General features: G+C 43.3%; 4 protein-coding genes and 2 pseudogenes across 5 annotated transcripts in view; 3 read left to right on the top strand and 3 right to left on the bottom strand.

Moving 5' to 3' along the window:
- Positions 1-6,877, top strand: part of LOC111156916 (leucyl-tRNA synthetase) — a 71,971-nt gene extending 65,094 nt beyond the window's left edge. For both annotated transcript variants that reach the window (XM_022518052.1, XM_022518053.1), the window contains exons 31-32: positions 1,232-1,364; positions 6,479-6,877. In XM_022518052.1, coding sequence (XP_022373760.1) covers positions 1,232-1,364; positions 6,479-6,684 — 339 coding nt within the window. In that variant the 3' untranslated portion in view covers positions 6,685-6,877. The remainder of the gene's footprint in view (positions 1-1,231; positions 1,365-6,478) is intronic.
- An 8,806-nt stretch (positions 6,878-15,683) lies between these two features.
- On the top strand, positions 15,684-33,479 carry LOC111156856 (PLAC8 like 1). The gene is made up of 4 exons (XM_022517954.1): positions 15,684-15,805; positions 19,960-20,096; positions 31,980-32,116; positions 33,339-33,479. The coding sequence occupies exons 1-4, from the start codon at positions 15,684-15,686 to the stop codon at positions 33,477-33,479; spliced, it is 537 nt and encodes a 178-aa protein (XP_022373662.1).
- A 4,927-nt stretch (positions 33,480-38,406) lies between these two features.
- LOC111156952 (SH3 domain containing ring finger 2) lies at positions 38,407-162,236 on the bottom strand. The gene is made up of 11 exons (XM_022518123.1): positions 162,129-162,236; positions 160,456-160,939; positions 109,718-109,987; positions 105,771-105,866; positions 99,529-99,852; positions 68,053-68,144; positions 66,620-66,790; positions 59,460-59,695; positions 55,869-56,227; positions 52,852-53,160; positions 38,407-39,256 (listed from the first exon to the last, which is right to left on the bottom strand). The coding sequence occupies exons 2-10, from the start codon at positions 160,831-160,833 to the stop codon at positions 52,885-52,887; spliced, it is 2,202 nt and encodes a 733-aa protein (XP_022373831.1). The 5' UTR covers positions 160,834-160,939; positions 162,129-162,236; the 3' UTR covers positions 38,407-39,256; positions 52,852-52,884.
- LOC111156888 lies at positions 110,434-126,816 on the bottom strand (annotated as a pseudogene).
- Positions 162,237-172,253: 10,017 nt separating the features above from the next.
- On the bottom strand, positions 172,254-173,178 carry LOC111156898 (annotated as a pseudogene).
- A 35,837-nt stretch (positions 173,179-209,015) lies between these two features.
- LOC111156876 (glutaredoxin and cysteine rich domain containing 2) lies at positions 209,016-220,855 on the top strand. Its single transcript, XM_022517992.1, has 3 exons — positions 209,016-209,351; positions 215,237-215,464; positions 220,673-220,855. The coding sequence occupies exons 1-3, from the start codon at positions 209,016-209,018 to the stop codon at positions 220,853-220,855; spliced, it is 747 nt and encodes a 248-aa protein (XP_022373700.1).
- The last annotated feature ends 18,205 nt before the right edge of the window (positions 220,856-239,060 follow it).

The following is a 239,060-nucleotide window of genomic DNA, read 5'->3' as shown; positions in this document are numbered from 1 at the left end:
TTTTGTTTATTTATTTGACAGAGAGAAATCACAAGTAGGCAGAGAGGCAGGCAGAGAGAGAGGAGGAAGCAGGCTCCCTGCTGAGCAGAAAGCCCGATGTGGGGCTTGAACCCAGGACCTGGGATCATGACCTGAGCCGAAGGCAGTGGCTCAACCCACTGAGCCACCCAGGCGCCCCTATGGTGGCTTTTTAAAGTGCAGTCCTTTGGCTCATGGATAAGTACATGAAATAGAGTTCCCTATACAAGTGTTTCTTTTTTTTTTTTTTTTTAAGATTAATTTATTTTAGGGAGTATGCATGTGCAAGTGGGGTAGGGTCAGAGGGAGAGAATTAGACTCTCCGCTGAGCACAGAGTCTGACCTGGATCTCCATCCCACGACCCCGAGATCACAACCTGAGTTGAAATCAAGAGTCCGGTGCTTAACTGGATGAGCCACTGAGGTGCCCCAAAAGAATATGTTTCTTTTGAACTACATATTCAAATGTTCTATTAAGCTACTATGTCTTCAAGTCTTCCATAAGACTTAGTTGACTTTTTCCACTTAAAATAATGAGCAGGGTCTTTTACTATGTAGCTTATATAATGTAGGACGTAGTATGACATATAACTGAGTTTTTTTTTTTTTAATTAACATATAATGTATTATTTGCTTCATGGGTATAGGTCTGTGAATCATCAGACTTACACAATTCACAGCACTCACCATAGCACATACCCTCCCCAATGTCCATAACCCAGCCACCTTATCCCTCCCCTCCCACCCCTCATATAACTGAGTTTAATCCTGCCTCTGCCTCTTATTGACTATGTGACCTTGAAGTACTTTTTAAAATGTTTCTGGTTCTCAGGTTCTCATCTGTGAAAGGGGTTTTAAAGAGCTACCTTGCAGGATATAGGAATAATGTCTATAAAATGGTTAGTACAGTGCCTGGTACATAGTAGAAATTCGGTAAGTGATGGGAGTTGAAGAAGAGAAAATATGAATAATGTTGTTCTCCATCATTAGTATTGATATATGTACTCAGAGTTGTTTTTATCTAGCATTTGGTTATAAGCATGAGTTTTTGTACATTTTTTTTCTTTTATACTTGAGTATCCCTTGGTCTTGATTTTAGAATACCGGAATTAAATTTTTCCTTGGGCATTAAAAATTTAGCAGAGATTTTCTCTCCCTCAGCAGTATTCAAGTTTGATTTCGTATAACAGTCATTTTCTCTTTATTTTCCTAGCCTGGTGTGGCAGTTTCCCTAGTGAATCCCCAGCCATCCAATGGCCACTTCTCAACCAAAATTGAAATCAGGCAAGGAGATAACCGCGATTCTATCATCAGGCGTTTAATGAAAATGGACCGAGGAATCAAAGGTAAATGGTTTCCCTGAAATGCACATTTGGAATTAGTTTGTGGATACGATGAGTTCTAAGCAGAGGGGAGAAAGAAGAGTAACTGGTCTGCTTAGGGACAGCAGTGTCATGTTGTGCAAAGAATATTGGACTCAGGAAGCCTGTATTTTCTTTGGGACATTGTGGGTGTATAGCTTGGTGATTTGGCCATGTCTCTTAAACTCTAAACTGATCTCTCTTTCAGTAAAATGAGGATGGTGGATTAGATATTTTTCTAAGTCTCCATCCAGCTTTCAAATTGTAACAAGCAATTCCTATCTCTTAGCAGTTTTTATACTGAAGGCACACATATACTTAATATTTTAAACTAACCTGCCTACTAGGTCTGTTCCTGGGGAAGGAAGAGAAACAGTAAAAACTCGTTGAGTGTCTGCCATGTATTAGCCATTTAATCCTTTAACTGCCCTAGAATGCAGAGGGTATTATCATTCCCTTTTTTTTTTTAAAGATTTTATTTATTTATTTGACAGACAGAGATCACAAGTAGGCAGAGAGAGAGTGGGGGAAGCAGGCTTCCTGCTAAAGCAGAGAGCCTGAAGGGGGACTCGATCTCAGAACCCTGGGATCATGACCTGAGCTGAAAGCAGAGGCTTTAACCCACTGAGCCACCCAGACGCCCCTTATCATTCCCTTTTACAGATGATGACACGGAGCTCAGAAAGACTAAATGACTAGGAGATTTCATTCAGGTAGTAAATCCTGGAGCTGGAGTTTAAATTCAGGTCTTTTTGACTCCAAAGCTTGTATTCTTTCTTCTAAATAATGTGCTTCCAGGGGCGCCCAGGTGGCTCAGTTGTTAAACATCTGCCTTTAGCTCAGGTCGTGATCCCAGGGTCCAGGGATCGAGCCCTGAATCGGGCTCCCTGCTCAGCGGGGAGCCCGCTTCTCCCTCTCCCATTCCCCCTGCTGTATTCCCTCTCTTGCTGTCTCTCTCTCTGTCAAATAAATAAAGAAAATCTTTTAAAAACAAACAAAAAAAAGGTGCTTCCAGCTCAAATATATAAATAATCTTAATTTCTTATCAAGATTAAGTCTAGATCTTCCATGATTTGATTTAATATAATAATTTATAGCTTCTTTTTTTTTTTTTTAAATCACTCAGCCAGGTCTGTGGCTGAGCAGGGTGTGAAGGGAGTTAGTGTATCTCTATATTATATTTCTTCCAAATTATAAAGACAAATTAATCTTGAGATTCTCTGTTTTGCATTCTCTCTTTCTTCTTGATGGCAATCATGAGTTGATTGGGTCATATTCTATCAGTATAGAAATTTTCTGAAAAGATTTAGAAATCTAAGACAGTGACCTAATTTGTGGAACTATATTCAGGTCAGCAGTATTACATCAACAGAAGATTGAATATAGCCCTTTGGAATTCATCCTACAGGCTCTCTTGAGGTCATTCATGCATCTTCTGTGGACATTTCTTGAGAGACTCTCAGTATAGCATATTTTGGTGTATATGTAGGGACTCCTATGTAAGTACTAAGGCCTTGGGGAGCTGCAAAATACTGTTTTTTTTTTTTTAATTTTTTTTTTTTTAAAGATTTTATTTATTTATTTGACAGAGAGAGAGATCACAAGTAGGCAGAGAGGCAGGCGGGGGGGCGGCGGGAAGCAGGCTCCCTGCTGAGCAGAGAGCCTTATGCGGGGCTCGATCCCAGGACACTGAGATCATGATCTGAGCCGAAGGCAGCGGCTTAACCCACTGAGCCACCCAGGCGCCCCAAAATACTGTTTATTCATTAAGACGCTGTATCTGATGCTGTGTACAGTAAGGGAGATACAGATAAAGTTGATAGCACAGAGAAAGGTGAGATTATTTCTCGCTATGGTGATCAGGAATGAATCATAGAGAAAATAACTGTTTGGATGAAACCTTGGAAATTAGACCTGGGAGGGAGAAGGGGGAGCGGGCATGTCAGCAGGAGGGATGCTCTTGTGTTTTTCTATGTAGCAGCAGCATATTAGGGCTATGGATTTTTCGTTTGTAAACATTTTTTTAAATGTGGTAAAAGACATATAACATGAAATTAACCATTTTAGTCCTTCTTCAGGGTACAGTACACTGGCGTCAAGTACATTTACATTGTTGTACAGCCAACACAGTTCTTCACCATCCCACACTGAAACCCTATGCCCATTAAATAACACCACCCCATTCTCCCTTCCTCTAGTCCTGGTAGCCACTGCATGTTGTACTTTCTGTCTCTTTATATTTGACTATTTTAAGTACCTTGTATAAGTAGAATCATGAAATAGTGAATACGTGGCTTATTTTGCTTAGCAAAATGTCGAGGTTCATCCACATTGTCATAGACCTATATCATATGCCATCCTTAGAACTTAGAGGCCACAGAAAGAACTTGAAAACTTTGAAATATGAATGTACAGGAAGCCGTTTTGTGGCCTTCCATTTGGCTGTTTTATACTGCATGTGTTCGGTCCTGAGAAGATTTTGTAATAGGAAGAACTCTTATCTTTGAAGAACATTATGGTGGCTATTATTTATTTATTTATTTTAAAGATTTTATTTATTTATTTGACACAGAGAGAGATCACAAGTAGGCAGAGAGAGAGGGGGAAGCAGGCTCCCCGCCGAGCAGAGAGCCCAGTGTGGAGCTCAGTCCCAGGACCCTGAGATCATGACCTGAGCCAAAGGCAGAGACTTAACCTTCTGAGCCACCCAGGCGCCCCTTATAGTGGCTTTTAAAGAAAATAGATGGTTCCGTGGACTCGGTAGGATTATCATGAAGTTGTAGCATGTGAGAGGGTGTTTTCCTAGATTGGAAATTGTATTTTGTAATGTTACAACTGCCTCCCTTTTAAATATGCTCAGATCCAGGACTGACAAGGTTCTTCGGAATTGTACTGAAGTGTGTTTTCTGTATCTTGTCTTTTTTCACTGAGCCTCTGGCATAATTCTTACATCCTTTGTCATACTAGCTGTGAATAATATTATCGTAAAGTACTTAAGTTTGATGTTCGTAACCGCTGTGAATTTTCAAAAATGGATAGAAATGTTAGGATGGGATTTGAAATTGATATTCCTTCAAGTATCTGCAGAAGAGCTCTAACCTTGAGACTTCTCCAAAGCCCTCAGGTTGCTTTGATATCTAAGGGGGCTAAGTATATTGAGTGTATGAGATGGGAAGAGAGTGAAATTCAATAACGTATTTCTCAGTCTATTTGCTGCAATAGCCAGTAAGTCGTCCAATTAGTGCCAATTGCATTGAAGGTGATTATGATCTAGGTCCAGGAAGAACTGGAGTGAAACCATCATTCTCTCCACAAAGGCCACTGAGCAACTATTTGATGATAATGACTTTAAATCACTCCCAGCCTGTGCCACATATGAACTGATAACATGGAGATGAAAGGCTGCATTTCACAGTATCAATCCCTAGGGACTTTTAGTCACTCTCATCTTTTCTCTAAGTGCCTTAATTCTTGTGTAGTTGCAGTCTCAAATTTCTACATTTCCAGTGATGAGAGAGGTCTGCAGTAAGAAAAGAGAGTAAAATACTAAGAAAGCTCTAAGAATTATTGGCAGTAATGAGCTACATGGTGAAACATCAAAGCAAATATGTTTTGTCACTTAGATGGCTGATTGAGTATTAAGTCTTCTTTGAAATAGTTTGATTCAGAATTGCTGGAAATGATAAGAGAGGTCTGTTTCAGAGAGGAAGAGGGGGGAGAGAGAGAGAGAGAAGGATAGAGAAGGAGAGCGAGAGAGGGAGGGGTGGGGTGTGCAGATCTGCAGTAAAGGCCTCATGCATAAAATCTGCTGGCAGAACTTCTCACTGCTTCCGTAGCAAAATATTTAGTATCACCAGTGTGCATGTTGAAATGTAATAGCTGTTAAAATGAATTGTATTCTCTCCCTGAAATAAGACTCTTCAGCAGGGTTTGCCTTCCTGGTAGTCTCAGTAATTATTCCGTAAGCTTCAATATCCCTACGCTAAACTTGCAATCTTTCGGTCTTTGTTTCCCAAAGAGAATATAATGCCTGGATAACTTGTACTCCTGGCATAGCCACCAGCTGCATTAATGTCTGCTTTTATCTCTTATCCCTCTTATGCTAAGCTTTATACTCTTAAGGCAGCATGAGGGAGTGTAGCTCATGGACCACCTAGCAACCTGCTTTAGAAAGGGGTGGGAACTAATTCAGGAAATAACTTCTATTTCTGCGGATCTGGTTAAGTATAACTAGCCATGCCACACTCAAAATGAGATTTAAACCCAGAATCAGCATTGGTAGTCATTTACGATGTTTTTCTACCATATAAAATAAAAGCATTTGATGTCAGGGTCTCTCAGAATTGCTGAAATAAATTTTTTTCAGGCTCAGTTGTTGGCAGGATTGTCGGATCATAAATTTGTTCAAGGGACAAGTGCTTTCTTTGCCAGGAGCCATCTTATCAGCTTGCACAAGAGCAGATCAGGAAAATCTCAAGCAGGGCAGGGTTGGAGCTCATCCAGAAGCTCAGAACTCAGATAGCTGTGCCCTTTCCCCCGTCCTTCTCCGTCTTCTTGTCTCTCATCAGCTTGGTAATACAAACACTTTTCATCCTTGGAGCAAAACAAGGAACTGGTAATGCTACTTCTTAAAGTAGTAATTCTTTCTCTAGAAGTATCTTTTGAAAAGAGCTACAACTCTTGCAGTTTTAATATATCCCAGGAACCAAGATAAGAAAGAGAAGGAAGTTTTAGACTTACTGATATTTTGAAAAGTGGTTAATTGAAGTGTATAAAAAGTGATTTGAGAAACCATATAGGATAGTGTTCAAAAACATACTCAATCCTTCCTTTTGGTTTATCATTCAAGGTGATGTGTTATACAGAATCATTGTCTCTGAATCTTTGATGTGGGTAGAAGCCACAGGAGCAAGATTTGCTAGATATAGTTCTGCTTTCTGAGATTGAGCCTTATTTAATAATCTCCTGAAAATCTCTTTAATAAACAACCGGTGTGTTTAAAGCTTGAATTGTCAGGCTCAGGCATGGGTTTGAGGCAGTGACTGTAATTAAATGCTCATATTGATCTTTTTTTTTTTTTTTTTTTTTTTTTGCTATAGACCTTTCTAAAGTGAAGCTGATGAGATTTGATGATCCACTGTTGGGGCCTCGGCGAGTTCCTGTCCTGGGAAAAGAGCACACTGGGAAGACCCCCATTTCTGAGCATGCTGTTTTCCATGTGGACCTCATGAGCAAGAAAATTCATCTCACTGAAAATGGGCTAGGGGCAGATATTGGTGATACAATTGTCTATCTGGTTCATTAAACTCATGCAGATTGGAGCTACATCCTGGTTTCTGGGGATGTGACTATTCTGTGTCTACAGATTGGGTATAAGAACCATAGGCTGGACTTTAATAGACTTCATTTCTAACCATCAGATTCTGTAATCATAGTTACACCAGGTCATCTTGGATTCCTGAACCTAATAAAAAAAAATTTTTTTTTCATTCTTGGGACTTCTGAGAGAAGTGGTTTATACCATAGTTGTTTTTTGTTTTGTTTTGTTTGTTTTCGTTTTTTACAACCAGTGGTATTTCCCAGAAGCTTCTAATCTTTCAGATTAACACAAAAATGTCACTGTGTTTCTTTCCCAGGTGTACTTTATACTACTTATGAAGGCTAAGGATCATCTAACAACTTTTTATATTATACCATTATGGAGTTGGTTGTATTTTTTTTTTAAAAAGAAAAACTGAATTAGACAACTAGTTTTACTTTTTTTTTTTTTTAAGATTTTCTGACAGAAAGTGAGTCTTTTTTTTTTTTAAGATTTTATTTATTTATTTGTCAGGGACAGAGGGAGAGAGAGCGAGTGAGCACAGGCAGACAGAGAGGCAGGCAGAGGCAGAGGGAGAAGCAGGTTCCCTGCCAAGCAAGGAGCCCAATGTGGGACTCGATCCCAGGACACTGGGATCATGACCTGAGCCGAAGGCAGCCGCTTAACCAACTGAGCCACCCAGGCGTCCCTAGTTTTGCTTTTTAAAGAACAGAACTCTCATGATGATTTAAGAAAATACATGAGAATATTTTGGCATAACAAGTATTTTGTATAAAGAACAAATAGGTCTTACATTTATAAGAATTCTTTTAGCCTTTTTTTTTTTTAAGATTTTTTTTAATTTATCTGACAGAGAGAGAGAGAACAGGTAGGCAGAGAGGCAGGCAGAGAGAGAGAGGGGGAAGCAGGCTCCCCAATGAGCAGAGAGCCCGATGTGGGGCTTGATCCCAGGACCCTGAGATCATGACCTGAGCCGAAGGCAGAGGCTTAACCTACTGAGCCACCCAGGTGCCCCCTTTTAGCTTTAATATAGTCAATTAACCACCATAATATTTTTTTAGGGCTAACATCAATAGTTTATAAGCAGTTTATAATGATTTACGCTAAATTTAGGCATTTTAAAAGAGGATTTCCCCCCCCAGAAATCTGCATTTGTCAGATTTGTCTCAAGTCCACTTGTGTTTAAAGATCACGTTCACTGTATTGCAGATTTATTGTTTCACTCCCGCTGGAATGTCTTTTGATATTATCTGTGCCATTATGCGTCATATGAGGAAAAATACTAGGTATTGACTGACACTAGAGAAAAACATTTCCATTTCTTTAAGAGTTCAATATGGGCAAAGACTGGGGCATCTGGGTGGCTCAGGTTAAGATCTGACTTTTGATTTTGGCTCAGGTCATGATCTCAGGGTGGTGAGTTCGAGACTGCATTGCCTCCTGTGCTCACAGGGAAGTCACAGGGAAGTCAGCTTGAGATTCTCTCCCTCTGTCTCTCCCCATCACTCTCATGTGCACTTGCACTCTCTCTCAAGCAAACAAATCTTAAAAAAAAAAAAAAAAAAAAGACAATATGGGCAAAGACCAATTCTGATAACCATAAGTAACCTGAGTTCTGATTTTCAGGTTAGGTCAAGAGATTTTACTGAGCTTTATTTTGTAACAGTTTGACATTACTGGGCCACACTGAATGCTTTATCATAGGTTCATTGAGGTAAGTCATTTAATGTTAGAACTGAAAGATCCCTTAGAGGTCAAGTGCAAGTCATCATTTATCTGGTAAGGACTGACAGCATAGCATAGCATAGCTGTAAGGGTACATACTCTGAAGTCAGACTAGCTAGGTTAGATTTCCACTTCTTCCACTTGCTGCTTAGGTGATCTTGGCCAGTTACTCAACCTCCGTTTCTTCATCTGTAAAATGGAAGTAATAATGCGTCTATCTACTTTCTAGGCTTACTGCGAGATGTTTAGGTGGAACATTCTAGGAAAATCATATATATAACATAGTACCTGGCAAGTGGTAAGTCTTCAGTAGGTGTTACTGATTAATAATAATGATGATGATAATAATAAATTAGTAAACCCAGGATATATTGGCTTAAGATTATTATAAGCTATAGTCATGTCTTCTGTGTTGGTTTCCATGGGGCCACCATTTTGTTGCTTGCCCTCTAGATTCTTCTGCGGCTCCCTCTACCTTAGTTATTCCCTAAATCAGATAATCTTTTCTAGTGCCTAAATACAAATTCACTTATGTTTAACTTTGGTAAATTATATGTGTGTGGCAAAAAAAAAAAACCAAAACGAAAAACAAGGATGGAAAATAATTTTAATATTGTGGATGATTATGTCTATTTATTAGATGAGCCTATGAGCGAGAGCTCTCTGCTGCTTTGGATTAAATGTGAGTTGGGATTTATAGATCCTCTGTTCTTGCAGGCTCAGTTCATTGGTGTCCCTTGCTGGACTGAATATGTTTCTTGTGTTTAAAGATACATAAATTTTGCACAAGGAAGCTTGTAAGCGTAAGCCCATTGCTTCATCTGGTGCTCAGCTGAAGAAACAGCAGTTTGATGAATTGCTGAAGGAAAAACAGGCTGCGTTGGGCTTACTGCATTGATAGGAGATTGGTATCTTCCTAAGGGATTTTAATTCTTCTTTAGTTGTGAGATACGTACACACACAAAAAGTGAGTAACAAGAAATATATAAACTCAAAATATAAAAAAAATTTAAAAAATTAGACTAACAAAAGTATTTGCAGCAACAAAACAATTTATTAACAGATCAAAACCTATGTAATTGCCATTCGGTCAAAGAACAGCACAATGCCAGCACCTCAGAAGCCTATCTTGTGCCTCCTCCCATAAAGACAAGCTTGTGTCCCAGTCAGTATACAGTTTTCATATACACTTTTTTTTAACTGACATCTTCTTAAAATTTTTTTTTATTTAAATTCAATTAACATACTGTCAGATCTTTTTTTTTTTTTCTTAAGCTAACTGTTTTTATACATGTTCTATGTGAATCTGAAAAGAATGTTTACTCTGTTGTTGTAATGTTCTGTATATGTCCTTTAGGTCATAGTTGTAGACTGGACTGTTCAAATCTGTATCCTACTGTTTTATTTTGTTTTCTTGCTTTGTTTTTGAGAGGTCTACTAAAATCTCCCAAGATCATGGATTTACTTATTCTTATAGTTCAGACAGCTTTTTGTTTTATACAGTTTAATGCTGTTTTATTAGGTACATATAAATTTAAATTCTGTTACCTTCCTGGTAAATTGAACTTTTTCTAGTTGGGAAGTGTTCCTCTATTTTTAGAAATGTTTTTGCCTAAAGGCTATAATACTAATACAATATCAGTTTTCTTTTGATTAGTTTTCATGTGGAATATCTTTCTCTATCCTTTTACTTTTAACTTTCTGTAGCTTTATTTTATTTTAACATTTTGACAAATTTTAAACCTGTGGAAGTTAGAAGAATTGGCCAATAAGCATCCATATACCTATCACCTAGGTTTATCAGTTGCTAACTTTTGCCACCTTTGCTTTCTCTCTCTATACATTTTTAAAATAAACTTATTTTGGAATACTTTTAGATTTATAGGAAAGTTGCATTTATTGTACAGAGAGTTCTTGTATACCCCCTTCACTGTTTCCCCCCATGCTATACAGACTTCTTATATAGCCTTGGGTCAGTTGTCAGAACTAAACAATTAACATTGGTATTTTACTTTAACTAAATTATAGGCTTCATTTGGATTTCACCAATTTCTGCGCTGGTGTCATTTTACATTTAGAATAAACTTTTAAAAAATTCTGAACCATTTCACAGTAAGTTGCACACACCATGACACTTTAGCATGTAATTCCTAAGATCTAGGAGATTCTCCTGTATAATCACTATACCTGTGTGTATGTGTATACATATTTTGCTCAAGAAATTTAACATGATGCAGTAATATTAGGTAACAAGCTTTCCTAATAAAAATGAAGTAATAAAACTTCCCCAATAACTCATTATTTTTTTTTAACTCTTTAGGATCTAATCAAAGATCAAGCATTACATTTTGTGGTCATGTCTCTTGCCTTCCTCACATTAAGACAATTTCTCAGCTTTCTTTTCTTTTTTTGAAATTTCCTGACAGTAACATTTTTGAAGACTCCATGGCATTTGTTAGTAGTTTGCCTCACAATCTGGATTTGTCTATTTTCTCATTATTAGATTCAAATTTAAAGTTCTTGGCAAGCCTGGCTACGTGGGTGGTGTTTCCCATTGTAACACATCAGGATTGAGATACTGATATATTGTTAGTGTGTTCCCATCACTGGTTAAAGTAGTATCTTCAGATTTCCCCATTGAGAAGGTACTTTTTCCCTTTTATAATTAATAAGGTAATTATTTTGAGACTTATTGTGAATATCCTGTTTACCTATAAACTTTTATGAAATGGCAGCCTTCATTCATCATCTTTCTGCCATTTATTATTACATTGGTAGTTATAAGAAGGTGATTTCTTAATTTTGTCATTTCTTTTACATTTATTAGATCTAGTTCTGTAAAGAAGAGGTTTCCCTTTTGCTCTCAATTTTTTTCTTTCATCATTGTTTTCAAATCACTGTGGACCGATGGGATTCTTTTTTGTTTTTTTCATACATGCTGTAATCTCAATAAATGTACTCATTTGGTCTATTGGTTACTTCAGAATAATCAATCCAGGAGTAGTATTGACAACAGATCTACTAAGTAAAGTTCAGGTCTTTTTGAATAAGTAAAATACACAGTTCAAAAGTCAAAACTTGATCCATCTAGAGAATTTTTACTTTCTTCCACCATATTCCCTTCCCTGCTCTATAGCAAACATTCTCATTAGTTTCTTTCCTGTGTTTTTTTTCCCCCAAATAGGCAAATATATATATGTACTTTTTAAAAACTCAAGTATAGTTGACATACAATGTTACACTAGTTTTAGAGGTACAACATATGATTGAGCAAGTCTGTATGTTACACTGTGCTCACAAGTGTAGCTACTGTCAGTCACCATACAACGCTATTACAGGCCCACTGGCTATGTTCCCTGTGCTGTACCTTTCATCCCTGTGACTTGTTCCATAAACGGAAGCCTGTATCTCCTGCTCCCCTTCACCCATTTGTCCATCGCTCCACCCTCTGCCTTCTGGCAACCATCAATTTGTCCTTTCTGTGTATGTACTTTAATTTCTCTTTTTTCTCATACAAAAAGCACGTTATATATAATTACTTTACACATTGTTTTTTAAAGTTAACATAGCTTGGATATTTTTTTCACATTAGTGTATAGAGATCTTTCCTTCTCCTCCTCCTTTTCCTCCCTTACCCCTTCTGTCTCTTCTTTTCTCCCTGCTTTGTGTCATACTGTTGTAAAAATGTACCACAATTTATTCAACTAGTCTCCTATGGATGGGCAGTTGGATTGTTTCTGAGCTTTTGCTATTTTATAGACTTAGTATAGGATTATGTAGTGCGCAACTTCATGAGTATGTGGTTTTATATTTGTGGCGTTGTCTCTCTCTCTTTTTTTTTAAGATTTTATTTTAAAGTAATCTCTACACCCAACATGGGCTTGAAGTCACAACCCTGAGATCAAGAGTCAGTTGCTCCCACGACTGAGCCAGCCAGGCACCCCTGTGGAGGTGTATCTTAAAAGTAAATTTCTAGCAGTAGCCTTGTAGGTCAGAGGGTAAATGAACACGTAATTTTGTTAGCCTATAATCTGGGCAAAAGGCATTTGGGGCAGAGGGTAGAGCAGGTGTAAAGGCTCTGAGCCGAGGACACATGGCTGGGGTGCTGATGGAATTGCATAGAGGCCACCTGAAGAAGCAGAGATGAGAAGTGGCCTTGCTGAAGATGCTGTGTACTCTTGGCATAGCTAAACTAGAGCCCTGGTTTCCATACTTCCGGTTCATTGCAACACACTTTAAAAAAAAGGGTTTTTGTTTTTGGTTTGGTTTATTTATTTATTTATTTATTTGTCAGAGAGAGAGAGAGAGTGAGTGAGCACAAGCGCATAAGCAGGCAGACGCAGAGAGAGAAGCAGACACCCCCCCCCAAGCAAGGAGCCCGATGTGGGACTTTATCCCAGGACCCTGGGATCATGACCTGAGCCGAAGGCAGTGGCTTAACCAACTGAGCCACCCAGGCGTCCCATGTTTTTGGTTTTTTTTTTAAGTACACTCCATGCCCTGTGTGGAGCCCAACATAGGGCTTGAACCCACGACCCCGAGATCAAGACCCGAGCTGAGATCAAGCATCAGACACCAAACGGACTGAACCACCAGCAACCCACTTACTAAACAAAGAATGCATACATGCAAAACAGGAATGTGTTTGACCAAGGCCGGTGTTGTTGGGGCTCTGAGGGAGGGAGAAGTTGATAAGGAGCAGAGGGAGGAGATGAGGCAGAGCCCAGAGGATTGTTAGGACTGGAGTAACAGTTGAAGCAGAGCGGTCTACCTTCCCAACTCTTAGAAGTCAGTGTGGATCGGGCTTGGAAGTGAAAACAGGTGTGTGCTTGTTTGGGGAGATAATGCCAGGAATGGAATGCTGATCTGGGAGAAAGGAGGGGATAACTGGAAGCAGGTCAAGTAAATCAGGCCTTACAAAGATTCTCAGATTCCAGGATGAAATTTGAAGTTGATTTGTCTGCAGAGTCACTGCAGATTTTTGGTGTGGGGATGAGGTAGTATCGGTTTGTGTCGTCTCTAGTTTGTGGTCATCGCGTCCATCTCTTTCTATCTTGAGAAAATCATTCATTTAGTTGTTCTAATGATTACCTGGTAGAGATCAATGTGCCTGGCTCTGGTAGGGTCTCAGTGTTAGCTGGAATTTGGTTACACGGTTTCCTGTCTTTGCTGTCTTTGGACATAACTTCATCTCTCTATTGGAAAATACTCAGATGCCACCCAAGACTTGCAGGATCAATTAAGTTTTCTCATTGCCCACTGTTAGGCTTACAGCCTGATTGGTTACAAGGTGGGAACCCCTCGTCTCACTTCCAGAAAGCAAAACAACAGGCAAGGACATGATCCGTGCTCCTAAGGGCTTAGGAGTGTGATGGGGAGTACTTCCTGCATTTTCACTCTGGAGGACTAAGCCGTCATTTGTTCTTCTGTCCCTCATTGTCCTTATCCGGGGGTTCAGTCTAGAGTTGTGCAGTAGTTTAGCCACTAACCACATGGGTCTAGAGCACTTGAGAGATGGTGAGTCTGAGTTGAGGTGTGCTGTTTGAAAGTGTAGAACATGCTTTCAGTTTCAAAGACTTAGTGTAACAGAGAGAATATAAAATATCTCAGTAATAATACTCTCTTCTATTGATTACAATGCTGAAATAATGCTTTGAATAAATTATGTTAAAATAATTAAAATTAACTTCATCCTTTTTTACCCTTTAAGAACATGAAATTTAAATTGCATCTGTGGCTTACATTTTATTTCTATTGGACAGTGGTCTAGAAACTTGATGAAATTTCGATTAAACGTTATTTCATATTGTGTTGTACTAAGAGGTACATAATATGAGTTTGTCCCACTCTTAATGATACTAGATTTGGCATTTTCCAAAACTATATTTTAGGGATACATTTTGATCACTTTCAGAACTTTCCATTATAAAGGTGTGTGTGTATGTATATATATATATATATATATATATTTTTTTTTTAAAGGTATGTATTTTTGAAATCACTTCCAGAGTTTTTGTTGTAACGATATATAAAAACAAAACAAAACAAAACAAAACAAAAAAACACTCAAAACTTACCAATTTAAAGATAGATTTTGAGTATTTCTGGAACTCTCCAGAGCTAAGAAACATTTTTTTTTTTTGCAGTGAGAAATCTGTGGAATGATATTTTGGCACCTTGGGAACTTCCTGTTTCCATTCTTTTTTACTTAATGGTTTTAGTGCCTTCAGGATCCCTTCCTGAATAAATTATGTTGGATGCTATTCAATATGGTGATTTTTAAATGCTATTATTTCTTTTTCATACAGTTGTCATTCTTCTATAAAGAAGAACGTTCCTTTTTCTTCTTTCTCTTTTTCATTTTATTTTTAGGTGAAAGAGCTATGTGGCCTACAGCTTAGTTCATACAATAGATGTTTGATTAGAAAAGTTAAGTACAAATGCAATTTTTAAATATAGAGTCAGCTTACATGGACAAAGGTTATCCACTCCTTAAAGGAACCATATTGTAAATCATTTTTTTGCAAAGCTTAGTAATCACCTGTTCATCTCTGTTATCCTACAAACTTGAATTTTCATGTATAGCACATTTGTTCAACAAGTTACTAAATTCTTATTCTGTTGCATACACCATGTTATGCACTTAGAGTTGGAATGGTAAGTGGAAGAAACATGGCTGTCCTTCATGTAGGATGCATCCTTCTGGATGAGGAGACAGGCTTGCCCAGAACCCAGTGAGTGAAGGCAATTAGGAAGATGTATCTGAGAATCTTGATTTGGAAGGTATTATAAAGGCTTTTCCTCACAAACCTCAAATAAATGCATCAGCAGTTACTCTCTGTGGGTCTGATGTGAAGACTATATAGCAGAGTTGGCAGGTCCCTGCTGTTGTCTTTCTCATGTAACCCTGAATTATGATTGCAGATGTCTTCTCTCAATTCCAATCTTTTCCTCAAGTTTTTTTTCCTCTCTGGACATTTTCCCAGCATTGCTGAGGTCCACACCTGCATAAAGCATGTCCTAGAGGCGTACTTCAGAAACTCCTAATACCCTGACATAGACACATCCAGTTAGATGTGTACGCGTCTTTAAAGAAATAAGATGTCTGTCAGTTACAGTGCTGTGACCTCAGGTTCCAGAATATGAACGCAACATTCTTTAGAAGAGATGCTTCACTTTGGATTGAATCTAAGTTTAGAATCAGTCAGCCTCTTGTCAAAGGGAGAAGGAGAGCCTCTGAGACAGGAAAGCTCCTCGCTATGAATTGGTTTGGAAATTACTTCTCTAAATTTCCTGAGGATGCTTCCTTACTCAGCCTACACTCACCTCTGTTGCTTTCACTCATCTCTTCTGAAGATGAACATTTTCTTTCCAGTGTGAGGTAGAGAGTTGGGTGATTTTTTTCTTTTTCTTTTTGGGTAGCATATCAAATCTCTTTCTGTCTCTCTGTCTAAAAATCAGTCTCTTCTTAGGAGGAGCCAAGAGAAGAAAACTGGGCTTGGGAAGAAAGTAGTTGCTATCATTTTCCACGGGTACTTGAAAAGGGGCAACTGATTAGTTCCTTCGGGCCCTGCTTGGCCAGCGAAAAGAGAAGGGGAGTCTTTTATTCTTAACTTTCAGCGTTGAACCTTGACCAAGTAAAATTTGACTACTGGGGGCTGCCAGTAATTTCTAGTCCTTTGAAATCAAAACTCCAGAGCTTTGGCTTCAGTTAAGTTTGAATTAATCAAGGAAGCCTGGGTGGGAGGCAGAATGAATGCTTTTTAGTATTGCAAGTTTCACCAAGGAAGAGGGTGACAGGAACAACGTCCCCCCCACGCCCCCGGCAAGGCGAAGCAGCAGACAAGTGGGGACATAGGGTGAGGAATGCGCTTAGCAGCAGCAAGAAGAGGACCACAGAGTGAGGTCAGAAAGCAGGGAGAGTGTGCATCTCCATCTTCCAGCACTGGGCCTCTTGCCTTGTGCTTTGAGTCAGCCTCCTGCTTCCCACCAGTTGAAGCCTCCCTCTGTTGCTTATCTCTTAGGGTGACTAAACTTCGTGGTTTACCTTGGCGTATCCTGAGTTGAGCCCTGGAAGTTCTCCCTCCTGGGAAAACCCTTAGTCCTGGGAAAGCTGGATGATGGGTCCCTGGGATTGAAGTTTTAGGTATTTGGGCAGCCCGTGTGACACCTGAGAAACTGCCCGAGAGCACCTGCCTCCATTCTCTGTTTCTTGGGAAAGGGTACAGAAGGCCCCAGGGCAGTGCAGGATCATGGAGTTAGAATAACAGTAGCCGCCACCCACTGCAAGCCTCCTGTGTGCCGGGAGTGTGATCCTGTTTGATCCTCAAGACCACTGCAGAGGGAGGATGTTTGCAATCCAGTTTTATGGGAGAGAGACCAGAGCTGAAGGCGGTGATGTGTTTCCCAAGGTCAGACAAGTAGAAGGCAACCAGGCCACATTTGAATTTTAGCATGCCTGGGCCTAAAATCTGTCCTCCACTCAGTGAAGAACTTGCCGAATCTGATGGCAAATGGGTGGTGTGGAGGGATGCAGGAAGTTTGAGGCTCCTCTCTGCTTTTATTTCCTCTCTCCACACCTGAGAAGTGTAACTCTGCTAGAGAAGGAAACAGTAAGATCCCATAATTTATAACTAGATTTGAGGAGGACTCAAAGATAGCCTCAGAGATATGGACATTCAGTTTGGTCTAGTTCACCAAATAACCACAAGCCTGCCAGGTGTCAGGTTGTGTGCTGGATTCCGGGGTTACGGGGTCGGGGGTGCGGGCGAGCAGCTTGTGCTCACTGACCCCAAGGAACAGAGAAAATAAGACAGGCATAAAGGTGGTTTCTTCACCAGTTTGAAATCTTCATAGCTGTCTTTGTTCGCTCTGAGCTTCCATAACACAATGTCATAGACTGGATGGTCTCGTGAACTGAAATTTATTTTCTCACGGTTCAGGAGGCTGGAAGTACAAGATCAAGGTGCCCGTGTGGTCAGGTTCTGCACCTGGCTTGCAGCCTTCTTGCTGGTTGCTCAACGTGGCCTCTTTACATGGCAGTTTTATCAGCCCATTCTCCCACCCCTATTCCTCACTTCACTGTAATCACCTCCTCAAAGCGCTATCTCCAAATACAGTCACACTGGGGGCTGGGGCTTCAACATAGACTTTGGGGGAACACAGTTCAGTCCGTACCATGGGCCCCAACCCACAGTGTAACAAACGTATTAAAGTGTACCCATACCACACGTTATAACCATACTTTTTCTGCTGTACAATAAGTGAAAGGATTTTTATAATTTTGCTTTTGAAATTATTTGGCTCTCCACAATTAGTTCATTTTATGATTGGCTCTTGTTTCTCAGCAATCATTCATACTTGGGATTTTTTTGCAAAATGAGAATTCTAAATTGTTTTTAAATGTAGTAAAATATTTGTGAATTTGACAGTTAATGAGGTTGGCATAATGCTCGACTTCAGTGTTTAGCTGAGCATTAACTAATTTTGGATTCTGTCTTGTAGTTTTTGTATTTTGGAGCCAGTACTTTTTCCTAGGCCTCAGATAGTGTTGCAGGCTCTTGAAAAGCTCATTAGCTTGCAAGCCTTGTCTCTAAATGCCTAAAGGATGAAAGGGTTGGGGTTATTTATAGCTCCACTTTGCACTTCCAGACAGGTAGCTCCTGACCTTCAACTCCTAGCTGGTGTCTCCTTGGCACTGAAGACCGGCAATCTTCCACCCATCCTCTTCCCCACCAGCCTTCCTCCTACTCTGTGTTCTTCGCCATCTTTCTCACGTTGACATCCCCACCCACCCGATGGGAGACTCAGAGGCTGGTGTGGTCATTTGTGGCCCCCACATCCACCTCTGCCAGCTTTCAGGCTGGCTGGTGTTAGGATGACAGCTTAGGTATTGCTGGAGACGTTGTTAGGAATCTTGATTTCTGTACCTCTTGTCTGGAGACCTGCGCTCTTGGCTTTGGGTGAGGCTTGGGCATTTGTTTTGTTAACAAGCTAATGTGTTTATTAAAGGCACATCAGGTTTGGGAGGGCGTGGATGCGGGCAGTGTTAGTAGAAGGAAAGAGAGATGTGGATCTTAATAACAAGAACAATGCACCCCCACTGGATTTACTGCCCTGATTTAGAGGTTCTCAAAGGGCCCTCTGCTGTTTCCAAGATGTCCTCAGGGTGTTGCCTTAAGGGTGCTCAGGAGTGTTCCTCTCTGCCCTCCAGGCCATGTGTCAAGGTGCTGAGCCTTGGTGACTAGTCCTGTAACAGCAGCTGTTACAGGAAGAATTTCTGCTGTCTCTTGTTTATTTTGTCTCCCGTGTGAGGCAGGCTCACTCTTTCATTCTTCACAGCCCACCAGAGACAGGTACAGACTGTTAATGAGGCTTGCCGAAAGGGAAGCAGGAAGTAGAATAATTACTACCATGTACAGGCTCACACTCGTTCTGGGGCGGTCCCTCGACCATCCTCTCAATCTGCCCCTTCCGGAGGCTAGGTACAGCTTACCCTTCACTGTGGGACTACCCCAGGTATCTCCATGGTAGGAGCTGGGGCAAAACCAGCTTTGGGGCCCAGAAAGAGAAGGGAGTTTTTCCACTTCACTTTTGAAGGCTATCCCCTCGGCCCGTATTTTCTACTTGAGAATGGTGACATGGACTATCTCTTCCCTTCAGGGAAAACTAGGCCAAAGGTGTATTTGGTGGGCCCCCAGGATAATCATATAGTACTTTGACATGAGGACATCTTCTGGGGGCACCTGGGTGGTTCAGTGTGTTAAGCATCTGACTCTGGGTTTCAGCTCAGGTCATGATCTCAGGGTCCTGGGATCCAGCCCCATCAGGTTCCACACTCAGTAAGGAGTCTGCTTGAGATTCTCTCTCTCCCTCTCCCTCTGCCCTTCTCCCACCAAAATAAATAAATAAATCTTTAAACAAACAGAAAAAAGACATCTTCTGAAGTCTTGGTTGTTTGTTTAAATGATAACTGCGTGTTCAATTTCTATGGCCTCGTCCCAATTTCCATGCCCAAGCCCTATTAGTTTCTTCAATGAAGGCTCAAAACCCCTGGGATACAGCCTCACTCAGGGCATACACTCAGACACAGCAAACTAATTATTTGTCCTTCATTCAACACAATAATCCTGTGAGGTCATCTTTTTAAATCTTACTTTCAAACAAAAAGAAACAGAGATGTTAAGCGACAGCTGAGGTCAAGCTGCCAGCAAGTGACATGCTGATGTCTGAACTGAGTCCTCTTGGTTCCAGATTTGTGGATTTAACTATTACAAAATACTAAGGAAGTAGACTGGACCTTAAGGGTGAATGACAGGGTCTGGAATAATCATGCCATTACCAGAGAGAGGGCAAAGTCAGAGCAGAAGTTGGTGGTGGCGGGGAGGGCAGATGGTGAGGAGGTTGGGCTACGAATTAAGAGCCACTCAGCATCTGTGTCCCTTTCTCCTTTTTATTACTCCGTCTTGGCTTAATGGTTATCCTTCTGAACCATCCCCTTTGTTTTCAAGTTAATCACTGTTTTTGACTCTCCAGGAGCCATGCGCCAGCCCAGGCTGTGGTGAAGCAGCCTGACCGGGGAGGCCCTGGCAGGACCACCATCGCAGCGATCGTCCAGACTGGGGGAGACTGGAGCACCGGCCTCTTCAGTGTTTGCCGAGACAGGAGAATCTGTATGTGTTCCCTCTTCACGCAAGTCCTTGACTATTTTCTTTCCCAAGTCATCCCTGGGTGCAGGAGCTACGTCAGGCACAAGGACAGAAATATAATGGCTTTAGAATAAGCGGACCAATCTTCTAGCGGCTCACATGCACTCCTTGGCAGGAAAAAATCTTGCTTTTCAGGGATGTGGATGCTTTTATAGAATAAGTGGTAACTTCAAAGATTTTTTAAACGACGAACTCCACTGTTGGCAAAGATGCATGAAATGGGCTCCCCCATCTGCTGCTGGTGGGAGGAGACGTTGGTATAACCTTCCTGCCGGATGGCTTAGCAATACGTATGACAAGAACCTCAAGTGTTATATAGCTTTGGCCCAGTCATTACATTTTTAGGCATTTAGTCTAAGGAGGTAAATCATGTGCAAAGATTTAGCAGTGTTAAATTCTGCAGCATTGGTTATTGTGACAACAATCTGGAATGACCTGAAATGTTTGATGGGGCACGCACACATTGAGTTATTATACAGCCATGAAAAGTCACATTGTAGATTAACAGTCAACGGGATGAAAGATGTTTTGGTACATTTTTAAGTTAAAGAAGCAGACTGTAAAACTAAGCACATTAGACACCATTTTTTGGGGGGAAATATTTTAAAAATATCTGGAAGGATACAAATACAAATGTTTATGACATACTCCAGATGGTAGGCTAATGAGTAATTTTATTTTCTTTTTGCTTATCTCTTTCTAGTATTTCTAGGAGGAATATGCAGTACTCTTATAAGAACAGAAATCATCACAAAAAGCCTCCTATGTTGACTAAAATATTTTCAGATACTATTTTAGCTCTAGAGAGGTACCTAGCTGTATGATTGTCCCCTGGGAATGAAGTTCAAAGCACATTGATTCCATTTTTATCTTAGGATATTCCGACTCATCTCTGGTACCATGTCAGCATCCCTTTCCAGGTCCTGCCTTTGCCCTAGGGAGCATCTCGGCCACAAGACTTTCTGGGGGATGCTGTGTGGCTGGGGGGAGGTCTCTGGTAGATATGCATTTGTCACTAACATTCAAAATCCAGTAGACCCTGGGTCTATTATTTTTGAAGAATATGGCTTTCTCTGCCCTTTGCTGGTTTTTGGAAAGATCTGGATTCATTCCTAAAGCCTCATAGCATTGATCAGAGACCCATCTGAGCCGTTTCATGGTCCTAGTCCCTACTCAGCTGACAGTCTTGCTGAGGCTAAAGCTCTCCCACCAAGTTTTGGTGTTCTGGTCCTCTACGCTTGAGCCCCTCACTGTTTGCCTGGGCCCCACAGAGAAGAGATTGCCTCATAGAAAACCTTACCTTCCATCCCTGTCCATCTGCCCATTTGACGCAAGCTCAACAGGTTTCTTCCTGCCGCTGCTACCCATGTGGACTTCAGATCAGATAATGACGGCAGCCATTCTCTGATTCTCTCAGCTTCTTCCTTAGTCTCTTCCAGATACTTTGACTTTAGTTGTCCCCTGTACTGAGGTCCAAAGAAGGCAGAATAGCCATGTGGAGATGTGGAGATCTAGCATCAAATTAGGAAGTAGACATTTTCCTTTCGTAGTTTGTAGTTGGGGGTTGGGGAGTCATCAGTACATTTTCAAGTATGGCAAAGCCTAGAATATAGTGTAGTGGTGAGAACATGTTTGTATCAGATGAGACCTTGCCTTGTATCTTAGCTTGCCTCTTACTGGCTATTTGACCTCGAACAAATTCTCTAGGTCTTCACTTTGCCCCCTCTAAAGGGAGGATAATAAAAGTGCTCACCTCAGGGGTTGTTAAGATTAAAATGTAATACCTAGAGACAAAACATAAGAGACTCTTAATCTCACAAAACAAACTGAGGGTTGCCGGGGGTAGGGGGTTAGGGAGAGGGTGGTTGGGTTATGGACACTGGGGAGGGTATGTGCTATGGTGAGTGCTGTGAATTCTATAAGCCTGACGATTCAAAGACCTGTACCCCTGGGGCTAATAATACATTATATGTTAATTTAAAAAAAAAGAATACAAAAAAAAAACAAAACAAAAACGTAATACCTAGAACCCATTCTTAACACTGGCTTGGAACTTGACTGGATCAATTTTTTTGGTTGCATGCTCTACTGGATTGAATAGTCCTTTCAAATTCATGTCCACCTGTACGTTCTGAATGTGACCTTATTTGGAAATAGGGTTTCTGCTGTGTAGTCAAGTTTAAAAAGAGGTTCTACTACGTTAGGGTAGATCCTAATCCAATGGCTGGTGTTTCTCATAAGAAACAGAAAATTTCAGTACAAACACTAAGAAGAGAAGCCATGGGAAAACAGAGGCAGAGATTAGAATAATGCCTCCATAAGCCAAAGAATGCTAAGGATTGCCAGCATCCACCAAAAGCTTGGAGAGAGGCATGGAATAGAATTTTCCTCAGAACTTCTGGAAGGAATGAACCCTGCTAACATCTTAAGTTCATACTTCTAGCCTCCAGAATTCTCCCATTGAGAGAATGATTTCTTTTCTTTTTGAAGTTTTTATTTAAATTCCAGTTACTACCATATATTGGAATATTAGTTTCAGGTGTACAACTTAGTGATTTAACACGTCCATACAACACCTGGTGCTCATCACAACACGTATCCTTCTTAATCCCCATCACCTGTTTCACCCATTCCTGGGCACCCCCCCCCACCTCCCGCCCCCGCACCTGCCTCCCCTCTGGTAATTGTCAGTTTGTGAGAAAATAATGCCCAGTTTGTGGTATTTATTATGGCAGCTCTAGGAAACTAATACACAAATAAACATTGGATTTCATTTGGAGGCATTGGGGTAGCTCAGAGAATCAAAAAATCAACTAAAAACTAAGTTCAGAAGGGACAAGCTGTATTTTTATACCGTATTTAAAGACTTTATTTATTTATTTGACAGAGAGATCACAAGTAGGCACAGAGGCAGGCAGAGAGAGAGGAGGAAGCAGGCTCCCTACTGAGCAGAACACCCGATGCGGGACTTGATCCCAGGACCCTGAAATCATGACCTGAGCCAAAGGCAGAGAATCAACTGATTGATTCTCTGAGCCACCCAGGCGCCCCTGGGACAAGCTGCATTATCAGAAGCTAGTTGATACTCTCTGATCAACTGCAAACATTTTTGTCATTTTGTTTTTCCTCCTGAGAATTGATGGAGCAGATGGAGTCCATTTTGCCAGGCTTAGGTCATTCCAAAGGACAGTCCTATCAGCATTGCCCCCAGTAGTGAAGAGATATTTTTCCCAAATTACTGTTGGGGTGCTGTTATCAGGAAATGCCCAACAAATACAGAATAATGCCCCTAGTGAATCTGAGATATATTATTGTTATTTTAAGTTGTTAAGAGCCAAGAGTAGAGTCAGGAGGCATAGACGTGCTGTCGCACAGTGACTTCTACTCCGTCCCAAGGGCACCGAAAAAGTTGGCTAAAGAAACAACCATCCTCACCACGCCCCTGCCTTAAATGCTGCTTCACCACTTAGTTTTGTCCCCCAGCCCCATCAATGTGAAGACCGATCACACTCGGCCTTCTGAGATTCCCTGCTGGCCTGTTTCAGAGCCCATTCTGGGGACAAGGTAAGAAGGGAGGATGTGTGGAGAAATAGAACATTCTTTTTTTTTTTTTTTTTAAGATTTTATTTATTTATGTGACAGAGATCACAAGTAGGCAGAGAGGCAGGCAGAGAGAGAGAGAGAGGAGGAAGCAGGCTCCCTGCTGAGCAGAGAGCCTGATGCGGGGCTGGATTCCAGGACCCTGGGACCATGACCTGAGCCGCAGGCAGAGGCTTTAACCCACTGAGCCACCCAGGCGCCCCGAAATAGAACATTCTTTACATTTTGGCACGATCCGTGGAGAAGGGGCCATGGATACACAGTACAAGATGATCTGGAATGTTCTGTGTCCTGGTTGTTATTCCCTGGATGGACCTCCATTTTATGACTGCTCATAGTGTCTCGAAGCTGACTGTCTCAGAAGAAAATTTCCAGGTGATACGCTTCGAACGCTCATTCTCCGCACTGTCATCAACCCAGGACATGAGTGGAAGATGAGTGCTATGGAGCCTGGGCTACTTCCCTTGTTTAAAAGGGCTGCTTTATCCACAGAATTTCAATTCAAGCCGACCACTGTGTAAATAGTTGTGACAAACTTGGGAACAGAAAAGGAGAGCGGCTTTCCATGGCTTTTCCCACGACAGAGTCCCATCCTGGGACAGCCTTCCATTACATGTTGAGAATTACTGCTATAATTTGTCATCCGTTAAACAAAGGGTATGTCAAGAACAGCGGTGATTTCCATTTCTTTTTGACATTTTGCTTTGTCATTTTATTGCAATTACATTTTAAATTTATTTTTATTTATTTATTTTAAAGATTTTATTTATTTATTTGAGAGGGAGCGAGCGCGAGAGAGCACAAACAGTGAGGGGCAGAGGGAGAAGCAGGCTCCCCGCTGAGCAGGAAGCCCAATGTGGGGCTCATTTCCAGAGCCCCGAGATCATGACCTGAGCCTGCCTCCCTCTTCCCACCTGGGCACTTTTATCTGCACTCACTGTGCGCTAGGGTTGGCAAATGGATATTTCTGAGATGGAGATGGGCTTTGGAGATGGGGTTCCTGCAAGCTCAGGTGTGAAAATAAAGCCACAGGGAACTGAGTGGCTGCTAAATGTTGTCCAGGGTGAGAGGCGAGATAGCCCAGCTTCGGGAATGTTTGTGATGTTGCCCCAGAGAAGGTTTATGTGGCAGGTTTAATGCACACTGGTTTGTAATTCAATATTTACTGAGTTCCTACCCATGTGCCGACAGGTGATGGGTGTTACAGTCATAATAGTGAATAAGACAGAGAAGGTTTCATAGAGGAGATAGACATTAAGCAAATGAATCCATAAACAATAATAGCAGTTGTGGTAAGTGCCCTGAAGGAAAGAAAGAGGGTGTTATGGAAGGAAACTATAGGGGAGTGGGGTCAGAGATGGCCTCTTTGAGAAACCGACTTAAAGCTGATACTGAAAGCTGGGAGGAAACGACGCTCAGACCACCTACCTCCGTGTGGAGGGCACCATAAGCACGTGGGGGGTGAAGAGCTTGGTGGGACTAGTACTTACCAGATGCCCAAGATGTGTAGGATGAAGTGGGCCAGGATTCTCTTTGGTTTTCTGGAAGAGGAAGGCTTGAAAAGGCCTGTGATGGAGGTCTGTGTCCCTGAACTCTATCTTGGGTAAAGTGTACCTCTCTAGAAGGAGGCACCACTGCTTCTTGCTCACCCCTGCCGTGGCCAGCAGGGTGCCTGGTCAGCAGGAGGCACTGAAAAACATTTGCTGAACAACCCATCAGTGAATGAATTTGAACCTATATTCTCACTGGATTCTTTCTTTCTTGCCTTTCATTGAAAGAGTCATAAATCTTCTGAGTTGGAAGGGGTACTGGCGTCACTGGTCTGGCCCCTCACCTGCTTGTCAAAATTTCCTCTGCACTTTGCCTGGCAAGAACCTGACAGCCTTGGCTTTCTGAGCATTTCTAGGAAGGAGGGCTTTTCTCCTTGGGAGGCAGCTCTGTGCTTTTAAAAAAAAAAAAAAAAAAAAAAAAACAGAAAAAGAAAAAAAGGGTCCCTGGGTGGTTCAGTCAGTTAAGTGTCTGCCTTGGGCTCAGGTCATAATCCTGGGTATGGAGCCTGGCAATGGGCTCCCTGCTCCGTGGGGAGTCTCTTTCTCCCTCTCCTCTGCTGCTCTCCCTGCTTGTGCAAGCTCCCTGTCAAATAAATAAATAAAATCTTTTTAAAAAAGAGTTTTGTAAAGTTTAGCATGCACACGATGCAAAATTAAAAAGTACCTACCCCTTTGATACATTTGCTGTCTGTCCACCCAGTTTCCCCAGAGATGACAACTCTTACCTGAGTCCACATACAGTCTGTATGCTTGTGAAGGTGTAAAATAATTTTGGAGCAAAGGAGATTATTCTTTCTATTATAACAGTATTGTGGAATCATCATAAAAAAGAAAAATACAGAGACTTATGAAAAAACAAAAACCAGTATCCTGTAATCCCAGCTGTTGGAGATAATCATTGTTGATACTCTAGTACCTCTCCTTCCAGATTCTTTGCTGTACGTGTATTTATGTAATTTCCACAAATAGAACTATAAACACACACTGTTTGGCACCAAATATCTTACATTGCTGCATAGATTCCATTTTATGAGTGTACCATAATTTATTTATCCAGAAATCCATTGGAGCACCTTAATGTGGTTTCCAGACTTCTTGCTGTTCAAACTCACACTCCCTGAATGTCTTCGTACAGACAGCACTTTGCATGTGTGTGAGTCTATGTGTCGGACAATTGCTGAGGAATCAACCTGTTGGTCAAATAGTAGGTACCATTTTAAATCTTGGTAGACGCTGCCAACTGGATCTCCGTTTGGAAGTTGTACTAACTTACACGCCCACCCACAATGTATGGGGGTGCCCCATTTCTTTCTTGACCATCTCTTACTGCTTGATGGTTCTGCCTTTTTGTAATAATTGATCTAAACTGTGCCTCGCTGCAGTTTCCACCCGCCTTTCCTACTTCTGCTCTCTGGGGCTTTGCACTCTGGTTCTGTGTAGGCTTTTTCTTTCTCAATTCCCCTGTGAGTGAGAGGGATGAATAATAAATCACTTCCATGCATGAGGGTGGAGCCCATCTCAGAGGATAGGCCAGGAACACTGAGGGAGTGGGTGCTTCTATAACCGCTAGGCCTATGGGTGCCATGTAAGAGGAAGAGGCTGGATTTCTGGCTCAAATCCCTTTTGAGCCTGAGGCCCTAAAAACAAACAAATAAAATATAATAATATATATTTGCATATATGTATATACACAAATAACACATGTATATGTTCACCTTGTAAGAAATGAAACATTACAGAAAAGGAAATCATGAGTGTTCTTTTTTATTAAATCAGTTTGGAGGGTTTCCTTCCAGATCTTTTTTTCTGTGTTTACATATGTAGCCATTAGAAATATATACTATTCATTTGTAACACTTTAAACAAACGATAAATAGTGTTATGCTGTATGTATCATTATGCAATTTGATTTTTTTTAAGGATTTAAAAGAAAAAGATTTATTTATTTGAGAGAGTGAGAGCAGGAGTGGGAGGGGCAGAGGAACAGGGAAAGAGAATCTCCAGCGGACTCCTTGCTGAGCATGGAACCTGATGTGGGGCTCGATCTCATGACCCTGAGATCACAACCTGAGCAGAAACCAAGAGTTGGCCACCCAACTGACTTTGCCACCCAGGTGCCCCTTAAGGTTTTATTTATTTATTTATTTGAGAAATGGGGGCAGGACCAGGGGAGGGGCTGAGGGAGAGAAGCTCCAGCAGACTCTGTGCTGAGCGTGGAGCCCAATGCAAGGCTCGATCTCATGACCCTGAGGTCATGACCTGAGCCAAAATCAAGAGTCAGAAACTTTATTGACTGAGTCACCTAAGTGCCCTTGCAATCTGATTTTTTTTTTTTAAACTCAAAATATGTCTTAGAGATTTAATTCTCTTGGTACTTAATCTTTCACTGCATTCTTCTTCTTCTTCTTCTTCTTCTTCTTCTTCTTCTTCTTTTTAGATTTTATTTATTTGACAGAAAGAGAGCAGAAGCAGGAGTAGCAGCAGGCAGAGGGAGAGGGAGAAGCAGGATCTCCACTAAGCAGAGAGCCTGATGAGGGGCTCGAACCCAGGATGCTGGGATTGTGCCCTGAGCTGAGACCTTTTTTTTTTTTTTAATTAACATATAATGTATTATTTGCTTCGGGGGTACAGGTCTATGAATCATCAGTCTTGCACTATTCACAGCGCTCACCATAGCACATACCCTCCCCAGTGTCCATCACTCAGCCACTCTATCCCTCACCCCCCACCCCCCAGTAGCCCTCAGTTTGTTTCCTGAGATTAAGAGTATCTTATGCTTTGTATCCTTCCCCAGTTCCATTTTATTTCATTTTTCCCTCCCTTCCCCCCACGACCCCCCACTCTGACTCTCAAATTCCTCATATCGGAGAGATCATATGATAATTGTCTTTCTCTTATTGACTTATTTCGCTCAGCACAATACCCTCTAGTTCCATCCATGTCATTGCAAATGTGAGCTGAGATGTTTAACCAACAGAGCCACCCAGGTGCCCCTCTTTCACTGCATTCTTAATTATTCCATAGTATGATTTATACCATCATGGCTTATTTATGCTTTCATCTATTAGTGCGCACTGAAGTTTTAAATTTCAAGCTGCAAATAATTCTACAGTGGACATCCCTGTACTGCTTCTTACTCTAGGGTAGATGCTCACACGTGGAATTACTAGATCCTAATGTACTTAAAGTTTTACTAGATTCACCCAAGTTGCTTTCAAAAGGACTGTGTAGCTATTTCTCTCTGGTTTCCCCACAATGTAAATATTGAAAAACTTGGCATGCTTATGGGGTTTCTGAAGTTCTCAATATGCATTTCCCTGATTACTAATAACTGGCTTTTCACGGTTGCTATTGGCCATTTGTGTTTCCTTTTTGGTAAATTACCTGTTCATGTCCTATCCCCATTTTCTTCTTTTGCTTAATCCTTTATATATGTTGATTTGTAGGAGTTAGCAACTATGCTGTAAAAATTTCTCCTAGAGACTCTTTAAGACAGCATTCCATGGTCCCGCTCTTACCCATTCCTCTTGAGTATGAGCCAGGAATTTTTATCTCTCTCACTCCACCATGTAGAGCTGTAACATCTGATGAAAAGCAACTTTCCTAAAGTTGCATGATGTGAGAGCGTCACACAGGAATAAATACAAATTAGTGGTAGTAAGGATACTGTCTTGGAACACACAGATCCACAACCATTGTAACATAAATACATAAAACATGAGAACATACAGGATTGTGTGTAGTAGTTAAGACTTTGGGTTTGGGGCCAGACTACCTTAGGTCAAATCTGGCCTCTTCTCCTTCCTAATAAATGTGTCTCTCTGGCCGTCAGTTTATCATCTGTTAAAATGGACACAATAAGAATATCTGTATTATAGGATTGTTGTGAGAATTAAGTGAGCTAATGAATACAATATATTTTTAGTAGGGATTGGTACATGGTGAACTCTAATGTTAGCTATTACATTAATAAGATTTCGACTTTCATGTGATTTTTTTTTTTTTAAATCCAATCTGACTTCTGTCCCAAGGTAACTGAATGTGTGTTTTGGTGTGTTGCCTTCAGCATCTAGTAACTACATCCTAATGAATGCTTAGATAACATGGTTATCTGATGGAAAGGATTAAAAATAAAAATAACAGCATGTATTTTTTAAAAAGACATACCAGTCATAAAGCTGAGATGCAGGAGTTCCAATGCACAAAGCAACATTTTTACAGTATACTTACTGAGGATGGTGGGCATTTCTCCTTGTCAGTGATAGTGGTGCAGCTCAGGTGATTGTGTAAACACAATTTATTATTTACTTAGCTTGTCATATTTATAATTATGCAATTTTAGATTAATTTTTTATTTCTAGGCATTTGCACTATTTCATAATCCATGCATTAAATGAGAGTTGATTGGTTGTTTTTTCCTGTGCCATGATTTCCATATCTCCTAATTCAGGGTTGCCTGCACTATGACCCCTATAAACTCGCAGGAAGTTGACTGGGCCATGTGTCCTCTGAGCTTTTCATTCCAGTGGTCGGTGCAGGGTGGGGCCTTCTGATCCGGCTGGGAGTAATTTTTTTTTCAGTGTGGGGCAAAACATCTCAGACTCACTCAAGGCTGAATTCAGAATTTGCTTTGGAGTAAGGGATGCCTACAGTACGTGATTTAGTGGATTATCTCACGACTCCCGAATGGATGGAATAGATGTTCTGGTCTTCAAAGATAGGCTGCTCCTTGTCCTCCTCCCTTCAGAGTCCTCACTCTCTGTATGCACGTGTGCCACCTCAGCCCCTCAGAGCCAGGGTGAAGTTCACAATCCTGGAACATCTTTCCCGAGCTTCTAAGATATAACAGCATTCCTCGCATTTTGCTTTTTTGCATTGAATCTGGGAGTGGGACTTTGCATGCCCCACTGTTTGGGGAGGGAGGGAAGGACAGGTAACAGAGACAGGCCCTTGACAGGAAGTGATCATGCTAGTGACACTGGTATGTGAGCCTTTTTGTCAGGTGCACTTAAAAGGCTGGGATCATAACCATTTCAAACTCACTAAAATGGCTAACGTCAGAAGGACCGACAGTAGCCAATGGTGGTGAGGACGAGGAACAACTAGAACTCTCATCCGTTGCTGGTGGGATTGTTCAATGGCGCAAATATTTTGGAGAATTCTTTCTATCTTGTCAAGTTCAACATAAATCTACCTCATGACCTAGCAATTCCACTTCCAGGAATCCACCTATAGGGAATGAAAATACATGTCCGCATGAAGGCCTGTCCAGGAGTGTTCGCAGTATGTATTCACAATAGCAGAGGATGGACTAGCCAGCAAGAGTCTGGAGAAGCGGTCTGTGCAACAGTCGTGTGTTGGATACTACTCAGCGCCAATGAAGAACGTACTACAGACTCGCATAACAGCAAAGGTGAACCTCAGGAAACATGACGTTGAATAAAAGAAGGTGGATATAACAATAAAAATGGCTCCCTGTATATGAAGTCCAAGAGGGGGCAAAACTTATCAATGGGAAGAGAAATCAGAACAGTGGTTGCCTCTGGAGTGGGGATGGTAGGGCTGGGATTGTTGGGAAGGGGCACAAGGGAACTCTGAGGGCAGTGTTCTACTTGTTACTTGGGTGAGAATGTGATTGTCACAAGTCACCCAACATAACATTTACGGTCTGTTCATTTTCTTGTATATAAATTATGTCTGAATACCATTTATTGCATACATGCGTTAAAGGTCATGGTTAGCTTTTTGGTGTTTATTTATTTATTTATTTTGCTGTTTTATAGTCCTAATTATTTGTGTTCTCCAAGGTCATCTTCATTTGCGATGCTATATGATATAACATCTTAACTGTATACGAGGAAGTCTTAATCTGCAGTCTGTTGATAGCTTTCAGTGGATCCTTGGACCCCACGAAATTGAACACAAAATTTTGCATGTCTGGGTCTTTTTCTTTTCCCTTGAGGAGTGACTTCATAGCTATCACCATATCCTCAAAAGGGTCTGCGACCCAAAACATATTTAAAACAGAACCTCTGCGTTAGATGGTTCATGCAGAATGTGTAGGAAACAGTATCAGGAGTTAAAGATCAATGAATAAATAAATCTCACACTGTTTCCAGTTGATGTTCAAGGAACCAAGCCTCTAATAGTTTACAGATTAAAACTGGCAGATGTCAGTGGCTCCATGAAACTAGCAAAATGAGAGTAACCTTCTGGCCAGGGAAATAGAATACAGTCCTGATGAGAATAGCAGGCAGAATCAGCGCACCATAAAAGAGCTTTCAATCACATTTACAGAGAAAGACGCCTGCTATTCACAAGTATCATATACTGGGTCTATTTTAAGTATTGAAAATAGATGAACATAATAGAAGCAACAGCTAAGATTCAACTGTAAAAAATTATTTAATGCTCTTCTCTTGACAGGAAAAAACAATTACCATAGTGAACGCTAACAGAATTATATCAGGTGCAGCTTTGCCAGTGTTTAACAAAAGACAACAATTTTGATGTGGCTCAGTTATGGCAATTTTCATCCACTGAGTTTTGACAATTGGTTATTCATTCTCAGTCCCTGATTGCAGGAAGACAGTGCAGCATTCAAAGGATGGTATCAGGTTGTAAATGCTCTTTGAGATGTGAAGTTGTTCTGAGCACATCTAAGAACCGTGGCTTTCTTTTATGTGGTTATTGACAGGTTTCTGTGGTCTGTTTTGTCCAATGTGCCTTGAGTGTGACATCGCCAGGCATCATGGAGAGTGCCTTTGTTGGCCATTGTTACCCGGGTCCACCTTTGCACTGAGAATTGGCACCAGAGAGAGACATAAAATACGGGTAAGTGTGTTTGAACCGGTATGTGAACTTGGATCTATACAAGAACCTAAATGTCTTTCAAAGCTGTGGTTTAAAAAAAAAAAAAAAAAAAAAAAAAGTCTGAGTGAGAATGCTTAAAAAACACCACAGTTAGCAGAAGAGTTTGGGAAAGGAAAGGGAAGAAATTTCTGGCTTCATTCATATGGACTAAAATGGACAGGATGAAAGGCATCTCCAAGGGGGTACCTATTATAATGCTGATGATAGGTCAATGGGCCGCTTCTGTTTCTCGCTCTCTTACTGCATCAAGAGAAGATGACAGGTAGAATGGCACCAAATTTGGAGGATTTACTTGGGATGGTCTAAGTGAAAATGAAGAATATGGGGCATATGCAGAATTCACTTAGAGGGTTCCCTGGGGATGCTGCAAAGAGCCAGTGTCACTTTCCAGGGCAGCTGAGCCTAGGTACAACGAGAGACTGAGAACAGAAAGTCATACATATCAGGATGTGGACAGTTAAAAATAAAAAAGACATCTCCTTATCTACTCAAATGGAATGATCCCTAAAATATATTTCAATATATTGATTCAATATATTGAATATTGAATTGAATTGAATTGACTATATATTCAAATTCAATTTGAATTCAGTTGAATTGAATATATATTCAAAAATATATTTTATTCAATATATTGAATAAAAGGTACAAGACACAGAAGTACGCAACTATTTACATATAAGGACTATATATGTACTTGTGCCGACATTGAATTTATCTGGAAGTGTACATAAAAACCTGCCAACAACAGCTGCCCCCAGATAAGTTAAGTGGGTCGCTGGGGACAGCCGGGGTAGAGGGATGTACTTTTTACTTCCTGTGCCGCCTTACTGCGAGAACGTTGGACCATAGGCATTTATTACCCACTCCAAGGAAAGAAATAAAGTAATTCGAAGTATTAAGTCCTAATAGAAAAAAAAAAAAAGATGCTGACAGAGAAACCAGTGGTTTCAAGTGTGAAGTCTGTGTCAGAAGCCCTAAGTGAGGCCAGGTCTCTGAGCTGCAAGGATTGATAAGCGGTTGAGCTACTTGGCCCTTGGGGCTCCTGGTGGAGCCGTGTCCCCGGGTGTCCCCGTAGGACATTGACTTGGTGGAACTCAGAAGCAGTGGACGGGATAGGCTCCTGGAGATGGCACGGAGCCTGCGTGACTGCTCCAGGACAGAGGTGTGGGTCTCACCCTAGGGCACGCTGTGTGAGGACTGGCTCGCCGTGCACTGCTGTTGGCCCTTCTCCATCTGCCAGGTGGCCCGGGAGCTCAAGATGAGGGCCTCCCGACTCTACGAAATCTACACGGCTCCTTCAACCAAGGACAACCTTATCTGACAGAGCGAGAAAAGTCCTCCTCCTCACCCGCTCCCCAAGCCCCTCCTAGAAGAGAGATTGTTCTTAAGTTTTCATGGAAATAGTATGAAAATAAATGATTTCTCCGCTATTGTCTTTACTCTCGTTCGTTCTTCACACACACCTCCGATGAAGTCTCTCTGGCATCCCAGCCTCGCCACATAAGGCAGGTTCTAGAGATGAGCTTGTGCCTTCCACACCTGCCTAGAGTTGGAGAAGGTTGCATTTCCCCCATCTTCCTACCACCATCCTTCCCTGGGAAGCTTTCTCCCCTACCCCCTTTTGCCCACAGAGCCAGTAGTGGGGCAGGAGACGGTTGATCTTAGTTAGCACCTGGACTGGACACGAAGCATCACTAAATCAGAGAGGCACTGACTGTCCTTCCCTTGTCCTGACTCCTTCAGTCTGCACCGCATGAAGGAGACGGTCCCGGGTGGCTGCAAATCTTGAACACCTCTCCGACACTGGCGGATCTCGGCCCCGAGCTTGCAGCCCTAGGTGGGCAGCTGAATTGCGTCCGACCCCCGCCTGCACTGAAGCGATACGCTGAAGTCCTAACTCCCTGCGTCTGCGAATGTGGCCTTACATGGAAATAGGGTCTTGCAGACGTAATTAAGACGAAGTCATTAGGGTGGGCCCTAATCCAGCATGACTGCTGTCCTCACGAAAAGGGGAGAAGAGATACAAAGATAGACACACAGAGGGAAGACAGCCGTGTGAAGACAGGTACAGAGATCGGAGAGATGCAGCCACAAACTGAGGCATGCCTGGGTGACCACAAGCTGGAAGAGGCAAGGGAGGAGCCTCCTCTGGAGGTCTTAGAGGGAGCCTCGCCCTGCCCACATCTTGATTTTGGATTTGGAGCCTCCAGAACCGGGAGAGATTGAGTTTCAATTGCTATAAGCCAGCCAGTTTGCGGCACTCAGTTACCACTGTCCTGGGAAGCGGGTCCAGCCGCCGTCAGCCCCGGGAATGCAACACTCTTGATTTTGTTCGGGCGGCAGCACAGAACAGGGCTGAGGAGCCTGGGTCCTGAAGCCCGGACCACCTCCCGCATTTGCTGAGTGTGTAACTGTGGGCGAATGTTCTGATGCCTCTGTGCCTCTGTTTCTTCATCTGTAAAAGGATGATGCTGACCTCAGAGAGCTGTGAGGATTCTCAGAAGTCAAGACTCTTAGCCCACTGCCTGGCAAGTAGCAAGGACTCAGTAAATAGGAGTTGTTATAACTCTTTAACTGCTACTTTATGTTCACAGCAAATTATGTTAGTTTCCCATTTATACCTGGGATGTAAAGTTTTCAATTAAATTTTAGATTAAAGTGGAATCCATTCAAATAATGTTACGTAAATAACAGTGTGGGTGGTTGGTAGGTGTGGCAAACATTGTGAAGGTGGGAAACCTGTTTTAGTGGCTACCTGTGTATGCCAGGCACTGTTCAAAGTGCTCTAAGTGTTTTAAGACATCTAATCCTTTCACCCCTCAAGAAGATGCTATTATAGCTCCTTTTTCCAGAAAAGGACCCGAGCCACAGAGTAGCTAAGTGGTTTGGCCATGGCCACATAGCTGTTAGGTGACAGGCAGTTAGGTGCTTGAGGCTATGCTCTTAACCTCTGCACTAATAAGCAAGCGGAGAAGGCTTCTGGCCAAGAGGTCTTCCTGGGCCCGCGTGGTCATCCAAGCTGGGAGTTTGCTCTCCAGAGATGAACCCAGCCTGGGGAACTCTGAGAGGTTGTGGCAGCCATCCCCACAGATCCTCAGCCATTCCCATCTGACAAAATGATTCCTCTCCTCCTGGCCCTCTCTGTTGGACAGTCCTGAGCAGCTGCCAGGAACCAACGTCCTCTGGGAAAATCAAGTGCTCAATGTTGATATTTAATCTGTGATAACATGTTCCCCCTCCAAGCCAGCTACTGAAAAAACCAGGCCCGAGGGACAACTAAACGGGTTTTATTGTTCCATGCTAAAACACACATCGGGCTTCACAGGCTTCCAGCTGGGAACAGTACGCAGTTCTGACAGAGGGGACTTGGGTAATGCCTCCACTTTGGCATGATGGGCCCCTCCCTGTGTGGAGAGCAGACGGTACTGTGGGCCCTGGTCTCTGGCGTGGGCCTCCTGTGCTGGTGGGAGCTGCAGGAGGACCTGTCCAGCAAGGCGACTCCTGTTTCCCTTGACTACTTCTCTTTAGTCTGGCTGGTAAAAAGCAAACTCATTAGAGCCACAAACCCAAACAAAACTGTGGGCTCCAAAAAGCAGTGGTTCTACCACGGAATCATGGAACAGAAAACAGAAATATGATGTGGACAGTTCTTTGAAAGCTGATGGTGGAGAGTGGTCCCAAAGCAAGGCAGCTTAAGGCCCTGACTTCTGGTTTCCTCCACATGTCAGGTGGAGGAAAAAGGGACCCAAAATACATGCTTTCTTCCCAGGAGAAAAGTGAACCAACACCCAATATTGACGTAAGAGACAACTCTGGTATTAAACTTCCCTTTCCTCAGACCTGCAAAGAGCTGTCAGTGGTACAAATCCGAGGGTTTCCCAACACTGAAGTCATGTTCTATGTATTTTTCTTTTCACTAGAAAATTTCTTTTGGTTTTCCAAGATGCAAAGTGTGGAACAAATTTCTGATGTCTCCCTGTGGGCAAACAACATGAACACACAAGCAACAGACATTTCAAAGTAATCCATACAGATTGTTATAAATTATAAAACTAGAAAACACATAAAACCTGACCAAACTTCTTGCCTTTACAGTGGAATATACTAAGGAAATAAGCTTCCAGCCTTGGAACTTTCTAGTTTTTGGAACAAAGATATGAAAACTTTCAAAGTCCTTAAGTGTCCCCTGCTCTATAAAATAATTTTTTATAAGTTTCTATATTTTATATACCTAAGCTTTACTTATACAACAGTCCATAATGATTAAGATTTTACATTACATTTTATAAACATCACTCACATACACATTACCTCATCAAGATTCTCTTTTGGTCTATTAAAAACACTGTACTTAAAAAAACAGGACACAAGAGTCTATAGGTTCTCTGCTTGCATTTCAATGGGGGAGTGAACTTTTCCCCCCTTCCATTTTGTCTTTCTGCTTTTTCCCCTAAACGACACCTTCTCCCAGAGCCCCACGGAATAAGCAGCAGCAACAATTCCAGAGGATGAAACCCAGACTCTGTGGTTAGCAACTATCCCAGGGTATTCTAGGGTAAATTTCTGGGCTGACCTCATCCTGGCCATTCTAATTTATCCTCACCCACTTCCCTGCTCCCCCACCACTTTCTGGCCCATGACTTCTTGGAATCTCTATGGTGGAATCTATATGGTGGAACCGACAGTCCAAAGATGGATCAGAAAACTTTAGGGAACAGGGAGAGTGGGGTGCTTTTCTCAAGCCTCTGTTCGGCTGGCAACAAGTCAGATTCTTCATTTAATGTTTTAAAAAATATTTTGGTCTATTGCCTAAGCAGATTCTAAATCTCCATGAAACCCTCCACTTGATAAGGCATGGAAAATTCCTGGAGACTTAAACAGCAAGTGTACAAATTAGGAGTGGTGATTTCCTGTTGCTGTGAACAGGAGACGAAGAAGAAAGAAAATGTGAGAAGCAGCAAAGGGGAATGAGAGGCCCTTGAACACAAGGCTGTAATTAGCTCATGCGGTCTGATGAGTTCTGGGGACTCGAAGTTGTTGTGGTCCACCCACCACCCCATTTTATACAACTTGCTTTTGTGTGGGCAGCCTGCCTGTCCCTCACCTTTCCAAGCATCATCTGTAAAAGTAAAATTCCTTCCACCTCTGACATTCACATGACTTTTCTCTGGAAAATGAAGTCACTGAAACCTATTTATAGGTGTGCTGTAAGGCCTCATGGTAGTAACAAGGAGATCCCGGAATCTGAAGGCAGCATTTCTGAATCCTTTGCTGCTGGGACAAAAGAGGAGCCAACCAAACCTGAACTCATCCCAGAGGAAAGGGAATAAACACTGAATCAGAGTAGTTAAGAGAGAAGGGATGACAGACAATTGGCCACGCATCCCTGACCGCGTGTGAGAGGCAGTGTCATCCCTGAATTCTCCTTTCTGTGGTCTCTCCATACCTCTTAGCTTCTCACTCACCACCTGGCAGATAAAGCCAATACTCTTGGGTCATTGTTGCTTATTATCACTTTCCCCTGGGGTTAACTGAGAGGAGGTTGTGGCTAAAAAGTCCCAGTTATTCATTTAATCAAGAGATGGGTGCTAGTCCGAGCCCTGCACGTGGCAGCTTCACCTAGAAGAAAGCATTCCTGCAACCACCAAATATGGTCCTCACATGGCTCATGGTCTGGCTCCTGCTTGCTCCTGCTTACAAGGCTTACAAGACTGCAGGAAAGGCAGTTTCATGACGAGGTTTCAGTGCAAAATTATAATCCTGAACTTTAAAACAACCAACGCATCCAAATACTGCTGTGTTCTTGTCCATTGTCTTTAATAATCAGGGCAGCGTGTGCTTTTAAAAATGAAATTCTTGGGGCGCCTGGGTGGCTCAGTGGGTTAAAGCCTCTGCCTTCGGCTCAGGTCATGATCCCAGGGTCCTGGGATCGAGCCCCACATTGGGCTCTCTGCTCTGCAGGGAGCCTGCTTCCTCCTCTCTCTCTCTCTGCCTGCCTCTCTGCCTACTTGTGATCTCTGTCTGTCAAATAAATAAAATCTTTAAAAAAAATGAAATTCTCACTGATGTCTTAAGATGGGGAGAAGATGAGAATATATTGGCTCAGAATCTCAGGGTACTTCTGATTTGAATTTATCGGTACCGTGGCTCTCTCTGGTCGCCACAGATCATTTAAAATTTGTATTTTAGGGTAGGGTGCCCGGCTGGCTCAGTCGGGAGAGCACGTGACTCTTGATCTCGGGGTTGTGAGTTTGAGCCCCACGCTGGGTGTAAAATTTGTATTTTAGAGTTTTTAAAACCAGGCATAGAAGATCATCTAATGACTTGCCCTTTAATATGACTTGTTTCTGGACAAAAAAAGAATACAATAGCCTCTCTGTAGTCTGTGGTAGCTCTCTCATTACATCATGGATTTTTCTTCTGAAATCCTTTATGTACCAAGTCCTCATTTCTTTAATCAGTATGTCCTAACAGAAACCCTCTTGATCAGACAGTTTCAGGGGGAAAGATAGCATGGAATTGGATTGGAAAAGAACACAGATGTGGTGGGAGGACTCAGGGTGCTTGGGTGGGAGTCAGGAGAGGGGGTGAAAGCTAGGGGCTTTGTGAAGAGGCACTGGCCTCTCTGGCTTGAATATCCAAGAGAAGAGTGTCAGGCTGCCACTGCTCCAAAGGTGAGCTGGGCAGACTGGCCAGTCACAGAGCTAGAAGGAATGTGATGTCTGGTCTTTTCATTTGTCAGTTAGGTGCCAAGGTGTGAGAAACCGGCAAGATAAAGTTTGGCTCTGGCAAAAGGACAGAATAACAGGAGGGGTGGGAGTTTGCTGGAACCTGGAACAGCCCGTGAGTCACGCGCTGGTCCCTATCCTGGGTCACCACCCATGGATGCTCCAGTTGAGGACAGACGTGTTCCTTCTCCTATTGCCCTTCTGTCCCAGAGCCCGGCCTGCTGGTATTCCAGTACCATCCCTGATGTCTGAGGACTATCACATGGTCCACAAACTCCCCATTGAGCAGTTTCCATCCAAGCAGATCATGTGTTCTCTTCCGTATCCCAGTTGTTCCTAGCTCCTTCTGGGAAGATGACCAAGGCAGGGTCTGTGAAGATGGAAAAGATTTCAGATTCTATTCTGTGTGAGCGCACCCTGGAAAGAACTATAGTTCTTTAAAATTATCAAGCCTTTTGGACAGAAGCCTTTCTTTTCATTTCACAGAAGAGGTGTTCATCCTATTGGGAGGTACATGGCCTCTAGCTCCCTGCTCCTGGTGATGCTAACTGTGGTCTTAGGTGAAGGTGGTTCTCTACTGGGCTTCTCTGCTCTCAAGTTGCTGTTTTCCCCTTTGTGATTAATCAGGGTCATGAGAGGAAATACTCTGAGCTCTTCAAGCTTTCATCCACTAATTTTAATATCTACTGATGATTCTTGTATGAACCAAGTATGAGCCTAGTGGCTGCCAAATGGTAATTTAAAAAAATTCCATCATTCCTTCTACATTTAGTAGTTGGCACTCTAAGGAAAAGTTTTTCCTTATATTTATATAGCATGGACTCGGGGACTTCTATCTGATGCTAAAGATTATCTGTTACTGCCAAAAATGAGTGGGCTGAGTCTAATGATGGAGAAATATCAGACAAACCCCAATGGAGAGAGAGTCTACAAAATAAAAGGCCTATATTCTTCAAAATGTGAAGGTCATGGAAGACAGACAGTGAATCTTGAGGAACTGCTCCAGATTGAAAGAAATTAAAGAGAGATGATAATTAAATGCATTATTTGGTCCTGGATGGGATCCTAGATAACACATTACATTTTTTTGTTTCCTGTGAAGGAAAAAGAGTAGACAACAGAAAACATAGCCGGATAATTAAATCAGACCTGTAGACTAGTTAACAGTTCTTTATCAGTGTTACCTTCCTGGCTTTGGTCGTTGTATTGTGGTTATGTAAGAGCACATCTTGCTTAGGGGACAGGCTGAAAGGTTTAGTGACAGATGGGCATTTGATTTTCAGCTTATTCTCAAATGGTTCAGAAAAATTACATATATATATATAATTTACATTAAATATTTAGGTAATGTTAACTAATATATATTATATAAGACCATATATGAGGGAAAAAAACCTTGGTAAGATGTTAGTATCTAGGGTATCTTGCTTTGAAGGGTATTTAGGAATTATTTTGTACTATTTCAGCAGTATTTTTGTAAGCCTGAAATCCCTTCAAAAACAAAGTTAAAATCCATGAGCCCCTAGAATGTCTCCAAGGCCTCAAATACTCTACTTGGATGACCAAACTCAACGTGTATCCCCACCATCCCCACTTATATAACCAGTGTTGTTCTTGCCCTGTCCGGCCTGCAGCCCCTTTTTTCTCCCCAAGGCTGAGAATGTTCAGAAGGAAGGCAGCAACAACTCGGGTTGCCCCTGACCAGGTGAGGGCAGGCGGTCTGAACACCCAGTTCAAGAGCTGGCTGCTCGAATGACTTTGCTGTTTGGCTCTGGGGCCCTCCTCAGTACAAGTGAAATCCCAGCTACTCATGCTGAGGGGGGTCAGAAGGACGCCTAAAGGCCGATGGGAAACTGGTCCAAGAGTGCTTAGCAAGACTTGCCTTCTGAAAGTCTCAGCCCCAGAGCCTGTCCATGAGCAAGTTCCCATGCGAACCCAGTAAAACCGGAAGTGAGCAGAGAGGGAGCTGGCCATCTGTTGCCCAGTTGCCTTCACCTGAGCCTGATTTATTTTCTCTCCGAGCACTCCTGGCTGATTTAACAGATCAGTTCTCTCTTTGGGGAAACTTCAGTGATGTTCATAGTCTCGTTCTTTGCAGGATGGCATGGGAACCCATCTTGCGAGCAATTTATGGGAAACACTTGGGTTCCCCCAAACCCCCACTCTCCAAAGGCAGAGAGTCAGTCCTGAAGAAGCCCTGAGTTTTCCAGCAGGCAGCTGCATTTGGACTCAAAACTGAGCTTCCCTGAGCTCGCTGGGCCTGCAAATGCAGTGCAGCGTTTACTCATTTGCGGACGTGCTCCATTCGGCGCATTAGCAAGGAAGAGCGGTCCGAGTCTCCAGGTGGCTGTTTACGTTCAGCGGCCGAAGCAGGCATGGATACGACGTCTGTGATTACTGCGATGCATTCTGCAGCTCACCATGTCAGTAAGTTAGGATTTGCAATTATGCTCTCTTCCCCGTATACCACCCAACATGGGCAGGAGTTCTATGCTGCTGTTCATGACTTTTAGCCCTTAAAAGGGAAGCCACCGGTGTTGGATATACCCTGCTTCTCTTCTGTCTACCGAAACTGGTGTTTGTGCTGGTGCTGGGCATGCGCCTTTGGAGCTGGGTTAATACCACTTGGGCCCAGAAAATGGCTTCTTTTATCTGCAGATCGGGCCTGGTGTCAGCAGCTGGGAGCGTGTCCCTCTGAGAGCAAAGGCAAGGCAATTTGAGATGATGGCGTCTGGATCTCCAGGAAGTGGTGCTGGTTTGTTTGCTCTTTGAACTGCATTTATTGTGATGTAGCACTTCTGAGAGGGAGTGCAGAGGCAGGAAAGTAATAAGGAAGTGACTGCCAAGGGAAGGCTGGCTGCCACATTAATCTGGCCTTCCGGGTTGTGCTAAATGATGTAGAAAGAACTTCAACTCCAAGATCGACTGACATTTCAGTAGGCACCTGAAAATCCCATCCGTGATGGGAGGTGTGAATTTACCTATGGCTGTCCCGCTGTAGTTGGGGGACGCAGCCCTTGTGAGTGCTGGGGCTACAGGCCAGGCTTTTGGGATTAGACAGGTAATAACTGTTTACTGGCTGCTCAGAAGACAAGTCTATCTGAAGTAGAAAAACCTGATGTCTGCAGGAAAGCTTTCCTGTTTCATTGTAAATGAGGTGGCGAGCAGTCAGCAGCCCAGACTGGAGTCAGATTGCCTGGGTTTATTTCCGAACTCCACCAGTTCCCAGCTGTGTGGCCCCGCGGAAGTTATTTACTTGCTCTGGGTCCGAGTTTCTTTATCCGTAAAAGGGGGATAGTAACAGTACTTACTTTGCACGGTTGTGGTGAGATGTTTAAATAAGTAAATATAAGACATAGGACAGTGTCTGGTACATAGAGGGGATCTGTAATTGTTGGCACAAAAGTATCATGATAAATTGAGAGACGTCTTTAAGACTGTTTCTGTGGTCCTGTTTCTTGGTTATCTCCAAGAATGGAAAATGCTACAGGTAGAGACAGATCATTAAATGGGCTTATTGTTACACTCACTGCTGCAGCTTCCTTTGTCTTAAAGACCTAAATCTCTGTTCTCTGTCTCTCTGTTCTCTGCCTCTCTCTGTTCTCTGTCTGATAATTTCACACACTAATCTGAAAATAAGGATAATAATAACTCTAGGGGCAGCTGGGTGGCTCAGATGGTCAAACGTCTGGCTTTAGCTCGGGTCATGATCCTGGGGTTTTGGGATTGAGCCCCTTGTTAGGCTTCCTGATCAGCGGGGAGCCTCCTTCTCCCTCTCCCTCTGCTGCTCCCCCTGCTTGTGCTTACTCCGTCAAATAAGTAAAATCTTAAAAAAATTAAAAAAAAAAACCCACACACTTTAGATGGTTGCTGTGAGATGGTCTCTTTTATTCTCCCCATTATGTGGATGAGAAAATTGAGACTCAGAGAAGTGAAGTGACTTGCTCAAAGTCACATAGTGAGTCACCCCTGGGCTATAAGTGTGTCAGTTCTGTAGCCTGGATTCTTCCCTACTCTGCCAGAGAAAGCTTGGGGCTGGAGGTGGGGAGGAGAGGGGGAGGAGGCAGGAGGCTCCCAAGCAACAATGTTCTCAGAGTGAGTGAGTGAGTGCACATGGAAATTCAGTACGTATATCCTAATGATAATTAAGCAGATGACATACCTTGACTACACCATTCCAAACAGACATCCTGACTGCTTTTAAAAAATGACAGATTGCTTTTTGCTTGTTGCACAGTCCTTGCTCAAAGAGCTGTGCGGGCCAGTCCCCTCGTTTTCCAGACAGGGAGTGGGGCTGGAGAAAAGGCAGTCATTTGCCTCTACGCATGAGGCATCTCCCCAGAGCTCCTCCTCCCTGTGCAAGGGCCCTTTTTGGCAGGAACAAAGAGGATGAACCTATTCTGCAATTGTTGGTTCAACACATATTTATTGTACGATCAAAAATGTTGGATAAATGAATGAATCTCCTTCCCATTTGAGCTTGTTTCTGTTCGCCTGTGACACTGCCTGTCTGGTCCCTTCTCGATCTTCAGTCTCTGTGCACACGCCACCTCCTTGGAGAAACCATTCCTGCTCACTCTCCCTAATGTGGCTCGTCCTTCTCAGCCATTCTTTGTCTGGTTGCTTTGCTTCCTTTCTAACACATGTCATATGGAAGCCATCCTGCGTGTGTGTGGACCATTTACTCCCCTCTACGAAGGCAGGAGCTGTCCTTGCACAGTTCACTGCTGTATCCCAGGTCTATGGTACGAAAGGTTTTGTCACACGCTTGGTGCTCAAGCAGTTTGTTGGGTGGAAATGAATGGATAAATGAGTGAGGTGACACTGATGTCTACCCAGGAGGAAAATATTCTGTGACTTTAAACGGGGGCAGGGCAAGAGCTAGGACGCTGGCCTGAAGCCCCTTGGTCATCAGGATGTGTCCAGCAGGAGAGGGACTCATCGGCACATGCGTTTTCTGAATTACAAAGTGTGCCGGGGCGTGTAATTCTATTACCTGGCACCTAGGAGGAGGGGTTTTCATTGAAATCCTGGCCAGCTGGAAGCATGTCTGTGTCGGTTATCTGCAAGGCAGAATGGACTCATCATCAGCGCCGTCAGCCTGTGGAGAAGTTGCAAGTCCCCAGGGATGCCGCACCCGTGTGCTCAGCAGCTGGGCTCCGGCACACCGACAAGCCTGCACCTCACACCTCCAACAGGTGAGGGAGGGACGAGGTGGGGGCAATCAGAAGAGGAAAGACTCATGGGCATTAGGACCATCGATACATTGAAAATAACTGTCATTAGTACCTCAACCGGGCCGCTTCCCAGCTTATGTGAAAAGTGAAGAGAACAAAATCTGAGACTTCTAGTCTTACAGAGCCAGCCCCACTGCTTGCTTACCGTGACCTTAGATGAGTGATGTGTCCTCTGAGTCTCAGTTGTTCGATCTAGTAACTAGGGGATCCTAACACTTAACTCATGGAATTGTTGTGAGGATTCACTGGGAAACATGCCTGTGAGTAACCATGGTATCTGACGCCACAGAGCGTTTTCTATGTGCCGGGCCCAGTGCTCATGACTTTACGTTCATTCCCTCATTTCCTCCCCACCACACCACTCCAAGAACGATGACTACTACCTGCATCTTACAAGCCAGGGGACTGAAAGGCTGGGGAGATAAATGACTTGCCCACAGTGGCACAGGGAAGCAACATAGAACCTGGATTTGAACTTGGGCTACCTGGCTGGCTGTGCTCTTCCCTCCCCGTAAGTTAGTGCAGTATCCGCACGGAGCACATGGCTAACGAATGGCAGCTAGTAGTGTCTGTTCTACTCAGCGGTTCCGCAGCTCACCTGCCTTCGAGCCTCTGTCATGCCCGCAGACTTCTCCAGCAGCTCTCACTTCTAGACTCCTTGTGCACACCAGCATCTGGCCTCCCTGCTCCCTTCACGTTCCCTCTGACCCTGTGAAGGGCTGAGGTGTTGTTGCCACTCTTCAGAGGAGTCAAGAAAGTCTCAGAGAGGGTAGTTGGTCCAAGGTCAGAGAGCTAAGAAGACCAGGATTTCAACCCAGGGACTTGTGATCCCAGAGCCCAGGTGCTTTCTCTCCACATGGCTAACAGCGTTTTTCCATGTTAACGTCTTTCAGAACATGTTTCTCCTCCCTGAAGCCCCCTGACAACGGAAACACTCCCTTATTGCTCTCTCCCCTTCTCATTTCTGTTTGTATGACAGAGCTGCGTTTTTACAGTACTCTCCGGTTTTGAATTGTGCCTCCATATCTGTTTATTGGTAATAACTACCATTTATTGAACCCTTTGATGTACTCATACAACAGTCGGAGCTGTACATGCATGATTTCACTTAATCCTGCTGAAAGCCCGATGAGGTGGAGGTTCTGATACCCATTTTACTGATGGGAAAACGTTTAGGCAGGTGTTGTAACTTATCCAAGTTTGTTTAGATATTTGCCAAAGGAAACATAACTAGGGCGTGACAAAGCTGGGACAGAAACCCAGATGACTTGATTCCAAAACCCTTTACCTGAGCTATTATTATATTGCTTCTTCATACCTTAAAATGTTCTAGTGGATTGGGTACCTAGCTGGTGTAGCTATCCCCAAATCCTTGATGACCAGAACTTTAAAGTCTAGTCCTTTGTTGGAGGTCTCCATGATGAAGACGCCTTAGGCTCTCAGAATTGCCAACATCTAAAAAGAGCTTAAGCTTAAAAAAGGATTGAGCTCATAAATAGAATGTGCAGAACGGGATATTTGGAAACATGGTTCTGATATCTAAAATTCCCTTCCAACCGGTGCTGCCCCTTCTGACCGACTGTTCTGCTCCTCGTCATGGAAGCTGATGCTATCTCACTAGAACTATGACTGACACGTTCTCTTCAGGGAGTGAAGTTTTTTCCAGCTCTCTTCTTGACAGAGATGTAAAACATCTTTCCAAAGAACTGGGAGCGGGGAAGGGGTGGGTACCACCCTTTGACGGCGCTACTGATTTGAATTCCTCCTTAGTCCTCCAGGTGGTTTTGTTGCCTCCTTACTTTCAGATGTCAACTTGCTTTTGCTTTCTTTGTGAAGGTCTGCTGAATGCCACCAGCTCTCACAGTCCTCTTGGGTGGTCCAGGGAGTCACTGTGTTCATTGGGGAGGGCATAAGGATGGCTCTGGCCTCCGGAATATATGTGACCTACAGCAGTCAAACTCTGATGTCACGAATGCCCTTCATCCAGTCTATCGGTCATACTAGCACTGATTCTAATAGCATTAACTGAAGATTCACAAAATGGCTTTTGCAGATGCCTTTTGCCTTTCTCCCCAGGTCTTGGCTAGCATCCTTTTTAGTCTTTAGTAGCTCTTGTCCATCCAGCAGTGACCCTATCTGCATAATTAGCTTGCATCTGTGGGTGTGTGTTTACCCCTGAAAGCTGTCGTCTTTGAACTTTGGATAAATACCGGCATGGAAGGCTGGAAGATGTTCTTGCTCTGAGTCCTCCTGTTCCCACAGAGAAGATGAAAGTGGAGGGTCATTTTGGAAATCATACCCCCCATCTTCTGGGTCTCTGTTCTGTATCATTTAGAGTGAGAACAGGCAAAACCAGAAATAAACTCATGAAGAGGGAGAGATCTAGGGAATACAAAATAATTATCGTGCTTTGACGTCAATGGTCCAGAACCACACTGCAAGCTTCGGTTCTTTTTCAAGTTGCTTGGTTGTGTCTGGCTGCCCTTGGAGCAGGGGTACATTTGCTTTTTGGATATCTCTGTAGAAAATACTCTCAGTTACCTTCCTTCCCACCACTACTTCTTGATGACAGTTTTCATCTGGGTGGGCTGGCCCCTCTGAATTAAACCATCCTCTGACCCTGCCCCTACCTGCATCCCTGTGATTTCAGAAGCACATGCCCAATTTGTGTATCCTCTCCAGCTTCAACCATGTTTTGTGTTAATAGTCGCAATAGAGGGACCCGGTGATTTAAGATTAAGGTCTGGGCTTAGAGTTCTGGATTCTAGTCCTTGTCGCCTTGGGCTGGTCATTTGACCTCTCAGCCTTAACTGTAATCTCTAAAACAGGATAATGCAAAACCTCTCCTCATAGGGTTGGATAGGATTAGATGGCATAATGCAAGTGAAGTTTGTGGTACATAGTAGGTGCTCAATAAATGGTGACAATTACTGCTGGATGGTGAGTCAGGGACAATTGGTTTTTTTAGTATTCTCCCTACCATCTCAAACTGGTCGTGAAACCTTAAATAAGGCACTGACACATTCTGAGTCTCAGTTTCCTGATCTATAGTCAGGGGACAAGAATAGCTTTTGCCTACAGACTTCACAAGGTTCTTGGGAGACTTTCTAGCAGTGGCAGCCAGATCTGTTTTGGTTTCAGATTCTAAGGGGCTGCTTCTGGTTTCTGTAGTTGACTCCCCAGCGGGGGCAGGCAAGGCCCAGAGGAGAGCCGCCCGGAAAGCCATGTATTCAAAAGGTTCGGGCACAGCTGCAAACCGTATCTTACCTATTTGGGAGCAGCAAGGTCTCTCTAAGCAGCGGTACTGGGAAGGATGCGTACAAAATCCCTCTAAACTAGAACTTCTTAAAACCAGATACGCTGTACATCAAAACCTCAATTCCCAGCAATGACTCAAAGCCTTAGAATCCCAGTGACAGAGGCCAGATGGGAGTTCAAATATTCAGCGGGTTTCTGTGGCCTCAGGTTGCGATAGCTGCTTTGACTGGTGTTTACTGAGCAGATCTATGAGCTGCACTGAAAATTCCATATGGTACATGTGCGGAAAACGTACAGGGGAATGGTAAGCATGGAGTTCACGATAGTGGTTGTGGGGGGGTGGGGGAAGAAAGAATGAGATTGGATGAAGTACACGGCAGGCTTCAATGGAATGGATGATTACTTTTTTAAAAAGCTAGATGGTGGGGGCACCTGGGTGGCTCAGTGGGTTAAAGCCTCTGCCTTCGGCTCAGGTCATGATCCCAGGGTCCTGGGATCGAGCCCCGCATCAGGCTCTCTGCTCAGCAGGGAGCCTGCTTCCTCCTTTCTCTCTCTGCCTGCCTCTCTGCCTACTTGTGATCTCTGTCAAATAAATTTTTTAAAAAAATCTTTTTTAAAAAAAGCAGCTAGATGGTAGGTATATGGTTATTTGTTTCATGATCATATATCTGATCATATATCATATATACATATATATGATATAATTTAATTTAAATAAGGGAGGAAGGCAGAAAGGAGCTCCCAGGTCCAGTAGAATTCCTAAGAAACCCCACTCTGAGAGGACCATATGTGTTTTCTCTCTCCTGTGAACCACTGAGCCCCCACAGTCTCTCATGGAGCCTGATCCAGAGTGGGTGAGGTATAACTGGTATTGGATGGATGGATGGATGGATGTGGAAGGCTCCTCCATGCTCCCCACCCCCATCACCTTTGATCCCACCTTGGCTGCATTCTGTTTGTGGAAGTGATGGTCAGCAGGCAGAAGGGCTTCCAGAGAACATTTTGTTTCTGCTCTGGTCTAGGACACAACACTATGGCCTGGCAAACAGATGGCTTGATCATTTAACATTGTTCTATTTCAAGCAATATGTCCTTGCAAGATTTATTCGCAGGGACACCGAGCTGCTGCTGCTGCAAGGATCTTCGGAGTTAACTCTTCTAGTCTGGTCTTGCCTGCCCAACACACTCCACGAGTGACTGTCATTCATGGTCACCTGAGAGGCTGCTGGAAGTGCTCACACTCCCTATGCTCGGCCCAGGGCAGACCTGGGGTCTTTACTGTTTAGACGCAAACAAGAGAAGCGCCCGTGGGAGCAGCTGCTGGCCCCAGCTTAGCCGAGCTCGCTCAGCACTTGATGCCAGCAGACAGCCTTGATAGGACTTCCCTCTGCGGCCGGTCCCAGTGGTGCGCATCCCAGGAAGGATGTCCAGGGGCTGGGAGGCTGGTCTGTGTGGGCAGAGGCTGGTGAGAGGGTGAGGGTCATGCCTGCTAATCTTACTGAAACAAGCAACTTCCATACCTGCTTACTTGATGCTAGAGGAGCTGGGAAGCTAAGGGCATTGCTTGAACCTGTGAAAATGTTTGCTAAAAGAACACAGAGACCAGTGAGCAAGGAACTGCCCATCTTCTAAGTCCTCTCCTTTCCTAAGCCAAGGGCCCGATGGAAGTGATTATCAAGGGCTGGACAGTGGCTGGGACACGGGCTGGGAGAGTGCTGGGCTTGATAGCAGAGCTCTTCATCTCTGAGGGACCTCTCTGGGCCTCATTCTCTATTACAGGGTAATAGTCAAGATATTCAGCCACTGCCATGGTGCAGGCACTAGCCAGTGAGAACGAAGAAGAGCTTTACTGCTGAAGGTCTCAGCTGCACCAGGCCTGAGCTCTTAGGCTGCTGGAGGGTAGAGTGATGGGGAGAATGTGGAGAAAGGGCCAGGGGCAGGAGTGGGAGCTCCAAGCACTCACTGTTCACCTATCACTACAGGCATTGCTCATATATCGGCACCCAGTGTGGCTACGTTCCTGGCCTACTGTACGAGACGAGAAAGGTAGATTTGTTCTTAGACATCGGAATCACTTGGGGAGTATGCTGACAACACAGATGCCTAGACCCCACCTCAAGACTGTTGACTGACACCCTGTTAGGCCCAGACTAAGCTTGCTACACGCGTGACACCCGAGTGCCTGGACGAGCTGATCTCTCAGGGTCTAGCTCTAACTTTCAAGGCATTCCTGGAGACAGAAATGATGTCCAGCACACAGACTCCAGGAGAAGATGCTTCATTCACATGGTGATTATGTGAGTGAGCAAAGCAGGCTTGGGGGGATGGTGTGGCAAACGGAGGAACGCGTGTCCACCTAACTACAGCTTGCCCCTGACCCGGCCCTGCGGGATTGCTGCTGTTCTGAAACAGCAGGCCTGGGATGGACGGACCTTCCACATTTTCACTGGAAGTTGGAAGTCCGGGAGCCCTGCATTTACTGGGTCAGTCCTGCATCTCACCAACTCGCAGGCAGGGCACTGCTTTAAACTCTTGCTGCTCCAAAAGCTCTGTCTGTGGGTGGTGGAGAGCAAAGGAGGTGGTTCTGGTCCCATGCGAGAAAGCAAGCCCTAGGTGAGGGTCCCGATGCTGCTTAAGGAGACCATTTCCCTCAAGTATGGCCATAGCCTGGGTGCCTGGGTGGCTCGGTTGGCTAAGCATCTGCTTTCGGCTCAGGTCATGATCCCAGGGTCCTGGGATTGAGCCCCACAACGAACTCCCTGCTCGGCCGGGAGTCTGCTTCAACCTCTCCCTCTGCCCCCCTGCTGCTTATGTTCTCTCTCACTCTCAAATAAATCAAATCTTTAAAATAAACAACAAAAATGTATGGCCCTATGCTGTGCCCCTCCATCACCTCTCAGATGTCCTCCTGACCCCAGCCCCAATCAGAGCCTGCCCTCAGCACCTTTTGTAGTGCTCAGATGCCAGGGTCTGATCACGAGGTGAAGGGGGCACCTTCCTAGTGACTCTGAGTCTTGGCTGAGGGATGGAGTCTCGCAGCTTGTCTTCAAACATGAGGTACTCAGTCTACCTGGGATCCCTCCAATGCTCCATAAAGGAGTGGATTCCTCTACATATAGGAGAACTTGGCTTGATTACTCCAAGTGCTAAGTGCTGCTTTCTTTGCTTGGAATGCCTCCCCCCACACCTTTTTCTCTCTGACTCCTATTCATCCTTCAGGACTCAGCCTAACCTGTGCTCTGACCTCTATGACAGGGCCATACTCATTTCATTTCAGCACCACCGCCCAGGACATGGCCTTGCTTTGGACTTCCTCATCTGGAATTTCAGTGACCCGCTCCCTTAAAAACGTTCAAGTCTGATATGTGTGAGGTGTGTACTATGTCACTTGATAATACTATGACAGTTAATCCTCACGCTAGCCCAATGAGACTGACACTAGTATCATTCCGCTGTTATCAGTGAGACTGGCTCAGAGAGGTTAAGTAACTTGCCCAACATCACATGGCCAGCACGCGGTAAATGGGGATCTGAACTCAGTCTGCGTGTGGCCGAGGCTGCGTCGGCAACCATCACGCTATTCCCTGCGGTTGGGAATCAGTGGCCTAGGTCAAGGTTGCTCTCTTCATTCATAAAGCACAGTCCTATGTTGGGCTTTGAAGTCAGAGAGCTTGAGCTTGGGGTGTGGGCAGCTGTCAAACCCACTCTGCTACCATCTGCGGCTACTCTTTGTACCTCGGTTTCCCTGGCTTTGTCCTGGGGACAATTACAGTTGCCTTAGGACGTAATAGCAGACATTATAGGAGAGGACGCATCTGCTGTCCTCATCGCGGTGCCCAGCACACGGGGACTGTCCAAAACATGGTGGTGGAAGCAATGATTGGAAGGGCCAGTGAGTTCAGAAATAACACTCTCTTCTCCTTTCCAAGCCTCATATGGCTCCGCAGAGATGGGCTTTGGTTTGGGAGGGAGTATGTGTGATGCTGGGCATTACTGAAGAGTCTGGAATGGGGGTGGCAAGCTTTCGGATTGTTGACACTTCTCAGAAAGGTTACCCTATAAAGATGGTGGACAACTGGAAGACTATTCTGTTCCACGTGGAAGTCAAGGACTGTGTCTCCATTACTCCCCTTACAACCTGCTTGTCAGCCGCAATACTTAACACTAACTGGACCCGCTGCTACTGAGGCAGAGTCTAAATGTTTGTGTGGCTGGTGGAATCCTGTATCTGCACCCTGGGGGGCAGAGCAGAATCACTAAACTCATGGCTAAACTCACCGAGGGTGGTGTTCTGACAAATCGAAGATGCCTCCCTCTGGCACCCCCTTGGCGGGATCACCTGGTTTTGCAGGCTCCATCCTTCAGACCCCACTTGTCAGGAGTGTCAAAGCCACTCTCCCTTTCTTCTTCTTCCCTGACATTCTCCTCTGCCTCCCCCATCTTTGTCTTTCTCTCTCACACCCACTCCCCACATTCTCTCTACCTCCCTCTTCTCCTCCTCCTCCCTTCCCTCTCCATCCTCCTTTGCCCCATCTCTGTCCTGGCAGCTGTCCTCCATGAAGTGTCCCCGTTCCAGCCTTGCACTAGCATCTTCTTCCTGACCTTGCTGCCTTATACCATGACCCAGTGAAACAGCTAGAGTGCCCCAAACGAAGAGAAATCAGAGGAAGTTAAAGAAGGTTGTAATGCAAATGCAATATATGTCTAACCTCAACCCCCTTACACAGCTGTCTTGAAGCATGCTGTGTTTCCCGGGGATGTCAGACTGGAGCCAGGATGAATGAAATAGCCAGAATTCCATGCAGGACCCTATCCACAGCACTGTGCTTCCTGCTCAGCTATCGTGTAGGATTGTATGTGGGAAAACAGATTCAGAAGTTTAAAGTATGATCATAGCTTTCTCTCTGACCTTCTCGTTTGGACCAAATCCAGTAAGCTGGCTCCCTTTGGTTTTCGAGGATTCTCAGCATGATCAGAGTATCCATCTCACACCCTTCCCCAAATTCCCCCTTCACAGCCAGGATTACAACTCAGTGGAGGGAACAACATGGCAGCCACTAGCGGCCAGTGTACAGGCCCCAGAAGCTGTTCTGATGGTTGTTGAGAACACGGTGATGAGGTCAAAGAAACAATGCCAACATTCCCACCATTGTGACACTCCTGGCTGAAGTCCCTTTTAGGGCACCGTAGAAATTCTACACAGAACACAGGGGATGAGGCTGCCCACTCCATTCAGGGAAGAGGGTGGGCAGGTCCGTCTCCCACTCCTTGGTCTGAGTAGTGGCCTTGCTGCCTCAAATTGTTATGTTTGCAAGGCCACATGCTTCATCTTCCCACCCAGGGCAGGACTCCCTGCGCCCACCTTTCCTTTCCCTGAGGTAACATGGGCAGAACAAGGACCCAGTCTTGAGTAGCCAAAGAATGGCAGGGCGCGATCAGTGGAGGCAGACTGTATTTAAATGCAATTCACCTCTTTGGGGTCTGGGAAAAGCCACCCGTAGATTCATTTGCTGGGAAACACGGTCTGTGTGGCCGAAGTGGCAGACACCGGGGTCACGGTCTTGCCCAAACTTGACTTCCTTCGGAGGTCTGTCTGCTGTCCGGAATGGCAGCCGCTTCGGTGGGCGAATAGGACGTTCATCTCTGGGCCCGAGGGGGCTGCTTCCGGCTGGGAACCCTTCGGGGTGGTGGGCTGTTCAGGCTTTCCTGCGGTGGGATGGGAGGTGTACTGTTTGGCGGGAGGAGGGCTGTAGTTCTGAAATCTCACGGTTTTGACTTGCTGCAAGAGAAAGCAGAGCGAAGGGACCCAGGTGAGGTGGGAGCTGTGCTGGTTTCCCTGGGACTCGACTCCTGCTGTTTCTCAACACCTGTCCCTCCTTAAAATGCCTCATTTCTGTGCTCATTCAGTAAATACTTGTGTCCACTATGAGGGTCTACTCTGCATTGTGCTGTGGTGGTAGAGGTGACAGACGTTAGGGGAGGTATGGAGCCCTCTTGCACTGCAGCTGGGATGGGGTGGCCACAGAAGGCTTCCTGGAGGCAGAGCTGTTTAAACTGAGAGCTGAAGAATGATGAGAAATTACCTAAGAGAAACAGGAGAGGCAACCCCTTGAGCAAAGAGCTGAGGCAAGAAGCTGTGGTCCCTTCCAGAAAGCCTTTCCTTCCAGGTTTGCCTTCCTCTGTCCTCTCCAGTGCCAATAAGGCCTTTCTCAGGGCCCACCCCTTCTTTGGGGCATCCCCCACTCCCCCTGCTGACTCCCAACTCCTAAGTTTCATAATGACCGTAAATCCATGGAGCAGAGTTCGCAACCTGGACACCTGCTGGCTGACTTTTGTCTGCAGAATGTTTGAGAGTTCGATTTAGGGGCCAACACATAAAAATGGGGTGATGGTATTTAAAAGTTCGAATTCCATATGTCTCTTAAAAAATCAAAGATCTGGGGACGCCTGGGTGGCTCAGTTGGTTAAGCAGCTGCCTTCAGCTCAGGTCATGATCCCAGCATCCTGGGATTGAGTCCCACATCGGGCTCCTTGCTCGGCGGGGAGCCTGCTTCTCCCTCTGCCTGCCATTCTGTCTGCCTGTGCTCACTCTCTCTCCCTCTCTCTCTCTAACAAAAAAAAAAAAAAAAAAAAAAAAAAAAATCTAAAAAAAAAAAAAAAATCAAAGATCTGGTGCACTGAGGCCTGTCTCCTATTCTGACAGTATCTGCCTGGAGCTGATTAGCAGGCCCCATATCCATGGGAGCCCCGGTCTCCTGCGGCCCAAGACCCTTCTCTCCCTCCCTGTTTCACCTCTCCATGCCTGTTCTGTCTCTACCTTGTACCCACAGGTATTTGCTCTAGCACATCCTGATTTAAGGCTTCTCAGTGTTCTCTGCTACTGCTTAGGAATACTTTGTTTTCCACGAAATTGGGCCTAGTGTCCCCCACTGAGAATGCAAGTTTCTTCATACTTTTGACCCTCACCATATCTTGCAGAGGTCTGAGCACTTCTTAAATGCTGATAGTTTGAGGGCCGTATCAAACAGCCTGGCGTAAAGGGCAACTGGGGCCTGGAAAATGGAATTATTCAGATACTAAAATTCTGAAAAGGAGCTCCCAACATTCACATCAGTCAACACTAACTTTTTCCAAATGCCTTTCCTTACAAGCTCATAGCTTAGCATGAAGAGCATGAGTTTTTCTATGAGATCTGGAATCTACCTCAGACACCCCCATGTGTCAGCTGTGTGCCTTTGGGTAACGTCCTCTAACTCTTTAACCCTCCATGTCTTCATTTTAAAATGAGGACGACGGGGGCGCCTGGGTGGCTCAGTGGGTTAAGCCTCTGCCTTCGGCTCAGGTCATGATCCTGGGGTCCTGGGATCGAGCTCCGCATCGGGCTCTCTGCTCAGCAGGGAGCCTGCTTCCTCCTCTCTCTCTGCCTGCCTCTCTGCCTACTTGTGATCTCTGTCAAATAAATAAATAAAAATCTTTAAAAAAAAATAAAATGAGGATGACGATAATAATACCTACTACAGAGGGTTGTTGAGAATAATATCTACTATAGAGGGTTACTGTCAGGATTAAAGATGAGACACGTCAAGTCCTCAGCACAGGGCCTACTAGGTTGTTAGCATTCAGTAAATGCTTAACAAAGAGAAGGAGACCAAATCCTTTTTCCTTTTGGAGGGGAATGGGGAATGGTGCTGGTGTTGATGGTGCTGGCGATGACAGCGATGATGGCCAATAAACTAAAAGGTAACAATCACCTACTTTTCCCACTGTCACCTCCTGTATCTCACTGTTCCTCCCGACTCGAGGATATTCTATTGAGAACAGAATACAAAAACTCCTGTCTCTAGTGGGAAAAGCCCTTGACTAGAAGTTAAAAGATCTGACCCTCTGTCATATAGGTCACAGTCAAAGTTAGTTGTTGGGAGTCATGATAATTTGCTGTGACCTTGATGAATCACTTGAATTCTCTGGTGTCTCCGGTGCCTCTTCCATACCACGAACGCCTGTGTAAGCACTTAACACATCTCCTCTCGTTTCATCTCCACACCAGGCCTGTGAGGTTGTTCCTATTCTCAACTGCTATTTCACAGATTAGGCAAAAAGAGTCTTGGAAAGGTGCCGTGTTTTGGCTAAGTCACCAGATGGCAAGCAGCTGACCTGGAATTCAAATCAAGGTGTGTCTGATGCCAAAACCGTGTTTTTTCCAACTCATCTGTGGGCCTCGAAAGGACTATGGAAGAAATATCTGGGAAACATAAAGGAGATCCAGTAGGACATCCGCAGAGGGTGCAAGAGGGCTGAGGGGGTGTGCCTGTGTGTGGGGGGGGGTGTTACTGTGTGAGGATTGTTTTGAGGCTGCGATTTTGATTCCTTGTCCGCTAAAACAAAATTCAGGAGTTGGGACGCTATGAAAAGTTAGGGTTATAACCTATATATCCCTATATATAGGTTATATAAGGCCCCCACCCCCTTATGTCACTTCACTCCTACCTTTTCGGTGCCATTTCTTGGGTTTTCTGGTTTCACCAGGATCGATGGTGGGGCAGATGCAGGTGGTTTAGGTAGAGGCTCACTCTTGATGGGGATTTCCTTGCCTTCCATGATGAGGGAACTGGCTGCGGAGCGGATCCTGGTGTCACTGCCCCTGCTGACGCACGTGAGGGCAGGCTCCCCAGTGGGAGTGGGCTTAGGTCCCACTTCTGCCACCACCGTTGAGGGGGAGGAGGGGCCCCCCTGCGGCTGGTAGAACTGGAACTGCTGAGGCCGTACGACCATGGTGGGATTGCGTCTGAGGGAGCCCACCACAAGGGCGGGGATCCCTGACTGGACGGGTCTCTGCAGGGATCCATCTGAGGAATGATATGACACAGATATCAGCATCAGGGGCCGCTGACAGCAGGTTGGGTTGGGGCTGTGTAAGCCATGTGTCCTGATATCCCAGAATAGTTAAGTGCTTTCCCCATTTGAGTGTGCTCACATTCTCTCAGGGTCTTTCAAAGGTGACCTTATTCTTTTTTTAGTGCTGTTGGCTGATGCTGGCAGGAAGTAACTGACTAGCCCAATGTTGGGCGGTGGTGGGGGGGGGCACCGTCAGAAGGTACATTACTTCCATTTGCCTCCTCTCTTCCTCACACACACGCACACACATGCACTCCCACTCTCTCACTTCAGGCCTAGCGGTTGGAAAGTGAAGAAGACAAACCTAAAGAGACAGCTTCACAGTGAGAAGCAACAGAGGCATGCAAACCAAAGAGGAAAGGGAAGACAGAGACAGCAAAAAAGGGACAGAAAGAGTCAGTCAATTGGAAGGGATGTGAGGGAGGGAGACAGGGAAGCAGAGAGGATGGGAGGGGTCTCTGACTGACTACTTGAAGAAGCTGTAGGCATGTGGTAGTGGGATGGCTTCTGTGGGGTGGGAGGGTGCAGGGAGGAAGGGTAAGTAGAATTCAGGGAGGGTGTGTGCAGGCAAATGTTGACACCACACAGAAGCAAGTTCGGAAAGGTTTGGGCTGTGTGTGGATAAGCTTTACAAAGTCCCACGACAAGATGTTCTGGAATCAGACTTACTCCCAGGAAGCCTGGGACAAGTCAGCCCCATCCCCTTCTGGCGTCTCAGCCCCTCAGGTGTAAACCGGAGGTGACCAGCAGGGTCTCATGGGGCTGCTGGGAGGCTTACATCATATGATGTGTGCAGAGTGTTACCACAGTGCCTGGAACATAATTAATGCCTCATGTTTGTTAGCTCTTGTTATTTTTGGGTAAACGATAGCAAACCCTAAAAATGCAAAGCCCAGGAGTGTGATTTTATCCCTTCCTTGAGTTTTGTTTTGTTTTGTTTCGTGAACTGAGATGCTCCTCCCTCAGTAACAGGAAGTCATTCCTTTCCCTCATATTCTCTGGAAGACCAGAGACCTCGATCCCTTGGGCATATGTCCTGCATGTGACCAGGGAACAATCAGGACTTCAGTGCACTTTGGGGGTGGGGGGACAGGAGGCACATCCCTGAGTAGCACTGCTGTCTGCTTCTCCATAAGGGTCTCCAGCATTTAGGGCCCATAGGGGACATCCGGTCAGAGATGTGAGTCCTTTGTGATAGCCTGTGGACACGTGTATGAATTAGTCATCTGTCCAGCACAGAGGGCCTGAGCCAAGGCCATGTTCTGCATTGCGACTCTTTGTCAGGCAGGATGTGAACATGAAAAGCAGAACGCTCACTCAACGCAGCCAGTGCTCTCAGCTGCGGTGAGCAAGCCGGGCGCCATTTACACAAGTCTGCCCTTTCAATGTAGACATTTATTTTTCCACTGACAGCCCTATGAGGCGCACAGTCAATTCTCCTGTCATTTCTCTTTGCTGTGGGGAGACTGAGAGCTTGACCAGCCTCACCTTGGGAAAGGGGAGACAGAAAGCCTCCTGGACCTGAGAAAGTCAAAGCAGCCCTGGGCACACATGTCCTTAGGCTCCTCGAAATGTGTGAAAAATGGGGTTTATGCCTCATCCATTTATCTTGTTGGCTCCTGATTTCCAAGAGATTCAGTGCTTTCTTATCACATGTGCATCAAGGCAAGCAGTCAAAACTCCAAGCCAGTCAAGATCTCTGCCAAGGCAGAGGAGGAGTGTCTGAAGGGAAATGTGAACAACTGCCAGCAGGACACAATTCCTGTGTCCACCTCCTAAGTGGTCTAGACCGAGTGTGAACACGTCAACACTGTGTCAGTTCACATACTGGATGGGCCAAAGTTGACCTGTGTTGTCGTCATAGCAATAATGGTACTGAGAAGATGATCATCTTATACAAACAGGATTTCCTGAGACTCACTGTGTGCCATCAGTCTTACATGAATTATTTTATTAAATCCGCACAATAACCCTGATGAGGTAGGTACTATTTTTATTTCCATTTTACAAATGGGAAAACTGAAGACTGAAGAGGTCCAGTCACTTGCCCAAGGCTTCTGTGGTGGGATTATTGAGTATGGGTTTGTGTCGGGAAGGGGAGATGCTGGAGGAAGGGCAGGAGTGGGGGAGGAAGGAGGGACATGGTAGAGGTGGCAGAGTGGGAACGGTGGTCAAGCAGGTGGTCAGGTGAAAGCACTGGGAGAGGGTGGGGGTGAGGCATTTGTTTTAATTTTCCTGGCACATTCTCCTGGGTGGCATACTATCCCACATGTTACCTTCTTGCTCTGACTCGTCATCCTGCACTTTCATATTTAATCATCTTTTTCTTTTAAGATAGCCAGAGAGATTGCAGAGCCCAGTTTAAATCAGAGGATGTAGAGTAAATCAAATTTACTTTGTGTGGTTCATGATCTTCCAGAAAGATATGCAAATTACAGAACCTTCATGTTTTGTAGAACAATGGGTTTCAAACACTTTTTAAAATCCCTGAAAATGAAGTCTTCTGCAGAAGTTCAAAATATTGGGAGATAAAAGTATTGCCATGTGAGCAATGTGCATGTTATACAGGGAAAAATAAAAAGTGCAGAACAGCGCAGCAGGTATGAGTAGAAGCTACTATTTATGTACATGGAAGAGCACTTGGGACAGGGGTGAAGGATAGGAAGGCTTATTTTTATACAATATATATATTTTTAAACCTTGTCTGTATATATTAGTTAAATAAGAAAGCAAGATTTAGGGGCTTTGAGAATTGGCTCCTTCATCCTCTTTGCCTCCTCCCCTCCTCAACCCCCACCCCCGTCCCTCCCATGTTTCCCTTTTGGCACCCTGAGGGGTTCCCTGGAACATGGTTTGAGAAGCATGATCCAGCAAATACTTTGCTTGTTCTGTCTTAACTAGAGCCAGCCTCCACCTTGGCTGTGTTCTAGTTCTATGCTGGCACTCAGGGCCGCTATCATCCCAGCCATTCAGTACACAGGTGTGGAGTGATCCAGGGCAGTGACCTTAAGTCGGTCTGGCTTCTTCCAGTAATACCAGTCACTATTTGGGAATGAAAAACTCCCTTTACAGAGGCTTGTTTTCTAGCCAAGATCTTGTTTTTGCAAAAGGCGCTCTGCCTACCCCAGAGTCCAGTCCCCCCCTCACTTAGCTCTAGACACGTACCTCTCTGCCACCACTTACTCTTTCTCATGCTGCTCCGCCCGGATTTCCGAAGAGAGCCCTGTCCGACAGTCCCCGGGCTGGCCGTGCTCCTCACAGGGCTGACTATGGCGGTGGGCACAAAGACGGACTTGAAGGGCCGGTTCTGCCGGGGATCACCTTCTGAAATGCTGCCTTGGGAGGACACAGAGGAGTTGGATAATGTCCATGTGGTGTAGAGACCAGGACTCCGAGAATCTGGAAAACTAGATGTCTTTCTGGTTGGTGCAAGCATTTCAAAAAGAAGAAATAAAGAAAATGCTCAGTCAAGAGTCCTATTTCAAAAACCTCTCAGCTCTCAACCATATACTGAATGTGGCCTCTCTCAACCCTCTTCTGACCCATAAATACTCCCTTTATCAACCACACAGGCTTAACTATGTTAGGCCTCACCTCCTACAGCTGGGGTCCCCATGTGGGAGTGCTGAGGCCAGGGACAGGGTCTCCCATTGAGGCCCTGATGGAACAGGAAGACTTGAATTTTGTCCTTCTCCACTCCAGCTCTGATCACTCCTGACCCCATGAGTTCAGAGCACAAGATCTAGTATGTGTTCAACTTTGTAGTTCTGATTTCTGATTTATTTATTTGACAGTTTGGGGGTGTGGCTGGAGAGCAGAGGGAGAGGGATAAGCAGACTCTGCACTGAGTGAAGAACCCAACATGGGGTTCGAGCCCATGATCCTGAGATCATGACCCGAGCAGAAACCAAGAGTCGGATGCTTAACCAGCTGAGCCACCCAGGTGCCCCACAGTTCTGATTTCTTATTCGTTCAGTGAATTTCCCACTGGGTGCTAAACTCCTTGAAGACAGAGATTTTATATGACTCATTTTATATCCTCTGTGTTCTGCATACATTGCTTATTAACAAATGTTTGTTGAATGGCTTCCATGATGCTTTCGGCACTGATGCCAGTCATTTGGGCTGACACATGTTGAGCACTTACTGTCTGCTGGGCATTGGGCAGTGCTTTGCCCACATTAGCCCTTGGTTCTTCACAACAGCCATCTGAGGTAGGTACTATTAGTGCCATTATTTTCTAGGTGAGAAAATGGAGACTTCTAGTTACTTGGCCAAGCAGCTACTAGACCTGAGATCCGAACCCACTGGCCCTCTGCTCTACCACTGAACGGTACCACTGTCTACCACTGAGCATGCCCTGACCTGGCTGGTTGGAGCCTTCATTGTTTAGGTAGCAAGGAAAACCCTGCATCCTGCTTGAAAGCAACAATCTAAAGCTGGGGGTAGGCCCTATACTTGCCTTCTGAAGAGCCTAACTTCTCAGCCTTGGGCTCTGAGTTTGAAGAGTAGTATTAAAATGTTATAGAACAGCAATCTTTGTCAACTGTTTTCCACTTGCTATTCCCTGAACCCCATGGGGAATGGCTCTCATTTTACACGCCCTTCCTGCCCTTTTACGAATCCTACTCCAAGACCACAGCCCCTACTGAGTAGCCCATGGATCAGCTTGTCACTCAGTGGATGAAATAACCTGTGAATTCCCCGGCAATGACCGACTTGTCCACAGTCCTGGCTCAGAGGTGCCCTGTCTGGTGGCCTTCCCGTTAATGTCCAAAGCTTTCTCTTTGGGGAATTTCCCCTTATTTCTCCTCCTCCTTTTCTCTCTTCCTTTTCCCTAAAAAAGCGATACGGAGTCTAACAATGAGCCAGCCAGTTGTATGAAGATAGGTGAGGAGTCCTTCAGCAGGCCACTCTGCCCATGAAACAGATGCAGCCAGATGCCTGGGAATGGTGCTTGCAGTGAGGGGCCTCCTACCCGCGGCCGAAACCCTGCCTCAGTTCCCTGGGGACGTGGTCAGTGAAGGGAATGGGCTGCCCGCCAGTTAGAGCTCAGACTATATTCTGGAGCCAAGGGCTGAGCAGTGGAGAAAAATCCCCAGCACTGGCCTCCATGGCAAAGGGCTGTATCTGCCTGTCTTTTGAATGGAGGCCTCAAGATGCTGGATCTTGTAAAATGGGCTGGCAACAGGAAAGACAGTTTCCAGAACTGTTCCCAGCAGCAGCAGCAGCAGCAGCAGCAGCGGCAGCAGCAGGTATAGCAACAAGGACAGAACACGCTTAATTAGGCCCAAGCCAGCCTTAGCCCACAAGTCCCTCCTTTGAACGACTGTTTACAGACCAAGCTACGACCTCATTTTTCTGAGCCCAGCACTAGGCCAGAGTCCAGAAACTCCTACATCCCAAGTTCCCCATCCCACACTGAATCCCTCTGTCTTTTGGCAAAAAGCTCAGCACTTGGCCAGCTCTTTCTTCTAATATCAAAGTACTTTGCTAACATATAGTAATAGACCCCATGATACCTCAGACCTGCAAACATTCTGATCCTTGTTTCCCAGAAAGACACTCTGGGTTTAGCGGGGAGGAGTGTATGTTGCCTCTGACTTGCTCCACTGTGCTGCTTTGAGTGTGCGGGTCTGTGCCCCTCTCATCTCTGTGATAGGAGCCTGTAAGAGCTCAGCCCATATTCAGAGAAGAATTCCAAATAGCAGCTCTGCTGTGCTAACCACTAGCAGCAGCCTCCTGGTAAGGCCGAAGCTTGCGCCTTGGCCATCGTTGTAGAGTTCTGTGTGGACTGGTAAGAGAAATGAGGGTCGGCCCCTGTGTTGCTTTTCTCCATCCATAAGGCACTAGGAGAGCACATGTGTCTGGTGAAGGCTGCAAGAAACATACATCCTGGCTGCTGGGCAGAAGGGAATGTGTTGGGAGGACAGGAGGGGCAGAGAGTCCACTGAAACCAGATCCGAGGGAGGCTACTGAGAGCCCGACAGCAGGCATCTGAGGCAGGGGTTCTGATCAGATGGTGCTGCTCGGGGTCTTGTCATGGATGGTCTTTACCCGCACCCCTGTTCTTTCCTCTCTGGTTCAAGGTTCTAAGCCCCAAGAGGGAGCATCAGATTGGCTGAGTCTGTTCCTCAGCTGGGGTGATAGAGGAAAGGGGCTGGGGGGGAGAAGGAGGAAGAGGAGCAGTAAGAGGAGGAGGAGGAGGAGGAGGAGGAGGAGGAGTTGTTGGGTTTCCTGAGCCTCTGAAAAGGGGAGGAAACTTCTGCCTCCCACCAAGACTATGCATGGAGGAGGAAACCCCAAAGATGTTGGTGCTATTAGGAAGGGGTTTGGTTGGAAACTTGACTGACATTCTGCACAGCCGGAGCCGATGTGCCTGCAGAATCTCGGGAAGTATGTCATGGTGGCAGACACTTAGTTGTGATCAACCTGGCTAGACAGGTGGGTGGAGAGAGGGCCAGAGCTCTGGACAGCACAGCAGTCTCTTCCCCTCTCAGTAATTAAAAGGCTCACTTGCTGAATTTGAAGTGAAAACCCTGCCATTTTGGTCAGCTCTAGTCTTTCTATAATTAGTCCCAAAACTATATTCTTTAATGAATATAAGGAATAAGGCTAATAAGAGCACATAAGGGGGTACCTCATACTTTAGCACCCTGGCTCTTTTAGGGTTAACCCTAACCTTAACCAAGGGGGCTGGCGGCAGTGAGAAGCATCACCGCAAACAGAGAAACAAAGATGGGGGGAAAGCCTTACATGTACACAGAGCCAAGGAGCAGAAAGGGGCCTTATCCATGCAGTTCAATCCCTTAGTCCTAACACAACCTGCCAAAAGTAGTGGAGACTAAGTTGACAAAGGACAACATCATTCAGCCCTGAGAGGCAGAAGGAGCTAAACCTCCCACAATGGAAAGGGTGGTCACAGACAAGGGTGAGCTGCTTCTAGGTAGACAAATTGGGCGTATGTCACCCATGTCTAAGATCAGTGATGACGGGACCTTTCTTTGCATCAGGGGGCCGTCAAGGAGAACTTCACTCTAGAAAGCACTGATCCTCTGTCACCTAAGAGCCCTCCAGAGAATATACTCTGGCTGGGACTTGCTCGTCTTAGAAATGCTGGCTCCCTAGAGGCAAACACACCCTTCCATGTAAGTAGCACCTCTGTACACACATGTTCAGGATTCTATGAACTCGAGATGGGAGACAGACTCAATGGCAACCTATGGCTGACATTTCATCCACTGTCTGACATGCTGCCGCCATCTTGGAGCAGGCAAGTCTAGATGTTTAGGACTTGCCTAAGGACACAATATATGTACCTAGGAGAAAAGCCAAGAAGTGGGGAAAGGGAAGCTGGAGTCTTGGAATCCACTGGAATGGAATCCTACATGCATTCTAGTTACGGTAACTATTTGTTCAGCTTCTCCTAGGATAGTCTCAGTTTACACCTGCTCTCCTGGTGTATTAAAAGTGTGTGTGTCGGGGCACCTGGGTGGCTCAGTCGTTAAGCGTCTGCCTTCGGCTCAGGTCATGATCCCAGGTCCTGGGATCGAGCCCCATCTTGGGCTCCCTGCTCCATGGGGAGCCTGCTTCTCCCTCTCTCACTCCCTCTGCTGTGTTCCCTCTCTCACTGTATCTCTGTCAACTAGATAAATAAAATCTTTAGAAAAAAAAAAGTGTGTGTGTCTCTCTTTTTTTTCTTAAACGTGTCCTAGTTTGGGTGACAAATTATATGGTCACTGTGATTCTAAAGGATTTTTTTTTCCAGTAGAATTACCAGGACTTTGGGCTAAGGCCTGATGCATAAGCAAACCCCCTAGTAGTAGACATGGTCCTTAGAGAATTCATGTCATGGAGGAAACAGTCATAAGTTAGGGTGGGTATCCTCCTTGCTCTTCATTGGCTCCTCTAGGCCATCCCCCCCTCCACCCCGCCAGCTTTGCTTGGTAGTACCAGACTCTATCACCTGCCACTCTACCCTGTCACCCTTTCCTCTCTCAACCTCTCCCCTCATTTCATGAAGATTTTAGTTTCTGGCTCACCATCATTCTCTCCAATGCAACTGATCTTACCGTGATGATTTCATCTAGTCCCAGGGCTTTAAATACCATCTCAGGCCCAGACCTTCTTCCTTAAAATGCTGGGCTTATGTACTCAACCATTTGCCAACACCTCTACTGGGATTACTAACAGGAATCTAAGACTTAATCTGCTGCCCGCTGAGCTTCTGCTCACCAACACCCCCAACCTCTCAGAACCAGTTCCTCTCAGTTTTCCGGAATATTTCAATAAAAGGCAACTCCATTTTCCAGTTACTCAGGGCAAAAAAATGAGGACTCACCTTGACTCCTCTATTCTTTCACACCCAATATTTCATTTGTCAGAAAATCCTGTTATGACTACCTTCAAAGTATACCCAGAATTTAACCACTTCTCCCTACCTCCATGGCTGACACCTTGGTTTAACTCACCCTCACCTTTCCCCCATATTATTATAATATCCTTTTAATTAGTCTCTGGGCTTCCATGTTTCCTTTCTACAATTTACTCTCAAGCCAGCAACTAGAGGGATTCTGGTTAAAATATAAATTAGATCATGTCACTTTTATGCTCAAAACCCTGTGACAGCATGAAAGCCGAATTCCTCATTATGACTTTGGAAATTCTAGATGATCTGGCCCACCTGTTGACCTCATCTACTGCTAACGTCCCCCTCACCTGTTCTGATCTAGTCCTACTGGCCTTCAGATCAGGCATACTCCTACTTTGGGGCAATTGTCCTTGCTATTCCCGTGGTGTGGAATATACCTGCCTCATTTTCTTCCTTCTTCCTTCTCAGTAAGGCCATTCCTGACCAACATATTAAAATTTTAATCACCACCGCCATCCCCACCACAAATTTTGTCTTGCTTTTCTGATTTTTCTTCTTAGCCCTTACCATTAACACATCGTATATGTTACTTATATATCTTGTTTATTGTCTGCCTGTCCCACTAGAATGTAAGCTCCAGTGGGCAGAGATTTTGTCTATTTTGTTCACTGGTGGTTCTCCAGTGCCTAGAAAGGTGCTTGACACATAGTTTGTGCTCATTAAATATTTGTTGAATGAATGAACTAAAGCATCAGTTAAAGACACACTTAATTTGCCAATGGAGATTTTGTAACTTTCTAACAAATTCCAAGAACTTTCCATTGAAGGAAATGACTTCTCCAACCTTCTGCTACATGAAGAAATCATTTTATATAAACCTAGATCTAAGGAAACCCAGAGTTTCCCCATACTCTTCCTAGAAAGGGTCTCCCACCTTACCAGCCAACCTTATTTTTACGCCTTAGAAAGTGTAGCCTTTAAGTTGCATCCACTGTGTTCACTGCCCCCTCAGGAAACAGATTTCCTATCTACACAGCCTGTTATGGTCCCTCTGACCCTTGTCTTCTACAGCTTAACCCTAGTTTCTCTATCAGTTTCTCCTGTGCTATACTTTTCTATCTCCTCACCATCCTTGTTGCCCTCCTCCGGACACTGGGCCCCACCTACATGAAGGTCCCCCAAACTGGACATATGACTCCAGGTCTGACTCCCAGAGAGTACAATGGGTTATCGCTTTGATCAGAGGTATGTCATAAAGCCAGCATTTCGTATGTGGTGATGGCCTCACTGCCTTGTGACACGCTGTGCCTGGCCTGGCGTGGGGTGGAGGGAGGATGAGCCATGGGCGATGCTGGGACCGAGTGCATCTGTAGTCATGGTCCAAGCAGCCAAAGCAGAAGTGTCAGGTGTGCCGGAGAATGGAAAAGGTTGGGAAAACTGTGAGGGACTCAGACCTCTAGGATAACCCGCCTGTGGCCTGGGGTGTGGATGGACAGGTGGTGGACTGAGTCACAGAAACTTGCCTACTGGCCTAGTGTCCTAGGAAGTTTCCCGAGATGCTCTGAGGGTCTTCTGATGGTTGCAGGTTCCCATTATTCGATTAGATATGAGTATCAGGGGGTGGGATGTGAATGGGATTTGGGGGGTTTATATAGTAGAAAACCTGAAATCCCATTCTGGGGTTTTAAACTATGTATATTGCTTTCCTCATCTGGAAAATACTATCTACTTTATGAAAAGGACTCTTGGGCACAGGTAATGTGGTAAACATTGAGAAAGTGCTTGTAAAATGTAAAGAGCTATAAAAAAGATAACTTGTTACTATTAAAGAAAATAAAGTGTTAGGGGGTTACTAGGGCTACTTCTTGGCCCACACTCTGAAGGATCACTGATTCCTTCAGCGATGCAGCCCACAGATGGCCCCTGGCCTTGGTGACCCGACCTCTTTTGCCTGAGAACAGAGGGGACGCACCTGAAAATGGGGATGACATAGTTGTTGGGGAAGATGCCGACCCTGCCAGTGACCAAGGAGACGCCCCTGAGCCAGCCATCCGGGTACTTGCCCAGGACCCTGATGCCTTCTCCCTTCTGCAGGTCCAGCTCGTCCGGGCCATGGGCTGAGTAGGAGTGCAGGGCTACAAACCTGGGGAGACAGGGAACTGGTGAAGAAGGTGTGCCTGGTAGAGGGACATGGAACCAGGAGAGGGCAAAGGGAAATGGAACCTCAGGGACCCTGTCCCCTGAGTCAGTGATAACAAACTTCTTCTTCGGGACGGAAGTGTGATAGGGAAGCAGCCGTGGAGGGGCCCACATCCCTGCCCTCCCCGACTCCCGCGTCCTCCAGAGTGCCACACGGCTGGGAATCACTAAGCTAGGCTACCGAAGCATTTTGACTATGGGTAGGCCGGCCTAAGAAAGAGACAGGAGTTGGTGACCAGCAATTAGGGGCAGAGCCGGGTCTCAAGCCTAGAAGTGACGGCTCTGCTCAGGGTGCTTTTTCATACCGCTCAGAGTTACCACCCAAGAAAATGACTGTAGCCACAAATTAAGGGAAAGGAGAGGGCACAAGCCTCTCTGATCCACTCCCTCTCCTAAGAGTGAGAACATGTTTGACCCCCAGGAATGGCCCAAGGAGCTAGCTTAATGTAGGCAGGGACGTGGATGGACATTGGGAATTAGAAGGTAGGAGGTGGTTTTGTTTGTGAGCACACAGTGGAATCCTGGCTGCATGGCGGGCTGGAGGGGAAAGGGCTTAGGATACTGTAAGATGTCCCCGGGATAGAGCAGTGACTTTCACTCTACAGTCTGCACAGGAGTCAGGCAGCTAAATAACACGCAGGTATGAGTCGGGAGGTGAAGACACTAGTGAGGCTGTGAAAGTGAGAACATCTGCAGAATAAAAGCATTAAAAAGGAGCCCCGTTGGCTTGCCAGATTCAGGTTACTAGAGTATGGCCTCAGGCTGGACATCAAGAATTCCTTCTAGACTCCAAGGGGTATGAGACGCTGGAAGGTTTTATCAAAGGTACTGGGGGCGTGTTCTCATCCTCAAGGTTGTCCCCCTCTAAAATGCTGTATTTTCCACTGATCCTAAAGCAATATCTAATTATGACCCAACATTCTGAATCTAAAGTCAGTAGAAATTGCTCACTATCCAACCTCCCAGCAGTTTTTTCGTGTATACGCTTCTGGTATTTTTCTACTCTTATAAAATAATGAGCTAGGTAGATGGAGTTTGCCAGTTTGGCTTTTTCAGCATTATTTCCATTGAAGGATATGAAGGAAGGGGAGCTCTTGTCTCTCTGGATGGGCTGGTTTGGGAGTGGTGATGCTTGGTGGCACGGGGATGGCCAAGAGGACCCCTCCGGCCAGGACCTGGAGGTGAAGGGCTGAGCTTGTTACTCACATGTTCGCTGAGAGGTGTTGCTGGGAGCCAGGCACACTGACGATGGCCATGGAATGTCCCGGGGAGGCAGGCACAGGGTGGTAAGTGCTGACCTACATAGACAGAAAAGACAGTCAAGCAGAACCGGTGAATGCCACAAGCCAGGCCCACAGCAGAGCTGCTGCCGAAAGGCCTGACACAGCTGAAAACCAAGAGCCATGCCCAGTGCCACCCAGCATGCATCTTTGCTGTGGTTTGGGGCTGTGGGCAGAGCAGGGTGGGGCTAGACTGGCTTATGGCCTGCCGGGCTGGCATGCCGGGGCTGCTTTCCAAAAGACTGCTTAGATATTGCAGAAGATGAAGACTCATCCAATTTCCAGTCAATGGGGCATTGCCAGGCTCCTTGATCTCCCCCACCCCATCCCCCCCACTTCTTCCCACCCCCTCCCAGTACACTCAGCCACTCTACGGAAACGTACTCTCAGAAGAAATGATAGTTGCTAATGAGAACGTAACTCTGGCCAGGCACTTTTAAGTGCTTTACAAGTACCAGCTAATTTAATCCTTACTAAAGGTACTATTATCATCCCTAATTTTGGATGAGAAAGTGATGGGAAGATTACCCAATTAGTAAGAAATCAAATTTTACTCCAAGGTAATCTAGGTCCTGAGCCCACACTCTTACTAGTGCTAGTATTAACTCACACACAGACACACCAGTTTATCCAGTGACTTATGGAAGGTGAATCTGAATAGTATTCACTTTGCCAGGATGAAAAAGGGAGCGACAGTGCTAGACACACCCAGAAACTACCCTCTTGGCACCCTGCCTGTGTGACCTATGTCCTTGCTTGCTTCCTTCTTGGTACCTCTCACAGAGGTAACTGCCCCCGCTACCAGACTGTAAGGTCCACGGGCAGGGACTCGATCTTGTTCATCCTTGTCTTTTCTATGTGTTCAGTATGTACTTGTAGTTAAAGCACAACTAAATGAATGAGAAGGTATTCCTACCCAGTAGACCAAGGACTGATGTAATCTCGACCATCTCCATGTCACCCAGAGTAAAAACATTCAGTCTACCTTTGGTTAGCCCCCCTGAGTGAGGGTAACTATGTATGTGTGCTTTTTTGGGACCATGCTTTTCAGGTACAACTCTTGTTTGTGTATGTGTGTTTGGCCAGGAGGGAAAGCATTATTGAGTGCACGTGTCTCTGGTTCTGCATGGATGTTTGTTCACAACCCATGACAACGGTATGCACTTGAGCGACAGCACTGGTCTGTTGTGTGTCTGACTGCGTTCACACATGTGAGTCTGTGGGTGGATATGCATGTGTACTGTGTGTGACTATACAGAAGCCTGTGATTGTAAATATCTGTGTGGGAGTCTATGTGTATGTGCATGAGCTCCAGAGGTATGCACCGGTATGCATGACTTGGTAGTTTTATGTGTGTCCTTTGTTGACGATTGTCTAAATATATGTGTGCTATGTATGTATGTTTGACAGTTTGAGGATATAGTTATAGGATCAGAAAAATATTCCAGTCAGATAACAACAAGGGTTGGAGAGAACGTCTCATATAGTTGTTGGTGGGAAGGAATGTAATACAGTGTTGCTTCTTTGGAAAATAGTCCGGTGGTTCCTCAAATGATTAAACAGAATTAGCGTTAGACCCAGCAAGTCCACGCCTAGTACATACCCAGGAGACATGAAGCTGTACCACATAAAAACTTATACATTAATGTTTAGAGCAGCATCGCTCACAATAGCCAAAAAGTGGAAATAACCCAAATGTCCATCGACCAATGAATGGATGCGGTGTGTGCACGATGGAATATTATTCAGCCATAAAAGGAATGAAGTATTGATACATGTTAGAACATGGATAAACCTCAAAAACTTTATGCTAAGGGAACAAAATCCAGATACCAAAGATCATATTATATAATTCTACTTACATAAAATATCCAGCATAGACAAAATCTATAGAGACAGAGAGTAGATGAGGATTGGGGACAAGAAGGGAGTGGTATGGGAGTGGTAGTTAATGAGTCCACAGTTTCCTCTGGAGGTGATGAAGTGTTGTAAAGTTGTGGTAACGGTTGTACATATCCATGAATGTATTAAAAAACACTAAATTGTGCACTTTAAAATGGGTGAATTGTATGGCAGGTGAAGTATATCTAAGTAAGCTCTTAAAAAAATTCCATAGTTACTCCTATCCAGCGCTAATACTGCGTAAAGTGCTCTGAGCTTTGCAATCAAATACTGTCACACCAGTTCTCTTAAACAGAGAAGACAAGTTGCCAGCTTTGGGCTAGGCTGCTCCTTCCCTGTGACAAGGCAAGATAAATCCCTGCTGGGCTTGGGAGATGTGCCAAGGGAGAGCCTTGTTATGCGAACAATTAATCTTATGTTCTTGGAGATGGCTGGGACCACTGATTAATAAGCAGGATGCACTTCACTTCACACCCGTGACTTTCAAGTGTTGTGTTTGAGTAAAAAGCCCTTCTATCTGTAAACATGATTAATCATTTAGTGAGGAGGAAGATGCCAGAATACAAAGCCATCCCTCCATGACTTTTTACTTCCCTAAGTCTTCATCTCGGCCGGCGGGGGGGGGGTTCTTCCCCCTTTTTGGAACTCTAAACCTAGGCAGAACTGAGATCAGTGGGCTTGTGATGGAATGCTTTGTGATATGGAATGGGAACTGTGGCCAGATTCTCAGGTTTTGAGGTGTCCTGGCAGAGAAGGGAGAACATGTGCGGATAAGGAGGAAAGAGGCAAAGGAGGAGGGAGGGAAGGAAGGGGAGATCATGGACAACTCTGGGGGCAGGGGTGTGTTTCTCAAGAACTGGGACAGGGACCCAGTGGGAGAAAGAAGTAGAGCCAGAAGGCTAGAGGAAGGAAGGAAGAAAGAAGAAAAGGCAGATGAAAAAATATCAGAAAAACTCTTACAACCCATTAAGACAGCAAACAAAACAACCCAATCTAAAAATGTGTAAAGACGCCACAAAAGAAGATATATGGAGTGGCCAAGAAGGACTTGAAAAGATGATCAACATCAGCAATTATTAGGAACATGTGAGGTAAAACTATCATGAGCTACCACTACACACCTATGAGAATGTCTAGAATTAAAAAGACTGACTATACCAAGTGTTGGTGAGAATGTGGAGCAGCTTTAACTCATACACTGCTGGTGGGAATGTAAAATGGCGCCACCACATTGGAAAACAAGTTGACCATTTGTTATAAAGTTAAATATACACTTATCACACTACTCAGCAAAATCCTACTCACAAGTAGTTATCAAAGTAAAAGGAAAACATATGTCTGTACAAAGATTTGTACTTGAATGTTCTCAGTGACTTTATGCATTTTAGCCCCAGACTGGAAACAACCCAAATGCCAATCAACTGGTAAACAAAAGAACGAACTGTGTTACAATCACAATGGAATACTCCTGGGCCACACATGCAATGGCATGGGTAAATCTTAATATCATCTTAAGTAAAAGAAGCAGGACACATAAGACTACATATGAGATTCTTAAAAATGCCCAAATTATAGTCACAGAAAATGGAGCACTGCCAGAGTTCAGAGGTGAGGGGAGAGGACTAACTGCAGAGGGAAACAAGAAAACAAACAAAACTTGTTTTGTATTTTGATTTTGGTAATCATCACATGCCTTTATACTTTTGCCAAAAGTCACTGAACTGTATTCTTAAAATAGTTGAACTTTATTGTATGTGACTATAGCTCGATAAAAGCTGATAAAACATAAGACAAATATTATCTAGTTGGCAGGAAAATCCAAGTAGCCTGAGCTTGATCCAGCCTAAGCCCTGGGGCTGGTCAGAGGAGGGGACAGGGGTGCTCAGCTTATTGATGAACAGCTAGCAAGTGACCCTCCTGGCAGAGGGCCACCTGAATAGGAGAGAAATCAAGAATGGAAACCTAGGGATCAGACACAATCTCAATAAATAAGGCCCAAAGAAAAATGAATGAATGAACGAACGAACGAACGAACAAATGAAGTGACAGGAAAAGAGAGCAACATAAAAACAGAGAAGAGAGAAACTGGCTAGGGAGGAGGACAGAGAGAATAAGACAGAAATGAAGGTCCCACCAGGTAAATCGTGACAACCAGGCAGATGGCCAACTTTTTTTTTTTTTTTTAAAGATTTTTGTTTATTTATTTGACAGAGATCACAAGTAGGCAGAGAGGCAGGCAGAGAGAGAGAGAGAGAGAGAGGAGGAAGCAGGCTCCCCGCTGAGCAGAGAGCCCGATGTGGGGCTCGATCCCAGGACTCTGGGATCATGACCCGAGCCAAAGGCAGAGGCTTTAGCCCACTGAGCCACCCAGGCGCCCCAGATGGCCAACTTCTAAGGAGGCAAGTGTGTTCCTGTCACAAGATTGAGGGAACGGGCCTCTGTGGGGTGGTTGCCTGGGGTCAGTTGTGACCTCAGGTCCCTATGCCACAGGAGACCTGAGGCCAGATGCGAGGTCTTCCAGCAACTGGGGCTTCCTGGCATAGCGTTTGTGGGCTTGAGCAGGGTCAGACAGAGGGTGCATATTTGAGGGTGGGGTGGATATTTCTGCTACAATCTAAAAACATTTTTTCCTTTTTTTTTTTTTTTTGAAGGAAATGACTCATTTAGAAGAAGCCTTTATCAGTAGCAGAAGAATGCATAACTGTGTGTTTCTGGGCTTTTCTGGGTCTTGAGGTGTTATATGAGGGAGGAAGCAGGCACGGAGTCTGGCACAGAGTTCCTGCAACATTCTGTGGGCCCGGTGCCTGTACCAGCGGCCACACAAGGTGCACAGAATGTGGCTCCTTCTCAGGAGTCTGGAGCGCAGGTCTAGCTTAGTATTCAGGCGTGTGATTCTAGCATTTGCCAGGGTTTGTGATTGGGGCAAGTAACACAATTCTGTGGGTTGTCCATGTCCTCATCTGTAAAATGGGAGCAATAATGACAGTTGTCTCAGAGTTGTTATGAGGATTAACAAAAGTAATCCATATAAATTATTGAGCACACTGTAAGAGCTCAATAAATGCCATTTATTTCAATCAGGAAGGAGATTAGCTGCTGCGGGGGTGGGGATCGGATGGGTGGAGCATTGATCTCCTTTTATGCGACAGCTCTGCAGGTTTGAACTGAAAGCAGGACCCAGGCATGTGGTGGGGGGATGGGAAGAAGCAACCCTATTCTTCTGGAGGAGAATGTCCCCAACTCTCCAAAATGTCTGTTTGCTGTCCTCCTCCAACCCACACTGCGGGGCTCAGCTATTTCCTGCAGGGCTCACGCCTTTCGGTAACTTAGTGGGCGTGGGGTGACTGTCTTCCTCAAGAGCAGGAACTACTCTGGAGCCCGTTGTGTCCTGTATCTCTGTATGCCTAGGAGCTAACAAGGGCTTCAAACCCACGGAGTTCACTCAGGGTTAGGAGAAGGCTGCATTTTAGAGACAGAAAATTAGGTATTATATGACAGTGTCTGTACCCACCACTATGGATAATCTGGAGTCGACTATCCAACTTTATAAAGTTAAAAATTCATTCCCTTGTATAGATTAAAAGAGTCTTAAGAGCTGCATTCAGCAATTTCAACATGTGGACCTTATTTGGTCCTAGCACTGAGGTTAATGCAGCAAACAAGGCCGTGAAATCCATAATTATACGAGCATGAGGTGTGCTGGGGTGGGGTGGGGTTCAAGGAGGTCTGGGTGATGCCAGGAGAACCTTGCTTTGAGCTCCAAGAGGTATCTCATTCTCATGCTGTGAAATTCCAGTGCTAACTTCTACACCATCCTCATGGTCATTCTCCCCATTTGTACCAATGAGGAAACGGAGATAAGTTTACATGATTCTGTGGTCAGATCCGTGGTCAGGTGGACACTGGAAGCAAGAACCCCAGAGTCAGAGCCCTTTCTGTAGGACACCAATGTTAACACTTTTTTTTTTAAAGATTTATTTATGTAGTTGAGAGAGAGAGAGAGAGAGACAGACAGACCATGAGTGGGAGGGAGAGAAAATCTCAAGCAGATTCTGTACTGAGTGTGGAGCCCAAGGTGGGGCTTGATCTCATGACCCTGAGATCATGACCTGAGCTGAAACCAAGAGTCAGACACTTCACCAACTGCGCCACTCAGGCGCCCCAACATTTACCATTTCTATATTTTAATATGGCTAAAGGTGTCCTATACAGGTGGTAGGAAAAAACCATCCTGCCATAATCAGCGTTCTGTTTATATGCTCACAGATATGTTACATTCATGATGACTACCATCCGGTCCAGTGCCACATGTAATGTGGAACAGATCTGAAGGCTGGCAGAATAGTGTTATTTTTTATTTTTCCTCTTCCTTCTCTCGCAGAACCAAGGTCCCAACAGAATCAGGGCCCCTTCTGTCAGACTGCTCTTCCTTTCCATCTCAGTCTCTGTCAGAGCCAACTCAGCCTGATGAGCAAGGAGTGGGCTCCCAGTGCTGTTTATTTGTCCTGTGAGTAAAAACACTGTCTGAGAAAGAGAACTCATTTATGAGTTGGCAGGAGGTCCCTTTACGTGTACCTCAAAAAAAAAAAAAAAAAAAAAAAAACCAACTTCTCAAGTACAGATAGGTCAGCAAAGTACCTGTGAAGACTACTGAGTTTATGTCTCCTAGGTAGTCATCAAAGCCTCGAATATTCCCTGTGATCTGGCTCCTGCTTCACCTTCCTACGTTCCCCCTCACTTCCTCACCTCCTTCAGCTTTGGGTCTTTTCTCAGCTCTCTGAGCAGGTCACACTCACTTTCTGCCTCCCCTGATCTTTGCAGACCCTCCAGCCTCAATCTCTGCTCTGCTATTTTCCTTTGTTAGGGAAATTTTAAATGATAAATATATTCTGCATACAAATAAGTATATATAATTTTATGTATCACCGAAAGAATAATAAAACTAACACCTGTATACATACCATCCAACGTAAGAGACAATAAAAATAGAAATTGAATATTGTACTGAGAGGCCGCCTGCATATTCCTCCATAATCAGATCCCTGTCCCCCGCCCCCCATAACTACAGTGCTGAAATGGGTGTTCATCATTCCAGGGCTTTTCTACGTCATTTTACCACTGCGGCATACGTCCCTAAACAACATGTTGTTTGAATTTGCCTGTTTTTGAACACGGTATGAATGGGATTCACGCTGAGCATATTCTGAGAGTTGCACCTTTGGCTCAATACTACGTGTTTTTCACTGCCCGTGTGTATTTCACTGCATGCGTATACCAGCATTTAGCCATCCTATCATTTATGTGTCATTTGGGTGATTTTCAGTTTGCAGCTGTTATGAACGAAGTTGTTATGAACAATCTTGTATATTTCCCTTGTGCCCCGCCCCCCGCGCAAGAGCTCCTCCACGATACAAACCGACAAGTAGAATTGATGGGCCATAGGGCACGGAGCCTGCTCAGTTTTATTAGGTAATAACAAATTGTTTCCCAGTGTGGCTGTAACAATTCACACTTCCACCAGCAGCTAATGGCAATTCCTGTTACCCCATAATCTCGCCAGCATGTGGTAATGCCCAGCTTTTTAATACGTGCCTATGGTGGGTGTGAAATGGTATCTCATTGTGGTTTCAAATTAATTTCTCTAAGTACTAATGAGCTTGAGTTTCTTTTCAGATGTGTATGGGCCATTCTTGTGTCTTGTATGAAATGCCTGTTCATGCCCTGTATTTTTTCTCCTCAGCTTATTTATCATTTTCTTAAATTATGGAGTTCTAATATTTTGGACACGAATCCTTTGTAACTTGCATGTTTACAGTGTCTTAGGGTAAACTGAAGTTCTTATTTTTAACATAGTCAAATTTGTAACATATTCCCTTGTGGATTATACTTTTAAAAAATCTGGAATATGGTTTTTTTAATCCCAAATTCATAAAGATGTACTTCTCTATAATCTTCTAAAAGTTTTATAGTTTTGCCTTTCATATTTGTCTTTAATCCATCTGGAATTGATTTTTGACAAGGGAGGAATCCAATTTCATCTTTTTCCACATGGATACCCAATTAGCCCAATGCCATAGTTCATCCTTCCCTTCTCATCTGCAAAGCCTGCTCTGCCATAAATCAAGTCTCCATGCTATGTCTATTTCTGGGCTCTCCGGTATGTTCCATAGGTTTAATAGAATGCCTATGCTGAATCCATGCCATCTTAATAACTATACCTTTGAAATAAAATTTGATATCTGATAGGGCAGGTCCTCACATCAACCAAATTCCATCTTCTTCTTTAGAAATATCTTGGCTATTGTCTTTTCTTCCATTACAATTTTAGAATCACCTTTTGAGTTGCAAACAAATAATCTACTGGGATTTGAATTTATAAAATCAGAGGGGAATTGTGTTTAAGATTATTGAATTGAATCTTCCTATTCAAGAGCATGGCAAAAGTCTTCATTTATTTTAGGTGTAGTGTCTTTCATTAAAGTATTACAAATTGTTTCCAAAAAGGGCTTGCATGTCTTTTGTTGGATTTATTCCTAGACATCTAAAAAATTTAGTTGCTTCTGTAAATGGTATCTTTTTTTTTTTTTTAATAAAGAGTCTATTTATTTATTTGAGAGAGAGATAGGGAGAGGGAGGAGCATAGGGAGCGTTCAGACAAGTGGACTCCTCACTGAGCCTGGAGCCTGACAAATGTCTTAGTCCCACCACCATGAGATCATGACTGGAGCAGATCAAGAGTTGGATGCTTAACCGACTGAGCCACCCAAACACCCCTATAAATGGTATCTTTTTAAGAGAATATTTTCTATTTGTTTTCTTTTTAGAGTACAGATGTAATTAACTTTCTTGTATTGATTTGTTACCAGGACTGTGGCTAAAGTCCTATTTATTCCTAATATATTTTTTTCAGATTCTTCTGACTTTTCTGTATAGACAATAATATCATCCATAATGACAGTTACATTTCTTCCTTTCAAATACTTAATGTTTTACTTCTTTCTCTTGCCTTACTATACTGGACAGGTACTCTGGGAGGGACAGTGTTGAGCAGAAACATACTAAGCATTCATTCTGTTCTTTTTCCTAAGCTTAAGGAGAATGCCTTTAACACTGAAACATTAGGTATAATGTTTGTTGTAGATTTTTATAAATTCCATTTATCCTGTTAAGAAAGTTCCCTTTTATTCCTAGTTTGCTAAAAAAATTTTTTTAAAAGATTTTATTTATTTATTTATTTATTTGACAGAGATCACAAGTAGGCAAAGAGACAGGCAGAGAGAGAGGGGGAAGCAGGCTCCCCACAGAGCAGAAAACCCTATGTGGGGCTCAATCCCAGGACCCTGGGATCATGACCCGAGTCGAAGGCAGAGGCTTAATCCGCTGAGCCACCCAGGAGCCCTCTAGTTTGCTAAAATTTTTAAAAAATATATATATAGTTAATGGATATAGAATTTTTTCAAACTTTTTTTTCTATAGGTATAGAAAAGGTCACATGGTTTTTCTCCTTTAATCTGTTAATGTGATAAATCACGTTAATTAATTTTGGAAGGTTAAACCAACCTTTCAGTCTTGGGAAAAACCTATATTAATCATGATGTATCCTATTTTCTTTTTTTAAAAGATTTTTATTTATTTATTGAGAGGCAGTGAGAGAGAGCATGAGCTAGGAGAAGGTTAGAGGGAGAAGCAGACTCCCTGTGGAGCTGGGAGCCTGATGCGGGACTCGATCCAGGGACTCCGGGATCATGACCTGAGCAGAAGGCAGTCATCCAACCAACTGAGCCACCCAGGCACCCCAATGTATCCTATTTTCATATGTTCCTGGGTTTGGTTTGCTAATATGCATCTATGTTTAAGAGTGAGGTACAGTTCAGATTTTCCTTTCTTACATTGTTTTCTGGTTTTGGTATTAAGGATATCTTAGCTCATGAAATGAGTTGGGGGATGTCTTCTTTTCTTCCTTTCTTTGGGAGAGTTTGCAAAGGGTGAAAGAATTCACCTGTAAACCTGTCAGGATCTGGGTTTTATTTGTGGGAAGATTTTTTTATTTATGAGAGAGAGAGCGCGCGCACGCACAAGGATGGAGGGACAGAGAGAGAGAATCTTAAGCAGACTCAATGCTGAGCATGGAGCCCAACGTGGGGCTGGATCTCAGCACCCTGAGATCATGACCTGAGCTGAAACTAAGATTCAGATGCTTAACTGACTGGGCCACGCCGGTGCCCCTCTTTGTGGGAAGATTTTAAATTTTTTTGATGGTTATAATATTATTGTAAAGGGTTGCCAACAGCTGTTTACCAGATGTAAAATGTTTTAATTAATCCTGTTTGCTAAAGACACATTCCTGATTAATTTATTTTCCTGATTGCTTCTGTTGGGGAGAAATGGTAATGCTTGGAGTATCTGCATAGAAGTTTGGAAATCCCAGCCAACATGGATGCCATAATGTCAGTTCAAACCCTTAGTCTCCAGAGTCTGACTCCCTTAGTCTGGAAGAGCTGTATGAGACAGTTACTGGATTTCTGTAACTCCATGAGACTCTATGCAGCCACAGCTAACAGGATGAACTTGCGGGCTGTTTGAAGTGAGTCTGAATTTTGGCATTGTGACCTATTGGCTGTGTGAAGCTTAGATTTAATTCTTCTGAGTCATAGTTTCCTTATCTCTAAAAGGGGGAAGCAGTCAGTCATGGCTACCTCCTAGAATTCTTATGAGAATTCAATCAGAACATGCATGCAAAGTACTTCACACAATGTCTGGTACCCAGTAAACCCTACCTTCGTAACTATGATGAGATGGGAGACATACAGGACAGATTTATGACAAGAGGATGGCGACAAGCCTTTCTCTGGAGACTGGATTTAAGAAGGAAATATTCATTCTCCAGGACACTAGGGGCCCCCACAATAGTGCAGATTCCTTTTGAGGAAGACTCAGTAATGGGAGACTGACCACGTGTGTGGGATGGTAACTCAGGAGTCTCTTTCCTGACACTGGATTGTGCTAATCTCATGCATCCTAAGGCTTCTAGAGAAGGGTAAGGTCTAGCACCTCTCTGTAGCTGTGCTCTGCATTGGCTTCTTGGGACAAAGATGAAAATGCAACTGTGCCTCAAACTACAGACAAAAATCCTCTTCTTTAAGCTGGGTCCCTTGGTTGGGCACAGTAACCCTGGCCCCATCACTCCCCCTTCCATTTTCTTCCTCATGCTTTCCTGACCCTAGCAGCCTGCTGCCTTGTAGGCGAGTTTTATTTATTTATTAATTAATTTATTTTTAAAGATTCTGTTTATTTATTTGAGAGAGACAGTGACAGAGATAGCAGAGAGGGAGAGAGCACAAGGGGAAGCAGAGGGAGAAGCAGGCTCCTCCTGAGCAGAGAGTCTGATGTGGGGCTCGAACCTAGGACCCTGAGATCATGACCCAAGCTGAAGGCAGACGCTTAACCCACTGAGCCACCCAGGTGCCCCGCAGGCAGGTGTTCATACCAAAGCAGAATCTGATGGGGTGCATACTATTAGCGCTTGTTTAAAGGCCAGGGTTTACCCAAACCTTAATTATAACCCTTGCCCTCTTGTCATAACAGTCCACTTGGGAAGTAACTGCATGGCAATAATTATAATTAAATCCTCTCACTGGGCTTCATTAAAGGCCATAAAAATGTGAACAAGTAAAGTTCCTCTTAAGTTTTCTGTGGGTCCTCTCATGGCATTTATTCACAGAAAATGCTTTAAGATGCATCTACTAAAGTACCAAGTGCCAGGCTAGGTCTTAAGGCTTGGTGACCAAGGCCAGTGCTCACCACGATGATGTAGACTGTATGTGTAAGAAATCTGGGGTGCCTGGATTGCTCAGTGGGTTAAATCCTCTGCCTTCGGCTCAGGTCATGATCCCAGGGTCCTGGGATCAAGCCCCGCATCAGGCTCTCTGCTCAGCAGGGAGCCTGCTTTCTCCCATCTCTCTGCCTGCCTCTCTGCCTACTTGTGATCTCTATCTGATAAATAAATAAAATCTTAAAAAAAAAAAAAAGAAATCTGTCCGTCCTATACCAGGGTCCTGCCCTCACATTTGCCAGACAAGAGCATCCCATAGGAGAGCAGTGTCAGAATATTTAGAAATTTAGAAATACCTTACTCACTTCTCATAGACTGCACGAAGTTCTCAGAAAGTGTCTTTCTACAGTGAAGAGGGAAGGGCTTATAAGTTCCTTCCTGAGCTACGGAAAATAGACCCACAGAGAGAATTGGATGGAGAAAGCAGCAGACCAAAATCAGTCAGGCGATAAGACAGCATAATTATGAGGGACTCGGGGTCTGCATTCAGATTTTCCCAGGTATGTCTCCCCACTTTGTTACTCTTTCACAGAGTAAACCTGGGCAAGCTATCGAACCTGTGCATTCCTGAATTCCTTCATCTGGTTTAAGTGAGGTCTGGTAGCTTTTTCTTTAAGGACTTGGCAATTTTTATGGGTCTGACTTTGGGGGAGATAGCTGGAAGGCAACTTGAAGTAGGACTGCGATTCAATTATAAAAATCCCTTCTAAAGAATTTAGTGAGCCCAGAAATCATCGGACAACGTCAAATTCACTTGGCATCTGTGAACGTTCACTTCTTGCCATTTGTTTGTTGTCTTTTAACATTTTTTTAACTTTCTCAAAAGATATCACTGCAACCATGATGGACATTTTAATTTTCCTTTTTATTTTTAAAGATTTATTTGAGAGACCGAGTGCTTGCTTACGAGTGGGGGGAGGGGCAGAAGGAGAGGGCGAGAGAGAATCTTAAGCAGGCTTCCTGCTGAACACAGAGCCAGACACGGGGCTCGATCTTATGATCCTGAGATCATGACCTGAACTGAAATCAAGAGTCAGACGCTTAACCAACTGAGCCACCCAGACACCCCTCAATGGCATTTTTAAAAAGAGAAAAAAGGTAATTGCTAACTGCTCTACCACATTATCAAAGCAGTTGCCTTTAGTTACCTTAGAGTAAGTAAGTCCCCTCAATAAATGAAGGATTTAGGATCTTAGAAAATATAGGATCTGGAGCCCTCATAGACTGATAGCTTTTTCTGGTGGCAAGTCTGCCTTTCTCATCCACATGCTATCAGAGGAGACACTTGAGAAAACACCCTGGGCAGAGGCTAAGTCCTCTGATGTGGTTGGTCATGTAACAATTTTTCCTTCTCATGGAATGGACATGATGTGGCCGCAGAATCATTTCTAAAGACAGGCTCAGGGATGTACAGTGAGTGAGAAGCACTTGTGACATTTCCCAAGCCAGTGCTTCAGGCCCCCTTCTGGAGAGCATGCTTGTTGTCTTTGTGATTCTCCAGAAACTGGGAGAAGCTTGTCCTCTCCTGTCTCAAATTAGATTTAAATAGTTTTGATTGGCTGCCACCAATTTAAATAGTTTTGATTGGCTCTGCCACCCAGAGAGGCCAGCCTGTGATACTCAAGAGGCTGAATGCCCTTAGAGGGAGTACTCTGCTGTCTTCTCCCTTCGAGGAGTGAACCACACACACCAGGGCCCCAGACTGTTTGTACAACTGATGCATCTCTGTTTCCAGAGCAGGACATTTGGCAGCAAACTGAGTAAAGCCTTTCCAGGTGTCATGATATCTGCTAAAAAGGGATGAAGACGCAGACTTGCTTTCGGGATGGCATCCCCAATTTTGGCCGGTTCTTAGAACAACTGTGAAAGTATTATTTGTAACCCCAGGCTTTAGAACAATACCTCAGCACTCAATAAAGAAGGCTGGTGTCTAAACCCTCCGGGGAAGCTGTGAAGAAACTATCCTCCCAGTTCTCTCTTCTGTTGTGTGAAGAATTTGCTAACACCAAACCATCAAGGTATATTTTTGGAAGAAGTTTTTCTTCTTGTTCTTGACCTTCCCTAGATGTTTCCTAACTCAGCCTCTTCTCCCAACAATGGTTTTCCACAAAGGGGGGGTGGTCATTTCTCTCAAAAGAAGGCTATGTGCCATGCCTGTGGGTTTTGACTAGCGGGCCTCCATTCACATCTGGAGAGCTACAATTTGGGAATGTGTCGTGCCTTCCACTCCCAAGTGTTCTGAGTGTCCGATCCCTAGGTGAGGCAACGTGAGCATGAGGTCAAAAAGAAGGCACAGTCCCTGCCCTTATGGGGTGTATAATCTCATGGAGGTACAATGGGGAATACCCAACCAGATTTTGGAAATCACACAACCACAAGGGCTAGTCTTTAGAGAATGCTCGCTAGGGCCTCCCATTCCCACGCACTCTGTTATCTCATACAATCCTCACAACACACCAAAAGGCTAAATTCTATTATTATCATTGCCATTCCCATTTTACAGATGAGAAAGTCAAGGGGAAATGTACTAAAGTAAGGGGCCAAGGCCACAGAGGCAGCAAGGAGGTTGAGTGGAGATTCAAACCTAAAAATCCTGATCTTGGGGGCACCTGCCTGGCTCAGTCAGAAAAGCATATGACTCTTGATCTCAGGGTTTTGAGTTCAGGCCCCCATGTTGGGTGTAGAGATTAGTTATATAAATTAACTTAATAAAAATAAAATTAAATTAAAGTAAAAATCCTGACTTGAGAGCTGGCACTCTTAGAGCTCCCTTCAGCATGCAAAGCAGTGTGCATATTTTGGAGGTTGGACCAAGTGGCTCTGGTGGTAAAGGCAGGAGAGTTCTCAGGGTGCAGGAGTCAGTGAGCCCTGGAACCCTCAGACAAGCCCTCATTAGCTCCCTATACCTCATTTGCCAGGCTGAGCCAGGAAGGGGTTTTGTGTGGTTTCTGGGAACTCTGCAAAGACGTCTGAGAAGAGATTTCCCAGCCATGGAGGTTTTATGGCATACTTTTCTGACTTTCATGAGATGCAAGGCAGCAGGATGCCAGGCTGGGTTTCAGCTCTGACAGGAGAGGACTGACTACACCGGGACAGTCACACATGAGGCTCAGATGGCCACTGGCCAAAACAATGATGTCACCACACCCAGTGTCACTTTACCCCAGCACGGGCCAGATAAAATGGCTGTCCCTTATGTAATAATTAAACTTTGGTTTTTTTTTAAGTGCTGTGGCGAGGCACTTGGGTTCATACTAACCATGTGACTCTTGAACAATCTGAAGGCCCCTCCCCTTGGCTTTATAACCTTAGTATGAGGGAGCTGGAAAGGACCATGAGGATAATCTCCTTTCATCGCCTGAGCCTTAGAGAGGGGAAATGGTGTGCCAGGCAGTGGGACAGTTAGTTCAGGCCCACCACTGGGAGAGGGGATCTTGTCTCAGTAGCTGGTTCAAGTGGTCGGTTTACTCGTTTTCCACACGGTGTTTCACTCTTTTCAACCAAGTGTGATTTCCATGTGCCTTTCTCTGTCCTCATGGAGCTTACCTTCTAGCGGGGGAACAGGTAAAGCACAAAAACACAGGGAACAAAAAGCAAGAAAGCAGACAAGGTATGCACTACAGAGGAAACAGTAACTGTGGGGACCTGATTTAGATAGGCTGCTTTCGATTCCACATTTTCCTCCCTGGCTAGGATGACCTTGGGCACAAACTTCACCCCAAACCAACATGTCGCCCATCCCTTGCACCCGGAATTGTGCCTCTGGGATAGGTCCTACTCGCCTGTAGCACGTGGAAGAGATGGGGCTGAGGATGTATCAGGGAAAGCGTGTTTTTTCCATATATGGGAGGGAAGCCACAGTCTCAGATGCATGGCTGTCTGGCTCCAAGCCCAAGGGTGCAGGTGTTTTTGTCCTTCTGACAGAAGCCCCAGACGCTCAAGCACGAAAGTGTGGGCACACCCTCAGCAAGGAAGGGCATTGATGAAGTTCAAAATCCCATGGCTGGCAGGGCGTTAGCCAGCAAAGCAAAGTGCTGAGATCAGCAGAACGTGGCAGTGATGCCTATATCCTCTTTATGTGGCGTTTGTAGAGACCCTGTAGCCTGCACTCACTGGCTCATAGATCCCTCCTTCCTACATTCACTTATATTCTTATTTCTTTGTTTAATCTCTCATTTTTAGAAGACTTCCCTCAGTCATACACTCATTTAGGTCTTCTTTCCTCCAGCCCCTCAAGCACTTAATCATTAATTAATTCATACATTTATTTATTTGGTCTCTTGTTTACGTTTATTGACTCTTACGCACTGGCACACACACATTTGCTGGGTTTCACTCGCTTCCTCTCTCACACATTCTACAAATATTTACATCGCATGTCAAGTTCAACTGGACTTAACCCAGGGGGGTTAGAGAGAACCAGGAATCCTGTCCTTATGGAGTAATTGGCCATAAGGCAGCTTTTAGGTAAATTCCAGAATAAGGCGTGAAGTGACAGATGTGTGCCTAGAGGTACAGATCAGTTACTGTAGGGGTTCAGGTGGTGCCCTCTCAGGGACCCTTCTCCCTGCAGCACCAGAGATGACCAGATACACATGGTCTCACAAAGTCATTAAGGACCTCAGAAGCTGTTAGACCAGTGGGTATTTGCCTTTTAGTGAAGGAGAGTGGGAGCAGTGCTTTAGCCCAGGGGTCGGTAAACATTCTCTGGTGAAGGGTCAGATAGTAAATACTTAAGGCTTTGTGGGTCTCTGTCACAGTTGCTCAGTGCTGCCACAAAGTATAAAGAGCACAGCTGTGTGCCAACAACACTTCAGTTTGGGACACTGAAAATGGAATTTCATAGAATTTTTACATGTCACGGAGCATAATTCTGTTGATTCCCCCCATTTAAAACTATAAATACTGGGGCATCTGTCTGGCTCCGTTGGTGGAGTGTTTGACTCTTATCTTGGGGTTGCGGGTTTGAGCCCCATGTTGGGTGTAGAGATTACTTAAAAAATAAAATCTTAACAAAAAAATAAAACTGTACATAGCATTCTTAAATTATGGGTTGTACAAAACCAGGCTATGGGCTGCATTTGAACTGTGGGCCGCAGCTGGCCGATCTCATGAGTGAACAATGGCTGGGTGCCAGGTGGTGCAAATGGTTTGGAGCGGATAGTCCTTCTCCCCATGGCTGCCTTCTCTCCTTATATAGAGCGATGAGAGCCCAGGAGGCACGTCACCCTGGGTAGAGGGAATGTGACTTTGAAAATAAAGGATAGGCATTCTCTGACCTTGTTAATGTCCCGCGCACTTGAAACAGACGCAGGAGAAGGACTGAAACAATGAGCTCTCTCCCTGACCCAGTATGTGCTAGTTCACATGTTTAGGGTTTGCCTCTCAGTGCTTGCCTCAGACTTGGCACCTAAGAGGGACTCAGTAAATCTTTGATGAATAAATGCCTGGCCATGTGGCAGACACGCCATGCTCGTGAACTTGACCACAAAGGCAGTGAGCCTTCTGTAGTCGGTGCCAGCTCAGGTCAAGACAAAAGTCGCGGAGAAGGGCCCAAGAGCTCAGTTAGGGAGCCTGATCGGAGCCTAGCTGGTGGGAATGATTTGTTCAAGTTTTTGACACTGCACCCTGTGTCCCTGTGTCCTCAGGGCTGCCCCAGACTCAGCCTTGAGAAAGCACATCTTCCCTAGCCGAGGTGTCTGGAAACAGACAAACTGGTGTTTGCAATATTCTTTGCATAAGTAAGCAGGTTTCATTATGCATCTAGTTGTGCAATTTTCCACCAGGGCTTGTTTTGGAGTGGGAAGAGAGGATGAAGGATGGATATTGTATCTCCCAAAGTTTGTGCTTTGAAGTATAATTTTTTTTTTTCTCTAAAAGAAAATGGCCTATTACCTGGTAAGTTCCCCAACCCCCCCGCCTTTTTTTTTTTTTTTTCAAGAACACTGTTCCTCATCAAAAATAAAATTCATGAAGCATGAACGAAGGCTTTCAGTAGGGGCCCATACCTTGCTTTTCCATGGGAATCATCCAAAAATATGCCCCTTCTATAGAAATTTTCACCTGTGAAGACTTGCTTTTGTTTTTCAGCTCATGCCTTGAGAAAAGATATAGCACAGTTGCTTATTTGCTGAATAAAACCAGATGTACCCTTAGCCTAGCGTAGTCCCCAGATAATGCCAGAGAGGAAGACAGTGAATTACTGACTCTTGGATTAAGGGCTTGTATGTGGATGGCAAACTCATGGCACATTTCCTATTCCTGGGTCCATAGCAGATACTGCTAATCAGTACCATCCTTCTTCCCAGCTGAGTCTGATTCCTGCCCCAGAATCACTTCTAAACTAAGTCAGCATGTGAGAAGCCCCACTCTAGCTGCCTGGGTGGGCAAAGAACATGGGTTTGGAGGAGAGTCAGACCCAGGTTCTGACCAAACCCTGAAATATGACTGCTGAGTAACTTCGAATTAGTTCCTTAGCCTCTCTGAGTCTCAGTTCTTCCATCTAAAATGGAAATAATAACATCTCTTCACAATACCTAGAGGCCAAGATGTATGTGAAGACCCCGGCACCACGTCTGGCACCTGCTCACCACGCCGTAAAATTAACTTCTCTCCTTTTCAGTTGAGCAGCCTGGCAAGGGGACCTGTTCCAACAGTCTACTCAATATACAGATCCCTTCCATTGCTCCAGCCAGGGACACCTTGATCTCTTTGCACATTCCAGTGACGACACTGCCATGTCTACCCATCCCACGATTGGCAAGTTCTAGATTTCTCCAAGGCCCTTATATTCTTGGCATGTGTTTGGAAAGAGGGGTCTGCCGTGGTGACCCAGAAAGGGCATTTGCCTCACACACATCTGATGTTAGCTGTCATTTACTGTGTACTGACTCTATGCTAGGTCCCAGGCTGTGTCCTTTACCGCACTTGCTGCCAACTAGGGATGATCTCAACCCTGGGGAACATTTGACAATGTCTGGAGATGTTCTTATGGCCACAGCTGAGTGGTGGGCGCTGCTGGCACTCAGTGGGTAGAGAACAGGCACGCTGCTCCACACCTGACAATGCACAGGTGCCCCCACAGCAGGGAATGACCTGGTCCCAAATGCCCACCGTGCTGAGGCCGAGAACTCCCGTCTGTGACTACCTCACTCAGAGCTCTAACAGTTCTATGTGAAAGGAGCTAATAGTTTCACCACTTTAAGATGAAGAAACTTGAGGCGTTGCAATGTTGAGCCACATGGCCAACGTCATTGTGCCCTGAAGGGATATCGGTGCCCCACGTTGCTCTCTGCTGTCCAACTGCTGCCCTGCACATCTCACTTTCTCTTGTGCTTCTACTGTATTTTGCTGGTTATATGAGGGGGTGAGAGCTCGAAGGAGCACGCCTGCACATGTGTTGGCCCCTGCCTCTGGCATCCAGAGCTAAAGAGTCTGTGCTTGGATGTCCGAGGTGCAAGCCTGGCTGCTCCCCCTTTCACCTGGGCAGGGCTGGGCCTCCTGAGGGCCTCACCTGCCAGGATTAATTGGGCGAAGTGATGATGTCAAGTTTAAGTTCTCGCTGGAGAAATGCTGAATCAAAAAAGCAAGCAGAGCAGCAGGGTTAATTAGAGAACCTGCTGTGGTCACCAGAAACCAGAGAGGCTTCTCCCCAGAGGACCTCAGGGAGCTCGGGCCGGGCAGGGAGCTGAGGAGTATGGGTGTGGCCACACACCAGGAGTGCTGGCATTTGCTGTGCTGACTTCTGGAGAAGGAACTGGGCTTCGAGTACCCAGAGAGGTGTTTGTGGGGCTTCACTTCACCTGTTTGGTTTTTAGTGAGCTCCATGCCCACTACGGGGCTTGAACTCATGACTCCGAGATCAAGAGTCACACCCTCTTCTGGCTGAGCCAGCCACGCGCCCCGCTTCACCTGCTATTTTAACCCGGCTGCCTCTGTCATCCTTCAGTCTCGCCGACGATCACTTTGTCAGGTGGCTTTCTCTGACCTCGCAGAGGAGGTGGGCCCTCCCTCACAAACCCCCTTTGTTTCCCAACCTGAACTCACAGCGCTTCACACATTGCAGTCTTGTAATTAAGTATGTGTCTACTTGGTTCCCCGCTTGTATTCCCTGCTAGCTTGCAGGTTCATAAGAATAGGGACCATGTCTGTCTTGTTTACCGCATCGCGTGTGCCTGTGCACAGGAGGCACCCAGAAATTCCTTGTTCGCTGCTTCCACTGATGGGCTGTGAGCAGCCTGGGCAATAACCCAGGTGAGGTCGGGGCTCACAGAAGAAGCTGAAAGGTATGTGCAGAAGATGGCAGAGAGATGGCCCTGCCTCAGTCTCCACTCTGATCTCTTTTGTCCAGAGCCTTTCTTCCTGGTGTCATTTTTGCTTTCCCTCCCATGGGTTGGGATAACAGGGTCAGAACTGAGTGTGTCCCAGGGGCCCCCCTAGATATAAGCCAAAAGTCACTCCCTTCCCTTCTTTTGAAATTGTCACTGCTTATCAAGGGAGCAAAGGGCCTTCTGGAAGCCTCTGGGCTGCGAGGCAGGCTCCGACAGATGATCCTCTGAAGTACGTGGCTTGTGAAGGCCATTCTCAGTGAGGCCTGGGGGTGGGGGATGGTTACAGCTTCCTGACTTGACCCAGCATTAATAACAGAGTGAACGTTTTTTGAGTTATTTGCCACCGCCAAACCCTGGCCAGTATCTCATTTACATGTACTGCCTTGTCTTCTCCTCATGGCAGTCTTGTGAGGTTAGAAAAAAATTACCATGAGTTCCATTTCACGAATGGAACAGCTGAGGCACAGAGAGATTACGTAACTTGCCCGATGTTATACTGCTCAGTAAGAGGCAGAGTGAGAGTTTCATCCCAGATCTGGAGGTCCCCAAAGCCCACATTTTCTCACCATCGTGCCTGTGCCGAGAAATGTTGATAGAAAGCTCTGCCTCCGAGAAGTGTACCTGACACCTGCTGGGGCTGAGAAAACTTTTGCAAAGGGTAGAAAGGACACGGGTCTCTTGTGTGCCGGCGGGCTGGAGCACGGGGCGGGATCCCAACGATGACCGTCATGAACTAAATACAGGAACAGGTTTTCATGGTGTTATCTAGTTTCCAAATGCACTCTCAACGAATTAAGCAACATAATACCCTGCCAGATGAGTTTTATTATTCCATCGAGAAAACGAGGAAGCTGGGGTCTGGAGAGGCAAAAATGCTTTACCCAAGGCCAAGCAGCTGCTGGGTGGGAGCCCTTAGATCAGATGCTCTGTGGCTTAACTGGTCTGTGCTGGTTCACGCAGCAATGATGACACCTGTCTTATGCTAACAATGGCTACGGCCACCTGGGATCATAGGACCCAAGCATGAGACATTAAATGATAAATCATAAGGACTCTTAATTCTGTCATAAATTGCAATTATTTCACTTAAGTTTTTTTTTTTTGGAAGACCTTGAATCTGTCATAGAAGCATACTTTTCTGCCAGTTCTCTTATGTATAAAATGAGACGAGATCACCCCCATAACTGCTAGTAGTTGTGAAAAATATACCTTAGGAAATTCAGCTCAAGAGGGCCATCTAAATTTTCGAGTATGTCTGGCTCATTGCCTGCTTTAAGTCAGGGGTTCTCCTCAGTCACACAAATGATGATGTATTCTCAAAGCTCTGTTTGGAGCAAAGAGGGTAGTAGCAATGGCTATAGGGAGCAGCAATGACTCTGCATGGAAGGACCTATGCATTTTGCAGATGAGGACACCAAGGCTCAATGGGGTAAGGTACTCAGTTCAATGTCACTTAGGTATTAGATGGCAAAGCTATGGCATGAAGCTTTGGCTGACTCAAAGCCTTCTTGTTTATACTAAGCTGCCTTCCTCTATAGGGAAGAATAGAAACCAAACCAAAACCCAACAGCAATAGGTTCCATAGGCTCCTTCAGCATTTTCAGTATTCATTTTCTCACAGTCTACGTGTTGGGAGAGACTTCTCCTTGGACCTCATGAAATCCTTCATGTTCTGATTTACGTTCTGTTCCTCTTCTGGACCCAGGAGTAGAAACCCAAGTTCAGGAAAATCAACACTCATTCCTATACTAACCATTTCTTTTCCAGGCTGAACAGACCTAGGTCTTTTCTCCTGGTCTTAGCCCAGGGGTTTGAGGCAGACCTCAGGAGGGGTAGAAGGGTGAGACGGCGGCTGAAGAGACCAGGCTGCTGAGGCTGGCCTGAAGGCAGTGATAAGGATGTAAACAAGAAGACTGGCACAGGCAGGCAGGGGGAGATTAGCCCAGCTGGCAGTGGCCAGTGGAAAAAGGGTAGTAGCAGTTCAATGACGGCAACACGCCAAGAGAGAAGGTGGTGAGAAATGAGTCCTGTCTTTGAGCTAAGGAAACTCCCAGGAGCAAACAAGGAAGAGAGAGAGAGAGAGACAGAGAGAGAAATAGAGACAGAAGGGATATAGTGGTTGAGGCATGAACTTTGGATTGCTCAATATATGCTGAGCACCTATGATGTATAGGTTTGGAAATCTGTGAAAAAATGTAGGTACTCACAGTATAGCATCTTACACACATTCAGCCCTTAGAAAGAAGTAGTCAGTCTTGTAGAAGAATTGCAGCTTAAAACAATTTAGGAAAAATGAAAGATTTGGAATGTCACCATTTGCAACCCCAAATGAATGTTCATGAATGGCACCTCAAATCATTAGGTGAAATGCTGATGGGAATCAATTTTAATGCAAAATGAGAGACATTCTTTTTACATGTAAATGAATGAATTTGGACCCCTACCTCACAGCATATACAAAAATTAACTCCAAATGCATCATATCTAAAGGTAAGCCTAGAAAACTCTCAGATGAAAATGCAGGGTCAATCCTAGGGAACCTGGATTAGGCAATGGATTCTTAGCAATGACACCAAAAGTACAAGCAACGAAGGAAAAGAACAGATGAACTGGACATCATCGTTAATTAAAACTTTTGTGCTTCAAAGGATGCCACCGGGAACACAGAAAGGCAGCCAACAAATAGGAAAATATTTTGTAAGTCTTATATCTGATAAGGGACATGCACCTGGCATATATGTATGTAAGTACAGAATTCTTAAACTCAGTAATAAGATAAATGACCCAATTAAAAGATATAGCAAAGAATATGAATAGACAGTTCTCTGAAGAATACGCACACCCAATAAACACACGAACAGATGCTTAGCCATCAAGGAAATGCAAATCAAAACCACAACGGATACCACTTCACACCTATTAAGATGGCTATAATAAAAAAGACATAACAAAACAAGTGTTGGTGAAGACGTGGAGAAATTGGAACCCTCATAAACTGCTGGTGAGAATATGAAATGGTGCAATCATTTGGGAAAATAGTTGGCAGTTCCTCAAACAGTTAGACATAAAGTTACCATATGATCTAGTAATTCCACTACTAGTTATGTACCGTATGAAACCACGTGCCCACACAAAAACCTGTACGCAAATGTCCACAGCAGGATTATCTATAATACTGAAAAGTGGAAAAATACAAAACAAAACCAGATGTCCATCAACTGATGAATGGCTGGACAAAATGTGGTGTATCCATACAATATTCTACACAATGGACAGTTGTCAACCATAAAAAGGAATGAAGTATTGACACCTGCTACAACACAGGAGCTTTGAAACATAATGCCAAGTGAAAGACCAAATACTGTGTGATTCTGCTGATATAAAATGAGCAGAATAAGCAAATCTGTAGAGACAGAAAGTGAGTGAGTGCTGTCTGTGGCGGAGCTGGGGGGTGGAGGGAAATGGGGGACTAAGGGGTGAGAACTAAGAGGTGTGGGGTTTCTTTTTGGAACAATGAAAATGTTTTATGCACAACTCTATGAATATATTATTAAAAGCCAATGAATTGTGCACTTAAACAAAACAAGACAAAACCCAAAAAGAGAAGCACTTAGCACAATCTATGAGGTATTCTTGCCAAAGTCAAGCCTGAAGCTGGTTAAGCCTCTAGACCTAAATACCAGTTTACAGAAAGCACGGAGGAGAGAGGAATGTGTTGAACACCGTGGCAAAGATGCCACTGGCAATACCCAGAACGCAAAAACCCAATAAGACAAACTATGTGGCTTCTTTAACATTTGCACAGCTAAGGACAAAACAAGGAGAGAGAGGGAACTTGTGGAATAAAAGAAATCTAAGAGATGTATCAACCCAATGCAAAGTGTTTACCTCATTTGGATGCCATTTAAACAAATCAACTTAAAAATACTTGTAAGGCAACTATGGACATTTGAACAGTGGCTGAATATTTAATGTTTTTAAGAGATCACTGCCCACACACGTGATTTAACAAGCACTGGGTCTTATACAAGACAGATGAACTCTACTTCTGAAACTAATAATACACTATATGTTAATTAATTGAATTTAAATTAAAAAAAGGAAACACTGGGGTGCCTGGGTGGCTCAGTGGGTTAAAGCCTCTGCCTTGGGCTCAGGTCATGATCTCGGGGTCCTGGGATCGAGCCCCGCATCGGGCTCTCTGCTCAGCGGGGAGCCTGCTTCCTCCTCTCTCTCTGCCTGCCTCTCTGCCTACTTGTGATCTCTGTCTGTCAAATAAATAAATAAAATCTTAAAAAAAAAAAAAGGAAACACTGCCCATTTTCTAATGTGTGATAACAGCATCCTGGTGATGTTAAACTCTTAGACAAAAATACTAAAATTTGTAAAGGGATACTGAGATACGTGGTGGATGAAATGATAGGACATCTGAGCTTTGCTTCAAAATAACCCATTGTGAGTGGGGCTAAAACTGAAATCAGACTGGCCTGTGAATGGATAATCGCTGAGACTTGGTGTTGTGTACATGAGGCTTCATTATATTCTTCTTTCTACTTTTACATATGTTTAGAGTTTCCATTATAACATGTATAGCGTAGTGATTGAAGAGAAATCGAGCAACTGACATCTAAGAAATTCCAGTACCCACTTTATCTCTTCTGATTTCCCCAATAATCTTCTGAGGTAGAGGTACTCTATATGCCTAATGGAACCCTAAGCTCAGAGTGGCTACTGACTTACCCGAAGTCTCACCACTGAGATAAGGAAGGGGTGTGTGGGTCCAAGGCCAGAGGGCTTTCTCCTGTACAAAACACCTTCTCTAGGCGGCTTGTGATAGTTCTCGACTCGGGGGGATCTGGCGTTGCAGAAGGAGGCAGAGGCACTGTGGTCCTACACTGCGCCCTTTCTTGCTGTCAGGTGCCCAGCAGGGAACTCCTGCTCAGGCCTGACTGGTAATTTATGAGAACAGTTTAAGGGGCTGTGTCCAGCCAGGGGTACATGCTTGAAAACTTAACAAACACATTTCAAGCACCTGTCAGGGTCCACAGAAGGCACTTTGAGGTAGATGAAGGTAGAACAAATCGGTTTGAGCAGACAGCTATCCACTGAATGGAGCCTTCCCACTTTTCTAGCCACAACTCTTTGGGACCACCCCAGTCAGTTCAAGAGTGCTCTGATATCGGGGGTAGGGGGGTAGGGAGAGGGTGGTTGGGTTATGGACATTGGGGAGGGTATGTGCTATGGTGAGTGCTGTGAAGTGTGTAAGCCTGATGATTCACAGACCTGTACCCCTGGGGCAAATAATACATTGTATGTTAATAAGAAAAAATTAATAAAATCAGGGGTGAAAATAAAAAAAAGTGCTCTGATATCTTCATTTATGAGGAGGGATTTGTTGAGTGAAAATTGGAAAGATGGAAAATTTATACTGGAAGATATTAACATAAGACTATAAGCATAGGATAGATCTATTTCTGTAAATTACTTTAGAAGGAGGGTTAGCTAGAATCTTAAGCATAAATTAGCACTGAGACTCTAAAGAAAAGAAATTACCCTTCTTTTTCCTTGAAGATTTTATTTATTTGAGAGAGAGAGAGAGTGAGAGAGAAAGCAAGAGCAGTGGGGAGAGGGAGAAGCAGACTCCCTGCTGAGCAGGAAGCCTCACATGGGGCTTGGTCCCAGAACCCCGAGAACACGGTCTTGAGCCGAAGGCAGAGGCTCAACCAACTGAGCCACCCCAGGTGCCCCAGGAAAAAAATTATCTTAATACTAAGTAAAAACCATCTCTCACGGCAGTCCTGAGTACCAAAAAGTCAGTCTGAGAAACTCCCATGAAAGAGAAAAAGGGAAAGGATCTGGACTTAGAGCTCAAGCTCCTAAAAGTTACTTTATTCAGATATAGGATCCAAATATAGGATTGAAAGGAAAGTCAGCCTTACAGACTTCAGAATTCCCCAAGGTCTGTGACAGCTCATCTTCCCAGGAGCCCAGGAAGGATGCTTGGACTTGTCACGGTCATCCTAGGATAGGATGGAGGCAGCATGGGGAATGGAATCACATTCCTACCCTGACTTTAGGGTCCTGCCATTTTCCTCTCTGTCTTATCTCTTCTGTTTTCTGGGTAATCAGAAGAAGGGACAGGGATTGGTAATTATTTTAAAAAGTCAGAGGTCTCTGACTTTGTTTTTAATTCTTGCAGAAAATGTGTTATTAGAAACCTTTACTGGGGTTTTGGAAAGTCAACAGTAACATAAATGAACAAAACACCATCCCCGCCCTTAAGAAGTATGCATTCTTGGTGAGCATGGTGATAAGATATATGTGTGGTGTTGACAGTGCCAAGAAGAAAGTTATAACTAGAGTATAAACAATACACTGTGAACACAGGGGAGATATTAATTCTGCCAGGAGAACTGGCAAGAAGTTCCTTGAAGGAAATGGTAATGCGTATGGGCCTTTGGGATATGGATATGATTGTAACAGGTGAATGCACCAAAAATAAATTCCTAGAGAAATAGCCTTTAATTTAATCAACAAACATTTGTTCTTTGCCTGTAAAAATGCCGTATGCCGGGTACAAGGACAAAAAGCAGAGAGGTGGCCTGGGGTATACATACTGTGCTTCAAAGTGTCGAGTAAATCACTACAGCTTTTGTGTGTGTGCACGCTGGTGTATGTGTCTGCGCATGCACATGCATACATTTGCATGTGGGTGTATGTATGTATGTACGCCGTGGGTATGGGGGTCTGGGAGGGCTGGAAGGGGGACTGTAGCCAGATCACGGAGGGTCTAGAATGCCTTAACTTATTTAGGGGAGAGAGCACAGGTCTGCCCTCAAATCCTGACTCTGTTTCTCACTTTGAGACGTGAGGCAAGTTACTTCATCTTTCTGTCCCCCACGTTTTCCTATTTGATAAAATGGGCATACCAGTGCCTACTCTGAACAGCTGCGGGGCAAGTCAGCACGTCTGCAAATCATCATTATGGTTTCTGGCGTTTCGTGGCCACTCAATAAGCAGCAGGTATTAATTACTTCTTCTGTGGTCTGTAGGGAACGACGGACAGTTTGGGTAAGAAAAGTGGCTGAGGGGCGCCTGGGTGGCTCAGTGGGTTAAAGCCTCTGCCTTCAGCTTGGGTCATGGTCTCAGGGTCCGGTCTCAGGGTCCTGGGATCGAGCCCTGCATCGGGCTCTCTGCTCAGTGGGGAGCCTGCTTCTCTCTCTCTCTCTCTCTCTGCCTGCCTCTCTGCCTACTTGTGATCTCTGTCTGTCAAATAAATAAATAAAATCTTTAAAAAAAAAAAAAGGGGGCTGAAATGGATTTGGGTTTTCAAGAATTTCTATAGAGGCCGTGATTGGAAGAATGGGTGGGGGTGAAGGGGTGGGTGGGGTGAGGTGTGGTGACTGAGCCTGACGTCTGGGACACCAGGGTGGAGGCTGAAGCGATGGTCTACACAAGAGCTGTGGACCCGGACAAAGGCACTGGGATAGAACGGACAGAAGTTATGCAACTACTCAGATGGCAAAATGAGCTTGCTGACTGACTGGATGTAAGAGGTGAGGGAAGGAGAAAACTCTGGAATGATGGCAGGCTTTCTAGTTGGAGTCCAGCAGCTCCACTAACCTGGATGTGTGGTACAGGAAGAGTGGCAGGCTGAAGGAGAGGGGGTGGGGGACAGGTAGTGGGGTGGGGGGGAGGGGAGGATGTGGAGGGTCTACTGAAGGACCAGAAAAGAAGAATGCCTCATTGTTCTGTGAGTGCGGGAGAAACGGGGCAAGCAGCCTCCACATCGTGAACAAGTGAATTGCAGAATCTCTAGGGTGGGCCTGGCTTCCACTGGCTTCCACTGCTGAAGGATTTCTTCCTAACTGGCATCTGGTACAGCTGACTTTCTCTTTCTAAGGCATCCCTTCTCATTGCAGACTTAGAGATCATCTTCAGAACTCTCCCAAAGGCCAACTCCATGGGTTCCAATCCTCCCGCTTAAACTCCTCCATCACAGTTTCCCAGAGAACCCACTCAGCCTCTTCAGGTCTGATCCTGAATTGTTTTCAAGTACAGCTGTATTTAGTGCAAAGTTTATCTGTGAGGTCATTTCCTGACCTTCTACCAAATGTGTCAGGTGGTTTTCCATAGGTGAGAAGACACAACAACAACAGGAAAACAAAATTCCTTGCTCTGGCCTCTGTTTTCATACACTTCTGTGAACGTAAAACCGGTAGCACTTACCACGTATGGAAGATAACCCATCAGACAATATGAGAAAAATGTTCGGTGTTATTCAGTTCAGAGATGGGCAACAGCTTTGCCTCAAGCCCTGGTCCTCAGGCCTTGCTCTTTCCTCCTTCCAGAGGCAGATTATTAGCAAACGTCAGCACCAAACTGGGACCTTCCTAATATCATCCAGGGGATTGGGGAAAATTGGAAAGGGAATAGCTTTCTCCGTCTGTCAGTCTGTGTTATTAAACTCTGCGTCTCTGAACTGCTAAAGCCAATGTGGATGCCAGGAGGCTCTTGTCCCATGTCAGGAAGCCCTAACCCCACTATAGTCGGTCATTCATTTTTTGTGTCCCCGCTAGATTGGGAGTTCCTGGACAGCAAGGGCTTACTAGCGGTGCCTACAGCAGCATATGCGATGGTTGCACACAGTTGATAGTTCATAAAGGAACAAAGTGATAGTAAATGAAAACATTTAGGTGTGAAAGACTCAAGGCAAATTCTTTACTGGAGAATGGGGTGGGTGGGGAAGACAATGCTGGAGGGCCTGGGAGTCTAAGGGAAGACTGGTGAAGGGTCTGAGAGGAGGGAGGCTATGGACATCCAAGCTGAACTACACGAACATCCTAATAGCGTTGCCTGATGACATCTCTGTTGATGGCATAGTGTAGTGACAAGAGTGTATGTTCGAGAATCAGACAACTCTAGGGTTAATCCAGACTCTCACTGTTTACTAATTACATGGACTGTGACCATACCATTTTTGCGGGGTAGGGGGGGACTTAATTACCTTGCTGTAAAGTGTTGATAGTATCTCCCCTACAAAGGCTCTTATCACGTTTTAGGATAGAGAGTAGGACTTAGGAGACCAGCAGCAAATAAAAGACTTTGCTGTCAGAGGATATCATCCTATTTCTCCATCCATCAATCATATTAGTCTCAGTAAGTGGTCAGGAATATTGCTGCTGTTCTTGTTGTTTTGGTAGTAGAATCCCCAGTATTCACTATGGTTACTAGCAAAATGTAAGCACCCAACAGATGTTTATTGGTTGAAAGAGTTACACTGACCTGTCTGAGCTTTCTAGAAGAAACCATTCCTCTTCCAGTCTTTCCTGTCTGAGTATCCGTCACTAGCATCTGCCCAGATTTTTAAGTCAAATATCTTGATTCCTTGATTTGGAGTGCCTACTAGGGACTAGGCACTGTGCAGGGTGGTGGGATGGGGAAGGTGGGGGGGGAAGCTTGAAAAGATTTAGAGAAAAAAGCAAAAGAACTTGTCATTTGCTCAATTTTTTACCCTTCTTTAGATGTAGCTTATTAAGTGAAGCCTTTTAAGAGTGTTTTTGACAACACCCGGGCAAACATGTAGAAATACTTACAATCCACAGCCATCTGAATTGAGAAAGGCTATCAATACTGTGCATAGATTCCCTGGGACTAGCATATGCCCTACTTTGGAAGTCTCACCATCTGTGAAAACTAGAAAAAAATACTATTTATTTTATCTTTTTTATTAAAACTTTTTTTTGTGGGGGGGGATACTATTTGTTTTCAATCCTGCTAGGATTCTCCACTCTGGTCCAACCTCTCTGTAGATGAGGCAAATGATTGGAAAGAAGAATTATAAAGGCACATGAAAAGTGACTCTTGGCTCAATCTTTTGGGAAACCAACTTAGAGCTGAGTGAGCTTGCTTCTATCTACTGAGTGTGGGCTGTACTTCCTATATCCAGCTCTCTCTATAAAAAACGGTTTCAGAAAAATTCAGTTAGTCTTTGGCTTAATTATAAGTCACTGGGCCCCTCATTTTAGTGTGTGTGTGTGTGTGTGTGTGCACGTGCATGCGTGCACGTGTGTGTATCTGTGGTGGAGGGAGAACTTTGGGCACAAAGCATGTATGTACTTGTAAAAAAGCATCTGGAATGTGTGTGTAGGAAGGGAACTTTTTGGTTCTTTACATTAGGAGAGAGTACGTGGAGGGGAAGATGTACGTGTGTGTGTGCATGTGTGTGCGTGTGTGTGTGTGTGTGTGTGAGAGTGAGTGTATGTCGCGCAGCTGGTGGGCTGAGGCACCTGAGCAGTCAGCCTCTTCGAGATCCAGACAGTGGTGTACGACAGAAAATGTCACAGACGGAGATTGTTTTCGTTTCAGACCAGCACACGGGTCTTTGAGAAGCCCTTGACTTTCTCCTCCTCCTTGTCTTTTTAAAAAGGGATTAGAGTCCAATTAAGTCCTTTAATCCCAAGGTAGAGAGTCATGTTTTAAAACAAGATTTACAGCTTCAAAAAAACACATCAGTGCAAGTTGAAGTTTGTCCTTTCAAGTTGCCACCTGCATCGTTCCAAAGAGTGTTTTCAGCAGAATCCCCAACATGTAGTTGTTCTTAATTACCTTGCCTCCTACCTCCAGTCCTTCATCTTTCCAAGTACCCTTCAACCTAAATAGCCACTTGCTGTTAAAAGTACTTCTGCTTCTGGGTTGCCACACTCTTCACTCCCTTTAGTTGGCAATTCAGTGTTTGAGCTTAATAATAATAGCAGGAAGAGCTAGTGCTCATCGGGTGTTTCGTAACGTGCCAGGCATTGTGCTAAGCACTTTGCATGTATTATCTTGTTTTCACTTTGCACTGGGCCCTGCGGATTATGTAGCCAGTCCTGAAAATACCTAGTAACCCGCAGTTTCCCTTTCTCTTTTCCTTCCTTTCCACATGATGCGATAGGACAGAAAAGTCAATCTCTAACTGTGATGCCAAAATCCTTTCGGGAAAACGGGTGCCATTTTTTGAAGGGAAGTTCTTTAAGGGACAGGAACCATGTTGTGGCTTTTGGCATGGGAAAGCAAAGTATCTGTGAGGATCTGGCAAGTTGTTTGACTCCTCTTGGCCTCAGTTTTCTCACCTGTAAATTGGGGATAACAGTAATGACACCTAACTCAAGAGGCTGTTTCAAGGACAACAGGAGATCATGCGTCTGCAGCTCTGACATGTAATACACACGGCAGTAGTTACTATTAATGCGTTATGGATGCTCAGCAGGTACTAAATATCCAGTATTCCTTGTGAGACGGTGTGCGTGACCCGCCTAATATCAATATGCCCTGATCCCAATGGTGTGTTTCCTACCTGTCCCACAGAGCTGGGAGGAAGGTCTGCTTTCTCCATGTGCTGGGTAATCACAGAGGGGTTGCTGGAGCTGATGAGCACTGGGGTGCTGATCTCCACCATATGGCGCCCCGAGGGAGAATGAACCATCCTGTTGAGAGTGTTCAACGCTGTTGTGATGGAGAACTGCCCAGGCCCCTTCCTCCTGGACCCAGGGCCCCTTCGCAGCATGGGTGTGTTGGCTGCTTTGCCTCGGGAGGATGAGGGCACCAGGGACAGGTTCTTTGTGCGGGCTGACTGCCGGCCTTTGTTCTTCTCTAGGAGGTGTCTTGCAGTGAGGTTGGGCTGGAAACACAGAAAGTCCATGACAAGTTAGCTTCCTGATCTAGTGTGAGCAGCTAAGTCCTACCCAGGTTAGTCTGACACGAGTTCAGATGCCACAGTCATCTTTGGTCAACTTCCATCTTTTAGCGATATGTCCCAATTACTTTGCTGTATCAGTACACCCTGATGACTCCCTTTCAAAGCACGTATTGCTTTTATTCTTTACTGTGGTCTATGGGAGTTAAAAAATAAGCCATGATACTCTTCACCGACTAGGAGCAGTCTTCCTTCTCCCATTTCTCCCGGGCACACCCCTACCCTTTTCCTCTTTGAGCCTCTCCTGAATGCCCCTGGGTAGGCTGCGGCCCGTGTGCTTTCCCACTGGGGCACTTTACACACTGCCCTGCAATCAATTCCCTTCCATTCCTGGCCCCCACGCCCTGACTGGTAGCTACCTGAGGGCAGTCCATCTCTACTCTACTCCCCAGAGGTGCACAGTGAGTGTCTGTGCAATCATGTGTATGTGAAAGTTGCTCAGGTTTATACATTTGAGAAGCATCTGCACCAGAATGTCAATCTGTCCGGAACTTTGAATCTTTAAGCTAAGACCAGCTTTCACTACTTCCTTTGAACACTTTCATCTCCCCACCATTCTTTCCTATTCCATACCTCTTAGTCCGTGATACGCTGGTAAATCAGGAAAAGGGAAGAGGAAAGAAAAAGAAAAGAACGAGCCCTATTTCGTAGAGTTTACTAATTTCTATGGTATAAATATCTACCAATGGTTTACAAGTAGCTAGCAAAATTCCTGAAAATAAAAAAGCCAGCTCTTGCAATCTAGTCCTAGCTCTGGGACAACCACCAACTGTGCTGTATTTTGAGCTCAGTTCCTTCAGAAGGCTGAAATACGCTGACAAAGTTGCCCTCCAAAGCCACAAGTCTCATTCTAATGTAGAGATTCAACTATAAAGGTAAAAGGGAATTTGCCCATTTAAGAACTTCTTATGACAATGGGCAAAGGACTAAAATAGCCAATATCGAAAATTTTAAAGCTTTTTTTTTTTTTTTGCTCAGAGAGAGAGGGAGCAAGAGGGAGCATAGGCAGGCAGAGGCAGCGGGAGAAGCAGGCTCCCCGATGAGCAAGGAGCCCAATGTGGGACTCGATCCCAGGACGCTGGGATCATGATCTGAGCTGAAGGCAGCCACTTAGCCGACTGAGCTACCCAGGTGTCCCACCAATAACGAAAATTTTAAAGAGGAGGTAGTTCCGACCTCAAGAAGCTTGTAATATTGTGAAAGAGAAAATCATTAGGTAGGGAAGTGGCATTATTATGTCTACTTTACAGATGAGAGAGCTGTGGACCAGAAGGGGTGATCTATAAATGGCATAGCCAGTAAACAACAAAACATGAGAATATCAGATAGAAGTAAGAGCTTTGTGGGATGCCTGCGTGGCTTGATCGGTTAAGCGGTTGCCTTCGGCTCAGGTCATGGTCCCAGTGTCCTAGGATCAAGTCCCGCATCAGGCTCCTTCCTCCATGGGGAGCCTGCTTCTCCCTCTGATAAATAAATAAAATCTTAAAAAAACAAAAAAGAAAGAAGGGCTTTGAAGTGATAGAGAGTGGCAGGGGGAGGTGCCTACTGGGGGGGTGTGTGTGTGTCAAGGAAATCCCACTGAGGAGATGACATTTAACCAAGACACAGATGACACGAAGGAACTAGCCATGTGAATATGGGGGTAAGAATATTCCAGACAGAGGGATCATATCCTAATGGAAAGATCCTAAGGAGGTAAAAAACAGTCTATTTGAGAAAAAGTCAGGAGAAAAACAAAAGTTGGAACAGAGAGAGTGAGGAGCAGGTAGTCAAAGAGACAGGCAAGGACTGGGTCCCAGAGGTCCTGGGAGGCTTCAAGTTTATTCTAAGTGTAATAGGAAGCCTCTGGCAGGATTAGATAGAGGAATAACATGATCTGATTTATGCTTTTAAAAGCTCATGCTACGGTTTGGCAGTTTCTTACCAAGTTAAACCCACACTTAGCATCTGACCCAGCCAGCCCACTCCCACGTAATTACTAAAGAGACATGAAAACTTAGGCCCACTCAGAAATTGGTATGCAAATGTTTATAGTACTTTACTCATAGTTGCTAACAACTGGAAATAAATGCATTGTCTTTGAACTGGTGCACGGACAAACAAACTCTGGCACATCCATACAGTAGATCATGGCTCGTCAATAGAGAGGGACAAGCTGCGGATCCACCTAACAACATGGATGAGTCCAGAATGCTCTGTGCTAAGTGAAAGAAGCCAGACTCAGAGGCTACATTCCGTATGATTCCACTGATAGGACATTCTGGAAAAGGGAAATTACTGGAGCAGGAATGAGATCAGCACTGCCAGCAGTTGGGAGTCAGGGAAGGGGCTGGCTACAGAGAGTCTGCATGCTGTTGTATTTTGGGGGGAGGTGTTGGGACTACTCTATTATCTTGATGGTGGTGTATGTATTTACCAAAATTTGTAGAAGTGGACACCAAAAAGAGTAAATCCTACAGTATGCAAATAAAAAGAAACACATAAAAGCTCATTCTGGATGTTATTTGGAAGTGCCAGCCCATAAGTAGGGAGACCAGCTAGGAAGTTCCAGAAATTGTTTAGGCAAGCTCTGATGGCAGTCTGGAAGAGGGGACAAGGTCTTACGTGCCCTAGAGCACCGATCCCTCCATTGTTCATTCGGTAAGAGGACAATATATATTCTCTGAGTTGAATGAGTAAAGTTCTTTACGGTCATTCACAGGTACAATGAAATAGACTGATTTTTTTTCTTTTTCTTTTTTTATTTTTGCTTCTACCTAATTGTTCTGTCCACAGGTGAGCAACACCTTCATTGTTTTCATCAGAAACATTGACAAAGGACTCAGTGTGACTCTTGGTCTGCCCTGTGCTCTGCCAACATGATTAATAGCTCAGTTGAGGGAGGACTGCACAGCTCTTAAATTTGTACCCACTCATTTGAAACAATCTCCTTGAGGTTCGTTGGGCTGAGCAAGGTTCACATAATCCAGGCAGGGCTCACTGGAGAAGTCCTGACAGGAATGGGTCTAAGCTCAGCATTTGTTTTACCACCTTTTTATCCAGGTGCTCTTCAATAAATCAAATGATACGTTAACAAGAAAAATCCTGTTTGTTCAGAAAAAACAACAACAACAACAACAACCCAAAAACCCACGTCACTCTTACAAGAAAGCTTTCCTTCTTTCCTATTGCTTTGCTTGGCACTAGTAATTCAAAACTTATTTAAAGAGTTCTCAGCAAGTGCTACTCTTAATGAAATGACTGGAGTCAAAAATTTAAGTACTGCTTTAAAAAGCTCAATTAAGATTTCAAGTAATTTTTGAAAATCAGGTTCCCAGATTAGAGCAACCACTTGATTATCCTTTTCCCCTCCTCGTAATTAGGAGAACAAATGAAGCAATGGCTAGTTTGATGATAATCTTGAGGGTTCTTGTAATCGCTAATTTTAGAGGTGAAGTAGTGGGGAGAATGTACAAATGAATAATCATTAAACGTAGAAGTTTTGGAAAAAAGGGTATCAGAGATGCATAATAAAACCAATGGTCCTTCCCCCCCCCCGCCCCCAGAGCTATGGAGAAGCATCTTGAAATAATGCAGGGGACCGTGCAAACTCTAAAATGCAAAAATTGAACCACCTCCTATATATCCAGCTAGGTATTAACTGTAGCTGATCTCTGTCCTTGGAGACTTAACCACTGTCTCCCCACGTTAACTGTTAACTGTCCCTCTTTAGCAAATGCTACTTGACCCAGCAAATGCCTCCACCACTAACCCAAGCAGATATAAAGCAGAAAGTGAGGCACGCATTCTTGACCAGTTCTTCTGCCCTGTTCCTCACTTCCGTCAACATTCAAGTCCTGTGGATCTACCTCCTAATTGGTGTTTGAATCCATCCATTTATTTCCCATTTCCTGGTCCAACCCACTGTCATCTTGTAACTGGGCCATGCACACACTGGCCTCCTAACTGGTATTTCTGCTTTTTCTGCTCTCCTCTTCAAATTATTCTTCCCACTGTAGCCAGAAGAGCAGTCTTTAATAAACCCATGTCTGATAGAGTTCCTGGGTCCCTTAAAATCTTTCGATGGTGTCTACTGACTTCTGGATCAAGTCCAAACTTTTTATGATACGGCAAAGATCATGGTATTTACTAAACAGTCCTTGTGCTCCCCGGTAATTCTCAGCTACCTTGAAGACAGATGGGGCTAGGGGAACTAGCTAATTTTTTTTACATAGTACTTGTTCTGTGTTAGTCTAGCCTGTGCAGTATAAGGAGCACAGCCATTAGGTATTTAGAGAAGACAGAGACAACTGAGTGGTCAATTAGTGGTGAAATTTTATGGAAGAAGCCAAGCTTCTAGTTGAGCCTTGTAACCCAAGTGAGATTTGAACAGGTGGAGAGAATTGGGTGTGTGTGCCTCAAAGGGGCCTCAGCAAGAGGAAAAGCACTGATAATGAGAATATTGTTTACTAGAGACTGTAAGAAGACCAGCCTCTCAGGACTCATCCTCTTTCCTTCCCTTCCATTTTTCATCCCTTCGATATTAACTGAGTGGAAAGAGTTGTGGAGAACCTTGCAAGTTGGATAGTGTTCTGGGCACACCATTTGCTTCAGAACCTGTTTTGGCTCTTAAGAATGAAAGAACTCGTCCCCCTGTATCTTTAATTATTCCTTTGTCTGTTTTCACCCAACCTTCCTAGAGGGTGGAAAGCATGCCTCTTACTGCATTTGTAGCTCCCCACTGCTCACTTTTAATGCTTTGTGCCCGGTAAGCATCCAGTTAATGCAGTTAAACAATGGAACCTCTTTTAAATTTGTAATGACCTGCCTCAAGCTAGGGTGAGGCTCCAGGACACGGAGGTTAGGAACTCCAGGTTATAGTATTACATTTGAGAAGTAGGTAGATGGAGTCTAGCATGTGCTCTTCCTTTGTTTTCTTTTTAAAGTAGCTTTAAAAAACCCAGAAAGAATATATCAATATGATCCTATCAGATTTATAGGATACAAATTACGGATGAATAGGAAAATTATCTAGAATTTCACTATCTCATGATCACCACTGTTAATATTTTAGTACATATTCTTTCAGGCCTCTATTTATATATACACACATATTTATAAACCTAGTTTCATACAGTTCCATTTATTTATTGTGATAAAAGTCACATGACATAAATTTACCCTAATAACAGTTTTATTTATTTTTATTTTTTCATTTTTCTAATAACCGTTTTAAAGTATATGATTCAGTAGTGTTGAATATAATTCATATTGTTGTGAAACAGATCTTCAGGACTTTCTGATCTCCTAATCCAAAACTCCATACCCATTAAACTCAGTTTACTTACCAAAAAATCATAAGCCTCTTTCCATAATACCAAATACTTAATGATATTGAATATTCTTCTTTAACATTATTTTTCATGGGTATGTATCTTTTCATCACCATAATTTTTAACAATGAAATCCTTATTGCTGGATAATTAGATGATTTCTGTCTTTTCACCATTATACACAAGGCTGTGGTGAATGCTCTGTACATATAAATTTGCATAGTTATTTGAACATTTCTTTACAATAAATTCTCAGATGTGGAATTGCTGAATCAAAGGAGATGGAGGTTTTTAATGTTACGGATACAGGTTTATTTGAGTGTGAGCATGAGAAATCACACAATTTATACTCTTATCAGCAGAATAAAAAGTCCCCAGAAATGGGTTTTACCTTCTGGCATCTTTTCTTTGGAGACCTTAGTTAACTTCTAGAATAAGCCTCCTGTCAAAAAGGCATTTTTGTCAGGCATCCCTGTGGCGCGTGTGTATTTTGGTGAGCGTGCATCTGATGTAGACTTGAAATTCACGTACCTCTACGAACAAGATCGGGAAGATGCCCACTTGATCCCCTAACTTGCCTTCTGCCCAGTTCTCATCCACTCGGCTGATCACAGTGATGATATCGTCCTGAAAGAGACAAAGTCTCAAGGTCAGCATCTGCTCTTGGTTTTCAGATGGTGAAAGCTTTCACTGGAGACTAGCGTGGAATCCCGGATGGTGTAAAGTATAAGAAATGTAACTCTTACATAATTTATTGATAAAATCTTCCTCTATAAAGGGCAGCATTTGAATCACGAAGACTGCAAGAGGAGTAGAAATAATTGGGAGGACCAGTGGAATCCAAAAGAAAATTTGGAAATGTTTCTAATTTTCAATCACCAGCAGAATCTGGGCTTTGGTTTATATTAATCTGATGCAAAAATCAATATGGGAGCCATAGGGAGATAATTTTTTAGCTTAGCAAAAGGAAGAATAAATTTCATTCTAATTTTGAAGACTTTTCAGAACCTATTGAACTTTAGAAAAATGTTTTTATTTTTAAGTAATCTCTGCATCCAACATAGGGCTCAGGTTCATAACCCTGAGATCAAGAGTTGCACATTTCATGGGCTGAGCCAGCCAAGCGCCCCATTCAATTTTTTTTTTTTTTTAAGATTTTTATTTATTTATTTGTCATAGAGAGAGAGCACAAGCACACAAGCAGGCAGAGGCAGAGAGAGAAGTAGGCTCCCACTGAGCGGAGGGCCCGATGTGGGACTCGATCCCAGGACACCGGGATCAGGAACCGAGCTGAAGGCAGTGGCCCAACCAACTGAGCCACCCAGGCGTCCCCCCCCATTCAATTTTTAATGTATCAAATGTAAGGTGGCTTTTTTATTCAAAACTTTCTTATTATAAAAGATTACATATAGGGGCGCCTGGGTGGCTCAGTGGGTTGAGCCTCTGCCTTCAGCTCAGGTGATGATCTCAGGGTCCTGGAATCGAGCCCCGTGTCGGGCTTTCTACTTGGTGGAAAGCCTGCTTCCCCCCTCTCCCTCGGCCTGCCTCTCTGCCTGCCTCTCTGCCTGCTTGTGATCTCTCTCTGTCAAAAATAAAAAAATCTTAAAAAAAAAAATTACATGTAGATTTCTAGAGACATGAGAAAATATAGTAAACAAAACAAGTAATTCTACCACAATATAGATACAGCCATTGTTAACAACCCCCCGCCCCGATTCTTCTCTATGAAGATAAAACATGCCCCGATTCTTCTCTATGAAGATAAAACATATATACATATAAATACACTGATTCCTAAAAACTCTGCTGGAAACAAACACACATACAATAAAGTTCATAAAGTTTGGATGTAAAGGTTGATGAATGTTAACACCCACTATATTCATGAAACCCCATCCGGATCAAGAGATACAGAACATTTCCAGCACCCACAAGCCTCCTTTGTGCCCTTACCCATCATCTAGCAAGCGGTACCCACTGTTATGACTCCTAGTAAATGCGTATATATACATTCATTTGCCTAGCCTTATATTTCATACAAAAGAAGTCCTAGAGGACACACTGATTTTTCGCTGTATACCATATCAGGAATGCCTTTCCACTTCCATACCTGTTCGTCAGTCCAAATCTGAATATCTATCCACCAGTTGCTCTCAAGTTCTGATTCATGTCTCTCAGGAATTTAGTAAATCCAAATCTGAGTTCATTATTGCATTACACTTTTTCTTAGCTTTCTCTACCCCATCACAATTTACGACGACACATTTATAGGTTATAACATTTTTAAGGCCTGTCTACCCCAGCAGACTATAAACTCCATGTGTTCAGGGCCTCTGTCTGCTCTGCTCATTTCTGTGTCCCCAGCGCCCAATACAGTGGTTCCCATTTAGTAATCATTCAGTAAATATTTCTCAATGAATTGTCCATGCATGAATAAGTGAATGTGTGAGTAAATTGTACACTCTAGGGGCACCTGGGTGGCTCAGTTGGTTAGTAACTGCCTTCGGCTCAGGTCACGATCCTGGGATCCTGCGGTCCTGGGATCGAGCCCCACGTTGGGCTCCTTGCTCAGCGGGGAGCCTGCCCTTTTCCTCTACCTGCTGCTCTGCCTACTTGTGCTCTCTCTCTCTCTGTAAATAAATAAATAAAATTTATTTTAAAAAATTGTACAATCTACTGAGATAGAAAACACTAGGACAAGAGCAGCTTTTGGGAGGGAAGAGCTTGGGTTTAATTTGGACTTGCTGAGTTTAGGAAGACCATGAAATTTCCTAGTGTAGTCGCAGCCTTCCAAAGCTTCCAGAAGATCAAATCCTCTCTTCTGTTTCCTTTGTCATAATTTCCCATTCATCTGTCTGTTCCTTCCACTAGTCTGCCAGCTCCGTGAGGGTAGGGACAATGGTACATCATTTTATCCCCCAGTGGGCAGCTTGGCACATGGATGGGCTCAGTGAATGAATGGGCAGGTGGAGTAAGTTTTTACAAATTTTGCAAATTCCCAGAGAGCGGCAAAAATACAAATAATGATTCCTGCCTCTGCCTTCTTCCAGTGGTGTCTCCAGAGCTCAGTGCTTAATGCCTGGCACAAAGTAAATACTCAGTAAATATCTGTGGGATTAAACTGCCCTTCCTCTAAGTGTCACTGAAGCACAGACATTGCAGTTTGGGTCATGGAATGACCTTCCATGGCATTCTTGGTGGCCATGAGTGAGAGGAACTCACTCTGAGGTGCCAAGACAATAATGATCAATATTTCAAAATATGGAGGACAGTGATGTTATCTAGTTTGAGGCAATGTGAAATAAATCTCATTTCTGATGGTGGTGGAGTAAAAATCTTTTACAAAATAGAAGACCTTTTCTGAGCTACTGTACGAGAGCCACTTCTAGTACTTGATGCACTTATGGCAAACAGCAAAGAGTAAAAATCACCCCAACTTTGGCCTCTGTGAAGGAATTTAAATGTTTAAGGAATAATAAATACAGAATACAGAGAATTAAAGTAGTCCAGACTTTAGAAAAAGTGTTGTTACTTGCACACGGTGAGGAATTATCTGATTAAAAAAAAAAAAAAAAGAGGCAAGAAAATATTAGGGTAATTAATGTGCTTGGAAAATATTATCTTGTAAGAGGTTATTCATATATAAAGGTATGATTATCTTACTGTGTGTTTGGAGGGCTTTGAATACAATGTTTATAATAAAATAGAATGTTGTAAAGAGTGGAATGAGAGCCTCAGAAGTTGGCCACCAAGAATGCCTTACAGATACATAAAGAGGTAAGAGCTGTATTTTGCCCAGCACATTGTCAAAATGTATTTGTAAATTTTTGTCCGCTTATCTCTCTCTCCCACTAGTCTGCCTGAGGGCAGGAACTGTGACTTTTTCATACTGCATCCCCAGTGCCTGCAAAGAAGAAGTACTCAAGAATGACTATAGAATGAATGATGGGGCGCCTGGGTGGCTCAGTGGGTTAAATCCTCTACCTTCGGCTCAGGTCATGATCCCAAGGTCCTGGGATCGAGCCCCGCATTGGGCTCTCTGCTCAGCAGGGAGCCTGCTTCCTCCTCTCTCTCTCTGCCTGCCTCTCTGCCTACTTGTGATCTCTGTCAAATAAATAAATAAAATCTTTAAAAAAAAATAAAATTAAATTAAATTAAATTAAAAAAAAGAATGACTATAGAATGAATGAGTGAGTGAATGAGTGAATACTTACTTTTGTCATTGCAAGAGGTAAGGCTTAAGGATTTCCATCAAATTCTCATTTAATTTCTCTGGCAACTTCCATCTAGTTTTGAATTACACACACACACACACACACACACACACACATTACATACATGTGCACACATATCTACATATAAACATGCATGTGAAAATACGTATACTTTTTTAAAATCAGCAAGTATTATACAACTCCAGGTTCTGCCACAGTCTCTCTGTAGTCTCTCGTGATCTCCATGGGTGCCCAGAATCTTACCTTGAGGAAGGTCAGGCAGTCCTGGTTCTCACTCTTGTCTTTGTCTCGTAGGTCGAAGTTGTAGAGAGCTCGGCAAAGTGGGGGTGGCTGGGGCAGCTGCTTGATGACTTCCACGGAGCTGGCTGGGAAGATCCCACTGACTCCATTGATCTCCCCCTGGTACCAGTTCTCATCCAGCTGCCTCCGGAGAAGGATGACATCTCCCTTATTAAACTTCAGGTCACCAGGATTCTGCCCTCGGTAGTTACATACGGCCTTTGCTCGTGGCACCTGCAGTGGCACAGACCAATGAAATGTATCCTTAGCTCACAGGCGAGGGGGACAGAAGGAATAACAGTAAAACTGCCCACTGAGCACTTCCCATGTGCTTACTGCTGGATGTGGATCATCTTCTTGAACCTTTGAGATAGACATTCTTATTACCCCTTCTTCTAAGTAGGGCAACTGAGGCACAGAGTGGGTTAGTACCTTGCCTATGGGGATCCAGCTGGGAAAGCAAAGATACGGGGTTTGAACTCAGGCTACAGGATTTCAGAGTCCCTATTCTTTTTTCTTTTCTTTTTTTTTTTCTTATTAATACAGTGTTTATTTGTCTTCCCTCTGTCAAACCCTGAGTCAACCACTTTCTGCAGGCTGCCTGGGGAGGGATAGGGAAAGGGACATACATGGCAGATGAGACACTGGAGGAAAACCTAAGGGAGGTGGAGACAGCTCCTTCACATGGTGAGGAGGATGAGAAAGGCCACCAGCAGGTAAAAGATCCCTATGGCCTCCAAGAGTGCAAAGCCCAGAACAGTGCAGGAGAAGAGCTGTTGCTTCAGAGAGGGATTCCTGCCATAAGCAATGACGAGGCTCCCAAACAGTCCCAAAGTCAGCCCTGGGGCCAGCCCCCCTACCATGGCAGCCCCAGCCCCAGTGAACTCGGCTGCTGTGTTGATGTCACTTGCAATGGCGCTTGTTGGGAAGCTGTGGCTAGGAATGAGTGAGGTCAGGGGACGTGGGGCTGTCAAGCTGCTGATGGTCTTATAAGGTGTCTCCAGGGGTTTTAGCACCACTGTAGCTGGTGACCAGCTCAACGCTGAGAGGTGCTCCTTCCCAAGAAGTAGGTGGAGACGAACTTTGTACCGGTGTACATTTTCAGGAGACAAGGGGCTGTTGGCAGAAGAGCTGCTCCCAGCGCAGAGAAGACAGAGAGGGGCGGGGGCCAGAGCCCCTCTTATTAATCACTATGCAGGGAACAGGATTTTGGACTTCCACAACTGTGTGGACTTGAGTGAGTCAGTGACTCTTTTGGGGGCCTGAATACTGATTGGGAATTCTGGCTCTACCTCTTTCCTTTCATGTGACCGCAGTCATGTCATTTAATGTGTCATAAATCATATCCACTTATAAAATGTCGTAATAACAAAATATGTACTTCATTAGGGTAGTCATGAAGACTAAATATTTATAATGCATTTTCTAAAGATTTTATTTGAGAGAGAAAGAGAGAAGTAGAGAACACAAGCAGGGATGAGGGGCAGAGGGAGAGGGAGAAGCAAACTCTCTGATGAGCGGGGAGCCTGATGCTGGGCTTGATCTCAGGACCCTGGGATCATGACATGAGCCGAAGGCAGATGTTTAACCAACTGAGCCACCCAGGTGCCCTAAATATTTGTAATGTATTTAGCATATTGCTTGATACATAGTATGGGCCCATTAAATGGCATCTCTTACAGGATGGCTATAATAAGGAAAGGCTAATGATATCAGTTCTACCTATTCCTCAGGGTTGATGGGTAGTAAATTGAGGTGAAAAGTCCCTGAAAATACAAGTACTATAGGAGGGGCATCTGGCTGGCTCAGTTGGAGGAGCATGCAACTCTTGATCCCGGGGTTGTGAGTTCAAGCCCACACTGGGTGTAGAGGTTACTAAAATAAAAAAATATATATATAAGTAAGGTAATTTTTTAAAAAAGAAAGTGCTATATGGCAGTGATGCAACATAATTTGTCTTCAGCTGCCTCCAAAAAGTGTAAACGTCATTAGTGTTTGGATCATTAGGAAGCACTGAGACAAAGAATTAGTCAGAAATCAATCATTGCTTTTAAAAAAAATCAGCTAAAGAACTGTCATTTGTTAGTTGTCTCTCTAAATAATTGTTTTAGTAAAGTGCATTTTTTTTTTCCCTAATCGGAACTGGTTTCTACACGCAGAAACAGCCTCACTTTGGTTTTGCTTGAAGTCAAGAGTGGCAGACTGCAAGTTCTTTTTTTTTTTCTTTTTAAGATTTTATTTATTTATTTGACAGAGATCACAAGTAGGCAGAGAGGCAGGCGGGGGCGGGGGGCGGGTGGGAAGCAAGCTCCCTGCTGAGCAGAGAGCCCATGTGGGGCTCTATCCCAGGACCCTAAGATCATTACCTGAGCCAAAGGCAGAGGCTTTAACGTACTGAGCCACCCAGGCACCCCAGACTGTAAGTTCTAGTAGCTTACGTTTATTAGTCCTTCATGTCGCCTGGGATTGTATTGTATTTTGTGCTTCCCTCAGCAGTGGGGGAAAGTAGCCCCCTCTCTCAGGGGCAATCTTGCTATTCATAAGGGGAGGTAAGCAGGCAGTATTTCAGTTCTCCTGGAACCTTCTGAGTCTGCAATGTTCATTTGAAAAGGAATTTCAAGCATTTCAGAGGTAGAGACAAGACCTGAGCAGTCCTTGCTGATGGGATGTTAGAGCAGTGTTTTTTTTCCGCTAGACCCTGGACACAGTAAGGAGAGCCCAGGGAGGTAGAAAACCACAGGAATGCAACTCATCCTTGGGAAACTAGTGGACAAGTGAGTGAAGACGTGTGCACTAGGAGGTTTAGCACAGTGCTGTGGATATTATAAATGGAATTGGTTGAATAAATTATGGAAAACCCTGTAGCCATTAAAATTGATGATGTGGATCTATAATTAATAACATTGACAATTACTCATGATATATACTAAGTATAATAGAAGAGGTTAAAAACAGTTGTTTTTGTTATAAATAAAAACTAGGAAAAATAAAATTAAAAACAAACAAACAAACAAAAAAAACTAGGCTTTCATTGTAAGTACATATGTATATTTTTACCTGGGATGGCTATATCAGCATTTTTTTTTAAAGATTTTATTTATTTCTTTGACACAGAGACAGATCACAAGTAGGCAGAGAGGCAGGCAGAGAGAGAGGGAGAAGCAGGCTCCCCGCTGAGCAGAGAGCCTGATGTGGGGCTCGATCCCAGGACCCCCAGATCATGACCTGAGCTGAAGGCAGAGGCTTAAACCACTGAGCCACCCAGGCGCCCCATATATCAGCATTTTTTTTTAAAGATTTTATTTATTTATTCGACAGAGATCACAAGTAGGCAGAGAGGCAGGCAGAGAGAGAGGAGGAAGTAGGCTCCCCGCTGAGCAGAGAGCCGGATGGTTGCAGGGCTCAATCCCAGGACCCTGGGATCACGACCTAAGCCCAAGGCAGAGGCTTTAACCCACTGAGCCACCCAGGCGCCCCTATATCAGCATTTTAAGAGTGGTTATTGCTAAGTGTTGATACTTTTGAATATTAAAAAAATGGTTTCCCTAAGTGCTTAGCCATATTTTCTAACTCTTCTACAATGAAATAATTATATTGTCTATTAAAATTGGACAGTAGGGGAGTGCTTGGCTAGCTCAGTCAGTAGACCATCCAGCTCTTGATCTCTGGGTCATGAGTTTGAGCCCCATGTTGGGTGTGCAAAACTACTTTAAAAAATTTGAAAAAAAAGTGGACAGTAGAAAGAAAATGAATGAAACTGGGGAATAAGAAGTGAAAGATATGGGAGCAATTTAGGAAGAAAATAAGCCAAGCTGAGTGGGATCATCAACAAACCATGCAACTACCTTCTTGGAGAAGTTTCTTATCTGAGAAATAAACAAGTAGAAGCAGAATGAGAGCACAGGATTTCTGAAGAATGACCTGAATCTGTTAAACTCCTAGTTTAATAGTTGTCCCCTCGGGCACCTGGGTGGCTCAGTGGGTTAAGCCTCTGCTTTCAGCTCGGGTCATGATCTCAGGGTCCTGGGATAGAGTCCCACATTGGGCTCTCTGCTCAGCAGGGAGCCTGCTTCCCTCTCTCTCTTTCTCTCTCTCTCTCTGCCTGCCTCCCTGTCCACTTGTGATCTCTCTCTGTCAAATAAATAAAATCTTTAAAAAAAAAATAGTTGTCCCCTCTTCTTCCAATTTTCCATTGTAATATAAATCACATTTTTGGGGGGTACATGGCCATGTGGAACGCTTGTCACATTTGGAATTGTGCCTCCCCCAGGCAGCTAATTTTTTGGCCAGTGGGGCATAAGCAACTTTTAGGACATGTCATTCCCTAGAGACTGATTTTCTCTTTCCTTTCCTGCATTTTGCTATGTGCAATGCAGACATGATTGCTGGAGTTTTAGCTGCCATCTTGAACAATGAGGATGAAGGTCACAGGGAAAGAGGGAAGGAAGTAATCTGGATTGCAGAGCTGCCAGACAATTCCTGGACTACTTTGACTTCTAGACTTTTGTCTGGAACCTAAATAAATATCCATCTTGCCTAAGGCATGGTTATTTTGCATTTGTAAAAGGAAGGAAGAATGAAAAAAATTAAGGAAAGAAAAACACTGAAGCCCCCTTAACTTTGCATAATAATGATAGTATCAATAGCTAGTATTAGTGAGTGTTCCTTCCCATATGCCAGGCATTGTGCTAGGTACTCCACAATAGATCTTGACAAACTGTGATTAGAAAACTGAAAGTAGACAGTGGTGGGTTTAGAATTTGAGGTGGGATTTGTCTATCCTGTGGAGCTCAAGCTCTTAACCACTCAGCCAGTGTTTTTCAAATTCAAGTCTGTGGTTGACCTATAACAGAATCCTTGGAGATGTCCAAAATGCAGATTCCTGGACCTCATCTCTAAACCTCTTTGACCAGAATCTCTTGGTTGTATTTTTACCAAGCTCCCTTAGCATCCAAGTTTGATGCCCCTGGTCTGAGTTACATCTTATTCTAACTAAAACGGGAGCAATGGAATATCGCTGTAGGCTTTGTGAATGGCTAATCTGCCTTTTTTCTCTCTTTTCTGGAAGACATTCCAGTGCAAGTGGCAGTGTATTTTAATGACTACTAAGCAAGTATATTAAAACTGAAATTGCATACAGTCCTTAAATCTCTGTGCAGATGCATGAACTCTGAAACCCTGAGACAGTACTAAGTGCTTGACCATCTTTGTCTTTCTTCCATCTCCCCTCAGTAGAGGTAAGTATTGTGGAAGCATATTGTCAGTCCACTTTTAACACCTTCTTTCTCTTCAGTCTGCCGTGGTATTCTCAGCTCTACATTCATACTTACAGGAACCACTGGCTTCCTGTTGTAAACTGAGTTGGGCGGGGTCAGGTGCAGAGAGAGGGGGAAAGAATCTGAAGAGAGGAAGGCAATTAACATTTATTGTGGTACTGATGGGCCACAGAAATTTGTCTCACAGAAATATTTACTTCAATTTCTATATATTATGTCATTCATATGATCTCAACATCCTCTAAAGTAGGTAGCATCACCCTGTTGTATTGAGGAAGAAACAAAAGTACTGAGATGTTCAACGTTATCATGCAAGGTCACACAGCCAATGTGTGGCATCCCCAAGACTGACTTGGCTCTTTTGACCTCAAGGCCTGCTGCTCCTCGCACGCTCATTCTCTCTCATCCAGCTGAAGTCACCAAGTATGTTTTTCCATCATAAAACTCATTTGGGGCTCTGTTTCAAAATCAAAATCTGAATAGAGTGTGAATGCAATTTGCTTGCTGCTGGATGCATTAGCATGAATTATTGAACTCCAGAGCCCTCACATAAAAGTTAAGCACCTGAAGAGACTCAGCTGGTTGATTCTATCCAGTTCTCAACTGTTCTCTCAGGGGAAAATGACTCTGAGTTCCACATCAGCTATCACCCGTGACATTGTTAGTAATAGCTTTTATCACCCACAATTGTTTTCTGTCTCTATAGGTGTACGTGCGAGGGGGGAATGGTGATAAAGTGGGTGTGGAGGTCTCAAAGCTGGGTCATTCCCAAACTCTTTTTCCTGGTGTTTTTCTGAAAGCCAGAGAATCCAATGAAAGCCTGCATGTGCCTAAAGAGCTTTCCTTTTCTATAATTCAAAAGGCTCAAGACTTCTATGTCTATTCATTTGTCACCACAGTAGGGTCTGAAAGCCACGAGGGCCATGCTTTTGATGGAGGGATAATGCATGGAACCAAGAGACATGGGAACGAGGTCATGCAGAGACATTAGCAGCAGTGGCATTTTGTAGTAATGAACGTTTGTAGTGAACTTCTGGCAAGCATTCCTTCTCTGAGGAACCACATGTTTTCTCTCCCTTTTCCGATAGGCCTGGCATTCACTCCGGTCATACCACACACACAGGAGTTTGTGGCCCGGGCTAGCCAGGGGACCCAAATGCCCCTCACATAGTGCTTTGTGCAGTGCAGTCAACTGCCTCCTACAGGGCTAAGTGGAATGTTCTCTGAGGTTTGATATATAAACGCTCTCTTGGATCATAAGCCTTGAGGAGGTAAGCCTTGGACTACTAGTGGTGGTATTTCCCAACCGATAGACACATCTTCCTGAATGAAGCTGCAGAAGGCAGAGGAAAGAGATAGAGATAGATAAGAGAACTAGATAGATAAAAGCCTTGACAATAAAATTTCAATGCCGAGATCCAGATGTGCTTGAAGGATACTTCGTTAAATAAGACCATATCTGCAATGTTTTGTTTATTACTTAAACTACTTCAGTTATTTTCTGACACTTGAATAAGTCCTGACTAGCACATATTAAGAACCTGGAAACAACAAGACTACCTAACAACGAAATCTCCAAATAGTAGAATCCAGAAACAGCAGGAGGTATAGCTGTTAATGAGCTCTGAGCTTATTTCCAATTTGAAAATAAGGAGGCATGTGGACTGATAACAGTGTAGGAGAAAAGGAGCCCAAGTGGAATAGAACCACCGCAGTATAAAGGAAAAGGCCAAGCCGGGATGAGAACTTCATTTATTACCACGTAATGAGCTCTTCACCATGACTAGTGACACTTCCCACTGCTTTAGAAAGGATCTGGCCTGGTTCTCTCTACTCCTGGCATCAGGTGGGGCAAAATCAACATGCTGAGCTAACTGCTTCCCTCCCTGAGCTGATCATGAGATCGCCCATCTCTAGAGAATGGAGCCAAGAAAAAAAACACCCTGGCCTTTGGCTCAAGTTACTATGCACTGGGCTATGAATTCTCTTTGGAGAGTTCAGGATGTGTGTCTAAAACTCCTCTGTATCTGTTTCTGAGACCTGAAGACTAGACGGTGTTTGATAAATGCTTAAAGAATGAATGAATTAATCGAGAAATATCCAGAAATTGCCATTCCTGGAGGAGAGGGATATATTCAAGGTTAATAAGTATAACTGATAATAATAACTTGAAAGTAGGTTTATTGGCATAAGCTGGAAAATAAAAAAGAGTTTTGGCGATATTTTCCAAATTGTCCTGATTTTTAATAATTTGGTCCTACACACATTCGAAAAAAATGTTCCATATTCAAGTTCAGGAAACGTTGAGTTAAACAAAGTCACATAGATTTCTTTGCTGACTGGCTTCTCAGGAGCTTTATCTGCCGATGTGGTTTTGTATTTGCATCTGGACCACTTTGCAGGATTAGCAGAACAGGCTTGGGGAATGCTGGGTAAGATAAAGGGATTTTACCCTACTGGTGAGACAAAGGATCAACTAACTGTCCTAGATCCTAACTTCCTACTCGCTGCTTAGCCAACTGGGCCATGCTGCCTTTCTCCCTCACCATGATAATCCTTTTGGAACAGATTTTGGGCAATGGAGTGTACATTAGAAAGTGCTGGCTGGCCCTTTTGCACACATTTTGTCTTCTATGGTGAGAAGGAAGAACCCCCCCAGTGTTCAACAGGATCATGACCATCTGCTAGTTGGGGGCTTGAGATCACCAGAGGTTCACAGTATTATGCTCTTCCTCAATGGAAATCCCTGAATCTGGACATTTACATTTGAGGCCAGGTTTATGAGATACTCTGTGTGAATTTCTTTTCTTCAGAGATAATTTTACTTGTTTAAGGGAGATACAAGGGTGTAACAGAACGCAGATGTTAGCATCAAGGAGGATGTTTGCATTCTGGCATTTGTAACTTTGACCAAATCACTTAGCCTTCATGATCCTTAGCTCAGGTCATCCACAAGTTGGGACCAGCATCCTACCTCTCTGTGCATTACCCTCAGCAAGTCTGGGTTATTCAGATGCTCGCTGTTCCAATGAAAGGTTTGGCAGCTGACCTGGGAGACAATCTCTAAGCCCTTGGAATATCCTGCCGGTTCAGAGACTTGGTTTACTTGGGGCTTTGGGGCATAGCAGAGAGTCTAAGCTAACAATGTGATTTACGGTGGGCAGCTTGAGTCACGTAGTAGAACCTTGACCTCTCAAGGAGTTGGATGGAGACTAAAGTCAACCACATGCCTACCTGACCGACCTCCAATAAAAACCCTGGATATCAGGTCTTGGGTGAGTGTCCTCGGTTGGAGGTGCTTCATGAGTGCTGTCATGTATTGTTGCTGAGTCAAATAAATGTCTGTATAACCCCTCTGGGAGAGAACAACTGAGAGCTTGTGACTGGTCTTTTCTGGACTTTGCCCTATGTGTTTTTTTCTGATTCTGACTTTAATTTGTGTCCTTTCACTGTAAAAAGTTGTAACTGTGAGTGTAACAGCTTTGCTGAGTTCTGTGAGCCTTTCCACTGAATCATTGAATCTGAGGGGGGTCTTGGGGACCTATGAACACACTTCCTCATGGGTTTGCTGGGAGGACTAATGAGATACATCACAGAGTACTTGTAGAATGGTGGCAAATAATACATGTTCAATAAATAAGGATGCTTCGAGATTTTGCCCAAAGGAGTCAAGAGGAGATGAATTCACTGTTCTATCTTCTGGCCTCACTTTTCCAGCCCTACTTGTCATTCATTCATTCTTTCAATAAATACACCTTGGAGGGCAAGCTATGCCAGGCATTGCCTAGTTGTGGAAACTAAGATTAAACTTATAACTAAATATAAATTAAAATTTGCAATAAGTGTTACGAAGGAAAAGAATAGGATGATGAAGCCTGGGAAGGAAACCAATGTAAGGAAGGTTCTTACTATTGGCCCTATGTCTACATCTAAAACTTTATTCTGCTTGGCGACTTTTGTCATGTATGTCTCTCTCTACGTATCACCTTCCCTCAGTCTTTTGTCTCAGACTTCTCTTCTTCCAGTCCTACATAGAGAGGTGAGACACCACAGCTTTGCATTATACTTAATTATCAATCTCCTGCCACTTTTAATCGGTGGGCACGGCATTCCTGCCTTCCTCTCTTAATCAAATATCAGTCAAGTACCCAGGATATGGCATGCTTCTTTGCCTTGGTTCCTCCTGCCTCCTTCCTTGGTTATCAAGGCTCTCATAGCAGGGAAAAAGTGAAAGAAGCAGGATTTATATGGGGGGTGGGGGGCAGAGAAAGAACCATTCACTGTCCTCAGCCCCTTTTTAGGGTCACCCTTAGCATGCTTTCGTTTTTTCTTGCAAACATTTCTCTGATGTTGCTTTGGGGTGATCTCATTCCCCTATTAGAGGAGGTAATTCCAGACATGTTCATAGCCATATCCCTGGCTGCTAACATAAGCTAGTTCTTAATGAATAGCCTGGGATTTCTTTTGAAATGGGCTGGGTGCCAGGTCCCAGAGCTGTTCAATGGGATAGCACTGAATTCCCCAGGGAACCAAAGTGTTTCCATTGTCATCTCTTCTGCTGGGAGGGCAAAGGCACCTGTGAGGGAGGGCTGGAGGTACACGGGAGCCTGAGGGATAAGGGGAGGAACTTGCTCACTCGTCTCAGGAGGTGACTCTGCTCCCTTCCATTATCCTCATTTCCAGAGTGAGCCTTTCCAGTAGGTGTGGCACCTGGTGAATGAATCTCTTTCCACATGGTTTGAGAGCCTGAGCCAAATCCCACATGCAGTGGGAGGAAAGATGAGTCAAATGACTCTCCCACCACCACCTTCCCTGGCTAGGGGAAAAAAGAAAAAAAGCTTGGTTACATGTACACTGAGTTTCTCCCTCAAAATTCTCTCTTTCACACCCGTGTGAAGATTTCTGCTGCTGAAGGAGGAATGTCTAGGGGCAGTATGATCCAGGCAAACAGCGGACATTTCTGATAACCAGGCCATGCCATTGGGGGATGGAGGGAGCCCCTAGAGGAGGTATATGACTTACACATCTGTGTCCAAGAGTGATGCCCTGAGACTCTCTGAGCCTCGCTTTCTTCAGTGTCAAAGCAAACATGGTAATTCTTACCATTCCTTCCTACTCTAAACACAACAGAGGCTGAGGTGAAGGTCCAAGAATACCTACAGAAAGAAAGATAATGGAAGAGACAAAACCAAATGAATGAAATGTTTGTAACGGTTTGCTATCTGGGCCCTGGATAACAGGGGATTGATGATACTACTGTTCTCTCGGTGTACGTGGTCCTCCTTAGAATGGCCGGTGGAGTACAGGTGCCTCTAGCAGGCCGTTGTGGTGAAGCATGAAGCAACTGTGAGTGACCCCTGAACCTTGGGGACAATGCCTTTGAAGAGGACCACGAAGGTGGCTGAGCTCGTCTTCTCCTGTTAAAAGTTACATCTTGATTTCAAACAGTTTGCTTCTTAACTCCTCTCAATCCTTTAAAACTTGCATGTTGTGTATGTGCATATTTATACCTATTTGCACTTTAATTTGTTGATACCACAGGAAAAAGCCTGCATGACCCTCGCTGGAAACAGCAAGCTCTGGGAAGTTAAAATTCTTTTCTTTCAGTTCCACCGACCTTGAAGCCAAGATGTTCATCATAAGAACCTTCTGTGAATCTACAGTTTGTCTGCCTCTGTCAAATGAAAATTTAGAGCATTCCTCTCATTTATACCAAATGGGACAGACATGACCTTGGAGAAGAAGTACCTGCCTGCCTATAGAGCTGGTCCCCATGTTAGGAGTGAGTGATGCTAAAGACCCACACGCCATTTGTCCCACTGGGCATGGGGTGACTTAAGTACAAAGCCTGAATCTAGGAAAACCTTCTAGAAGTCCCCAAGAAATGGAAAATGTCTGATGATTAAGCTATAGAAGTATTCCAGAAACTATTTGCAATCATTTTTTACTCTAAGATAGAGTCAGTCATCCTCCTAGAAATACAAGATACTGGGGCACCTGGGTGGCTCAGTGGGTTGAGTGCCTGACTCCTGGTTTCAGCTCAGGTCATGATCTCAGAGTTGTGAGACTGAGTCCTGTTTTGGGCTCTGCACTGGGCATGGAACCTGCTTGAGATTCTCTCTCCCTGCCCCCCCAAAAGGAATACAAGATACTGCAAATTATGTGAACAGTTTTTTTTTTTTCCTCCATAAGTCATTCCCAGATAGGTGCCAGTATGTTTGCCACTACCTCTCTGTCTTCAGAAAGTCTTTACTATCTCGCAGCCCCCAAGGCTGAGTTGGGTCTCTGCTCCAGACTTGAACTCAGTAGCAGTAGGGCCTATGGCTTATTCATCTTTATACCCCTAACAGTTGGCAAAGTGGTGCCATTCCACACATTCATTCAACAAAAATGTACTGACATTCCTATAATAAGAGAGGCACAATCTCTGTCTTTCTGGGACTTACATTCTAGCAGCACCTAGGAAGCTCAATAAGTATTTGTTGAATATATGAATGGATGAATGAATGAATGAATCAATGAATATTACACCACACCGTGCCATTTGAACTGAACTCCGACTTGGATATTTTGCCTTCTCTGGTCCTGGCATAAATTTCTAACATGCCCAGCTGGTTATTTCTCCAGGATCAGGAGCATGCAAGCATGTTAAACACAGATATCCACAGATAAGTATAGTATTTTCCTGGGTCACCCTTTATAAAACCCCATTATTTCAAATGTGCTTTAAGCTATCTCCAATATCCCAGTTTTTCCAATGGACACCTGCCTTAGAGACTCCTACTGTTGAAGACTCTGTTTTTCCCACATGTCCTCTTCACCAAGTGTATAATCTCCACTGCAGGCAGCCATGATGAGTGACAAAAAATGCCAGCTGGCAGGTCTAGGAAAGGGAGCATAAGGGAGCAAGGAGATATCTTTTTCCGCCTATTCAGAACATTGAAATCCAATTTACTGCTGGCCACATGAGCCAAAGAAAGCAGCTCTTAGGAGCTGTTGATCTGAGAGGCTCCAATCTCATTTCTGAGCCCCGGCTGTCACTGACACTCCTTGGGCACCTCTGGGAGTAGGTTGGCATGGAGGAGAGGCTCTCCTGTTCTCTTCCCTAAGGGCTGGCTTTGGGTAGGCCTGTTTCACGTGTTAGAAAAAGTGGTTAAGAGTCACTCTTCGAAAATCTTTGTTGTTGTGGCTGGACATTCCTTGATAATTGCTGCCCAATTATTACTCATTTCATGACTTTCACCCTCACTTAGTGGTGTGCTGATAAATCAGCTTTCAAAAACAAACAAACAAACAAATGGCTCTGATTTGCAGTGTTTGCCAGTTTTCGTGGTGTAAATACTCCTACCTTGGCTACCGAACTGACATCACTGACTTGGAAGCTGGGAAGACATAAGACATGTGCACTATGGTCTTTTGTGAACCAGCAAGTAGCTTGTTCCAACACCACTACCCAGCTCCCTAATTCACACCTATTCCAGAGCTAAAATTGGTCCAGACTAGAACCACTGTCTTTCTACAACTGGGATTTTAGAATATAGTTTGGAAAATACTTTTGCAATCTGCTACACCATTGGGCTCTACTCACAGCATTGCATAGTGAGTACTATGCCTGTTTGGTGGAGAAGAAACCGAGGCATAGGAAGAAAAAACTTGCCCCAGCTTATACCATGGGATTTACTTAGTTCTTATCTCTGTACTTTTCTTTTTTTAAGTCTTATTTTGATTACATTTAGTTAACATACAGTGTTATATTAGTTTTTGGTGTACAATATAGTGATTGAACACTTTCATAATCACCTGGTGCTCATCGCGACAAGCGTACTCCTTAATCCCCATCACCTGTTTCCCCTATTCTCCCCTCCCACCCCCCACCCCCCGCCATTAACCCATCAGTTTGTTCTCTATACTTAAGAGTCCATTTCTCTCTTTGGCTTTCTTGCTCTTATGTTTTCGCTCTGCTTGATTGTTATGTTTCTTTAATTCTATGTATAAGTGAAATCACATGGTATTTGTCTTTCTCTGACTTATGCCACTTAGCATTATACTCTAGCTCCATCCGTGACATTGCAAATGGCAAGATTTCATTCCTTTTTATGACTGAATAATATTCCATTGTGTGTATATATATGGCACATCTTTTTTTTCCATTTGTCAACCGATGGGCTCTCTACTCTTGACTCTGGCCATTCTCTTCTCATACTTCCTGCTGCAGTCAAACCATTCATCTTTGTGTACTGTCAGTGCCCCATGCATGCCCGCCTACTAAGTTCTTCCCAGAATATTCTTTCTGCACTCCACTCTTTCTTTCTGTCCAACTGCTACTTGTCTTCTAGGTCTCAGCTTAAACATATGTCCCTCCATATCCATGTTCAGCTCAGGGATCTCTCCCATGTGCTTTTTATCCCCATCCTGTCACCTGTCAGATGGTATTAAAGTATTGATCTGTCTTCTGGACCAGACTGTAAATTTTGTAAGGGCAGAAACCCAATCTAGCTCACCACTGATCCTAATGCTGAGCACAGTGTATGGGTCTATGAGTATTTCTAGAATGAATGAATCCATGAAGGATGGTCTCCTCACCCTCCCTAACTGCTCTGTTTTCTATACTATCTCCTAGCAAAGCATCCATGTCCTCATAGCTTGGTTAAGGTTTTATTGGAATCTGTGGAGATTCCTGCTAAAATGCCCAGCCAGCCAGCCAGAATTCTCCATTATTGGCTGTAGCTGCTCACCTACCCTACATCCTTATGGCCCCTCTGGACTTTACAAAATGTCACAGAAGCTAGTTGAGGAACCTGTTTGGTATACTATGAAATACACTCATCAGCCGCATGCCAAGACAAAGACACAGTCAGAAAGAAGGCTCCTGCCAGAAGCACCTGCACCTCTGAGAAAAGAGAAATATTTAGGAATATTCTGGAACCAGTGTGTCCTACAATAATTGCAGGACTGAGTCCTATGGATTCGCATTGATACGCTCAATTTTCCTCTGAGAAGGCAGAACAGGATCAGGGTCGCCTACATGCTGGGGAGCTGCTGACCTTTGGCACCACAAAAGCTCTTACATACCTGAGGTACTCATTACAAACATCTAATCATCTTCTGAAAACACAGGCAGCTGCCACTTAAAACAGGTGGAGTAGAGTCTGGCACCTGTTAGCTACTTCCCTTGTATTACCTGAGACTGCCTAATAATACAGACTTCTGGGTGTTCATCTTTGCTTTTAAGCCTATATGAGAAAAAAATAATTTATTAATCATCAGACGATCCGCTGATGCTACTAGAAGCATTTTGTCTAACAGAAGTTTCTGTGATGATGGAAACAGGCTATTCTGTACTAGCACAGTAGCCACTAGCTAAATGTGGTTACTGAACACTGGCTGTGTGGCTAATGTGACTAGAAAACTGGACTTGAGGTTTTACTTAATTTTAATCCATTTGAAGTTAAAGTTAAATGGCCACATGCGGCTTGTGGCTTCTCTACTGGACAGCATAGCTCTAGATCTAATTATCAACTACAGGAAATACAAAGGGCTGAAGAGCATAGTAAATGATGCCACAGGGATAGAATAAGAAAAATTCACAAAATGGGAAACTACTAGACAAATGACCCAATTCCTCTTATACATGAGAAGGAAAAAAAAGAGGAAGTGCGTGCGTGTGTGTTTGTGTGTGTGTGTTTGAAACCTAGAGATTAAAAGAGACTTTAAAGGCACATGAACCAAATGCAACATGTGGACCTTGGTGGATCTTGACTCGAGCAAACCAATTATTAAAAAATGATACACCTCGGTAAATTTGAAAACCGACCTGATATTTGATGGTATCAAGGACTTTTTAGATGTGATAATGGTATTGAGGCTATGTTTTAAAAAAATTGTGTCTTCTTTACCTTTTAAAGGTGTCTATTGAGTTGTTTATAGATGAAAGAGCCTGGCTCTGTCTCACTTGAACATAGCAGGGGGAGAAGGTGAGTGAGGTTCAGGTGAACTAAGATTGGCCTCATGGTGATGGCTGTGGAAGACACATGATGGTTACACAGTGGTTCATTACTACTGATTTCTCTACTTTTTAGGTTTATAAATTTTCATAATAAAAAGTTTTAAAAAATCATCTGAGGAATGCGAGTATCACTGAGAATATGGACAGACACTTCCCTTCTTGAATGTTGGCAGCTTAAAATTTCACACGGAGAATGCAATTTAGGTACATTCACCAAGATTTAAACTGTATTTTCTTTTTGACTCAGGAATTAGAGTTTTAGAAATTTCTCCTACAGTTATATGCAGGAGTCTATGTAGAAGATGGTAATGTGCAGGATAGTTTAGGCAAATGGCGGTGTGTTCCTACTGTGGAACACTAAGCGTATTTAAGAGAATGAGATCTATCGGTGTGGACTGCTGTCAGAAAGATGTCCATGCTGTATTCTTAGGCTAAAAAGAAAAGCAAATTGTAAAAAAAAACAAAAAAACTCAAACGCGTTACTATGACCCAATAAGGAACGACATATTGTATGTACACATATATTGGTATACAAGTACAGATAAAGTCTGGAAAAAACATATACCACATTGATCTGGGGAGGGGAGGAGAAGCTTACAACTCCATGAAAAGGAGTCTGAGTTGCTGTGTTCTCTGTGGCTGTGTATTATCTATAGGTGCTCATCCTGTTTTATGAGCAATCAACAGCTAGCTGTCCCAGGAGGCAAACTAGCTGTTATGCTCTGAATGCTGTGTGGCCCCCACATCGATTTGTTCAAATCCTAACCCCTCAAAGATAATGGTCTTAGGGGGTGGGGACTTAGGGAGCTGCTTAGGTCATGGGGATGGAGGCTTTATGAATGGGATTGGGGCTTTTACAAGAGAGACTCCACAGAGACGCCTCGCCCTTCCATCTGTGAGGACACCTTGAGAAGACACCGTTTTTAAGCCAAGAAGAGGGCTCTCACCAGAACTCAACCCCGCTGGTGCCTTGATCTTGAACTTCCCAGCATTCGTAACTGTGAGAAGTACACTGCTGCTGTTTTGAAGCCACCTAGTCTGTGGTATTTGTTATAGTAGCCCAAATGAACTGAGACACCGGCCCTTCCAGAAGAAATTGAATGTGGCTTTTGTGGCCGAGAAGTTATATTTAGTATGAACTCTTGATCCCTCCTTCCAAAGTGGAGGGGCATTTAGGAAGTTCATGTCTGTCATAAGAGCTACAGGTGACAGGGTGACACTCTGTGCCAATCACCGTGCTGAGACGTCAACGCACAAGCCTCTCCCCCCCAGCCCCCCGCCGGGCTCTGGAATCCCACTCAGACTCTCCCCTTTGCTAGCTGGCTGTGTGACGGCGGACTAGCTACTTCAGTTCTTTCTGATACACAATGTTTGGAATAACAGCAGCTATCTCATGGGTGTGAGAATTCAATGAGATAATGCTTACTAAGTGCCTGGCATATAGAAGTGCTCAAGAAAAACCACTCTCGTTATTCTTTCACTTCAACATTCCAACAATCCTATGGGGTAAATACGAGAATTTACCAATATGACAGATGAGGAAACTGAGTGTCAGAGACAGTGGGGCTGATACCAGCTCACATGGGAAAAGCGGACGGCTCGATTTTCGTGAATTTTTCAAGTTGGCTGGCCATCATGTGGGTAGCCTGAAATTAGGCAAGATGGGAGTATTCACACCATGGCAATGGGCGAACACGACATTTCCCACAGACAGCTGCTTGTTGAACACTTACCAGCACGCCGCTGCTTAGAGCAGTCAAATAACTCGTCTTGGGCTCCATGGCTGGTGAGTGCTGGAGCCTGAATTTACAACGTGCTCTGCTCAGCTCCAAAGGGTTTCATGTTTAGATAGGCATCGTTGGAATATATCTCTAAAAGTTAGGACTCTCACCCGAACAAAAGCTAAGTAGGATAATGTTCTTCAACATCCTGTCCCCAGAAGTGGTTCTAAAATTTAATGGTGCGTGAGATTCACCTAGAGATCTTGTTGCAACATGGGTCGCTAGGCCTTACCCCCAGAATTAGGTTTTTTGGGGGTGGGTTTCAATAACTTGCGCTTCCAGCCAGTTTCCAGGTGGGGCCCATATTGCTGGTCAGGGACCCTACTTGAAGAACTACGGTCTGGTACAAAATCTGACGCTTTCTGCTGTACATCTTGCCAGAAGCTTATTAGGACTGTGGCTTTATCAATTCTCTGATCTAAAGATGAGAGGATTTAGGCAGGAGTTCTAGGCCCTGAGCTTTCCACAGGAGACCGTTTTGGTAAGATATTTGTGCTCCCAGCAGTATGAGCACAGGAAAACAGGAACCAAAGCTTGGTGCCTCCCTCTCCAGTTGGCCCCCATTTAGCTCTGGCCTGTATCCCAGGAGCCTGAGCCGCTCCCCACACACAGCAGGAGGCAAATGAAAAAAGAAACATTTCAAAGTCTATCTTTAAAGCCTGGCAGAAAGCTGCCCTATAATTACATGAAGTGAACTAGTTACAACTTCTCTCGTATTGATGTAGGATTATTAAGAGATTGCTCACACAGTCCTGTGGAGTTCAACTAATGAATTTAGAGATTTTTTTTTTTTAAACCCCTCATCTCTTCGAACTACCTCCTGCCTCCGAAATATTATAGAAAACAAAACCAGGAAGGAGAATGAGGTAAACCCTGAATTACTGTTCCTGATCAGAATATGACTGCTGCTTTTAGAAGCGCCACTTTCCCATTCTAGTCTTCGAACGTAAGTTTCTCACTTATTGTAAACCCTTAGATGGGTGAGAAAGCAGGAAGACAAAGGAGGTCCATATAAAAATGGATCTGTGGGGAGGGTAGGTGCTATGGTGAGTGCTGTGGAATGTGTAAGACTGATGAATCACAGACCTGTACCCCTGAAACAAATAATATATGTTAATAAAAATAATTTAAAAATAAAACAGGGGGAAAAAAAACGGACCTATGGCCATCACTTCAAAGGAATCTAGAGAAGCTAGGAAGGGGATTGGCTATCCCAAGTTTGTACAGATTTAACTTATTCTCCCTACAGCAATGTTCCAGGAACACACCCAGCCAATGGTGTATGCAAGGAATTAAATGAGGCCAGTGGACCTTGGTGGGCCACTTCTATAATCCTGGGTTTGGGAGATAGGAGAGGCATAAAATGTACTGCGGGTTTATATCATTTGGGCTTACTTTGTTTGAAGAAATAAGGGACTATGATTCCAGGAATATTCAGGAATATGAATTCTTGCAGACAATTGCAATCCCATTTTTTTTTTTTAAGAGAGGTAGAGTGTGTGAGTGAGTGGTGGGGTGAAGGAGAGAAAGTGGGAGAAGGAGAGAGAGAATCTTAAACAGGCTCCAGACCCAGCAGGGAACCTGAGAGGGGACTCAATCTCACAACCCTGAGATCACGACCTGGGCCAAAATCAAGAATCAGACGCTTAACTGACTGAGCTACCCAGGAGCCCCACAATCTCATATTTTTTGAGAGAACGAACAAAATCTTACCCATCTTTGTAGCCCCAATTCCCGAGTACCACTTTCCCAGTTTAGAGATCAATAAAATCATACTTAGAGATCATAATGAGAGATAAACTCAACCCAGAATGACAGATCGTAACTGGGGAAAGAAGGGCTTTCAAGCCAGAGCAATCTGCACTCAAATCCCAGCTCAATCTACCATCATCGTGACTTAAGCCATTCACGGGGTCGGTTAGTCAACAAAATTTACTGAGTGCCTCTGTGCACGGACACTGTTTTAGACAATGGGATTATGTCAGCGAGTAAGGCAGTCAGAATTTGTCCTCAAGGTGTATGTAATTTTAGAGTTTATCTCAAGCTGCTCTCAGGAAGGCCACTGATGGGGTAAGAGTCGGAATACCTGGGTTCAAATCCTGTCTCTACCACTATCTAGCTATGCCATTTAAGCAATGAATGGTAATAGGAACCAGCTGCATGCGGATGGTGGCAAGACTTCCACCGCGCATCCGTGCATGACTTTGTGTATCTCTGGAGAGGATAGCTCTTTGGACAGATGAGTCATGTGCACATCCTTGGCTGGGCACCTTGGACAAATACACATAAAGCCTCTAGAACAGTGCCTAGCACATAGTAAGTGTTCAGTAAGCAGTAGCTTTTTTATTGAAGGTGTGTAATGAGAATATAACGTAAGCAAGATACGGACAGTATATAGTTGATGTTCAATAGCTGTTAGTTCCCTTCCTCTTAGTCCATGGAGAAATAGTAAACATAGGTCACAACAAAGGGTAGGTGATAGGCAACCATTAGCTCCTTGTCTCTCTTCTGCATGTGCAGGAAATAATCTGACCTTAAAAAAAAAAAAAAAGAATTAAAAAAAGTAAAGAGCCCCAGGGTGGCAATCAGAAGACTTGGGTTCTGGCCCCAGCTTACTCATCACTTGTTTGCCTCTAATTGCCCAGCCGACCTTCATCAAACCTCATTTCTCTCAAGTGTAAATGAGATGAGGGTGTGGGTTGGCCTAGGTCATGTGCTGGTTGTTATCACATGAATGTATTTCATTGTAACAAGTCCTTACTTTGCCTAGTGTGTGCCTAGACATAGAGGGGTATGAGCCAGACTCGGGCGAGTGGTGAGTGAGTGAGCAAGTCTTAGAGGGACTTTCTGTTCCAACGTGCTTGATTATAAAGCGCTAATTGAGATGACAGGACTTGCCCAGAATCACACAGTGGGGTCAGCTCTGGATGGCCTCAAATGACCTTTAACTTAAGAGAACCATGGGGAGCACAAGCTAGAGAGCCTGGGGTAAAGCAGATGGCTTGGACATGAGATTCTGTTTCATGTTCTAGGCATGCTTGGGCCAACTGGGTGACAGTGGCTTTATCACTTCTGGCTAATTTGGTCTAAGATCCCATCCAGCTCAGATATTCTATCAGTCAATGAATAATAGCTTCTATTTCTCATCGACTTTGCCAGTTAGAACAAGACTATTCAAATTCCCATTCAGGCACATGAAAGAGGCATTCTTTCTCTCAATTTGGGGAAGGCAAAGTGGTTTCTAAGCAGTTGGTGATTTTGGCCCTTCCGCAAGCGCATTTCAGAAAATCCCTTTTTGTTTTCCCTCCTTAAAGCTATTTGTCTGTAAAACAGCTAATAAAAATCACCACTTATTAAATGTTTGCTGTGGGTCAGGAGCTGGGCTGAAATATACTTAGATTGAATATCTCGTTCAATCCTTACAACCAGCCCATGAGGCAGGTATTACTGTTATTTTATAGGCAAAGAAATTTGAAATTCAGAGAGGCAGAGTAACCTGCTGGCGGTCACACAGCTGTTAAGTAGGTGATGGAGTCTGAGGATCAACAGCTGATAAGTAGGTGATGGAGTGTGAGGAATCCGAGGTGATGGAGTCTGAGGCCTCTTCCCTCTGCAGTGTCCTGCATGTATTAACGAGCTTTTGCCATGTGGCCTTACATGAGTGGCTTTTCTGTTGTAGTTGCTTAATATTCTGGGTCAATTAATGTTCCAAATATTTACTAAAAATCCACCATGTGCAAAGGAAGGCTCTTTACTGGTGTATATGTGATCTGTTACTATGTTACTGGAGCTGCATAATTATGTATTTATGGATGCTGTTCATGGCAGCATTTAAAAAAGTCAATACCATTTATTCCTTATTGAGTGCCTGTGTAAGTTACATTTATCGGTCAAATAGTCCTGTGTTCTACTGCAGGATCTCGTGGAAGCCTCACAATAGTCTCTAGGAGATTGGTCCTTTTGTTTTCGCCACCTCCGGAGAAGGGATGTGAGGCACAGAGCAGGGACTGGTGTTCAGCCCCCAGCTGGCAAGTGGCAGGGCCAGGCACTGTCCCAGGTGAGAATGCATGTCCTCTGTTTCCTCTGACTGCCCCGAAAGGGTCCAGTGCTCTGCATAAGGTCTGAACTTAATATAAGCGTCTGGCTTGATTAGACTCTGGCAGGGTTGACTGTGAACCGCAGGATGGGTGGTTTTCCTTCTCTTGCCCCGGGCAGGTGGGAACCAGCTGGAGGGCTTTGTCAAGTCAAACAGTGCAGGTGGCTGGGGTGGGGGGCTGGGATTCACCTATCTGCCTGCCCTGAACTGGTGCAAGAGGGATCCAATTTCTAAACCCTTCCTTTCCCCCACACTGCTGTGAGTCACCTTGTGTCGCGTGAGGAGGGTTCCCGCGGTGCCTGCATCTGCTGCCCCTTTAAGACACTAAGAGGTGAGCCAGGGGCGTACCCTGCTCAGCCCTTCTTCTGAGAGCCAGTGTTGGAAAACCACTCATTCCAAGGGCTTGATGACTGGATGCGGAGCAGCACTTCTGGAGCCATCTAGTTAAAGTGGCTATTGGGAAACTGAGCTCCAGTGTCAGTTGCGAAGGACGGAGCGTCCAGGAATAGAATGGGACATCGCAAATGAGCCGTGAAAAACAAGCCCAGGCCCTGCTCAGCCGCCTGGGCCCAGATGTGCTCCCGCAGACATTTGGCAGAACATGGGTATAGATGCCGCCTGGATAAGCCAGGCATCTCCAAGGTCCTGGGTATAGCTTGGCTGTAGTGTTTAGCTTTAGATTCTGAAAAACTCAGGTGGGATAGCAAAGGGTGCAGAAGCTCGAGATTCATCTATAGCCCCACTGGCTTCAACTCAAGAGAATATTTTTTTAATTGGCTGCTTCCTGCTGAAACCGAGCACAGTATTGTAGACCTACAGGTTTCCTTGTTGATTGCCAACTCTTTTAGGAACAAATTTGCATTTATTTGGAAACTATGTTCTCTCTTATTTCTCCATTCTCTCTTGTCCCCTCTTTTTTTTTCTTTCCTCTCCTGCTCTCCTAAGTACGACATAGTAGTTACAAGCTTGGGCTGTGGAACCTAAGAGAAATGAGTATGAATTCTGGCTCTCCTTTTTACAGTATGTGAACTCGAGAAACTTACTTCTCTGAACATTGGTTTTCTCTTTTGTAAAACAGGGATAATAGTAACACCTACCACACAGGGTTCAGAGAAAGATTCAGTTAGAAAATGCACAAAGATAACTGGCACAGTACTGAGTTACATAATACATAGGTAATAAATATTACATAAACATAGATATATTTTTCTTATCCTTCCACTTTCTTTTCTTCTCCTTTGCTCTCTCCTTTCCTTTCCTTATCCATCTGTGGCAGATTCCAAGGTGATCCCACGATCCCCCACATGAATGGGGTGCTCATGCCTTTGTGTAATATCCTTCCCTGGAGTGAATTATTTCTAAGAGAACATGGCAAAGGTGATGAGAAGTGACTACACAACTCTCCCATCTTGTTACAGATTCTGTTTTTTGCTGGCCGTGTTAACAGGTCCACACGGCAAGGAGCTGGGATAGTCACTGTTTAGGAGCTGAAGGCAGTATTTGGCCAACAGCCAGCAAGAAGCCTGGGCCCTTCTTCTTAGAGCCACAGGAAATGAATTCTGACAACTTCAGTGAGCTTGGAAGTGGATCCTTCCTCAGTCAAACCTCCAGATGAGAACCCAGGCCTGGATGACCCATTGGTTGCAAAGGATCCACCTGGTTTTGCTGGGAGTGCTGACTCGCTGAAATGGTGAGGTAAGTGTATATTTTTATGCCTCTAAGTTGTGGGAATTTGTTAGCACAGAAATACATATTCTTCTGCAATTATTTCTCTCTTTACTACTTCACACCCTTCATAATTGCTATGTATTACGTCTTAAGTAGAAAATGTACTAGAACCACATCCATATATATGGACGGACCTCGCTGAAATATTTAGGGTAAGACAATTTTGTCTTAAGATCAAAAGCAAAGACAAGCAAACCAAAAACAAAGAACAAACTGAATTGGGTTGAAAGGGCTCAAGTATCCTTAGAGAAAGACCTAAAGAAGCTGCACTTACGTTTATGGCATAATAAAAGTAGCAACTCTTTCCTTCTATATGGCTCTGCGGAAATTTCAGCAACTTCTCATCTTTCCTAAAATGATGCACCTATTTTTGGACATTTCAACAACTACTACATACAGAATGAAAAGTTTGAAAGAGACTCAAAAGACTTATTTTTGGAGAGAAGCTCAGTTGCTTTCAGATCCACTGTCTTTCTTGGATGGTATGGAAGATAATGTTGGAAATGTCCAATTCCTAAATGATCTTATTACTTGTTTTGCTCAGATTCTTTTTTCTTTCTTTTCTTTTTCTTTCTTTCTTTCTGTTTTTTTTTTTGAGAGAGAGCACAAGCAGGGGGAGTGGCAAGGAGAGGGAGAAGCAGACTCCTCACTGAGCAAAGATCCTGGAGCAGGTCTTAATTCCAGGACCCTGGGATCATGACCTGAGCTGAAAGCACATGCTTAACTGACTGAGCCACCCAGTTATCCCCTTTGCTCAAAATTCTTTAGCAGTCTCCCAATTGCCTCCAAGACAGAGTTGTTACTCCTTAGCATGGCTTAAAGGCTATTGTTAACTTCTTCGGCTTCATTGGTCCTCTTTCTTCTTCTGATGTTCTGACTTTTCTCACTTCAGAACCTTTGCACATGCTGTTCGTTCTTCTGCTCTCACCCATCTTTCAGGTTTCAGCCGAGATGTCATTCATTCCAAAAAGGCTTTCTTGACTTCTAAGCACAAGTCAGCTGCCTCCCCATGTGGCCTTTTACTTGTCAAATTGCAGCCCTTATTACAATGTCTCTCACTCCAGCAGACCATGAGATCCTTAAGATCAGGGTTCTGACTTGGTGCCTCTTATACTCCACATGCCTAACTGTGTGCCTGGCAATACGAATAAAGCAGCAAACAGGACAAAGTCCCACTCCTGTGGAGCTCAAACTCCAACTCTACTTTGGCCTGACTTACCCTCAGCATCCCTCTACTAAGTAGACCAAGTGACTTCCAGGATGCCAGACCATGAGTGGTAAAGATGATAGATGCAGCCTCTGTATATCCTGGGAAGGTACAAAGAATGTAGGAGCAAATGCAGAGAAGATGACTTTCTCTGGGGTGATGTGGCCTGCAGGTATTGGTGCTTCCTGTGACACTCGCTCCCTGAGGCTCCGGTTGGGAGAGGACTTCATGTGCAGTCCATTGCCCCTCCAATGGCTCTGGGTGGTCACTATTGATTGCCATGGGAATGGCACCTGGGAGCCTAATTTACAGGGAGCAGGTCAAGTATCATGGTGGGCAGTGGTGGGGGGGGTCTGCATCCTTCTAATGCCTTGCTTCTGTACTTCCTCCTTCAGGAGGCAGCAAACCAGTTTGTCCTGAAGAGTGGAAACAGAGCCTCTGCTATTTTTTTTTTTTTTTTAATTAGAGAGAGAGAGAGAGATCGAGAGATCACAAGTAGGCAGAGAGGCAGGCAGAGAGAGAGGGGGAAGCAGCCTCCCCACTGAGCAGAGAGCCTGATGCAGGGCTCCATCCCAGGACCCTGAGATCATGACCTGAGCCGAAGGCAGAGGCTCAACCCACTGAGCCATTTAGGTGCCCTGAACCTCTGCTATTCTGATGGGATGCTGAAATATACTTTGCCCTCTCCACCTACTACATATAGTTAAGAACATGACCATTCTTTTTTCTTTTCTTTCTTTCACCTCTCTCTTTCTTTCTCCCTCTTTCCCTCTTCTTTTTTTATTATTAGGTTTATTTGTTTTTTTTTTTTTTCCAGATGGACTGATACAAGATTAAGTTAAACAACATTCTCAGGGTCATCAGATAATGAGCGGTACAGTAAGGACTTGAATGAAATCTATCTGGTTCTAAATCCAAAATAATACAGTCTGTAAAGACAGATCTTTTCCACTCCTTGCTGGGTCACCTTGGCCCTGTCTCCTCCTCTTTAAAATGAGAATGATATCACATCAACCTCATCAACCTAACTAAATGAGCTAGTCCATTTACAATGCTCAGAGCTCAGTAAGTATTTAAAATTGTTAGGTGTTATCATTATTACTTCTTGACTATTCCAAACCTCATGTTTCATCTTAAGTCTTCACCTTCAGGATTGGTCTTAGTCTGGCCGTTCCAGAGTTGATAGTCTTGTTATCAACACTCTGTGGGGGTCAGCTAGGACCATGCAATTTGTGTTCACTTTAACACCTAGCACATAGCTGGCCACAGCAGGCCTTGCAGACAGAACGACTGAACTTCCTTCCTTCTGATTTTGGCCTGGATGCCTTCTATTCCTGCTTGGCTTCCCTTGCCCTAGGAAACAACACAGTATTGAGGAATAAGCACAGGCTCTAGGGACATTGGCCAGCTAAGAGACTTGGGAAAAATAACCTACCTCTTCTAAGCTCGACTTTCTACACCAGTCAAGTGGAAATAATAACTCCCACCTTGTACGGTCACTGTGAAGGTGAAATGACATATGCGAGGAGAACTGCCTGTGCTGATCCTTTCTCCTCTTCCCTCACCATCTCCTGCGACTAAGCCGTCACCAGGGTGAAGGAGAGAAGCAGACTATTGTTTATTGGCTTGTTGCTTCATTTACTTACAAACCAATAAAGCCTGCTCATCAGCTTTTGGCAGGTAGGAAAAGTTTCCAAGCCCAAGGGCTCAGTTTGTAGATGGAACAAATATGGCTTCTTGCAGAGCTGTCAAGTTCAGACGCAGCCATGCAGGTAATATTCATACATTGTGTAGGGCTGGATTTCCAAGATCTTACAAGAGGAAACAGCCCCGGTGTAAGGAGAACCAGCCCAATGCAGAGGAAACCCCAAGGGTAGAGACTAGGTTTAGAAATCCTTGGAACCATGTTCCCATTAATATTCTTTATGACTCAAAAATGACTCAAAGTTTCATAAAGAGGTTGCTTTTCCCTCCTTCTTTTCAAACACTCTGAGAAGAGTATGGAGATTAAAATTGTAATCATGTCAGTAAAAACTGCATGTTCATTAACTATCAGAACATCTTCTGATATACACCACATCTATAAAGTTCACTTCTCTCTCTCTCTTTTTTAAAGATTTTATTTATTTATTTGACAGAGGTCACAAGTAGGCAGAGAGGCAGGCAGAGAGAGAGGGGGAAGCAGGCTCCCTTCTGAGCAGAGAGTGTGATATGGAGCTTGATCCCAGGATTCTAAGATCATGACCTGAGCCAAAGGCAAAGGCTTAACCCACTGAGCCACCCAGGCGCCCCAAGTTCATTTCCCTCTTTAAAAAAAAAAAATACTCGAAGCTCTGAGCCCATGTAGTTTCCAGTGGGCTGCGAAAATTGAAAGGATATTTGTCTTTTTAATATATTTATCTTTTCAGTTTACTAGGGGAAGATGGGGCCCAGTCAACACCCAGTAGGAAAGGAAAGCAGATATAGCACTGTGGTCAAAAGTACTGGTTTGGGTCCAGATTTTTACCAAGTACCAGTGCCAGCTCTTACTGGCAGCAGGAATCTGGACAACCAAAGCCACTGAATGGTTCCTGAATCTCAGTTTCCTAGAATCTAAAATGCAGTGATGATGGTACATCTGCCAAAGGTTTCTGTGAGGATTAAATGGTTTAATGCATGTAAAGCCAGTATGAGTAAGGGCGTGGTCACAACGAGCCATTATTATTATTATACGGTAATATGAAGAGATTTCTTTGGCACCCGAATCTCTTCTTTCTCGGTCAAGTGGAAAATGTTCAGATTACAGGGGTGGGGAGAGAATAACAGACTATGTGCTCATGACATGCAATGCCACTGCACAACCTTGGTCATCCAGAATTCTAGGAAACACACACCCATGTTATACTGTACAGTGACACCCCAGCCTGACATACTTGGTCTACTTTGCTGACTCATGCTTGGGGTCCCCCTTATTCTAGCCTGCTTTGCCCTCTCACTTCTGTAGCCGTTTCATCCATCGGGGGAGAATCAGAAGGTATTGGATTCTGCCCTTTGTGCCTTTTCTGTCACCACTCAGTGACACAGGGGAACCTGGAGTCTGCCTACCCCAATATGGCCACAGCGAAGATCTTCTGGTTCTCCCCTCCCTTTCTTCATCTCCTCCCACTTCCCACCAATTTCCCTTTGAATTCCCCTCTCACTGTCAGCCCTACTTGATGGTGACATTCAACCCTGAGTGTTTTTCTCTAATTTTCCCAGAAATAAGCCTTTCTTCTATCAGAATTTTAAATTCAAAGGCATGAGTTCTGCCTTCTACATCTTCATAACCTCCATGGGGTCTAGCCCTCACTGTGATTCTTTTCACATTGTAAATTTTTAATAAACACTTGATGGCTTTATTTATTTTCTTGGAGAGAGATATATATACACAAGCACAAATATTTACATTTATATGTATATATATACACAATACATTTGTATGTATACAATGTGTATGTGTATATGTATATATTTACACACCCTTACTAATGAATCCTTGAAATCAAGTACATTCTAGCCTGGATGGGTTATTTGGCTAGACCTGAGAAGCAAATTCAGGTACCTGTATGTTGCTTCTAACAGTACTTTAAAATATGTGTCATTAAAATGTAAAAGAGAAACGTATCTTCTCTATAAACAAATCTAGGGATTCCTGGGTGGCTCAGTTGGTTAAGTGTCTACCTTTGGCTCAGGTCATGATCCCCGGGTACTGGGATGGAGCCCCGCATCAGGCTGGCTGCTCAGCAGAGAGTCGGTTTCTCTCTCTCTCTCTTCCCCTCTCTCCCACTTGTGTGTGTACTCATTCTCTCTCATTATATCATTAGGAAAAAAAAAAAAAGAAATCTAGGCACTATAAAATGTATAAAGAAAACATAGCTCCCCTTTTTCTCTCTCCTCATTCCTACTTCCTGGTCAAGACAACTTCTATCTGCAGTCTGATGTATAAGCTTCTAGATTTTCCCTACCCAATATGGTAGCCACTAGCTACACGTGAGTATAAATCACTTAAAATGTGCCTAGTCAAATTATAATGTGCTGCAAGTGAAAAATACACACTGGATTTAAGAAACTTAGTATGAAAAAAGAATGTAAAATATCTTCAATAACTTTTATTTCGATTTATATGTTGAAATGAAAGTATTTTGATATATTGGGCCAAATAAAAATATATATTTTTTTATTTTAGAGAGAGAGAGAGAGAGAGTGTGTGTACACGTGTAGAGGGTAGGGGCAGAGGGAGAGGGAGAAAAAGTCTTAAGAAGATTCTGTGCTCAGCACAGGGTCCAGGATGGGGCTAGATCTCATGACCCTGAGACCATGGCCTGAGCTGAAACCGAGTCAGATGCTTAATGGGGTGTGCCACTGACGTGCTCCCAAATAAAAAAATATTTTTAAGATACATTTCACCTTTCTCTTGACTTATATAATGTGGCTAGTAAAAATTTTAAATTACCTATGTAGCTCACATGACATTTATACTGGAAAATCATGTTCTAGATTTATTGCTGTGCATATACAGACTTGCATATATGCACAAACACATACAAAACATAATTTTTAACAAAAAAGCACATATAAATATGTTTGGCAAGTTGCTTTTTTCATTTTGCGGTACTTTATGGACATGTTTTATTAGCATATGTAGAGTTTTCTTGCTTTTAAAAATGGGTATAATATTCTTTATATATATATACATATCTTTATTTAATTAATGAGGTTTGGTGTTGTTTCCATTGTTTTATTTTTTTAACGATTATTTTGTTTACTTATGTGTGAGAGAGAGAGAGTGAGCAAGCAGGGGGAGGAGCAGAGGGAGAGGGACAAGCAGACTCTGTGCTGAGCACAGAGCCCAACACAGGGCTCAATCCCATGACCTGAGATTGTGACCTGAGCTAAAATCAAGAGTCGGACGCTCAACTGACTGAGGCATCCAGGCACCCCTCCAAGTGTTTTCTTTTATAAACAATGATGCAGTGTTTAAGAATCTGTGCATGAATACTGTTAGGCGCTATGTTAGTATTTCCCAAGTGAGATTATTAAATTAGTAAGTACACATATCTTAAATTTTGATAGATTAGGCCAAATTTTATCATTTTGGAGGGTCATAGACTTTTTGACAATCTGAGGAAGGCTATGGGCTTTCTCCTCAGGAAATATCACAGAGGCAAACATTCATAATGTTTTTTATAGAGTGTCAGGAATTCATGGATTCCCTGAAATCAAAGTTAAAAGGTACATTTCTAGGGAAATAATCCACCATAAATTCAGCTTCCAAATGTCCTCATTGTTGACTACGAGAGAGAGAGAGAGAGAGAGAGACAGTGCCACAAAGTTGTCTGCAGGTAATTCTACATAGTGCTCAAGACTCTACATCTGGCATTAGACCGACCTGAATTCAAATCCCCCCTCTACCACTTATAATCTCTGTAACCACAGGAACATTCCATGAACTCAATGGCGGTCAGCTTCTTCCTCCACAAAGCAGTGGAATAATGCCTACCTATGGGGTCTGGCACTTGGCAGGTACTAAATAAATATTACTCTGTTTTTGGCACTTCTGCTGAATGACTTGATCTTGTGGCATCTTCGTTCCTCTGACAGAGCCAACAGACTGCTGTCAGTGCCCAGCCTCTGGTCAGTGACTGACTTGGGCATAAGTCTTCAAAGGGCAAATTCAGAGAGTCAACAGATACCAAGCTGAGTCTCCAAGATGGATCTCAAATATGTCACTTCTCTCTACCTCACTTCCACTACCATCTCCCTTGGCCATATTCTCCTAATAAATCTTCCTGTTGCCACTTTGCCCTCACCCAGTGGTTTTCACCAAGGCAGCCACAATGATCTTTAGAAAATGTAAACGGTATTATCCTGTTTTCATCTAAAACACCAGTGGCTTCCCATTGTCCTTAAAATCTGACTGGGTCCCTGACTCCCCCTTCTCTCCCCTATGACTCCTTTCTCCTTCTTTCCAAGGCCTGTGTCTTGTCCTCTAGCAGTTCATTCTGCCCTCCTCAGGACTTTTGAACAAGCCATTTCCTTTGTCTCAAATACCCTTGCCCAACTCTTCAGTTGGCTCATCCTGACTTACCCTTTACTTTCTCAGGAAGTACTTTTTTGGTCTCTGATACTCATTTTAATTATGTCTCCCTCCTCAAATATCACCCAAAATATCCCTCCTCACGAGGAAGCCACAGCTTTCAAGGCTTTTCCTTGGTAGGGCCAACTGCACTTTAAGTCACACCTTAAAATTATGCAATCATTTGTGTGTTTCACTACCTGACACTAGACTGAATGCTCCATAAGAGGAAACTGCATGTACACTTTTCTCCACTGTGTCTCCCCCTGAGCCTGGCAATCTGTCTGCCATATGGTGGTGGCTGATAAATAAATATTTGTTGAAAGGATAAATGATACTTAGAATAGTTCATGTAAATACTGACGATATTAGTTCTTTTCAGCTTTAAAAACCCCACAATGCCCAGTCTAATGCTCTCTGGGCAAAAGGCGATGTTTGTTGAAATGATTACAGTTGAAATTCAACTTTTTCTTCTCTTAATTTAACAGAAGACTGCCATCACTCTTGTCCAAAATGATGATGGCCTGGGGTCTCCGTGTGGCTCAGCTGGTTGGGCGTCTGCCTTTGGCTCAGGTCATAATCCCGGGGTTCTGGGATCGAGCCCCACATCGGGTTCCCTTCTCAGCGGGGAGTCTGCTTCTCCCTCTGCCCCACGCCCTGCCCATGCTCTCTCTTTCTCAAATGAATAAATAAAATCTTTTAAAAAATGATGATGGCTCTAGATAGTAAAATGAAGATTGCTCAGAACAGTTTTTCAGTGATTTTTAACACAGCGTGTCAACTGACTATTGACTGTGGGGCTAATATAGCCCCAGATGAACAAGTGAGCACACATCAGTTTTCACTTGATGACTACTTACGGAATCAGACACGGCCTGAGGGTAAACACCACCGACAAAACAGGGCAGTGCCATTTCTCGCAGAAAAACTGACAACTACAAATAGCTGAGCTAGGGTTCTTGCAGTTTTGGCTTTCTGAACAGCTCTGTCAGAAAGAACAAGTCCTCCAAAACGAGTCTACTATTTCATGTTAACTATCCTCAGAACACACAAGAGAATGTTTTTCAACGGGAGCATTTTGCATGAAAACTAAGTGGAGCCCTGAGGTGGATCACTGAAGGATCCACAGCCCAAAGGGACAAGGGCAAGTCTCCACATTCTGCTTACTTCTTTCTCTGTGAGCAGAACTTAACTAGAATTGCAGTTTTTTTGGATGTTCTGGTGATATGGAGATGCTACAGCTCAAAAACCAAAACACGTAGGGGAACTCCAAGGAAGCCGAGAGCTGGGGGGTGAGCGACAGGGTTGAGGATCACCTGATGACATTTAATCCGGCTCCCCGTCTTCAGGAAACCTAGGAAGAAGTTACAAGGGATGGTAGGAGGGGTTCTGGTACTTAATCAGCCTGAGAGGAGGGTAATTTTTCATTACATTAGAACAAATTCTCTTCGGCAGAAATTTAAATGTATTATGTACTATCTGTTCTCAGGGTGGTTATGACGCCTTGTATTATTATGCTCTTGGTTGCTCACTCAGCTCATCTTAATGCCTTCATTCTTTGGAGCTCTTCCTTATTGGTGTAAGGGGAAGGTTCATGCCAGCCTCTCAGCTGTAATGACACAGTCATTCATGTATCCATCTATCCATCCATCCATGCATCCAGTGTTTACTTTGTGCAAGACATAGAAAAAGGAAGAGTTGAACATGGCAGACTCCCTGCCCGCTAGGAACTGAGTCCTGGAGGAGAAAGAGACAAGGAATATTCAGCCTCTTTTCTTCCTCCTTCTCTTGCCCACCCTCCTTCTCCCTCCCCCCCACCCCTACCACCTGCCTCTCTCCCTACTTGTGATCTCTCTTTGTCAAATAAATAAATAAAATCTTAAAAAAAAGAAAAAAGAAGACACCACCACTGTGGTTACAGTACATGCCCCCAACTGGATGCCCAGACTTTTTTTTAGACCACAGCTAAAAAAAAATCCTTTTAACCATTCATCACAATGATTATTTCCTATATTTTATGTATTTCAGTCCTTTCATTCCAAAGAATCTTGCAGTGGTTCCCTATCTGCACCTAGAATACTGAATGTTACTCCATCCACTATGGCCATATTCTCTCTCTGTGACTCTCTCCCTTCCCCCAGGCCAGAAAGAGGCAGGAGTAGTCTTGAGATGAGTCAAAGAATGTGCTTTCCAGAGAAATGAGTAAACTCTTCAACTCAACACATCCTTAATTTTACTACCAAATTAGGGAGACTGTCACAAATGACATCTAAAGATGACCCCCTCAGGATTTTTCCCCACTACAAACTCTTGTTAAAAAAAAAAAAAGAAAAGGATGTTTGCAGGAGAGCAATGGCTCCAAAAAAATCCTCTTGTCTTCAAAAATGATACCAGTTTTCCCTCTTCATTTTATCTCCCCTGGCAACTTCGCAAGAGTCAAGGCTGGGTGGTGCTCACCCTAGGAGTATGTGTTAGCAAAGCTAATTTCAGCATCTGTATAAAAATTTCCATCAGCTTCTTGATGCTATCAAATATCACACTACCTGTGAAAGCTCTTTGAGGGATTGCATTTTAACTTTCTGCCCTGTTTTCAATGAAACTGAGAATTGTATTTGCCATCTGCCTTGCCTATTGGGTTCCTTTTGATCCTGCTTGTTGACCCTGCTATGTACCTTTAAGTGCCAATGGCAATTTTACATCCTGTTAATATTCTTCCTAGGTAAGAATCTCATTTTCTGTTTCAGCAGACTTCCATTGGTAAAACTGCCAGACTTCCATTTATCAGAAGTACTATGTCCCTTCCCCCTAGTCTGAGGAAGAAATTAGACAGCCATAAAAGTTAGACCATGTGAGGTAGGTCAACGTGGCCATCTTCAACAAAAGCTCAGGGAACACATCTTTCAGATGGAGGGAAATGAAGATGACACATGATTCCATCTTAGCCTTGTCAGGATCAGACACAAAGGAGCCTTAGGATTTAGAATCAGGCCTTACTTTTCAAAGTTTCTGGGTCCTTTCAGTCTGACAGGTATGTATGGAACTAGGTGGTGCAAAGACTTTCCTTCTCTCCTGGAGTTGTGGAGACGGAATAGTGTAAATCTGAGCTGTTGCAGTGTTTCTTCCGGTACATGCTTGGGATTCTTTCAAATGCCCTGCATCTGAACCCCCTTTCCATGTTTGGGAACTCACCTACACTATATATCTTGGTGGGGGGCAGGAAGTACCTCAAAATTAACAAGTTCAGATGCCAGCTATATCAGGATGGCCTGCAGTCAGGGATTAGGTCTTATCAACTGGAGAGACCTGACTTGAATTTCAGACTGGGAGCTAGTGACACAACGAGGAAGACTCTTTGTGTCTACCAAGGTAGACTCACCTCCACTTGGTAGGAAGGGGGCAGAGTTTGCTAACGCTAGGGTGACCTCCAGTTGCAGCAGTAGGAGGAGGGGCCAGAGCAAGGTGGCCTCAAATCAGGCTCTGCAGCCCTCCTAGGAGTTCTGGCAACTACCTTGCATCCTTTTTTTTTTTTTTTTTTTTTTTAAATGAATCCTGTCTCTTCAATCTTGTTTTTGCAGTAGATTCTATTGTTTGTAACTAAGAACCCAGGAGGACGCACCTTCTTTGACACGCATCATGGAAAATGTCATTTGCAATCGGAGTGAATGATGCCAATATATAGAAAAAAGTGGAGTCAAGACATGGGAAAGTGATCTGACAGGACAATCTGGGTCCTTAAGAGGCCCCGAGGTTGCTGCTCTTGTTGCTGACAAAGTCCCACTTTTATCTGGGGTAGCCTGAGGTGGGTTTCTGTGACTTGAAATTGAAAGAGTTCTGCAAACACAGATGATAGCAAATTAATATTATATATGGGAGGCTCAAACATAGTCATCTCCTGTGACCCAAGAATCATTTTTCTATTCTTTGGAAATAATTTAAAATGTTGAAAAGCAACACCAAAATCACTGGAGTGAGGTCAATGGCTGCCTACAAAAGTGCTTTTGGATAACAGTATCCATGATGTTGGAAGCACTTGTGGTGCTTAGCTAAGCTTCCATTCTTAGCGTTTTCAGACCTTTTGCTCTTCATTTGAAACAGTTTCATTGCCACTTTTAGTCTATGTCTCTCCGTTTAGCTCCTCCCTGTGCTGTCCTCTGAGTCTTTGGAAACTGCCTTTTGAGGCTCAAAATTGGCATAAACTGTGAGACTGTGTAAATGGTTATTTGCCTCTCAGACCAAATTGCAGTTGGGCGCCGGAGGTCTGAAAGTGCCCTGAAGAGGCCACGGTGCAAAACACTACACGTGATCTGAATGTGTTCATGCTTCTAAAAATATTCTTTACGCCGAAATCTGCTTTGGAGGCCTCTGACCGAAGCCCAGTGAAGTAATTACAATGGTCTGCGGAAGATGCAAGGCTCTTTGGCGACACACCAAGCGCTCGGACTGAGATTCGCGAGACCTGGAGTTTGGTCCATGTTGTCTATTCACTGTGGCTTTGGAAAGCCTGTTCTCGCTAAGCCTTAGACTCCACGTGTGCGGAAGACATTGGGTGAGATGTTTTTTATAGCCCTTTGTGGCTCTCAGCACCTATGCTTTATGATTCCTTATAAGGTAGCAGTTTTCAAAAAAGCCTGAAATGAACTCGGTTTAGGAGTGCCTTTATGCAGTATCCAGAGTCATGGGAGGAATTTGCCTGGATGAGTTCCCCTTTGAAGGAACCTGTCCCGGAGTCCTCAGAGTTGAGTCTCCTGACCCAGCTCCCAAGGCTGGGAGCCTGATTTGGCCCCAGTTCTTCTCCCAGCCGGAGGCACCTGGGAAGGTGGGCTGAAGTGGTACTGGGACACCTTACTGATCCAGCTTTACAGCCTACCGTTTAATCTCAAGACCAAGCACTGGAAGTAGGTGTTATGCGACTTTACTAGGAAGGAAACTGAGGCCCAGAAAGTCATAATGATAGTCAACAAGTGAGAGGGCTGGGATTCAAACCCATGGCTTTTGGTTTTAATGCCTGTGATTTTTCTTTTTAAAAATTTTTATTTATTGGAGAGAGAGAGAGAGATCAAGAGAGAGCAGCAGTGGGGGACGGGGAAAGGGAGAAACAGACTCCCCCATGAGCAGGAAGCTCAACACAGGGCTTGAACACAGGACCCTGGGATCATGACCTAAGCTGAAGGCAGATGCCCAACCAACTGAGCCACCCAGGCATCCCTAATGCCTGTGATTTTCTCTTTGCCTCACGGATATCCTGCAAGTGAATACTGTTGAAGCAAACAGTGACGTACACATTCAGAGAGAGTGACATGTGGCCAAACCCCACCTCTCAGTTTTAATGCTACAACAGAGCTCCTTAAGAGCACTTTGGCCAAATCCATCTTTGTCTCTTATTCCTGGTGTGAACTTCAGCAAGTTAATCTTCCCGAACCTCAGTCTTCCCACCTGTAAAATGGGGAGGAAGGTAATACCTCACACAGAGGTTGCAAGAGTTAAATGGAAGTGCTTAGCACAGTGAAGGTGAGTGACACAGAAAGAGGCCAAACTACAGCAGGTTCTCCTGTTTCTGCTTCCAGATTTGCTCACATATCCATCCACTTGTCTCTATCACTGCCACCATCTTAGTCCAGGCACCCCAGACAGAAGACTAGAATTGATCTTCTACTTCCATCCTTGTCCCCCAGATATTAACTTCCCACACAGGAGCCAAAGTATGTATTAAACTGAGTATCAGGTCAGCAATCATCTTGGATCTTTCTCATTAGAAGTAGGATCCAATCTCCCTTCATCATCATGGCACCTTGGTCCCTCTAGACCTTCCCCTGCAGCCATTTTTCATACTGCTTACCTTACTGCTCCCCACCAACTCTCCCCCACTCCCCACAGCCATTTGGGTCTCTCGTCAGTTCTCCAGATTCTAAGTGCCCTCTGCCCTCTGGGCACAGGGCTCAGGATGCTCTCCAGAGCTGCAATCCAGTTTTCTGCTCTTCACTCAATGGGCTTCCTCTCATCCTTCAGGTCTCGACAAAAATGCCTCCTCTTAGCAAAGTGTTCTCGGACTACTCTGGTCAGAAACCTTCCCCTTTACCCTCTATTTCAAACCTTTGTGTAGAGTTAGTTTACACAGCAAATTTATCATAATTTGTGATTTTGGTAATTCAGTGTGTACACGTAATGCAGATGGTACGCAACCCACCTTTTTTCAGATACTTTTACCATTTCAGTGCAATCCAGTCTGACTTCCAATAGTGGGCACCTACAATTTTAGGAAGCCTCCCTGGAGCTTCTAGAATCTACTTCACTCCTTGGGGCATCTCTTAACCAATGACTGACAGGCATATGGGTATAAATACCCAAGATCTTTCACCTCTTGGCCAGGATAATTCTGAGCTGCTTCCCAGAGCTTTCCTAAAGGATGAAGTTCCAGTCACCCCCTGTGGTAACCAGCTTCATAACACACCTTTACTAGCCACCATCCCTCCTTTGTATATCTCCACTCTCCTGCCAATATCATTACACCTCCCAAATCATCTGTAAGCGCTCAATCTTCGTGACAGGGCCTGATTCTGGGATACCAAATAAGACCATGGAGTTCTTGGTTCTTTTCATCTATCCTGGGAGAGTGTACATTATATGTCTATCTTGTTTATGGTCATACTGTAGTGCCTTGTTTAGTATCTGGCACCTAGCAAACACTCAATATATGTTTAGGTCATGAGTGCATACCAGGGGTATTATTACTGCAGTGCAGAATATCTTCCTTTTATTGAGTTTATGCCAGTAGCCTACCATACACCCACAGAAATATTAAATGTGCCCTCCAAAACTTAGAGCCAAAGAAAAGGTACGTTCTCTGGTGTTTGCAAGAATAACGTTCCTGTTAAAGTGTTGCTTTAGCAATGCTTGTTATACCTAGAGGTTCTTCACTGGGAAGAGATCCCAAGACAGATTCTCTAGGAGTCTGGCAATTCTTCCTGAAGCCACCCGAAACCCAGTGTATAAATAGTTCAGAGATCTTTCAGAGGACAAAACTCTGTTATGTTTATTTGTGCATGGTTTAAACAGAAAGCAAGTGGACCCTGGACTGGGTGCTCTCAGTGAAATAAGATGAATACCGATGCAGAGAGACTGGCAACTATAATAGGGAAGAATAACAAAAATCATTCACATGTATTCAGCAGGCATTCACGGACCAGTCCTTGAGCGTGTCATGTGTAGTATCTCATTTAATCCTCAGAGCCAACATATGTGGCAGGTAATGTTACTCCATTCTCAGAGGGAGAGATCAGGGCTCAGGGAGATTAAATGACTGGCGTAAGGTCTCACAGCTAACAAGAGGTAGAACTGGGATTTCTAATCAACTATTATGACTTCACACTCCTGCTCTTTTTCTTCAATCTCACCCCCTGGGTTAAGAATATTGAAAAACCAGCTCACTAGATGAACGAAGTGAAGTATTTCAGCCTGGAGAAGATAAGAAATAAGAATAAAATGCACCTCTTCTAGCTGCCTTCACCAACCTGTAGTCACTCATGGAAAGAAAGGACAAGTATGTTTTGTTGGCTCAGTTTCAGGAAGACTTTTCTAATACTGTTGTTAGAGGTGGAGGGAACAGAGTGTGTTCAGGCACAGAAGACTCCCCCATGCTGGAGATTTAAATGCACCAGTTCTGTGGCAAGTCTGAGAGGACTAAAGTGCAGGAGAGGTGGATGGCTGGCTTGGAGGACATTTAAGATCTCTTTTAGACATGTGATTCTAGAATACAAAGGAATTAGAAGCCTCACTCAATCCCTGCACATATGGTTGGTATTACGTAATTCTGGAGTGACAAGATTTACAAAGGTAACATGACCTGAGAGAAATTTATAAATGCCATATTAATACATTAAAGAAGGTATATGCTGTTTATACTCTTTGCATAAGAGAGGCAGAGCTAGTGTTGCTGCAAGGTTAACCAGCATAATGTCAAGAGTGGTCAAGAATGTGGTCTTGGAGTCAGTCTACATGAGTAACTTTGGGCAAGCTACTCAGTATTCCTGAACCTCCGTTTCCTTGTCTGTCAAACAGTGTTGCTCTGTGGATTTGAAATTTTGCAGGTGACATATTTAGCACAGTCCCTTGAAGACTCTAAGGGGCCATAACTGGTGGTACCTATTTTTCCAGAAACCTTTATTTCTGAAAAACGTAAATCCAAATTCTTGTGCATCATACTCTGTAAAATACAAAAAGACAAGTTTTACATTTGAGATGCTAGAATCTGGAGGTTCAGAGAATCTGGGACTTTTCCTGTAACTGCAGTAGCTGTGAACATCTATTAAGGACTCAGATACATTTCATGTTACATGGCTGGTTTTTCGGCTAAGGTAGGATTAGAAGCTGACTTTCCTGAATTTCAGGCTCTTTTTGTCCCCACCTATAATGGACCACTTTGCCTGTCCAGATGACAGGTTTCCAAGAGGAATGGCACCTAAATATTTTGTTCTGACTCTGTTCACATTTCTAGGCAAAGGAGAGCAGTTCTGGATCAGAGCTTGTTATAACTCCTGATAACGTTATCTCCCCAAATTCTGCCCCTTTTGGACTTGGCCCCTTGATTAGTTTGCTTCCCTTTCCTCTTTGTCCCTCCCTGGTTTCTGTTACCCCAGTGTAGATCACAGATGCAAACTTTTCTGCCTTTCTCTTCTCTAACCTCCTCTTTTCTCTGACTCCATTCCCCCTGTCTTGTTTCCCTATTCATCTAAACTCACTGTTACTACTTAAAACCTTAAGTTTCTGACCAAGTGGCACCCAGTCAAGACATGGCATGTCATTAACGTGGAACTGGGCTGGCCACAGATTACATTATACTCTGGAAGCTTATCAGCAACATTAGAATGGTACTCTTGGTGCCAACAGTTCCCACCCAGCAATGGTAGTTAGTGCAGTGCTCCGTGGAACTCCAAGGGAACCACCATGCTTGTCTTGGTCCCCTGGACTGATCTGGTTAAGAGCCCAGTCCTTGGAAGCAGGTAGACCTGGTTCACATCCTGGTTCTGACACTTCCTAGCCACTTTTCTAAAGTGAGAAAATATCACAGACCTCCATGGGTTATTTGGAGGATTTAAGGAAAACCATGGTTATCTCGCACAGTGTCTGGCACCCGGTGTGAACTATGTGATGGCCGTTGGCTAAGGTGCTGACTGGTAACCACGTCCCCGTCCTGTCTGGCTTCTCTCCTTCCTGGTCCCTCCCTCCTTGCCCAAGCAATCAGGACAAACATTGCACAGGATGAGGTCTACTTGCTTCGCTGGGCCTTGGCATAACCACTAGAATAGGGAAGATAGGAAACCCAGAACATGTCTCAACCGCAAAATTTTACAACGATGAAAATGAAATCCTAGTGTTTCAAAATCTTCAGAAAAGAAGAAGATGGGAAATGTCCTTCCTGTTCAAAGGCAAGCTTCTGTGTCCCGGGTCTTTCTATGATCTCTCAGGAGGAAGAGAATGTGGCCATCTCCCTCCATTCTTCACTCACCCTCTTCCCCCTGCCTTCAAGCATGGACCCAGTCCACATGGATTTCCCTCATGTACGGGAATTTACCACTCCAAGGAGAAATTTGAAATTCAGAAGATGGTCCTTCCTGCTTCTCCAGAGAGCCAGGAAGGGAGTTTTCTCTTCTGCCCCTCCTTTTCTCACCTTTCCTGTTTATTAAGCAGAAGTCCCAAATGAGATTGAGGGCAGCCCTGCCTTTCTCAGATCCATGCAGCTTGTTGGTATCAGCAACACCCCTCCTGAACACAGCTCTGCAGAGTTCTATTCTTGCCCCATGCCCACTGATTCTGCTGCATTGCCTTGGCAACCAATTAAAATACTTCTATGTGTGCATCGATATCATCCTTCATTCTGCAGATCCAGGGCACCCTGCTCAGAGGGTTGTGGCATGTCAGGCAGTTGGTGTTCTCTCTGGCTCCATTCTGGTCTGACTTCTTTTTTAACCTCCCAATTACCTCTGAATCCCCTGTAAGCACCTACGTGCCATTCCTAACACACCTGGCTTGACATCAAGAAACACCCTTGTCAACAAGACAGGGGCTGGAAGGGATCCTGGGAACAAAATGGCTGGTATATCCCCTTTCCCTCTAGCCTCAGGGGAAGACATCAGGAGCTCCTGAGCCATGAAGCTGCTGAGTCTAAGTGCTGAGTCTAAGTCTTACAACAAGGCAAGCAGCACACGTTCAGTCATTAAATATTTACTGAAAGCTGTTTGCATTTCAGCCAGTCTGCTAGGGACAGAGGAGACAAGACACCTCCTTAGCCTTATGGAGCTTATAGTTCAGTGGGAGAGAGGTGACTGGAAAATGCTGTACCGTCTGATGTGTGCTGTGGAAGCCAGAGGAACTGGGGCCTCTGGGAACTTGAGGAGGAACCTATGGCCAGATTAGGACTTAGAAAGAGGGCTGACTTCCCAGAGGAGTGAAGGTTACACTGAGACCTAAGCATGGGCTGTAGTGGCCACTTGGGCCAGTTTCCTGACTGGTGGAGAGTTTCATTCTTGCCTGGCTGAACCCCTGGTTCTGGGCTGGGGTGATCTGTTTGAGGCACCCCAGGAGTATATGCCTTGATTCTTCTGCTCTCCAGGCTAAAGTTCTCCCATGAGCCTCTCAAGGGAGAGTAACAGTGAATAGTCCAAGTTCTCTCATCTCTTCTCTTGGCTTTCCATGCTGCACATGTGCACGGTGGCTGAAAGGTACAGGATCCAGGAGCATCAGGACTATGGTGTCAGGGCTCACCACCCAAAGTATGTGCCTCTCAGTTATTCTGAGGATTGCAGTCCTCAGTATCACAGGTTTCTGTGAATGCCTGGGTGATTAGGAATCAGACCATCTGCAACCTCCCTAATTGCCCAAACACAGATAGAGGATGCTATCAATTTTTATCTGTAACAGTTTTCTCATATGTTATCTCATATGAACATAAACTGAGCATAAATCTCTTACATGAAGGTAGAGACAATAGGAGCACCCATCTCAGGGGCCTGTAGAAAGCATTAAGTGAGACTCTGCCAAGTAAAAGTGCTTCACCCAGTGTCTGACCCACAGCGAATCCTTTAAGATTTATTAACTGCATCATAATTTTTAGTTCACATGGCTCTCTCGAAAGACCGTAAGCTCTTTGAGAGCAAGGATCATATCTTACTTATTTTTGTTTGTCACTGGAGCCCAGAAAATGGTCTTATTCATAAAAAGCATTCTATACATATCTGTTGAATGAATGGGAAGTAACAGCAACCATGCCTCACATTCATTGTCACTGGGCTTACTGTGTGTCATGTCCCGTGCTAAGAACATTACAAGAAGTATCTCGATTTATCCTCTGAAGGAGGCCCTGATCGCTGTTACTCCATGTCTACAACGCGGTAAAACAGCAGTCCAAATGCAGTAAGTGTGCTGATACTTTAGAAGGGAGTGCAAGCGGACAGTCAGACTTTACTAGGAGCTTACTTTGTCCAGACCTTGGCTAAGCACTTTACAGGTATCAATTTGTTAAATCTTCCCAATAACCCGAGGAGGTGAGCTTTCTGTTTCCATTTTATAGCGATGATGCTCAGAGTCGCTTAGTAACTTACCCAGAAGCACAGTTGGTACATGAGTTAAGAGCCATTGTTTTGAATCACAACATACTTATTTACTTAGTTTATTAGAAGACTAAGCTCAGAAGCAGCAGAAAATTAGAATATATATTTTAAAAACAATATTAAAATGCCTTTTTCTTCTTATTCAGAAAGAAGTTTGAAAACACACACACACACACACACACACACACACACACACACACACACTTAGAGCAATGGAGTTATTACCTAATGGGTACAGTTTCAGTATGGAATGCTGAAAAAGTTCTGGAGATGAACAGTGGTGATGGTTGCACACCACCGTAAGTGAATTAATGCCCCTGAACTGCACACCTAAAATGACTGAAGTGGTAAATCCGTGTATTTTATAATATATGTGTGATGTCGGTTTGACAGCGCCAAAGGTACAGGGCCATGTTCCTACTTGAAATGCTGTCTTCCTTTCCTACTGGAGGCCAGGTCAATTCAGCAAACAACTCTAGCAGCAAATTCTTTCACAGCCTCTTCCTTTCTGTCATTGGTATCCCTGTGACTGTCAATTAACTCAAGACAATGTTTCTCCCAAGATCAAAGGAGCACACAAAATTTTTGGTATCTGATGCAAAGTTTAGCCATATGTGGAGTGGCATTTCCTATGTCCCGAGGGTTAGCAACTCATGAGCTAAGTGGTTTTGAACTTGGCCCACTGTGTCTTTCAGAGAGTGCTGTCACCCAAAAAGGTATTTAATAAGGTGATTCACATCTAGAAGATTTCAGTCACTGCATGACTTTACACCAAAAATAACGTGCTGCTCATTCCTCCCATAGCTCTCTAATGGCTTGATTCATGAAGAGTTCATTCTTGCATCATCAAGAGTTATTCCATGATTCCATGAAGTCAACCACAGACATGAAGGTATTCATTTATTTATTCATTCATTTATAAAATATTTGGGGGTTCCTAATATGGGTCAGGCTGTGGGCTGGGTGCTCTGAGCACAGTACTGAGAAGCCAAAAAAGTTGCTTGTTCCCCTTGGGCTTGGATAAAAGACTGGAGAAATGACAGAGATCAGAGGCAAACTCAGCTAATAATTGAGTCCTCGAGTCTGAGGCCAGGAGCATCTGTGGTATGAGGTTGCAACGGTGTGGGCTTTCAAGACGGAGCCTGATACGGAGCAGGTGCTTAGAAGATTTCTGTTGAACGCCCTGGCTTCTGAGCTGGGGTCTGGAGCTATATGCCCCTGGGGCTGACACACAGACCCAAGTTGCAGGAAGCTGCTCATGACAAATGGACTTTTCTTTCCTTTCCTGTGTTCTACCACCTACTTTGTACGCACTGGCTGCCATTCCTACGTGCTAGGGTTATTGGGTATCCCAGCCATTTCAATGGGGGAAAATGGCTGTGTCTGCCAGGGGGTGGACATGGCTCCTCACTTGCCCGGTAAGCTCAGCCAGCCACTTGGAGCAGTGTTTGGCTGCACTGAATCCATTAGGCAGATACAACCCATGGGCCACTAGATGACACGGAACGAGTGTGGCTGTGGAGAGACTTTACCATACAGAGTACTCGACATGTGTCTTCCCAGTGGTGGTCTGAGGCTAGGTATCCAGTTACCTGGTCTCTACTGCATCTGTTTCCTTCTCCCTCTCCTCCAACTCTGATTCTACTCCAGCTATTCCTGTCCTGTCTTACCTAGCACCCACATGCCCAGAACAGATGCTGCCTTTTCCCTCCCTGATCATGTCTTTCATGACCATTAAAACACCTGTTTTTTTCTAGGAAATTTCTTTTGGTTGGCCAAGCTTCATTTCTCTCAAACTAAATCACCTCACTGACATTTTAGTAAATGTCATTTATTAATCATCATTTTAATAAATCATTATTTCTTGAGTCTAAGACTTCCCTGTCTTAATTGACCTTACTGAGTTATAATTTGTAGAGGAAAAAAATGCAACTATTCTTAAGTGTACAGTTTGATAAATTTAGACAAACCTATACACCATCACATAAAACATTTGCATTATACCTCACCAAATAACTATGTGGTTTGCCATTTCTAGAATTTTATATAAATGGAATCAGACAATAAGTAAGCTACCCCTTTCTTTATATCTTAAAATTTCTAAAATTGGATGTATCTTACAGCGAATATCAAACATGGTACTATTTCCTTTTTCCCTTAAGTGCTATAAAGAAAATTGTAACACATCTTCTAATGGTTTGACAGCGCCAAAGGTACAGGGCCATGTTCCTACTTGAAATGCTGCCTTCCTTTCCTACTGGAGCCAGGTCTAATGGGTAATATCTCTGAGTCAGGGATGTGTGTGTGTGTGTGTGTGTGTGTGTGTATCACACACGTTTATATATATATGTGTGTATATATATATATGTCCACTTATGTATATATATATATAAACATATGTATATACATATATGTGTATTGACTAGTTGGTTTTGCCACTAGAAAGTAAGCACTGGAAAGGTGAAAATCCTAACTTTGCTGTCTTCCCCTAGTGCTTACACAGCTAGACACGGATAGGAGCTAAAGAAACACTACAGAAGGAGGTGATAGTGAGTTTCAATTCCAAAAATATCTTCTAATAGCAAGAACTTGCCTGAAACTCTTCTTGGAATGAGTCCGTAGTTTCTAATTACAACACAGTTTCTCTTTGTGGGCTCAGCTGCCTTTGCATTAGTAGAAGTCATTTTCCCAAATTTGTTGCATGTACAATTAATACTATTCAAGGTATTAATAAAAGGGAGGAGAGGGGCATGCCACTGTCAAAGAAATGTGGGAAACATTTCTTATTATAATTTATCACTTAGAGATTCCTACTTCATCAGCATGCTAAAAGTTCTGACAAGTGCTGCTGCAAATAAAAAAAAATGTTTAGTTCTTTTTTTGTGTGTGAGAAGGTTTTATTTATTTATTTGAGGGAGAAAGTGAGAAAGAGAGAAAATGAGTTGGGGGTGGGGGAGAGCAGGAGAAGGAAAAGCAGACTCCTTCTTCACTTGAGCAGGGAGCCCAATGCAGAGCTCAATCCCAGAACCCTGGGATCATGACCTGAGCTGAAGGCCGATGCTTAACTGACTGAGCCACCCAGGCACCCCTGTTTAGCTCTGTTTTAAGCTTAAGTTTGTTTGACCCTGAGCTTGAAAGAACATGCATCTGTAGCACGTAGATTACGCCTTGTGAAAGACTGCTCTAATATGTATGCATGATTTAAGAAAGAAATGAGAAAGAAAATGAGAAGGAAAGTGAGGAGAGCTGTATTTGAATGCATCCCAGCTCAGCCAAAAGTTATGCAGTGGCATCTGCAACGGGAGAGATGAAGATGCTTTTTGTGAGTAAAACGACTGAACAAATGTTCTCCCTCCTGCTCGCATAATCTCTCTATCCTATGAAGGGCTGTATGGGCCGGCAACCTTTCCTAAGAGAAAAGGAAAACAACACAAAAATATGTGTTGGCTAATCCCTTAGGTGACCTGCCCTGAGTGGTAGGTAATTGAGATTGCGTTGGGAGAGCCCGCTGCCCCACCCCTCTGCCTTGGCCACCCTCTGGGAGTGGAGCTGCTGTGTTTGTCCCACCCTTCGGCCAGACAGCTTTAACTGATGAGAAAACTGAAACAGGTAATAGGATGGCTCGCTAAAACAGAGAGGAACGCACCTGCAGGAACTACCCTGGCCATTCAAATGATGGCAAAGTCCTCAAAAACAGCACTGATCCAGTCCATGAAGAGATGAAAGGAAATCAGACTGGGCCAGGTGATATCAGGCAGAGACTATAAGATGTGTACAAGAGCTCTCTTCCCATCTTAAAAAATATTTTAAACATCATCAGACAGTAAAACAGACTTTTTTTTTCTCTCCTGGTATACATACCTGTGAATTTTAACAGATACCTGGACTCCTATAACCACCACCATTGTCAGGGTACAGAACAGTTGCCCCACTGAAGAAAACTCCCTCATGACCCTTTCTGGTCACTTTGTCTCTCGAAACACCATAGTCTCCAGCAACCACTCAGAACCATTATTTTCCATCACTGGAGTCTTGTCTTTTTAAAACTCCCCTTCCCTTCCCTATCCCCTCTGCTTCATTTTTAAATGGAAGTCTCTGGATGGTTATTTGAGGCTGAACTCCAAATCCCAGGCCAGCAGACTCTCTCCTCTACTGTTACTGTTTTGTTATTTTCTGTTGCTAACATTTATCAGCATCTGTGATGTGCCAGGCATTTGTACTCATTTTACATACATTATCTCATTTTAATCTTACAATAGGCTCATGATAGATGCACACCATTATTATCTGCATTATACAAATATGGAGACTGGGGATAAGAGAGGTTAAGTGACCTGCCTAAAGCAAATTGAATCCCAGCACAAACCCAGCTCTATCTGATAACATATCCCTAACATTATGGTAAATAATAAAAGGGAAGGGATTGTACCTAGGAAAGATGTACACAGAGAGAGGCTGGGGGCAGAGCCAATTTGGCACCATATGGTTTTTAAAAAGATGCACCAATGTGTATGAAGGTGGAGAACCATCTGGGTCTCCTGACTTCTCCACCTTAGCTCCTGCCTTTATGACTTCCTCCACCTGTCGCATGCGGTCCTTGCTGACCCAGGTGGCCCCTGCTTGCTGTTTTCAGGGGCTTGGGATAGTTTTAGTCTCCTTGCCAATTTTGCAGAAACCACTGTCTGTGTCACAGGACACAGCAGCTGCTGTGAAAAGAAGCTGGATACCTTCCGGTTTCTACTTAGCTCAATTCCCTTGTGTGTTTTCTGACCTGATTTGCCCCCCCTCAGGTGCTTGCAACACCAGCTAAAGAAGTTTCTAGGACACAGCCACCTGGTCTGTGCGCTAGAGGTGGCAGGTGTGTTCTCGCTGAGCTGGGGTAAGTGAGACAGAAATGTGTGTAGTTGGCATGATGTGTAACAAAGAAGAGAGAAAGTCCGGCCCTGCAAGACCTGGGGCAGAGACGTTTGTGCTGGGGACAGAGAGGCAGGAGAAAGGCAACTAGAGAAGTTACGGAAGAATCAGAGATGCTGGGAATGGAAGGTTCTTCACCTACATGAGGTGTTTATTTGAGCTTGTTTTTTGGGGAAGAGAAGGCTGCTAGCGAGTTTTCTCCTGGAATCAGTTCCTAGCTCCTTCAGGGTCTTGGAAGTGGGCTTCCAAGCCAGTGCAGGTTGGGAAGAATCACACATCTGAATCACAGCCATGGGTCATGTGGAGAAAAATCAAATAGGCCAGAAATCAGGATACCAGGGACCATCTTTGGATGACACTCTGTTAACAAGCGGGTGAAAGAGGACGCGCAATGTAGAGCGAAAAGTCCTGAGTCACTTCAAAAACAGCACCAGCTAACATTTGCCGAGCATGAGCCAGTCCCCGTGCTAAGAGCTAATTGACATGAGTCACCTCATTTATTTCTCCCAGCAACCCTCTGAAGTAGGCGCTACTATTATCTTCAATTCACAGATGGGGAATTGAGGCCCTGAGGTTCAAGGGACTCACCCAAAGTACACAACTGTTGAGCAGCAGCAGGAGGATTTGAATTCTTACATTTTTCAAATCTAAGCTTGCAAGCTTCACTGCTTTCCTGCCTGTCTTAATTCAGAAACATTTCTAAAAATTCACAGTAAGGAGGAAGAGAGATCAGCTATTCAGGAGGCTGTAATCTTCTCGAAGGCAATGCAAAGTTCCTTCCGCCTAACTGCTGTGAGGGAAGCAGTAAGAACTGGTAGGGTTTGAGCGGCGGGGGGCTGTCCAAGGGTCTGTTGATCTCACCTGTTGGTCTGAAATAACTGCATGCTGTAGGAACCGACGGCCATGCCTCAGGTTTTCTTTTTACCCAGTAGACTTGGGAGGGTTTTGGACAGGTAGGCACAATGGACTGTTTTTCCTCTAATTGGCTGGCACCAGGAAGTGGGACTATTGGATCCATCTGGCATGCTGGCTGGCACGAGAAGCACCCGGCCTCTTTGAGCCAACAGAAAATCCCGATGAGCTCGTCTATTAGACGAGCCTGGGTGAGCAGAACAGACTTTGGGCTTCACGAACTCCCAGACAGGGAGTGAAGGGAACTCTTAGAGAATGTCAGGTTAACCTCGTGGTCCCTGGAAGGGGTGTTTTACAAAATGGTACCCCGCGACAACAGGTTATTTATGCCCTCTTCGGGGACTACTTTATACTAAGTATTATCCTGGGCTGGACTCGTCCCAGACTTAAGTTCAGTAATAATACCCATTTCACTGTCCTGCCAAGTGCTATCACTCCTTCTGTGTCTCGTGGAATTCCTCATGCACGCAGGGCACAATAGACAGTCAATAATAATGTTTACTATGATAATGACCTTCCAAATGCCTTTCATCTAAGGATCTCAACGTGCTATGTAAACACTAATTAGTTAAGCCTCACAATGGCTCTCTGTTTTTACAATATATTTTCTGATTTTATAGAATTTTAAATTAAGACCCAGCAAACTTAAGTGGCTTGTCCAAAGTCATATAGCAGGTTTAAGTTAATGATAATGATGATACTCTGCATTTATAGGGCATGTGTTTTCGAAGGCACTGAGAGTGTGTTGCAAAGATAATTTTCACACTGTCCTGGAGGAAGGTGGGGAGCAAGTATTTCTAGGGGCTGACCGAACTAGGTAAACTGAGGAGGCAGGGAGGGCGAGGATCTGACTGAGGACGCCAGTGCCTCCTCTGCCTCTCAGGACAGTGCGGCATCCCAGACAAGACTCAGTTTTCTTCACTGAGGGAGGCATGCCTGCTTGTGCCCTCACAGGAAAGACAGCTACATTCTTGGAAGCAGAGACAGGCTGCAGAATGACAACCATATTTACATCCAGGAACAGGTCTGTTCACAGCCCCATTGAGAGAGGCAAAAGGGATGAGAGGAGCCACTTCAAGTAAGGAAGGATGGCTAAGAAAATGAAGGCAGCGGGGGTGGCTGGGGGAGGCTGCCAGCTCTGCTCTCTTGCGGAGTATCTGGACTAAGGCAGAGCCTGCCTGAAAGCAGCGGCCGCCCACAGCCTGCTTCTGGGCTGCTGCCTCCCAACAAGGACTTGTTCCAGTGCGGCTCAGATGATGGGCACGACCCCGTCACTGGCACCTTTGTCTGATGTTACAAGTCCTTGTGAAAGAGTTCCAGGGACATGCAGTATCTTACCGGCTGTCTCTTACATATCACCACCTCTCAGTCCCACAGCTCCCTATGCCAGGAGGGGCTGGGAATCTTCTACGGTTCAAAAACTTGGCAGCCCTGGATACATCTGTGGCTACCTTTTCTTAACACAGCCACATCAAAAAAGATAAAAACCTGAACAAAAACATTCCAAGAGGTTAGGGACTTGCCTCCTCCCAGTCTAGCAACACTTTCTTAGCGGTGAAGATACTCCACCAGGAGCCAAGTCAGACCTTGCTGGGTGGGGGAGGGGAGGTTGCTGTGTCTTAGAAATTCAAAGGAGGATTTGCTGACCTCCGATGGAGCCCTATTCTCTACAGACAAGGCACTTGTGAGAAGTTTGCTGCCTACCCACACCCTGCGTTTTGCAGGCCTGTGGATTCTGATTGATGAGTAGTCCTTGGGCTAACAGGAAGCCTGAAAGAAAGAAGGACGCCAAGCCCTTTTCTGGAATGTGGTCACACAGAGGAGCACAATGGCAATAAAAAGTCTGCAGTGAAGAAATCACACCAATGCCCGCTTCTTCCCGCTCACGTTTTCGACCATTGCCACATTCCCCTACTGTAAGGGCAGTAGATGCCCTGAACAGAAGGAGGGGGTGAGCCGTTGAAAGGAACATTTTAGAAGTGTCCTGACAGCACATCATAAGCCGATTCTCCTGTGCGGGAAGGAATCCGCGATGACCCTTCCACCCGCTGTTACTCTTCACAATGGAGCTGAGGGACTCTGCTTTCGCTTTAAAGCGGTTCGCATTAGGTAAGACTTCACAGAAGCCAGCCTTGACTCCCTAAGTGTGCCGGCCACCCAGGTCATGGCTTTCTGCGTCTACTTTGACACAGTGACTCCTGGGGTTACAGTGTGCATAATCCCACAGGACTCACAAGGACTGCGTCCTCCTCTTGAGATGTGCCCTGAACACAGTTTCCCACAAAAGGCTCGCAGCCACATCAGATGGAGACCTCTGGATCCCTGTGCACGGCTGGCCAGAGCGATTCGCACTATCCAAACACCAAACACATGACTAGGATCTCACATGCGCCACTCCTGGGCCCTTGCGGTCATGGCAGCCGCTGAGGAGCAATTTAAGTACGTTTGATTGATTTTGTAAAGGAAGATATCTGCAGGGCTGCTGTATACACGTGTCGTACTTCACAGCCCAGCCTTCCTATCAAGCAGTCCACCCACGGATATGCGTTCCTCCCGCACAGTCTTCGGGCGTTCAAGTTATCTTGATAGCTTCCCGAATGCATCATGAATGAGCGCTGTCATACTAGCACTTTAGGACATGGGGTGGGAAGATGGGGTTGGGTAAAATTAAAACAAAACCTGACATTTAACTTCTCAAAGATCTCAAAAGCAAAAGGCAGCTGGATTTGTTTTTCTTTCTTTTTCCCCTCCTCCGTGTATTTCCCATGCACTGCTTTGGATGCAAACAGCAGAAGTGAAAGGTGAAAAATAATCACGAAGGCTTTCTTTGTGCTACTACCTTCTAGACAAGAAGCAGGAGGAGCCTAGGAGACTTTAACAATTCTAAGAATTCCTGGGTGGATGAGACAGGCTAAGGATTCCACCAGGTTTTGGTAAAATGATCATTGCCCACAGAAACTTATCTCTGGGGAATCAGTGGCGGCGCTCTTTGAAACCTAACCACAGGAAGATAACCCCTAGCTGCTGGTATACACAAATCCAACCTCTAAATGGACATGATATGAACAAATAAGATCTTTCTTACCCCATCCATGTGGATTCTGATATTAGGCACCAGGCGGAAAGGGCTGGACTGTAGACCTCTGGGGTTAGTCCTGCTTTTCCTGCTGTCCTGAGGGGTCAGCACGCTGGGCCTGCGGAAGGAGCCCCCTCTTCCCAAGCTCTGCCCCGAGCGCACACCATCTAGAAGACGCACGAGCAGCAGGTTGGCTGGCAGTGCCTCGATGCTGCAAAACACCAGGGTCCGGCATTCGGGGCACCTCAGCTCCTTGTGGGCCTTGAAAATCCTCTGGAGACATGGTTTGCAGAAGGTGTGCTGGCACGGGAGGACTTTGGCTGTGACATCGAGCTTTTCAAAGCACACGGGGCACTCCAGAAGATCAAGTAACGTCAGATCATCCATTTTATTTTAAAACTCCAGTCCTGACCTGGAGGGGGAAAGTCGGCATTGTAGGGTGAGCTGGGCTAGGGAGGTAAATCCGGTCTCTTGGGAGCCTCAGAATTCTTGCCTGTTTGAATGAGAAAGGAAGAGAGGAAAAGAATGTGACTGCTCCGGGAGGTATATCCCACCTACAAGGAGGCAGTGTCTCATGAGACAGTCTGCAAGTTACTTTGTTCCAGCACCCAAGTTTCAAATGACTCATTCTGATTCAGTGCTAGCAGGTAGAAGGCTCAACTCCTGCCTGCTGGATCTCAGAGGGAGCATTCAGCACAGTGACTGACGACTTACTCACTGCTTTTCTGTGTGCAAGCAAGAGTGGAGACAAGAGTGGCTGGTTGAAGTGGCATATGTGCGCCTCTCTCCCACCTAGGGCTTGGAAGGAGCTTCTGTTCCCCGTCAGACAATCGGTTTCGGTTCTCAAATCAAGGCCTCCTCAGAATGCCACTTCTATGAAGCTATCTAGGCCTTCTTCTCTTAGGTTTATCTGTTATCTCCAGCACAAGCAGGCAAATTTACATTGATATGTTTATCTGAATCTCATACAGATGTAGAATTATTTCCTTCACTATACATCCTCCCCCATTATGTTGTTCTAGCAATGTTCAAGAAAAATATCTATGAGAAACCTATTTTCAAAAATTGTTTGCCTTAACTACATGCCAGGATGCTTGGAAGCTTTTTCCCCTCCCTTCTTCTCTCCCTCCCTCCCTCTCCCCTTCCTTTTCTTCTCTGATTATTCTAGCCTCCGAGACAATATTCCTCCCACAAGATGAAGTCACACGGCCTGTTTAGTTACTTTGACAAGTGTTCTCAGTTTCACCTGAAGGAGACAGGAATTCTGGATTGTGGTCACAACCTGCAAAAAATCAAGATGGAGCAGTGTATACAGGTGTGTGTGTGTGTGTGTGTGTGTGTGTGTGTGCGCGTGCGCGCGCGCGCGCGCGCCTGCTGCTGTACCTGCGCGTGCTCGTGAGTGTATGTGTGTGGTCTGAAAACACCCTTATTCCGGAAACCGTTTCCTCTTAGACATCTGGAAAGAAGTCTCCAGTTGAGAGAAGTCTCCTGGGAAGAAGTCACTTGTCCCTCACAAGTGCCAAAATTGTGCACAGCAGCCTGGAAGGTTTGGCGGGAGGGCGGGTGGCCCCACCAGTCAGCAAAGAGAACCTGACACACCAGGATGAGAGATGGCGCCTTGCCTTCCTGAGACAACTCTCCAAAGACGTTAGCTCTGGGGAGACGTGCGGGGGGCCACTAACCTTGAGCTTGTAACCCCAGCTGAGTTCAGCTCAGCGCGATCCTCTGCTTGGCCAGGCTCCCTCCCACTGGCTGCCTTTTCCCCAGGAGCCTCCGCTGCTCCTGCTGCTGCTGCTGCGCTTTAAAAACTTTAACAACTCTGAGTCTTACTCATTTCAGGGATCGCCTTACTCAGCCCTGTTAACGCTTTCGCTGCCTGGCAGTCAGCAGCACTGTTCTCTGAGTTCACTGTCTGCTCCTGATCTTCCCTTCACGTAACTGAGTTGATTTCTGGGAAAAGATTATAAGGGACAAGATGTAAGCCAACCCTTAAGGCTAAATATTTACAGTTCATATTTTCACTTTTCTCATTTTGTCTCCTTTCCCAGAAGTTAAAACATGCTCAGTTATACACATGCCAAGGTGACTGTGTTTATTTTAAACCTTTATAAGGATTTGCTGAAAAGGTCAAACATATTAATGGTAGCTATAACAAAGATAAGCCAGCCACCTAAAAAGTACTGCTCCTTAAAAACATAGTTATTCTTTGAATTTGTAGATTTGAGACAGAGTTTTGTGATCTCTTTGCTAAAACTCTTTAAGTTTAAAAAAAAAAAGTATCATGGTAGCACATACACATTTTTGAAAAATCAAAGCACAGAAGGGCTTTGAAAAAGGAATGGTTCCAGCCTCTCTCCCTGCCCGGTGCCTACTGGACTCTTTTTATAGCCCAAATAATGCTTACACTTTTATGTCTTGATTTATCAATAATACATTTCATGTAAAGTTACATAGGTATTTAATAAAGTAAATAATCATAATAATATTACTTAACCCCAGAGTAGCCCTTATCTGCGCTAAGCACTGTTCTACTTTACTTATACTAACTCATTTAATCCTTTTAGCAAGCTGCTAATACACTGCATTCTTCTTTATCCTCAGTTGTTGAGGAAACTGAGACCCAGGGAGGTCAAATAACTTACTCCAGGAGTCAGAGCTAGCAAGAAACAAGTGTTCTGTGCTCTGCATTACTGTGTCTTATGGTGATATAGCTTTAAGGGGAGGAGAGACGGTTGAAGGGTGGTAAACCTCATCAGGGATGGTAGGAAGTCAAAAGATAATGACCCAAGCTGACCAATCAACTTCTTTTGCAAATGAGGCAGCTAGGCTCAGAGAGATCAAGAGATTCCCAGTGAGTTAGGGGCAGAACCGGGACTAGAAATTGGTGTTCTTTTTTTACTGTATCTCCTCTCTCAACTTAAGGATAACAATTCTGTATGATGCAGAAAGTACTTCGCTACAACTCCATGGGAAAATCTTAAGAGGGGACCAAGAGGCCTCAGAACAGATGGTGGTGGGTGACATGTTTTACAAAGTTCTTCCATGTTATTTCTGAAAAAGCAAAGATGCATGGAATTCACAACAGGGGAGAGCTTTGGGATGGAGCAGATGAAGTTATCTGTCCTCTGAGCAGAGACCTGATTTGAATACATGTCAATTTCGGAAACCATTTTTTTTTTTTTTTTAAAGATTTTATTTATTTATTTGTCAGAGAGAGAGAGGGAGAGAACGAACACAGGCAGACAGAGCGGCAGGCAGAGGCAGAGGAGAAGCAGGCTCCCCACAGAACAAGGAGCCTGATGCGGGACTTGATCCCAGGACGCTGGGATCATGACCTGAGCCGAAGGCAGCGGCTCAACCCACTGAGCCACCCAGGCGTCCCCGGAAACCATTTTCAACTCTTTTTTTCTCTCTCTTTTATGAAAGGTTTTTGGGGTTTTAGCAACATCAAATCCACCCTGTTGCCTGTCTCCTTCAATTAATGTCTACTTTTATAAATTCTGTGCTCATCAGGAAGCCTCCTGTAGTCTGAGGCCCTTTGTTGTCCCTTGTGCTTTTTCCCACTTGGTAAAGCTGAGCCCTGTCCTCTTGTGAGCTGCCCTACAGTCCCCTCAACCTCTAGAAAGGTCTGCTCCAGTGCCAGAACTCTTGCTGCAGGGGTGGGCAACATTCTCTCTCCTCCCCTCTCTTGTTCTTAAACACACTCTGTCTCCCTTAGATGCCCAAATCTGCACCACGTGCACACACACACATGCTTGCATAAAGACAAACACACACATAACCTTAAGAGTAATATTTATGAAGCACTTGCCATATGCCACAGACCAGAGCTAAGATTTTAATAGATTATCTCATTAAATCCTCCCAACCACCCAATAAGGTAGGTGCCATAACTTTCCTAGGATTACAAAGCTTCTGATCTGAACCCAGGTTGGCCCAGTCCCAGGGCCTGTGTTCCTTTCCATTATTGCTTCCCACATAATAAAGTCAGGTACATGCCATAAATAAACCCATATATCTTTACTGTATAAATCCATACACATTTATACATATGTCCATATGTACACACCAGTTGATCTCAGAGCCAACCTAAAACAAGACGATAGAAACTGCCCAGTCTCATGCACCTTCATGCCATAGGTGGGCCAGTGGTCTCAAGTAGCTTCAAACCCTCCCATCCCTGACAAAACTCAAAAACCCAGTTCCATTCCAGGAAGGCAGCACAGATCCAGTAGGCTGCTCTGCACCATGTATCTGGCAGTGAAGATTCAGCAGAATAGAAATGTGATGGTAGAATCTTAGAATCTTAAGACAAAGCTTACACTGAGCCGGAGTGGTCTTTTAACACCTCCTAATTCACACCCTGTAGGTGGTCCCCAACACCACCCACACCTGAAGTTAGTCTTGGTAGAAACTTCTGAAGCTTTTGAAAAAAAAGGGGGGAGTGTAAATGGGGATTTCATCCTGGCTTACCCAAATGCTACCTTGGCATCAAATCAGATGAACAGGTAGTCCTCAAAAATAAACAAAAAGTTGAACTATGCATGCCTTGCCAGACTCCAGGCTCAGTCCACCACCTCCACCCCTCCCACCTCATCAACGCTCTTGTTTATATTACGTACTGGTACGTAATGACTACAGACTGTACTTTTTCCATACCCGTGTGATGTTTGAGTTTCTGCGGCTTGTATTTACCGGTATATCTCCATTTATGTAAGACAAAATCTGAATCTAAATCTGATCATATTGTTCCCCTTTTCACAACTCTTCAGTAGGTTCCTGTTGACCTTAGATAAAACCCAAATCCCTTTTCTGACTTACCAGGCCCAACATAATCTGGCTCCTACCTACCTCTCCTGCCTCAACTTACTGCACATCACCCCTTCACCCACCCACACCAGTCCCACTGGCTTTCTCTCTTGACTCAGGACAGCTTGTTTTTCTACCAGAATGTATTTGTTCATGCTCTTCATTCTGTCTGCAACATTTTCCAGTTATATTCTTCCTCCTCTCTTCCTAGTTACTCTCCCCGACCCTTTGCTTTTTTTTTTTTTAACCTCCCACCCCCGCAAGTTTTAGTTTAAATGCCACTTCCTCAGGGAAGCCTCCCTTGACTCTTATGAATAAAAAGTTTATCATCCTAAACTTATCCTTCATAGCAGTTATCAAAACCATAATTCAGTAATTATGTTATAATGATTTAATGCCTGATTCCCCAAACAGACAAGCTCCAAGAAAAGCAAGGCACTTACGTGTCTTGTCACTGCTCTTTCCCTTAAGCCTAACCCAGTGACTGGCATGTGGTTGATGTTTAATAAATGCTTTTGAATGGTTTACTAATGAATGAATGATGCTCTTAAAAAACTGTATCTTGGCATAAGTACACCAAATTGTTTTTTGTTTTTTTGAGTAGACCCCATGCCCAACGTGGGACCTGAACTCACAACCCTGAGATCAAGAGTCCCATGCTCTGTGAACTGAGCTATCCAGGTCTCTTGCCCCACCCCCTCCCACCCCCGGGGCAACAAACTGTTGATAATGTTTTTACCTTGGACACCTCTTGGGTACTACTTCAAACGTTCTTAGCCTCATCTCCTAGGCTAAATTTCTTAGAAATTTTGCCAGATTCAGGTGTACACTACATGGTGGTATCTTTCCTCGGGACCCTGCCATGTATCTCTTGCCCCCTGCCCTATAGCTTCTCTAATGTTGCAATATAAGATAACAGTGGGAGCTTGCTTCACAGTCATATGAGCCTGACCCACAACTGTGGATTCTTGACTAATGGGAAATCTATGGAAATATACTTCCTCCTTTCATCTTTTGGAGTAGGCAGTCCTGAAATTTCATAAGGTTCTTCATAAGGTTCTGTGGGATGAGTACCATTTAGCTATTGAGTGGCTAACACAGTAATGTATTCTCATATTGTTTCTTCCTTATTCTCTGAATCATTCCTCCATCCTTCACACTTGCTCGCACATAAATTACCTTCAAGCAAGCAAGCAAGGAAGCCTTTGTTTCAGGCTCACATAGTTTCTTTCAAATTTAAAATTGGGTCACAAAACAAGTGTGCAATTTTTGTCAATCAAATTTACCTGCATTTTGGAATTATAATTTTAGAATTGTGCTATTTGTTTTGACTGGCTCTTAACACTTTGGTGGTCTCAGGATCTTTGCCCTAAAGCTGATCATTTGTAAAGTAATCCATAAATCCACCAAAGGGGTTAAAGTAATTGGAAATCTAAAGCATTGTAGCATGAAGACTTTCTTGACCGTTACTGGACTCTTGTTGGCAGAAGCCAAGTTTTATACTCCTTTGCTCTCTTTCCTCAGTACCTAGCATAAATTTGGAAATGTTTTAAATACTTAAATGAAACTTCACTTTAATGTTTCCCTGATGCTAAAATTGCTTCTCTGATTTGGTTTTCTAATGATACTGGAAAACCTTTGGAATATTCAAGGAGAGGAATGATTGGAGGAAAGTGGGAAACTTTCCAATAGTGGAAAAATGAAGGAAAGTGGAATGGCAGGGGTTGAATGGCTATGAGACATTCTCTCCTTCTTTGAAAGATGCAGGTCTGAAATGAAGTTGACTGTGAAATTTCCTCTCCAATCAGGAAGGTGTCTGTAGGTGAAGAGTGTACTTTAGGGTATGCAATCACCAGTATAAATAAAGTACTAGAGGTACTTTAGGGTATGCAATCACTAGACCCACAGTAATGTGACCCAAAGTCCTAGCAAGGATAACTCCACCCCGCATTTTCTAGAAATGACTTATGGTCCTTAAGTTTAATGAGAAACCAGTACTCAAGTGCATGGTTTCAAACTCCAATAGGCCTGATTTGAATCTCAGCTCTACCAGAGGATGGAAAACTTGGGCAAATTCCTTATGTATAAAATGAAGTTACTAATAGGACCTATTTCATTGATTTGTTCTGAGGAGTCAATGAAATGGTGCATATAATAAATGCTTAATAGATGTAGGATCCTTCTTATGTTTCTTCTTTCTTGAAAGCAGATCCCATAAGAGAACCAAGAGCTATCTTCTCTAACCCAAACTAAAGCCAAAGAAGAACATAGTAGACCATATGACTGGTTGGTTCTTTATGGACCAAGATGCTTTAACGCAATGTATCCCTAACTTCAGTCATTTGCATCCTATCTTCATGCTACTTGCCATAGACATGCACGGAGGCTTTCTCCTTGAAGTAATCAGAGGAGTGAAGGAAAAAGTGGCAAATTTCTCACTATACAAGCCTGTGATAACCATTTTGTATTCCCAGATTTTGGGAAACCCTGTTCTAGTTTGTCATAAAGGAATTAAAATGACTGTGAAGAACCTAAAGAAGGGCAGAACCCTACCATTTCTTGTGCCTTAAATGGTGGTTCACCACCTGTGCACCTATGTGAGGGGCTCTTACTTGGATTTCCTCCTCTTCATTTTCAACAGAAGACAATAATCTACTAAACATAGTTTTATTCTTTACAAGATTAGAAAGAAAGTCTAAAGGCACTTGTGCAAGGAGACAAAGTAGGAAGTAAGAATGCTTCTTACCATTCTATTAATATTAAAAACATAATTCAGCTTAAAAAATAATTCAGCTGGTCAAATCCAAGTAAAGTCTGTAACTTATTGTATTGTGCCAATGTCAATTTCCTAGTGTTTATACTGTAATATATATAAGATGTTGGGGGAAGCTGGTTGTAGGATGTAAGAGACTTCTCTGTACCATTTTTGCAACTGCTTGTGTTTATAATTATTTCAAAATAAAAAGTCAAAAAAAAAGAAAGGCAGAAAAGAAAACCAGTAAAAACTATATATTCAAAACCTTGCAAATATATCCCTACTCTCTGGCCCTGAAATATTACTTCCAGAAATTTATACTAATTAATAGATTTATACCCGACCATGTTCCTCATATAATTACTTATAATAGTAAAATGTTAAAAAATTCTTAATGTTCAACAACAACAGAGTGGGTAAATAAACAGTGATATATATAGATCGATAGATAGATATGCACACACACACACACACACACACATACTATACAACTATCAAAAATGATAGTGGAGATGTATATTTAATGACATGAAGGACATTCACAATTAACCGAATACAGAAACTTACAAGGCGTATGAGCCCAAGTTATTTAATAATAATACAAAGTATTTAATACTATTGAGACTAGAAGAATATATGCAAAAATGTCAGCAACAGTTAATTTCTGGCCTCTGGACTTATTCGGTTGATTTTATTTAATTTTTTTCATTTTGCTCATGTGTTTTTCTAATTTTTTTTTTACAATGGACATGTTACTGGTATAAAATTTTCAAAGATAAAGAAGATGGCTTAAATCACTATAGATTTACTAAAACGTTTACAATGGGGGAGTTAAATCCTGTAACACTAAGACCCTATACATTACCATTGATAAGACAGCCATTTAAAAAGAAAAACAAATTACAAAGCTCCGAAACTGCTGTACATAGATGTTAATCCACACCAGATACTGTGCCTTACAAAAGAAAAGGGCTGTGATCACTCCTAACCAGTCTTCCTTCTCTTCCTTTACTGTTTCCTTTCTGATGAAATCAGTAAATGTTTTGATTCAAAACCATGAGCAGGATGCAACCTTAATTCTTATTCAACTCAGGGCAAGTCTGTGCAAAAGCTGACTGTTTGCCTAGGCTATTGCATAACCACAATCTTATACTTTTGATCACAGGTGGGAAAGTTGCAAAACTGAGTAATTCCCTAATACCCTGATTAGTCCTAGCTGTTGTCTCTTAACAGGTAGGTCTTCTAGGGTATGAAATACACGAGAAGCAAATGTCTCCCCCCACCCGTTTTTTTTAAGAATTAGAATTATTTTCCTATAACTTACTATAAACATTTGTCAAATCAATTAGACATTTCTTGGGCCCTGTAATGGTGCTAATTATACATTAATTATATAATATTATGTTATTTACTCATTTGGCCTTATAAATTATATCTCTCTTCCACGTAATCTCTGTTCCCTGGTGCAGAAACCATTCCTGTATTGTTCATTTGTGCCTGACACCAGTAAGTGCTTAATAAATATTTGCTGAGTGAGAAGGATGACTCACTTGTGTTTGGAATTCTTACTGCATTCCTAGGGAGAAAGCTTGGGAATGCTTTGGAAACTCACGTCTATCACTAACAGTTCTGTGACCCCAGGTACTCAACAGCTTAAGCCTATCCATAAAAGTGCTATCAATAATATGTACTTCCCAGGTTTGCTCTAAGTAATAAACTTCCTAATTATGTTGATAGCACTTAGAATAGTGTCTGCTGCATACAAGTTGCTTGAAAGATACCAGTCCACAGCATCTGAATTCCTCTTTTTTGTTCTACCTGTGATTTATCTCTTTCTGCAATTGTTTCTAATTTATTCTAATGGTTAAGAGCATAGCTTCTGGAGTCAGAAGGTCTGTGCCATCTTATTAAACAAGAGTGTGACCTTCAGCAAGTTGATTAAACACTCTATACTTGGTTTTCTCATCTGGAAAACAGCGATGGTCGTAACACCGCTGGCTGCATAGGATTATTGTGAGCATAGAGTGAGAAAATGCTCATAAAATGCTTCAAAGAGTGTGACAGAGAATAAGTGCTCAGTAAAGGTCAGCTATTAGTCTCTTACCAGGCCTCTTATTATCTAGCATGTTGCATCTAAAGTATAGTTTAAAACTGAGCCCAACTCCTGGTGTATTTCCCTGAAGGAGTTATTCATTCCGACTTGGCCATGACAGGACTGTCAACTCACAGAGCAGCTGCCCAGAGGCTTATTTGGTCATGGGCACTGCAGCACCCTGTAGAACTTTAGGAGGGGGTGGGGTTGGCTATTATGTTGGAATAAATAATAACAATTAACATTATTTTGTGCCAGATTCTGTGCAAGGAACTATAACCCTATTATCACTCTCATCTTAATAGATGAGGAGACAGAGGTGTAGAGAGTGGTTATGCTTTGCCCCAGCCAGTATTTGGAGAAGTCAGGCCTTATGCCCAGGGAGTCTGCACTGTTAACCATCAAGTCATCCCATTTGCTGCATTTATCATTAAAAAAAGAGGCTAATTTAATCAATACTTCATTGCACTTTGATTGGAAATTTTTATCTTTATTTCCACACAGGAGAGCCCAAGCCTTGGAAACATAAGCAGCCTTCACAGAGTAATATCAGGTTAATCTATTAGAAACAGAAAGGGAAAAAAAACCTGAAACACAAAAGGAGGGAATATAGGTGGCAGTTCCTTTTTAGACAATAAAAATGTCAAAAAACTAAAAACTCATGAACACATTTGGGTAAAAAAATCCTTTGGTTCTTAATAAGAATTGAAAAATGTCATAAATATAACCAGAGTTGTTACTTCATTTTGTTTTTCATGCCCAGTTTATGACTGAATTAACTTTTCAGCTAGAATTCTAAATATATTTATCCTGGTCCATTAGCTAGGTCCATAGCTAGGTCCATTTGCAATATCATCAATATCATCTTTGTAGCCATTAGCTAGGGATAGGAGTACTGGAGTATGAAGTATGGTAGACAGTTCATCTCTTGATGCTAGTCTCCCAAGTTCAACCACTTCTTGTCCCTTGCTTGGGACTAAAAAAAGAGGCTTAGATTCTAAACCTACTGCCCCATTCTGGCATTATCTATAGAAATTTTAAATATGTGTTCCTTTTACTTAATAAATTTACCATTTAGAATTTTATTCAAGAGAAATGCCCACAAAATATGCAAAGATATAAACAAGAGTATTTACTGTTCTGTTGCTTGTAACTGAAGATAAGTGGAGCTAACTGAAATACCCAGCAGGATAGGACTGGTTATCTGTATCATAATACAGTCACACAGTGGAATAAATAGGTAGAGTTGTATACACTGACATGGACATAATGGAAAAAAAGACTGTAGGCAGTGTTCCTAACACTCATAATGTTACAGAAGGGCTTTGTAAGGACTGACATCAACGACTGCAAACTCAGATGCATAAGGGGGCCAGACTGGTTTAGAAATGGGTCAGGTAGGGACTGTGACAACCTTGAGAACACACCCTACATGAAAGCAACTGATCAGCTTCAGCTCATCTTTGCTAATGAGTTGGCAGATCTTTGGATTTTGCCTGATAACCTATAAATCATAGTACTTTTCATGCTACTTTGGGACACTCTATTTACTTCTCTGCAAGCTCCATGAAAATATTTCAGTTACACGAACCTCCTGATTTTCACTTTGGGGCAACCACTAGAAATATTAAAATATATATATATATATATATATATATATATTGTGGGGCACCTGGGTGGCTCAGTGGGTTAAGCCTCATGATCTCGGGGTCCTGGGATCGAGTCCCACATTGGGCTCTCTGCTCTGCAGGGAGCCTGCTTCCTCCTCTCTCTCTCTCTCTGCCTGCCTCTCTGCCCACTTGTGATCTCTCTCTGTCAAATAAATAAAATCTTTAAAAAAAAAAACCTTTAAATATATATAAATATATATATATATATATATTGTAAGTGGTCATCTATGAACTGGATTTGTCTTGCAGTCTCACTGCCTATCAACCTCTAAAATATTCTTACAATGGTTATCTTTGGCAAATCATATTTTGGGACAATAGCGCAGTATGGTCTTCCCAGTACTATCTATACTTGGCTTTATATTTGAGGGTGTTTTTCTTTGTTTGCCCATGGCAAGAATCAGTTTATTGGTCCAGGTGAGGGGCAAGGGATCTATACAATGAGGAGTGAGGGCTCAGGCCTCCCCAGTGACTTAGAAATTCATTCCTCCACCAGGTTCTGTAGGTAGGCCTTGTACTGGTGGAGGGAAGGGAGAGTGGGTGGCTGTTGGAAACGTGCAGGTTGACAGTGATCTCCAGTAAGGAGGCATCCCCTAATAGGGCTGTATCTAACAGAGCTCTTGAACAACCTTGAGCATCATAAGCCTCTCGAACCACAGCTGGCCCTGGGATCATGACTCCCCCACCAAGAAACAGAGGTGTAGCTTGGGGAGTGTCTACTTCCTTCAGTGAAGACCATCAGATATGCCAGGAAAGGGACCTGGTCAAACATGCCTCCTTTCCTGATAATGGAGACCTCGCCATTGGCGGGTGACCACTGCCAGGAAGTAGCTTCTGGCTCACAGCCCAGTAGATCTGGCACTGCCCCAACCTTTGGGCCTAGAGAACTGATCTACCCTCTAGAGAACTAGCTTCTCCTCCCCACCCAGCCTGCCTTCAGGCAGCTCACCACAAGCCTCATGTAGCTGGTCATGGCCTTGTCAAGAGCAGTCCTAGTCTAGCAGTCTTATTAGCTGCCCAGGCCACGTCCTATCCCCTGCTTCTGACCCCACCAGCCATGGGTCCCTAAAGCAGAAGACAATCAGCTGGAAGACCTGGCAGTCCTGGGAAAAGGTGCTGAAAGGTGGAACCTTGAACTTCCACTCTGAGCAGTTGCACCAGCAACCTGGAGGGAGAGACTGAGAAGTGTATGGTAGTCCATAGCCCTGGTCCCAGCCCCTCCCAGCCTCCCACTGGCACTCACCTTCCTCTGGCACCAACAGCCACCTCAGCGGGTTTTCAGCAGGGTCCGAGTTTGAGCAGACAGCAGAGATGCCCAAGCAGGGACTCAGAAAGAACTGAGAGGGATGCTCACGGGCCACAGCGAGGCTTGGGGACCCCCGACCTGGGAATGGGGCCAAGACCATGTCACTCAGTAACTCCTCCAGAATGTGCTCTGGGTATCAGGTACGGCTCTGCCCTTGTTGTCGGGAAAGGTATTCAGCTCAGAAAGTCCTAAACTCCTAAGGTGACAAATCTGTAGATGCTGCACACAGGTCGCGGGGATCCCTGGTGGGTCCTCCGCTAAGCACTACACTCACTTCTGGTAGGCGGACTGGAAATTCCCCTTCCGGGTCAGCGGGTCAGAGTGCCAGCACCGCCTGTCTCGGGCCGGTTTTGGTTCAGGTCTGGAAGGGTCGTCCTTTTGCCAGGGACCCTGCGGCCGGCGGTGTGTCCAAGACCTGAGTATGAGGAGTGCGTGCAGCCCTGGTCCCACTTCCAGGCCAGGTAGGATCCCAGGCCTTCACGCACGGGGGCGTCGGTGTGTGTGTGGCGGGGACAGTCCCCTCACCCCCTCAGACCCTGGGACAAAGACTGAAAATGCATTTACGCTGGCGTTAATGGTAAGAAGTTCTGAACCAAAGTGAGTTTCCAGATTAGTTCAGACAAGAACCAGTTCCAGGAATTGCCTGCCTCTGGTTTGGTCACCGATCTCAAGAATCTTGAATTTGGTGGATACCCCTGGGCTCATCTAGATACATTTAGATCATGATAACGGGCTTATCTAGATAATGTTTTGGACTAGGGCCTTGAGATATTTCTGACCTTGTTGGACTAGATGAGTCTCTGGGAGTGGAAACATAATCTTAAAGATATAGGGAGAGAATAATCATATCTCTCCTGGTGTATCTGAAGCTTGTGGGAAAAGCATAAGGGATCATCATTCATTAATTTACTCATTCACTTGTTCATTCAACAAAGATGTTTGGAGTGTTTGCTCTGTGCCTACTTGGTATTGGGCCACAGGAACCTTCACTGGAGCTTGCGACTTGGAAGGTGATACCAAAGTAAAAAGATGATCACAAAATAAGGTGAGAAGTAGTATGATGAGGGTCAGCACATGGGGCTGTGGGAGACGGCCCTGGAAATTGGGAACACTTCTCTGAAGAGGTGGTGCCTGGCCTGAGTGGGGAATTCCAGGCTGAGAGACCCACAGGTGTGAGGGCCTGAAGGCAGGAGAGAACCTGGGACCTTCTGGGAACAATCTGTATTCTCTAAAGCCTGAGCACTGTGTTTGGGGCAGGGCATGTCAGGCTTCAGGGCTGGAGTGTGGGCAGCCCCCTGATCACAAGGGCTTGATGAAGCAGTCTGGGATGCCTGGTCTCCGTCCCGAAAGCCGCTGAGAGCCATGTACAGGTTTTAGGCTACGAAGGTTTTGGAACTGTTTTATATATTTATGTCAAATATTTTCACCCAGAGTTTTCGTTTTATGTTTCCTCGATTTTATGAACCAAGGGGGAAATACTGTATATTTAAGTGAAAAGGGAAAGTAACTTTCTGTTTCTTAAAAACAAAAGGCCTCTAAGGGTACCTAGCTGATTTAGTTAGGAGAGCATGTGACTCTTGATCTCTGGGTGGTGAGTTCCAGCCCCACGTTGGGTGCAGAGATTACTTAAAGATAAGTGAACTTAAAAAACAAACAAACAAACAAACCTCTACGGAATGATGGCTGAGAAACTGTAGTTTCTAAATTTTATACGTTCCTGTGCTCTTAGATTTTTAGAGACATTTCATGACATGGCATACAGAGCCTGCAAGTTAATTAAGCCATCAGCTTAGAAGGTTGCTGGTAGATTCCACGCCAGTTTCGAGGGTGTGTATGTATTCTGTATGGGGAGCTGGTTAAAAGCATCCATAACATTATGATAATCCTCCTTGAATATCGCTAGGGTTTCAACTGGTATTTCATCTCATTCTTGGAGTCCTTGCCCATGAAGGGCCTTGCTTCCCTGGAAAGGTAGGTGAATGTGCAATTAATAGGAAGAGCAGAAACACGTTCAGTTTAGTGAGAACCTGACTTCCCTGTCTCAGGAGGTGAAAGGAAAAGGTCTGTGGTTTTGTGAGCAGAAGAAGGGAGGGGAGGAGCAGCCGGGGTGATTGATGACACTGTGAAAGTCACACAATTGCTGTCAAGGTGGTTTTTCACCCCTGGAGCAGGGTGATCTCATTTGCTGCTGCATATGCATTCAGCCTCGGTTTTCTAGTCTCCTAGCCATGAGGACATGTGTGAATATGCTGAATGTGTATGTGTGCTCCCAGAAGGCTGGGAAGATTTTAGAGACAGACTAAGCGGGATTCAGATTCTTCTCTGCACCTTGCTTTGTGAGAGCCTGGCACAGTTGCTTACCTGATCTTACCTGATTTCAGGATGCTCACCTGGCATGGGCTTTTGTGAGAATTAAATGAGATGAGATATTTATGTATCGTCACTGGCACATAACTGCTGTTCCATAGATGTTAATTTTTTTTCCCCAACCCTGGACTGAAGCTTCCTTTAATTGGTTTCCAGGGGACTAGCCATTTGTCTCCTTGACTCCCTGTCATGCTTCCTTTTCACCGGTAGGGAAGCATATTTAGGGTAACAGAATGACCTGCATTCCAGTCCTTGTGTGACTACTTACTTTGGGCAGGTGGCACAGTACTTTGGAGACTTAGATTCCTTCTCTATAAAATGGGAACAGTAATGCTCAATATTCCCATACCTTCTACAGTGTTTGTGAGGACTCTGTAAAGTAAGGCAGGGTTCTCAAACTTTAGAATGCGCCAGAATCATTCGTTTAAAACTTGTTAAAACAGATTGCAGGCCTCTATCGTCCTCAGGGGTTCTGATTCAGTAAGTCTGGGGTGGGGCCTGAAAATTTGCATTTCAAACCAATTCCCAGGCCACACTTGGAGAACAGTGCCTGGCACACATTGAACACCAGATGGATGTGAGCTACTATCATTCGTTGTCTTGTGGGGCAGGGGCAATATGATAGACACCGCAAGCTGGCTAGAATTCTAATTTTAGGGTCCTTATTTTTACTATGTGAAATAATTACTTAATTTTCAATTTATGTAGAACTGATAAAAGTAGGGAGGAGGGCAGCTCCTGGGTGGCTCAGTTGGTTAAACATGGGACTCTTGATCTCGGCTCAGGTCAGAGTAGTGAGATCAGCCCTGTGTTGTGCTCAGCACTCAGCATGGAATCTGCTTGTCCCTCTCTCTCTACCCTCTCCTCCCCCAATAAATAAATGAATAAAATCTTAAAAAAAAAAAAAGTAGCAAGGAGGAGGAATTTAGTGTTTTAGGGGGTAAGAGTTTACAAGTCATTTCTGCTAAGGGCATCTATATGACCCAGACCACAGGAATGAGGGGCCCAGACTGACCAGATCCCACTGGCAGTTTTATCAGTCTGGTCCCCTTGAGGCATGACAGGCTCAAAAAACAAATTTCTGAGATATTCTCCTATTGCTTTCTACTGGGTGTTGAGGACATGTTTGGGGAAAACTGGGGAAAATGACAGGAGACTTCCACATGCCAGAATCTCCAAAGAGATTTTTTTTATAGAAAGTCTCATCATCCCCAGGGTTTTTAAGTATGTCAAAGAAAATCTTCCCACTGAGGAAATCATAGGCCCTGACTCTTTTATTTTAGAAGGTGGATGGCAAAGATAAGGGGCACGGTGACACCTCTGCCACCTAATGAGCAGTCTGAATTACAGATCTAAAATTAACAGCTTCTCCTCCTCCCTCCCACCCACCCACCCAATACTTAAACTCTCCTTTATCATTGCTTCTCAGAGCACTTGAAATGCAAGAAATTCGAAATGCTACCTGGATCTGCAAACCTTTACAAACAGCCGGGCCTGGGGCTGAGTGTTGAATTAGGGTTCAGAGTTTAGCTTCTGCAGTCAGGTAGATGGGGCGCATCTCCTGATTTTGTAGCTTGGAGTATGACCTAATCAAGTGACCATCTAAACTCCATTTTCTTATCTAAGTTGAAGGCAGTAATAGTACTCATTTCGAAGGGTGCTTATGAGGGATAATTAGGTAAGCATGTGAGGACTCAGGGAATGACAGCTATTGTTTCTGTGGTGGTGGGGGGGGTTGCTTTTAAGAGTTCTGGGCTGGCACCACTTCTGCATGACCTCCTCGAGCTGTCTCTTTTACAGAATTCTCCAGCAAGTTTCATTTGATTTGTGGGGCCTAGATTCTCAGCTTTTCCCAATTTCTTTATATAGCTTTGGACTATGAGAGAAGGGAGGAGCCCTCTGCATGGGGCCTGGGCAAAAAAATGGGAAGATACTATGGAAGATCGTGGAAAGATATTATGAGGAATCCCACCCTGCCTGACTCCAAGAACTTCTCACCCCCTGTGAGGCAGGGGTTAGAGCCATGAGCCGAAGGATCTCTTCTCACCTGGTGATGTGGGACACTCAGTGGCTCAGATGCAAAGGTGACAAAAGGTAGGCTTGGGTCAAGGGGTACAGTGAGGATCTAAGGGACCCCAAGTCTGTTAGCCTTCCCAAGAGGCTACATCCTGGGCCGCACAGCAGTGTTTTAATACAGGCCACAGTGTTCATGGGATGACAAGGGTGGGTGGGTAGTAGATAGTGATGTACATGAGGGGATTGTTCCTGAGGTTTTCCTCTTGATGAGGAGAAGTCCCTAAATAATGGCAGTGGCAGGGGCTGTGGTTGCACAGGTGGCAGCAGGTGAGTCAGGGGACTTGGAGTGATGTAGCTGAAACATGTCGCCCAGTGCTGGCCTCTTGGTAAGTTTCCAGGAACCGGTCACTATTATTAGCTGTTCCCTGATAATCTGACCTCTTCCTGGTGCCTGAGGGACTGGGCAGTCTCTGCTGTGAGCATCAGAGGATAGGAGAGCTCTCAGCCCCTCCTACTTTGGAGCTCTTTGAAGAATGCAGTGTGGGATGTTAACTCTATTTCAAGTTTATTTTCTCCATCACATGTATGATGTATCTACTTTTGAGAGGAAAGAGTACCTTCATCTTAGGTGCCAGAAAGTAGCGATGATCCTGGCTGGCTTTGAGGAGCACTAGATTGGAATCAGAAGACCTGGGTTCAAGTCCCAGCTCAGTTACCTTTGAGATGTGAGGTCATAGGGGAAAGGGAAAAGAGAGAGAGAAAGAAAGAGAGAGAGAGAGAGAGAGGGAAACAAGCCATAAGAGACTCTTAATGATAGAGAAAAAACTGGGGGTTGATGGAGGAAGGTGGACAGGGGATGGGCTAGATGAGGGATGGCCATTAGGAAGGGCGGTTGCGATGATGAGCAGTGGGGCTCAGATGTAAGCTATGAGTCACTGAATTCTACTCCTGAAACCAATACCACACTACATGTTAAGTAAGTAGAATTTAAATAAAAACTTGACACACTAATAAAAAGAAATGTGAGGCCACAGGCTAATTATTTAACTTTCTCATTTGTAAAATGGGGACAAAACTGCCTGTCTTACCAACAGATAATAAACATAGAAATGTTTTGTGAACTGTTAAGCTCTGTTAAGGGAATTAAGGAAAGTGGTTTTGGCATGGCTGATGATGAAGTCCTCTAGACCTACTGGCATTCAGCAAGGGGATGGTCTTTTATTCCAACATGAAGACTAATGAGGGAGTTGAGGCATGGAGCCAGGTGAGGGACACAGAGGCACTTTGGGATATCCTTGGGTGTTCACTACCTACTCCTGAGGCCGGTTCACAGGACATGAGTCCTGTAATCTTACCAGAAGGCATCACTGGGCCAAACCTGAGGGTGTGACAGGTGTCCCTCCCTCTCTACTGTTATCATTGTTTATTGCTACCTAACTTCCAGGCTGGGAACTTCTAGGCTCTTAGCACGGGGCCTGCCATACAGTGGGGATTCCATGAGGGTTCACAGAATGATTCAATGTGTACGTGAGTGAGAGGATGTGTTTTCTTTTTTTTGGATCATGGTCCTTGACTATTTTTTGCACATTTACTCTCATTCTCACACCTCTTCTCTTTCTAAAATACCTTCAAAGCAGTCCACAAACCAAAACATGGAAACAGCGATACTTGGGGCTAAAAAAACAGGAACACCTGAGAAAGAACAATATGAATTATTCCTTCTTGAGCCATTTGTGCCTTGGGGACCAACTTTGGGGAAGAAAGGAGACTCGGGAATTAGTTGCTGATGATGGGATGCGATGGGGGCAACAGGCAAAATCTGTGCAGAATCGGTCTGTCTTGACACAACGGTACCGTTCCTTAACTTAAAGGTGACTAACATAACACCACACACACACACACACACACACACACACACACACACACAAGAGAGAGATGTGAACTTTTCCAGCCATGGGAATAATTGCTTTCTCAAAAAAGACAAGGAACTTACAAAATAAATCTGGTGATGGCTCCCCTTGTTATTAGGGTTGAAACGAGTGATCTGTGTGTTTTCTCAGGGCTTCAATGATTCTAAGCCAGGAAACAGCTTAATTATTTGCCAGGCTCCTTTGTCGCTTCCATAACCTGTTAGGAGTGGTAACAACAATGACATCGATGAGGAGAGTGCCCTTTCTGTTAGACCTTGCTCTGTACCTCCCATGCTTACTTTGACTCATTTTTCACAACAACCCTATAAGGCCGGTTATAACCTCCATCCCATTTTACGGCTGAAGAAACTGAGGTTCAAGGGGTTAAGTAATTTCCCCAAGGTAACACAGTCACCTTCATTTGAACTATGTTTATATCCTGATAGTTAACATCCACACCCTTCTCCAACCCCTGAACCGCCTCCTTCAAAAAATATAAAGTCGCCTCTGACGTATTTTCCAAGCAGTTCAAATGAAACCCTTCAAAATACAGATTGTGTGTATTTCCTGGACAAGAAATCCTCCCCCCTCCCCAAACTTTCCTTCAGGAGTTTTTTCATACTCTCCTCACCCTTCCAGGGTTCAGCCTAGAGACTGGGGGAGAAAATGGGACAAGAGAACAATAAAACAAAAGACCCCAAGGCTTCTAACGGATCATGATTGAAATGCACTTTCCCAGCTACACAAAATGTCAGTCTGGTTCTCTTTGTTCTAAAAGTTCTGCTTTCACAAAGCATCAATTTCCCCTAATAATAAGCCTTTTTATTCTCCATCTAATGATTCAGCCTGGTCTTGAGAATTCTTACGATCTCTATTGCTCATCCAGGATGACAGATGCACAGACAATGAATTTCTCACTTCTCTCCTTTACCTTTTGCATCATACATGATTCCCCCCCCCCAGTGCAAGCAGGGGCTCTGAGCAGTGTCCCCCCATTTCCTCTACTCCGTCACTCCCACCCAGCCATGCACAGCTCCTTGAATTCTCCACACAGCATCATCAGTTCTCTGTGAATAAGCTCATCTTTCTTTTTCTCCCCAACTCCCACCCCCCCACCCCCCCGTGACTGTTCTGTCAGCTGAGTGTGCTATGGGCACTTCCCCATGGCAGGGGACAGTATTTTTGACTGGTTGTATGTTTGAAGTAACATTTATCACACGTGAGCTGTGTTCCAGACACACTCTGAGAGTTTGAACAGATGACCTCATTTGCTGCTCACGACATTCTGATGAGGTGGGTTCTGGTAGTGAACCCACTGTACAGAGGAGGAAGCTGAGGGACAAGATGTCCAAAGACAAAGCCCTCTAAGTGTCTAGATTCTAGAGCCTCTCTTAACCAGCGGATTGGCTTGAGGTTGTCTGGAAACTTCTATGTGAAAGTTGGACAGTGTTGAGAGTAATACCTGGATTTTGAAGTTTTTAGCCCAAAGGACTCTAGAGAACCAAGGTGGACCATAACCTTGGAAGGGTCAAGCTACGCAATAATAATAACTATAGGGTTTACAGAACAGCCACAGACCATATGAGATTACCGAAAAAGGACACGAAGCGGGGCACAGGAATGGTAGTGGGAAATGCCCCTGCTCTTTCTTGCCTCTCCCTGTCCCAACCTACAAGACCTTCTCCCAGTCATCTGCATTTTCCCTTCACTTCTCTCTCATTGTGGCCATCCAAAGATTGGTAGTGGGCCTTTAGGACATCAGTTCTCAGAGTTTCAGATAGGTCAGTGTCACTCAGATAGCTTCTCTAAAGCGCAGCTTCTGGACATTTTGATTTAAGAGGCCTGAGACAGGGACTCGCTGTTTTTCATTCTTAACGAAGCACCTCGGAATATCCTCATGCGAGAAGCTTCCAAACCACTATTTAAAGTAACTACTGCTTCTCGGATTACAGCATTAGGAAAAGGGAGCAAGGAGCCTATTGTTCAGTGGCCTAGCTTTGCCTTGAGCACAGTCTCACGGATGGCTGTGAGCAGAACTCATCCGGTGACCCCAGCACCACTTGGTTGTTGTTGCCCTTGGCTTTTACCTCTGTGCTGGGGAGGAGGCAGCTGAGTACTCTTCGTCTGGATCTGCTGTGCTTACTATAGGAGCTCAGTAGTAGTTGTTATTATTTTTTTAATCTTGACTCGAATCAAGATTTTTATCTTCTGGTCTGAGACCTCCTACCAGGAGGTTTTCTAACCTTTGAATCCCCATTTAGACCTACTGAAATGATCAAGAAAGAGTAGGGAAGAGATACTGCTCTCAAGAAAGACGGCTGCTTGTTCAGGGGTGGACACAACTGAAGTTGCCTCAAAACCCATTTCCTCTGATTAAATTACCCTGGAAACCTCACCTCTCACAGGAGGCTTTTTTTCCCAAGAAGAGGAGTGGCCACCCTTCCCATCCCAGATATGATCTCCTGCCAGGCACTCCCAACTGTTGTGCTCATTTTGCACCCGACACATCAGTGTCTCGTTGCCTGTAATCACCATCTCCATCAGGTTAGCAATAAATCTCTGAACAGGTTCTGCAATTCATTATGTGGCTTTTCTCAGTCCCTAGCATGCTTCTAAAACCAGGACGCTTCTGATGTCCACATAGGACTATAGGCTAGAGCAGGTCAGGAGATATCTCTCTCGAGAGGCTAGCATAGTGCCTGAAATACACAAGGTGTTCAGTGAATGTTTGTTGATTAAGTGATTATAATTTTATAAATCCACAGGTTTGGTTGTTATTTTTCTATGCTTTTTCCTTCAAAAAATTTTTTTAAAAATTCTAGTTAGTTAACGTACAGTGTAATGTTGGATTTAGGACTAGAATTCAGTGATTCATCATTTACATATGACAACCAATGGTCAACAGAACAAGTGCCCTCCTTAATAACCATCTACCCCATCCCCCACCCACCTCCCTCTGTCACCCTTCAGTTTGTTCTCTTATTGTTAAGAATCTCTTATGGTTTATTAAAAATAAATAAATAAATAATTTTAAAAAAAGAATCTCTTATGGTTTGTTTTCTTCCCTCTCTCTTTTCCCCCCTTTCTCATAAGTTCATCTGTTTTATTTCTTTCTCTGACTTATTTCACTTAACATAATACATTCTAGCTCCACCCACGTCAGTGCAAATAGCTAGATTTCATTCTTTTTGATGACTGAATAATATTCCGGTGTGTGTGTGTGTGTGTGTGTGTGTGTGTGTGTGTATACACCCCATATCTTCATTTTCCATTCCTCAGTTGATGGACATTTGGCCTCTTTCCATGGTTTGGCTATTGTAGGTAATGGTGGTATAAACATCAGGGAGTGTGTACCCCTTCAAATCTATATTTTTATATCCTGTGGGTAAATACCTAGTAGTGAAATTACTCCATCACAGGGTAGTTCTATTTTTAAATTTTGAGGAACCTCCATACCGTTTTCCAGAGTTGCCACACCAGTTTGCATTCCCACATAGGTTTTTGGGTTTTGGGGTTTTTTTTGTTTTTTTTGTTTTTTTTTTTTTTTTGATGCCACTGTCCCTAGATGAGACTCTGTGGGGCTGGATAGGTATATGTCCACATAAAGTGTCATTCTTCTCAGATAAAAATGAAAAAATTTAAAGTACTGTTTTAGTTTTGTCATAATGCTAAATTTATTCAGTGTAGAAATAATGCCTATTCTGAGCCTGTGTTCTTCCTAATTTGGAGGCATTAAAATTACCGTTATTTTGTGAGGTGACAGTAAGAGATGTGACTATATTGAGTAAACTGACTCCCACCCGGTTCTTTTGAGGAGGCTCCTACATCCCTTGCCTAGATGACTTGCCTAAGTGACTCCAGGTAACTCCAGAAGCAGCCTGCCTGAGCCCACTCTTCCCCCTCATCTATCATGACAAACCAGGGAAGCTGATTATGGCTTTTGCTAGCTTGAGGTATTTCCTCAAATACAGAAAGAATATTTAAAAGATGATGGGTCTAAATGCAGTGTACTCTCCTCAGTTGGATCCTGGAACAAAAAAAGAGCACTGGTCAAAAAACTGTTAAAATTCGAGAACAAAGTGGTGGGGCGCTTGGGTGGCTCAGTGGGTAAAGCCTCTGCCTTCAGCTCAGGTCATGATCTCAGGGTTCTGGGATTGAGCCCCACGTCGGGCTCTCTGCTTAGTGGGGAGCCTGATTCTCCCTCTCTCTCTCTCTGCCTGCCTCTCTGCCTACTTGTGATCTCTGTCCAATAAATAAATAAAATCTTTAAAAAAGAATGTTTAAAAAAAAATTCAAACAAAGTTTGTAGTTTAGTTGATGGTAGTCCGCCAGTATAAATGTCTTCATTGTGCTGGCTGTACCACGGTTATGTAAGATGTTAACAGGAGAAACTGGGTGAAGAGTATAAGAAGTCTTTGTACTATTTTTGTAACTTTTCTAAGAATTTAAAATTATTCCAAAATAAAAGGTTTATTTAAAAAAAAAAAAAAGAGAGAGAGAGAGACATGCTCACAATCTTGGGTGGTGAACAATTCAGTTGACCAGAGTTACCTTTTAAAAATGTAAATCAGAGCACAACAGTATCTTTCTTAAACTCTTTCCATGGCTCCCCATTGCTCTACGGATAAAATCCCAAGTCTGTACCAGGCCCTTGGGAATTGGCCCTGCTTATTTCTCCTCCCTCATCTCCTCTCTGTCTACGCTTTGACCACTTTATTCTACTCATGCTGGCCTTCCTCCAATTTCTTGATGAGGCCGTGCTTGTCCCCACTTTAGGCCTTTGCCCTGGCTTCTGTCTCGTATGCTCTTCCTCCAGGTCTTCACATGGCTGGCTTGTCTTGATAGTTGGGTGCCTTTGCTGCCCACCCACTGAAAAGTAGCTTCCCTGCCTATCCTCTCCTCCATTTCATTCTGCTCTGTGTACTTCACAACACTTAACACCATCTGTCAAATTATTTAAATGATTTATTTGCTTCTTATTTGTTTACTGTCTTCTCCTCCCCCTGGGATATCAGAGGTTTATTGTTCATCACTATATCTTGTCACCTAGAGCAATGTCTGGCACATAACAGAAGTTCTGGAATTACTTGCTGATTGAACAAATGAAGGGGCATTTCATCTACGAAGCCTTCCTGACTCCTGGTCAGGGGTAAGAACCCTCGGTTCAGTTTCCATGGCCTCTGGCACTTCTCTTCCCCGTAGCTCTTGCCCCACTGGGTTGTAACTGTCTGCTGACCTATTTGTCTCCTTTACTAGGCCCTGAGCTCTGGTGGGTAGAATGAGGTTACTCACTTTCTTACTTTTAGAGAGGTCATAATGCCTGAGACAACACTGACGTCCAACAGTGGTAAAACTCATTAGGGCCCCTGGCTCGGACACTTGCTGGCCAACTTTGGGAGTCAGAAATGAACCCTATTTTATTATTGATTTATGTATTTATTTATTTTTGGGAGAGAGGTGGGGGAAGGGGCAAAGGGAGAGAGATAATTTTGAGCAGGCTCCACACTCAGCACGGAGCCTGATGTGGGGCTTGATCTCACAACCCTGAGTTCTCCATGTGAATTAAATCAAGAGTCAAATGCTTAACTGGCTGAGCCATGCAGGCATTCCAGAAGTGAACCCTTTTAGACAAGACCAGTCACCAGTCATTTCACTTATCTTTGTGTTGTCAGGGCCTTGCATTGGAATAACAGTCTGTGCATTTTAAATAAATAAAGGAGAGAATGGGACAAATTTGGCTGGTTATGGGATTGGAGGGGGAGTTCAGAAATAGACTTTGAAATTTAGTCAATATCTAAGTACTGCCCAGAGTGTACTCTCAAGGGGGGAGTGAATTGGCTGTCTCAACATTCGTTCTGTCTTCCTATGTTGTATCTCTTATCTATTTCTTTATGTCTCTTGTCAGTCACATTTTCTCCAGGTAGAGTTTTTTCTTGACTATAATGTCTTCATCTCATTTCCGTCTCCCTTTCCTCCTACCTCCTTTCTGTTACTAAGCCAGGTCTTTTCCAAACTGTAAACCCACAGTGGCTACTTTGGCTTCCCTAGCAATCTCACTCAGCGATCACCACAATGTGCAGGGACACCCATGGAAAGAAACAACCTCTTCCCCTGATGAAGTGTCAGCCTTCCATCTTTCTCTGATTTAAGCAAGAAATGCCAGAGAACCTTGGAAAAAATGTATAACTTGGAGCTAGACTGAATGGCTTTCGAAACCCTTTCTTAGACATATAGGTGGCCAATAGACAGATGAAAAGATGCTGAACATCGCTTATCATCAGGGAAATGCAAATCAAAACCACAGTAAGATGTCATCTTATATTTGTCAAATGGCTACAATCAAAAACACAAGAAATAACAGATGTTGGCAAAGATACGGAGAAAAAGGAGCCCTCATGCATGCCCTGTTGGTGGGAATGCAATCTGGTGCAACCACTGTGGAAAACAGTATGGAGTTTCCTTTAAAAAAAAAATCACAAGTAGAATTATTGTGTGATCCAGTAATTCCACGACTGGGTATTTACCCAAAGAAAACAAAAACACTAATTCAAAAAGATAGTTGCACCCATATGTTTATTGCATTATTATTTACAGTAGCCAAATTACAGCAGCTTAAGTGTCCACTGACAGATGATGGGTAGAAAACATATTACACACACACATACACACACACTGGAATGTTATTTGGCCACAAAAAGAATGAAATCTTGCCATTTGCAACAACTTGCATGGGTAGACTCAGAGTATATAATGCTAAGTGAGTAAGTCAGAGCAAGACAAATACCAAATGATTTCATTCATATATGGAATTTCAGAAACAAATGAACCAAAAAGGGAAAAAAAAGGATAGAAGAAAACAAACTCTTAAATACAGAGAACACAGTGGTAATTACCAGAGGGGAGGTGGGTGGGCAGGTAGGCGAAACAGATAAAGGGGAGTAAGCATATACTTATCTTGATGAGCACTCAGAAATGTCTGGAATTTTGAATCATTATATTGTACACGTGAAACTAATATAACACTGTATGTTAATTATACTTCAATAAAAAACAAAAGCAAAAACAAGCCGTTTTGTAATAAGTGAGTGATTTAGGGAAAGGAAGTTTAATCTCTCAGAGCCTTGGTTTCCTCATCCACAGAATGGGAATATGGCTGTTGATGGACACATCTGCCCCCCATGACACACACGTATCACATGGCTTACCTTCTTGTCCTTTTGATATTAGCTTAAATCTTATCTGCTTTCTCTAAAGTAGATGCCTTGGTCTCAGCTATGGCACTTCTTAAAATTTATAATGAATTGATTTATATGTATTTCGTGTCATTTCCCCCATGAGAGTATAGTTAAGAAGTATAGTTATCGTCAGCACTGTACACAAGGCTTTGCAACAGAGGTTAGAATAGAGATGGTAAATTATTATGTCATTATTAATCCACTGTTTTGTATGGGCAGTGGAGAAATTATTGCCAAGAAGGAAAATGCACATCTCCGGGCAACAAGATCCTCTTTGCTTGGTTAATGGAGAGACTGGATTCACAAAGGTCAAGCCGTGGTCCAGGAGTGCTGACCAAGAAGATCTTATCTTCCAATGAGAGCATGTGTTTCAGTGGCTGTCAATTTATCATCAGCCCCTGAGTTTGAGAAGATAAAGTTTCTTGGATGTCTCTTGCCCTCCAGTCTGCTTGTGTAGTTTCGATTTATTTTAGTAACGAATTCAGTTGGCATTTCCCTCTGGAACCTGTTATTAAAACAAACTTGACGGAGACTCTGCTTGCAGGTACAGCAGCGTAGGAATGAAATGAACTCCTATGTACAATATGAGTCTCAATATTGGTTCAGCCTTGGTATGACACTTAGAATGAGTGAGAGCAGTGGGAATCTCATTAATCCTCACAATTTAGCACCAGCCTCCAGGAGACGAGAAAATCTTGTCTGATTTTAGTGTCCTGTTAGTCTTGTAAATTCACAGGAAAGGGCAATAAAAGGAGCAGGAGTATTTTTCCCAACTCTTTGGTCATTTTCTCATGAATCTAAGACAGAAGACTAACTGAAAAGGATTTATACATAAAATGAAATTGTAGTGAGAAGACTCAGATAGGTGGAGAGAATTGTTATCAGTTATTCATTCATCTTTCATTTACTGAGCATCTACTATGTGCTCAGCACTATTTCAGGCACTACGCATGGAAACCTTAAGAAGCCATTCAAAATCCTTGCCCCCAAGGAGCTTACATTCTGGTAGGAAGAGATAGACAACAACTGAATGAGAAAGTTAATTCGTAACTTCTGTAAAGAAAATAAATCTGGGTGATGTCAGTAGGACTCTCAGATGGGAGTAGTGGAAACTTTTAGGTTAATAGGGAAAAATTCTCTGGAAATTAAAAATGGATTTTTGGATGGAAGCAGCTACAGAGATGGAAGTTAATAGCATGCCTGCTAAGGAACAGAATGGGAGGAAGTCTTGTGCCTGAAATGAGTTCGGCATTAGGGAGAAAAAAAACCCCACAATCCTTTCCAAATGCTAAAATACAAATAATTACACTTCCCCATTCTTTTTTTTTTTTTATTTTTTCTTTATTTTATTTAAATTCAATTAACACTTCCCCATTCTTAACTACTTATTAGTGATGTTTATTACTTAACAACAACGTAATCCTGGACACGTTACTCATTCACTCTAATCTGACAGCTATTACATGACAGTCTTAAAGTCTGTACACCTCCATGGCCTTCTTACATTCATACATGATAGCAATAAAGGCTAGTAACTATTGAGTTCTTATTGTGTGCTGAGCACTGTGCTAAGTGCTTCACCTATAATATAGCATTTACTCTTCTGCATAACTTTATAAAATAAGAAGCGCTATAATCTCTGTTTTGCAGATGAGGAAACTGAGTGCTGAAATGGTGAGTAGTTTGCTTGCAGTCATTCAGAGCTGGGATTTGAAACCATGCTCTTTTTTTTTTTTTTAAAAGATTTTATTTATTTATTTGACAGACAGAGATCACAAATAGGCAGAGAGACAGGCAGAGAGAGAGGAGGAAGCAGGCTCCCTGCTGAGCAGAGAGCCTGATGCGGGGCTTGATCCCAGGATCCTGGGATCATGACCCACGGAGCCATCCAGGTGCCCCCATGCTATTTTCTTCCAAATCTCTCAGCCTTACCCTGGATATCTTCCGGATGTGGAAGCCTTACAACAGTGTGCATCGGGTGCCTAGCCCAGTGTTTGCAAGTGGTAGCTCTCAGTGCTTCTAGTTCCATTGTTACTACGCACATTGTCTTTCTTCCATTTTACAACAGAATGATTGATTTTAGACCCTGCATTTTAGAACATGCCTTTCAGAAGTCAGGGATTTCCCATAGAGCTGGAGCTGGAAGCCAGATCTTCTAATTCCTAATCCCTAGGTCTTTTCTCTGTAGTGTGCCTCCCCGGGAGTTTTTGCTTATTATAATTAAGCCTATTTTGAAAGGAACCCTCAGAAATACACACTGAATTTGCTTTAGTAGATCCAGCTGTTTGCAAAACAATAGCTTCAATTTTCTTCTTTAATACTGCTTCTATTAACATTTAAAAGATCCCTCCATATTCATTGTTCCTATTTTAAGCTGAAAAATCATCAGAGCATTTCAGTATTCATCAGCTGATAAAACCCACCAGGTTTCTGAACCGACACCTACTCTGCCACCTGTTGCCCAGGCGCTACTCTCTGTGCCTGTCTTGCTCCTCCTTGTGTACGGTCCCAGGAATTTCAGGTTTCCCTGAGACTTCTCTGCTAGGAAAGTTCGTTCCTGGTAAGTAAGTTTGTTTCTCGTTTTTGGCATGTGGTCATTCATATTCTCTTGGATTTTTAGACTAAAATTTTAAACTTGAAATATTTTCTTCGAAAAAATATTCTTGGATAGGATTGTTGGAATATAGAATCTACCTCTGAGGTTTGAAGAAAACACATCTGAGCTCTCTGCCTTGCCAGGCAATTACAGTTATAAATGGAAAGAGGACATGACAGAGGAAAAGTAAGGCAGAAGGGGTGTCTCTCCCCTTGTTATCCATGAGGCTAAAGCTTCTTCTGATCTATCTTTGAGATTGGTGCTGATGTATATACCTCCAAATCAGATGTTGTTTTTGGACTTGAGACGTCTTCTCCATGTCTACACTTAGAAGTCAAACAGGCAACTCAGATTTAATGTGATGAAGACAGACTCCTGACTTTCATCCCCAGACTTGCTCTTCTCTCAGTATCTCCATATCTAATAACAGCAAATCTGTGCTCAAGTAAAAATATTGGCGTCTTCTCCATTTTTCCTTCTCTTAAATGACCCTGTGTCCAATTCATCAGCAACACCTGTTGGCCTTCACCTTCAAAATAGATTCAGAAGCTGCCCATGTTTCACCACCTTCACAGCTGCCACCAGGGACCAAGCTACCATCTTCTTTCCTGATTTCTGTGGTCTCTTAACTGGCCTTTTGCTTTCACTCATGCCCTCCTTCATACTTGGTGTGATAGCCACAGGGATCCTTTTAAATCTGCATTGGTGTATGCCCCACCTTTGCACAAAACACTCCAATGGCTTCCTGTCTCTTAGAATGGAAAGTTAATGGGCGCCTGGTTGGCTTAGTTGGTTAAGCATCTGCCTTCAACTCAGATCATGATTCTAGGGTCCTGGGATCCAGTCCTGTGTTGGGCTCTCCACTGAGCCAGGAGTCTGCTTCTCCCTCTCCTTCTGTGATCTCTCACACTTTTACTCTCTCTCAAATAAATAAATAAAATCTTTAAAAGAAAAAACAAAGGAACGAAAGTTAAATCCTTAAAATGGCCTATGAAGCCCTCCAGGATCCTGCCTATCCCCATTATAATTATAATCTTGTCTAATCTACCCCCTCATCCATTCCAGAATGTAAGTTCTATGAAGGAGGAATATTTGTCTGATTTTTCACTCTATTTCCGGTGCCAATAGTACCTGGTACAAAGTAGGCACTTGAGCATATTTTTCAAATGAATGAATGAATGACGGTTAAGAGATGACTGTAGTGCCCAACTCTATTAAGTCAGGAATCATTTCATTACAAACAGAAAATCAATTCAAATTGAATGTGGTTGGATCACTTCTAATGTAATTGGAAGTTCAGGGATGCATTACTTTTAGGGTAGCTCTATGCAGGAACTCAAATGAAGCCATTGGTCATTGACTCCCTTTGTCCATTGTCTCTTTTTCTTCCTTTTTAGTTTCATTCTCAGACAGGCTTTCTTGGTCACTGTAAACTTCAGCTACATAATACTACATTAATAATCCCAATGGGGACAAGTCCAGGAGACAATCTCACTGGCCCAGGTTGAATCAGATACCTCTTTCTGAACTGGTCACTGTGATCCAGGGTGATGAAATGCTTCCATTGGCTAAGCTGATTCATCTAACCACCCCTTGAGTAGAACATGAGAGTAGGGGTATCAGGCCCACCAGTACTCCATAGATTGAGAGAGAGGGAGGGCTGTTCTGTAAAAGAAGTACAGTTTTCATCGTCAGGTTCATCCCACATTCATTCATACATACACATACATGATACTTCGGTATGTCCCAGCCTTTGTTCATTTAGTGACCACTCTCCTGTATGCCTTCTACATTCTCTGTGCATATAAAAGCCAACACATTCTTAATGGCCCAGGTTAAGTACCATATTTTCTAAAATGTCCTTATTTTTCTCTCTAATCCCCATGCGGCTCAAAATGATTCATTCCTTTCATCCCTCTCCATAGTACTTTATTTATTCTTCTCTTAAGGCAGCATTTTTTTTTTTTTTTTGCCTTGGGTGAATGTTATATTGTATATACCTATATTCCCTACTGGACTCTAAAATCTTTGAGAGCTTGGACATGTTTTTCCCCCTACACAGCCAGCCAGTTATAGTAGTACTCTATACCTAAGAAGTATCTAAGAACTGTTTGTGAAATGAATGAACAACAAACGAATTGAGTTAAACTTTCAGTTTGTCATTTTTCATCATCACCAGGATATGTTTATTTGAATAGCGCATCTATTTGTAGACTATGTTTGGATTTATAAAATATTCTGAGGCCTTTCATCTTACTTACTTTTCATAATGGTATTCTGAACTGGATATTATCTCTGTTTTAAGAATAAAGATGCGGAATCTCAGGCAGGGAACTTTTTGGTCACGCAGTGGTAAGGACAAGAATTCAATGTAGGGCTTTTAAAAAATTGTTTTAGCTGCTGGTGGGAATGCAAGCTGGTGCAGCCACTCTGGAAAACAGTATGGAGTTCCTCCAAAAGTTAGAAATAGAGCTACCCTATGACCCAGCAATTGCACTACTAGGTATTTATCCAAAGGATACAAAAATAGTGATTCGAAGGGGCACATGCACCCCAATGCTTATAGCAGCAATGTCCACAATAGCCAAACTATGGAAAGAACCTAGATGTCCAATGGCAGATGAACAGATAGAGAAATGTGGTGTGTGTATATATATATTATACATATATAAATAAAGGGAAGGAAAAATAAAGTAAGATAAAAACAGAGACGTAGGCAAACTGTAGAAGTTCTTAACCACAGGAAGCAAACTGAGGGTGGCTGGAAGGGAAGGATTTAAGGGATGGGGTAGCTGGGCGACGGGCATTAAGGAGGACATGTGATGTGATGAGCACTGGGTGTTATATGCAACTGACAAATTACTAAATTTTACCCTTGAAACTTAATAATATGCTATATGTTAACTAAATTGAATTTAAATAAAAATTTTTTTTAAATTGTGCAAAGATTTGTTTATTTTTAATTGAAGTATGGTTGACATTAATTTCAGGGGTACAACATCGTGATTTGACAATTATATACATTATGAAATGCTAAATGCAAGTGTAGTCACCATACAAATTTATTATAATATATATAATATAATATTCCCTATACTGTACTTTTCATGAATTCAGATCTTTTAACTCTGTATTAATCACGAAAGACTCGTGAGTCTTTTGGCAACAAGTGGCAGTGACTCGAACCAGCGTAACTACAAAAGGAAATTTGTTGGTTAATTGGTGACCCCCCAAAGAACTATGTGTTTTGGTATTCATGTTGCTGTATCGTGCCATCCCTCTGTGACCGGGCTTGGATGTGTGGTGGGACTTTAGCAAGCATGATGTAAACAGAAGCTTGATTAGTTGCTGGCAAATTGGAACTTGTCTGCTTGGAATGCTCCCTTTTGGAACACAGCTGGCATGTCCTAAGAAGCCCAGGCCACATGGAGAGACCATGGGGAAGGAGTGAGATGCTCAGTCAGCAGTCACAGGGGTGCCTTCAGCTTCGACCCGGCACCAGCAACCAGCACGAGTGAGCATGCCAGGTGTGATTCTGGATGCTCCAGCTCAGTCCAACCTCCCCATGACTGAAAGCCATACTTATAGAACCATGACAGAGAATAAAGTGGTTGTCATTTAAAGGTATTAAGTTTCAGGGCATTTTGGTCTTCAGCAATAGGTAACAGAAAGAATGACGCGAGTATCTTTGAGTTCCCCTACTCAACCTTAAACAAATCACTGTGGCGAGAGTCGTGGGGTCTTGTACCTCCTGCAAGGACCACATGGAGCAGGGGGAGGAGATGCTCAAAAATCCTTCCGCCATTGGGAAACTGTGCAGAACAGACAAAAATTGTAGCTACCAGAGCCAGGTAGAGCCTGGGAAAAGCCAACATAGCTCCCCAGGGTGTCAGGCAAGAATCAGAGATTGTCAGAGTTAGCAAGTTCAAGTCCAGCTGTTTCATTTTACAAATAGTGCAGTTAAGGCCCAAAGACCATTTCCAGGGTCAAGATCCATCAGTTGTCAGGCCAGAACCACAATGTCCTGGCTCCTACTCTAGGTCTCCTTCTTTTACCCTGTTTGCTCAGCATTGATGGTTCTTGGAGTGGGGTGATTGTGGGGTTTGTGTGTGTGTGTTTTTGTTTCTGGGAGTTCGACCTGCGTGGGATAGAGGGGCCTTGGGCTGGGTGGGGGTGGGGGGATTGATGTAATCCTCCCAGAGTTCTGTTTTCAGCATCTAACCGCCCCTCTGGGTAGAGACACATGTTCACATACAAATCAGCTCCCTGTGTTTGGAGTTAGTCAGACCTAACTCAGCTCCAGCCACACGTGCTCTTTGGCCTTTGACACGATTGTTAAACTAAGCAGCCCAGGACACATCTCTGAAGTGTTGTAGAAATTTTCATTGGGGAAGAATACTTACTGACAACATTTGAGATCTTGGGCTTCATGTAATGCCCTGCTTGATGAGAATTTGTAGCTCTTCAGACAATATAAGAGCAATTTTTGTGAAATTTCCCAGGACATTTTGTTTCCTCAGGCAAAAAATGGCTTTTGCTGCATGAACAACAGTTGCGCATCTACTCCAGAGAGAGGCAATCAACTGTAGCCTCTGACAAATCAATAAATATGGGTAAAAAACCAGATTCTTCATGTTCGCTATATCCACCATTCTCTTCCTTCCCATCTTGTCATCACTGCTAGAGAGAGAGTTGTAGGATGTTCATTCTGAGAGAGAATTTAGAGTTTATTTAGGCAACTGACATTTTTAGAGATGAAGAAATCGAAACCAGAGAGTGCTAAGGGCTTGTACCAGTCACACAGTAATTCCATGGATTGAGTTGGGATAAGAGTTCTCATCTTTTGACACTAAGGCAAACCTCACGTGGCCCTGAAATCTTTCATTGCTTTCAGGGATAGCTCTAACACTGGGTAGGGAGGACGTTTTGAGGAAGGGAGATAGGGAGGGTGCTGAATGTCAAAGGAAACTGATTTATAATGGTGGGACCTCAAGGAGTGACCAGAGTGCTCTAGATTTCACCAGTAGAGACTCTGGACTTTACTGCCAGTCTTTAGCCACAAACGATGCCTGGATCTAAAATCCTTAAGAGCTTGCTTTCTCTTTTTTATTTTTATTTTTTTTTAAAGATTTTTAAAAATTTATTTGACAGACAGAGATCCCAAGTAGGCAGAGAGGCAGGCAGAGAGAGAGGAGGAAGCAGGCTCCCTGCTGGGCAGAGAGCCCAATGTGGGGCTTGATCCCAGGACTCTGGGATCATGACCTGAGCTGAAGGCAGAGGCTTAAACCACTGAGCCACCCAGGCGCCCCTGCTTTCTCTTTTTAAAAAAATTGAAGTATATTTAGTATACAGTATTATATTTAATCTGTAAGAAGTTTTTATATTCATAAGTCCCTCTAGAAAATTAGCCAGGCCATTTCTCATTTTCTCAGGGTCCTGACCCACTTGTCTGAGATTCAGAGAGGTTAAGCAATTTGTCCAAGATCACACAACGAGATGGAGTTAACTCTAAAGCCTGTGTCATTTGCATTATCCTGCACTGCCTTTTTGAGGGCTAGGCATAATCTTTACTATAAAAGGAATTGCTTGTGCTAGGAAAAAAAAAATCACAGGAATAATATAGGAGCTTATTTGTATTTAAATGATGCATAGTATAGCTCCTTGAGGATGTGGGCTCCAGGGTCAGACAGTCCAGGTAGAATCTAAGTTCCATCACTTACTGTGTGATCACAGGGGAACATCCAGTCCCTCCAAGGAATATTTTAATATAATGGAGTTATATACACATATGTGTTTGTATTCATGTGCCTGTTCTATAATAATTTCATTTTGTTTAAAAAACACCAAAGCGGGGCATCTGGGTGGCTCACTTGGTTAAGCTTCTGCCTTTGACTCAGTTCATCTGAGGGTTAAGGGGTCCAGCCCCGCGTTGGGCTCTCTGCTCAGCGGGAGCGTGCTTCTCCCTCTTCCTGCAGCTCCCCCTGCTTGTACTCTCTCTCTCTCTGTGTCAAATAATGAATACAATCTTAAAAAAGAAAAAATAAGAACACACCAAAGCCATCTATTTGCATTTGAGCACATATGTATATAAATGCATAAAATGTTGGGAAGGCCATATTCTAGACTTATAGTGATAGTTACTTATTTTGGAAGAGCAAAGCAGACCCTTTGTTTTATTATTTATACCTCACTAATTTTTAAATTTTATCCTACAAGAGGCTGTTTTCATGCATCCCCTGTGCTAAGTTTTTATATAGATTTTCTAAGTTGTAAATTTTGAAAAAAATATATATGTGCAGAAAATATGGCACTCTTGTTATATTTTCCTAGATCAACTAAACCAGAACAAGTTACCAGCAGAGAGGTCCGAAGCCAGTGGGGAGTGTCTCTGACCAGCCACTCATTCTTGTCCACTTGACCTGATTTTTACCCCCGAGACCCACATCTAGTACTTTCCCATAAAGACGGCGAACGGCTTGGGAGCAGAGCCATGGTTGTGTGGTCGCTTCCATAACCTTATCTCCTAGAAGCACAGGACTTTCAATCTTGGCGGTGCAAAATACCCATTTCTTCAACTGAAGCAGAGCTTTCCTGACCCACATTCTTTCCTCCTGGGTTCACAGGTGCAGCCTCAGTTTGCTTCCCTTCCTGCAGGTGGCAGTCCCCATCGGTTGGAACTAGCCACACTTCCTGGAGCAGTGATTGTCAGGCCCATGCTTTCACTAACACTTGTTTCTTGACAGCCCTTTACTGTTCTGGAATGAAACTAGTCGATTAAGTAATCCACCTAGAAATAGGATTTTAAAAAACCAACACAACACCCTTGTTCTTAAAAAACCTTGAGTATAAATAGGAAGAAGGGGAAAGTAATTGATAAGGAAATACTATGTATTGTCATAGCGAATGCTTGGGTGTGATTTCCCTAGGAGATGTGATGAAGTGTCAGATACTCTGCCTCTGCCTAGGACCCCTGGGAATGCGACAGCTCCGCATGTTGTCTGAGGGAGGACCAGCCTTTCAGTCTGTGAAGTGATTTTCTAAAATGGTAGACTATGCTTGGCAGAGCTCTAATTAAAATAACGTACAAACTTCCTTTAGTTTATATGAATTTTTGATCCCCCAAAATGTATTGTGTATTAAAGCCGAGCTCCCTGCTCACACCAACAAACACACAAACAGTTCTAGATTCAGATGATTATCAACAAGTGTTTTACCCATGTGAGCTGCTGGGGTGTGGGACAGTTTTCTTTTGGCCAGGACTGCCCTTCATATTGCAGAATGTTCTGAATCCCCAGCCTCCCACCCACTAAATATCTGTGGTGTTTATTCATTGTGAGTGCAGTACTAGGAAATAAATGTTTCCATCCATTTCCAGAATGCCGCTAAGGGGGCACTCCTGGTCCCCTTAAGAACTGCGGCACTAGCTGTGCTACCTAATAGGGTAGCTGCGAGTCACATGTTTCTACTCAGTCCTGAAATGGGGCTAGTGTGACTAAGGAACGAAGCTTTTAAAAGTTTAATTTACGCAGTTTAAAACTAATGCTTGATTCAGTTACTGGGAAACTTTTAAGTATGATTGGACCTGCTTGGTTGGGTATGGGAATCTACTTGTCTACTGTAAATTTCCTGAAATCTGAATACAGATCAAATATTTCTAATAGAAAGTTACAGGAGTAATTGGGATGCTCCAAGTGTAAAATATTAGAAGGATCTGAAGATTTAGTAAGTCAAAAGAATATAGACTATGTTATGAACAGCCATTCTTAGAATAGATTATGTGTGTGAATGGTAGAAGTTTAGATTTCTTGAATTTGAGGTTATTAAAATGAATTTCGTTTTTTTTTTTTTTTTACTCTTAATGTTGCTGCTGGAAAACTTAGAACTACATATGCGGATCACATTAAATTTCTGTTGGAAAGTGTTGGGATAGAGAAAAGTCAGGGCCATTTTGCTGCGTCTGAGATCCCTTCTTGCTTTTTGTACAGTAGCAATGCATAATGAGTCAGAAGTGAGAGAGGAGTTAGAAATACTAGTACCTTATTCTCTAGCTGGCAAACCAGGGGCTGCAGAGACAGGGTCTTTGCAGTGGTAGTATAACCCCAAGTGATTATTATTTTTTAATGAAGCCCCAGATTTTGGCTTGTGGTTTCTGGCAGGGTTGATGTTGTTCCACTACACGCACCCTCCATTTGGTCCTCTGGGAACTTTCCCTTGACTTCTGACGTGGGGGTTTTGGCCTGCGATGCAAAGCCTGGTGCCAGCTCTACTCAGAGGCAATGAGGAAAAAGCATTTCAAAGTACACCGAAGATGGCCTGTCGCTCCCTTCTAGGGATTTACAGATAATACAGGTGGTTAAATTTCAAAGCACACTGTGGGGTCTCCTCTGAGGTAAACCTAGGGAAGCCACCACACGGGCAGCTCCATTCCATTCCAGCCACAGAGAGGCCTCGCTTATCATATATGCAGAAGTCTGTTAAGTGTTTTAGATTACGACTACACTAGATAAAATAATTTTCTGTTCCACTTTTAAGGAACTGACTTCTTTCCCCTCCAGTGGTCAGTTTGGTGAGGTGAAAGAAGCCAAAATGTTGGGAAGTTTGCACTTCAGGATCAGACTGAGCTGAGAATAACAACTGTCAGATTTCATTTCGGACAGATAACCTAACCTCTCTGAGCTTCAGTTTCCCAGTTTTCCTATCTGAAATACCTCTTTCATATATAGCAAACACTCAGTAAGCAGTATCTGTTGTTCACTATAAAGAAGTGAGAGTGGGAGATGAGAATTTTTAAGCAGAAAAGCATCTTAGGACAGCACCTCCGAGACTATATTCCTCAGAACACTGGTCCCATGAAGTAGAATTCCAACAGGAAAGAGTTTTGTGGCCACTACATTTTGGAAATGGTATATCTCTCAGTGGAGACTGATAAAGTACATTAGCATAGTTAATATTCTGAGAGGTCCTGCAGTAAAGCAATCAATTTAGCTTGGCTGAACCCATCCTCTCTTAAAATTATTTTATTAGGTTTTTTGTTCCCCTCCAAGGAATAACTGTTAGTTCTATGAAGCATACTTTGGGAAATAATGGCATAAGAGAAAATGTCTGACTTCATCAGAACCTCTTGATCCTGCACTTTGGATGCAGGATGTGGATGCAATCTTTGTCAGATTGTCCTGCGACGTGGGGGGTTGGGTGGGACAAATGGGACAAGCCATCAGACTCTATCCCATGTCACCTAGGTCCATAATGAAAAAACCCATCCCTGAGGGAGCTTAGACCACCTTAGGGGGAAAAATGGTGATGTGAAATACAGTCGCTTGAAGCATTGCCTTGAAAATTTCTATTTTAGTTGGTGGTGGAGCAGAGGGAACTATAAGCTAGATATAAAGTCCCGTGAACACTCACAGTTCTCTGCAAATGACCAATAGCTATCATAATCTTCTGCCATAACAGTATTTCAGAAGAGTTTCAAAAGGCCAGACTGGGGTTTAAATACACACACACACACATGCATGTGCGCGCACGCACACACACACACTCTGAGTAGTTATGTAGGAATAGATTAAAAGGATATGTTTAATTTATAAGTGCTACTCTGATTAGAAATGATAGATATGGAAAGATTGCTAAAGGATAATGTTCATACTCAATTTGCAATAATTACACATGTCTTTCATCAAGACACATATCTAATGTAATCTCCCAAATCCCAAAGTACACATAAAAATAAAGTCCGGTAAATGACATCAGACAGGAGAGGATAAAAATTATACTCCTAGGAAGGGAGCCTGCTTCCTCCTCTCTCTCTGCCTGCCTCTCTGCCTACTTGTGATTTCTCTCTGTCAAATAAATAAATAAAATCTTTAAAAAAAAATTATACTCCTAGGAAGACTCAGAATACACTGGGGTCTAAATCAGAATGGATAGAAGTAGACCTAGGTATTTTTGAGTATTTTTGTAAGAGCATTATTGCCCACTTTTTATTTTAAATCAGTGTTAGAGTAGTACAATAAGCAACCACCAAGAATTGTAGACATTTTTTATTTTGTTTTACTTCACATACATGCATTGTATATTTAAATATAAATATATACTGGGGGATAAACTTGTTCACAATAAACTGCAGACATTGTGACACCTCTCCTTAAATATTTCAACATATGTCTCTTACAAAAAGGACATTTTCCCACATAATCACATGGCATTATTCTGCCAACAATTCTCTAGTTCCATGTGATACCAACTCTAGAGTCAGATTTCTTCAGGAACAATCATGGTTCATGGTTCATATATTGCATTTGGTTATATCTCCTTAAATCTAGAATAATCCTCTCATCCCAACATTTTTTCCCATATATTTATTTTGTGGTGAGACTAGTAATCTTGTAGGGTGTCCCACATACATGGCTTTGTTATCTCTTGGGGTCATTTGGCTCATTCTTCTATTTCCTGTGCTTCTTGGAAACTAAAAGCTAGGTTGAAATTCAGGATTAGTAAACTTTAACTATACCGGATCTGTGGGGTGATTATTTATTCCCATTTTCCTTTTGAACCATTGTAATCCTAAATAGTGCCTTCCACCATCAAGAATGTCCTGGTTTGGACACCTCATCAGCAAATGAAGCATCACATTATGAGGCACAGAATATCAGTCTGCCCTGCCAGTAGGGACACCAAGTCTAATCACTTGGTTAGGTCTCCATCACTTAGCTTTTAAGAAGTAATGATCCCCATTATAAGATTGTAAATTGATTGATTTTATTATATAAGTCATGTCTCCTTTCAATAACCAATCAAAATTTTCTGCCAAATGGGCACAATCCCGAGTAAATGATTCTACCTTAAATTGGACTTCAAGTCACTCCTTTTTATATTAATATGTTATGGAAATATACTTTTTATTAAAAAATTTTTCTATTGTTTGAATTCAACTAGAGGGAAAATGGCAGAAGGTTGAAGATTTAGTTTTCTCCAGTCATTTGCATAAAGTCGTCTGTATTTTAAGAGCCCTAACCAAAGTCAGCTCTCCCAGGTCTCTCTCTTTGGTGCCTGGTTGAGAGAGGGAGGTAAATTTCACATTGTTCTTTCTTTCCAAATTTGGATTGGTGGAAAGAAAAAAAAGTTATCAATTTTTTTCTCTCCCAGAGATAGCTTTTGCCTCTTGTTTTTCTCATTTTGTGTCCTGAGAACTTGGCTTGGCAACTGTCAGGTTGTAGCTCCCAGAAATATGGTTGGTGTGGTCAACAGAAATATGGTTGTACTCTTTTTAGAGCTAGAGTCCTACTGACTTTTTCCAGCTCTCAGGGAAACTGTCTCAGTCTCTCTTTTGGTTATCTTTGCCAGTGGCTCTGGCTTTTCGGGAGGGTAGTTTCTTTTGCACACTTTTTGGGGAGGGACCCCTTTTGTGTCAATGGAATTGTTAAATACTGCAGGGAATATTTACTCTTTGTCTTGGCTAAAACCTGATAAGATATTTGAAAGATGTTTTGTTGTTGTCATTGTTTTTGTTGTTTTTAAGTAGCTCTGTGGTTAGAATTTCAGAGGTTGGCCTGTCGTGGCCGGCGCAACAAATCGATCAGGAATGTGAGGGTAAGAGGATGGTGAAAAGAAATTAAGAGACAAAGAGATGGGGGCAGGAGGAGCACTGAGGAGGATGTCCAACAGTGCTAAGTTTATTCAAAGCATTAAGGTCATATATATAGTGATATTACAATAGGAGAAGCAAAACATCTGTGTCTAAACAACCACAAGTTCCCATAATAAGTTTCACATTTAACTATAAGCAGACCTCCTGACGCCAAATGGCTGATGCCAGTACAATTGTTCTGTATTGATACAGCAAACCTGAAAGTAATTTATGGGCTGTACTAGGGCAGCAAGGACCAGCCATGAACTTATGACCCCAACCGAATTGTTCTCATTTGTTTAGCAAGCGTGTGGGAAGTCACATAGGTGAGCGCACTACACATAGCACAGACCCTTTCTCAGTGCTACTCAACTTTTCCCATCTTAAACCTTTTGTTAGGTTATTCAAACTTTAAAGGAGGCACAAGTCAGGGCCTGGTTTGGTCCTTGTCTCAAGCCTTATTGCAGCCTCCCACATTGGCCAAATCAGAAGCTGATACTCAGAGCCTGATAGGAACTTTTTTTTTTTTTTAAGATTTTATTTATTTATTTGATAGAGATCACAAGTAGGCAGAGAAGCAGAGAGAGAGAGAGAGAGAGAGGGGAAGTAGGTTCCCTGCTGAGTAGAGAGCCCAATATGGGGCTCAATCCCAGGACCCTGGGATCATGACCTGAGCTGAAGGCAGAGGCTTTAACCCACTGAGCCACCGAGGTGCCCCTGATAGGAACTTTTTAAAAGACCTTCTCCCCTAAGCTAAAATGAAACTGTGTATCCAGGGAGAAAGCACAACATTCTGAAGCCATTATGGAAGGAGTTTCTAAAACATTCTAAAGAAACACAGCTCTAAATCTAGAACAGGGGAATCTTTTGATTTCTATCCTAGTTGAAGATCTGCCTGATAAAAAGCAGCAAATTGAGGATAAGGTAGTCAGATGGCTGGGTCAGCCTCTTGAAGTGATGCAGGTTGCAACCCAATTCTTCGAGGAGTCAAGAACAACTGTATTTATCTTACAAATTGAGTCATTACAAGAACAGAAATTTGGCTCTAGAAACAAGGCAAAGCCCACCTGTCCTTTTTATTAACACCAGAACCTCCCCTATTTATCTCAAAAATCTTGCAGATATTGTAGAAGATACGGATTTAGGAGGAAAAAACCCCACCATTCTTGAAGAAACTTATATCCTTTTCTTTGCCTTTGGGTTGTAAATGTTCTACCTGTCTCCTCTAGGAACTCAGAGTCCTCTCTTGAAATGTGAACTTCAGGGAGGTAAATCTGATCAGGAGGGGAAAAAAAGACAGTAATTTGGAAATTAGGTGAATAAAAAATCTTAAGTCTTTTTCACAAATATTAGTAAAGTTCTAGCCACCCAAGAGATAAAACCTTTACTTATTCTATCTGCTAGAGACACAATTTAGATCCAGCTGTTCTTTTATAAACTAGTGAATTTTGCATGATCGTATCTGTCTTATGGCTAATGTTTTAAAATGAAAGCTGTAAGATCTCTGCATCTGTCTGTGTGCTTATGTATGTTTATGTATGTATGTTACAGATGTGTGATATTTTTGTACCTCTGGATGGTATTGCTCTAATTTGTAAAGAACTCTATTTAAATGGCTTAAAGACAGACATTTATATTAATCAAGTATACTCTCAAAAATATAGAAGCTAACACAGATTTTTTTTCAAGTTCATGTGGTATAGGATAATCTTTGATATATAAAAGTTTAAGCTGGTTGGTTTAATTAAAACAAATGTCTTAGAATTAGCAGCATCAATTGTAATCTTTTTTATTCTACCTAGGTTTACTAAAAGTCAACTAAACTTACGTTAACTTTGTTATAGAATCTGTCAGTAAGAAAGATAACTTAAAGTGACAGTTAGCTGTTGAATGTCTCATGAAATTTTCATGAGTAAACATAATTGTTAAGAACAAGTAAATTAAAAGGTCTAAGTAAGATAAAAGTTTATAAACTCTTCAACAACAATTATGCTTTATGGTATGTCACTTAAAAATAGTTTCCATAATCTTTCTGGTAACTTAAAACTTTAAAGATATAGTGAGATAAATTAAATGATGACTATTCATTGAATATCTAGATCATTCCCAAATAAGATAAAGGACTGAAACATTAATTATTGAACATAGGGTTATCCACTTTGGCTTCCTTTTAAAGATATTTAGGTCTTTTGGTAAAAATGTTTTGTGCCACACTAAAAATTTGCCCGAGGAAACATATACTTCTAGAAATTATAAGAAGGATTTTAAATTTGCAGATGCACAGAGTAGTAGCATGACAGACAATCCAGAATTACTCATTTCTTCCTTTTCACTAGGAATAAAGGATTCTAAAGTTTAAGAATTATAAGTAATACATGTAATTAAAACCACTTAGAAATTATAGGGTAAAAGGAAACAGCTGTGTATGAAAAGTAGGTAGGGAAAGTAGAATGACCAGTGATTCCAGAATGAGAAAAAGAAAAACATAGGCCAAAACCTAAATGAATATAAAAAGAGTTTTCTTTAGAAGGTTTGTGGAAAGGAATCTTGGAAAAGGAATTTTGTATGTGCTTAAGCTGATTAAAATGGGAATAGATTTCTTTAAGTTTTTTTGTTGTTGTTGCTTTTTTTTTTTTTTTAAGATTTTATTTATTTATTTGACAGAGATCACAAGTAGGCACCCTCTTCACTTGTTTTTATCAGATCGTTGATTACATAAGAAAACCCAGTGTTCTTGGGGTGCCTGGGTGGCTCAGTCATGATTGAGCTCAGGTCATGATACCAGGGTCCTGGGATCCAGCTCCATGTTGGGCTCCCTGGGCAGCAGGGAAGTCTGCTTCTCCCTCTCCTTCTGCCCCTGCTCCTGTGCTCTCTCTCTGGGTCACTCCCTCTCTCAATAAAATAAAATAAAATAAAATAAAAAAGAAGAAAAAAGAATAGAAAGTCCATTTTTCTCAATATTAAAAAAGCTAAGTTTTGTTCACAACTATGTAACCTTCTGTATTGGTCTTTAAATTCTTCTGTGGTTAAATCGACAATTTAGTGTTTGATAACCATTTGAGATCCTGTTTAGTCAGATGTTCACACCTTTTGACATTTTGACAGTTTCCCCAAATCAAATTGCAAATGCAGCCTTTTTGACCTTAGAGTAACTTTGAGATGTCCCAGAGGATTGTTAGAAGCTCTCTCATCTTGTTAAAGAGAGATGTTAAACTAATTAGGGTTATCTAGTCTGTTAAATTATGTGGGAAGCACTGTCAAATAAGTGATGATAAACCTTCTTAGGTTATATGTATATGAATGTCTGTTACTAATATCTGTATTCCAGAAATTGTTTAAAGTTGTTAGAAATTTGTCAGTATTCTCATATTGTCCAACTATTAGCCTAAATTATTGGTGCAACAGAAATAACTACATTTCCTTATCAGATGAACTCTCTTCAGATCTATTACCATGGCTGTTTGGTTAAGTCTTTTTGTCATTTATAGACAATTACTAATTTACTCTGATGTTTTTGCAAAGGTGCTTCATCTTCAGAAAGATTCATAGAAAGAAGTCTGATAAGTACTTTTGAATATAGGTTTCTGATTACTTTAAGATCATAAAACTGAACTGGGAAAGAATTTCCAGAACTAAAGGAAAAACTGGATTCAAGTGGAATGAAAATTAATAACATGGAATTGAATGAATTGATGAAGGTGATTGTAATTTTTTTTACAACTGTTTCTTTGAAACACTGCTGCTTCCTTAGTTTTGTTTTCTTCCAGATTTAAGGAAAGCTTTTTCTCTTTTCTCTTAAGCTATCTATGACTTATAGTAATTTCGTAAAGTATACCTTTGTAAACAGAAACGAAACATTTACTTTTTCTTCCTATCTGATCCCTACTGAATTCAGAAATTTTTTGAGTATTCTTATTTTCATGGCAATATAGTTATTTGCATAAGTTCAATAGAATCTGTTCTCCTTATAGCAGGACACAATTGTAAACATTGGTTATATTACCAAAGCTTTGACTGGAATATCATGTTTGAGAATATGTATATAGTCATATAAAACTAGACACGGCTCCCTGCTCAGCAGGGAATCTGCTTGTCCCTCTCTCTTTCCCTCTGCCCCTCCCTCCCCCAACTTGTTCTCTCTCTCTCTCTCCTTTCAAATAAATAAATAAAATCTTAAAAAAAAAAAAAAAAGAAAAACAAATATGACCAGACAGTTTGAAGGAGCTAAGTTTGACTTCATGCAACCAATAAAAGCCCCTTGGATAAACTAGCCCAATACCTTGCTTCAGGGTTCCCTGTAAACTTACCAAGTGGGTAATGGAGGCTTCCTGGCAGCTCCTCAGAAACCCTCAGGTTACCTTCAAACGGGAGAATTCATGCAGATCTGTAGGTATGTCAGGTGAAGTCTGATGGTGAGTTCTTGGCTTGGTTTCTTAGTCTGGGGAGGCTTTTAACAGTCCAGTCTAAGAGTCCTTATGAAAAGTTTCAGCAAAAAGATTTAAAAAGAGCCTATCTGGTTGATCACTATGCTTGCTGCACTTATGTGAATAATCAGGCCAAATCTAATGAGACTAGACTTATTTTGCAAACAAATTAGTCTTACTGTGATGATCTTTGATAGAGATGAGGGTGATCGTAGAGGAAAAAATTTTGTTTTTAGGATATTATACACAAATGTGTAGACATCAGATTCTAGTCCTGTTTATTGTCCTGAGGGCTTTGTTATATACCTATAAGCTGAAATGGATCTTGAATTCTATTGCCTACAACTGTCCATACTAAAGTTCCCAATTTTCTCTCATCCCTCTGATTTGGAATCACTGAAAAGAAAGACTGCCTTAACCCTTTCTTGGAAGAGACTATACCAGGTCCTCCTCGCTACCATACGTAAGTCAAACTTCAGGAATTTGAATCTTGGATCCATATCTCCCAGTTAAAAAGACTTAAGACTCTTGGAATTGCACATCTGCTAGAGATCTAAAATTAAAACTGACTAGGGAGGTTACTCCTCAGAAGCAGATGGCATCTCGAGTGGACAGCTCTTCCAAGTTCACAGATGAAGATCTTCATCTCCAGCATCTTTTTGCTTTTTTGCTATTTGTTTTTTCTGTTAATGTACAGGAGGGTAGTGCTTCTTAATTCTGGCAACTCTCACTGAATGTACCAGTAAGGCCATAGCTGCACCGTAAAAGTCCCTTGACTTTCCTGCGAAGGTGGTTTTAGACAATAGAATTGCTTTAGATTACTTACTGGCTGAACAAAGAAGAGTCTGTGCGGTAGCAAATAACTCCTGCTGTACCTGAATCGATACTTCTGGTATTGTAGCAACAACTAAGTATGCTGCCTGGGAAAATAGGTTGATGCCCTTTTAGGTGCATTTTAAAAATTTGTTTGATACCAACTGACATGGTTCATGGGTGACCTGGCTAATGAGTATATTTAAGTTTCTTAGTGTTACCCTCCTAATAATAGTCTCCCTTGTGTGGTCTCACTGCCCTTGGAGAAACAAACAAGATGAGCAATGAGAGGAACACAAAGACAATTCTTCCATGGATCTGATGTCATTCCCTATGAGTTCCATAACGAGACAAGAGCAACTTAGTATTGATGGTGACTGAGAATCACACTAATACCAGGCGTTTGGTCAATCTTTTGAGTATCAGAGGATGACCAAAATGGGGGAACTGTTAAATTAATTAAACAAGGAGGCCTTTAAACTGATGTGGCTTTAATGCTGTGGCAGCCTGTATAATCCGTATAACCCAAAATCTAAGCCCATACACACCTCATGGTTATGAAGTCAAAACACTCAGGGCGGACGGTCACTAATAGCCAATCAATAGTTTCCTGACTTTGTTTCTGCCTTTTCTCTATAAAAGTCTCTCTCTCTGTGCTCCTGTTGGTGGAGTACTCCTGAACACTTCTGATTTGGTGCTGCTTGATTCAAATCAATTTTTTCCTCAAATACTATAAGATAATGATATTCGTTCTGTACACAGTGAATGAGGCTAATGTAGTCAGGGATGGCCACCTGGAAGCCTGAGCCCTACCTGGTTGTCCTGAGGGCAGAAGGAGCCATGTGTCAGCCTCCTGTAATGCATTCAAGGTACATCAGGGCCAGCTCTGCACCCTAGGAAGCCTAGAAGAATGTATATTCTGATGTAATGATGAGTGCGTCTTTCTTTTCAAAAAATGCAATTTGTGTGTGTGTGTGCGTGTGTGTGTGTGTGTGTGTGTAACCTATTCCTTATGTTGATTATGTAGGAACTTGTAATTGTGAAACCGCTCCTTAGTGGAAATACAAATGTTTTTCTTGACCACTTTCTGATCCTACCTGTTCTCCATAAAATATGCTCAACCCTATTCCAAAAGTTTGCTTTATTTGATTTTTCTTACCTGGAGTCATTCACTCAGCAGTTATTAACTGATAAGCAATGGGGATAGAGAAATGGTAAAGACAGTTTCTGAGTCTAGAGTGTTTACAGTTTAGTGGAGGGAAACCCAGGAATGGTCAGAGAAAGCAAGAAGCGCTTAATGGTCCTTGATCCAAAGTTCTATGGCCTTTGACTTGGGGCAAGTGGGAAGACTTCCCAGAAGCAGTGACATTTGAGGTGTAGCTTGGAGGAGGAGTGAAGGCTTGACATTTTGGTCAGGAAACACAGCATTGGATAAGAGACAGAAACCTGTGATTGTAAGAAACAGGTGAGCTTGTTACTGTGCCTGGAATACCAGTTTCAGGCAGCACCTAGAAGAGTGACAGAGGATGAGGGTGGAAATGATGGTACGGTTAGTTTTGGGGAACTTTGCCTGCTGCACAGAAAGGCTAGGACCTTTTATGAAGGAGATTGACATCTGCAGTTTTTTAAAACATGGCTCTGGCTTCCCTGTGGAGAATGGTTGGATGGGGAGGTCATGAGGAGATTGTTGCAATCTTGAAAACAGAAGTGATGAGGGCTTGACCTGGGGTCAGGTTGGTGGGGGTGGATGAAAGAATGCAGTGGTCATAGAATCCATAGCAATGGCGGCAAGAGTACAAGACAAGTCAGTCTGGGCAATGGAGTGAGTGATGAAATCATTAACGAAAACAGGGAGAAAGGCTCAACCCCACCATTTCAGCTCTTCAAATCCAGAAGATTTGACTTTTAGACTTTACTCATGTGCCCATTCCTTTTCAAGCCTTTTTGCATCCTTGTTCCCTTAGGGACCGCTCTCTCCCCAGAATCCATATTGTGGGAGCCAGACAGGTTGCTGCAAGGAGGAGGCTGTTATTTCGTACGTGTCGGGTGTGTTCCTCAACCAGACTGCGGGACTGTTATTCACAAGCCCCACATCTCATACGTCAGTGATACCCATCCCAGCAGCTAGAGCGCCCTGTCAGACCTTTACTCAGCATTGTCTGCAGTGGGCAGCGGGGCCTCGTGCTGCACTTGCAAATTAAATCTTATCTACAAAGTATGGAGGAAATGTAGCCTCTCTGGTTCATACAGAGGTGGAGGCCTGGAATCCAGGATCCGCGGTTCCCTCCTATCTAGGGCTCCGGGAACCACGGTTTGAAAACTTTTGGCTTAATGGACTGACTGTGGGTTTGAGGGTTAGAACTGAGTTCTGACCCCTGCTCTGTCTCTTACCCTAGCTGCACCAGAATAGACAAATGGAGCAAGTGCTCTGAGCCTCTCTCTCCCCCTGTAAAGCAGGGCTCAGTGCACTTCCAATGTCGGCTTATTGTGAGCACCAAGTAAGGCGATGCATGCAGAAATCTGTGGCGCCTATTAAGTGCTCACTGGGTCATTGTTGTTGTAAGAATAAAAATAAGACCTTTGCTAGCTGGTGGAGTAACTGAGCCTTATTGAGTTGATACTTGTTCAGTCTAAATAAACCTACTCTTGCTCAAGTTAGGAAAAGCCAGTGTTGGGGGTGAAGTTATGGGGGAGTTTAGGATTCAAAGGGGACCCAGTCTTGTCTTACACTGTGCTCCTTCCGCTCTGTAAACCCACAATCGCCTACATTGGCATGAGGGTCTATCAATATTTAATGTGTGGGTGTCAGTTGCTGTAAACTGAGCACTCCCCAGCACCAACTTGAATTAATTATACGCAAGAGGAGAGAAAATAAAATGCCTTTTCCTCAGAGCCCCAAATTTTACTGGCTACACTGAAGCCTGCAAATCACAGGGTGAAATTTCTACTGATGGAGGACCCTGAGAAGAAGCTGAACCAGAAGAGTGACGGCAAACCACGGAAAGTACGATTTAAAATCTCTTCCTCCTACAGTGGCAGAGTGTTGAAGCAGGTCTTTGAGGATGGGCAGGAATTAGAGTCGCCAAAGGAGGAATACCCTCACAGTTTTCTCCAAGAGTCCCTTGAACCGGTGGATGGTGTTTACGGGTCTGGAGAAGCCCCCAAGCCCCAACCATACTCCCCTAAGCTGACTGCTCAAAGGATCAGCGTGTTTAGAGAGGGCAATGCCTACAGTTTGGCGGGCAGCCAGCCTTTCTTCAATGATTACAAGGCGAATGACCATAAGGTTGGTATTGTGCATGGTGTATGAACTTTAAGGACTAAAACATATATAGGAAAACACCTATCTGATTCAAATTTCTATCTTGCTTATGCTCCAGTACCAACCAGAGCTGTAGGTGCTCCAAATGGGAAGCCGCTATTGGAATAATATTTCTGGGACAAAAATAGCATGCTTGCTGCCTCCTTATTGGAAAGTGCAATGAGCATGTACAGTATTCAGTTCCATCCAGGGTAGTAAATTGTAATTGGGCCATTTGCTGGGTTATCTTGGTAAGTAAATTAAATAGAGATGCTGTGGTTTTCAGCTGGCCAGACTGCGTTTTAGAAAATTAGGCGACAACTGGTTGTTTTGTTTCCTGAAAGAGCTGAGTGTTCGAAGGTACTCATTTCACTCCAGCCAGTTACTCAGCTTGTGGTTTATCCATGTCTTACTTTATTTCCTATCCCCCTCCTGCTGCCTGCTTTTAAAAAATGTTTGTTTCTTTGTTTATTTTGCCTTTCCATAGCTCATTAGTGTGAACACTGAGTGGTTGGAATCCTGGGAAGAAATGGCGAAAAGCATGTCAAACAGGAAATGTTACTGGGGGAAGAAGTTTGAGCTAATAGTTCAATTGAAATGTGTATTTTATCTCTTAATTTCAGTTCTCTTCCCCAGTACCATGCATAATGAAAAGCCCCTACATGATTTTCTTTGAAGCTAGAAGAACTTGGAAAATAGTCACTGATTTCTAAAAATGAAAAGGAGATGTGTATGTGGCTGCCATTGGGACCATGAATGCCTTTTTTTCTTTTATATTAAATACAGTTATATAATGTGCCAGGTTATTAATGAATAGTACACCAGGATATGCTCTCATCTTTAAAGTGTGAAATTCAGATAATTACTCTCTAATCATTTTTATTGTTAGTTTCCTAAGGGAACAGATAATTCGTCTATACAGACAAATGCACTGGCCTTTCTGACATTGGTAAAAGTGTAATTATGGGAGTCCACATTGATCAGAGATAATACCAGGTTTCTTTTTGATAATAAAAGGGGCTGGAGTGAACATGTTAGTGGAGCGACTTATGCATTACAAAGCAGTTTCACATAGTTTGTCCTTGGTCTTTACCGCAGCCTGGAGGAGAAAGGCAAACTACAGTCATTCCCATTTTGCAGATGAGGAAAACCGAGTGCCAAGTTATTAAGGGATCCACCCAGTATTAGAGAGTCATAGGTGCAAAGTCGGAATAAGGACCCAGATTTTCTGGTTCCTCATGCTTTTGGTTGTGTGGGATGTTCCTTTTTATTCTCTAAAATTATTCTTTTTATTTCAATTCTATTCTCACCATTAATATTAATGGTAATGTTAATAGTAATGGTTACCATTTACCAAATGCTTATTATATCCTAGGTTCTTGGCTATATCTTGTACTTACAGTATCTCTTTGAAACTAAATCTTACCTGTATGTTTAGACTTTACAAAGCTGTGGTTTATATAGACCTTGTGCAGGCTATGGTAGATAATTTGGCCACCTGACCTTTACAAGTCCTGTGTCCAACTTGGGACTTATGTATATGTATGATTTGGTAAGGACTTATAAAACCAGACAACTGAGTCTTCATAGCAGCACCACAACGTTGTTTAAACATAGTACTCTGGAGACCGTGTTCAGAGTTTGATTCCTGCTTGATCAGGTTTCCTGTTTGATCCAGTTATCCTTGTTTTCTTTGCTGCCTAATCCAAATGCTACCTCCCAATTTTAGCCAGTCTCCGGGTAAGAGGGGGTCAGGATGGATTCTTGCAGCTCCGCCCACTGCAACCGGTTGTCAGTGTGGTATTTATGAAACTTAAGGAAATGAGAGCTTGGAAAGCCACGATTTTTCAGTAGCAAATTCAACTATAAAATAAAACCTAGTAAATATTGGTTATGAAGCAACACTGGGTAGCAGTTAAACACAACAATTATAAGTAAAGGCTCTAAATTTGAAGAGGTGTTTGTACATCAGTGTTCATAGCAGCTTTATTCACAGTTGTTCACGAGTGGAAGCAACCCAAATGTCCATCGGTAGATGAACGGACAAATAAAATGTATATGCACACAGTTGAATATTACTTAGCCTTAAAAAGGAAGGCTATGCTGACACATGCTACAGCACAGATGAAACTTGAAGACATTATGCTAAGTGAAATAAACCAGTCATAAAAAGATAATTATATGATTCCATCTATGTGAAGTGCCTAGAATAGTCAGATTTATAGAGACAGAAAATAGAGCAGTGGGAGCTTAATGGGGATACAGTTTCAGTTTGAGAAGATGAAGAAGTTCTGGGGGTGACGGGTGGTAAGGGCTCCACAACAGTGTGAACATAATAATGCCACTGACCTGTACACTGAGAAGTGGTCAAAGTGGTAAATTTCATGTACTATGTATTTTACCACAGTAAAAATAATCATTTTAAAAAAGCAGGCATGGGCACCTGGGTGGCTCAGTCAGTTAAGCGTCTGCCTTTGGTTCTGGTCTTGATCCTGGGATCGAGCCCTGCTTTGGGGACCCTGCTCGGCAAGGAGCCTGCTTCTTCTGCTCCCTCTGCCTTTCCACCCCTGCCTGTGCTCTCTCTTTCTCTCTCTTTCAGATAAATAAGTAAAATCTTAAAAAAAAAAAAAAAAAACGGCACGGGCTCTGATGTCTTTTAAATCCGGGCTTGCTGTCCCCTTGCCTACTTACTGTGGGAGCTTAACAGACCACTTAATCTTGTCGTGCTTCAATGTCATTTTCTATGAGATGAGATTAAATAAAAGTATCAACTTATGAAGATTGTTGTGGTGATTAAAAAAGGATTATATGTAAGAAACACTCAGCATTGTACCTGGAACATTGGATGTGCTTAGCAAGTAAGTAATCCCTACCTTTGTGATAATGACCAGGTTCTCATCAAAGAAATACTGAGTCTTTTAAAAAATTTTTTTATATGATAGAGAAAGTAGTTATAAACAAATAAATATTTTAAAGAATTGAAACCATTTGAAGTTTATAAGTTTCATTTAAAAAAAATGGAAGGGAAGGAAGGGACATGGCATATTACTGAACACATCTTTTGTATATATGTCATTGCATTTTCAAGGCAGTTCTTTGAGAATTTTACAAATTGGAAAAATAGCACATGGGGTTTGGTAACTTGCAAATATTGCACAGAAAAATTGACCTCAGGCCTGCCTGCCTCCATAGCCTTTTGAATTTCTAGAACTCAGGAAGGCGTCTCTGTTATTTTAAGCAGAAAGGTGTCATGATGCCCGAATAGGAGTCTCCAGGCACGTGGCCGCGGACGTCAGAGCACTTATGAAGCTCAGTCACTCAAGTTGCCATTCTGGGCACTATGGAAGGAAACACGAAAATTCATGGCTTCATCCTGACCCTCTGTAATGCAAGAATGTGTGTTCTTCACGGGCAACTGGTTGTCACCAGATAATGTGAACTTTAGTTACGCCTTGAGGGTTTCCTTAGACACAAGGAAGAACTTGGCTGTCGGGGTGACTGAAACATAAACACACCTTACAGGTGATTTGGGACCCCTCTCCTTTCAAGTACATTAAAAATAAATGTACTATCTTGGGTGTCTCGGATACAGACCAGCTTAGAGGCAGGAGGTTGGACCAGATGACCACAATTTCTTTTTCAGTGGGTTAAGAGTTTCACCTTGAAAAAACCAGTTCTACATGTGAAAAAAAGCTCCCTAGTAACTAAACCTCTTTGGCTATTAGTGGAAGTGGAAATGGAACCTTCTAAAAGTGCCACCATCTTTATCTTCTGATGTTCAGAAACTGATAGTCCAGAGTGTGAAACAGGAACCCGGTGTGCATCAAACAATAGGAAAGGGAAGCTGCCACACAATCCCTTGAAGAGAGGGAGAGAAAACAGGGCCAAGTAGGAAGCTCCTGGCTTCATAAATAATGTGATAGAAAACTCTCTGCGTGTTCCAAAGAAGGGGATCCCAGTTCTGAAGTCCTGTTTCAGCCAGGTTGCGACTGAATGTGTTATGGCTGTATATAGGAGACTGCTTGATTGTGGCATCCCAGTGAATTTGGTTTCCACACTTTCGTAAAGGCAGGCAGAATATTTGGCGCCGACGTATTTATTAGCTGTGTAGCATGATTGTGCACGCAGTACTAATGAACAGTTTTAAGTACCAGCAACAGCAACAACCCTGCATAGTGTTTTTAGCTTTGAAAACCCTGTTTTATATGTTCTTCATTGCACTTCCACCCCTAGAGATCGATATAATTAGCCTCAGGAATGAGCATCAAAATCTTGCACCCCAGGAACATTGCCCTGTCAGCACAGAAGCCAGCAGAGCTTTGGGACGGGGTCCTGAGACCTGGGCTCCTAAGCATTAACGGCTACATTACTGGGTTTGGGGACGGTAGAGGCTCCCTAAAGAGAGCTGTGGGCGACAGGAGGGCATACAGAAGTCGCAGGACAGCTCCTGCTTACCACCCAGTATCCGAGTATTTCTGTTTTTTGTTTTGTTTTCTAGATAGTGTGTGCACGTGCTTGAAGGGGGCGAGGGGCAGAGGGAAAGGGAGAAAGGATCTTAAGCAGACTCCAGTTTGGACACAGAGTCCGACTCGGGGCTCGATCTTTCAACCCTGAGATCATGACCTGAACAGGGCTCAGCAGTTCGAATGCTCAACCAACTGAGCCTCCTAGGCACCCCAAGGCATTCCTGGTTTCATAATGATTTTGTCTGTGGTGATGCCCACCAGTTAGATGTCACCCCATTTGGAATGAGCAAAGTGAGGTTCTAAGAGGCCAGATGACTCTCCTGTATCTTACAATTGGTGGACAGCAGTATTAAGATTGGTCTTGTTTGTTGCCAAGCTTTCTTATCTCTGGGTTCTTAGTTAAGTAATCCCCAAACATTTACTCCTCCATGCTTCTCTGCTTCATTATAGTATTGCCTAAATTATTCCTCAGCAAATTACCAAGTCATACATAAAAAATCCACGTAAAGGAACATAAGCTATTAGTAATGATGCTGCAGAAATATATTTATTGACCTAAAAAGATTAACGTATTATACAGATAATAAAAACATTACATATATAAGATCATTACATATATGTAAGATCACTTCTCTCTCTCTCTCTCTCTATATATATATGTATATATATATGATCATTGTATACATAATGATCTTACAGGTTTTTGGGGGGAAAATGCTTGTGAATAGTGCAGTGTAGGTGTTAAAAATATGGGCTTTAGAGTTAGACTGGGGTTTGAATCATCCCAGCCACTGATAACCTTGGGAGGCTCTTAACCCCACTGTGACTCAGTCTCCTTATCTGTAAAGTGTAGAAATCATAACATCTACCTCAAGGGATGTTTGAGGGGCAAGTGAGGTAATGTTTGTAAAATGCTTAGCATGATGTCTGACACACAAAAAAATGCTATCCACGAGAGTAAAATAATAATTCAGTAAATTTTATCTAATATTAAAAAAATTTTATCTAATATTATCATTTATACATAAACATTTTGGAGAACTGCTTTTTTTTTAAGCATTCTTCTGTGTTTATAAAACACCCGCTGTGCCCAGCTCTGCCTCAGCTACTGTGATATGTAATGGGAATAGAAGCTTCGGCTCCGGCCCTGCCAAGTCTTAGAGCCCCATCATAGGATTCGTTCAGCTGGGGTTGGTTACCATCAACAGGGAGAAGGAAGCTGGTTTTCAGGGCTTTTAGAGAGAGCCAGCAAACCCGGGCACGAATTGTAGCTTTAGGGACTTGTGGAATTCTAAGTGCTAGACAAGTTCTTTGTCCCCTGTTTCCCGGGATGTTGAACAGGTTCTGCAGCCCTGTATGTCGTGATTGCTGGTAAGTCGCCATGCTCATTCTCCATTTCTCTAGTCTCCACCTATTATAGATTTTGGAAAGATCATCATCTACACGAATAACTTGAAAATCATTCGAACCCCAATGGACAAGAGAGATTTCATGAGGAAAATTCTCCAGAAGGAAGAAGAGGCTGAGGAAGAGTCTCTGGTGAGCAAAGAAGAAATCTATGGAGACCGTGACCAGAATGATGGGCATTTGCCAGACGCGGAAAGCACTTTCCCCCATAGCCAGTACCCACAGGTGTGTCAGAGTGGTTCACTGTCCTCCTTGGAATTGGCCCTACAGCAGTGGTCCCCACATGGTTTTGAAAACTACTTAAGTGAAAACGTCAATATAAATACTTTAGATGTCTAACTGTTAAAAAATGTCGAGGAATTTTAAGTTTATTACATTTTAATGGTATGTGATTAGCAATAATAGTTACATCTATATTTCAAATATGCATAATTTTAGTTGATTTTGGTGACTTCTGAGAGCTGATTAGGTATTTATTGTCTTCACTCTGCATATAGTATGGCATAGAACAGCTTCCAGAGATGGAAAAAATCAGCTCTGTTCTTTTTCTTACGGGTTTGCTTGTGCTTCTGTTATTGGGGTTATCCTCAATCCAATTTCCTTAATGAATCTTATCAAGCCATGTGTCTGGGTTTTGTAGAGATTAGTTTCCTTAATACTAAGCACTATCCTCTGTACATCTGCTGGACCAGGGACAGTGGAACTTCTTTATGCTGCGGTATGCTTGAAGTGAATGAATGAGCCGGGACGCCACTGGCACTTTACGTGCTATGAGGTCAGTTTCCATCATGCTTGCTCCAGGGCTCCTTGGGTCCTATATTTGTCTGCAGACTGCCTGACCCAGTGAAGAGGCCAGTAGCAACTAATTTATTAAAAATTAGCATACCATTTTCTTTTGAAAGTATGATTGAAGCTTAATTTCTTGCCTTTTTAAGATACAAAATAAATAGAAATACTTAGAATGATTTTCTGCCCACACCTCTCAGAGGTGCTGACTCCTCACCTTGGAAACTGTTGCTCAGACATGCTCAGATGAAGGGGTAGAGTGATGATATTCATTAGTTCACAGTGTGGGATTGGCAGTGGGAAAAGCAATTTTGATGGATCTAAGCTAAGAGGGTAAAAGCTTGGATAGCAGCAGAAATGAATTTTCTCTCTCTTTGGTTTCCATCCCTTGGGAGTTTCAGCTTTATTCTCACCTCCTCAGGGTTGGTGTGACAAAATGGGCAAGGGACTTCCTCATAGTGAGTGATGTCTACCCTGGTAGGGCTTAGAGGGCAGAAACCAGAAGGTCATGACCAGACTCTAGCAGAAGATTCTTATTAAAGTTCTGCTCACAAGGACCCATATCTCTTTGCAACCTGATCTCACACTTGATAAGATATTTTTGAAATGCAAATCCGATCACGTCTCCCCTTCATCAGTCTTTTTCCCCGCTGCAAACTTCAGTGACCTCTCACTTCTTGGAATAAGACAGTAGATAGCCTGTTCACCTCTTTAGCCTCCTCTTAAACATCTCTTCTCATTCTGCCAGACACACTGCCCTTCTAGCTACCACTCATATGGTCTTTGCCCTTTTCTGCCAGAGGCAACTTCCTTGTGCCTAGAATGTTCTCCAGATTCCCCACTGTTTTGCCCTTAGCACCTGAAATCTCAATGGAGACATCATTTCTTTAGAGGGGCCTCTCCTCACTTCTAGGAGGATGAAATATCCAAGACTGGACCCCTCAGAGCACCTCACCCCCCTTTTCAGTTGCAGATTTCCCTGTGTAAATCTTTGGTTGATGTTAACTTTCACCCACTAGAATTTTTCTCCACAAGGGCAGGTGCCATATTTATGTTGGGTGTGGCATAGGAATTCCCATGTCAAAAAAATGAAAAATAAAAATAGAGCCTGTCATAGAGTAGGTGTGCAGTAAATATTAGTTAAATGTTTGTGGAAAGAGTATTAGAATTCGGAACCAGAGAGCCAGCTGGGAGGAAGGATTGTGCTTCTACCTTCTCTTGCTGTTCAGAACCTAGCAGAGCAACAGGCGGACTACTAAACATTATGACCCAAAGCATTACTTTCCCACTTTAAAATTCATTAATTCTACTCTTTTTCACACCATTCTGTAATTTGTTGGAGCATATATTTTCAGAAGAGAGCCAGGCATGATAAAATGCAGGTCATGCTGCAGGCCTGAATAAAAAAGCAGCAACAGGCCTGACATGACAATTATCTTTAAATTCAGTTTGGAGAGATCCATGTGTTTTCGCTCTACTACTATAAACTAGGACAGAAGTGTGCAGCAGAAAGTTGCTGTGAAAGGTTATACTATACTTGCCTGTCTTTTAAACTTTGTTTTAAATTGCTATCTGTTTGCCAAATCCCTCGTGCAATAAATGCCCAGACAGGTTTTATTGTATAAAAGAGGGTCGGAGAACATCAAGAAGCCCCTTCCGACCAGGAGACTCTTTGTTGTGTTAGATGGAACAGGAAAGCAGTGAGAACCGTGATGAAAGAGCGGACCAAGGCTAAAAGCCAGACATGCTGACTCTCTGTATTAACCGTAAAAGAAAAGGAGAGGAATGATTGAATTGAGCCACAGAGAAATACGGAAGGGGGAAAATCTGGCTGTGTGTTCTATGGATCCGAGACCATAAGTCATCTGGGCTTCTTTATGCTTTATAAAGATATTGCCTTTGAAGTAATAATAAGAGCTGCCATTTATTGAGGGCCTCTGACCACTGGGCACCATGTCCGGCGCTTTCCATGCGTTAGGCTCTTCCGTTCTCATGAGGACTCTCTGAGGGAGGTGTTGTTAGCAGTCTTCTTCTGTAGCTAGGGACATCAAGGCACAGAGGAGTTAAGTAACTTGCCGGAGGTCATCAGAGCCAGGGGTCAAAGCCCAGTCAACCTGACTACCAATCATACCGTCTTAACCTGCCTGCTGAGCAGCCTCCAGATTGGTGCTTCTTAGCTCCTTCAGGCTTACCCAAGCCTTTGAGTCTGCCATGAAAGCCGATCCCCTTTCCTTGCTCATGGAGTTAGTAAGAGGCAGTTAGGTCTCTTGGTTCTAGAACCTAAGCTGTGCAGTACAGCGATGTTCTAAGTCCTCTTACTGCTTTCTGAGAAGAATTTAAAAACCCGGGTATGGAAGACAAAAGCTTACATCTCGCGTGCCATGGACAGAGTAGAGGCTCAGTAACACTTGATTTAATGACTCATTAAAAGATCCAATCAGCACGCTGAGGGCAAGGGTTGGAAGGAGAGTGGTATCCCAGGGTAAGAGTAGAAACTCCAGTGATACCTCTAATACTTCATCATATAACCACATGACAGTAGAGGAAACTTGATCGATGATTTGTTTTTTTCCCTGCAGCAGGTTCACCAGGTTTTTTCCTTAATCTTTTAATATCTGAACCTGGCCTTCTGTGCAAATTAATTTTTGGTTGACATGGATGGCATTATGGTAGGATTTTACTATACTTCCTTTGGCAACATTAAAATCTCACTGGGATCCAGTACAAAACAAAAACGTGGATATGGCAGAAAAAAAAGGACCGTGACAATTTGCTTAAAGAAAATTTTGGCAAATACATCTCTTTTGAACATTTTAAGGGAAGAAAACAACTTTCCCCATTGTTAATATATCAAAATATGGCCACAATCAATAAATATGAACAAAAGGATGCATAGACATAATTTAGGTTTTTGTCAGTTGGGTAATCACTTCTGTTCCTTAAATCTAGAATAAATGAAATTTAATGCCTTCTTAGGTACTTTGTAGCACAATGGAACCACTTTCAGAACTTATGCCACCCTTTTCAAGACTATTTTTATTCTTAAGTTATAAAAGAGAGCTGTGTTGGCTGAATGAAGCCACCCAGTGGACTCCAGCCATCTTGTGAGTTCCTAGAATTTAAGAATTGGAAGGGTTCTGTAGATACTGTCTTTTTGTTCATTCATTCAGCAAACATGTGAATGACAGATACTGTGCCAGGCACTGCACTTTAAGGCTTGGGTGTGATGGTGACAGGGACTAGCACAGAGAGCTTCCCATGTGGTCAGCAGAAGCTTCCAGTAGATTATGAGACCTGCCATGCTTGGGGCAGTACAGGCAGGTCAGGCCTCCTGGGCCAGGGGTGTAGGTACTGCTAAGCTGACATCTAAAACCAAATAGGAGTCAACTGGGTTGGGGAGAACAGCCCCACAAGATGAGAGGCAGGGCTCCACTCTGGATCCATGCCAGAATTGGTGGACGTCTGGACTAGGATTTTGGTCAGGGATGGAGAAACCTGGGTGGATTTGAGAGATGTTTAGCAGGTAAAATAGACAGGCCTTGGTGCTGGATTCACCTGTTACTGATCTGGTACCACCCCTTATTTCTTGGAAGGTTCTGGTCTATGCACAATCTTTGCAGAGTATAGAGTCTGCCGGTTTCCTTGAGATGTCTTAGGGAAGGAGCATGGCAGTAGACGGGGCATTTTCTGTAAGATGTGAGTCAAGGACTAGTAAGTCCAGACTTACTGGCAAGGCTTAGAAGTGAACTGACTTTTATGGAGAATCTGTAATATGGCAGATAATATATTGTGGTCTTTTCATATACTCTGTCATTTCATATTGCAGCTACTCTGAGTGGTGAGCATTACCAGTCCCATTTTGCAGAAAAACAAAGATTCAGAGTGGCCAAGGGAACTGTCCAAGGTGCCTAATTGCTGTCCCAGGCTTTATCACAGTTCTCAAAGAAAAGAAAGTACTGCAAGAATTCAGAGCTAAGCTTTAGAGGATTGTAACCTTGAGTCTCTCACAGTTCTTGACTTCAGTCCCTCAATCAGTCACACAAGAATGCCGGCTTTTGGGACAGCTACAGGGAGGGGCTGTGCGCATAATCCCGAGGAGCAGGAACTCTGGTGCTCCATCACCTGGGATCAAAACCTGCCTCCTCTCTTCCAGGCTGTGTGACCACAGCCAGATAACTGAACTTCTCAGTCTCTCATTTTCCTATCTGCAGGAAGGATGCTAATACTTGCACTGTCTCGCCAGGATAGCATACGGATTAGATAGGTGGATGTAGAGAAAGCTCTTAGAACCATACCCGGCCCCTACTAAGCATGCTATAAGTGTTCGCTGTTAGTATTTGGCAACAAGGAAGAATAAGCCCTCATCCTGGTAGAGCATACGGAAATCACAGGTCAGATGGTGATAAGGGCGACGAGGAAAGGAAAGGTACAAAAGGCAAAGCAGGGGCTGCTGCCTTAGAGATTCCATCGGGGAAATCCTCTCTGATGAAATTCCAGTGAGTATTCTATGCCTCTGGCCAGCTTCCGCACTGGCATTTTTGGGAAGCATTTTGTACTCTGCCTGTTGGGCAGCCCTGTGCTGCTTCGCCCTGTTTTGGAACCATGGTCTGGAACTGTTGTCACTAAACCCTGACCTGTCTCTTGCAGGAAGGGGAGCTTCCCGAGGACAACTGTTTTCACTGCCGAGGTTCGGGCAGTGCCACCTGCTCTCTGTGCCACGGCAGCAAGTTCTCCATGCTGGCCAACAGATTTAAGGAGTCCTATCGGGCCCTGCGCTGCCCTGCCTGCAATGAGAATGGCCTGCAGCCTTGCCAGATTTGCAGTCAATAGCCCGTGGCTTTGTACGTCCGATGTGATCGCATCCTTCCTGAAGCTATTTCTAATAAACTGCCCCCTCCTTCTCTTCCCTCACCCAGCAAGGAAGCCACAGTGGCTTGCGACCACTTCCACCACTGGCAAAACTCAATCGCTTGATAACATTTCATAAGGCTAGGAGCATCTCCGTGTGGTTCTAAGCGGCAGAGGCAATTTCGAATTAGAGTCTGCTTTGAAACAGGTTCTAAAATTATCCTTCCAGGAACGTGTGCGTGCATCTTACTTGACTTAGCTCAGCTTTTCCCTTGCACTAGTGAGCAAATAAATGTACATTTCAGGCAGCAGGTTGAAATCATTTTCTGGTTGGAAGTTATTTTGCAAAATTATGCAGCGAGAAAGGAATAAAAAAGGCAGGTTTCTGATAAACTGAATTCCTGTAGCTTATAGTGCATTTCAAATCATTATTGATCAGATTAAATTTTTAATTAAGCAGAAGAGAAAAGGGATGCCCCTATGTGGAATGTATGAGCAGGCCGCTAGAAACAAAACAACATGTATGGGCTTTATGCTGAAGATAGGCGAGCTGAGAAGGCCTTTCTTTCAATGTCCTGACTGTCTCCTGTGTGAAGTGCTTGGGTAGTGTTCATGCAGGCAATGAGCAATGCTACTTCTTAAGACCAGATGAGATAAGACATTTCTGCGTGCCTCTAAACTCCTGGGGTTATAAGCCAAGTCAAAGCTATTTATGATAAATTTGGTGCTTAAGTATGTGCGTATGATATGACTTCTTCCAGCCCCTGAATTATTAGTAAATAAATAAATGTATATTAAATCTAAGATAAAGCCACAATTTCTTCAGAAAAGCTTGGCTATTTTGTAGTTCTCTGTTGGAACCGACTAAAAGAAAAACTATCACCAAGGCAGATTTTTAAGAATTATCTTTCTGCCACCTGTGAATACATGTGCTAAAGGTAATTCTTTCCTCTTAAGGTTGGTTATAAAATTAGAGAAATTCTTTTGTTAATGAACTTTTGTAGCTCTAACACCCACTGTCCTTACCCCTTGAGAGTATCACTGTAAAATCTGTTATCTGAGAGACACATGGCTTTTCTATGATAATTTTGGTTTTCATAACTTAATTTTTTTCAAGATTTGTTTGTTATCCTCTAATAGCTGTTAAAATAATTCAACAGTAGAATGCTTTTCAGGAAATATGAACACTTCTAATAAAAAGATTAAAATATTTTTGGAAGCCGTGATAAATGTTGCCTGTTCTCTCTTAGCCAGAATGATAGAATGGTTGTTCACTGGCTTTCTTTGCTTCGACACTTAACTGTTCTCTGAATAGGTGTATGTTTTCTCGCAGCTTTGGGCACTTCTCTTCTTCCGGAGTACCAGAGGAAGGAATGATAACAGGAAATCTCGGTGTATATTCTTCTCTTTTTTGACAGGAATATTCGATGATAAATAATTTGAGCCCCTCCTGCTGCATGTGCACTGTTGCCCATATGGGCACCATCCCTTCGGTAGGGCATGGGGCTTACAGTTTCAGTGGAGGAGAAACAGATGTACAAACGGATAATTACAGTGTTGTGTGACGTGTTCTGGGACAGGGGAATTACAAGGAGTGTTTGAAGCACAGAGAAGGGACATCTCATATAGCCTGAGTGGGGTTTGAAGGGCTTCCCAGAGGAAGAAGTGTAAGCAATGTTGGCTTCTTTTCCTTCTTTCATGCTTTCCGGAACCTTTAATCCTTTTCATCCCATAATAAATACATCCACTAATAATTATATCTGTTTGTTCAGACAACAGGTATTTATTGAGCCTTGGGGATGTATCAGTAGACAAAACAGACAAAATCCTCACCCCCATAGAGCTTCCATTTTGGTGGGGAGATGCTGACAACTGAAAACATGTATTTAATATATGATGTATATATTCAGAGACAACTGGAAAGTATGCAACAGAGAATTAAAATATATAATTGTATGCACATATATAATGTATAGGTGTTTGGAGTGTTAGAAGAAGATAAAGGCTTTCATGAAAAAATAATAGAGAGTTGGGAGGGTTGAAATCTTAGATTAGTTTTCAGGGAAGCATCACTGAGAGGTTTCCTTTAAATAAAGGCCTAAAGGAGATGAGGAGTAAGTTGTGAAAGTATGTGGGGTAAGATTATTCCAGACAGCAGAAAGAGCAAGTGCTAGCCTCAGGAAGGAGAGCCTGATGTGTTTGGAGAGCAGCAAAGAAATGAGTGTGGCTGGAGTGCAGGGAACAAGATGACAAGTGTCAGGAAATGAGGTCAGAAAGGAAGGCGCGGGTGTGTTGGCATGAGAGGGCGGCTTCCTTCAGAGCCTTTGTAAGAACTTGGGTTTTACTGAGTCAAGTGCTGCTCTGGATGGGGTCTGTTTTCCGTCAACCACATACCGTCTCCTTCCATACCCTGCTCTTACTGCTGGGGCAGGAGACCTGCAAACTCCACTTCCCAGAAATCTCGCCTGCTGGCTTCCTGTTAAGTTCTGCCAACAGGTGGTACTGGCAGAGCTGGAAGATGGTAGGAAGGAAGCGCCTCCCTTCTCTCTCTGAGGGGGATCCTGATAGCCGTTCCCACGAGCAGCTGACGTGGGAATGCTAGCTTGGGAAGCTTGCTTCCAGCTGTAGTCACATCAGCGGCTCTGCCTGTAGGTTCGGTGGAACGTTCCTCCAGCCTAGCGGTGGTGGTGGATTGCTGTAGTTACTAATCTTTGTAATCAATTCCCTCTGATACATATTCCCTCTCTTTGAAATACCCCAGAAGAGTGGTTTCTGGCTTTCCTGATGGAATGCCAACTAATACAGATATTTTAAGCAGAGGAGGGTCACAGTGTGATTGTATTTTAACAAGCTTCTCTGGCTGCTGTATTGAGAGAAGATACCATGGGGCTGAAGTGGAACTGGGAACTCAGTCAGGAGGCCATGACAGTAATTCTGATGACAGTGAACGGTGGCCTGGGCCAGTGTGCTGCTAGTGGAAATGGTATAAGTGGTTGGATTGTGGATATATCTTGAAGGTAGAACCATAGAGTCTGTCTGCTGTCCTTTGTATCCAGAACTATTGCTTATGACCTACCGTATGCAAACCCTATCTGTGGAGATAAGTTTGCATTAAAATATCCACTTCTAGATTGGTGATAAACATTGCGGCTGGTTTGGGGAGAGCCATGGGTGAGTTTACTGTCATGAGCAAGGCCAATGGATACTCCTAAGACTACAAGAATTCCTTTGGAACTAGAGACAATTATGATGGTTAAAAAAATATCCTAGTCATACGAGGATAGAGTCCGACTTAGGTGTCAGTTAGGTGTCCGACTCTTGATTTTGGCTCAAGTCATGATCTGAGGGTTGTGAGATTGAACCCTGCATAGGGCTCCATGCTCAGCAAGGACTCTGCTTGAGATTCTCTCTTCTTCCTCTGCCCTTCCCCCACCCCCCCCGCTCAAGTGCACACACTCTCTCAAAAAAAAAATATTTTTTAAAAAAGATTTTTATTTTTGTGAGAGAGAGAGACAGAGAGTGTGCATGAGCAGGCGGGAGGGGCAGAGGGAGAAGCAAGCTCCCCGAGAAGCAGGGAGCCCTATGAAGCACTCAATCCCAGGGCCCTGGGATCATGATCTGAGCCGAAGGCAGACACTTAAAGTGACTGAGCCACCCAGGAGCACCAAAATAAGTAAAATCTTAAAAAAAAATCCTAGCAATGCTATAAATTAAAATAATTCAAATGCTCCCCAATATTTAATTTTGTCATCCAGACTCCAATTTAAATTTTTTTAAAATTAATATACAGGTTTTCAGAAGACAAAATATCTATCCATCTACTTCTTCGTTGAGGAATTTCTCACTGGATTTCTACTATGTTCCAAGTATTTATACTAAATCATCTGGATTGGAATATGAAAGTACCCTTAGTATTTATCATTAATGAGGTGATAATCTTGGGCCTCTGAGTTGGCATAATAAATGAATCTCGTTGTAGAACTCTGGATGACACCGCCACTGCCCTTGGTACTGACTCCAAGGATTCTGTTCCTCTGCGTGGCCACGTTAGCTGAGCTCACCGCGGGGGCTTTATTACAGAATTTATTTACTTATTTACTTATGGAACAATCATATATCAGCCATGATAAATGGGCAGGATGCTCTTCTAGGCACTTGACACTTACTCCACAAATTGTCCTGACAATCGAATGAGTCCCGTTTTTGGCCATCTGTTAGCCCCACACGTGCTGTTCCTTTCCATGTCATGTCCACCCAGACCATAAACCCTCAAGCCCTTCTGCTAGTCTTCGCAAATGTCTTGCCTTACTAGGCTTTTGCAAAAGTAATACTCTGTACTGAAAATGGGGGTGGTAACCAAGGGGTAGAGACTACCTTAGTAACAGCTCAGCTGAATTTAGCAAGACCTGTTTGCCAGTGTGCTGGCTACTTAACAACCATCCGTATCCTTGCTGGTTCCAATTTTCTTTTTTACCTTTCCATCGCAGGGTACCCTCTCTTCTTGTAACTCTGTTAAAAGAGAAGAACTCATCTGTACAGCCCGTCTTCCTAAATGTGGCTTAGTCTCAAGACCTATCTACTCTTTCAAAGATCTGCAGGGCCAGAAGGTTTCCCTTCACATGCCCACCCTTCTAGAAAGACACCTGTGCTTTGCAAGGGCTCTTATCTTCCCCTCCCTGCCTATTGATTCTGTGGGGTAAGGGGTGGCAACTCATCTGCCCTAAACCTTTTCCATTAGAACAACTCTGCTTTTATCTGTTTGTGTTTTGGCTTCCAGGTAAGATTACTTTTAAAGAGAGAATTGCACATTGAAAATATTTTTTTGAAGTCCACATTAAACATTAACTGTGTAACCCATAATTTAAATTTCCAAATTAAACTGACCAAAGACATCAACTAAGCTTAAGTTTATAAGAAAGATGGTGTTGTTCTTATTCTAAGTCTTCCACATACATAATTCACTCTGGTAATAATGTTCATTTAGTCTGGTGCCAGTGGCATTTATACAAAGCTTCTATGGATCACTAGGGCTTAATCTGAGTGAATTTTATGATAAAGGTAAATTTGAAAGAAATGTTCACAGTTGTTTTTATCACCTGTCCTAATTAGTTGCATCTCATTTTCTAATTAAACACAGTAATTATAGAGAGTTCACATTCATGCAATTATGTGAGAGAAATGGAATTCTGTCAGTGTTGGAATTATGGCATATAATTACTGCCTGTGTTAAAGAACATGTAAAACCTAGAGAAGAAAAGACCTGAAACCATAATACAGTATAACTTCTGCATTGTTTAGGGTCGGAGGAGTTGGGGAAGGTGGTAGGAATGGGGCAGTTAAATCAAGTCTTGAAAAAACTAGACTTAGCGTTTATCTTCTTTAATGGTTTGAACTTCCTCTTTGCTCAGTCCCTTAACATCACTTCTATCCAGTTCCCAAGTACTTCTTACCCTGCTAATGGTGATTTCTCACAAGATTGGAGCCATTAATTCATACTAAGATGTGAATGGCTAATAGATTATTGACCATGTCTGCTTTATAGGTTCAAAGTGTTACATTAATGAAGGACTCCTGTGAGTAAGGCCATGTGAAAAAACAGGGAGCTAGAAGATGAAACAGACAGTATCTTCTCTTAGGGACATTATAGTCTCACAGGGAACCAGATATTTATATGAATATTTGCAAAATAAAATGATAGGTATTACAGGAAGGGGCAGAGAATAGAGAGTGGCTAACTCACCTTTAGTTGTTGGTCTTCTTCATTCAGCTATGAGCTCCTTAAGGGCAGAAAGTGTGCCTCATCTATCATTGTATCCCCTGCATCTACCATAGTGCCTGGTGTATAGAAGGTGTTCAATACATATTTGGTGACTTGGTGTTTGAAGAAACATGACATTCGGTTGCACACACGGGACCCTCAGTGTATTGTTTCCTTCTAAGCCAATGTCTAAGGAAAATTTCACAGATAACTTCTAAAATGACTCCCAATGATCACCACCTTTTGGTATTCCTGCCTTTGTACAATCCCCTTGAGTGTAAACCGGACTTAATGACTTGCTTCTCACAATGAGATGTGGCAGAAATGATGGGATGTCACCTCTGAGATTAGGTTATAAAAAACTACGATTCTTTCTTTGGCTTTTCTTGCCCTCTGCTTGCTGAAACCAGCTTCCAGGTTGTGAGCTGTCTTATGCAGAGGTCCACACGGGCAAGGAACAGAGGTCCACACGGCACGGCAATAGCCAGGGAAGAACTGAAGCCCTCAGTCCAGCAACCTGCTGGGAACTGAATCCTGCCAACGAACACGTGAGTGAGCTTGGAAGCTGCCCCTTCCCTAGTTGAGCCCGAGACTCAGGGTGGCTGACATGTGAATTCCAGCCTTGTGAGAGACCCAGTGCTGGAAGCAGGCAGCTGAGCCCCACCGGATCCCTGACCTGCGAGATGATGAACGTGAGATAATGAATGTTATTTTAAACTGGTGAGTTTGGGGACCATTTGTAACACAGGGAGAGATAAGTGACTTAAGGCAAAACAACAGATTCTTTTATCTCCAAAGGGTTTTCCCATGGAGAGAAATACAATCATTTATTCCTTTAGTGCTCCATTTGTTAAGTTCATGAATAGAATTCTCAAAACTGAAAACCAGTTTTTCTGGAGGCCTTTAAACATTGATGACAAATGTATTAATCATATAATTTTAAACATAGAAGTTTAAACAATTTAACCACAAGCATATATTTCGAATGGCTGGTCCTTTTAAACACTTCAAAACCTTAATTCATAAACATGTAAAACAAAGATGACAGAATTTATTGCCGTAGTTCACTTAAATCTACTCTAAAAGCATCAGTATCATGGGTTTAATACCTTTCTTATTTCTGTTCTTATTTTTTTCCTGCTAGTTGTGATACACCCTGAGGGCTACAGCATTATTATTTTTACTCCTTTCCTTGGGCCACAAAATTCTTAGCAGATCTCAAAGAAAAGAGTATCTTATGAGAACCACCTAGATTATAGGACTTGGTTTATGGACTGATTAATTCTTGGCCAGGCTTGCTTGTTTTTCCCAAGGTGATTCTAACCCAAACCACCTTTTTTATGGTAAGCTTTTCTCTGGATAAATGATATCCGTTATGTCAATGAGACTATTTCAGGCCTTATCTTATGCCTAAGGCTTAACTTTCCACCCTAGTGTGTATCTCTGAAATTGTTTTTTTAATTGTCATTTCATCATTGTTATATACCTGTCATAATCAAAAATTGATTTTCTCTCTTAGCATTAAAAGTGTGTATCTCCCTTATTAGCCTTGGGATTTAATCTCTTAAGAGTTGAGAGATTGAGTCTGTGTAGTTAGTGTTCCTTTGTAGGTCATCTGGCTAATACATTTTATTGATAAATACTGTGGAGTCCCCTTTCTGGCTGGTTGTTGTGGGCGCTCACCCACGCTAAATAGTCCTTCCCGTTCTTGGCTCTACTTCTCCTGGGATTACTCGGTTTAAATTTCTAATGTTTATTCTCCTTCAGTGGATGGAGATAGGCATGTGACTGTGCTTTGTAAACATACAGGCTTAACAGAAGAAATGTCAAACTCTCCTGATTATTAAAACCAATAAAAATAATGTGTTTTTTTATATACACCATTTTCTATTACAGTGACTTCTGGGGCACACTTCAAATTAGCTTTTCTGTTTTGAGTCATTTTGAACTCATGGCTTTCGCAAGCCTTATTCTATTTCCTGTAAGCCATGCTGATGGCGGTAATCGTGGTGGTGGCAAAGATGGTGACAGCAATTTTGATGCTCAGATTGTAACTTCGTCTTAAGAGACACATCTTTTTTTTTTTTTTTTTTTTTAATGGACAAGACTGTGGTGTCTAGGGTTATACATTTGGGTGATAAAACATTAAAAAATACAACGAAGTCTTTATTATAAAAGTGAGGATATACGGAAAGGAAAGGGGGTGTGATCAGAATGAGGCTCATAGAAGAAGCTTGTGGGATGAGTGGTGAAGTTCTACTTTTTAACCTGAGCATACATTTGTTAGTGTGTGTGTGTGTGTGTGTGTGTGTGTGTGTGTGTGTGTGTGTGTTATTAGCACCTTATTCTTTATTTCCTTATTTATTTTTCAGTGTTCCAAGACTCATTGTTTATGCACCACACCCAGTGCTCCGTGCAATACGTGCCCTCCTTAATACCCACCACCAGGCTCCCCCAACCCTCCACCCCGCTCCCCTCCAAAACCCTCAGTTTGTTTCTCAGAGTCCACAGTCTCTCATGGTTTGTCTCCCCCTCAGACTTCTCCCCACTCACCTTATTCTTAACAATAAAGATTTTACTTAAAAAAATGTTCACCTTATACTCAGGGTGGGGGTTGTTCTTTCTGTTGGCTTCTTTATCCTTTATACAATTCTTCTAACGTTCTTAAACACATTCTTGCTTTTTGGCAACAATAGGATATTGGAGAAATGTTCTTAATTTTTTTTTCTGTCCAAATCATGGAATTGCTAGCTTCCAAGGGATTCTATTTCTTTGAATAGGCAACAGTTCTAAAGACCAGCAGCTGGGCTTTGAGGGTACACTTAAGAATGTGTGATGAGGGGCGCCTGGGTGGCTCAGTGGGTTAAAGCCTCTGCCTTCGGCTCAGGTCGTGATCCCAGGGTCCTGGGATCGAGCCCCGAATCAGGCTCTCTGCTGAGCAGAGAGCCTGCTTCCTCCTCTCTCCCCTGCCTACTTGTGATCTCCGTCTGTCAAACAAATAAATAAAATCTTAAAAAAAAAAAAAAAAAAAGAATGTGTGATGAGCAGGAATGTACTGATGCAGCTGCTGGGCCCCTGAGATTGAAAAAGCATACTTATTAAGGTTATTCTTTTACACTGATAATTACCAACTTAACTTACTATATTGCTATTCTATACGTTTCTTATATAAGGTTTCATCAACTACAAGCCTTTCTTCTGAATTGACCATCTTTTTGGTATGATGAAATTCGGTGGAGCCAAGACATGCCTTGTATCACATTTTCCTTTTGGGTAGAGTAATCTTCAAACTTCTGTTACTCAGATAATTCATAATTATTTAATATATTTGCCAAATTCACAATTTTGTACCACCTGTATTACTGTTTTTTAAAATATTTTTTGTTTAATCAACATCAAACTGCCTCCCTTAAAAGAATTAGATTCGGGGCGCCTGGGTGGCTCAGTGGGTTAAGCCGCTGCCTTCGGCTCAGGTCATGATCTCAGGGTCCTGGGATCGAGTCCCACATCGGGCTCTCTGCTCAGCGGGGAGCCTGCTTCCCTCTCTCTCTCTCTCTCTCTCTCTCTCTGCCTGCCTCTCCGTCTACTTGTGATCTCTGTCAAATAAATAAAAAAAAAATAAAAAAAAAAAAGAATTAGATTCATATTAAGCGATAGTATTCATGGAATCATAGGGTTTAATTAATTGGTCATGTGTTTTTCCTGTATCCACCGGATACATAGATGTTGAAATTCGAGAAGACTCAGTAAACGTCATTTTCCCTCACTCAAATTTAGGACCACCTGAAAGGTAAGAAAGAATCAGGAAAATAGAGCTCAAAACATCAGGTTCATTACTAATAAAAGCTGTACTGGGAGATGTTGCTTAGATGCTGGGTAATTATGGGTTCCCTAGGGGTGGACGTCAGGGTTGGACTGATACATCCATTTTCAGGCCTTCCTGGCATGGTGGCCCTATTTACCTCACAGCCAAGGATGGCACAGAAGTTGTCTTCCCTGAAGGAAACAGAATCAGAAAGGATAGAGAAGGAAAGATTGAGCTACCATACTTTGTTTTTCCTCTAAACCCACTAATTGGACAGTAATGAGTAAGGAAACAGAGGGGGGCAGGAACATTAAGGTAATGGATATTTCTGTAAAGAAAACACAACACCAGGGAAATAACCATTAACATACATATTTGAGGGCACCTGGCTGGCTCAGTAGGTAGAGCGTGTGATTCTTGATCTCGGGGTTGTAAGTTTGAGTCCCATGTTGGGTATAGCGGTTACTTAAAAAATATGAAGTCTTGGAGTGCCTGGGCGGGTTCAATCAGATAAGCATCTGCCTTCCGCTCAGGTCATGATCATAGGATCCTGGGATTGAGACCCTCATTGGGCTTCCTGCTCAGTGGGGAGTCTGCTTCTCCCTCTCGCTATGCTCCTCCTCCCTGCTCATGAGCTCTCTCTCTCTCAGAAATAAATAAATCTTTAAAAAAATAGGAAAATAAAATACATATTTATCCATTTAAAAGCATGTAAGTACACCTTTTGGGAAATCCTGCTATAGTGAATAGGTTACAATAAAAGTACCTGTGAAGTTAGCTGTGTCCAGTACTGCTCATGTACCTTTTCTGCATCTCAGTCTGTTTATTATATTTGGAGGAACAGATATATTTTTTAAGGATTTTATTTATTTATTTGAGAGAGAGAGAGAGAGAGAGAGAGCACACACACACTCCGGAGAGGGAGAGGGACAAGCAGACTCGGCTCTGAGTGCAGAGCCCAATGTGAGGCTCACTCTCAGGATCCTGAGATCACAACCCGAGCTGAAATCAAGAGTTGACGGCTTCACTGACTGAGCCACCCAGGTGCCCTGGAGGATCAGATTTAATGTAGCAGAATCTGAATCCAGATCAGCGTGGGTTATGTTGACAGTGCGCCACATATATGATCTTGGCCATTTTGCAAACAGTGCATAGATTAAACTATCACTACAAAATCAGAATCAAAAGCTTCTACCTCTTCTTATGCCATTGGGGGTTATTTTACCCTCACCATTCGTAAAATGACTATACACTGGCATCTTGTGAGCTTTCGTTCTTTATTTCCTTAATCAAGTCAGGGACACTTATCTCTTTCAAATATTTTGATGTGGTAGCTTCCTGTGATCAGGCTTAGAATGTCAGCACTTAAAGGAAAAAACGAAAGACACTCTCACTCCCCCTTGTTTTTATAGAGATGAAGTGAAGGTCTGAGAAGGCAAAGGACTTGTCACATCCTACTTAACTGACTTAACCCCAGAAATGCGGTCTGGTTCTCAGCTTACTAATTTTCTCATGCCGCCCCTAGGCCTCTGAAACACAAAGTCAAAATAAGAAAGCAATGAGTCTGGGCAGAGATAAATTATTTCTGATCGTTCTCTAGCTCTAAAGTATATTTTGAATCTCTCCATTCTTTTCCATGTTCCATATCATCTCCATAGTCCAATGAACACTACCTCTGGTGGGTATCATTTAAATACCCCAAAACAAGTCTTCCCTATTTCAAAGTCATCTCCTCAGTGCCGTGGGTGAGGCCAGCTTCAACCAAAGCCCCCAGATGGGGCCTTGCTGCTGTGATTGGCTTCAGGGAGGCCCTGTGCTCATCTGCACGTGCTTGGCTTACACTGATTGGCTCAGCTTAATCTTGGCCCCACCCCAGCAGCCAGGGGCTGCAGATCCGTCACCAGCGCGCACCCCAGCAGCCAGGGGCTGCAGATCCGTCACCAGCGCGGTGTGCGTGGGAAGGGTGTGCAAGTCCAGAAAGGCTCTGACTGTGGTTTTAGAAGAATGTCAATTGATGCTGGGTAAGAAAATAATAAAAGATATCTACTGCTCTTTTCTTCATGTTTGATATCACTTCTTCAGAAGGGCTTTCTTTGGCTCACACGCAGACACCTTTTCTCTCTCAGCAGTCCCCTTTTCTTTCAAGGCAAAATATGTGATTTCATATTTATCTATAAGATGATTTGTATTACATCCCTTTCCCCCACTGCAAGTTAAGCTCCTTGAGGGCAACAAGTATATTTGTTTTGTTGAGTGATAGTTCTTTAGCATCTAGAAAGCTGCCTACCATGTAGTAGGTGCCCCAAAATTGCTTAATGAAAGAATTAACAGCATGTAGTACACATTGGATATTTATTGATTTAAAAATTTTTTTAAAATCTAAATTCAATTTAGTTAACATAGAATGTATTATTAGTTTTGGGGGTAGAATTTAGTGATTCATCAGTTGCCTATAACACCTAGTGCTCATACCATCAAGCACCCTCCTTAGGATCTTTATTGATTTTAAAGACATGGAGGAGAGTTTCAGACGTGTCAGTAACCTTTAGACTGCGGCAAAATGAAAAAACAGGCTTCCAAGAATTTGTAGATGAACATAGCATGTTAAGTGTCATAAACAAACTAGACAAATCTGTATTCTTTACCCCTTCATCCTGCCTAGAAGATGAAACTCAATCTTGCTATGAACTGACTTAAGGTAAGTCCTACTGTTTGAAACATGGAGTCTGAAAATTGTATTTTTTTAAAGATTTTATTTATTTATTTGACAGAACACAAGTAGGCAGAGAGGCAGGCAAAGAGAGAGGGGGAAGCAGGCCCCCCACTGAGCAGAGAGCCCAATTCCGGGCTCTATCGCAGGACCCTGGGATCATGACCTGAGCTAAAGGCAGAGGCTTTAACCCACTGAGCCACCCAGGTGCCCCTGAAAATTTTATTTTTATTAGTCATTAGTAATTCAACTACCAAGAAGTGTCCTCTTAAACAAGGAGACTTTTTTTTTTTTTTAAGATTTATTTATTTTAGAGAGAGTGGGAGCACGGGGAGGGGTAGACAGAGAGGGAGAAGCAAGCTCCCCACCGAACAGGGAGCCCAATGCGGGGCTCTATCCCATGACACTGAGATTATGATCTGAGCAGAAACCAAGAGTCCAACACTTAACCACCTGAGCCACACAGGCGGCAAACTTTTTAATATGTATCTGAGCAAATGTGTGTGCCTCAACTTCTTCACCAATGTACTGTGGGTAGTAACAGTGCCTATTATGGCAAAGATTAAATTAGTTAATACATACAAATTACTCAAAGCAATTACACAAAGAACCGTGCCTGGCACATATTAGGGACCCAAGAAATGTTACCTATTTTTATGAAAATCTTGTATTAGTTACTATTTACTATTTAATTTGAAAAGAATTTCCTCTCCCAGAGAATTTATTTATACATTATCTTATCTGAATTCCATGAGAGATTAAGCATTTGGTATTTGTAAGGATGCCAGAAATATGAAGAAATATTCAGCCCAGGCCCATCTCTGAGAAGTGTACTATCTAAGGCTTTTATTCTATGGCTTGGGATTCCAGAAAATACCTCTTCAGGGGAGCTAAGTTCAAATTCTTAGCTTTTTTACCCATTAGGATTCTCTAGGTTGCAAGTAATAGAATCCAACTTAAGCTGGCTTTAAACTATAAAGTGAATTTGTTAGCTCATGTATGGGGCAATGAAAGTAGTGTGCTATGTAGTGGTGATGGGTCTGGGGCTCCCCAGTGTTCACTGAACACCCAAATTTTCCCATCTGATAGATTCTTCCATCACGGGGATGGTGTCAAACCAGGGCTATCTGCCCATAGGGTATTTGCTAGCCAGAGTTAGGGACACTTCCTTGTTAGTTTCCAAGAGAATGGAAGCTAATTAACAGAAGGCCCCAGTAAACCTCTCTTCAGTGTCTCATTGGTCCAAAGTGGGCCATATTCTCATTCTGTTGCCAGTCACTGGCAATGGAGATCATTCCTAGAGCAATAAGGCCCACTCCCAGAGCCGGGATTGGGGTGAAAAGTTGAAGGAAAACAGGGCTCTATTTTGAAGACAGAAGGGCAGAATGAATGCAGAGTGAACAATCAGCAATTCCCAGTCCGCCCTTTGAAGGAAGAACCGTATCTTACTTTTCTTCATGTTCTCATATGTTCTGTGCCAGGTACTAAGTACTAGTAGAAAAAAATGGATAAATAAACTTACCAAAGAATTATTTATTCCCCTTACATAAGCCTCTAAAGTCCTAGAAATGCTTGTCCCTGGAACTAGCATAACCATTTTTTTCTGGTTTAATTGCCTTCTCTCTTAGTAACATGACCGTGAACTCCAGCTATGCCCAGGAGTAGCAGAGGGGCAGTCTGGATTGGCCCTTTCTTCTGGAGTCCCCTCCTTGATTCATTATAAACTATGATATTCATCATTCATTCCCAGGTCATGGGGCTTCTTTGGCTGGTTGGTATCATGTATCCTGTTAGATGAGTCAATCTTTTAAGATTTGTGCCCAGAGAAATTAGCATTTAAGCTTCCTCTTTATTCCAGCTCTGATGTTAGGGAAGCAGCTGTTGATGGACTAATTAGTATCTTAGGAGGACTAAGAATCATCTCCCCATCCTTCAGTGGTTGCTTAATCATTTGTCCCAGGGAGAGTCCGAGAGCATCATTGAAATGATATTTTATGCAAAAACTGCAGGTTGGCCCAGCTTCCTGGTCACCATATGTAACACAAATGGTAGCAACTATAACGAAAAGCCAAGTCTGTTATGCCTGGTCATATGTAAGGATAATGTTAGGGTTTATGTGAATTTGTTACAATTCCTGGAATTAACTCTTTAACTTGCATGTGTGGCCGCTGTTTCATCTCATCTGTAAGATGTCTTAGAGGTAGACATGGGGTGACCAAGTATACACAACCACAGTGTAATATCATCTGCAGTGGTCGTTTAAGCTAATGGGAAGCTAAAATCAGGAACTCCTTTATTTATTTTGAGATATCATTACCACACCAGTTAGAAATGCTCTTATTGGTGAGGTCAGCCTGCTCTGTGAGCAAAGATGGGAGGCACTTGCTCGATGGCTTAGGTTAATCTTGATGTAACTATTTTAGGAAAATAATATTCTTTTCTCTTGAGGGAAGAATTATTCAAAGTCCTTACATGAATCAACTTTTTCAAGGGGCAATCTCTTCAATATCTATGTTTACTTCTTGGATTTTATTTTCTCATGCTTACTTTCATAAGCCACCATACCTCTTTTGAGATCAGATATGTTCAGGGTGGTATGACTATAGGCACCAATACCTCTTTTGGTTGGCTTATTCATTTTTCGGAAACATCAGTGCCTTTAATGTGGACACTCCTGTGTGTCCTGCCTTCATATCATTCCAGTTTCCTTCAGTGATTTTGTACCTACTAGTTTACGCCTTTTTAGATAAACATTTGGAGGAGTTGGATTTAACTCCCTATACATGAGTTAATTAGCCTCTCTGAGTTTCAGTTTATTCATCTGTAAACTGTGGCTAATAGTGGTAATCAACGTGGTAGTAGTGTTCCACCAAGTTCCCCTCTTCAGAGTTTTCCCCTACCACCTCCATCCCAAAGCTGTGCTCCTTACTGGAAATTGTCTTCCGCTGCAAGGGAACTGGCTCACCCAGCCCCCTTACCTCAGTGGGTGGGGGGTGGGGGGCACCCAGCACCAGAGCTTCCTATAGGATTGGCTAAAGCCTCAGCTGGAACCAGATTTTGGAACACTGCATTCTGCACTTCAGAAGCATCCCCAGTCTTCTTGTATTTAAGTTCTTGCCTCAAAGTCTGTTTCAGGGAACCCAGTCTAAGACAAATGCCACTTCTTCAGACTGTTGCCAAGATTGAATATATAAAGCCCTTTGGGAAGCAATCCCTTTGGAGTGGGGAATGGATTCAGTATTTGAGAGCTGTCATTATTCTTGGGTGGTATGTCATGGACTGATAACGTTCTCATTTCTTTTTGATCTCATCAATCAGATAGTACTTTGAGAAAAATAATGTAATAACTAGCTCAAGGCAAATTTATGTAGTGTTTGTTTGTTGTCCCTCCACTCATTCTTCCTTTGCCCTGGGGACATTCATGGTTGCCTCCTTCTCTACCACCTGTCTTCTCCCTGCTTGCTCTCATTACAACAAAATACAACCAATCTGAAGATCTAATCAGCTTTATTAAACGCTTCATAAATCAGAAGGCATCTTGTCTAGCAAGTAGATGGGAGCTCTGAGGAGTTGTACAAAGTAGAAGAGTTTATTTATTTATTTTTTAAGGATTCTTATTTATTTATTTGACAGAGAGAGAGCACAAGTAGGCAGAGAGGCAGGCAGAGAGAGAGGGAGAAGCAGGCTCCCTGCTGAACAGAGAGCCCGATGCGGGGCTTGATCCCAGGACCCTGGGATCATGACCTGAGACGAAGGCAGAGACTTAACCACTGAGCCACCCAGGCACCCCAAAAGTAGAAGAGTTTTATAGGAAGAAAGGTGTGGTAAGGAAGTTGCAAACACAACAAAACAAATAAGAGAAAGGATTGTTCCAGGCCAGGTCACTTTCCCTTAGGAGAAGAGTAGCAGCTGGTCTTTCTTTCTTTCTTTTTTTTTCTTGAAGTATAAGGGTTTATTTTACTTTTCTTTTTTTAATTAATTTTTTAAAATTTAAATTGTCGTTTAACATATAATGTATCTTTAGTTTCAGAGGTGGAGTTCAGTGATTCATCAATCTTATATAATACCCAGTGCTCATTACATCACGTGCCCTCCTTAATGTCCATCACCCAGTTATTCCATCCCTCATCCCCCTCCCCTTGAGCAACCCTCAGTTTGTTTCCTAGGATTAAGAATCTCTTCTGGTTTGTCTCTCTCTCTCTGGTTTTGTCTTGTTTTATTTTTCCCTCCTTTCCACTATAATCCTCTGTTTGGTTTCTTAAATTCCACATATGAGTGAAACCATATGATAATTGTCTTTCTCTGATTAACTTATTTTACTTAGCATAATATCCTCTAGTTCCATTGACATTCTTGCAAATGGTAAGATTTCAATTTTGATGGCTGAGTAGTATTCCATTGTATATATACACCACATCTTCTTTATCCATTCACCTGTTGATGGACCTCAGGGCTCTTTCCACAGTTTGGCTATTGTGGACATTGCTGCTATAAACATTGGGGTGCAGGTACCCCTTCAGATCACTACATTTTTATCTTTAGGGTAAATACCCAGTAGTGCGACTGCTGGGTCATAGGGTAGCTCTATTTTCAACTTTTTGAGGAACCTCCATGGTGTTTTCCAGAGTGGCTGCACCAGCTTGCATTCCCACCAACAGTATTAGAGGGTCTTTCTTTCTCTACATCCTTGCCAACATTTGTTGTTTCCTGGTTTGTTAATTTTAGCCATTCTGACTCGTGTGAGGTGGTATCTCATTGTGGCTTTGATTTGTATTTCCCTAATGCCTAGTGATGTTGAGCATTTTTTCATATGTCTATTGGCCATTTGTATGTCTTTGCAGCTGCTCCTGTATTCCAAATCACCTTATCTTCCTTTGGGGCTAAGAGAGGCTCCATGGACAGATTATCTAACTGTGCTTCTCAGAAAATTCTGACTGACCCTTTAAAATTCACATTTCCAAGGGGAGGTTGAAAGGCAATCAGGTTAGGTTAGGTTTGGTATTGAGCTCTGGTTTGGTGATTTGGCCTAAGTGATGCCCTTTTTGGCTTGTGGTTTTTCTTTTTAACACCCTCCACCCATTCCAACTCTTCCATACCCTACTGCACATACTTCCTTCTTCCCCTGGAAAATTTGTGGGAAGGAGAAGGATTTGGTAACTTACACCGAGGTGCAGTATGTTACCCCTTAGCTGTCTAAGTTGTATTTCATCTGAAATTCTTTCTGTGTGCCTTTGGTTTTATTTTTTATTTTTTAAAGATTTTATTTATATATTTGACAGAGAGACACAGCGAGAGCAGGAACACAAGCCCAGGACCCTGTGATCATGACTTGAGCTGAAGGCAGGCATTTAATGACTGAGCCACCCAGGCGCCCCATGCCTTTGGTTTTATTATCATCATTCTCTGTATTATGACTACAGCTTCCCTTCAGTAATTTCTGGTCTTCAGTCTGGCAAGGGATCAGTCTTTTAAAGTTGGTCTTCTCAGACAGGAAATATCTTAAATAGACTATTTTAAAATGTGTGCCATTAATTGCTACTGCTGTTACAGAGAAGCTTTCCCCTTTTGTAGTAACACTGTAAGGTGAATTGCTCTTTAAGGATACAATTTTGCCAAACAAACAAAATGAATAAAAATCTTACTGGATTTCTAAACAATGAAGATGTGAAGTATAAAAATAGAGAATTGAAATTATAAATATCTTAGGCAGCTCACCTTTCAGAGGTCTTAGGAGTTGGGTTGATTTGGAGATAGAAAAAGACCTGATAGTAAAGGGTTCCTTTTTCTTCTCATTTTTTTCTTTTTCTTTTTCTCTTTTCTCTTCTCTTCTCCTTTCTTTTCTCTTCCCTGTCCCCTTCCCTTCCCCGTCCCCTGTCTCTTTCCCTTTACCTTTTTCTCTTCCCTTCCTTTCCCA

The sequence above is a fragment of the Enhydra lutris genome, unplaced genomic scaffold, assembly GCF_002288905.1.
Source record: "Enhydra lutris kenyoni isolate GAN:26980312 unplaced genomic scaffold, ASM228890v2 scaffoldscaffold50, whole genome shotgun sequence".
Lineage (NCBI taxonomy): Eukaryota > Metazoa > Chordata > Mammalia > Carnivora > Mustelidae > Enhydra > Enhydra lutris.
Note: the sequence above shows the minus strand (reverse complement) of the source record. Positions and strands in the feature narration are given on the sequence as shown.

Bases quoted from the DNA above. Each gene is read 5' to 3' on its own strand.
- LOC111156952 (XM_022518123.1), bottom strand. From the start codon at position 160,833: ATGGATGATCTGACGTTACTTGATCTTCTGGAGTGCCCCGTGTGCTTT. The intron at 109,988-160,455 runs GTAAGAAAGATC...GTGCCACTGCAG, and splicing joins TCAGAATCCACATGGATGGG to GTGCCACGAGCAAAGGCCGT. The intron at 66,791-68,052 runs GTGAGTAACAAG...CTGTCTCCCCAG, and splicing joins CAACACCTCTCAGCGAACAT to GTTTGTAGCCCTGCACTCCT.
- LOC111156876 (XM_022517992.1), top strand. From the start codon at position 209,016: ATGGAGGACCCTGAGAAGAAGCTGAACCAGAAGAGTGACGGCAAACCA. The intron at 209,352-215,236 runs GTTGGTATTGTG...CCATTTCTCTAG, and splicing joins ACAAGGCGAATGACCATAAG to TCTCCACCTATTATAGATTT. The intron at 215,465-220,672 runs GTGTGTCAGAGT...TGTCTCTTGCAG, and splicing joins CCCATAGCCAGTACCCACAG to GAAGGGGAGCTTCCCGAGGA.
- LOC111156856 (XM_022517954.1), top strand. From the start codon at position 15,684: ATGAATTGGTTTGGAAATTACTTCTCTAAATTTCCTGAGGATGCTTCC. The intron at 15,806-19,959 runs GTAGAGAGTTGG...TTGACTCTCCAG, and splicing joins CATTTTCTTTCCAGTGTGAG to GAGCCATGCGCCAGCCCAGG. The intron at 20,097-31,979 runs GTATGTGTTCCC...GGTTATTGACAG, and splicing joins TTGCCGAGACAGGAGAATCT to GTTTCTGTGGTCTGTTTTGT.